Source organism: Gobius niger (assembly GCF_951799975.1).
Source record: "Gobius niger genome assembly, chromosome: 13".
NCBI classification, from domain to species: Eukaryota; Metazoa; Chordata; class Actinopteri; order Gobiiformes; family Gobiidae; genus Gobius; species Gobius niger.
In genome coordinates this window covers 15,271,127-15,495,745 of record NC_136864.1, presented here as the reverse complement: position 1 = coordinate 15,495,745, position 224,619 = coordinate 15,271,127, and the positions used below count along the sequence as shown (strand labels likewise).

Genomic DNA, 224,619 nt, shown 5'->3' with positions numbered 1-224,619 from the left:
TTCCCCCTTTCTCTCTTCCATCGAGCTGGTCGGGTCCAGAAATGGCGCCTGTGGTTTCGTGATAGTATCTCCCCCCCTTGTAACCACATGAAGAACAAAAACCAACACTCAATTACACCATTAGCACAGCCCCTGAGATGACTTGGTTCATGAGTGCAAGATACCTGTGGATATATGCGAGGCACATAACTTACTATATATACAAAACTACAACAGAATATACTAACAATGCACTGCTCTAAACACGACTGAATCCAAACCAAAATAACTGTCCATGTCCCCGTCCCTCAATATACGGTGGTGCTGCTGCAAAGAAAAGTCTATGATAAAACAAAAAATGTGTGTGAGAGTGGTGTTTTGCTGCAGTTGATAAGGTTTAATTAAGGTCTAATTTTACTGTCGCTGTGAGCGGTCAGGGACACTTTAAAAATATAAGTTCTTAGTATTAAAGTATACAATTCTGTAGTTACACGTCAACTAACATGCACACGATTCTTAAAGAGACTATACAGAGTTTACAAATGTCAAAATTATGTATTTTCCTCCCCCTACATGTTCCAGCCATGTCCTAATGTGTAGAATGAGCTCAGACCTGTTCACCACAACTGCCTCTAAAATCCTGCACTGTCACTCAAAAATGTGTTAATTCGGGTCGAATTGCCGTCATGCCCGAGCTTAATATAGAAGGTGCAGTTACACGTATGACCTGAGGTGGCAGTAGTGAGTATAAAATGGCTAACTTGCATCTAGCCCCTTAAATTAGTTTAGCAGTACATATTTCAATCTTCTGTCAAGGGTTCATGCATATAAACTTGATTGAAAGGAGCACTGCAAAGCTTTAAAAATGTAAAAAAGATATATCTAATGACTAAGGCTTTTCAGAAAAAAACTGTAATTAGTACATTTTGCCAAACTCGCAGATAAATTTAACATAAACACACAAGTATAGTAAGTTTATGAAGTGTAGTAATCCTGTCATACTAAGTACACACATGATACTACAGAGCAATTCTCACAATAGGCACAGACAGTGACAAAGCCTTGGGTGGTGTAAGGATCTGAATGACATAAAAGTACCATTTATTGTGAGTCATTTAGCTGGCTTAGTACTGTCCCTCCCAGTGCCTTCAAAGACTTAGAAGTGAGCGCTGCTGTGGGTTAGGTTATCAAGTCAGGTGCTCTTCCAGGATCCGTATGCAAAAAGCTTCATTTGAAACCACTATGTGTCCCTCCATAAATAAAGGATTTTTACTTTCATAAGTCGGTTGTGTGACTCGGACCTCCTTTCTCTTTTTCAGAAGCATTTCTATCTTAAAATGACATATGATATATCACTCATAAAGCCGGAAGTAAACAGTGCTAAATTGCTAAATTGGAGCCTTATCACGAATGTGCAACAGTCAGAGAATAGGTATGAAGGTATGATTCACAGGAACAGTAACTCAGTGATCTGTTGTGTTACCCAACAGTGGAAAAGTTGTATATTTGTATATAAGTTGTATGAGTGAGGCATCTGATTATCCATGATAATCTTACAAAAGAGCAAATTTTGCAATTTAGTAAAAGATGTTGAAATAATATGGTCCTTATCATGTAATTGCCACTTCCTTTCCCTCAAAAAGGATGAAACCAACAGGAGACTGTGCAGTTGTACCTGACACCACTGTGATACAGGCCTGAGGAGACCCCAGCGTCATGAGCCCTCCCCAGAGGCTCAGAGGAACTGTTGTGGCTGGGACCGCGCTCTGGTTTGGCGCCTCGGGACATCCCAGGACAGATGGGAGTCACTGGTTTCCTACGGGAGCCGAACCACACTGGAAATCATACACCTCAGGAGCCAGATCTGCAGCACAAGATAACACACTCAGTAACATTAACCTGCTGCCTTTCACTGCTGTTGTTTTTAACACCGTGGAGCATGTAACACGAGATGCCACATTTGACTGGGGAAATTATGTATCCAAATTTGTAATTGCACATCAAATGTGAGTGTTTACCACTGAACAGTGCTTAAAACTTCACTGAAATGTATTCATACAAAACAAATCTTTATATAATCATTCTCTTTGATGCCAATTAACGTAAGTGAATACAGTATCACACTCACAGATGTCCACATAATCTTTCATGCAGGGAGTTGTCCCAATGAACTTAGTCTTTAAAGGACAATTTACCCTCAAATCCACTTTTTTTTTGCTGATAAATTGGACGTGGGGATTAGATACTCTTTAGATGATGCTGGATATTAGAAATACCTTGTTCATTGGTTGCTTTGTAATTAAAATTGACGTCATGCATAAAAGGTATATAAAAATGAAACTGAAATATGGGTGCAGTAGTTCTCAGAAGGCATAAAGTTGGTTAAATAATAACCAGGCAGAGATGAGCGAACGGTGGATGAGTTTCAGCCAAACCTGACAGATAGTCTGGACCTTTAGCCTCTCGACACCTCTCTTTCCCCCTCGGGACACCAGCCATTATTCACATCCAGAGACAGCTTTAGACTGCACATCCACCTGCTTGGAGCTCCTTTTACCTCAGGCACTATTGACACCACATATAAATTTGCATTGTCAGGAGCAGCGGGCGACAGTACAGTGGGATCCATCTCCAGATATTGATCGAGACTCATAAACAGAATCTAACTGGATGATCAGCCTGTTGAACGCCACCCCAAACGCAGCCAGAAGTTTACATGACGTCGCAAACTTTGCACCAAAACAACTTGAATCATAAATGGGTTTTCAACTTTTGAACCAGACTAGTTACAGTGGCCAGCGAGCAAAGACCCTGGACATAAACATCCGCATTCAAAAGACTCATCCTGACAGTTGAAGGTCATGACCTGGCATTGTCTGTTCAGAGTTCAACACCTCAGCGACATCTTTCATGCTCGCTACAGCACTCGTTGACTGCGGGAGCCTGTCAATTGTCACCTGCGATCTTAAAGCACACTGCTTCACATGACGCTGACCTCTCCCTCGCCCGATACTTCCAACGTCAGCAAAAGCCTTTAGGACACAACCCCTCGCTTCCTTAATCCGGGGACCCCTCCTTTTTCATCATTAGTCTCTTTCAACGCTCTGATCTATTCTACTCTCGCCTTACAGCCCTTTGTTTTTCCATTCTTTTTGGCTCAGGGAGGCACAGCGCACTCTGTCAGTGTCAGCGTCCGACAGGCTGGATCCTCACAGGTGAGCCTCAGATCAAAGAGTGAAAGGGAGAAGTCAGATCCATCGGAAATTATGGCATCCGTAAATCTCAGGATCTGCTGGTTAGTTTTTCAAGTACAAAAATGTTATTTACGAGCATAGTTAGCGGTTGATTGGTATACATTCCAACAGCAATATTTACTGTGTGGCACCACAACATTAAAAGCAACCATTGTTTCTAAATTGATTATGCTCAAAGATATAGTTGAGCCAGACAGCGCTTTACCAAATTACTTTTCAAGGCTGTGTGACAATGCTGAAAGTGACAAAACCACTGTATTCTGCAGTCTCTATTGAACGGATCCACTCGTCCTCCATAAAGCAATTTTCAAAACAAAACATAGGCTTTGTGTTTTCATGTTTATCATTTATCAAGAATACAGACTGTCCTCAGAAAAAGAAAAATCTATTCACATGTCATAATTTATTCACAATTTGATCAGGAGCGTTCCTTTCAACACAAATGGATCACAGTGATCAAAAAGATTGGGACAAAGCCTTTATCAAGAGCACTAGTCAGTATATCCTATCCTCTCTCTATTTTTATTATTACAAAATCTTAAGTCTTATCTATAATGTTGCGCAGCCTGATTTCAGTAAACTAAATGATAAAACAAAATTCTACAGACTTATTTCTACCCCTGAAAGATAAAAACGTATGTCCACATGTATAATTATACGCAACACATCATATTGGGTGGTAACGGGAACAAGTAAAAGTGAATGTTGTGTAAACTATGATGGAACAATAATAGGAGGCTTGCCCATGAACACTCTTCTGAAGAAAATGACTAAAGACATTGTTGCACATTAACTGGAAAGAGGAAACTAACCGTGATGACCCACTCACCCCGAGGTGTCATCACTCTGCTCAATATAGGAACATAACCATTGAAACACAAATTTCGACAAACAAAATTCAGTCAGGATTTGTATTTTTAATAAAATAAAAGCCTACATATTATATTACATAACACAACAACAATAAATGTTTAACTCGATCATCATAGGTGTACCAGGCTTCAATTGCTTATAGCAAACAAATGTAACTAATTAGACCACATTCGGGTCTAACTGTCTGGGAAAAAAAGGGACAATTTAAAAGGGAAAATTTGTGTTGTGTTCCATAAACTGGGTATGAGAAAGAACAGAGGTGTTCTTCTGCCTCTCTGGGGGTCCTGATGCTGGACACACCTGACCCCAGCTGAGCGGACCACACCTCATCCTACATACTTCAATGTGAGGAAGTGGACCCCACCGAACACAGCGGGATGTTAATTTCACAGCCTCACTCTTTCTGCGCCTAGAGGGACCTATCAGAGGTTCTCAGGGATGCCAGCACATTGATCAACAAGACCCAACAAGTCCAGGGATGCAGCTATTTACAACAGGCATCATTTATGTCAGTGCGGGAAGCATTCAAGCATCTCAACAGCTATTTTTGTACAGACGTATTTTTAAAATGTTGATAAGATTCAATTCTATCTCACTTCCTTTATGACAGAACGGTAATTGTTTTGCTGTTTTATGCACTATACCTCTTGCTTAAACTACTTTTAGGTCTGGATGTACTACAAACTACAGTTGTACTAAAACATGAAAACACAAACGCACATTTCCAGAACACACAATAAAAGGAAGATCTAGAAATCATGTGAAATATTTCAGCCAGAGCAATGACAGTCTCTACTATCAGTCGCTCCTGAATCTACAAATACAAATTGTGAGTTTACAATGGGATTACTACAGGGTTTGTGCATCCTGATTACAAGGCCTATTCAAATACAAATGTGTTCCACAGCAGTAAAAGCAGGCGAGGCTTCGAGTGGAAGTCCTTCAGACAAGCACCACAATAGGCAACGCGTTTCTTTTTGTTTTGTTTATGGGATAGGTGCACATTGATGTCCTATAAAACACTAATTTTCAACTGCTGGGTTATGGACCAAAAAAGTATTGCACAGAAGGGGATTATGACACTGGAAATTAAAAGTATCGCATTGGTAAACGTAACATAAAATCTGCTATTTGTTTATTTTTAGTGAGGAGAAAATTGGACTGACGCAGATTTTAAATTGCACTTTGGTTCTGTAAATAGCGTACAAATAGGATAATGCTCACAATAAGCCATTAGCTCCTTTACAACCCAGTGTTTAGTTTAGACAAATTTGAAGATAAGACTCTCATAAAATCACCTCCATCAACAAACTTCTGTTATCAACATTTCGAGTTTACTAGTGCAATTGGTCCATAGCTCTAAACACACTGTTGCCATGTCCCTTGATGCCGAACGTCGCTAAAAAATTTGCATGGAATTTCTTTTCTACTTAATACAACACAAACAATTGTCCCACTGATAAGACTTCAGAGGGATTTTAATTGCTTAGCTGAATTCCAGGCAAAGAGGAAACGCCACTAAAACCGGTGCATAAATGCCAGAGGTTTGATGGTAGCCACAGGGCGACCATCAAACGCTAATAAACAAATATCTTCATAAGCATATATGCAGAAGTTTGGGAATGCTTTAAGACATTTGGTGTAATTTTTAAGTTGATAGTCAAATATAAAATTGTAGGAAGACCATAGTCATAACTAATTTTTCACATTTTAAAAGGATGGCATCCCCGGAGTATGTGAAACCTGCTGTTGAGCTGCCATACCTGTATTTCCCCTTAAATTGCCCCTTAAAGTCAAGCCCTAAAATCCCAGGCATCTCAAATTACTGCCAAGAAGATGATTTCAGATTAATGAGGCACTATATCAGAGCCGGTTTTAAAAACCATTCAACATGCTAGTTCATAGTGTAATAATGCTAATACACTAAAATAACAGTTGAAAAAACTGAGAGCGAAAAATGATTTATGGCCTCATTTATGACTTGGCGAACAATGGTTTGTTTTGCTTCCACAATCGTTCCTCATGGGGATGCCCAATGGGGTTCATCACAGGGGCAACAATACCTGTCCAGCCCCTTTTCCTGGAGGTCCACCTACCATATAAACACAATCATTATTTATGGACGGCCTACAGCTTGATTTACGATCTGTTTTGTGTCTTCAATCAGCTGTGAAATGAAAATGACAATGGTAATGGTAATATTACAGTCTGAATAATTAATGTCACAGGGCACACACAAAGTCAACGGAAAGTATAATTTGATGAATTCGGGATAAAATTCAAATGAGAATTACGTTACAATATCTGACACTCAAGAATATGATAAATAAAGTTAAATTCACAGCAACAAAGCTCCTACTCCTGCCTCCTACTTAGTTCCAGGGAAATGCTGAAATGTTTAACCTGTCTTATGTGCCTCGGGTGCCAACTGTGAACTACTTACTGTAACTGTTACCAAATGTAATCTCAGTCCACTTGGACCACAAAACTAGGCTTAAATGTTGCCTAAGCAGTCTCTAGCAGAACATGTAGACAATGTATTGTTGCTTAAAGCTTTTGGATCATTTATAATTGCATTGTATCCATTGACAGCACAGAGTTGTATACAAATATGATGACACAAGGCAGGGTATGACAATAACGCTGTAGTTGTATGCTATAAGAGCTTATCCTTTTCAAATATTACTAGCCACAATGTAACGCCCTGATTATAAAGGAAGTGTTTTTTGTACTGAAATCTGCAAAAGACAAGCAGATCTACGGCTAGTAAGTTAGCCAAGATTCATGTTGAGGACGGCATTGTAGAGGAAGTTAGTCAAGGCCCAAATTTGTCCACTCATCATGCAAGCGTTTCAATAGAAGTATTATGTAATAGGACTGTAATAGAGGTACTCAGGTTTGCCTCACACGCTGGAATGTGCTTTGAAAAACGTGCTCGTATATCCTGTGTCTATACATCTCCCTAAGTAGACCAGCTCACCTCCATCCCTCACCTGCTGCCAGCCTGCTCTCCTGCCGTTGGGAGAGGCTTCACGCTGAGGAATGCCTGTTGCCACTTAAACACCATTACTACCTGCTGCTGTCCCATTCTGTCCATCCTCTTTTGCCTGGGGTTCATATTGGATAAGAGCCGTAAAGCCCCGCGTTTCATGGGGCAGGGCCGGGGTGTAATTGAAAGGGGGCAGGCGCTTATTCCCAGCTCCGTGGGGGGCTACAATCACAGGCTTGCCCTAGCCTTTGGGCCGTCCCGACAGGCACTAAAGAGGGTCTAAAGAGGGCACGGCAGGGGACGATATCAAACTCCACCAGAGTCGCAGGATAACAGCATCGAGCTCAGTAGGAGAAGACACACACTCACAGCCACTGTCTGTCAGGACTTGTTTATTGCTCTGAAGAAAGCATTTCTGGACACTAAAGTGGCATAGAAAGGGGAAGGGACATAGACATTAAATGGTTGCCCTTAAAGGATTTCTGGCTTTCTAAATGTTCCTTTAACAGGTGATTTATTGCCCTCTTCTGACAAACTGGAGACAGAAGATGTGTATTGGAAACAATTTGTCACTCTCTCAAGGAATGCCGTGATTTGTTTTTTATTCATTAAATCGTCATTTTCAAGTTTCTAATAAAGAAAATAACATTCAATGTTTAGGGAGATAAAAAAAAAAAAAAATCAGCACCTTTAGCTTTGATTGCAGCACGCTTTCACAATTGCATTTTTCCAGGAAGCTTCCGCAATGTCAAAACATCCTGCGTGGCTCTCAGTCGTACATATTCAATGAACTCTGTACAGAGGACTACTACAGAGACAACTACAGACTACAGAAGATGACTCAAGAACCTTTATTGAAGACTTTCACCAAGATCTTGTATTGATGATGGGAGAGTGTGATCACGGTGCAAAGCCTTCTCCAGCACGTCCCAAAGATTTTCATTGGGGTTAATATCTGGACTCTGTGGAGACCAAATCCATGTGTGAAAATGATGTCTCATGCTACATTGTTTTTAATATAGTAATGAACCACAAGCTATGCAATGTATTCAATAATCCTTCAGTGTTTCAAAAGCTTCACTTGAAAGCCAGAAACACTCCTCCATGGTCTGTGTATTATGTGATTAATCACCAACCTCTGTTGGTGATCTTTCCGTTTCATTATGACACTTATGAGTGCTCACTGTGATTTACTGCAATTCAATACTGAGGGTTGTATACTAATTTGCAGTACTGTAATGCCTGAAAATGCCAGAGAAAATCCATGTGCAAATGTCAGCAATAGCATGTATAGCACAACACCAACCTAGACTTGTCAGTCCACCTGCAGAGTGGCCTCATATTTACATAGCCAATGAAAACAAAGGGCTTACGGCTCAGGATGTGTTAGCCGCTTGTCATTAAAGACGGGGACAGCCCAAATCAACAGAAACAGAGGCACAAATCTCTCGTGCAAGGATCAAGGTGCTAGTAGGAGAGCTAAAGTAATTGTGAGCCTGAAGACACAACATCACGCAGGTCCTGTCAATATGAGAGGGCAGGGTCCCCACTGTGCACACAGCCAGGCTCTGTGTGTACAACAAGTGTGCAGACAGGGGACTTCTTAACATATTGTATCATAATTTCATGAAAATATCATAAAAAGTAAATAAACTGTCCAATCTCAATCACTCAAAATTATCAAAACCATCTGGGAGGAAAAAAGAAAAGCCCCTTTCCACTGTCAAAATTAAAAATAATGAATAAGAATAACAGTATGCAACAAGATGTATTGTTAAATTTTGTAAAATAAGTACAATATAGAGCTAATCGATAGGTCTAAAAAAATAATTATGAAAAATCTAAATATCAGAGCCAAGCTGTTTTTTTGTTTTTTTCAAAAATCCTGTTTTGTTCTAATACTGTACACAAAGATACTGTATACTTCTTCTGCTCCTAAGAAACTAAGACAACTGAAATATTTTTTTGTAAACAAATAGCTGCAGAGATTTCCCACACCCATGTACCGTTACTAGTGCAACATTATTTCCATGGTACTGTGTGTCATGACTGAGGCGTGGAGGGATTCTAAGTCTGTTGAAATCCACACATTGACAGAACAAGGTTAAGTTTAGGAGACCAGCAGGTCATGTTGAGTTTGCACTGAGAACCTGATGAAAATACAACGCTAGCTTTCTATATTCTCACGAACATTTGGCAACTTTGGCACAGAGTCCAACATGATAACTAGAAAGCAATTCTAAGTATGGACTATTTTAGCATGATTCAAATATATCCTTTTCATTCTAAACAGGATTGCTACACAGTATGGCACAACAAACTGATGCAAATCAACATGTTGTGTAGGTGAAGTCTTAACGCTTAATGCAAAGTCCTTGTTTTACAGTCTGGTACTAAAAAAGTGTCGGCTCTGACGTTTTAGCAGCCTCCAGGATGACTGAGCAGCGGTAAACCCTGAAAGCTGGATAAAACCGAGTAGCACTCAGTGGGAACGTAAAGTATAAGTCGATAACTCTGATTTAATCTAAAAACTGTGACTGGACAAATTGTGCTGGGTCACACAAACCTGTATTTTTTATGATCTTGACGTGAATGGGCTGTTCGTAGTATTCATCTCTCATCCTCGCTGCATCCCATCCCTTTTCCTTCCTCGGTTTCTCTCGGACTGGAAGCATGTTATACCAACTGTGAAAACACATACAACAAGAGAAAAGAGTTATCTATTTTATTTGGACATAAAAACAGGGTTGAGAATGTTATGAAAATATAAAATACTGAACTCCTGTACATGAACAGAATATCATGTGACCCTGTGTGCCTCATCCAGGACAGAGAAGATTGCAATAAATCCTGAGGACTATGTATACGCCTCTAAATGGTGTCCGCATTGATTCAAACCAGCGATTAATCGACTAAGGTTAAGCAAGATGTGACTTACCATTCCCAGGTAGAGATGAACACAAACTGATCTTAGGCCTGGGTGATATGGCAACAGAAATATTGAGCAAATGTATTTAATTATTTATTCATTTGCTCACATCGATTGATGTGGCATGTATGAATATGACTCATGAGACTTTTCAAAATAAACCTCAGCTTGAACACGTGAATTTAACACAAAATGGTTTTCAGCTTAAACTCCACTCCATACACTGAACTGTTGCTGCCACAGAATTGGTCATAAACCTGTCAATTAACAAGTACAACGCCATTTACTGCAATCAAGCATGGCAACGGTTCAATTAAAATTTGATTTGGCCATAACTAATCTACTGCTCTCTCTGACACAGTAAAATCCGTGCTGGTTAACATACAGTATACAGTGGGAAGAAAAAGTAAGTACACCGTTTGGAATTTCTCACATTTCTGCCTAAATAGGTCATAAAATGTGGTCGGATCTTCATCAAAATCATAAGAATGAGTAAACAGTGTCTGCTTAAACTAATACCACCCAACCAATTACATTTCATCATATTTTTATTGGCCATAACATGTAAACATTCACAGGATAGGGAGGAATAAGTGAGTACACTGTCTGAATCTCACTAAACTGCAACAGTTTTGTAAAGAGTAATGGTCCAAGATTCATTGTGATCGTTATTCTAATCTGCAACTACAGGAAAGCAGTTATTGCTGCAAAAGAAGGGTCAGCCAGCTATTTAATATGGGGGTTCACTTACTTATTCCACGCTCTTTAGTGAATGTACATGTTATGGCCAATACAAATATGACACTGTTTCTCATTCTTATGATTTTCAGACCACATTTTCAGACCAATTTAGGCAGAAATGTAACTTTTCTTTCCCACTGTATATGGCAAACTACATTTATATCCGGTGAGACCATTTACATTTATTTCTCTATACTTTGTGTAGCAGTAGTGACATCCTTTTATTGTCTGAACATTTACTCATAGCCCACACCCATCCCCTGCTGAGAGGGGGAGAGTTGTACTTGGTCACATCCAGATTTTAAACAGCACCCGTGAGTGTGTTCCCAGCGCCTCAGTCCTTGATCATGTCCTGAATGACAGTAATGACAGCGTTTAATTCTAATGAGCTGGAGAAGTTTGTCACACACACACACCTTAAGAATCTGGCCACAGGGAGAATCCACTTTTTTAAATGACACAAGAGCATTTAATGTGTTCACACACTGAGCAGAGTTCTGGGGAATTTAAACAGCTCGGAGCAGTATCATGTCCCTGTCACGTTAACCCAAATGTAGCAAAACAAGTCAAGCAAACTTACTGTGCTAATGCTCTTAGGGATGCTGATGGCTCACAGAATAATTTCATTACAGAACTATAAGCACATAGAACACAAGCTCTAAGTTTAGTTCTCAAAAACAACATCTATTGTATACTTGATTTTATATGAAAGCACTGTTTTACAGACCACCAACCATGGCCCTGGGAGTCCTTAATGACTGACGGAAGCACTGATGGAGACAGACCAAAGTGGGGATAGGGGACCATGTCTAGATGGTTTTGTGTGAGTATTGAAAAGTGTGTTTCTTAGTTCAACAGAGGAAATGCTGCATCTCTGGGGGATTTGTATTGACTCTCCAGCAGACGGCAGTTGAGCAGACATGACTTGCCGACGGCGAGGAAATTACGTTTTATAAATCAGATAAATAGAAGGTCTAAATGAGCTCATATTTGTGGTTCGTGAAGTGTTGACAAACCATTCATGAGAATTGAGGGTACAATTTTAAACTATATGTACGTTGTATATGTAACTTTTTAATTATGGTAAACAAAGTTAGAATGACTGCGCCAAGTTTTATTTGATATGGATCTATTTTCTATCAAAAGTATGGTACCCTATTAAAGAAACGCTGCTTTCAATACAAACATTTATGGAAAGTAGTGTTCCATAAATCCTCAGCCAGACAGCCACTTTTTCAAACTTGACAGCATTATTAATGTTCCTTCAACTTTTACTTAAGAGTACTGTAGTTTTCTAAGAAAAGTGGGCTGCATGCCAAGCTCTGAGTGTACGATGATTCTAACAGATGTTGAATGAAGTCTTGACGGATATCACAAAAACTGCAGATATGAGCATGGGCAGATTTCCAAGTGTAATCCCAGGGCTCTGACAGAGCGCTGTGTGGCACCTGCACAATGTGAAGCGCAGAGCAAACAAACCAAATCCTGGTGCTGTGCAGCTCATAAGACGACAAGAGCAAACAGAGCCCGCAAATGTCATGTGAAGTGCTACACGTGTCAGGGTGAGCAGCACTTCAGCACAGATGAATACAATTTCAAGAAAATGTATGTGTACTGTTACTTTATATCACTTACATATTAAATCAAAATGAAATGCTTTAATTTTATGGTCCTAGTCAGGGTAAAACACAAATAGAAAGTGTTGCTCAAGCAAAGGCATATAGTACAATAGATCAATGCACAACTCAGTTTAGGGAATGGTGTCACAATCTTAGGCAGAAAGTTTCCTAATGACCGTCCACTCTCTCATTAAACATTTAAGCCATTATTTAACTCCCAAAGCGAGAAGCGGAGGAAACAGTGGGACAGTCCATATTGCATGGCTGAAACAAGTACATATCCAACGACACACACCAAAGCCACATGGCTGAGGGCACGTTGCGGCTCCTCTGGGATCGGGCTCAGTAATGTAAAGAGGAAGCGCAGGTCGCGATGTAGAGGAACTTGAAAGCCCTGATGGGACGCTCATTTGCCACAGAGAGATTTTTATTTAGATGCTGCAGCTGTAACGGCACCACTGCCAACTGATAAAAATACTTTGAATGTGGGGCCGTTTTGACGCACGGCGAGCCTCTCTGCCTCCAGTTTCCCACAATGCAATTCTCTCTGTTGATTGATGTCCTGTAAGCATGACTGAGAAAAGTACACAACTATTCATGCTTGACAAAAATATCCACATCAAACTGTGTAAACAATAACTTCAAGAGAAAATGAGTTTGTCTTGCTGATGCTGATACGAATCTGTTGTTTCTAACAGAAAAAATGTCCGAGTGAATCATGCCCTTTGAGGTCTTCACCATGTCCACTCAAGAATGTTAAAAAAGCAGAATCCAGTCACACAAAAGGATGTTACAAATTTGTTTCAAGCTTTAGTGTGTGAGGCTTATGCTGCTCCACAGGACTAACTGCTGTCATTATGGCCAACAGACAACTCATAAACATTTGTGTGATAAGGGAGCGGGGACGTGCTCCAATTCACTGATCCCATGGCACAAAACAAAAGAAGAGCATAATGAAGCAAACATGTCCTCAGGGTCAGGTCAGCAATGAATTCATATAAACACCATGATGGAATTTTCTACACAAGTTTATATATCTTTTGTCACACAACTATGGTGACTGAAAATAATGTGTATATGTGTGCTATTATATACACAGTGCTCTCTCTACCAATTTGGTCTTGTGTAATGTTGTTACTTCTACACGCACATTGTAGCTATGCCCAACAACGGAAATGTAAACTCAACTGAATATTTTTTTTTTTTTTAATAATCTGAATGTCAATGTTTACTTTCTCCTACGTCGTGGTTCCTACTCGGTCTCAAGGAAACATAACACTACTGAGGTGTTCAAAGGCCCAATGCCAGATCACATCAGAGTCTCTTTTGTTTGTCTTTCTCATACTGCATCCCAGAAGACCTACTGGTTACTCAAACCTGTTCATCCAGGTCCACTATCCACTACCGGAACTGTTTCCAGGAAGGACCAGGAAGAATGTTTAACAGCTTTTATCTTTAATCTGTATCAAAGACGTCATTGATTGTCATTGATTAGCTGTGAAAAGTGTGTGTTTTATGGCACATCCCTTCTGCATTCAACTGTAAATCCAGCAAAAGAATGGATATAGTAGAGATTAAGGTTGTAATGTCCCCAGACTTTAATTCCAGTTCCTACATTCATATCTTACTAATGAACTCTCTGATAGCCTCAGGACTGGTGCATTCCAGGACAGACAGCACAGCAGTCTGATTAAATCATTTCCATCGTCCATGTCAGTCCTATTTATCCAGTGGCATGTCTTCTTTAAATGCTATTATGAATGGTTCTTGACAAGTTAACTAAATGATGGGATATGGACAAACTCTAAACCGAATTTGTACTTAAAATTCACAGTGGGAAATCAAAGTGATGACACCCGTTTTAGCCAAATCTAAGATAATCGCCAAAGCAACATGAATACCTTCTGCGATACCTTTTCCATTCTCAAACTCAACAAAAGCCATTGTCTCCCTCAATGCACTTGTCTTATGTTGAGAGACTATCCCTGTGAAAGGCTGGCTGCTGGTATCAAATACACAGGTTAACACTGCACGTCAAACCTCCGTCATTGGATCCATTGGGCCAATCGCTAAATCACGCCACAATAGCCGCGGACCTGGCTCATTCACTGCAGCCACATGAAACGGGAGCGGAGAAAGAGGGAAGTCGGACGTCCACAGACCAAGGACAGGGACACAAAAGGCTCTGAAGCGCCACAGCCTCAGGACAGATTCATACGACACTGGGGAGCAGGAAATCACCAAAATTGTCCATTGTCTCCTACAACATCAAAATCCAGGGCCTGTACACTAACACGGAAGAGTGATGGGAGAGAGCGGAGAGGGGCTGTGACTCTCTGTCCCGGGGCCGTTCTCACTGAGATAGGAACATGACAAATAGGAACACATTTGTTTACAAGCAGCTACAGGGGAGACCCAGAGAAGATGGGCAAAAGTACTAGCATAATTTACATTTTTGTCCCATAATAACACAAAAACACTTCTAACTACAGGACGCAGAGAGTTTATTCATAAACTGTTGCTAGTTGTAATATAGCATGAAGATAAGTGTTTAGCTGTATAGAAGCCAGTGGATTTTTTTATGGATAGAAGTAGAAGAAGTAGAAGAAGTAGAAGAAGTCACGTTTGTTTAATTCTTCAAAAATCTGAAACGTTTAAGTATTGTATGGCACTTCTGTCCTCTCTTAACTGGAATAGACATGATTAGAATTAGTGTAAAGAAGGGCACATACTGTATGATCATCCAGCTCTAAGCCAACACTAAAGGAACTTTGAAAAATCAATCTTATCTCCCAGGCATTAAGGAGGAACAGGTTCAGTGGGCCACTGTCAGCGCCTGAGGCCACACAGGGTCACATCCACTCATGTCTGCAGCTCATAATACTCTGTATAGCAACCCCTAAACCTGATCAGACATTCAGTATTTATTCATGCTTTTAGTTATCTGAACATCAACGAGGAGCATTATGTAATAAATGAAATCCAGTTGAGCTAGGTAATATATCATCTACAAGGTACTATTATCATCAATAAAAAAACAATTTACATAAACTAACCTGGAGGCATCGGTTATTCTCCAAACAGACTGTAAACAAGACCAACACAAGTCCTTTGTTCTGGTTCGGCCAAAGATGGGTCGGGATCACAGAGACATGGTCAGAGGGAGATAAGAGATCAGGCATAAACAACTGAACAGTTCATTCATGCGTGTCAGTCTTACATGTGTCAGGGCCTAAACTGTTTCTTTGAGATGTTGGTTCCATACAATCTCAGCAGAAGTCGTGGGTCAGAGGCCTGCTGGTTCCCAAAAATCGAAAGAGCCACTAAAAACATTCATTCCTTAAATTGAAATACATATTGGATAGCTGTTTTGTATAAATAAAATGCCTTGCCTATATGTTTTTATAAACATGCAGGAATATGATGTGAATACAGTGATTATTTATGCATGAAAGAATAGAACTGGTGTATATTTGCTTTCCTGTTGATGTTTTATGGTTTGATTGTATCTGCTTTCTTGTTATGTAACTGTGAAGCACTTTGAATTACCTTGTGCATGAACTGCGCTCTACAAATAAACTTGCCTTCCTTGCCCATTTATTTATTCTTTATTAGCTCTTTATTTCCTCAAGACTCACCTTTAAGAACAGACTGTTATTTACTGAGTTATCATGGGAGTGCTCAAAGTACACTTAGAGGGACATGGAGGGGAACAAACTATTTGTACTTTACTTAAGTGTCATTTCTTTTCTCATCTTACGTGCTGCATTCAATACACCATCCTTAATTACTGAACCAATAGCAGTCCACCGTCACGGAAATAAAAAGCCCATTCAAAATCTCCATAGACTGTTCAAACTAAAATTTGTATCAAGACTTTAGAAAAGCAACTCATAATATTACATTTTTTCAAAAAGTAAAGGGAAAAAATGAATGGGATTTAGTGGCACTGGCTAAAAGAGAGGAAGTGGGCGGGACTGAGCTGCTTTATTTGCATGTTGTCTTAAATGTGTGAATAATACCTGTACACAAAGTTTAAACGGCACCTGTTGCCTTGTGTTAAGCACCTGACAAGCCGCTCATTGTTCTGCTGTTTGTCTGAGTATGATGGCGTTTGCACATATACTTTGAACAATCCTGACCACAAAGACGCTCACGCAGGACTCTTCCCCTTTAACAAACTCACGTCTGAGTTTTGGGATTACGGCGTAGATTAGCCTGTGACCGTTATGAGTGTGAGCAGCTGATTACTACAAGATCACACAGGGGCTTCTCAGGCCGCAATGCAAACAGTAGCTTCTGCCAATCATACAAGAAAAACACTTCAATTATGAGACAGTCAATGAGATCAATGTACATTTTTTCCTCTTCTTGACCAACATTTATCCAGAGGTGCTGTTACTCTACTTGCTTTGGTACAGCACTTTTTTACAGGATCATGTTTTGGTAAATGGTCTTTACTAAATTAACATTGTATCTCATATCATGGTAGAGCAAAAGCATGAATACTAGAAACAGTTTGAAGAATAGCTTGAAAAGATGCTTTTTTACAATTGGATGTGAGATAAACTTTATAAACTTTAGGTCCCATTCTTTTGAACTTCCAACCTACATATCAACATAAACATCATTCATGCCAGAACACTTTTGTTATATCATCGCTGGTGCCATTTACAAGAGAATATTAGCCAATAGAAAGGTGGCGTGCTACTAAAAAGCCTTCCTTATACTCTAATTTGAAGGAGGAGACAGACAGGATATGACTCACGGGCCTCATGTAGATAACAACTGACAGCAAATAAAACTAATTTGCATAAAAAGTTTGTTGAAAGATGACAATCAGGATCTAGTCCATGCAAGCCTTAGAACAAAATAGTAATTGATTCTCCACTCAACGATGGTGAGCAGTGTTGTGTCACAATAAAATTTAACTTGACAACCTTTTTAATGCAATTAGGGAATTAGAAAGACTGCAAATATTTAGTTAATATACTGCTGCCATGTGAAAACAAAGCAAATCTGTCTTCTTAAGGATGTGTGTGTGTTTAAAACCTGCTAATTCTGTTGACGACCTCTGCAAACTTGTTCTCAGGTTATTTCAGTATTATTATTATTATTATATTTATATTCACGTGTTCTCTCAAGCGTTAAGTGAATATTTTTTTCAAAATATTAATTGAAAATCTAATCACAATTGTAATATTTGTCAGAGATTCTTCAAATTTGTGCAGCAGCCCAAATGTGGAACATTAACTTGCTTTCTTCCAGTTGATTCCATCTGAGCTCATACAATCATAAACTTTTGGCCGATGCCCGTCCTTATCTATTTGTATTTATGGCAGTGGCACTGGTTTGTAACTCTTGTGGCTGAAATGCACGTATGATATGCTAGTCATAGGATTACCCAAGAGTAAGACGTTAATGTGAAGCATTACACTTTTACTCTTTTTGGTTTCAAATACTTTCTGAAAGTGGGGTCAGGGATGAAGACGTAGAGTATTACTGAGGTTGTGGGGGGTTCGGGACTCTTAACAGCAAAGTCACCCCTGTTATTCCTGCTCAGCATTATCTCATTTTGTCATCTCCCACCTACAAGATCTGGGGATCCAGTAGCAAAGCCCGAACTCCCCCTCCGCCCGCTGTCCTCTGCAACACACACTCACAGTGGGCCAGTGTTCTCCCCTGGGGGGCTTAGAGATGAAAGGAGGCAGCAGATGAAACACATGAAAATGACCTGCTCCTCATCCACTCAGTGGCTTTGGTTTCTCTCACGCAAATACTAGTTTGCACTAGTCTAGTGTTAAGCTCTGCCATCAATAAACAATATTCTGATGTGCCAAATGTAAAGAACTATTGAGTCTATTTAGCAAAAACAATGAACGTTTACACAAACCTTTCACAGCCACAAGATCCCTATCAAACACTGCCACCTTGTGGACGCAAAGTGTCAATGGCATGTAGTATAAAAGTGACCGCAAAGATGAGAAAAAAGGATATTCGATTCAGAGAGTCAGTTAATTTGACTTCAACTACAAAATAATATCATGTATGCAACTAAAACAGAGAAGAAATACATTTTGGAAAAATGGGGGCAAGGTTTTAACGATTCTCCAGTCTTATTGGTACAACATTCTTACTTGTTATGGTGTATGTTAGTTTCTATTTAATTTATAATCACAACTGAACATTTTCAAACAAACAAGCTTTCAGGTGACTCCCCTGTCTCACTGTGCTGTTATTAGTGTACCTACAGTGACAGTGCCAGGAACATCATTAGTTTCTTTGGGTGAAGCTGAACACTGAGGAGGACTTCTAGTCTTCAGTCAAGATTGATTTTCTGGAAGTGAAGCTCAGTCATCACAAACAAAATATAAGAATGTAGTCTATACCCAGTAAGATCATGTCCAGTAAATCTAAGATTATCATCTTTGGCTATACAATAATGAGCAGAAATTTAAGATAACACCGACCAAATAACACATTTTAAACATTTCTGCAATTCTCACATGCCATTAACATTTGAGAGAAGACAGTTTAGTGATTACAATAAACTATACAGCTCTGTACAAATGTAAGGTTGTTCTTGGGCTAGAGTTGCAGCAAACACAGTGCACTTTTATAACTAAAGCAAATTACTTCTCTGATCTCTCCATTCAGACCAACTGCGGAGCTCTTGCTGTGTGCACCTCCACTTTATTGACATCTGACAGCACTTACAGGAGCGCTTACTGGGCAGGGCAGTGTCTAACAAGCCCTTACCTCTGCATTAAGTGCTTGGACACAGATCTGAGCAGCTGACAGTGGTAGGAGAAATCAGTACAGTTGTAATACCTGCTAATTAATGTAACAGGCGGTGGCGAAATAAGCTCTGATGTTTGGCAGCGTTGGTTTCTATAACACAGTTTTACAGGAGTACACCGGGAACACACAGTACGCACCCTGGAGCATGATGATTGCTGACACATCTGGCGAACTGCTGATAGCTGCATGATGCTGGATTATAGGGAGTTTTATAGAGAAGCTTCATGAACAGGAGAAGGCTGGCCCAGTCCACAAGATGGCACTGTTGGACTGCCAGAGAGTGGAGAGAGTCTGGAACAGAAGCAACAAAAAACACACACACAATTTGCATCAGGATGTGCGTTATTTAGGCCTTACAATCTGGCGCAAGGTGGATTTGGTCACACACTATATGAGAAAAATGCCTTTGAAAATATGACTTATTTAGATGGATAACATCAGCTGCAAGTTCATCAGTTGCATACTTATCATTCAGAATACCTTTTTTTATTTTTTTTATTTAAGCTTCTGACAGGAAGAGACATAGTAGAAGGTATTCCATAGCAGTTTGACGACTTAACATGGTTGCACGGCAACAGTTTAAAATTGTTTACCTCCTTCTATGTCACTTCCTGTCAGTGTCCAATAAGGAAGTGAAACTATAAATAACAAAAATGGCCAAAATCTTTAGCAAAATCTTAAATATAATTGTTTATGTTTTAGCTAAAATTGTGTCTAATGTGTCATAGGTTAGCCACATAGCATCATTTACTCGTTTATGTTTCAATGTTGATGATTTAGGCAGTTATGCTATGTGGCTAACAATGTGCACTTTAACATGGCACAGCTTTTCTTCGTTTATCCGTCAGTCAAAACTAAATAACTATGGAGCAAAGATGTTGTTGAAGTCACAGTGGCGCTTGTATTGATAGCGGACATAAACAGGCATCACAATATTGCAAGTCTTTGCCGATAACATCACATGAAAAAGAGATAAATCTTACAAAGGTGGAAGTTTTGAGTGCGGCGCTATCACCTCCGTTAACCTGATGCCCATGCCCTTTGCTATAGTGCGCAATGGCGCCCTCTAGAGCCCAAAATAATACATTTCTCAAGTTTTCCAACAGAGTGTGACCATAAAAGTGACAGAATAAGATAAGCAGGTTTGTGTTGTCTTAAATGGATTTGTTACACCATTTAGTGAAAAAAATATGTGGTGTAACAAATAAGTGAGTTAAGATGATCATTTAGATGTAAAATGTCAGGTTTAGGGATGCCAAGATTAGCCGGTTTTATAATTATCGCGGTTATAAAAGCTCACGGTAGGTTAATCGTAAGAATTTTAGGACCCATGGTAACCCGCCATCGCGTCTCATGTGTGCGTTCTCGCTGGTAAAGGCTAAAGAAACAGCGTCCAGTGTTAAATCCACCCCATAACAAAGTCAGCGGCAGTTTCAATAATCCAATGGGCAGACTGTAAATATGATCTATTTTTGCCAAAGGAAGAGTCCCAAAAGAAGCATGTTCAGCTGCGTTTGCAATGTCGCAGTATAAGCAAAACTGCTTGCTTCCTTTAGATACGACTAATAAGACAAAAGAACACACAGGCTAAATATTTAATAGGTTTTCAATTAATATCAAAATGTACATATGTCTGGTTGTTTGTGAACATTTAGACAGTACAGTAGGATTTGTGAAATTCTCTGTATTTTCTGTATTTTTCGATCATCATGAATAACCGTAAAATCGCATTATTTTTCCTCACAATAATCCTTTTTAGGTAGGCTATTTATTAGAGTAACAGCTGACACAAGTCCTCCTGTGTCATTAGTCACCTTTGGGGCCACGACATAGGTGTAAATTGTTTTTTGTTTGTGTGTGTGTGAATACATAGGAAAGTAAGAGTACTCTAGACCAAATTGGTCTGGTGTTCGATCAAATCGGCGATATTTTTGAAAAAAAAATGATAATCACCTATCTGGACTCATTTGGCTAAAAGACCACTCACGGTATTTGAGAAGTTTTATTTTTGTCTTTTTTCAGCATTTTTTACAACAATACAGACATCACAGAATACAATTTTACAAACACAAAGCACACCACCACCTTGGCTGCTGCTGCCACTGTAGAGTTCTTCGAGGAGGAGGGGGGGGGGGGTTGCCATTACATCCATTTTATAGCCCGAAAGAAGCTGCCTTTCCTGTTTCAAAGGTTGGGGTTTTTGCAGCAATGCAGTATTAGAATAATTTATGGGAAAATCCTTTGAGACATTTGAGGGCAAAGCAAAAGTGTGTCGAGAGTTGATTTTGTTTCCGTTCAACCAAATGAGAAGCGAAACATGGAGGCGGGGTATAACAAAGCAGTTACAACATTATTCCTGTTTTGGGCAACTGTTCATCAATACAAATATTTTTGACATCATCTGACCAAGAGGCAAAACATGTTTCCCATCTAATACTGAAATTGCATTTTTATTTTCATTTTTTTTTTTTTAAATTTCTGTACAGTGAAATAAAACTTGACAAATCTTTTCTTAAAAAATACAGAAGGCTTTAGTTCACGCCATTTTTTCCCCCAAATATTATTCCCATAGCCATTCACCGAGAGGTAAAAACAGGGCCTAAAGATTACGTATAGGTCTGTGTGTGTCTGAAAATGGTACAGTAACTTGTGGTCATTTCTATATTAACAAGTGTGTATGCTTGAACTCTATGTCATTTACAGCCAACATTGTAAACATACATAGAACTATAATACATGTGCTTGCATTTCAGAGGGGGGTGACATTTTGGTTTTTTACTTCACTAGAACACCACAAAATGAGGGGGAAAGAAAAAAGAAAAATTGTAAGGGGGTACGAGGGGAGATGAACATCAAACTCCTTTTTGAGGTGAGGTCGTTCTCAGTTCAGTTTGATTGAGTAGCTTTTTTTTAAATCTCAACAGTTTCTTGCATGATAAAACAGAAAGGCATTTCAGCACCACTGAAATGTTGATATAGAAGTTGCACGTAGGTCCAGGTCCTGGTGTGGAATAGTCATAAGCAAATGCACAAAATCCAATCCAACCCTCTGTGCCTGTTGATTGGTAGCACTGCAAGTCCATTTCTTGAGCATATTTTTTTTTTTGACAATTTGGACCCCCCACTTAAAGAGCTTACATGTTAATGTCTACTAGTCTGTGTGCTCTTGCGGGGGGGTCTTTAGCTACCGGTGCAGGCCATGAGGAAAAAGACAAACAAATGAGAGGCATCAGGAAGTGGGCATGGAATCCAAGAAGGCAGGTGGAAAATGATGGTAGGGCAGGAGGCAGGGTGTGCTCTTTACAAGTAGACACGCCTCAGGTCTCCAGGTGAGGTGATGGTGTTGCACTGTGGACAAAGCTTCTTATTACCCTGGAAATAAAGACAAGGATAGTTTCAGTTTAAGATGGATATCACTTTATTTTTTCTTGCAGTAAAGAAGGGTGGATCAACTCATGAGTGTAATGTTGTTTGACATGCAAAATTATTTATAGTAAATTCTGTCTGTTGGACCTATAACCCACACCTTGTATATCCTCCATACTTCTTTGATCGTGGGCCATCTGCCCTACACCATCAGGTGATAATGAACAACAAAACGCTAATTATGTCTGATCTGGGTGGTCTTTGCTGCTGCCTAAACCACATCCAGGGCTGGCAGCACTTCGCTGGAGCTTCACCATATTCCCTCCACTTTATTTCCTCCACATTCTGGTTCTGGCCAATTAATAGTCTGCTAGTGGAAATCACACACAGGAAAGGGGAGAGTGCTTAATATTAGAATTTAGCGACCCTTCTTTTACTATAGTAACTCGTGACGATGTGAGTGGATTTGTAAGAGTGTTACTAAAACAATTAACAACTAAAAGCCAGATACAGAGTTCAACCTGGCCACAAATATCGTGAGCATTTGCGAGTTGGGACCAATGGTGGAGGTGAGTGCCTTGATTCAAGGAAATATAAAGGAATAATGTTATTATACATTAGATAAAAAAGCAGCATATCTACTGGAGAAACCTGACATCCATTTAACATGGCTGAAAGGAATTTAAACAATTTAATCATTGACCTGCAACACAAGAAGAATGTGCATTAATCTAGTTTTCTCCCCATGTAGAGCTGTGTGTGATGTTTACAACAAACAGAGGCAATAGCAACCCCTGATTCCAGCAGACATACACAATCTAGACTTTTGATAGTACTCATCTCTGTGTGAGCTCTGTTTTATTTACAATACTTAGTGTGATGAAAAAGTTAAATGTGTGACAGCTAAGACTGAATTGAGTGGGATACATGACTGCCAACCATTACACATGCACAAACAAACAGCCCATTACCATTTCCTCAAAACAATCCTCCAGCTTTCAATTTTCTCCTAAAAAAGTTTACATGTGCCTGAAGTCGTATTTGTTTACCCAAACGTCTTTGTACTCGTGTTTAGCGTTGGTGTGGGCACGTGTGGGTGTGTGCCCGTCACGCTGTGCCCCTCTGCCACGCTCGTTAAAGCGGCGAGGGGCAGGGCTGACGTTAACTAGATTGCCTGGCATTTACTTTGATCAGCCTGGCCTACTGTTTTAATGGCCGTCTCCAGGCTAGAAGTTTAATGCTCCATACATTAAACCAATAAGTGAAGCATGCAGGTACGCAGCACACTCAAACTATTCTCATAATGTGTTCTTGCTGGCCAGGGTAATAGGGGTTTTGTTGTATTTGTTTAACTTAACTTTGCTGCTGTGCTTTAGAACACAGGAAATAAGATGTAATTAACAAAATAAGGTGACGAACAATGAAGCTAAACCCCCTGACTCAAAACTGCTGTAATTAGGATACTGTTTATCCCCCCAGCAGCAACACAGCACTATTTCTTCTGCGCTTCATTTACTACATTAGCACCCGCTAATTACACAGTACTGAATGTATTAGACTAACCAATAACCAGCGACATCACTGCTTATGTGTACATGGACCCCAGGGGCAAAGGGGAGTCATTGGAGGCCACACTGACCACTTTATTCCCACATTTTAACAAGCCTTTTGGGTGCTATTTCGTCTGAGACAGAGGAGAGTGTGTGTGTGTGCAGAGGGAACAGGTCATCTGAGGAATATTCCAGTTTAGTTTGTCCCACTGGGCACGGCTGCTCAGAGACGCACTGGGGATGAAATGAGATTGCAAAAACTGTGTGTGGTGACCAGGTGCCCTGCAGTGAGGGCTGTGTGTGTGCGTGTGTGGGTTGGTGCGTACCAGAGTCCTGAGCCAGCACTCTTCACAGTGGACATGCCAACACTGGATGGAGGTGAGGGGCATTGTGTAGGAGTCCTAAAATAAAAGAGTAAGATGTTATTCCAAATGTTCAGTAATATCACATGCAAAAAAAAAAGTCAAACAACAGTGCAACACAGTCACAAGATACAAGCCACTAACCACAATGCCTGCATTATAAAACTTAGAAACAATTGAATCAGCATCCTGTGAGGCACGCAAAAGCAGACTGACATCTGGCAGGCAACAAGCACGTGGGAGACACAGGGAGGGGAGAGCAATGGCTGCACCCAAACGAAAGGGCAAACTTTTCTTTTCCATCAGAAAAGCAGCAGGCATGAGGTGAGGAGGGAAGGGTGGAGGAGGGAGGAGTGCCTTACCCTCCTTAAAGCCTGTGGGAGAAGCCTCTTTATGCCGCTGCTGTAGCCACCAATCACAAGGCCTCTGTACAGGCAGTACAGGCCGAGGGGAAGGGACTTAGGCGGCCTCGCGCCGACCTCATTGGTCAGTGGCCGGGGCCCTGGCCACGCCCCTACGCTCTTGATCTCCACACCTGACTGGAGAGCAGGCTTCCTCTGCTGAGGGAAGGATGAGGGTGGGAGAGGAGAGCGCACTGAAGGTGGCATCTAATAATGGCTGGCTCAAGTCATTTTACATACACCAGTGAGCAGCACAAACGTGTAAACAAGAACACGCAGACAGACAGGACAGCCTTGCAGAAAAACATAAAAAGACAGCCAACGGGAAATGAGAAACAAATGAAAATGATTGAATTGTCATCTACAATAAAGAATGTGAAAATTGCTACATGACCAGTAGATGGGAGTAAAATCCCAAAAATATTCCTGGAAAACAACGTCCAGTTTAAAGTAACTCTCTTTAAAGACCTTATTTTCTCCAACAATATAGTACATGAATATTAAAACTTCCTCCAGTTTTACACAAATCCTCTCATGATGCTAACCATTATGCTAACTACCATGTTATTGAGTTAACACAGATGACTCAAAGATGAGACGTGCTGACAGGTTGGTGGACACTGATTGGGCGCGTGTGAGAGGGACAGAGACAGATGAGGAGCGCGGGGCCCGGAGCGTGTGGGGCTGTGAGTGATCGATCGCTGTGCCTTGCCCTCCGTGTCACCTCGGGCGCCTGCTGACCTTTAGGAAGTGCAGCCGTCGGTAATTACCCGCTTAACTCACACACATAGGTCCAGGATGCAGACGCTGCACTGTCGTCCGGCTAGAAGAGTGACAGCACGGGAGCGCGACATAAAGCGGGCCACACAAACACGGACCGGGGGGGGGAGTAGTAGCACTGAGAGAAAGGTGCTGGGACCAGGGGGCTGACTGGTGAGCGTTCGAAGTGCATGAATATTGACCATGTCCCTCACGTTGCCCGCTGTTGTCAAGGTTAAACATGTTGCTCATGTTATTGATCTGTGTGTCCAATCAATCATCAATACAAGCAGCACAAAGCACTGGGGCTTTGGTTTAACCTTCACCTGCACCGGATTTTCATGTGATATTTGGAATGGACGAGGATGACTGGGATTGTGCATAACTTCACAAGGCATTGTAATGAGAGGGTTTCATGGACAAGACGGTAGTTTAGGTACTGAGCAAAGCCATGCAAACATTCAGTAACATCACACCAAAACCACAGTTCCCAGTCAGTTTCATTCTCAGGTGCTCAAAAGATGAGATGTGCAACGTGCAGACAAGGTGCACACAAAAACATTTTATCAAGAGGAATGTGTCTGCTAAAGTAAGCAGATTTTTTGGACTGAATGTGAGCTAAATGTCATTGAGCGTTTATCAGACATAGCCAGACCCTAAATAGGACTAAACGATAAATGCGGACTAGTCTAAATGACGTCTCAGACCGAAAAGGTGGACGAAACAGAATCTGCATTAAACAAAGACAGTGGACCCAAGTACGAGAGCTTGGGGAACAGCCTATAAGAGATGGATATTATGAATTTTGGCATATGCATAACTCGTTGGTTTGGAAAATTCAGCTTCTCTTGATAAAACTTGATGGCAGTGACAAAGAGACATAGTTGTTTGCATGGACTCACCATGCAGATCAAACACTTGTATCTGTCCCCTCTCAGTATTTGCTTCTCCAGCTCTCTGATGCGAGCTTTCAGAGCCTCCATGGTGGTCGCCGTGGACTCCTCCTCCGTTACCCTGCAGAACAGAAGAAGAGACGTCTCTTAGCAATGCCTAATTTGAAGAAAACAACCAATGATGCATATAATTGTATGAGTATTTTCCCCCCCAGACCTTTAAACTTGATTCAAAACCATGTAATAAGCTGTCTCTCATTTCTAAAACTAACTTTACTGCATGTCCCTCGCTTGTTCTCATCTCTAAGCAGTCACTGATTAATGTTCAATATAATAAGAGGAAATGTGCGTTTAACACTGTGCACCAGCATATGAAACGGCCATAAGTAAATCAATAAAGTCTATACCAAGAGCACAACGCTGCTGTGGCTGCTCGTCGCACGGGGCACACCGGGAGATGACTTATCATTTGTTCACCGATGAGCATAGTGTGTGTTTATGGTGGTCATTTTGCAGCCTGATAGTGCAGTGATCTATGATATTGATCCATATAGAGAAGGGCAAGTGAAGAGAGGGGAGGGGCACAGGGGCGAATGAGGATATGGCTTAATCCAGGGCATCCATAAAATCAGAGGTAAAAATAATAATAATAATTGATAAATAATAATAATTCCAGATTATATACAGTTAATTCAAATGTTTGCGTCTCTAAACGGTTAGTGCAAATACAGCACAGAAAATAAATAAGAATGACATGAACAGTCTGAAGCTTCTGCAAGAAAAGTCTGTTTCATCAGTGCCATTGTGTCTGTAAAGGCCAAGTAGAGACTTTACCTCGAGTCCATGCCCTATAAACGCCGTTACTTTCATTTCTTATTAGTGCGGATCTTGTAAAAAGCCATTTAGGCTTGATTAGGCTCTTAGCTTATAAAGCAGACTGGACTTTGGTCTGGATAAGACAAGACGGGTTGTCCCTCAGACTGAGCCGTCCCATTTTTAACAAGTGCAATAAAACTGCCTCCTGTCCCACTGACTCCCAACAAGGATCCTTCCATGCAACACCGTTTGGACAAAAGCAAACAAAAGGTTCACGACAACAGCATAGTGTAAGAAATAAGCAAAAAGAAACCAAACTTAAAAGATTAAAAGTGTCAGCAACGGAGACTAATACTTGGAAAAACCTTGGCTTTGAGACAGAAACACTATTTACCCTGCTCCTCCTTTAACAGTTTAAATCCAGGAGCCAAAAGCTGCATTAACACCCCTTTGGGAAGCAAAGTTACACGACTCACACTGCCTCGTGTTGAAACTTGAAATTTAAGGCAGAGCGGTACACTACTTGTTCACACTCTCAGTAGCAATAAGTTTCCCCAGAAAGGTAGTCCCTACAGTCTGCTAAATATTAGAAAACATTACGAGAAGCTGCAAAAATGTACATAAATTACGACAGTTCTACATGATTTGTGAAGTTGTATGCACAATTTCCCCTCAGCACCATTTTCGGTGAAAACAGATCTTCCAGAACTGTTCAACATGAATATAAAGTATCTGCATTTATCTACTATTTAGGAAATCACTTAATCTCCGTTTCTTTGGCTGAGACACCATGGAAAAGGTCAAGACATCACTGCAGGCATGCTGTGGCCTTTACTTTAACATTTCCAACAAAACATTTAAAGTATTGACTTACTTACATTTCTCTGTTTGTGAACAAGAAAGTAAAATTCACATAACTGTATTTATTTGGAGAGAGCCTTGTATTTCCAGAGTGATCCCTATGGCCACACCACACCAGGAGTCTGACAGAGACAGATAGATGGCTTTGGCTTCTTCTATTTAGCTCGGTGTCCCCACTGTGTGTGGGGCTATCTCTCATTTCATTAGCAGAGGTCTGTGTGTACACGGGCTGAAGACCTCTGCCATCCATCTTAATCAGCCACGTGTCTTCATCTACTGTCTTCTTACATTTCTGTTCTTCTACACTCACCACTAAACACAAACTTACACACCAATTAATTTGAAAATCTCTTTCTGCCTTTCGGTGCAAAGCATTTAGCTTTGAAGGCAGTGAATCTAAAATCTAAGTGCAACCAAAATGAAACAAAAAACAGTAAATCTTTTAAGGAATGATTGTGTATTGCACCCAGTTAACCGGAGCCTTAACTACACTGACACACCATGATAAAACATTTAAGTCACTATTGATTTCCACTGCCTTCCCCCGATCTGTGTGTTGGTCCCAGGTGGCAAAAAGGAGAGGGATGGGGGCAGTTCAGAAAGTGTCTGAAAATAATCCAGACTGGGATTTTGAAGCGTTTCAAGGCGAAAGAGGATAAGGGGGAATGTAACTTGCAACACAGCATCTAAGCTGAGCCGGAGACCGATGCCTCCGCTACGCCTGCCTTGGTGTGTGTGCCGTGTGTGGCGGGCCTCAAATCTAGCTTCATCACTTCCAAATTGAGGACAGATTCAATTATTTGTGGAAACCACATGGAAATCTCTTTGCATTGTTCCAGCTGGAGCACCAAATTTGGCAGCAATCGCATTGGCGACATTGGAGGGCCATTTATCTTGGAGGGAAAGAGCTGCTTGTTGTACATGTATTTGTGTGTGTGCGTGTGTGTATGAGCTCATTTATCTTGCAGGGGAATGAGCAGGGGAACGAGGATGCCCCGGGAGGCGACCACATCATTACCCATCTGGGATCAGAGGCAGAGATTTCACTAACGCTGCCATGTGCAGAGCCACACACACGCACCATGTATCAATGTAACCAAAGGAGACAAATCTCATTTTCATTTGGGGACGGAGGGGCACACTAGCTCTACAAATGCATGCATTTATAGCGAGCGGAGAAGAGCGAGGCAGGGAATTGTTCTAGCCAGCAGGTTGACTGCTTGTTCCAGTGCAATCATTCTCCATCTAGGTGGGCACCTTTAAATAGATCTCTAAATTAAGACATGCCCTGCTGAAGATGCCCACTAAAACCCCAACTTTATTTTCATGCAGCATTTCTTTTAAACCATACCACCTACTTGTGTGCAGTATTAACTTAATGATTTATCATTTAGTTTCACACAAGCCACTATTCATTTCTTTAAATATCAACTATCTATCTATCTATGCAAGACTTGATATAATTACACATTCATAACGTTACTCTGAACAGCTTTATTTGGAATGGGGCATTTTCTTCAGACTGACGCAAGATTGAAATGGAAAAATCAGGGAAAAACAAAAACAGCCCTTTAAAAGAACAAAGAAAAACACTTAAAGAAATCGAGAGTGAGATGAGAGGCGCGTGACCCTGACTCGGGCTGGGTGTGCTCGTATGCATGGGGCAAAAGGACAGAATATGCCAGACATGCAGAAGCAACCAATCAGCCAAATCCCTCTCTTCTCCCGTCGCCGGTGTCGCCAGCCAGGACCACTCTGTTGCAATGAGCTGACCCCCATTACCTATGCAGCGGGCCTGGTCCCTCTGTGTTAGATTGTTTACTTGAGGTGGAATATGGATGAGGAGATGGAAATGAGGAAATTTCAGTGTGCGGGACTTTGGCACAGAGGGGAACTAATGGAAAGGACACAGTGTAGAGGCGCGAGTCAAACCGGTGAAGGGCTTAGATCTGGGAACTTTCTGATGTCATGCAAACGACGATAAAACAGCACTTCTTTGTTCTTTTGTTGTCCCTTTTAAGTGCTATATCCTTTTCACCTTACACATAAGCAGAAAACCCCCTCAAATCTTTGCAGTTTGATTAAGATCAACCAATTTTGAGAGATCGTGATACCGTGAACGAGGTCTTTTCTGTTTAATGTAACTCAAAGCTCAATCAGACACATAAATACTACTATTCAAATGACTATACAATTCACTATGTAAGATTTTTGGGGCGTCTGTAGTGACATGTATAACCTACTTTTCAATTTCACTGTTTTTGCAAGTTCGCGGGACACAGGCGGAGGAGGCGGAGGAGGAGGAGGACGGGGTACTGGCGTCTGTCTTGCTGCTTTCTCCGTTGCTCGTTGAAGGCATTTCTAAAGACAAGTAAACCCTGAGTGTGAGTAGAAGAGGTTATCACAACTTGCGCCTGACACAATAAATCCACTTACCATCACTGGCCCATTTCGAGAACTCGGGTGTTATTCTGTTAGAAGGCACCCCTCCACTGCAAAACAAAGAGTATATTAGCATGACGAGATACTGTAGGCCATCTTTGCTCCAACTAACTGATGGAGGCTTCATACTTGAGTACAGCGCCCCGTAGCAACTCTCGTTCCCGGGCCTCTCCCTGGTCCTCTCCAGCCCCCGAGCAAGGAATGATGTCTGCTTCAGTGTATTGAGCCTTGCCGTACTCCAAAGTGTCATCGCCATCTACGTCTAGGTCAGCGTCGCTGTCTGCACCGTTCTCCTTGATACTGCACGTGGCAAAACCTGTTCCTGTGGACGACAGAGAAAACGCTGTTGAGTTTTAAAAAAGAGATCTGTGTCGAACATGGATAGATGGCGTTTCAACAAAAAGTCATTTATACAGAAACCAGTGCACACAAGAAAGGCAATGCAAGTTAGATGAAAAATGATCCACTGATACATTTATAATAAAACAGACGACCATGATTTGACCTGATAATCCCTTGGTTTTGTTTGGGAATAGTGACTTTTTACTCAGTTAAACTTTTACTTGTCACTGTCTTCTACATTTGAAAACACAGGGCATATTTATATTCCAATAAGAATCGGTTTGATAGATAGTTTGGCGAACAGTTTCAGAACTACCATTTAAGACTTCGACTGTTTTCACAATTCCAATCACAGCTGACAATTGCTCAGACAAGAGGCTGCGACGGAATTTAGACTTCTGATTAAGACCGACATTTCACCCGTCAATCTCCCGGCGGCCCACACACACTCTAAATATGTCCGTGTGCGTTTGACTGGCACTTCTATAAACCCTGTGATGAGCGCAGAGACAAACCCCACGCCGCGGCCTGACTGCTCCCTTCAGCTCCACTTAAGTCGCCGTGCAAACCCGAGCTGTGTGTGTCCCGCCACGTCGCAGCGTCTCCTCCGAGTTTGTTTGAAACCGTCCGTCCCTCTGTCACTTAGGCCTCGTCTCCCACTCCTTAAAGGTACGTGTCTGTCTCCCTGTCACTAAAACCCACCAATGGTAGCTCCGCGGTAGAGTGGGGCTGTGTCTGTGTGAGCATACGTGTGACACTTAAAGCTGAATGAGTGTGTGTCTGCAGGTGACAGGCCCTGACAGCGGTCTTATTTACACCTATCCCCATTTCTACAAGGTCTGCGCTGGACTAGAGCGAGTGGGAGTGGGACAACATAGGAGCCTGGCAGCGCTGACAGCCATCCTCTAAGACCCTCTGTCCAAGTGCGTCTTCGACAGTAGGTTTACCACACTGCTCTTGCTGCTCTACAGCGGTAACTCAATGGACTTGGATACAGTCGGATTCAAAGTTAATTTTTTAAGAACTTAATACAAGCACAATTTTGGACAAAAATATCTAATTGCAACTTTTTGGACTACAGTACACAGATTTGCAATTTTTTATAAGATTTAGTTCACTCACTTGCACACATTTGAACATTTCCAGCAGTGTTATCAAAAAAATATGCCAAGATAACAATTCCAGGATTCAGATTTCGAGTGAGTGGTTCAGGAAGCACAAGGCATCATTTTCACTCATGGATTGGACACCACAGTCAAGGCTTTATATTACCTGTGCACCTGCTCAGTCACGCAAAAAGACCAAAGATTTTCTTAGCATTTAGGCTCTCATCCTCTCCTCTACGGAGAGCTCCTAAGGTATTGTTACACCTTACAATACAGTGCCCCTTTTATCCGCTTAGAAAATCGACATGTTTGTGTAACTAAACTTGGATCGTGTAACCGCTCACATAACCATATTTAAAAAGGGAAAACGTGGAAGAGCTTGGTCGCTTCTCAATTCTATTCCGTTTGCCACATGGAGGAGGAGAGGCTAAATGCTAACAGCATTTTTGGTCTTTTTTGTGTGACTGAGAGCACACAAAAAGACCAGACAGCTATGCATCAACTGGTCTAAGCTCAGGTAAGAACATATCTCAGTATGGAAAAACAGTGGCCTATTCCTTTAACCCCACTGAGAATCAATGGGATGTGCTGGACAAGGCTTTGCGCAGTGGGCGGACTCTCCCACCATCAGTCCATAATCTTGTGGAAAAACAATGGCCACTGCACAAGCTTATCAAAACAATGCCACAGAGAATGCTTACCACAAGCAAGCATGAGATTATGACCTTTTTTCTGGTGGTGACCTTTTATTTGGTCAGGTAGTTTATGTCGTATCAGTGGTTATATTGAAGATGAAAATAAATTGACTCTTCCATGACAACTCCTACATCTACTTCTGACTTTGTAATTCCTTTCACTTTTGCACTTGGGAGAAAAAAAAAAAAAATGATTGCAGAGGAGAGAGTAAGTGATAAAACGCGGCACCTTTGCAAGCCTCTTTTACAACAGGCCCATGGTTTTTAGTGATCAAATAAAAAAGACCTTTTAACTTTAATATGGTCTCGACAGCTGAGGAGAACATATGGGAACAATGGCGGGTAGAACGTGAGCCCCGATCTGCTATTGAGGATATAGGTTTTCAGGGGACTGCTGAATTTAAGGTGCACATGCTATATTGATACAGATCTAAAAATATTCACAGTATTTTATCTGTTAATTGATGGTCATTTATCACCATCGGCAATTTTTTAAAAATGGATGGACACCAGCTCCACTGCTATGATGTGGGTTAAGTGTCTAATAAAGGCAACAATATGTGCTAAAACTACTTTAATTCCCAGACAAATGTTCTGAGACTATTGCACTCCAGCTTCAATGCATGTTTATAAAATTTGTAACCACTGAATACAGTATTGAAGACTATTTTAGGCAAGTTTTTGTAATGTTGTCGCGTATACTTGTACCCGGTTTTCTAAGAGCCAGTGTGCTGCCGCTGTCTGTTCCTCTAAGCGGTCCTGGCAGGCCAATCTAATCTGGCCAGGGAAAGGTCAGACTCACTCCAAGTGCCTTTCACTCACATTATGCAACCCCCTCCTTTCCGCTTCCTTCTTTTCTGCCATAATGCACAGTCCTTTAGTTTATTATTCCAATTGCACTAAGTTATCATGCATATTTAAACCATTATAGCACATTTGGTGATTTTTTATTTTTTAAAGAGATCAACCCAGTTATATACAGTGACATTTTTCCTCAGAATCCATCTTGCTCTTTGTGACTCGTTCAAAAGCAATGACACCTGATTGTACCTCATCTGCATACTCTACACATGTTCATCTGCAGTGTCAACATCGCTGAACTTACAAAACCAACTGCCAGCTCAGATTAAATAATCGGGCGACCTGGGAGCGACATCCTGTTACCATAGCAATTATCAGGAGAAAAAAAAAGAAAGAAAGGTCAAATGTCACCGCACTATCTTTGTGCCATTTACAGGTCAGATCGAGTGAGTGAGATGAGAAGAGGGACACAGACACAAAGGCAAGAGGCGGCCATGTTTGAAGTCTGTTTACAAAGCAAAAGATTTCTCCACTTTCTGCTCAACTCAATCCCCCCTGGGCCGCCTCAACTTGCCATAATCCCCTTCTTATACCGCTCTGCCTCGGAGAGCAGCGGGATATCAAGTCTATGGATTTGACCAGTCAAACTATGGCTCAAAACAATGTCACTAAAAAGAATTGTCATATACAATTCAAAACATTTTTCAACAAATTATTAATACATTACATATGAATCAATCAGGTTGGAAACAGACTTACTATTTTTCGACATTGTATTTTATCTTAATATTTCCAAGAGTGGTTAGACTTGACAGGGGAGACAGTCGACAGACAGTCTGCTTGAGAGATAAAGCAGTCTGTGTGCCTGTGTCATTATGTTCTTTGAAGCAGGCTAAGCTGGTGCGAGACACAGGGAAGTGTCCTCATACAGAGTTGAATCATAAACTGATCTTGTTCGATTTTGCCGCCTGGCCCCTCCTCTCTCCCCTGGCCCTTAAGAGGCTTGTTCGCTGCTTTTCTTATGTGCGCACTCAAAGGGAGACGGATGGAGGCACTTCACAGAGGGATCGGGCTGTCTTCATCTCTCCAGCTGAGGAGACCCCCTGCAACATCTCTATCCGTCTAGCCGCTTGCTACCCAGCCAAAGCCTCCTGGATTCAAGCGCGTCTGCTAGAAACACCAAGAGCTTTCAAGACCAAATCCTCCTCTGAGCCCAGAGTGGTGTGTGCACCCCGGACCCCGAGTGTGTGTTTCATGTTGGTCTCTCCAGGCCACCTCAGTTATCTGTGTCACATCACACAGAGCCCCATTAGTGCACAGCAGAAGGGTCCTGTGTCTGCTCGTTTAACAACGCTAAGAGATATGGACAGGTGGGAAAACCACCTCCACCCCATGCACCGTCTTAGCTTTAGCTGAGATTTCAGCATTGATCTGCCTCGTCTCCTGTCTGTCTCAGGCTGAGGGTGGAGGGGAGTCAGGTGTGGCACAGCACGGCTCTTTATAACAATGTGTTTAACTAAAGGAACAATCCATCACCAGAGGAAGGAGTGATCAAAGTGAGGCGGAGTGTATCTGCATTTCTTTCAATTTTAGTAATAAAGCCTTAAATGATTTAATGAACACTAAAAATGGTAAAGACCCCTCACTGACACTGCAGAAACTTTATCGAAGCATAACTGTGGTATAAGTTCCTGATATTTGTTCACCAAGTAAAACTTACTAAAAGTTATGGGCTTACGAGATCAAAATGCCACGAGTCACTGAGGAAAGTGACCTTGTGTTCTTGGTTTCCTAGTACTTCTATGTATTGATAGTTGATATCGCAGTCCTGTGAGTCCCTGTCAGTTTGTGTTTTATCAGTGATATTTTGCTCTAATACATTGTAGTTTTCAGCGTTTAGTCGACTGATCGCCACTCAGCACATGTTTTTGTTCGACCATGGAAACCTTTGGTCCGGGATAGCCCAAGACCACAGTGCTGTGTCCGAGACCTCCCCAGTGACTAGCTCCCCCATCCACTTCTATAATTGCATTTCTGGGCACACATACAAGCACAGAGTGGTGACCACTGGGTCAATTGCCCGGCTAAATGTGTTTTCCTTCCCCGAGCTAAGAGAGTTGAGGAGGGCTGAGCCAAAGCTGCACTGGCCTGACCCCGAGCCACCCCTCACTGCCACTGGACCACGGGCACCACGATGATGCCTCCCTGGTCACATTCACAGGCAACAGGACTCACATGCATGCAGTGGACAAGAGCAGGGTGATATATGGGTGCACAAAGACAATGGAGGAAATCAAACAATCTATAGCAAGTAGAGAGGGAGAGATGATACAAAGTTGATTCTTACCTCTGAATCCGCCTTCCAGCAACGCTGTAGCTCGGATCCTCTTCTGTCCTGCCCACTCATACTCCTCAAATCCTCTGCCGTTTTCACCATCCATATCGACGGAGTCATCATCTAATGCCCCCTCACGCTGAGAATGAGCACAGTCAATCCATTAATATAAATATACAGAAGTGGTATAAGTGTAACATGTTGTGATATTGTGTCATAGGGTCTAACTGTGTCCACTATTCGAAAAGAGGAAGAAGAAAAGTACCAACTGTAATGATCAAGTATAAAAAGCACAGAAAGCTAATCAAGTCTCTACAAAGTAATACAAAAGTCAGAAAAGGCAAATGAATCCACAATATATGGGTAACTTGTACAGAATAGGAGCAAATCTGTGTGCCTTTTCCCAAAAATCCTTCGATAGACTTCCCATATGATGTGGATGCATAGCTTTAGCTGTGGTGGAAAGGTCACTACTGAGTTTCATCATGACTAGAGAGGGAAAAAAGGGATGAGCTGATCAGTATCTACAAGAGGGAAGGCTGAAGAACTGTCCAGTGAGTCCAGGCCCAGAATGTACTACCTGGATGAGGCATTGTTCCACATGTCTACTCATCTCCTCCTCGCTCCCAGTCAAAGGGGCACTGCACAGCGGACATACCTGGCCCCCATCCTCAGGCTTCCTCCTCTTCATTTTGCCTATACGAGCTGAGACACACAAAAATACACATGAGATTACGCTTTTCCTAAGATTCCTAACATTTATATTTCAGAAGCAATACGTTCACGCCATCGTCCTCCTATCACATTCCAGCCTGTTCCAGCGCACGTTTAATTAGAAATTTAACAGAGCAGCGCAGCCGTCATTACACAATTATTCTCTGTCGTTTCTTCTTAACTGCAAATGGCACACAGGAACATTAATTTTTAGCAAGCAGTGAAAGCATACCACCCTGAAGGCAGAAAAAGGGCTGCAATTGCAACCCAAATCATGGCAGCCTTTTTAAGTAAAAGAAAAGAGGAAGCTAATTAGGTCCAGCAGGAATGTATGTCACTCTTGACATCCAGGGACTGCAGATGTAAATGTGCCTCAGGGTAACTCTGGTAACGCATCAAATGGCAACATTTATGTTATAATTGTACATGGTCCCTTTTAAACAAATCAACCAAACCACATACACGTTTAATCATTATTGGTCCTCGAGTCCAACACCTAAACAATACTTTATTCAATACCTGTCCTAAAATATCTGTCATCTAGAACCAGAAAACAGAACAATAATGATAGTCTATTCCACAAAACACTTTTTTTGGGCATCATTTATTTGAGGTGAAACAACCAAGTAACTTCCTTTAATTCTGTCCCTGGACCGTGGAGTCTCTAAAGATATAATTTTTTTTCAGTACCTGCTTTCGATACTGTTATTTTCTCTATACCGTTAGTACCAGAACTTTAATGGTACATATCAAAAGAGCAGGGCCAAAGGAATAGGCGGTCAAAACTAAAAACACTACTAAAATTTGAGAATCTAGAACAGTATGCAAAAGGGATGAATGTGCAACAGAGAACAGAGATAGCAAATGAGTATAACTTTTAAACAACTTAGAGACTCATAGCTTACCGCAGTATTATAGTTTTCTGACTACATTAAACTACATATAAACTACATTCTAAATGTATTTATTTTTAATCATTTACTCTCTTTGTGATGACTTTTATTCCATTGAGATGTTTTGGTGTACTTCTCTTTTTTGTGCAGCACTTTGGAGGAGTCATGTTGTTTAAATGTGCTATAGAAATAAAAGTGGTTTGGATTGAAATTAATGAAACTGACTAAAATAACTACAACCTTGCAGCACTAATGTTTTAAAATTATTAACGAGTCATTGAACAGAGGACTAAAAGGGCCATATGAATCTTCAAACACTACTTATTTCCCCAAAAAATAATATGAATGCAAAACCATGTAGTGTGATAATATTCAGAGATCTATACTCCCTTGTTCTCTTCCAGTCTATTACTAACACAGAACTTACAAACAGAGTCAAAACAATAGCCTTAATTATTAATATTTTATAGCATAATGCTGTGTATACATACCATTCAGTCTCGTTTGTCTGTTTGCCCGAACCCGTAAAAACGTCTGCAAAACAAGCAAAGGAGAAACAGGAATATAAGCATCGGGTGTTCAAGAATATTTATAAGTGGGTTAGATGGGCATGAGTGGCATTTTGGGGTGAGATTACAGTGGATTGCAAAACAGACAGGAGCAGTGTAAACATTGGGGGACCTACTTCTCTGGTCTCCTGCACATCCTCCATGACTGAAGGTTTCCCTCACAGCCCCATTTGCAGGCGCTCAAACTCTCCGCACCAAACTAATCTAAAGCCTTCGGGGGTATCATACATGACTGCAAAAAGCGGACGGCCTCGGTGTTATATTTGGATGGAAAAGGATTGAAAGTGGCGCCCGAGTCGGCAAACAGCGGTCTGAAAGTACGCCATATTGGCTTGTTTTGATCATGTGACCGAATCCAGCCGGAAATGTGAGAGACGTAACGTGTGTGTCGCGGTTTGGCCACTAGGGGGAAGCATCGCGTTTTAGGAGCAGCATGGACTGTGAGCGGTCTATGATTAGAAGAGCTGCAGAGTGTTGAACCATGAAAAAAAAATAAGTTTAAGGTGAATGTAAGAGATTCTAGAAATACAAAGCTGCTACCATCATCATTAGGGTTTCCATTTCAGTTCAAAATTGACTGCTTTTGTCAGATTTTACAATTACTTCTGCTACAAAAGTATTTATATAGGCTAGCATAAGAAGTAACATAAGAAACGATATATTTCACCTTATTCATAGTCTCATTATAAATGCTGACTGCGTCCTATCACTGACAACTCGATAATATAAGACTTTATAATATCTCATTGATGGAGTTTTGAACAAATGGAAGCATGAAAAGCCATAAGACAGACTGGCAAAGACATAAAAGGTGCATGTTGGCATTTATGCTTCATTTTAGGGGTGGTAAAAAAGTGACCATTGACTTTATCATTTGTAAAATATAAGGTGATTTCAGCAGTTTCACTTAATGAGAAAATGTGCTTTATTGCTCGGAGGCTTTTATGAGCTGTGTCATCTCAAACGTATGGATGTAATGTCTGCATGGACTTAATAGTTGTAGTTTTATGGTGTAAGGGGGGAAACCCACTTAACCTGGCCATACATCACAGCCACAAGAATTACTCCAACAAACTTTGATGAATATAAGAGATAAAAGCTTCAGGAATTAGCCATTTGGTCGAGTTAACAATATAGACCTACAGCATGTTAATCATTGCTAAAAACTCTGCAAACACGCAATATAGTTTTGGAGTTCACGCTACGTACAACTATGATTATGGGAAAGTGTGGGCGCTAAAGGCAAAGTCATGCAATGCAATGTCAATCAAAAAAAAAAGAAAAAAGAATAAGATCCAAACGTCCACAGACTTAAGTTTGGACCTTAAACTTTAGCATTTCTCAATATACTTAGTGCAGTGAAAAAGCGATAGATCCGCAAAACTGTGAAGCTCACCAATTTGTATCAACTTTGTAACAATTAAATGAAACTAGCAATCTGTTTGACCGACTATGCTATTTAGTTAAACATGTTGTGCTATTTTGTATGCATATGTTCGGAAAGGTTTGTGTTTTAAGCTATGGAGAGGATAAAAACACTGCAGCAATTTAAAAAGTTGTGGCTTATCAAAAAAAAAAAAAAAAAAACGATATATGGCCAATTGGCAACATTTTAGAACAATTTCGAAATGTCACTAAAAGAATCAGATTGGAGTTCAGATAATGATAATGGATTTACAGGTGAATACAGTTCGAATTAGTGTTTTTTAGGCATATTCCATGTAATGTTACAAATGGTACTTTTTCAGTGCAAGGCCTTGGTTGTGAGTGTATGACCTGGTATCTGTCGGAGTGATGGGCGTCTTCAGAGGAGAGCGGCGAGACCACGGGAGACTCGCCCTCGCGCTTGATGTGCACCGACAACAGCATCGACTGTGGAGAGAGAGAGGAGGAGAGGGAAATAAAATGCTTTCTAAATGGAGATAAGCATGTTATATTATCACCTCCAGGGTGTGAGTACAATAGGAGCTGCATGTCTTTACTTGACAGCCGCATAATCAATAAACATGGACAAGGCCAGAGTAATGCTGCATGTTGGGAAATAAATCTTCCCGGCAAAGCAGATAGCGTTCAATGTATTCCACTGAGGGTCTGGGCTGGATAGGTCTTATTTAAATCAGCAAAAGTATGACGCATTACTTTCAAAATGTCACAATGATCCTTGATTCAGCGGTGTCCAGTGTGCAGTCCCTCGTTCACTTCTGGCCCCTGGGTTTGAGCTCTTCAGGGAAACTTGGTTATTTCCATTACACTTTTATTCAACATAAGCAAAAACGTTTGGCTGCCCTGCTGTTGTCACTACAGAGGGATGTATTGATGCCAGATACGCAATACATTTACAAGCAGAACTTATTCAGTAGATTTTTCACCAGATGCTGACCAATAGAAACTTCTTTGATCCATCAGAGATTATTCTATACACTTATTTTGCAGTATGGCGACGGTCCAAACGAGAAAACAGAATTCAGTGTCGCAGTGTTGCCACCGAAGCAGCACGTCATTGCTGTTGAATGTAACCCGTGTGACTTTGTCAATAAAATCCCTTCCACTGATTAAAGTTAATGTTTATGGGACGTTAAGAGGAGTTAGGGAAGAATGAGTGAGGGGGGGTGGGCCAGGAGGGTAAACATCTGCAAACAGCATCTGACATTATGGGACACTACCGAACTATAAATCTGACTTACAATACTTTGACAAATGCAGAGGTGGAAAGTGTTACTATTACCACTAAAGCTTTACTCATGTATTACAAAGCATGATGAGTGTAGCAGTAATGGTGTACGAGTAGTAGTGACTTTATTTTCACTACTCAAGCTGATTACTTAAGGTAAAGTTACTTCATTCTTCATTTTTTAAACAAATTTGATCAGGACTATAGCGGATTAGCCTATTGTGCATGTTTTAGGTCGATGGCATGCCGAGTAAACCCAACATCCCAACACCGCACAAACCTGGAATCAAACCCAGGACATTCTCGTTGCGCCAACAACTCATAACTGCTACATATTGCAGAGTTCAAAAACAAAGATTCAAAACTCTTAGGAGGAAAGAAAAAATGATTCATATTGTTTTTTTACAAGCCGCGACCCTCTTTATACGCTCGTGTGTGCTTGTGCCGGCTTTCTTTACGAGGCGGCTATGAAATATTTGTATTTACAGTCGGCTCCTATTAATCAAGTGGAAAGGGGCAGAGCAGAGGCTTAAGTGCTCGACAGCAGTAATCTAATAATAATACGTGACAAATGACCAGCCTCCATTGGTGCCACTGTAAATTGGACATTATGCATGGGGCTTATATGGCCGGCTGCGGGTGTGTGTGCACGCTGTGTGGATGGGATTTTTATACCTGTTTAAAAAGGTCAGGAATCATTTACCTGCGGCATTATGGGAATATGCTCAAGTGTAATCATTGGAGTTTGACATTTAACAAAAGATTGTGAATAAAGATGTTGGAATGGTGTCCCGTTGGAGCAGGCAATTACAAAATCATAAGGAGTAGCGAAGGGATGGTTTTATCAAAGAGGAGGGAGCGTAGAGCGTAGCCAAGTCTAGCTTGCATTTTGCTCAAGTTCATATCTTCACTGAAGCAATAAGGTCATCTAAGTCCAGGGGTAAATGCTTTTCTTGGTTGATTTATTTTTAAGAAGAAGAAGAAGTGCAATGTAAGTTACACAGCTATGTTCGTGAGCCCTCCATTTCCTAACAATCACTGTGAGCAATAGAAACCACACTTGCCATTTGCGCCTCGAAAACCTTTTCTGAAAGTGTTTCCCAAAGCCCACCCAAGGCATGACATTTTTCTCCCTAACCTTCTCACCTAACATACTGTGGCATGCTCAAATTGGTCCAAACAAGCACATGTGATGGTACGTCAGGGTTAATCCTGGGTCTAACAGGTGACCATGTTTCAGAAGATGAAGGATACGATGACAACGGGCCTGTGCGCCGCAGGTCGAACCTCTCCTTTCTCCACGGGCCCCGCTGCATACTAAACAACAGCACTAGCATGCACAGTCACGGGCACAGAGGAGGGCCTTTAGACCCCCCTCCACCCTGTCTGTCCCCCCCCTCCACAACAAGCCCACCCACAGAGCTGCAAGTGCCGAGCTAAGCCTGGGTCAGCAACCACAGGTAAGAGGGAATTACAATTATCCTCTGCATGCTAAGCACTCTGAACATCAAACACTTCTTGAAGGTTTTTTTTGCATGACAATAAACTTTTAAATGCAGCAAAGAAGTGTGCACAAGCTAAAATTATATAGTAGAACATCTTGGCATTCTCATCGGGTCACTGAACAATGAGTTCCAAGTGTTCTATATAACACTATATAGTATAAGGAATTATGTGATGCATTCAATACTGTCTATTTTATATAATACTTTTGTCTGTCTGCACGCCTCTAATTGGCCCACACTGTGACTCTTGGCCTGTTGGCGTTGGACACAGAAGACTGGTCTATGAAATATTAGGCAGAGCCCATATACCAACAAGCTGTCACACCCTTAGTGCAGTGAGGGGAGACTGCACAAACTCTGGGAGCTGGTTTGATCACTATTGCTTTGTACACTAAAGAAAGAAAGGAAGTAAGAGTAACCATACCTTGGGCGTTCCAGGAGTCATGATGCCATCCTTAGAAGAAGGGTTCTTACTGCAATGGGAGGGAAAAAAGACAACACATTTTGGTGAGAATTTCTGTTCGATACAGACAGTTCAATAAGAAATGGAAACAATGTTAAAGCAGAGTACAGTGGGTGAGGCTTTTCCAGAAGTGTAAGGGGAACGGGGCTCTTTGGCACTGGAGTAGACCCTTCAACCCTCTAGTTATCGAGCAACAGAACAATTAACACACTTTCTACATCGATTCCATCTTTCATATCAGATCGAGCGCCTGACTTGCTCTCAAACACAGAGAAACATTTTCAGTGAGCTGTTCCCAGTGTTGTGACAGTGTGGCATTGACAAAGCAGGACACGGTTGTCATCTCTCCTCTGACAGCCTGTTAGCACTCCACACGCCCCGTACACACACAGGGCACACACAGGCAGGGCAGTAAAGCAGAGAGGAGAGGAGAGGGACAGGGCCACCGAGTGAATTGTGCAAGGACCCTAATCTGACAGCATGCTTGGGAGAGAAGGGATTTCCTTTTTTTTCAATGGCTGAACGGGTGTATCATAGGAATAAGAGGCCCTATTTATGTCACTTAGCTGAGGATAGAAAGACAGAGTTAGGTGTAAGGAGGATCATGAGAGCAGGGCTGTGTTAGATCAAAGCTGCAGAGAGTGGCGTTGTAACTGGACATGGGCCTTTCTGTCAGAATCACACAGAAAGGTAAGGTTGCCTTTACTTTAGAAAGGTATAGAACAAGGATAGTACACTTTTGTTCCTTATTCCTGTATTATAATTTTAAATTATTATATTGTAGTGAGGTGACGTCCCATGTCTCGAACGCCAGAAAGGACAAGATCGTGGATACAAGCGCAATTCGCTTCCTTCGCAGGGTGGCTGGGCGCACCCTTCGAGACAGGGTGAGAAGCTCAGTTACCCGGGAGGAGCTCGGAGTAGAGTTGCTGCTCCTTCACGTCGGAAGGAGCCAGCAGAGGTGGCCTGTGCATCAGTACCGGATGCCTCCTGGCTGCCTCCCTCGGGAGGTGTTCCAGGCATATCCTATTGGGAGGAGGCCTTGTGGAAGACGTGGTGGGACTATGTCTCCGAGCTGGCCCGGTGTCGCCTTGGGGTTCCTCCAGAACAGCTGGAGGAAGGGTGTGTGGATCGGGAAGTCTGGGCATCTCTGTTGAGACTGCTGCCTCCGTGACCCGGCCCCGGATAAAGCGGAAGAAAATGGATGGATGGATGGATGGATGGATGTATGGATGGATACATTGTAGTATTGCAAGATGTATGAGCCCAAGTGGTCAAGGCTACAAACGTTCTCAGCCTCAGCGTTGTGAGGCTCTTACCCCATTCACCTTTCCCTGAACCTGTCTGTCTAATACTGTATATGTATAGTGCTGGTCAAATTTTAGCACTTTTTGCCAAGATAAAAGAAGAAACTTGCAAAAAGGGCATCCACTAGAGAAGAAAAAAAAACCTACAGCAAATCACAATTGAAGTCACTGCACATTAGCAGGCAGACAAATGGCTGTGGCGACAAAGAACAGAGAATATAAAACCATTATCTGCAAACCAATTTGTCAGTGCGCCTCCCTATTTGACTCGAGCATAAATAGCACAAATGCCTCTGTACATGTGTGTCTAAAAACAGGCCTCACCTTGCACCAACAAAGAGAATAAACATGGGTGACACAGTCAAGCTGCCGTGTAATGCAGGGGAATGTACCAGTGCCCCTCTACGCGCTGCTATCTCTCCTATCCTCTTTTATTCATTACCTGCCGCCGGAGCCGAGGCATCAACAATAACAGCCACCCCTACACCGGCTTGTTGACACCGTCAGGCAGCGACAAGAGAAAGAGGGGGGGGGGGAGACGGAGAGGTTGCATGCCTGCCACGTTGGGAGAAAATTGCCACAATGACAGAAGATGCTGATAGAGAGATGAAAGCAGTTTAGAAAAAAAAAAAAAAAAAAAAGGTGCGGGGAAAACTGTGGTAAGGAATGAAGACCGGTCGACATAAAGAAAGTAGGATAAAAGGAAAATGCGTCTCCATCTTGTCGGTTTCTATGAATTTTTGATGGCGCGGGTTATGAGGCAGGGTTTTCCAGCCGCCTGCCATGTCAAAGGAAGGAGGGGAGAAAGCAAAATGAGGCAAACACGCAGGAAGGTGGAAGGGAAAGGGGCAGTTTAGAACGTGTTGGGTTAATGAGGCGGCTGAGTGAACAGCAGGTGAGGAGACGCCGCAGAGGTGTGTAGACCAGTGACAGACGGGGAGACACGGAGTTTAACTCGAATAGCAAATGTACAGTGGGTCTGCTGTTGTGTGAGGCATGAAGAGGCAACACCAGAACAATGGAGAACAAAAGAGCATAGAAAAAAGCTTTGTCTTGCTTTGTTATAATAAAAAGTACATATGGTCTGAGTCGCAATGGGTTTTCGTTTTATTCAATGAGAATTTGTTGCACTTTCACATCATACGTTTGAGCTGTGCATTCCATAGATTCTGTATCAGTATGTGCACCATTTTAAGCAATTACCTTTTGTAATTAACGTTCAACATTAATTTATGAGAAGCTTTCTATGTTTGGAATTTGCATATGCTGGGGGAATGAAATCCAAGTCTAATTCCTATCCCACCCCTACTCTGCGATAGTGGCTGTTGAGCTATGCAGATGGCTTTGGCCTCCCAGCCTCCCGAGGTGCACGGAGGCTGATAGATTTCCATTTGCTCAACAGTGTGTGTGATTTCCATGTCCATGCAGCAGAAGCCACAGCCCATGAACAAGCCGGCGGTAATCAAATCCACGCAGTGACGACCGCTGACAACAAAACAGGGGAGAGGAGATAGGGCAGCATGCGGAGGGGAGCAGGTATTTTTAGCCCGTAGACAGAGAGGGTATAGTCAAAGGCCGACGCACGTCTTCGTTTCCATACCCGCAACCTCTTTTATTCGGCCCGCATTGGTCGTCATTAAAGCCAGATTTAGAACAAATTGGACCAAATTCCCACTGTCACTTTCAATGACGGTGGCTCCCATGCAGAGAAGTGCGAGGAGAGGAGACACTTGTGATAGGGGGCGCTACACACACCACTTTGAGCAGCAAAGAGAGATTTATCAAAAGCCTTCAAATCGTGTCCTTTTCTAGGTGGATATGTCGCTAGGTAAAGCGCGGTTCTTTTGGGATGACACTCTTTCTTGAAAAAGCCACACATGTATTTGTGGGTTTGGGGTTTCAAAGTCCCACAAAGTCTGGAGCCAAGGGCAGACGTCTGACCTTTATTAATTATTGAGGCTTACAAACACCTTGCTGTATTATTCAGGGATAGCATGACCCCATGATTTATTCAGCATACCTTTAGTTCGACACTTTGGTAATGTATACACTAATACTTGTACATCTTTAGAAATGTGACCATTTAAGTCCTGTTGAAACGTTGGGAGGTACATAGTAAAAGGGTTCATGTTAAGAGCAGATTCAGGCTATATTTGGGTTTCAGTCACATGACCTTTTCTTGTTAGGGACAGAATTTTGAGGATTCACCATTCAAAAGATAGATAGTAGGTTCAGAATCCACTGCCTGAACCTCCCTGTATCCTGTATGACCAGATTATTCCATCAATGGATTTCTTCTTCCCTGATGGCACGGGCATATTGCAAGATGACAATGCCAGGTTTCATATTGTGAAAGATTAGTTCAGGGAGCATGAGACATCCTGTTCACACATGGAATAGTTACTACAGAGTCCAGATTTGAGCAACCTCTTAGCCCCCGCCTTAACTGAGTGCATTTCCCCCAGTTCGGCTTTACCCAAATCTAAAAGCCAATGTCAAGCCTCATTTGAAAGCTAAGACCTACAAAACTGATCTAAATGGATCTTTTTCCTTGGGCTTCTTGCTGTGTTGTCATTGGATTTTTGCCACTTTTTCATTGCTTTTTGTCACTCTTTTTATTGCGTTTTTGGGCCCTTTTTTGTCACTTTTATATTGTGTTTTTATGACTTTTTTTTTTTCTCATAGGTTTTTTGCTACTGTCTTTTTTTGTTTTTCTCCTTGTTTTCCTTTAGTTTTTGTTGCTATTTTGACACTTCCAATTCCATTCATTGCTCAAAACATAGAAAGGTCTCTCTGTAAGCCTCAGTGTAGATTTAAAAAACAACAACAACATGTATGAATACTTCCAGACCTCACTGCAACAATGACATAGGTTTTGGCAAAGAAACAATATGAAGACTATAAGCAAACTGATGGACACAGCAGTACACAGAGGAGGATGCAGGTCCCGCGTGTATACGAGAGAAAATGAGTTGTGATTTCGATGCGGGGTGACGCTGTCTGCTGCCCTGTTCCCCCAGGTTAATGGCCACTATCGTAAAGCCTGGGCACTGGGTCAAACATAAACACTTCCACTCTCATCTTATACGGGACAGTAGACAAACACACACACAGCCAGGCGTGTGGTCAAGGTGAAATATGGATCCTAATGGTTGTGTCCCATCGTTAAAAGGGCTCTCAGTTGATTTATCCGTCATAAAGCTGCCCGTGCCGCTGGCGTGAGGAGAGGAAGGGAGCGGCGCTGAACCGGGGGTCAAAAGTCACAATCCTAATCCCTGTAGGAAACATTTAGCATGACGTCGACGGCGTGCCTCTGCCTTTTATGCAGATTTATGGCACCAAAAATCTCAGGCCGCGAGAAGAATGTAAGACAGTGAAGTGACATACAGTGAATTAAAGCTTAGCCTGTGGCCTGCGCCGCTATCTTTATGGGGCACTAATGTAAAGGATTTGCTTGTATTTCAAGTCATGTTGTGCGCTGATCACTTAAGTTGGCCTTGTGTGGTCTGCATGTCTTCCCAATGCTACTATTGTGTCTTCAACTTTGGACTCCTCTGATTCCCCAATGGATGAAGGAACTAAGTTGGTAGAATATGACTTCCTATTGTTCTTGTTTTGATTTGTTACCTAAGACAGATCGCTGCTAGCCTTTCCATCTCGGTGTCCATGTGCTCCTGCAGCTCTCCGGGCCTCAGCAGCACCTGACAGATCGGACACACCGGAGCCTGGCTGTCATACAGGATCATCTTCTTTTTACCTACAACAACAAAAACAGGAACACAAAAAAACACATTAGTCATCCATATGAACATCTTCCAACAAAAAAAAACATGCGCGAACCGTTGACATGGGATCTATATTCAGTGAATGACATAATTTAGTGCAACACGTGTCTCCATTGTTGTGTAATGTTTCCCAGGTCAGCGCGGAGAGGGGAACTTCACAAGTGTCTGCTGGATGAGATAATGCGCTATAGAGTGGGCCAGCACTTCATTGTCCTTGATCAGAGGGGCGCAGCGTGATACCCACCTGCGAGTGTGTGTGTGTGTGCGACTGTGAGTCTATGGTGTTCAGTACAAACCGTCGTGAAACTCTATATATCCAGCGTGACAAGTTTACTTCTTATTGTGTCTCACTTGGCTAAAAATACAAGCCGCGCAGCCTTATTGCTAGAGGACATTTCCTGCATTTAGCCAAATCAAATAGGCTTTTTATAGTCTCGAGACAATGGTCAGGATATCCCGTTTAGACTGCTTGTCACCGTAATAACAAAGGGACCAGGTAACGGGGGACACCCTATCACGGTATATGGGCTTGCAAACACTTTCACAAATACAGGATTGATCATGAAAAGGTTCGGAACAACAATTTGAGTCAATAATATTGGGTCCAGTCTCCTCATATTGTTCTGTAATCAAAGAGAGAATCCAAACACTCCGTCCCTGTGTTTCCCTGAAGCATGAGCACGCATACCATCACCTCATTCACCCCCCAACACCAGCGGCCATCTTAAATGACTTTGAAAAAGAGGTGATCGATTACCATCTATATCTGTGTGTCTGACTCTTCTCTATATAGGTCCCATCCAATGTCTAATTTCAAACCCAATCTCGGTTTGTTTCATGGCTCCTCATCTCCTCTGTCCTTTATTTTAGTTTTTTTTTTTTCCTACCTGTTTTCGTGCTGTTTTTCTATTGTTGCACTGTCTTCCCATTTCACCTCACCTCGCGTTGGTTTGACAAGATAATTTCAGCCATGCAGAAACCCCACCAGCCACAATACAAATAAAAAAAAATATACAATCATTGTCTGTTCACAAAAAATAAACACGTCTATTTAAATAGAACAGTATTTCAAAATCATTTCTCCGTTTTCTTTTGTATTGAACTGCCCCTTAAGAAAACCTTCTGCCACTTATGTCGATTCGTTTTGTTTCATATCAGATGCCCTCCCTGATGCAGCTGTATGTTTATCCCGACTTTGAGTGCAGCTTCTTCAACTTTCTCAAATGATTTGACAAAAAAAAAAATGTTGTAACTTGAGTGGGCACTTCAAGTGGGCATAATAAGAGCAAGTCTGGTGATGGATTTTGTGCCTTAAAGCCACACTGTGTAAAATGTTATCCAAAAAATAAAATAGAAACGCAAGCATTCATTTTATGACACACATTTTCATCATTGAAAAATACCTCATGAATGTACAAACAAACACAAGCCTTTGCTCACCTCTCCTAAGACATTACTGTAAACTTAACTGGGAGTGGGTACGCCTCCAGTTCGTTGCCATGGAGATGTCGAGTAAAGGCAGCAGAAATACAGATTGAAACAGGTTACGTTCTTATCCAAATTACCCACTGCAGTAATAGATTTTTCTCTGTCGAGCTGCTCATTGGGAGAAGGTTTTGCACTGATGGCAACAGTATAGTCCAAAATGTTACACGGTGTACCTTTAAAAGCACTTTAGCTGTAGAAGAAGAAACGACCAACGTTAACAGAATCGGCCTGATTAAAGTGAAACACTACTGCTATGTTATTTTGTTTTTTTTGGCGATTTTCTTAAGAGCTTTTGACACTTTTACCCTCTTCCCCTTGTGGACTTGTTGCTGTCCTTCCCCTCCGTGGCTTCTCCTTGTGTCCCCTTTCTTTTTCCAGCCTCTATTTTTTCCTCACTGTCAAACGCTCCCCGAGGGAAAGTGAGTGATCGCGAGCGGCACACGGACAGATAAATCCCGAGTAGAAAAAAAAAATGGCGGGATGGTGGAAGGAAAGAGGAGGAGGTCTGGGGGGTGTTGATGTGATGTCGCACACCGGGCTTGTCAGCGCCCTAAAGATGATTAATGTTGGGCTAACACACACACACACACACACACACACACACACACACACACACACACACACACACACACACACACACACACACACACACACACACACACACACACACATGCACACAGACAACTACAGGGGCATCCCGCGTCACACTGCGTTTAATCTTGACGGCAGGGGGCTCACACAGGGGTACAGGGGGGCCGGACAATAACAAGGAAATAGGCCTGACAGGACTTTTTAGCGCGGAGATTTCTCAGTGAGATACAGAGGGAGCTGGGATGGATGGATGGAGGGACAGAGGGAGAGAGGGAGTGGTGGTGAGAGGAAGAGGTGCCGAGCATCCCTGACAGACGTGATGGAGGGTGCGCTTGATTCGTCCTAATGTGCCAAGATGGATCGTCTCATCTCCCCTTCTCCAACTCGCCTCCAATTCTCACAATTCTTTCATTTGTCTTACTTTTATTACACGCGCGCCTCCTCGGCTCACCCCCAGAAATCGTCACCTTCGTAGTGCCATCTTGTTGGTCTTGAATAATTGCTGCTCCAACTTCTTTGTATCCCAAAATGGCAATGTGTTTTTGTCCGTGCCACGTATCCCACGGCTGATTAGCCTTTTGTGAATTTACTGACCATTCACATTAGTCAGGAAAACATCTTTTGCTGTAACTAGTCTGACATTTTAAGAACTATTGGGCTGGACAGGAAATGACACGCAGTGATGCAATTTCCTATTCATACCTGCAACTTTTGAGGTGCACACAAACAGTGAGGCCAAATTATCTCTACAGTCACAATACATGAGTAAATGGAGGTAGTTGTGTCCATGTGCTGACAATTTGGGTGTTATAAATAATATTTTTTCATTTACAGCATCTTCAAAGCCAAAGTCCCTCTCCGTTTTCTCCCTGGCTACACACACACACCCACATACCCACACACACACCTTCATCACTGGGTCTCTTTTGCCTGTGAGTTGCTTTGGTCCAGATGAAGTGGGAATCGATAGATGGTAGATAGCAGCAGCTCAGAGTCACACACTACAATGAGCGGAGGTAGAAAAGGCCACCTCCGGAGAGGACAGGGATTGTCAGCTCGATACCAGCCTTCAATGGGAGCGCAGATAAAACCCCCATTTGGGGGCGTCCTCGTGGCTCAATGGGCAAAGAGGAAGGGTCCAAATCCCATTTAATGACCAGTACCCCGTGTCATCCCGTCACTTTTATCTCTCCCATTGAGGCTGGACTGGACTGAAACAAAAAACGCTGGTCACAGGGACTTCTTTTCAGATGTAGAAATATAGCTACTTTTGTTTGATGGATACAGTAAGAAGTAAGAAGACTATCCAAAAAGCACATCCTTACATGCATAGTGTAAACTTAACGTCCAGCCCATCAAAAAGCTGGATATAACCTTTTCATCAAAAGACTGCAACTGAATATACAAAGAGTCCCCGAAAAACTGCTTCCGTTTGAAAAAGTTGCAGCAATAATCTGATCTTGTAAATTATACACACAATCAGCTAATGAGTTTGGGGCATGTAAACTGCTTTTAAACACAACTATAAGCGAGCCGGATTTATGAGATGGCACAAGCAGAGCGTGTCTCCGTCTTCCCCAAATGGAATTACAAAGTGTGCCCATAGTCCAGCCTGTTTTGGTGTCCTTGAGCAACTGTCTCTTGCGCACACACAAACAAACAAGCACATTGGCCTGGCGCTTGTTGTCTCAAATGAGTTTTCTGACATGCATCAAGTGCGTATATGCTGTTCCTTCTCTTCTTCTTCTCCTCCTCCTCCTGCTGCCTTCAGTGCTTGCCGGGGCCAGTTAGCTCTAACACCCCGCCAACATCGGTAAACAAGGAAATCTCTCAGCCGTGGTCCCGCCGTGTAACCGCATTACCGCACCCGATAACCTCTTCAAATAATGTGCGATAAGGGGAATTTGATTTGATTCACGGCTAAAGGGAGAGAGGGCCACTTCTGCCCCCCCCACCCTGTTCCAAGCGTGTTCTTTTGTATTTTGCCATCTTTCAGTCTACACTGTGCAAAATCTGTTTGATTAAAGGTGACTAAGTGATGCTTTACATAAATAAGCAGCCTATTATTACGGCAAAAAGCAAAGAAATACATTGAGTTAGTTAGTTAATTAAAGGCACACTTTGTAACATTTTGGAAAAGGAATGACTTAAAAAACAACGAATGACGAATGGTATATTTGTCAATCATCGCTCTATAATTAAGATTTAAGCTGAATCCCCTTTCCGGAGGCAAATCTCCTCCATTTTTCAGGGCTTGGAACTTGCATTAACAGCACTGGTTCGTAACCCCATGGCTGATGTTGTCACTCACCTACCAACTCATGTCTTATTCCACTTTTTACAGTGCACAGATTAGGTTTACCTCCTTTTCGTACCCTTTACAATGACACTGTCTCCCTCCACAATCAAATAAGCCCAGTGTCAGCTTTCATTTTCGGCTCGCCCCTTTTTGTTGTCCTCGCAAGGTAAGGCGGAGAGACCATCATCTCCATAATGGCAAATATGAGCACCACAAAAAAAAAAAAAAACGGGCGGGCGCATTATCCCAAATGAAATTCCGCGGAAGGAGATATGTTTTCTCTTAAGTGAGCGGTGATTTAAGCGAGCCAGACACAAAGCTGATCACTGCTTGTGTGCAAAATAGATGAGGCCCGCGCGCTTATTCGCCGGGACATCTGATGAAATGGAACTGGGGTCGACTTTTGCATTTGTGTGTGCACGTCTGCGCGCGCTGGACCCCCTTTACCTGACAGTGATGCATTGCGCTTTTAAATAGCACTCCTCCACGCCCCGCTCTAAACTCATCACCGGGATCGCCCTCCCACTCTCCGGAGGGTGCTCCCTTGGGTTTGTTGTCACTTTTAGAAAAGCAAATGAAATGTCGACAGAAGGGAGAGGAGGGATAGAGAGAGAGGGAGGGAGAGGGAGAGTGCACCAGGCGGGGGTATGGAGATGGGATGAGCCAGGGATGGAGAGGGGAAAGGTGGATGCTGGTGCAATAGTGCGGAGGTGTTTGTGGGAGAGTCCCGGGACGTGCAATACAGCAGAATGAAAAATCAGATAGAGAGTTTAACATGAGTGCGATGTATGGAGCTAAGGGACCAAGGCGATACATGTATAAACAGGGATGAGAGGGTTTTATCAAGGCAGGTCAACGTGAAAAGTAGACATGTAGACAGATGCTGTTCAGTCACTACTATCAGTGCTTTTTCCCCTCACAATTACTACATAGCAAATAATGGTAATGCTTCAAAAGTCCAGTTATCGTCCACACCAATCGCATCTGTTAAAATGTCCTCATGCATTTCTCACGATAGTTTGATCACGCCCAAAGCAGCCCCCCTAAAGGACACCAGAGACAGAGGATGCATATTGGTGCTTTGGCCTGTGAGCGCGAGGCTGCGCTGGCGCTCTCCGGGTCAGCGCCTGGTTAATGCCCCATTCATTTACTTCCTTTCTCTTCTCCTCTCCCCTGCACACGCTCACACACTCTGACACACATAGTGACAAGGTGATTGATTGAATAAACAGCTGTCAGTAGTCAGAGATAACCTCAGCAGCATCCCACTGCAAGCCCGGACGGTCCCAGGAGGAAGGGCCTGCCATTACAAGTGCTGACACACACACACACGTGCACACGCCCTGCGAGCATTCATCACTCCATCCACAAAACAGGCCTGATTTACGAGCACTTAATTTTTCTTCTCTAACATTTTTGTGTTCAAATTTTCATTCTTTACAACACATTGTGGCATTAAGATTAAACATAAGCAATAAATCCAGCTTGGATCTTCTCAGACCTGACAGGTCACTCTTCAGCTGAAAGAAGGACATCACAAGCTCGTTTCCATGGAGATGTTGCTGTTTCGTTCCGTAATACTAAATTAAATTAATCGCCTTGGTAGATTGAAGGTGGGTCCTGCCTTTAAACAGAAGCAGTAAGTCAGAATACTCACAGAGAACACCATGGGATAAAAACATCAACTGTTCCCTTCTTTTGCTGATGTGCACATTAGCCCGACATTAAAAACTTCCATCGGTCATGAGGCTGTGCGCCCCTCTCTTTATCCCTCCCCCTGATGCTTTCATATGGTCTAGCAGCTGAATTAATTACCAAAGCCAATTAACGCAGATTGGCTGATGTTTTAACTAATTAGCTTTAATGAGGCTGCCGTGGCTGCCTGCTCCGGGCTAATTGAATCCTAACAGCCGAGGAGGCAGTGAAATCGCGGGACGGATGGCTGGATGTGCTATTGGTAATATTTAGAGCGTATCCCGAAACACCCATATAGTGGACGCATTTGATTGATCCTATCCTTGACTTTTCATACACTTTGTATCATACACGCACCATACAGGCTAAAACTGATTTTTATTGTAAGACACATGGACGTGTTTTTCCCTGCACTAAAAGTCTAGTTCAGGGGTAAACACTCCAAATAATCTACATCTTACCTCACTTATGCAGAGGTTTCATTATAATGCTTATAAAAGTAAATAAGACCCTTAACCACTGTTGATTCCAAAACATTTTAACAACTTGAAGAAATGAAATTGCCTAAAATTGTGGTCAAGTAAATGAATGCACGGACACATCCTTTGGACACTGTCTTGGCTATTCCATTAGCCTGTACCTAATTTAGTCTGGTCTGGATACAGAAAGGCAGTCAGTAAAACTGTGACATTCCCGGCGTCCTCCCTCGTCTGATGCTATTGGAGAGACGTGAGCGGCACAGATTGTGTGAGGTGGCTATAAAAATCTGCATAGCCATGTAAAAAGCTTAATGATTTTAAAGTTACAAGAGGAAAGAGCCCGCAGTTTGTCTCATTCATCAAGTCTAGCACCGCGGCCTTCGCCAAATGATCTGCCTCCTCTCACCCACTGCCTCTGTCCTTCATTTGCATGGATAATACCAAGCTCTCTTGTCTTGCCCTGTACTTGGAGATTATAACTTTTCTACCTTTGAAAATTAGTACGAGATCAGCTTGTTGGTCTCTATGGACACCCAGAGAAGGAAAACTGTAATCAATAGTAGCTCTCACAGAAAACACCTCACCGTTTTCCTCTTCATGCACAACCACCTTAAACACAATAGAGCTCATTTGTCTTCTCCAAAAGATAAGGAAAAAAACGCAACTTAAATATATCTCTAGTGACAACAATAGACAAATGTAAATCAGATAAAAAGCAGAAATTGAACGGTCATTCTCATGTGCACCATCCAAGTCTGAAATCTCGTGAGTCTTTTGTAAAGCGTTGATGCTGTTGGAGATGTGTGTGTTGTCAGCTATTGAGAGGAGCCTATTTCCTCCCGCTGAATCCGGGCTCTAAATGATGGATTGATATCTCTCCTACTGTGGATTATTGTGCATAAGTGTGTGTGTGTGTGTATGTGTGTGTCAGTGGCCTCTCTGCCTCTCCTCTCAGCCCCTTATCAGCTCTTGTCACAAACACAGGATCGGGGATAATCCTTCATACAAGAGGAGCAGCCTGGCCCGTCCTTCCATCTATCTAACTGTCTGTCGAGCTGTCTGCTGTATTACCCCACTCGGCCCAAGTGTCACCGGAATAGAAATCAAACACACACTCACTGGGCAAACTTTGAGAATGACAGGATAATCGCTCCTGGTAAGGCTTGGACGGCCATTATACAAGTTCTATGAGTAGCAAAGTTGGGGTATTTTTGGTCAGATGTAAAAAGCGAATTTAAAAGAGTTGTAGGATGGAGGATTCTATTGCAAGACACTTGTAAAGGATGATTGCAACCTGTTAATGAAAACTTTGGAAAGGACTACGCCTCTGACACTTTGTAGTGGCTTTTCATTGGGCTATGTGTCATCATGACAGTGGGTTCTGTGGGTAAAGTTCCAGGAATTAGACTGCTCCCCTGGCCCCAAAATACAAGAGTTTCCTTGAAATAAGCTTTAACAATCCCAAGAACATTTATTTACTGGATATAATACATGTGTGCAGTAATTAAACAATTATATAAATAGTAATGAAACAGAACAACATTTTGCTTTTGAACCGTGTGTACCATTATAGACATATCTTTTATATAAACCTCAGCTAAAGCAAGCAAACAAACACACACAAATGCTTTTCTCCAGTAACTATTTAACTACTATCTAAATCCATGCAGTTAAGGCACAAAAATCTTCCATTGTCTCATCAAAACTCCAAAACTAGGTGCTGTTTCTACCAAAAAGGCTGATTATAAAGTGACGATTATTGAGAGTGACCAAAGTAGGGATTGTAATTTCAATTAATTGCCCACCTCACGTTATAGGATTACTTCTTATGCACAATGTAATAGCATAGTTTAGATTTACTTGAGGAACAGTGTTGTCACTTTCCACCTCAGGCATCAACAAATCGCTCATAGAGGCACAACACATCTCTGTCCGGGGTTGGTATTCCCTGGGCAATAAAAACCCAGTGTTGCTGCTAAAACATGTACACCTCAGTCCAAACACTCAATAGGCGTCCGCAGATGTCTATCTCCTGGAGTGTGCTATTGCACTCCTCACACCTGAGGCTATCCTACTGTATGTGTGTGTGTGTGTGATAGCATCATAAGTTTGCAATTGGACATCATTGCGATCCTTATCAAGCCTCTATCTCTGCTTGGGACAGGGCCTGGCCTCTAACAACCTGTCTGTCCCCCCGGCACTCCACTGCATGGTGATCTCAGGCTGGCCAATAGAGGGAGGTGTTTCACTACAGTTTACCAATGAGGACAGTCATTAAAAGTTCATTTGTTTCATATTTGATGGCATGGGGGTTTTTGATATAATTTACCTTGGAAACTTTAGGCAAATGTTGGTTGGTTGAATTAACTAATTAGTAAACCTGTGTGTCTTAAAAGCACTGAAACATTGTAGGTAAATTGAGATTTGTGAATTTCTAATGAGGCTTAAAGCTAGATGGAACAAAGACAAATCAATGGTGTATGGACATTTTCTTTTTTCATAATGTAAATAATCTTGCATTTGGTCAACTAAATGGCACACTTGTTTACTCATAGGTATTCTCAGATTCTGGTGGAGACAGCCTGCAGGGGCTTGGCAGTCCCGACACACATAAACCTGCGCTGGGTTAAAGGAACAGGGCTGCTGCTCGGATCAATACAAAATTAAAGCCACTGAAATGGTTTCTCCTCACACATTAACCTCTCCTTTCTTGCCTTTTCTTCACCCTTTCTTTTCCCCCCACTCATCCCTCTTTTTCTGCTTCTCTCCGTGTCCTAATAGTCGGTGCCACAGATGACAACAGTGTTTCAAAACGACTTGAGTATAGGTTTTGGTGACAGACAGAAGAGATAGCTGTTTGCGTGTGTGTATGTTTGGGGGGCTCTTTGTGAGAATGGAGAGGTTGCTTGGTGTTGGGATGAAGGGGCAGTAATAGCAGCAGAGGCGCACACACACACACACACACACACACACACACACACACACACACACACACATACACACATTGGTGACATGCACACGCCGTCTGGGGACTCAAATCTCACAGCAATTTTCCGTGCGGATGATTGGCAGCCTGATGCGTATTCTTCCCTTGCAAGACCCGCAGATAACTCCGGCTATCCCATTCCACGCCATTGCCCACCCTCTAAACCTTCTCTTTTTTTAACACATTTTTAACACTGGTTAAATCAGATGGATCAAAGGATGTTTAGAAGCACCCCAAGTCCAGGTTCATTAAAGTGCAGGACATATATGTTTGGTGAATGAGATGTTTTATACTTTAACTTCCTGTATGTATGTGTTATCTTTCTTGTATTCTGCTTGTTTTTAAAGATCTGACAGTGACCATGCTGGATACTTAACGTCTGCATAAATCGAAAAATAGATTTTCCTCCACCTGTGGCCCTTCCCTGGTTACCCTATGCTACGTTCCGTCCCTCCACGGGCCCGCTATAGAGCTGTTACCCCGACACCGGCGATAAGGCACATTTATCACGAGTGCGTCAGGGTTGAGTGCGAATCAGTCCTCAACAGGTCCCCCCCCCCCCCCACCTCCTCTCACTCTCTCACTGCACCCGCACTAAGTATGTAGATGTCCTGTCCCCGTGCCCCTCGTACACAGTCAAATACACAACCAGTCATGGGGGGTGGCACATGCTCGAGCCCACACATCTATTCCACACACATTGAATCATCCTCCGCTCGCTCCCCGTCCTGTATTTTGCAGCTGACTGAGGCCAATTCGCCCATAATTCAATACGGTTGAAAAATGAAACCCCGGCAAAGCGCTACAGCGATTTTACAGATCCCCCCGCTTATCCTCATAATTCATTATTTCCAAACTGTAACAGCATTACATTTCATTTGTAATGCTTTGCCTGCCTGAGCCATTTGCCAATTGTTATATCTTATTGTTTTCTCTCTGCGAGGAGGAGAAAAGTGAGTTACTGGGGAAGAGATGGCGACAGGCTGAAGGGCGGGTGGCTGCTGCCGGTGCCTATTACCATTTTGTTCCTATATGCTTTTCCATTCATTCTCTAGACTCTGTGTGTCAATCCCCCCATGACTGAGAACTTCATGCAAGGAAAAAAACAAAATTCACAGCATTTCATCCAAGTTTGACAAGATTTTTTTCAGATTTCAAATGTTTAAAGACTTATATTTCACATTTCTTATTTGTAACATGATCTGCATAATGCCATCTGCATTCAGTACTGTATCATCTTAACTGTTTGTTTTTTGTTCTCATGGTAAATATGAGCTCTTAATGGCAGCACATCCACATTGCACTGCACTGTCAGATGAGACTGTCCTCATTGTGGGGTGGATAATGTAGTGATTGTCCTTATAAAGAGACACACCATGACACAGGCGGACAGGCCCATTGTTCTGTGGTCCGTGGTACAGTGTATACCGGTGGAGGGCAGAGACTGGGACGACAGCAGGGACAGGGATAAGATTATAGAGAGATGAAAGGGGCAGCGATATGGTTTTATCTGAATGGAAAACTACAGTGTGTATATTTAGGGCTGTCACGCTAATTACTATATCGACTTATCGTTCAGTAAATTACAAATAAACAATATATTTAACAAAGCAAACTGTTACAGTTTATATTATACATTATATTTCATGCTTGTTGCAGCTTGTGTGGTATTTTAGGTAGTATATTGGCCGATGTATCGATATTTGGGGATATCAGTCGATCTAGCGCCGAAAAAAGCCAATATGTAAAAAGCAAAGTCAGGGCTTTCAAATGAGTCCACAACTCCCTAAGCCTCACGGGAAGTGAGAAATATCGCAATAAAAATTGGCTAGCTTCATGTTTGTCAAACACAAGTTTCACAAAACTTCCGTCAATATGAACATGCTTCATGTCACTTTGAGGTGCAGAATCTGGAGAATTCAATCGCTGAGCTAGTTTTAACCTCCACTACTGCATTTTTGATCGCCGTGCAAAATGCCGTGGCTAGTAACAATATGCTAATGCTAACGACAACTAATCAAAGCTGGGACAGAAAATATGATTTGATCACCTAAAGTAATGAAATAAAATCTGCCAGTGCGGGAGCAGCCAAGTGCCAAGGATTACAGACCAGACATTTGGAAAAAACGGCCAAAAATATCACTCAAAAATATTGGCTAAGCATATCAGCATCGGTAAATTAACATCGCAAAACATCAGCATCGGCCTTAGAAAAATCCATATTGGTCGGCCTCTAATTTTAGCATATTATGATGCACTTTTTGAACAGAGGTTTACAGTGATTTTTATGCCTGAGAGTTGACAGCATCTAGTATCGTTACAGTCAATAATATCGTTTATCGCGATACTTTCCTGCCTCAATGTATCGAACTTCAAATTTGTTATCGTGACAAGCCTATGTATTTTTGTAGACTTTCATGGGAAATGGAAATGTGTCCAGTGTATTTGACCCATCCTTAAACCAGTGCCTATAGGGCAATCTTTCAAGAGCAGTGAGAAACCGGTTAGAATAAAATGTATTGGAAACATTCAGTTCAACAAAGAATAACTCAAGAATTTACAGCTTTGAGAAAATCTTTACTTGGAGCAAAAAAAAAAGTGAAACTGCCATTAATCTCTCGCTAAAAACCTCCTTTGATGCCTCTCTCCGCTGCACCGACACTTGCAGCATCCTCACTGCAATCGTCCATTTATCACTGCAGCCACCAGCCACTGGCCCTGCCCATGTTACTGTAACCTGTCACGCTGCTGCCTAAACAAACTGCTCCTTGATGTATGAGGCCCTCCACTGGCCATAAACTTATTCCCTTTTAACTAGCGGGTGCTCCCGGCTTGGCACGACCGGACATCACCTTTATGTGTGTTTGTGTGTAAAAACGCCCAGTGAGGAATTAAACCCCAGAGTATAGCTGCATAACTCACTTCTCGTTTCCTAGTCTTCCCAACGCTATCCTCCCTCCTCTATCCATCTCAACCCGGCACGAGGATTAGGCCTGTATCTATTACCCATTAGAGTGTGTATGCGTCTTTGACAATAAGGGGAAATGGCCGGGTGATCCAGTAAGAGGGATGGCGGGCCTTATACGTCTTGCTGGGCGACAAGCGGTTTCCTGTTAGGGAATAAATGGTCAGCGGAAGAGTTAAGTGTGGCCATCTTTCTTGGGTTTCACTTTCTTCTAATTGAGTTCATCCACATAAGACAGCAGTGTGGAGACTTATAACCCGGGACGGTCGAGGAGCTGTGTGGGATCAGCTGTGGTTGGCTTGGCCGAACGGAGACAGTTGCGCAAAGTCAGCTCTTTTCATTATAGGTTTAATACCAGGCTTCATGTTGACTATGGTTACCGCAGGGTCACAACAGTGGATCATCTGATCTCTGAAATAGAGGTATCTATGCGTTGGTTTGGTGGCCTTGGGACTCGACTGGAACTGTTTAATCAAACCATCCAGCAGGGGTTGCCAGGCATACCTGACATCATCTTCAGGCATAGTCCTCAAGATCTCATGGGGTGAATCTAGATGGCTTCGTTGTGTCGTTTATAACGCACTTCATCTCTTTGGAAGTAAAACATCTCAAAATAATATAGAAAATGAATAAGTAAATCACTAGATTGTGACTGATTGCCTTGTAATTTGCTCGCCTGAATTATAAACAGATGTGACTTGGCAACGTGGCTTTGATGAAGTGCTTGCAAATGAACATCACTTTTCGTAACTTTTTCATGATTAAGTGTGTTTGACTCCCATACGCTGACACGGTTGTCCATATATGGTCATCATTTCTTGTTCAATAAACATATTGGCCCTTCTCCCATGGTGCTTTGCAGTTTTATTGACTATATGTATTTATTGTCTCCAGTCAGTCTGGAGTCTATCCCCTGACGCGCTAATCAGCCGCAGCCTGATTAACGATTAATTAATAGCCTGAGCATTATCAGAATACTGCCCTTTACTGTACAAACAGTAGGTACAAGAGTCTCACCTCCACACGTAGTCAGCACTGCTTTATTACTCCTTTTTTCCTACTCTTTATGACTTTGGGAGGCTGGCTCTGCAGAGCTCCCCCTCTTCTTATCAAGCAATAAATTCATTAGTGCCTAACACACCTCACTGGGGCAGCTCATTTATTTATGACAAACAAGATTAGAGGACAGAGGTGCAGCAGGTGGGTGTGTGGGAGCACGAGACACTGTTACAGCTTGTCTGATATTAAAAGTTGAAGATTTGCTATTGTAGTTTGAACTCTAAACAGGCTAAGAAAGGACATAAACCTGTAAATTATTATTGGCAAAACGAACAAGAGCGCGACATGGTGGAATTTATAAATCAAATGTATTGCTCAAAAGTCCTGGTGCAACTCACTTCAGTTATCCAGGCTGAAACTGGCACAAAGACTCACATATTTCAAGCTCAGCGGGTGGAATGATCCCACACCATCCGTACCAAGATGCGATGCCTACTGTGAGGATATTGCGCACACAAGCATCCACCCACGAGCACCTGAGGCCCCACATGGCAGGACTTTCATGTGCCTCATTTCCATTACAGAGCGCAGGCAGCCAGACACAGAGTTTAACAAGCCGATCTGTTTTGCACCGCTCTCATCTAACTATACGGCATTTAGAGTGCAATGGCGAGAGATCAGCGCATATGAAACAAAGCCTTAAGCTCAGAAGACGGCCTTTTATCCAATAAGCGACGTCTGAGAATGCGTTATTGCTGTTTAAGATATCATCGCTGGGGGTGGGTTGTGATAGGGAAACAATAAAGACACACGGGATCAAAGTAAAGCTTTACATAAATGCCAAAATCTATGTAATGACTGAATACTATTATGATGCAAAGAAGTTTCATAATATTAGAAATGTGATGTAACCTTTTTATTGTACCTCCAACATTACACAACTAATCGCAGTCATATGCAAGCCTTTTGTAGTTTCTATTGCTTCTAATTAGCATTACTAATAAGGCAATGTGGCAGTCACATCAAGTACTACACAGGGGTCTCGCACAAAAACATCATTATCAAAACATAAAAGTAATTCAGGGCGATGACACAACCCGCAGCCTGCCCAGCGAGGCCAAGCCTGGATACAACATGGACTGATTTGTTACACAGAACATAATAGCGGCGCTTGTTAGCCGAAGATGACCATTTAGATGAACTATTAGAGGAGTGCGTGGCGCGTTTAGGGACCAGGGGAGCTGGTGTTTAGAGCCCGCGTGTTGATCATGGATAAACACACACACGGATAGGCTTATTTACAGAATGAAATGAACGCTGGATATACCCGGATCAAGTGATTTGGGTTTGTTTGCGAGAGAAACATCCTCAGCATTAACTACCTTTAAGCTCTCGGAGCACTTGTGAGCAAATTGTGCGGCGCAAATGGAGCTCACGCAAAAGAGTTATGTGCTAAATGCCTCTCAGTTTCACAAAAGTTGGGCCAAAGTGTTGTTAAAATGAAATACCTGATTATCAACATTCATGTCGTACTCTGTTTCCGCACAAATATTGAACTGTAAGTAAAGAATCATACAATTATGCCATTAATCTTGCTATTATTTTATACGATCGCCCATTCCATATTGCAAATGTGTTTTTTGCATTTTTACAGTGTCCCAAACCGAGAGTTCCAGCATCAGGGTAGATTTACAGCAGTGTTTCGTAATAGTAGGAAGAGGTTCACCCCGCCTCCCCCAAAAACTCTGTCCGTTAAACCACACATAAAAAATGCACACGAAGGTTCTCTCTTCTGATTCAACGGCCGGACAGGTGCTGGTGCGGTACAGTTTGTAGTTACAGGAAGAGAAGTGGCAGCAGGATTAGCTAACGCTGCGGTGGGTGCAGAGAGAGAAAAGGAAGGACAGGCCCGAAAAGAGGAGACCAAAAGAAGAAAAAAAAAGTGTGGAGCACGTGTAAATCAGATAAACACAAACCACAAAGAGTCAGGTTTCTCTGTAGTTCTTACAGGAATACAAGCCACAAATGCGCGCTCACTGTTGTAGTATGAGCGAACATGTGCTTCAGGTTCATGCATAAATACTGTACGTTATAGGAGAGAGTGGTACATGTAAACAATGATTGACCTCAGAACAGGAGCGTCTCATTACACTTCAATACATACATGCACTTACAAATGCATGGCTTTCCCCTACCCTCCAGCCTATCATTCTGATGTCAGTAAATGTGGCCCGCTATAAATCTTAGCCTTTTAGTTGTCCTCCACTGGCTTTAATACAGCCATCAACATTAGGATGCGCCCACATACACATGCGCACACAAGCAGGTGTCTTCTCTATAATAAGCCCATCACCATTAAAGCTGTCATGGGGCTGGAGAGCGGAGTATTACTGGTGAGAAATTACACCCCTGACACAGCGCGACCCCAAAACAACAGCGCCCCCTGCATGTCCGCAACCTCGACAGTCACATTTGCATGTACCTGGCGTTAAGCTCGTGTCAATCTTATACAAAAAAAAAAAAAAGGTGAGAGTCTTCCCCGCCAAGTGTCACGGCATTGTGTCATTTCCAGCCGCGCGAGAGGAGACCACCGCTGTTAAGCAAAGGAGCGTTTTTACATGTCGCTGCATAAAGGTGAGGTTGGAAGATGCAAGGATGTAATGGGGTGAATACAGGGGCAGGGGGGTGGGCCGATTTGACGCTGTTGACAGAAAACTGTAATTTGAACCTCAGGAGGTGCGAGGGAGAAGTCAAGAAATTGAATGCAAGATAAAAGAGGACTCCTATTCACCTTATTCCGGAGGCTCGCGTGGGCGCCGCCATGAATTGTGCCCGCCCCTTTTCTCCTATCTGTTAACATGGGACTGGAGAAGTCCACATAAAACCAGTTACTAAACAAAAACAAAGCCGTTTTTTAGGTCGTCGCGCAGAGAAACGGTGCAGTGTTGACTTGTTGGTGCAAATGAACATTGGCCATTTTAAAACAAATCAATCGACGAAACATCAGATTTGAGCGGAGAATATTTTCCCTCGTTCTCCGTTTAAATGAATGGGCTTCGCGCTCGACCGGAAGTGTCTGTACAACGGAAGGGCCGAGACAACGCAAAAAGTGGCAAAAGTGGCAAAAGTGGGCGGGGCGGAATAAGGTGAATATAAATGGAGAGAAATATACAGTATATTTTAATTATTTGAATGGGTGAAAGGACAAGGGTATAATAATAGAATAAACTATTTCAATACAACAAATACATAGAGGCCATGGATAAGCTGTAGAATCCCTAACAAATATACTTTGATAGGTATAGCATGCTAGCTTGTATAGTGCAAAATCATTCAATTCACATTCATTCAATCTCATTACCTTCTTCCCTGATATTTAAAAATGCTACATGTGTACAGACATGAACTATTTCATCCACCTCGGGAGTCTGATAAAACAGGGAATTGAAAAAAGCGGTTGAAAGCAGTTGAAAACGCCAACAGTGATTGCTCATAACGGGCACATTTTGCGCCTGCAGTGAGCGCTGACACATTTATCACATTAGTATTAGAGCCTCTCTGTGTCACCTCCATCCTCACAGCTGGTGTTGACATGTGGACCCCCCCAGCGGCCCGCAGAGCCCCCTCAGCACGCCCCGGGCCATGAACAAATGCATGTGTGTGAAATCTTCTGTCATTCTCCCTACAGTCACACTTCCCCAAAAAAAAAAAAGAAAAAAAAGACGCTTGCCGCTTTTCTCTAAACAGGATGTGCTTTGGGCTTAGCCGGGGAGCGGGGAGGAAAAATAGTTGCAGTGAAAGAGGGAGGAGAGAGAGCGAGCGTCGGGGCAGACAGAGATCGGTGATGCCAGTTTCCATATGACAAGTGGCGACGTTATGAAGATGGACGGGCCGCTGAGATGGGCCGCCTGACCTTTCCCAAAATGCCACATGTCATTGTGCTTTTATGTCACTCGCCGCAAAACAATATGTCAGGGGCATAAAAAATCATTACGCTCCCTGAATGATGCTGTTATGGCACGCCGCAAAAAAATAATCATTAGGACGACATTATTCCACGCTTAACTAGGGCGGGGGACGAGGGAGGGAGAGAGGGGGGGATTCGAATTTACGATCTGTGGAGATTTCACGTGGAGAGCTGCTGCGGTGAACCGTTGGCGTGTTAGATGTAATATTATGACTTTTATGCTCTGACGTGGCACTTTGGGGACAAGCGCAAAGAGCAGAGACGATTGTCAGAAGAGAGATGTTCACAGTGGAGCAGTGTTACAGTAATGTGCGGGCGATACCGTTCATATATATTTGACGAGACACACAGGGGGAGCATTAACTTCACAAAAGAGGATAGACTGTCAGTTTTGGCTGGATAATTGTCATCTCGGAGCTCCATAAGATATCTATAAGACAGCTCCCATCAGGGATATAAAAAAAAGATGGGGCTTTCTCAGTTTTCTTGCAAAGTTTCTCAATTTAGTCATTTTCATAATCAAATCAGACATGGTTACCAGCTTGGGATTCTACAACTCTTTGATATTTACTATCTAAGATTGTGTTGCAAATATGGGCCTTAGATGTGGTACGTGGTATGGATAATGGACAATCCGTCACGGGTCGTTGCCACACAGTTATAATATATATATGAATCACTTCTAGACTTTATGGTCCCAGTACGTGCACAGTAGTTGACCCATCCATCGACTAGTGCCTCAGGGCAACCTGTCGGGAGCAGGGGGCTCAACTCCAGATCTTGAGCCAGCAACGTGCATGATTGGAATCCATTTGATCAAGTATTAAAGGAACAGGCCACCGTTTTTTCATACTGAGATATGTTCTTACCTGAGCTTAGAGGAGTTGATGCATACCTGTCTGGTCTTTGTGCATGCCCTCAGTCACGCAAAATGACCAAAGATGTTGCTAGCATTTAGCCTCTCCCAATGCATTGCAATAGCTCCAAACAGGGGTGAAGTTGGAAGCTACCACACTCTTCCACGGGCAAGCACAAAGACCAGACAGATACGTATCAACTCGTCTAAGCTCAGGTAAGAACATATCTCTGTATGGAAAAACAGTGGCCTGTTCCTTTAATTTCTGCTTGAGACAATGTAACCTTCAATACCACAGCTAGATCTCTCAGGCGTGTCCACTTTTGAACATAAACCAGTGTCGACTTGGGACCTATTGGTTAGATTTTCGACTTTTAATGATTTCACCTCCAAGGTGCGCTTCAAACATCAAACGTCCATATCACCAAAGACCAGCCCGTTAAGTCCTTTTCCTCTCGTGAATCCTGCCTTAGCACAACGCTGCCTTTATGTCCAATTGAACTATTGATCTGCGGGATTGCACAGTGTCGGACTTTGACATTTTCCCCGGTATTTCAGCCGGGAGATGTTCTTTAGCTTCAGACGTTTGACCTACATAACCCTGAACATGACTGCCCGCCCACGCACTCAATACAGTACAACGCGGCCCTGTCCCACACTACTGTTCCTGGCCTATCTCTCGCTCGTTCTCTCTCTCCAGTTGTAATAGCTCCTGACATCAGCAGAATTGAGTTTGGGAGTCAATGTGGATGTCCTCTGTAAGCCAATCATCCAATCAGTGCTCTCCTGACTGCGCGGGTCAAAAGTCGCGGTGATGTCATAAGCGTGTGACAACATGACAAAAAGCCTAAGAGCAAAGAAAGTACGCGATGAAAGATCTGCACACAGGTGTAAGGGGTGCCAGGTTTTCATCATTGCGCATACAGACGCCACGAAGGCGCATATCTGGCAACCGACAATAAAGCACTCAGTGGAACATTTATTGCTTTCATAAACAAGAGCCGGTGATTAATGCTAGCCCTCGTCTTAGGGATTTCTAATAAAGTATGACATCTTTACACCCGCGGTCAATGCAGGCAAAGCCCTATTAAACATGTCTAAGAGGATAGATGACCACGCGGCTCCCTCACTCGCGAACGGGAAAAAGGAAATTAACCAAACAATGTCTCACTCGTGTTTTTTCCGAGTCGCAATGAAGCAAACGCAGTTCCCATGTCCAATTTGCCACACAATGCCAGTGGTGATTGGGCTTATGGGGCAGACTTGGCGTCAATTCAACTCTTGCATAACGGTGATCGAATTTTAACCTAATTAAACATTTTACGGTCAATCCTTTTGTTTCGTCTGGTACAGAGGTTCTTAAACTTTTTTTTTGGACTCTGTATAGGAATAAACTTGGTCTGAATCAAGTCTAAATCTAGAGTAAGCCATTTACAGGCCAGGTCTAAAGCAGTTTTCGTCTACTGTATACCATTCTGAAAGGGTTACAGCTAGCTGGCCAAAAGCTTTCCCCCCCTTTTTATCAATGCCTGGGAGTGAAAAAAATAAATTGCTTTAAAAAGCATTTTGAAGTCACGCACACTTCTGCAGCAGTCTGGCATTTGTATTATAACACCCCAGCTGAGATTTGAGTCACGTTTGGATCCAAAAGGTCAAAAACAGACCAAACTGTCAGAGCGGGGCAAACTTAGCACGCTTATTTGGGGCTCCCACAGGTTATTTGTATGTGAGTGGGGCAATAAACCGCGCCATGACTACGTCTCTCCAGTATACCGTAATCATCTAAAAGTAGAGCGGCGGGCGCATTAAAGCTGGGAATGGGAGCTTTTTAAGAAGGGGGAAAAAAAGCAACGGTGCCAATACCACAGTTACAGAGTGCCACACAAACTCGAGTTCACCTTTAGCCTCCATCCCACTCACACCAACAGCGCAGCCGAAGTAACCATTTTCTTTACTTTTAATGGGGATTTCTGTTTTCTGTTAGAGCGCTCACCACCTCAAAGTCATTGCATCAGCTCCACGGTTCGTTTGTAACACTTAGCCCTACATGTGCTATATAGCGGTGATGTCATTGTGAATTAACTGACTGAAACTTTACTGTATTAGAAGAAAAACCTTATCGGCTTTGGTGTTGCCGGGTGTTTTGGAAGTGTTAAGAAGGTGCCAAATCTGACTTTCTCCTCAGCTTAGTCCCCTCATCGCTGGCAAGTTCTATATTTCCTTGGCCTTCTGACCTTGTACCATACAACGATGATGGATTGAAATCACGTGGATCCAAGAGAGATGTTTATTGTGTGGGGCCAGTTTGTCAGTGGGTGTGCAAGCATTAGGCAGAATGTCGATAATAAAATCAAAAGTTTTTGGTATAAAAGCTACGTTTTCATTTGGGCAACCAGTAAGTGGTTAGTCAAAAATTGGCCATCCCCAAGTTTGAGTTGTGGTTGTGGTGTTGCATAAGGGTGTGTTTTAAAACAAGCATCTCGAAAAACGTTCGGTGTTTAGGTCTGGGCACCTTACTGCGAGACATAGCCAATGCCTTGTTTGCAGGTCTCCACTCCCCAAGTGCCTCTAGATGGTGACTGTTTTTGAAAGGTGCCAACAATAGAGGTTAACTAGGCAGAGCTAAATAGGCCCATGATTGAAAGACCACTTTGTGCGTGTTTGTGATTGCCTAAAGAGGGTTTTAGTGGTGCGGGCCTGCCAGACTCCCTGCAGGGCCTCTATTCACCGAAGCTGCTCTTTTTTTTTTACAAGGGTCCCTGCCTGGCACAAAAGGGGCAAAACCTGCTTGTTTCAAAAGGAAAAGGGGTGGGCGAGTCAAGCTGAGGAAGCGACTGTTGCTATGTGTGGAAAAAACTACATCACTATACTTGGTCCAGTTGTTGCTAGATACAGTAAGTGAGTTCTGCCAATGCATGTAAACTAATTAGGTGAAATCATAAAAAGAATGGCGGCTAACGATAAACATGTGCTATTATTTCATATCTCGGGGCGGCGTGTCAGTGGGTGGTTGGTCCTGATAGCGGGGAGCGTGGCCCGTTTGTGGTCGAGGAATAAGAGGGTATATGTGGGGCTCTTATTGTGAAATCCCGGCGGAGGGTAATTGGAATTCAATAGGAGTTAGATCATGGCTGCTGCCTCGATTCCTTTGAGGGGAAAGCTATGGGGGATTAGCAGTCGTTAGCCCGTAGTGATGTGAAGTGGAAAGGGACATCTGGCTCTCCTCTAGCCACATGGTGTGAGCGTAAAGAGACAGAAGATGGTTCAGAAGGGTGTGTGTGATCCTGGAGGTATAGGGCTTCAATAAGGGCGGCTTTTGTCTGCAACAGCGGTTCTCAACTTGTGGTTTTACGAAACAATACGCTACGCTGGCCTTTTTGTTTGTTGTAGTTAGCGTCGGTGAGGCTTGGGTTAGTGGTAGTAGTCCTGGTTTTGTTTTGGTTGAGAAATAATTAGGACTTTATTGATGATTTCGAACCTTCATTTCTGGTTAGAGTATAGACAGGCCAATGAATATGTTCAAATAAATGATCCTATCCCCAGGCTTTGGGTTGCCAGATCCTAAAACCAGTTGGAAATATACATAGAGACTAATTTACCAACTTTGGCCCTGAGAAAGTGTTCGGTTCGTCCTGATTTATCAGACTTTGTGCATTTGTCTAGTACCTGGATGCATGACAATTCCAGTTTAATGAAGCCCTGTTATTTTCTGGCATGGATCTTGGTTTGAGAAGCTCCTCTGTTCCACTCTTTCCACCTCTGCCGATGCTGCACAAGTTTCTAGACTACAGGGAGTCTGCTAAACTGTCAGTCCCGCAGCGTTTTACAAGCTCGGAACACTTTGTTATTTTATATAAAAGCAGCCAGGCAGGTTTGCTGAATAGTTTTTTCCCTGTTTTATGTGGGCGGATGAAGGAGGGATGGATGGAAGAATAGGGAAAAGGAAAGGTGGCGTAAACAGGGTGATTTTTACAGCGAGGCAGAGCAGTGTGGGCACGTGGCTCTGTGCTGAAGCCAACGGGACCACCAACCTCAGAATGCAGAACATTTTTTACACGCGTCTTTTGATTTGACTTTACACAGTTGTAGCGCAGACAATAGAGAGTTCACACATATTGCACATCGCGAGGCCTTTTTCCGCAGCAACAGCGGCAAAACTACACACCACAGATTGACACCAACAAAAAGATAATGAAAAGGAAAACCATTTACCAACTTTTATAACTGTGTTTTACACATTTTAAATTCCAGGCTCTCATTTGAAGCCCAAAAGTTAGCATTTGTGTTGTTGTGACTGCCTGCAGGTCATTTGTAACAAAGCAGGCAAAGACACAAAGAAAAGAAACATATGTGCACCAAACCGGCTTTGAAGAAGCTATACCGGACTATACGTCACTCCAGAGTATAAGTCGCACCAGCCAAAAAATGCATAATGAAGAAGAAAAAAACATATATACGTCACATCAGCCTTGACAACTACCTGTGCATGGAGATGTAACTTCACCGTTTACAAGCCTCTCCCGGCAGCACATTGTTGAAGCTCTCATTTGCGAACTCGTTCCTCTATCTTTGGCCATCTCGCTTTTAGCCCACAATTTACTTTTTTTGTTTTCTTCATTGCAGTAAGAGCAACCTCCGCTTTTCGCCAGTCCCTCACAAGTTTCTCACTCATTCCAAACTTTCTTTCTGCTGCTCGATTACCGTTTTTTAAATCTCCAGTGGTACAGGAGTAGCAGATGCTGGTACACAAGCCTAGAGCGCCCTCTAGTGGCTGTCAGTGTGAAAATAACAAACATGTGAAATTACATATTTTTATATATAAGTCGCACCTGAGTTTAAGTCGCACCCCCATATAAACTGTGAAGAAAAGTCCGGAAAATACGGTACTTGGTTAGTGTGCTACATTTTACCAGTTGCTTTAGTGTTTATTGTAACTCAAAGTCATTTCAGTTGAACAGTGGTTTCTCAAAGCCAAGAAACTGTGCTGTTCGGATGATGGGCATGGCCTTCAGCGAGACCCCAATCCAAACTCTGTATGGGATGTCCCAGACCTTTGTGTCACCCTCACTGGGGTCAAAACGACAGGACCCCCTCCTCTCATCATTGTCATGTTCTCTCTTGCTCTCTCTCTCTCTCTCTCTCTCTGTCTCTGTCTGTACAGGTCAGCCTATTAAATGGCAGAATACATTACAGGAATGAGAGCGGGGGCTAATAGATTGGAATATTCTAACCATACAATAATTTCATGAAAAAGTCAAGGAGGGATCATCGCTCTTATTAACTCTAAGAGAAATTGAGGCTGAAAAATGTTCAAATAGAAAATGTTAATGCCAGGCTATACATGTAATTGTGCCTGAGCCATTCCCTAGGCTGGACCCATTGGTGCCACTTTATTAGTGGTAATTGAGGATATGAATTATAAATGGCCGGTGATTTCTCTCCTCCCTCTCATTGAAAGTGAGGCGTAATGACCACTGCCATTGTTTAACCTTCATAATCGTGTGTTCCCTTTGCTTCACTTTAGTCCTTTCTTCTTTCTGTCTTTGCACATGATCAACTTTTTCACCCATGCATCACCTAAAAGCGTCTAACTCTATTCATTGGTTAGATTTTGGGAAATGTATATAGCTAAATTAGATACAAACAAATAAGCAAATTTAGCTAAGTGTCAAGTGATATCAGATTTGTGTGTGGATCCGGATCAAAGCTTAAAGCTGATTGGTTGAAGGCATTTGATACATAACTTTAAATGTTATACCAGCTAACTTCAACAAAACCTTAACACAGCTTCACTCACTGGATTACAATCAATTTGGTGTGGTGTCTTAGTATTAAGCATTTTGAGATATGAGGGGGGAATTTACCTTTGAAAAGTCATGAGGCCGGTTTGGCCATGCTATAATGGACTGGAAGGACTGAAACTTTCTTCAATAATAGGTTTTTATAACAATGGTAATAATCTTTATGTGTGTTTTACTCTAAGACATGACCTTTGAAGGTGGTTCTCGTGTTCCCCAATAAAATCCCGACACAGCGATTGGCCGCTCGCCTTGACTTTGAAACAGCCTATTCACCAGTATACAAGCTTTAATTGAACTGCTATTATGATTTACCGTACTTAAGTAGTCGGTAACAGCGGGAGGCTATGTGAACCATACACACCCACGCTCAAATTAGTAGCTTTACTGGATCTTTTTTACCTCTCCCTCTAATTGCATAATAAGTCCCACCAGTGATGCAAATGCCCGAGGCTGGATATGGTCTTGGCATTGTTTCTTAGAAGTTTTTCATCCACGCAGCTCCACACCTACCATCCAACAGAGTCCATTAGTGCCAGCCTCTCTCACCCAAGGCCGGTCTGTTTTTTATTTACAACATCAAACGTTTCACTTCATTAAATTACCTTTTTCTTTACCTCCTTCCCCACTCCCTCCGTCCCTACATGTTTTCCGAAACAAAAGAAACAGCCCTCCGATGCAGTCTGCAGTGTTTTATAGGGGGAAATAATGGGTAATTGGGAGAAGGTATTTAATAGGAAAGCCACATTGTGCTGTAATGCAACTGTTGTTAAAGAAAAGTCAATTCTTCATGTCTCTTAAATGTGCACCGCCACTGCTTGTGATTTAGTGTTTTGAAGTTGCGGGACAATGTTTAAGTGGATTATTGTGTACATCCTGAAAACGTTCTGCCGGCTTCAGTTTGTTTAGAGTAGAAGGTTGTGACATTGTTTGCATTTTATGGGTAGCAACCGATCAACGCACCACAAATTCTGGTGTGAGATGTTTATTTATTGAATAATTTGGACTAAAAACACAATTCATTGTTTTCGAACCACTACTCTCATTGTCTCTTCGGTTAAAATGGCCCGTGATAAATCTCCAAAGCATCATATTTTCAAAGACATTTAACCCCATTGATTTCTGTTTACTTGATCTTATTACAATATGTGAGGGGTGCGTTAAATCCCAGTGAAACCTAAATCTTTGACTGTGATTTTTTTTTTTCCTGAGCATTGATTTAGAGTTTGATTTGATCTGGGTCCCTCATGTACTGCCACATCTGCAGCTTGTAGCGCTGTGTGAAGTGGGCGTCAGCTGTGTGAGCATATAAATGAAACCAGAGAGCAGTGAAAGCTAAACATTCTGTGGGATCAATATTCCAATATCTAACATCAGGGAACTCCAATAAGTACAACGCCAGGGACACTTCAATGGCAACATCAAGGCAGCAGGCTCTCACTCACGCACACACACACATGGCCATGCAAACGATTAGAGCGCTTCAGATAGTGATCAGGCGAGCACCATCCAATCCATCCTACTTACGAAAAGAATCCATTCGGGAACACAAATCAGAGAGGTCCATACTAACCATGTCACAATCAAGAACACATTTTAGATTGCAAATATTTAGCAACTAATTTAAGATTTTGTATTTAAGGTCACTTTGCCCGAAGCAGGCCCAAGAATTGACAATCAATGCTCATCAGGTTGGTTGAATGTTTCCAAGGCAAATAAATGTTAATAAAAACTGATGGTTTGCCTGTTGCCGGATATGGGGCCAGTGTGTCCATATATTCAGTTCTAATTTAAGGTATACATGCCCATGGGGCTAAACAATCTTTGACAAATTCCCATTAGCAAAGTGTCATTGTGGCTCATCTTTCACCCAAATTATTATAGGGCTCATTTGTCCTGAACATCTCTGTTTGGACCATAAGCAGTGAGGCTGAACTAATGACCCTTATACTAATCACATTAAAGGCAGGGGGCTGTTTGTTTTAGCACACAGTGCGTGTGTTAGGACAAAGATGTGACCTCTGTGACCAGTGGTCATCTAAGCACTGACCACTGCAGGTCGATACCCTCTCTACCATCTCACCAACATCACTCCTCCTCACAAAGCCCATTCTCACGCACAATCAATGTCAAATTATGGGTTATTTATTGAATAATCAAAAAGGTATTATGGGTCAGCCGGCTGACTAGCCGCCAGTAGCTGACAATAGGGAAATAGAATGTGGTGTTGGGAGACTATTTATCAGGCCTGCTGCCATGCATGCGTTTAAAATTAGGGTAATCAGCTGGCATGTAAACAGTAGGCCCAGCAGCTGGCTGCCAGAGCGCACAGCTATTACTCACTTTCCACTTATCTGTACTGACGTGTGAGGGCTGTGCAGCGTGTCTGTGGTAACAGCTTAGATAGAACAAGAACACTTTTAGTCAATAGATAACAATTGTGGGAGCCACAAATGCGTGTCTGAGCATTTAAGTATTTCATATTATGTAATTGAACATCCCTGATTATATTTTCTCTGGGACGATTACTAATGGATTATTTTGTAGACCTTGTTCAGAAGATAAATACAATCATCAGACAAGTCAGGCACATTCTGTCCTAAAACGTGTTACTTTCACAAAACTTGTAAATTTCAATTGTATATGCTCTGATAAAGAAGTGGCCATGGACACTCCAAAACAGGGAGTCCCAATCAATGCGCAAAATGGCAGGGGGTTAAGATTTGAAACACGGAGTCCCTAGGCCACTTGTAAACTAATCTGGCAGGGCAGCGGTGGTGCTAGAGGTCAACAGACATGATTAGGCGGGCGTGCGGAGCGCAGCGCTGAGCATGCATGTGTGCGGACATGTGTGTTGGTGTGAAGGGCACAGGAGAGGGCAGGGGGAGCTGAAGTGGCCAGATCATCTTTCTCTCTGGAGCTTTGGTCAGGGAGGAACGGTCTGTGTGGGCTTTAGTGGTTATCCAGACACACTTAAAGGACATGACAAGGCAGATAAGTTCTGCTAATGCCCACAAAGTGTATTCAGCAGTCGGACGCATCTCAGCAGTTGGTTAGTTGAATAATAGCTTTGTGTTAAATGATCTATTTAATAATTTTCTTTACACTTTTTCACAGTACAGGGAATTGGTTGTCACTGTGACTGAATAGAGATAAACATACGTGCATTGTAATAAAATAAAGAAAAATCGAACTTGGCTCCGAACATAGAATAGCTAATGTCGTTTCCACAAGGAGAGTACTTGTATGATATGCTTTGGAATGGACAATGGGTTGGGTTAACCACATTCAGGTTGAAACTCTATCTTGAGGGTCCATCCTTATGTATTAAATAAAGTGGTGTCTGTGCGTGCTCCCCTTAAAAAGCCCTATCAATCTAGGCCACTTATGGACTCCATAAATTACAAACCAATCACAGGGCCTCACTAATGCTCCGTAGACACAGAGACAGGGCATGGGAAGGAAAGGGAAGCACTGGTGAATTTATGCAGCCACTTTCCGAGGTATCTGTCCATCTATTTGTCTCCCCTCCTGCTTTTAAGACCCCTGACGCGTCGACACTTATTGCATGTTGCCATATTTTCATCCCTCAAAAAGCATTAGAAAAGCCAATGCAGGGATGGGGTAAGTGAATTAGGATTGGTTTTTGCCTCCCCTGGCCACAGAGGGAGGTAAGGTTACCCACAATAAGATCAGAAATGAGACCAATTTTGTTTCCGTATCCATTCAAAACAAACAATGGGCACCTAATAGCCCTGCAGCATCTGTGGCCTGAACACACATGATGGGCTGGTCGATAGATGCCGACAGCTAGATGGAGGAGAGGAGTCACACACAGCGTTCACTTGTATGACAGCACAAGCTAGTTACATGGACTCATACAGGCTGCCAGGAACACTAGTCAGTGGTTGGTGCCAAAGTGGCCTAAGTGCTTTAGAAGACAGCGATTATATCAGTGAAAAGAGGAGAATAGGGTTTATCGACAGAGCCAGCGTGACAAGAGGAAGAGATTTACAGGAATGGTAGCAACAAATGGTAGGTGATCTAATCTTCAGGCAGTATACTCTGACAGACAAACCATAATCAGTGCTTAACATTTGAGGCTTGTCAATAGATATAAACAAGCTGGAGTTATGCTCCCTACCCTGGAGTAGTTCTATTTAACCTTTGGAGGTGGATTTCATTTTCATCATACTTTAGTTTGTGGTGAGGATTTTAGCATTATTTTAGTCAAAGTTTTTTCACAACTTACCCATTATTTCTGATTGAATTTTGCTTTTTTTGTATGCTGATAATTGATCAGTGGTTTCTGGTCTTTCATTATGGCAATGCACGTAATAATTTGTGGTAAGTAAAGGTTATAGCAGCCCGCCTGCACTTGGGATCACCCTGTGGCCTTACTGTAAGGTACATTGGCCTGCCCTCGCACTGGCCCTGGTAATAACATTAGCACAGACACATGGTGTTGTAACAGGGTCACACAGTGCTCCCATATGCACACGTGGGGATAGGCTCGTACTAAACGACCTATGGACGTGCACACACAAACAGGCCAGTTCCCCTGGGTGAGCTGCTGAAGGAGCTCCCTCACCACTGGCTCCTCATTAGCACCCATTAGTCAGGTGCCTGTGTGGGCTGTGTGGGGTCACCCTTCAGCGGCTAACAAGTGTGCTAACTCCGTTAGCTTGCATGGCACATGGGAGGGGGAGGTTACACCTGCCCGCACATGCGCTCACCCTGGGGGTATCGATTGCAACCGCTGCTTCACCTTTGGCTCGGTGACCTCACAACGATGTGTTTATTTACTCCAGCCCCAAACACATGTTTAACACGAGCCGCCGGTCACACACATGAGGACATTAGGAGGGACAGGAGGGTCCAGTAACTGTGATTTAGCTCCTAAACAGCCAACCTCTAAGCCCTGCAAACATTTTCTATGGGCAATTACAGTGAACAATGAAAACCTACTGTTTTAATAGAGATATGTATGGAGCTCTGACAGCTACAAACAATGATAAACTACAAATATACTCATAATTTACACGCTAACAATATCAGTGCCAGCTGCTCATGTGTCCTCTGTGGCCCACAGAGTGAGTGAAAGTCAAAAGGCCACAGAAGGACATGGTTCAGATCTGACACAGCACACGTACTCTTCCACGTACTCTCCTCACAACTCCTTTCTCCACTGCACTTTTTTGACACTTGAGCTGATAACATTGCAACACAAAGGCTCTGGATATGCAACATAGAGTTTTATGAGTCTGCCAACCTGGTGATGAACTTTACCTCGAGCCACTGTGTGAGGAAAGCAATTCATCATGCTGTTACAGAGGGACAGCTCTTTTACATGTTTCACCACTGAACGACCTAATTCTCAAACAATGACCTTGCAACGTGTTGACAAGAGTGACTCCAGTCTGGTTTTATTACTAATATATAAGAAATATTTCGGGTGCCGTTGACATATTGGATTCAGTAATCACCACTAATTACATTTATGGAGCAATATAATAAAAAGACTGAAAGAGCATTGCAAAGTTCAGTCAGTGCCGCCAATAGACTTTAATGTTCTAAACAATAAAAAGTACAAAATCAGAGTTTATAATATATATTTTTAAAAAATTGTTAAGAAAAATTTTGTTTATTTCATACACCTTCCATTACGCCATCAGGAAAGTAACAGATAATTGAAAATATGAAAAAGCCTGTGCAACCTTTGTGTCACTCCCAAGCCCAGAAAAACATTGCACCAACCCCAGAAAAAAGATTGCAGAATTTATTTTTGTATGTAGCAAGTATGCAAGAGGCACCACATTGGACGCATAAGGCAGGGAGCCAAGCCGACCATCCATAGTGATTAGTAGTAAAATTTTAATGCACGCTCCATACATATGTCTAGCTGTCAGTTTTACGACAGCGTTTATACAGGCAAGCCGCGCTGTGCCAGCTTTGACCAGACAGCCAGGACACGGCCCTGTATCACACACACACCCACGCACGCACATACACACACACATATATATACAACACGGTCTTGCTTCTGTCCCGGGCTCTTTTAGCAACGCCACAGGGACCAGTCGTGTCACAGCCCTGTCAGTGCACCATGCTCCGGGCCCTAAATGAAGGCATCAAGGCGCCCTCATCCCCAGCTGTAATAAAAGCCAGTCAACAAGCCCCCGCCTCGGGCAACACATAATGGGCTTTTTATTTCCGTTTGGTCGCCTCAGCCTACAGAATTAAAGCCCAGTTTGGTGAATGGAGGACAAGGTGGCCTCAAGGTCAGAGCGAGGATGGTGGGCACCTATGGGTTTCGGTTCGTGTGATGAATGCTGCTTATTAGCCCATAATTTGGAAAAAAAATATTCAAGATTCAGTCCACTATGCACATTTCCAATAGCTCCAAGAACATTCGAGAGAAGACCAAAATATGAACTGCTAAATACAAGAATCACATGCATTTCAGAACTTGTTTGTAGGTCTAATGTCCAATAGAGACAGATTTTTTGATGTTTGCAAAGGATATTGTACTGCCTAAATAATTAGTCCTTTGATTTTGATTAATTGTGCATCAGTAACCTATAAATGGAAATATAGGTTATATCAGGTAAGGCATATGCTAATAACTCATTAGATGACAGATGATTTATTGCGGTCATCCTAAAAGGTCAACAATTTTTGTCCTGAAACATAAATAACAAGAATAAGAGAAAGCTGGTGTGGTGGTGATATGAGAAATTAAGTCATAAGTTGGTTGCTCCTCTCTATAATTAGCCATGTTACTCGGCAGTCGCCCAGCATGTTCAGACTGACCCCGCTGATCTCATTTACCCCACCTGCTCTGTTTATGGAGGTACAGGAAGCAGATGAGCGGCGTCTGAAAAGGTCAAAGGCCAGTGGATGTTATTGTGCCACTGCAGACTAACTGGTGGCATATGTTAAAGGCATCTCTTTGGCATGTGACAGGAGATGGGGATACTGCATACACGGTGGAATTCAGTAATGAGGGGAGGGGGAAAAAACAACAGAGGACAGAGTGTAAACAGCGGCAGGTGTCCTTAACCAGCACACGCACAGGCACCTGCGGGGAGCATATGGCGCAACTCAGAGAAAGTGTTTTGTCTCGGGCGACTGACGGGTTGATCTCCACAAAGTTATTAGAAACCAATTAGCTAACTTGCTGAAGTGGCCGATATCAAGTGGCAATGTGTTGTGAAAGCTGGGGTTTGGGCTGAAAATTGCTTGAAGTACGAATACAGTTGTGGCAGTTACTAAAAGTTACTAAAAGGGGTGAGAACAGTGCAAATTGAAGGAGAAGGCAAATTCTGTTCTGAAGGTTAATGACCCTGTCAGAAAGTTTAGCTGGGTTAACCTGACAGGAGCAGAGCAGGGCTTGGAGACCCATCTAGCTTGGTTCATGGTCACAACTCCCCAGCGCTATAGAAATAGTCTATTGCCCATCGTTTTTGAGGGCAAAGTACTGGATCACATCTCTAGTCTTCGTTGACGTCACCATTCTGAATGTAATGCAGACATTAAAGGGGTTCTTTTAGCTTCACAAGATGTCAGCATGGCCTTGTGACCAAAGACCACCATTGCACCCTGGTTGTCCATTACAAAGCTCTATGTTTTCTTTGGACGAGATTACCCATTACAGATGTGACTCAGCCTCAGTGTAGTACATGTACGAACATTAAGACCAACGGGACTCCCTTTTAGGTGATACTCTCCTTAATTGACTGTGAAACCTTTATCACTATCAAGACAGTGAGTGGAAGGATTAAAAAAAATAAAGGCGAGTATAAAAGGGGCAGTGGTACAGGATGAAGGAGAGGACAGGAGCAAGACTTAAGCAAAAAGGTGGAGAAATGAGGTGAGCTTGATATCCCTCACTACAGATGAAGTGGTCATATAGGAAGGTACCCTCCAAATGAACCTCCACCCCTCCCCTCGTATTAACCCCACCCCCCCGGTGTACTGAACCCCACCACTCCGTCATGCTATTACCCCGGTGTCTCTTTCATTATCTGCCGTGAACTCTGGGTAACCTCGTCGCGCCCATTCTTTATGTCACAGCCCGCAACGTGAGCTTTGATTTAGGCCCATCCAGTCAACCTAATTTGATTTCATCATCACTGGGCACAGGCGAGAAGCGAAACTTGTGGGGGGGTTACAAGTGAAAGAGGTGGAGGTGATGCTCGTGGAGGGTTTGGAAAGAGGGAAGAGGTGAGGCCATCTCGGGAGGGGGTCATATCGGTAAGCGCTGAGCAAATGACTTGAAGAGGCTAATAAAGTAATCAAGGCCTTCGTTACATGGCCATAATATTCGCCCTAAAACACTGATAACTATTACTGGCCCCAATCATTAGCAGGCATTAATGGATTTTTCCTGCTCGCCGACCCTCCTTCCTTGTGCACTTCTCACGTGTGTGGCAGGTGTTTCTGTAGCACAACGCTGAAGTTTCAGATCTCATGCCCATAGTATAATTATTAACTTTTAAAACTATATCAATTGCTTACCAGCATCGAGTATGAGAAGTTATTATGATAGTGCATGCTGTAAAGCAAGAACGTCCTGAAAAGCACTGTACAGGACGAATGCTAAACTAATTGAAATATGCGTTTAAGAATATTATTTTTCAAGTAAAAAAAAAAAAGTATAACCTTCACTTTGTACTGAGTCTCTGAAGACCTATCAGGCAGGCAGTGCTCCTCTGTTGACATCCAGACACAGACACTGTCATTGCCTGGTAATCACCAGCCATTAGGATACATGGAGAAAGACAACAAAGCAAAGTGTCTCCATATCCAAACCAGCTATTATCTTTCACTCAGTGCACACAAAGGCAAGCAAAGAACCCGATTGGAGGCAATCACAAGGACCTGCGCTATGTACTTAACTTTATATTGCGCTTCAGACGAAATTTTGTTATGTATTTTAGCCTGTTATCACTGTTACATAGAGGAAACGGAGGGCAGACTTCTGGGTAAACTTATGTTATTCATTTATCTTGTTCAAGTGATAAGTCAAAAACAATTATTGAATTCATTTAAGTTTATTAAAACGGTGACTGTATGTCGATCAATAATGTAAACAATATAGATGCATAAAGTCTGTCAAAGTGAACCCAAATGAAATCATGCTTCATAGATTACATTTTTAATGTGCAAATTGTATGTGATATTTAACGGCACTTACAATCTTGGAATTCAAAAATGACTTAGTATACTTTTTTTTAAATTGTGTTTATAAGGATTCCTGTTAAAAACAAATGTAAACCAATAATAAAATCCCCCTTTTTCCGCAGAAATGAGCCAGTATTGTTTTAATAGAACTGTTAACTATTACACAACAATTCTAGAAAGACAAATACTAAATATTGAACCCACTTAAATGTCTTTTCACACACCGAATGCACAGATGAAAATGCTCCAATTTGACCTACCTGCGTGCATTGCTCTGAATGCACTTTTTGCCAATAATCCCTCTTTGGGGAGCATCAGTGCCGCAGCAGCAGAGCAAACATGCAAGGCGTAACACTTGAATGATGCTTAAATATTTAATCAGCAGCAGTTATGTCTGCCAGGTTATGCCTCCATCTGTGAGCCTGCATGTGTTTGGAGACCCAGTGTCTGCATTTCTTTAAGTGTTGTATTGAGTTCACACACTGGCATGAATAATTACCAAAAGGCCAAATGGGGGCATATTTACTAGATTATAATTCTGCTTGCAAGTAAAGTGATTTACTGTTTTGCTGTGGCACCTGTTGTGGCCTGGATATACATTTGGATATACAAAGTTCATGAGATTGTAGTTGAATTGTAAATGGCTGGACAAACAGATCTGCTTTGGTCAATAGCTCAAGTATTCCATCAGAAATCAGCAATGTGCATAAAGATGTGTGTCTTATCTGTTTAAACTTCCATTCAATAAAGATGCACTTACCTGGAGGAGATGCCGGTCAGAGAGAACATGTAAAACACAAAAAAAGAAACTTAATTAGGACCATTACAGTACAGCACATGGCATGTATTTCCACATTGAGTCTGTCTGAAACCATGTAATAATCTTTATATGAGAAGGGACTTATTTCACAGCACCGCAAGATGACCATAAATCCAAATGCGCATTACAGCTCACCGCACTCATTATGTGAATAGCATGCATGTCAACAGTTATAACCATGTCCTCTCTAGGAAAAAAGTAAGATGTTTTTTATGCCACCCAGAAAATGAAAAAAGAAAGAAAGAAAAAAAACTTGTAAACTCGCCTCAACCACAAGTCTGGCCCCTCCCTTCCTTTGCAGCCAATCCATCTCTCTCTCTCCCCACTGTGGTGTAAACACGTATTGTTAGGTTAGGGGTTAAAAGTGTTGTTCTTAGATTCTCTCGGCACTAATCTGATTTCTCCTCTCTTTGCGCATCTATATTTATTTGGTTTTGTCAACACTCTCTCTCCTTCTCCCTCACTCGCCCCCTCACTGGCAGCGTATTGATCGTTGCTAATGGATTGGCTCTGATTCCGGAGACGTCTAACATGCTTTCCTATCCTCTTATTTTCACCCGGGGAAATCAATGAGGAAAGGCCTGCGAATTTAGACAAGATCAGGTTTTAAGGAATCTTACAGTGGAGCACGGCCCACCGGTGAGAGAAGGGAAGTGGGGGATATGATAGCGTCAAACTGCAGAGGCTATAGTAAAACATCGTGCAAAATGTATACACAGTAAGAACGCTGATCCAGAAAGTATTGAACTAATGACTCATTGTGGCAAATACAGACAATTCAACTTTGCAGCCTGCCTAAGCCCAACTCATCAGCTAATATGCTCCAATCAAAGAAATAATTCAATAAATCAATAATGTTGGCACAACTGTACTTGCACACATGGATTCATGAAGAAAAATGCAACTTGAGGTGAAGGAGTTCAGCATAAAACACGATGCAAAACAGCAAATGATGATGAATAAAGTGGTCATACTAAATAAAATGCTCTGTACACTACAGGGGTTTGTGCGGCATTGGCTTGTAAGAGTAAAAATACAATATTATTGTATTTATTTTATAATTTTTTTGCTCATTTATATGATAAGATTTAGACACAGATAGCAATATCTAGGGTTTGTGTAAGCTCGTATTGTTGTTTGGAATTGGACAAACCAATACAGCTTGTACTGATGACTACTTTTTGAAAAGGAAAGGAAAAATGATACACTTGTTATAAGGTGTAACATATTGTGAATGCTGACTTAATGTCATGCATTGCTTGTAAATATGTAACCGGCATAATTGTTTATTAAGACTCTAAGGACTAAAATGACTAACATTACTATTTAAATATATGAATAAGGGTGGTAGTAAATAAGTTTATCTTCTCCCCACTCGTTTTTGAGCTACAATGCTTAAATATATATATATATTTTTGCCAATTATGGGGCAGATGCAGTATGCAGTATGTCGCTTGTCTCTGTATTTGTTCTTGTGCATTGTCTATACTTATGTTAATATGGGTCAAAATAAAATATTAAATTCAAAACAAAATATTTGCTATGAATCCTACTTCCAGTGAAGAGCTAAAAGGGCAAGGGAAGAGTGAATATGTCCTCAATTTAGCTTAAATAAAAGAACAGAGGCATCTCCTCAGATCTCCAGTGGGACAGGGATGAACATGCAGAGAGACAGAGGTCCCCACTGCAGCTCACCCGGCGGATGGAGCAGTGTTAAATCTGAGAAGGTAATCAATGGCCAGTGAAGAGTGTGACTGCCCCTGTGTGTGTGTATGTGTGTGCGACAGGGAGGGGGCCCAGCAGGTCTGAAACAGGATCCTGGGGCCAGATCATTTATAAATGGGGGAATATTGATGATTTGAGTGTGTGTCCGTCTGCCGCATGGAGGTGGGAAGATATCAATGTGCTCTCTGGCTCTTCACACAGCAGAGCAAATTGGAGGAGTTGTCAGGAGTCACAACATGAGGGGCCAGCCAGGGGAACGAGCAGGGCTGCAGACAGGGCACCCTGCTGGGGACCAATGGATGGACATGATTGTTCCGACACAAGCCATTTCCAAAAGGCTCCTTTGAAATACTTCTGGGGTCCCTTCATCCACCTGATAGTGTCTAAAATGATGGCATACATAAAGGTTTCAAATCATATTTCCCCACGTGACATTGTGACGGAAATGAACAAAATGTTACAAATGGAAATGAAAAAACAAATGGAGTCTGTGATCAAGGCAAAAAGGCCTGATGGGGCATTTATTGTTGACAACAAGTCAACTTGGGTCCAGTGGTTTGTGCAAAAAGGATAAAAATGGCAACCAAAACAATAAATGCACAAATTATTTTATTGATGATTTTATAAAGACTGTGTTCAACATTGATTGAGTATTTTGACTAAATTGCTCTGGACAGCCCCACCCCCCCCCCCTCCTTTCTTTGCCCTCTCCCCCTTCAGCCCGTCGACTTTCCCTCTCCCACACACAGAAGCCGAGTAGCTCCCGCTTTGTCCCCTTACACAAACATTCCCACAGCAAACGGGGGCACAAAACCATTTAGCCCCTTTTACTTATACTATCCCCCTCAGCCGAAGCCCGCCACCCCTCCCGCTTTCCGAAAAAAAAAAAAAAAAAAAAAAAAAAAAAAGGGCTATCCTGCCTCGCTCTGCCCCCTTTGCCATTTCTCCAACCCCCCGATTTCACACACGGGATAAACACATACAAAACGGAACCTTCGCCGGTCAACAGCTGTACATGAAGTGACAAATTGGGGTCTTTGTGCCGCTGAAATGGGTGGGGGAACTGCTAATTTGCACACACATGAACACACACAAACATTTAAAGACGCCCTTCTCCATTGTAGCGCGGGCTCCATAGCGGAGTGGGATAATGCACACTGGCCCCCGCAGTTTAAGAGGAGAAATATGGTGCTGCCTTTGTGGGAGGTAGAGAGGTTCACTTCATTGACGCGGTGATATAGAGACAGATAGATTAACACAGAGAAAGACAGAGAGTGCATAAGGAGAAGAAGTAGAGGGGGGAAGGAGAGTGCAGTTGGAAGTCGGACACAAATGAGTGAGTACTTTATAAAGTGCTTTAAAGCAGTATACCCAAAAAGTGCCACTGTCAAAGGTGTAAAAAAGCTGTAAAACACAAAGCATACTGTAATATTCCAAGCAGCATTATGCTTCTAATACGACCCCTTTCAAAGACTCTAAAATGCTTTTCAAGAACACTCATCAAATAGTCACAATTCAGCTTCGTAACAGGAAGTATACTTATTAAGAGGATCTGAAACCCCCCAAAATTTAATTAAACAGCATCTGGCGTACATTCAGTCCATTAAGCCTGTGGTATTCAGGCATTAATTAGGGGGATGAAGTACATGTGGCGAGTGGGGTTAGGATTTTGGTACAGACAGGAATTTTGAGGCGGTTTTCCCAGTGACACTGCTCCTGTGGCAGGTTTGGTTACAAATGAGTCCCGACAAAGCTCATTAAGACGCCCAGAATAGAGCTGCAGTCTGACCGCACTTTATTACAGCACTGGAGTCCCACCAAACACACAGGCTAATAACACAGGTCACATTACTGGCAATGCAATGGAGGTTGTGCCACTTTTCCAACAACAAAAAAAAGAGAAAAAAAAGCAGAAAAAATAACGCACATTATTTGGGCCATGTGGATTAGAAAGCGTAAATATTGCGAGGGGAATAGACAGAGAAATGTTTTGATACGTAGCCAGTCTTATTTGGTGTTTGATTCAGTCCTATAAAAGTCTGTAAACTGGATTTCAAAAGATGTAATCTGTGTTGCCGTTGCACGTTTTGACACATGTTTTCAGTAACTGGAACGACTCCTATCACAACTGCAGAAGTAGTAAATGTTATAATTACTCTGTATTATGTATGTATGTACTCTGTATTTATGCAATTTCTCCATCTGTGAGATCAATAAAGTATCATCTTATCTTATCTTATCTTATTACTGTGGGCCTTATTATGACAATTCACCCGGTCTTGTCTAATAAAGAACTGGCAGATACACTCAAGAAGTTTTATTTTGTCCGTACACTTAATTAAGAGTAACATTTTGGCTACTCTACCCACACCTACCAGTATAACAGTATAGTATATCAGCAAAAAAGAAAAAAGGTGACAAATGGACGTATTCAAGGATAGAATCAGGTCCCCCCCCAATCCGACTTATAAGCTAGCCACCTCTGCCTCGCCCCTTAAAACCCCTTTGCGCACACATACATACATATCCATGACCAGCGGTTGTGGTGGGCTGACCCCAGGGGTGAAAGAGCTAAGCGTTTGACAGACTCCACCTCTTAACTTGTTAACTTGCTAATTAGCGCTCACAGTCACTTCATGGCTCTGGACAATAGACTGCGGGCTGAGCGGTGAGAGTGAGCGGGACCCCGAAAAGCTATGGCAACCCCCCCCCCCCAATACCCCCCCCACAACATACACTCTGGACCACCTGCCCCCTCACAGCAGTGTGTATTTGCCTTTGTGTGTCTCTCTATCTGTGTGTGTGTCAGTCAACTTCTGAACCATTGGTGATGTGTGGGGTCTCGTTGCCGCGGTTACGGGTGAGATATAGGGAGAAGGATATTTCCCCCTTGCCCTACATGTCTCTCTCTTTCTTTCTCTCACTCTCCCGCCTTGGTCTTTTATCCACACACCCCGAAAGAAGCCGGGGATAATGCGCTGTATTTGCCCAGTGGTCTCCAGATCGGGGCTAAACGGGGTTAAACATCTCCCCATGTTCGAGTCCTGTTCTCCGAGGTTCTGTCATTAGCTCACAGCTTACAGGGCTATTACGGACACAGCTGCTGCTCCTCGCTGGGTAAACACGCTCACATGCGCGTGGAGTCAGAGCCGCAGCCATAGTCGCCCAGTGGGAATGTGTTGGATAAGGCCTGTTTGTGGAACAAGGTTTGGCAGGAAGGACAACAACAGCTACAGTCCAACTGGCATCGGCTAAAGAGCCCTCCTTCATCTGTGTGCAATGGTATGTGTGTGTGCTTGGGTGAGATGCAAAGCACTTGGGTTAATACAGTCCGGAAGAAAGTGTCCATTCAATGTGGCCCCAAATAAGTAACAATCCAAAAATCAAGTACTATTCAAAAGCCTTCAGTCTTCTAGCCCAAACATGGAGGAAAAAGTAAATTAAAATGATGTTGTTTTGGATCATTGATTTCTGAATTTTTCCAAGCAAAAAATAAAATCACGGAGGAATTTGCTATAGATGTGGCCAGTTCAGTGCGGCTTACACGAGGTGTTTGCAGCTCCCTTTGGCCTCGTGGCATCTGGGTGCGCAGTGGGAAGCCTGTGTGTTAAACAAATGACTGGGGAGTTTAGCCCATGTGCTAACCATGTTACAATAACATGAGCGGTGCGGGCCCGGCTCAGGCAGCACTCAAGCCTAACGCAGGGCCCTTCCTCTGGGTCGCTTCCCCCGGGTGAAGCCCAGGCCTCGCCCAGGGCCTTGTATATTATTCCCTGGCAGACTCTTTATTTTTCCTCAGCTCAGACTGACTTAGATCAAAGAGTGCTTTAACCTCGCGTCCCCTCCATGCCTCTGTCCAGTTCTAGAGCAGCTTCGAAGCCACCAAGGTTGAGAGAAGAAGAATGGGTGCAAAGGAAGGTGTAAAGTGTTTGTCTACTCATCTGAAACAACCGGCTGTACGGCTGTGGGACTTTTACGGCTTCAGGGGGGGAAAGGGAAAGGAAAGGAGATCAAGAGGGGAAAGGGAAACACAATAAACATTATATTATTGCCAAATGCCTGACTGATGTAATGAGAAATAGGTCATGAAATCTTTAATTCAACATCTCACATGTACCATTTATTCGTTGAGTTTTCAAACTATTTATTGTACATGCACTTGCAAGGTTTACTTGTTACGTGTTGGTTATCGTTCTGTATTAATTTTCTTATGTGAGATGAAACAATGCTTTTTTTTTTTTTACTGGAAATGAAATGCTACTAATTGTATTTCTTATTCAAATCAAATTGATATTCACCTGAGAGAAAACATAATTCAAAAAGCAAATATCTGTGTAGTATCAAAATAAAATGGCACTTTCTAAAGCAAATGTTTTCCGATGTGCACTTGTCTACAGTATCAATACACACAGTATATCTCACTCATCCAGGTTTCCATGATATCTCAGTATTCTCAGTCTCCCTGCTTGTATTGGTCTATCTATCCATCCTTCCTCCTGCCTTTGTCTGTCTCCTCTGAATCACTCAATATCTATTTTTCTTATTCACCTTCCTCCCATCGCCAGCCCTCAGTTCCTCTCCAGCGACTCTGGCTGGCATCTGTTAAGCTCCTAAAGAGAAAGCGCATGCAGATGTGTATGTGTGTGTTGGTCTTGCCGGGTTGGATTTGAACAAGCTCGCGCCTGTTCTGCCCCGGTGGCCTATGAAATGAGAAAGGCAGTCACTGTGCTCCAGACCTACGCTGATAAATCTACCAGGGTTACCCCAGCATGGTCGCATCTGTACAAGTGTGTGTGTGTGTGTGTGCGTGGCAAATGCATGTGTTTTTGCATATAAGCAAGCGTACATGCGTGTAATGTGTGTGTGAACAGTGATCATCTGCGTCTTCAGCTCCATGACGCCAGAATAGAGATTTGGAGAGATTTGATTTCAAACAAGCCAAAAGTGAGCGTGTACGTGTGTATGGTAATCTGCCATCATCGCCCTAACGTGTGACATTAAAACACCACTGAGTCGATTCTTCTTCAGACATTTTTTTCATTCGGGGTCTCATTTTTACTCATGTGCGCACATTTGCCTCTGGAGAATTAGAGGTCATGTTACCAATCTATGGGAGCACTCAAAGACAGGGGCTAAAGAGTGGTAGAGAGATACAGGGAGACAGAGGGAGAAGGAGGCTGGGGGCACTCAAAGCCTGGGGTTACCTTGCTTACGACAGCGGGGTCAGATATTGAAGAGGTGGAAGTCAATACAACACACCATTTAGCAACCATATTCGCCTGGAGACAGTGCGTTCCTCATCCTCTCATATTCAAGAGACAGGGAAGGCCAAGAAAGAACAAATGTAATGAAGCTGGTCCTAATTTATATCAAATTAACAATTTGTGAAAAACATGCTGATTGTGACTTCCTTTTTATAAAATTATGTGAGTAAAGTATGTAAATGGTGCTGCAGAATGGACAAGAAGCACTCTTTAAGCTGCTGCTAAACGCACAGGTTGTTGACTGAACTTGCTTGCATTACAATTACCAATTTGTCATCCACTATAGATGGCTATTGTTGGTTGAAAATGGATGAAAAGCAAATAAAACTGTGTGGAAAAGTGCATTAAATCGTAAAATATTTAGATTTTGTTACAGGTTAAGGTTTCTGCACTTGCACTGCGCTTTATTTTCTCCGTTTTACACGGTGGTATTTTGTTTTTATGGCACAGATGATGATTTGACTGAACTGACAATAGAAACTGTTCTTGATGGCTGCTGTATCAAACTGATGTTGGCGCGGCTGTTCCAGTGTGTGACTTTTACTGTGTTTTACTGTCCCCGCGGCTGCTCTACTGCTGCTCTGCTAGGAATACTAGCAGAGCCGTGACACTCACCGAGGGGCTCGTTCAACAAAACAAATATTGTCCCTGCCACACACAAACGCTCACACAAACAACCGTACACATCCGCACAAGCACAGCACAATAATTCATGCGCGGGGCCTAACCGTGCAACAGCAAGCCTCTCTACAGCATGCACAAGCACGCACATACACACACGCAGGTCGTTGAGGCATTTTTTATGAGCCCGGGTCTGCTCTGTCCGCCATATTTCACCTCTTTAGTGTGTGTGGGTAAAAACATCTTCAAGTCACGACAGCTGTAATTGTGGAGCACATTAAAATGGGTGCAGGGTGACACCTCTAACCACCTTCTATTAAGAGACACACAGAAGAGAAGAGCCCCCTCCCCTGACCATTCTGCTATCTCAAAGTGGTTTCATTGTGGTCAAACGTGGAAATGAGCATCACTAAATGCATCAAAGCTGAATGCCTTGCTTTCTAGTGATGTCTTGATTATATGTGTCAAATATCTGTCCATTTTAGTGAAAGGACAGGTCTGACAGGTAAGAATGGAGACAGAAAACCTTTTTTTATGTAGAAATCATTTGAATTGGAGGAATAGCAGTGTTAACGCATACTAAAAAGCCCACACTTTGTTAAGATTGATATTTAAATCATACTAATGCACCTTGTGCACATTAAGGTGAATGCAGACATGTGTTAATTGTGTCAGTCCTAAGCATGTGTGACAGGGTGCTTTGCGTACCCTGAAACGCCTCACGTAAATGCTCTCGTTCTTTTCATTTATGCCGTCAGCGTTTTCCTATAAAAAGCTCTTTACCTTCCCCTCTACCTCCTTCTCTCCGCCCTCCCGCTGTCTGTCCCCCTTCCTGGTTTAAGTGAGTGCCAAATATAATATAATAATAAATATAACGCATATTCTCATGCAGTTTAGCGTCAGCAACTGAGCTATGAATTGCTTATTTATAAATTGTTTGAATAAAACTTGTAATGTAAAATGGAACATTGCCAGTTAATCCACATCATGTGCTTACCAGCGCACCTTGAGATTAAGACTATTAAAATTAAGATTATTTGATGGAGATGTTGAATGTTAATGTGGGAATGGTTACTGTTTCACTTCTCTTTGGTCAGTCAGTAGAGAGGCTTTCCTTACTACCAGGACATATAGTTTTACACACAACTTTTACACAAACCGGTATGGAGAAATATTCAAGGTCTTTCCAAAGTACTTCCTAAGAGTCCTTATGTAGGGTGACTGTATCGTCATTACAAAACATGTCAACCTCTTAGTGACCACCTGTCTCAGCACATTTCAGATACGTTTAGAAGGAGGTGGTCTGAGGTTTTTTGTATCAACAATGTTATTCGTATAGGAAATCCACACTTCGCTCTGTATGCGTGAGGCTGTATATGGAGGAATTGGTTGCTGCAGATAAGACAAGGCTTCAGTTGAGAACAAAGGCGAGGGCAGAATGACCGATACAGTTCCCCCTCTCGTTTCTTCTGCTAAATCGCTTCACCTTTCAAGCACACATGCACCTTTAGGCCAACAACGCACATACTACAGGAAGCCACACTCTTTTAAGCACACATGCATGGTCTGATTTAACATGGACAAGTGGGCAGTGGCTGGAATTCAATTGGCCTCTCTCTCCAGCCTTTCAGCGTGTCACAGTACATGCCATGCAGCTAATGTGGTCCAATCTTCTCCACAACACACACTGTCACCTCTCATTTGAAGCCCAGTGTCAGGAATAGCCAGCAGAGGAACACCTAGATACCTCCCATAGCCCTTGTCCGTTCAGTCTATAGTATCTTGAAAGTTCTAATCAATTCACTTCTGATCAAATTCGAATATATTACTCAACTGTCAATTTGCTCCTACACAAATCAGATTATTTGGTTTATGCTCCTGGCTAGCTCGCCAATATCATCTCACCCAAAAGCTTCACAATTCACGGTGGTTCTATTTTAGGCATATTATCTCCATGACATACAGTATTTCTTTTCATACTGTGAGACAAGACTGAACTTACACCAAACTAATCTTTATTGCAAAATTCCATTTTAGTATTCTAAGCAAATCGGACAGTAAGTCTGATCAATTGATTTGTGCTCCTTGCTAGCTCACCACAAACATGGACATTAAATTGCTGATGATTGCTCATTAGAATCCAGTTTCTTTCATTAATAGCTGTCACAATGGAATCTGTTTATGTGTTTAATGCAGATTATTGTTTCTTTCTATTCTTCCCCATATCTCCAACCCATCTCAATGTTACCTTTCATCGTCTTGCAGCAACGCCCCCCTCCCACAGCCTCTCCACAGTGTCCTCTCTTCCCTAACTGCTTTCTATCTATTTGTCTCGGTGTCAGTGTTGAGCGCCTCACACCGGCACTTTAGCCCCTCTCCCCATTGTGCTCGGGCCTGCCTGCCACACCGGCTTTTCAATTGGTCAACAAGAGTAAACACCGGTTGTAGAGCATCAATCACATCGCACACACGGACAGCAAGAGTGAGGGAGAGTCTCCAATTTCACTCTTCTACCTATCTTACAGCCAATATGGGCAGGACAACCACCAAGACGAGACAATAACCTGCCTGACAGTTAGTGTGTGTGTATGTCATTACAAAGTGACCAGATCAAACATTATCAGGCTGTGGAATAAAAGCACAACAAAGGACAGGAGTCCAACAATATTCACATTCAATTATATTCTTCAATTAGAGACTGCAAGAAGCCTGAGCCAATCCAATACGCCTGAGAAGGTCTTAACTGGTACAAAAGCCAATAAGTCAAACAGAAGAACATTATTTAGTTTTTTTAAATCGTTAAATCTTAGATTGCTGTAATATAATTCAATTGACTGCGCCTCTATACTAATAAAAGTGCCTTTTAAGTTTGCAGTGTCTCTGTCAATTGTGTTCAAGGTTTGTGGAGACCGAAGGTTGAAAGAACTTTGCCATAGAGTTATTTGGAGTCATAATCATGCAGCTCAGTGCAATCAAAAACACACAATGTAATATGTCAACTCAAGGGCCTGCCTTTTGATAAATTGTACCTCTTTAAAAGAGCATAATAGTTTGCAGTCATTGATGTAGGTGTCCAGAGTCAGACTGGACTGGAGTGCATCTCGGAGCGAGCTTGTTAACGCAGCTAAGTGAGCAGGATAACACGATGATTGTCTGTCAGTGAGTTCACTCCAACTCCTCTGCACTGTACCCCTACCTCCATCTGGCCCTTTAAAGTCACACTGTGGAACGTTCCATTGTATGTTGCTTCGTCACAAAAGCAACTCAACTATTTCAAAATGCTGCCTAATGGGGAAAAAAAATCATCTAATGGGGCTAATATTTGACTACCTACAGTCAAAGCAACACAGCAACATCTCCGTGGACACGAGCTGGTGATGTCCCTCTCCCTTGTTTGTATGTTATCCTAGGTAGTATGGCTTTAACAAATATACACATAGACAGATATACAGCGCAAACACAATCAAGAATTATGCGCAATGTGAAGAGCCTGCAGCATCTCAAATGAGTGGTGTGTCAGTCCTCACCTGAGCACTAAATCACAGAGGAGTTAATTGGAAGAAACAACACCAACGATTTGGTAGTATATAATGTTTTATGTCTGTGTTTTTATTACCATATCTACCTTGTGCCGCCTCACTGTGTTTGCACATTAAAGAGCGTGCAGGCCCGCGTGTATATGTACTGTATTTTGATCCTAATGAGACACCGTAGATGAGAGGAGGGCTGGAAATGCACAGAGCAACAAGAGCACGATAAGCTTCTTAACAATGATCACTCGGTGCATAAGAGAGAGAGAGAGAGAGAATTATATGTGTTTGAGTATCTCTCTCTCGAGCCTCTCCACTCACACAATCATTGTGTCGCTCATTTGCAATCAGTAATTAGAATGCTAATTAGCCCCTGGGAGCTAACGAGAACTAGTGTATTACAAGGGCTTGATTAGGACTGCCATTTTCCTATGGGAAGGATTTACACCTTCACCCCATTGGGCCCCGCTTGTGTCAATCAGCACCCCCTCAACCTATTACGGCAGATTTAGATTGTTGTCTCAAATGAATGGGTAAGACATCATTTTAATGTGATATTTTCATAGCATAATTTTTGACTGCCTAAAGTATATTAGATGTGAGTTGGTGATAAGAGAGCAAATCTCATGGTTAAAGTAATTTAAAGTGAAAATGTAAAAAAAACACAAGACAAAAGAAAAGTGAAAGGATTTAAAACCACAAAATAAAATTCTTGGTGCACTCCAGAACTTGTAGAGCTGATTTTTGCCTATATGTCTCATTTTCTTTCTTGCAGCTGAAGATTCACAGACTGTTTTGTCCCGACTGCTTGTGTGCTTGAGGACATTAAGCTTTCATTACTGTAGGAACAAGTTGATAAGACTGCACACCTCCTCTTTCAAAGATCTAGTTTGTGTTGCAAGGGGCTCCCGGTAGACCAATGAGGAAAAGAAATGGCGATGGACTATAGACTACATCCTCTGCAACTTCTTATCCCAGTATCCAAGTTGCAAACATTTAAAACCCGCCCGGGACCCAGACTCATTAGAGGTCTATGATACAATAGGAAAGTGTGGTGGGGTTTGTTTGGCCAAATGGGCAGTTTAATTATGCTTTTACAGCACTGATCCGGCCAAACTATTGGCATACAACTCATTGATCTTTGTAAATTGAAGTCATTGGAGCTATCACCCACACCAAAGGGACTGCCGTAATGTTTCTAGGCCATAGAGCTTGTTCGGGTTGGGATCAAAACACAAATATTTAACAGAAAAGTTAATGAGAGACGGTGATTGCATTGTAGCAGATAGCAGAACATTATTTGGTTCTATGGCACATTGCAATTGACCCTCTTATTTATTTAGCTAACAACAACACACAACTGAAGATAATTACTATTTTACCAAGAACTTTTCGCAGTGCCTCGCTGCCCAGTCCCCACAGTTGAGCAACTATCAACATAGTAACCTCTACGCACTAAACTAAACTGTTCTTTTTGTATCTTGTATCGCTGCCATTTCTCTTAGTCCTAAATCGTGTTGATATTCTGCTTTGGTGGTGTGCCCCCGACGACCGTCACCACACACAGACACACTAAGACTAAAGCGTGACTATCATATCAGGGCTAATTTTCTCCTCCATTCAGCCAGCAACCTCAGACACTGGCACCCAGACAGTCGAACAGTGCAAACACACCAGATACATGCTTTTTGTCCCTCGTTGCTTTCGCTTGGTTTAAGGGTTACGGTGTCATTGTGGGGGGATTGGGTTTGTTTCATGTGTGATATAAACTCCTGTCTTATTCATTATTTGTAGCCTTAATGATTCTTTTAACCCTATTGTGTCCGAATGCTGGAATAACGTATAACAATTTACACACTCTAGAATAAGTTGGTGTATGTACTAAATGAGTTAATGTCACTGTTGAGGAGATACAGCAACATTATTCTTCCATGAATACCTACAGGATAAAACTCATTAAAATGCACTTATTTTCTAAAGAATAACAAAGAGCTCCGGACTATCGCACCAGCCAAAAAATGCATTATGAAGAAGAGAAAAACATAGATGTCGCTCCAGAGTTTAAGTCGCACCAGCCTTGGCAATTACCTTGGCATGGAGGTCGTAACTGCACTGTTTAGACGCCTCTCCCGGCATCACATTTGTCAAGCTCTCATTTGTGAACTCGTTCCTCTAGCTGTGGCCATCAAGCTTTTAGTCCGCAATTAGCTCTTTCTGTTTTCTTTGTTGGAGTAAGAGTAACTTCCACTTTTCGCCAGTGCCCCACAAGTTTCTTGCCCAAACTTTTTACAATCTTCAGTGGGACAGGAGTAGCAAATACTGGTACACGTGTCAGTGTGAAAATAACAAACATGTGAAATTACTTTGATGTATAATTTTAAGTCGCACCTGAGTATAAGTCGCACGCCCTGCCAAACTATGAAAAAAAGTGCGACTTATAGTCTGGAAAATAAGGTAATTTGATACAATGTTAAAAATGGATAACATTATAGTTCAAAAAGGGACAATCATATGCTTGTGTTTTTTCCTACTTCTTTCAAGCGCGTCGATTACACAGTTCAAGTGCAGTAACTTCTGTTTGCTAAAATTGTAACTTTGAAACCTTCTGCAACAACAAACAGACACTCTCCCACCGTCGTAAAAGCTGCAGTTGTTGTGGGGTCTGCCTACGGGGGATAATGACCACGCAGGACCAGCTAAACACCTGTCAACCTTTCTAGGAGACAGGAAAGTGACATGCCTGATTATTTCTTCCATGTTACATATTTAATATCCTCACACGCTGCATATAGAGCCTTCATTATTCACAAGCACACACACGCGGTTCATGTTTAGGGCCGTTGAGAGGAAGTGTCACCTTGGTCCGACCAGACGACAGCGATCAGTAAATAACCTTGACACCACGACTACTGCCCCCCAGGAGTAAGAACTGTGTGTGTCAATATGGCAGTATATTACAGAGGAAAACAAGTAAAAATGGACAAGGAACTGCCTAATATTGAGGCTGCTGTTCAGTATTTTAGGTGTTAGAAGTGTGCATGAGGGAAAGATACAACATTGACCAAAATGAATCATAGAAAGTACTACAAAATCTTTTCCTAAATTTTCAATTTTTTACTTACAGGGCACTAAAAAGCCATGCAAAGTTAATAGTAAACCCAAGAGGAAGCCATTTAGGCACAACTGGCCACATTTTATATGAATACAGGAAATTACTTAGTTAGAATTATACCATAATTGTATTTTATATTAAGGCAAAAGGTTAAGTCGAATCAGATCATAATAAATCGTATTCAAAGCCACAGAAGTGAATGTCTTAGTGGTCAGAATTGTGCAGTCATTAGTGTTGGCTGAGTTGTTTGTGATCCACTAATTGGAGCCACTGAGGCGCTGCTCTTAAGTCACTTCTGGAGCACGATCGCAGGCACTTGCACTGATGTGCGTGTGTGTGTTTATGTGTGTGTATGTGTGTGTGTGTGTGTGTGTACTTAAAGCTATTATCATTAGTGGTGAGAGTGAGGCAAGCTCATTTCACATTCAGGACAGTCTGACTGATACTCTGTAACCCTACTCTGCTGAATGGCCCGGGACTGTTTTAACAGCCAGCCACACAAGTCGAGGCCATTTCTCATAGTGACTTCATAAAAGTCCGGGCCCCCCTGCGTCCCCCCTGACAGGCCTTAGACTCCCCCACTTTGTCCAGGCTCTCGCTAATGCCTTTACCCCAAAACCATGATGTCACTCACAGGTGCAAGCAGGTGTTTAAAAGTCTCTATCTTACTGTACAAAGGAAAGAACTTACCTAGCGACGGAATGAAGTTGTGGAGATGCAGGAGACCACATGAAAAAGAGAACAAAAAGGAAGATATTATTATACTGGAGTTCCCAAAGTGGAGGCTCTGGGCTGGGTTGCAAGATCATTTTAAGGCATAGTTGTTGTTTTCTTTTTAAGAATAATGAAATTGTATTCATGTGTTTCAATAGTATATCTGAGACTTCAAATAACAATGTTCACATCAATATTGCGGATTGTCGAGAACTGAAAAGTCTGGGAACACTTCACAGAATGCACAGTTCTGTAGATATTATTATACCAAAATCTACAGTAGTTGTGAGTAACTTCTTAAGAAAGCGCAGGACAACATGTGATTCAGTGAACTGAAGAGCCTTGATTTGTGGACGCCCCAGAAAGGAAAAGGCAAAACAGAAGTGAAATGATAACTCCAATTATGCTACTGCAGCTTGTCTTTTGCCGAGTACTCTTACACGCTTTATAGACTGTGTAGAAACAGAGATCGAGCGGGTTTGCCTCTATGACAGAAATACAGCTCTCCTGACTATTGTGACTGTGCATTGCCTATTACTTATAAGAACAAATACTGACATACAGCAGTGACTCGCGATTGCAGAGAAGATAAACTATAAATGATTTTCAATGTAGTGAAGCAGGCTGAGGCAGTGTGTGAAAAACTGTACAGCATGTGCACCGGAGCCCACCACTAGGTAACTGCTCCTGGTAGACCAATAAAAAACAAATGCTAGATGGAGCAGTATAAAGTCAGGACGAGGGGGGGAGAAAAAAAGCGCCTAACCACTCATCAGAAATATGATCAAGTCTGCACCGGAGGGGGGCTTGCACAGGGCGACTCATTAGCACATAATGGGAGGTGAGTGCGCGATGTCGGGCGGGTGCGGTGATGGAAGTAGCTGCGGAGCTTGTGGGCGATATGGCATTTGTGTTCCATGTGGAGGGTGAAGCCTTGTTGTGGTTTGAGGAGCGGAGGCCACCTCGAGCTAACTGCTCCTGGTAGACCTATAAATTTACCTTCATAAACAGGGGAGACGCACGGAGGAGAGGAAGGAGGAGGAGGAGGAGGAGTGGAGGAGTGGAAGGAAAATAGAAACAAGGAAGGAATTTGAGAAGATACGGAGTTCATTCATATTAAGTGATCTTCTTTTGATTTTTTTATTAGATGTTGAGATTTGCATTCTTCCGGATCTTATTGAGTGTGCTTTAGCACTTGCACTAGAATTTATTGCATATATTGTCTCATGCTATTGTTATCAAGGGAACAAATAATTACTTGGGCTATACATTTTTTTTTTTTTAATATTCATCTCTGTCTTGACCACAGTGAGAAACTGATACCTATTTTTTCCATGGATCACTATGTTTTGTAAAGTACTATATGTTACCAACTTGAAACTTTCCAGTCAGGTGTTGTGTTGTCAAGGCATCCATAAACCGCCTTGTTAAAATTAAGTCCTTTTCGAAAAATCCTCAGTCCAAACCTTCGTGACCAGGCTGGTTTGATCATTAGCAGCGGCTCTACGACTCATTGGAGTGACAGGCCTCCGAGGGGTAACCCACGGCAACCCCGGACCCCCACCCACGTCCCGTCCCGCCTCGGGCCCTCCTTGGGACGTCTTCATCCTGCTCTTTTCCCCCCTTCAGCCAATCACTTCCCCAGATGGTGGCGGGTCATCCAGGAAGTAGGAAGTAGGGGTCGTCCAATGGAAAAGTCGGATCGGACCTTTCCCGTTGACCCATAACGCCCCCCGCCCCCCTCATCCTTTCACAAAAACAGACCCGACCTGTCCATACATCTATTTTAGGGGGGGGGGGGGGCTAGACTGTCCAGCTGCCCACCACCAAAGTAGACAAAGACGGAAACCTTGCCGATCATGGTTTACTGCACTCCTACAGCAACAAGGCATGGACAGATTAAGTGTAGTGCTTACAGATGACGGATGCTGCCTTTGATGGACAATGCTATTTTACAATCAAATACATATCAGTAAAACTCAGGGAAATAAAGATCTAGGAAATCGAGTTAGACAGGTGCCGTAAAACATTGCATGCCTTCTACAAATGGGGCCAAACTGAGGCGTAAATTTCCCCAAATTGTTTTCCCTTGCATCCCGCCCTCCATCCATCATAGGCCTAACCACGTAGCTGTCTCAAAGAGAGGATGACTCACTGCCACAAGATTTATGTCACGCCGTCTCCAAAAGTTTATATTGTCTGTTTGATGTCGTACCTTTATTTCAATTTCAAAACAAAATTTCTTTCCAATTTTTCTTTTTTTCGGGGGAAGGGAAGAGAAGTTTGTGTGTCTGGAGTTTTTGGTGAGCGACTTTCAAAGCAGCTGGAAAGTTTACAAAGAGGTTTAGCCTCCCACCAAGGCATCCAGTATTAGTTTTACTGTTAAGACAATTATCCTGCCACACCAAGACCCCAAGAGGGAAAAGTACTCAAAATACTGTGTACTCCATTGAAAGTGCTGATGCAGAAAAAAAAGTCAATAGTCTTTGCAATTCATAATGAAACAGAATTGTGGTATTTTCTTTTTTAATCTGAAATATTTCCTCATACCAAGTGCTTGCATTATCTCCTGGTCCCCGTACAACACATACTATCTCCCCCTGTGAACCAGTGCACCCGTGTGTGCTCTGAATGATTTGACAGCACTGGGGACCTGAGATGTGTCTTCAATGGTCTTTGGCTCTTTTTGCATCATTCCTTCTTTCTTCTGTCTCTCCACTTTACGCAGAATGCTTTGAGGCGCTGTCATGCCGCCTTTTGAACCAAGATCTGAGAAAGTATTTTGGCTCACGTACTATACGCAGCCTGTGTGCCTCATTCAGGTGCTATTGGTGTTTTGATAGCCAGTCCCTTTTGGTCAATATCGCATGTAAAGGAAATAGAAAAAAAAGAAAAATCAACCTTGGAGATTGAATGGTGTGTCTTTGTTACATTTTTTTGCCAATATGTCACATGAAATGAACATTAGTTTAGTAGACAGACAGGCAGGTTGAAATAACCAGGGCACTGCTGGTTCTGTCATCGGGTGTAGTGGTGGACCAAAGAAACTAGTTTAGGTTATCGAGATTCATTGAAGATTGAAAACTTCAAATTTCCCGTCACTTTATGTAGTGTTGTATCTAATGTGCATGTGTATGTGAAATGTGTATGTGACAAAAAAATGTATAAGGCTGGGACAAAATTGAATCGGATTTGGATCGCAATACTTTTTGCTGCAAAGCAAAGTCATATCATATCGTATATCGCATTGTGATTTTTTTTTATATTGTTGTAATTTTTTATATCGCTGTGGACAAGATATCATCTACGTTACGCTCAGCTGCATCAGAGCAGCATAAACACTGACTGTGTAGGACACAGGGGCAGGTGCTTAAAAAGTAAAATGAAATGAAGGATGTGAATTGCTTGAGCGGATCGTATTTGCAAGGAAAAAGAAAAGAAAAAAAGAATGAAATATCTTTGCATTAATGTTCCGAATCGGCTTTAGGCTAGTATTTTGAAGTAATTTGTCCATTGTCAATTATATTGTCAAATTTATCATTATCGTGATATTTCCTTTTTATATCGTGATAGAGATTTTAGGCCAAATCGCCCTGCCCTAATACAAAGTATCGATTATCAAGTATCGCAATATTTTCAATACATTTTTAACATACATTGCTTTGTTTTCCAGTATTAGTTACACAACTCTTTATCACATGTTGTGTTAATGCACTTTTCAATCTTGACATTTCAACATTACTGTATCGCAATGCATATCGGATCGGCCCCTGCGTATTGTGATATGTATCGGATCGTGACAAAAGTGGCTCGCCCCAGTTCTGTTTTGATCTGACAGGGATGAACATCTTGACCACACCACAATGTCCACTTGAGCATGTGTGTGTGTGTGTGTGTGTGTGTGTGTGTGTGTGTTAAATCAGTATTATAAAGAGCAAAACAGAAAACCAGCCGGGAGGGAGCATGCTTTTACACCTGTCAGCACCCAACTCAAGTGCGTTTCGATAATATTTATATGTGGCGCGCACAAAGAAAGGCAAAGAAACAGGCGGCAAACAAGCACTTCAACAACCTGACTGCAATTTTGTGTAAATTTCTCCTTAAAGAAACCCTCTCTCTCTCTATCTCTCTCACGCACACACACACGGACGGCGTATATTGTGGAGCTATCATATAGTTGCTGTCAAAGCCACCGCCAATTATGACCATTAGGAGTCCCATCATGTCAGTAGCTGTCCCCGCGCCCCCCTCCCTCGCCCCCCGGCGCCCCTCCCTCTCGTGGTGCAGACCTATAATCTAACCTCACTTTGCTCCCATCACAAACACACCAGCGCACGATTGTTACATGTCCCGTTTTATCCGCTCCCTCTTTCTCTCCAGAGCAATCTTTCTTTTTTTTTTTTTTTTTTTTTTTAGACAGAAGCAAATGGATGTCTTCGCTACAAGAGAAAGGAAGAAAAAAAAGTTTGGCGCGGAAACAGTGTAGTGGTGGGGGAAAAAAAGTCTTTGTCATTCATAAAGTAGCTTTCAATCAAGATAAAAGGCCGTACTAATTGCGATACTCAAATTAAAGTGCCATTTTGACTTTAAATATGATCTGTAAAGGCGATATTTCAGTGCCATTTCCCAACTGTTCGCTCCATGTGGCAGACGTATATAAATGTGTGTTGAACAGGAAACTATTAGCCCCACAGCCAGCGGCTAGACAGTTGTTAGGCCACCTGTTTGAGTTAACAGGTAGTTCCTATTTTATGAGTGCTAAGTAGACTGTTTCCTTTTTGAGTGGGACACTTTGTGAGAGCAGGACTTTTCTAAAGAGTTCATTCAGTCAGTGTTGTGTGTTAATGTGAATGAGGGGTTGCATAGTAACCACAGTAAACTCGGCTTATACCAAAGACTTAAGGCGTGATTCCTGTTTTTTTTTTTTCAAGTTTCCCCCATCAACCTAAACATCCACAATAGACTCAACAAGTTGTGCTAAGGAAGCACATTATATTGTCACGTTATCTTGATTGCAATATAACGTAAGTGTTGCAAATTCCAAATCACAAGAAGCCACAATATTTCCCCCAATAATTAGTCGTGCTTTTTCTCATTTAGTTTGATTTTAGCCTTGTTTTGGTCCATTTCTTATTTTAAAACAATTTGACTAAACAAATCATTGTTTAAGTATTTTCAACACAATGCAATGACATAAATTATTGAATATTGTTTTTTGTGTTGCAAAGCCCTATTACTTGGTCTACCATGAGTATACAGTATCTCATTCTGTAAGGCATAAATGTAACTAAAACTTGCACAGGTTTCTACCACAGTAACAAGTGCCTCTTCTTGTATTGTGATTATTGTAAAATCACACAAGCTGTGTGTCTACTGTTGTCCTTTATGTTATTAAACCCCATGATAGGCAGATGCTACAGTCGTGTCCTCTGAGTGCTTGGCTACAGCTCTAACTGGGCACTAAGGCTTTCTGGAGCAGACACTGCTGTTCTACGATGCACCCCTGATCTCTCAAGCCGACAGAGCGGGACTCACACTGGGGTCACTGCCACATTTAATTGGGTCCCCGAACTATCCCTGAAAGGAGGACACACAGAGATCTGTGTGAAGTTTGGTTAAATGTCTTCAAAAGAAAAGGCTCCACGACGGTAGGGGTATTTCTATTATGAAGGCATCAAAGGTATCATGTTTAAGTGTCGCAGTGTGTGGTAATAGCTGCTGACACCATTGCACATACAGGTGCAGCCCCCCACAGCGGCCCAGAGTGTGTCATTATGCCTATCAGGATCACTCTGCCGGGATTAGACCAGCGTTGGAAGCATGCACAGCCGGTCACAACGCTCCATCCACACGCTGCTGGACACCAAATCCCCGCCACTGTGTGTGCCGTGACCACGTGCCAATATGCTTGTCCTGCGGTGAGCGGTGAGCAGAGATATCAGCGCACCACTGAGGCCTTTATACAGCTAATCCATCACACACATACACACACATTCATACACACCACACTGTACTGGGGCAGCGTAATTACTTTTACAATACAGATATGGTCCAGGTCAAGAAAGTCCACTTCTGAGAACGTCCTACTTCCTAAACCTATGTCAGGAAGACGGATTCCTGTCCTATCCAGAGGTATCGATAAAAAAAATAGGACCATTGCTTTTGACTTTTGAATGGTCCTCAAAATGATGAGCAATTTCCCGATTCTCTTTGAAATTGGACAGGTTGTGTTAAAAATTGTAAACATATTGGGTATGAATGTGCACAGATGGTTCTTAAAATACAGGAGTGGGCTCAGACGGCTAGCACATGTGCTGACAGTCTGTCCGTCTTTAACCAAACCCCTCCTTGTCGCAGCCCACTTGATGCTCCTCCACACAGGCAGAAACACCCAGCGATGGAGATGAGTAAAAACTTGGACGGATGCTGACGTAGGTGGATGCAAATGCGGCCCAGTTTGTCAGTCTGGACCCACACAAAAGAACTTGATGTGTGTGGAGTTTTCTAAAGGCTGCTGTGGGTGCCTCCTTTTCTGACGGGGCAGCGGGGGTAGCGACGACAATACAACAGTTTGGTGGGCTGGGTGCATTAAGCTCCCTTAGAGCAAGCGCAGAGTCACTGAGCCAAGGGGCTGGTCATTTGGCTGTTTTCAGTGAAGGGTAAAAAGGCAGCAGGAGGAGGGGGGTTGGGGGTAAGGCTAGGGGGCATTGGGGTAGTTCTCGCTCGGGACAATCTCCATCTCCTCCTCCCTTCTGTGGCCATTCTTCTGCCTCTCCACTGGCCCTTTTCTTCAGGGTTAATACAGCCTGCCGCGGAGGGTGGGATGTGGTGCAGTCCGTGGTGGCGAGGAATGATCTAATGCCAAACTAAACCAAGAGCTTCCATTACTGTAGATTCACTTCTATGTCATTGAAACTTCAAAGTCATTGGTGGTTTAGGTAAATAAATATGTAACACTTTAACAGTGTTTCAAGGTCGTTTTCACTTTTTGCCACCCAAGAGAAATTTGTGATGAGCGGTCATAGTATTGTATAAGTAGGAAGAATGTGAAATCATCATTAAAGTCTGTAAATTCATATCGATATTCACACTAAACTTTTGCCTGATGAAAGATTGCTCATTTTTTGGGCAAATGCCTAGAACAAAGACAATGCTGTGGCAAAGAGAGGGATGAGAGGCAGAGAAAAAGGATAAAAGCTGTCTCCACTTTAAAGTGGATTAAAGGCACACAGTGCTAAAACAATGGGAGGTGAAAAATCAAATTAGGCCTCCTAAAAACATCAAACGAACAGAGCCAGGAACAGCTAAGCTTCCTCTGTGGTTAATCTGTGGACTCACTTGGAATGATGCTCACAGCTATTCACAAGTGCTTCTCATGCACACTACACTGCAGTATATCCCTTGTAGTAGTTGTAGTAGTAGTAGTGTTGTTGTTGTCGTAAAGAGTTTGCATAAAACTCAACTTTTTAGTAAGTAAGTGCTTTATTTGTCAATGTACAAGCGTACAACGAAATAGTGTAATAAATCAATGTAAAAAGTAGTATTTCATTCCCCGAAAAAAACAACAAACTGTCAAAAACTCCTATACAAAACCAACTATGGCGACAAATAGTTTCCCCTTCATGTACTCTGTCCTTGTTGATGTGTTTTCGTTTGCCATGTTCTTCCTGTGTTTTTGTTGTGCGCCCCTGCTGTCTCCTCTGCTTCACACATTTTCTACATACGTATGCACTGTATGCTTCATTGTCTCATCTCCCATGTCAGTGTTTTCTTTGTGCCCCATGATCAGAATGTACATGCTGCAACTTACAGGTACATGAAAGAAGTTTGGTTGGAGAAAACTTCCAAGAGTAAACTTCAAGACGCATCCTCCTACCCACGCATGTTCTCTGTTGTTCTCAACTTTCTTTGCAAACTCTGGCCTTTTAAATGGTAAAGCCTTCCACTACTGCGCTATCTACATGTGGATGTGTCCGGGCCTTGACTACAGCCTCACTTAAAATGACTTTCTCTCCCTCTACACCTCCCACTGTTCCCAGTAAAGGAGAAGAATGCCCCAGCAGCAAAGCATGTTCCATTGTTCACGCTCTGCCTCCAATTTGCTCTCCACATTCTGCGGCCGGGCCCGAGACGTTACGCCGGCTTAAGGGACAAATCGCACACACAAAAAAAAAAAAGAAGCCAAAGACGGCGGTGGAAGAGAGCGGAGAGGAGAGAGGGCGGGGGTGGGAGATATGGAGAGCGTTGCGAGGGGAAGGTGGGGGCCAAACCCTCTTCAGAGCAATGCAATTATGGTGCGCATTTGAAGCCGGCGGGGTTTTTTGTGGCAACCCCGATCGCTCTCTTTCCCTCTGTACTTTAGCGGCCGAAGCTAATAGCCATAGCCGCCGCAATTTCTACGGTACATGACATTAACATGGTAGCGTGTCGCCGACAAAGGGCAGCATTCAAAGGGACTTAGAAAAGAGCAGCGGTTTCGCCTGGTTAAGTAGGCCTCAACCTGCCAAGAAGGCAAGACAGGCAGACAGCTAGTGTGTTTATTACCCCAGCCACCTACAGAGAGCAGAGGTGTCCGTGCCCCTTTACCTCTGTCGTGCGAGTATAAATATGCACTGCGCTGTTGCGTGGGATACAGACGTCTGACGGGTAGAAACCTAAGCATAGATCTTGAAAAGAACCTGCAAAAACCCAAAAACTTCAAACTTGTCTGGGGGGGAAAAAAAAGTCTATTTAGTGATGATGTTACTTTTATGTGCACAAAAGCTCTTTTTACAGTTTTGAGGTCAAAATAACTGTAAAAATGAAATGTCATCAAGCATTTATTAAACTATATACGGCCATGTGACGAGCTGTTGCCAGGAGTACAGCTGTGCGAGTGGACGAAACCTAAGACGGCATGTACAAAAGAATGTGCAACAATAAAACAACACTTCACTGGGAATCGGCTCTAGTTGCACTTTTACATACAAGTAAAATTCATCACATGGCTCGGACCACCGTGTCAGACAGCTGCCCTCTCCGGTAGCATAAGCAGAAAGTTAATACATGTTATAGGAGTGATTATATGCATGCATGTGTGTGGAGAAGCAGCTGGGGGGTTTTATCATTTCCAAACAGTAGCAATGGTTTTGTTCATCTAAATGCTCCCCTGACTAATTTGAGTGGCCATGTGTTTGTGTTAAAGGCCGTACTTTCCGCGGGCATGTGGGATGAGATTACACTGAAAACGATTGCGTGGCGATACAGATGTGCAACATGGGTTTAGTGTTACCTTCGATTCAACAAGGGGTCGCACGCACGGAGTTTTGTAAATGTTATGACTGCGTGTGCGTTCTTGTTTTAATGGGCACAAGTAGAAGAAAAACTTTTAGAGACCGTCAAACAAATTTCCGCTTTTTCAGAATTGTAATGGTTGAGGAAAGAGTGGGGGGGGGAAAGTGTATTTGTTTGAGGAAATGTTTGTGTTGGTAATAGTATCATTTTCAGATCAGTAAGCAGAGGGAGGGGGGGGGGGGGGCTGTGTGGCAGATGAGCAGAAGGCAGAGTGAGTCAGTGGCCGCGGGTCCGACACAAAAGACAAAGTTGCGCTACACAAAGAAAGAATAAAGAAAAAAAAGAAAGCGTAGAAGCTAAAACGGCAGCGTGGACACAGCAGCGGGGCGGAGGGTGGGATAGAGAGGGAATGGGGACAGGGGGGGTGGTAGTGAAAACCGAAGGGTAAACTCCCACATTCAAGCCCCCTGTCCCATTCAAAAGACCATCTGTGGCTCAAAATGGATGTGTGCGTTCAAAAACATTTTCGTTTTTTTTTTTTTTTCTAATTCTGGAGCGTCCCCGAGCGGGTGGAGCAAGGCACGGGGACAGGGGGGGGGGGTTTGGTTGAAGGAGGAGGAGAGCGAGGCGGGCGTGAAAAGTCCAGCGCCTACGTCCCATCACTTTCCTTTAGAAGAGAGAAGACCGTAAACAAATAAATGAGATACGTGTGTGTGTGTGTGTGTGTGTGTGTGTGTGTGTGTGTGTGTGTGTGTGTGTGTGTGTGTGTGTGTGTGTGTGTATTGGAGGGCCCCCCTTTTAAAACAGGGTCCAACTACACAAACCGAATTACACGGGCAGAGCAGGACGGACACAGCCATTTTAGAGACAAAACCAGCTTGAAATTTGCCGTTAGCGACACACAACTGGAACAGACATTCGAGGCCCGTTTAGGAAATCGACCATGTCCCACTTGGATTTAAATACAGAAACTATGCTTTTAGTGGCGTATTAAGGAAGGGGGTGAGAATGTCATTTGTATTGTGTGTATGGTGTGAAGGAAGAAACAGTTTGACCTCAACAACAGATGCACAATGTTGTTGTTCCATTATTCAAAATAAAATGTAGGAACATATTTGTATGTAGTTATTTATTCATGTGTCAAACTGGGTTGGCATTTGAGTTAGCACCAAATCATGCTGAGTTTTAAAGTGCATATGACGGGTTTTAATGCTTTTGAAAATATGACTTATTTAGATATTTAGATAGAATAACATCTGTTGTAAGTAAATAATTTGTTAAAATTGAAAGATAAATAAAGGTAAAGTGCAGTTCGACTCACTCATTTGCCATTGACTTAACATGGTTGGCACGGCAACAGTTTAAAATGGTTGTCCTCTCTCTATGTCACTTCCTGTCGGTGTCCAATAAGGAAGTGAAACTATAAACATCACAAAAATGGTCAAACAAAAGAAAGCTGGGTACAATCATGAGCAAAATCTTAAATATAATTGTGTTAACTATGTTTTAGCAAAAATTGTGTCTAATGTGTCATATGCACTTAAAAAAAATGACATTTGTCTGTGGATATTTGCAGGAATATGATGATGATGAAGATAAAGAAAGTCAATCATATAACAATAATCAAAACAATAATAAATATCAGCAAACAGTACTTAAAAGTTTATTTGTCCAAAACACTGCATTGTCATTGAAACGTCCCCCTTTTTGCAGTTTGTTTACACCAGAACCTAATTGATCCTTCATACACACTCCTAAACATGTTTTCATATCAGCGTCTCCTCCACCGCCTCCTCCCCTCCGGACGGTTGTCGCCCTCTCTCCAGATTGAGTGGCTCCCATTCATCCCCCCCAACCCCCCACCCCCCTCCGTGTCAATTAATTAAGTGCGCGCTTTTCTTTAGCCGTGCACGCCAATTAGCATGAGATAAATATGCATCAGCCGAATTATCTTGTCTTGTCATTTGGCGCCCCTGCACTCGGCGTCTCGATGTTAACGCTAATTTGCATCGTGAGTATTTTTAAATGCGTGTTAATTAGGAGCAGGTATTAGGCCGTACCTTGATGCGGGACCCCGGTGAAACGTGTTCGAGTGCTTTCACAGCCTATGGGAACATGACACCGTGATTAAAGGCTACAAATGAGACGCGGCTCGAGAGGCTCGCGTTATTCATCGGATGGGCTAAGGCAGCTGAGGTATAGCGCTTTAAACAAGTGTGGGGGGGGGGCATCAAAGACAAAAGACGCACAGCTGAGCATGCGAGCAAACTATACATATTTAGCTCAGGTGCTTTTTAGACTCGTGTTATATCTGTACTTCGGCTTTGTCAAACTTCCGGCACAGTCGACGAACGGATATTCTTCATTTTCGCCACAAATAATGACAAACCCATCCGACATTGTTCCCGAAGATTTGAAGCTTTTTTCTTTTGCCTTTTGCAATTAAACGGCAGAATTAAGCGCCCCCAGCGGACTCAAAAATCCGAAATGGTTTTGACCGGCGCGAGGCCTTCTCTAAACTTCCTGCAAGATAATCAAATAATGGGCGCACGAGTCGATTTCCTCTAATAGGCGTAGGGGCAATTCAAACGATAGACTTCATAGCATTACATCACTCACGCAGCACTCTGACAAGCCATTTACCCACAATCAATTACCTCACTGACCATAAAAACTAAACTAATGTCAAATACCACATATTTTAATCAACTTGGAGAAGGGTGGGGGGGGGAGTATTGCTCACCTCAAATATTTGGATGAAGGCCGGATGCTCGGGTGGCACGGCTTAATTAAATTAACGTGGGCCATATTTGATTGGTGCCCATTAAAATCGCTGGTCTTTATGGCGTGATTCCCAAAATGTATCGCTAAAGGTTAACGGCTTGTAAGAAAAGGAGCATGCAGGGTTTTTTCTTTTTTTTCCCCTTTTTTTAAATTACGCTTGGACAGTGTTTTATTGTGCAAAACTAAATCTCCTAAAGTGATATTTCAACAGCTTCTGCGCAGAGCGGCCCGTCACTAAATCACGTCAGGAGCTTCATCAAGGAGACATGACTTTATTCAGTCTGTAGGTAAAGGAGAGGGAGAGGAAGAGTCTTCATCTTCGGGGTAGAGATTCTAAGATTCTTATATAAAGTTTTGTTGTTATTAAGTACATTTTCTATACTGAGGAGGGTGGGAGAGACGGGGCAAACATTGAGGAAATTGGGGTTTCAGGGCCTTTAAGAGACCAGGAAACTGTGTGTGTAGTCAAATAAGAGGCAGGTGACAGTGCAGATGGTTTGCCCAGCACTAAATTCTGCCGCGGACAAAGAGTGAATGGCTGAGAAAGAAAGTGCAGAGTCGCTTCGGTGTTTGTGTGTGTGTGTGTGTGTGTGTGTGTGTGTGTGTCCGGGGGCCCTCTTGTTTCCTGACCCCCAGCAACACTCTGTCCAAGTTGACCTTTAGTCCCCACCAGAGGACCCCCCAGCCGCAGGTTGGAACCCCTCCACTCTTTGCCTTGTGTTTTCCCCTCTCTATCAATTATCATTTGTCCAAACGGAGGACGCATTATGTGGCCCCGACTTTAGGGGACGCACTCACTCAAAATGCTAATTCCCACTCACACCATTTTTCTCGATGAGCTGCCTGTCACTGGATAGGGCAGAGGAGTTAAGTGCGTCTGTGCTGGAAACTCGGTGCGTTGGTTTAACAGATCTCTGGCAACGATTAGGACACAGTTAAAATGTACTTTTCGTTTTGTCATGTATTGATTTAAAAAAAAGTTAATTAAAAGTTTTCCTCTCACTTTTCCACACTGATGCAAGCAACCGTTTTTGCAGGAGAGCCAATAGATTTGTCTATAGCTTGAAGACCACTTGCTCAGACTGGCGACAACGGTCCGACCCCTCGACTTAAAACAATGTCCTCTTAAAAAAAAACAAAGTGTCTGCGCCCGTAACATAAATTTGGAAGATTTAACGCATTTCTGCTGGCGCTACATTTCTTTGCGCACAAGGCGACAGGAGGAGCGGCGTGGACAGGCCGTATAGGGGATGGGTCAGTGCGAGTGTGTTGTTGGGTGAATAGGGGCTGTGTGAATGGCACCACCCAGCAGGCCGTGAAATCAGAAACCCTGGCCAACAAGACAGCCACCCGCGCTCGGGCCGGGGCTCCCTGTGTGTGGTACAGGCTGCTCCAGGGAACAGGCAGTCATGCGTCCCCATCTCCTCTGCCTCCTCCCACTGTGTCCTCTGTCCGGCCCGGCAGTGTCCTCGTGATCTCTCCCGCTGACTGTGGCTGAACTGAAAATTGCACACTGCTTAAAAGTTGCCTACGTTTTCTTCAATTTCCTATACAAGGCTATTTAAATCCCTTGCACTCAAGTATCAAAGAAGAACTGCTCCACTGTTTTTTTTTCCCACCCAAAACCATCTACTTTTTTTTCCTGCATCTGAAGTTTTTCTCCCTTCTCCTTTTGCATCCTCAGTAACAAAAAGTGTCCTGATCTCCCCCTCCTCACCGGCGTCTCGGTTAGGCCTGATTACCATGCTGCCTGTGACTTTTCCCCTCTTGTTTCACTCTCGCTCTTTCTAAAGGGTACTTAATAAAATTCGGAGTCTGCTCCTGGTGTGTGTGAGTGAGACTTTTTTCCTTTTTTTTTTTTGTCCCTCTTCTGCTCTAAGCGGTACTTAATAAAATGGCAGGCCCTGTGACAAAAGCATGGCACGTCGCATACACACAAACACGCACGTCATTTCCATTAGAGAAGGCTTTCACAGCGCTGCGGCCGGGGTCTTTGCTTCATTCTCACTCCAATCTGCTAAAGTAGGCTCCGGAGAGAAACAGTTACCCTCCATGCGAACCTCATATATGATCCATTGACTTCAATTTCCTATGGGCGGGTCATCGCAAATTAGCATTGCCTTAGAATAGTTTGCATGTGATTTGGTTTGGAGACACTCACTTTATCATAGAAATAATCAAATAAGTCTGAAATTCTCGAAGGCATTGGAAGGCTCGCGTTTTTTGGAAATGGTCAATTGAGATTTTCGCATTGGAAAAGCGAAGGCAAATGTTTATTCTCCACCTCTCGAATCATTTAGTCTGTTTAGAATTTATCCGTAGCCTCCAAATATGGGCTCCTTTCCTGCTGCAAGACTAATGGCTTTAGCATTAATGAAACTCTTCCCTTCCACGGATGAGGAATTAATCAAAGCTGGAGGAGACAGGCGATATTAAAAGTTTAACTCGGGCTAAGTAATTCATTAGCCTCTCACAAAGCATTTGAAAAAGATCAACTCTTTTAAATGAAGATTTGTCGCTGCTCATACACTGTCTCGATCAGTACATCGATGAACGATGTGTGGGTTTGAAGATAAAGGAGTGAATCTGCCGGGGATTTAGCTCACAGTGTCGGTTAGTTTTGTCTGGTAAAAGAACTCTGTACCACTTCCAGCTCATAAACAAACAAGTCTCAAATTAGCAGCGCAATATTTAGCATTAACAGCTCACAGCAAGAAGCCGCCTGGTTTGCGTGTTGCTCCTGTGTCTGGGTGGGTTTCCGCCAAGTCCTCAGGTTTCCCAATCGACCTAAAACATGCACAATAGGTTGGTGGACCTGACCATGGATCCAGCTCAATATCTGCTCCAGCTGCTGGAAAGTATTCCTCTATACCTCTTTTAAGTACCGGTCTTATAGGACAAAACAAAAGAGGATGTGAGTTAACAAGCAGCAACTTCCCTCTCTCTTGGTACAGCTGCGTTTTTTGCTTTTTCTGTGAACTGCATTTTAAAGTAAACAAACAGCTTACTTAGAGCTAAAGACATTTGAGACCTACAAATGTCTTCTTCTGAAGCACAGAAGAGGCACCAAGAGCCCCCCACACCTGCAGCACAGTGGAGGCGCCAAAAGAGGCCCTACAGGAGACAAGGAAGGGACAAATAAGGAGAAGATGGTGAAAGACTGTTGTGGATTGGAGGGAGCTGCGCAGGAGGAAGATGATGGAGGAGGTGGAGCTGTCCAGTGCAGGATGCCATGCTCTGAAACAGGGACAAACCCAGAAGGCGGTGCACTGTTTCAGAGGATCAGAAGAGCACTAAAGGCAGCCAGCCAGGTTTGTTCCAGGTGCTACGGTTTCCCTATATCTCCAAAAACATGCTGGTCAGGTTGGCCCACAGTTGCAGCGCAGCTCAGTCGCAGCGGCTCAGGACTAACACCTGAACACAATTGTACGTTTGTACATTGACAAATAAAGCACTTATTTACCCTTTCTCGGTACTACACTTGAGATGAGCTCTTGTATTTGAAATCTGTCCTCTGTATTTGGCCCATACTTTAACCAGTGCCTCGGGGCCTCCTGTCAGGAGCAGTGACCGAGGATGTATCTCCAGATCTTCAGCCATGATCTTGGTCTGGCTGGAGGTTTTAGACTAGTGTGCAAGTTTTGGATTGTTGGTAGAAACTAAGGCAAACCCACGCAGATGAGAGAGACAAAGACTATGTAAACTCCACCCAGAAAAGCTCCAGTTTGAGAAGCAAACTCACGACCTCCTTGTTGTGCTAATCTGTACCAGCAAAAACGCTTCCATTATTTTCTTACCTCCTTGAGTAGCGCTAACTCCAACGTTTCCCTTCCTCCATCTCCATCTCACCTTCCCTAAAGACGCCCTCCTCTATCTCTCCCCTCACTCGCTCATCCGCTCCTCGCCTGTTAAATTATTCAGGGCCACTTCTGCAGCACGCTTGATTAAGTTTTCATTTCTGCAAATTACCATTTCGGAAAAGCGCTACGCCGCCACCGCTGGATCACACGGGTGATACAAGCCGCGCAACTGTTTACCTGCTGTTGTACCGCGAGCAGGCGCGATAAACAAAGGCTGCATAAATGATCGCATTATGCCTTAATCATTTCTTTGTATTGTTGTGATCATTATGTATTGTAAACCACTTTGTCAACAAGCTTAATTCTCCAAATGCCATTGCCTTTTCAATTGGAGTGCAGATTGCAAACTGAAGGGAGCAAAAGTGATAAATAGATCTGAACAGAGTGCTGTGGAGAAGCCGTGCAGTCTCTAATCTACTGCACGATGTACAGAGTTGTGGCCTGATTGCACACACAGTCCATAGGTCCCATTAGAAAGAAGGGAGACCAAACATTTCACACCCAGCTAAACCCCTATTAGTGGACGCAACACAATCGCTTAATCACTTTTCAATCAGAGTGTTCAGGGAAATGATAAGGGCTCATGCTATTATGTTTATATTATTCTGAATGTGCCGGTTCTAGTCCCAGCTGAGCACATAATGTCATTGTATCCTGAGGCAAGAAAAAAATGCGAGCACCATACAGCTTTCTCCAAAACTTACATTTCTGGCATAATTTCTGTAAATACTGGGAAATATGGGAACCAGGCAGTCCCAGTGGAGGCCAAATACCTGCCGGGCGTCCTGCATGCTCAACAGCCCATCATGACTATGATCGGCAGCTCAGGGCCGTGCTCTGTGGTGACAAAGAGCCAGTTAGGGAAATGATGGTGGTTTGAAACGCTTGTTTTACACCACCAGGAGGTTTGCATGAATTTACTAACCTCCACAGACATAGTACTTTGAACTGTGTGGTTAGGGATGATCCCAATCTCGATAGGAGTGATGGTTATAGCTGTGCAAATGCATGTGTTCATTTTCTCAGTTGGCGAGCGTGTTTTGTGTAACATTGCAGTCTCTGAGGTTCAGGATAATACATTCTACTGTAGAAAAGGTCTCTAGGTATATTAGCACACAAATATGAAAACGCTCACGCTTTCCTGTTTTGCGTGCCCCTTTACTGATACAATTGATCCATCTGACAGATTTACAGTTGGGCATGTGTAAGGACAGCTAATCAGGAGCGGGTCACAAAGGACCCCTCTGTGGCTACAAGATAAAGATAGGCATCAGCCCATAAACGCGACACATGCACACACACCTGTAGCTGGCAGATAAGCCCGGGTCTTTCATGATCAAAACAACAGGTTGTGATTTAACGCTTTCTGTAACTGCAGCGAAACGTCTCTTCATTATCCTGCGGTGACTTATGCAGCTGATTTGTGTGGCCTCCCTGATCAGAGCTATTCGTCACACAGTGGCTACACTTGTGTCATGTGCGCTGCATCTGTGCGTATTGTGGAAAGGGGACATTGTAGATTTACGACAGCCTCCCTTGGTTAGACTTCCAGCTCAGTTCTCCTGTAACGGCTGACAATGGACGGGGATTAACAGTGCAGCCTCACTGTCTCTGGCCTGCTCGCCTTCCCTTTCTGCTTGTTAAAGTCCACCTCCTAATTAGCGCGAGTGGAGCCGGCTGCTGTACGCTCCGCTATCTCTGTCACACACAGAAGAGAGGACATTTATTTTCACAATGGACACTGTAGATACTTTATCTTTCCTGCTCTTTTTGTTCCACATGTAATACAATTTGTTGCTTATTATCATAGGCTAAACAGGGGGAAAGTGCCGTTGACGCCTCACTTTTCACTATAGAGCAGAGGACCCAGTATTTAAAAAACTGGTTTGGTTAAAGAGAGCACGCACAAATACACAAATAGCATACTTATATTTGGAGAACAGATCTTGATCTAGGATCTCATTATCCTGAAGATGTCTCTATTCAAACTTGATGATGTACAGGCATTTCAACATTGTGTAAATACAAAATATTATACGTTTTAGGTTGGTTGCCTTAATCACTGTACAATCTTTGGCATTTATCCTGGCTTTGGACTGGCAAAAAGAGTATGTTATGAGTATGTATGTTATGTTATGTTATGTTATGTTATGTTAAGAGTAGTTATTGAGCGCTATTATCAAAACAATGTAAACTTATTCTTAACTTTGTACAGAGATCTAGAGCAATGCTTTAATTAGTCATTTCCTTGGTTTTCTCTGAGTTTTACTGTGTCTTCTCTCCTCGCTGCTGCTTCCTCTCCCCTTCTGTCTTTCTCTGGGAGCCGAGGCCATAGATCTCTCTAACAGGCTCTATCTGCAGCCCTAAGCCCTAATGAGGCATCATAAGGCGAACAGTTTGCAGCAGCGCCGCGCTTCTCTTTTATTTGCCAAACCATATCTCTTCCCGCGGCCCCCTCCCGACTGCCCTCTCCTCGTCTCTCAATTGCTCTATCAGTCTGCCCCTATCTCTCCTCTCCTCCGTCTCCTCGCTCGCCCCTCTATCCCTTTTCCCTCGTCGCCTCGCAATTGTGTTTTATCTCCCCTTCTCGTTCACCCGTTGAGCTGCTCCCCTCTCACGCCGCCGTGGCAGTTTGAATCATATCTGGCCGTCTACATATGCTAAAGCCTGTGTAATTACAGCAGCCCTTAAATAAAGACACGCTCCTAAAGCTGTCGCCGGGAATCACGGCCAAACAAGGCAGGAGGGGCCTCGAGAGGCAACAAAGCTGTCATAGATAGCAATGGATTTATCACCGGCCGGAACGAGGCGGGACAGCGAGGGAGGGAGAAATATATATTCCACATATATTTCTCAGGCTCAGAGAAGGACTGGATCCAGCTACGAGAAAGTTTAATCTGGTTTTTACTCGGAACCAAAACGGAGAGAATAAATGAGAGAGGTGGACACGTGGAGTGAAATCAAGTAAAAATCACTTGGGTAATATGATGTAAATCAGAAAGTGGAAGGACTCAGTGGAAGTTACATATTCACATGTCGTCTTCGCTTGCATATGTTGTAGGATTCTGCGCAACTTCATACCATTGTAGCATCTTTTTAGGCACTTCTAATCTGTGTTTGGGAAATGAGACAAACAGGAGCCTTTAATTGCACAATGATGCGCCCTATATTTTTGTTCAGATGCCTTCTCTTGCTCAACCTTCTTCATCTATTCCAGGCTGAGAATATAACAGGGGAATTTCACTAAAGGATACACTGTCTTGCTTATCCCTCCTGTTACGGGTCATATTGACCCTTTTTAAAGTTTGAAGATAGTGACAGAAGTATTTTTTGAGTATGAAACTTCTTCTGCTTGCCTTATTTAGTGTAATCCATGTACAATATGAAAATGGTTCATCTTACATATTTGCAACCACCCCCAGCATGTTTATATCACATAGATACTGTTCGGGTCAATTTGACCCAGCAGTCAAACTGGAGGTAAAAGGGTGTGAAAAATGTCATTGTATTTCTTTCTTTGCAACTGTGAGACATAATTTTCACCCTAATCACATACACACAGGTACACGCACCTTTTGGATAATTGTGCCGTGTCAAAATGACCTGGGACACCGTTGATGTTCCTGACAAATGAACATGAGAAAGTCCTTGGCCAAACACAGAAATCTGAGATAGAAACTGAATCGTTACACATGATATGCAGCCAGATCCCGTAGACACACTTGACACCTGACTTACTGTCTCTATGTCACCCTTTCTTTCGTTGCCATTATGTGGTAATATTTTTCTATCTCGTCATGTCTCTCCCTCCTGGGCCCCCCGCGGTGTTGGCCTGCCCCTCAGTTCTGTCCTGTCCTGGTGTAATTCATCAGCGCGGGCGGCGGTGCAGATTGATCAGCCTCTAACGGCACAGAGCGCCGTGTGCTGCTGCTGATGTGGCACCAGCCTCCCCGGAATAGTGAACAGGGTTTGACACCGGGGGAAAGTGGAGGGGACATTTTTTAAAACGTATTAATCGTCTCGCTAACCAGGGACCTGAGTGGTTGAGACAGGCCCGTCTTTGGAGAGGGAGGGTGGAAGAGCGATACCCCCATGCTCTCTTGAAACCGCCTCACACAAACACGCCACCAACGAGGGAAAACGAGGCAATTTATCACTAATCACTGCACTCCACGAACTTGGTATTCATCGGGATTTCTTATGATTAATAGCTTTCCGCAACAAACTTTATCTCCACAAAAAACTATCTGTGAGTTGAGGGGCTGAGTGCGCGACAGTATAAGCGCACATAAACCACTCGGTAATTGTTCGGGGAGAGAATGGTGGATCAGGAACAAGATTATTTCAACTATAAGGCGTTGTCGTCTGGCTTTTCGGCAGTTATTTCCAATCACTGACTCGCTCAAGTTTCATTTCTTGTAATAACTTTTTCCACTTATTGATTTTTACCCCAGTATTTCAGTTGGTGAATTTTACGCATCCTTTTCAATTTTGTGCACACTTTGGGGAAAATATCTATTGTCATTTCTTAAGTATTTAGTATTTGCAATTAATATCTATCTGTGTATCTATTGGTCCTATTCATTTAGACTTTTCTTTTCTATCTGTCTTTCTTTTTATACTGTTAGATTACACCAAAAATACCATGTAAGTGGAGCCACAGGGGCTAGTTGGAGATGGTGGTCCGGATGAAGGCGATTGCAAAGAGGAAGCACGCAGCGGAGAGAGGTGACAAGGCTTTGGGGACAGACACAGGCCATGAATAATTTATCCACACCTCTGATGGACAGATTAGGAGAAAAAATGAGCAGAGACCCGGCGACAGGAGAAGAGGATGAGGGGGTGGAGGAAGCCCGATTGAAAGTGGAGGAAGGGGTGGTAGAAAATGACAAACAGAAAAAGAGAAAGGAGAAGAAGAAAGCAAGTGAAGGGTGGAGGGGCCACACTGGAGCTCTTTGATCCTAACAAACCCCTCTCACCCTGACACCGCCACGCCATCTGTGGCCCGCCGCCGCCGCTGTATGCACTGGGGAGGACAATGCTGATCTTTACAGTAAACAGTCACCAAAACAACTACAAATGAGTTGGATAAGGAATTTCAGTTGACTATTCTATTGACTTCTACTCAAAAGACATGACAATTCAGCTTTTCCAACATATTATTAGGAGTTCTTGGATCTTGTTTGGCTTTTTTGGTTGACAACAATTGGAGTTGGCAAGTTTTAAGACTTTTCAGACTCATTGATCTTAGCAATTAGTTAATAAATCTTATCGAAATAGATTTTTTTGTACTTGACCAGTCAGGATTAGCAAAATAAGGTAAAATATTGTAATTCCAGCCCTTCTTTACCTCATCAAGATATAATTTTGCAGTGTGAATTCTTGATGCTCCTATTCCAATGCACTTCAGTATCATTATTTGTCATTCATCTGTTTTGTACAAAAATGTGAAGAAAAGAGCCATCCTTGGCATTATTAAGTCTAAAACCCTACAGCTATCTCAGTGTTCATTTACATGATAAATATTTTTACCCCACATTGGTTAGTTTGTCAACCCTTAGGGCAGACGCCACAATTAGCATCCTCTCCACTTATTGATGTGAGTGTGAAAGATACATTTAGAACCGCTATCTCTGTCTGCAATGAAGCTATTGACCATGATGTGAATGGAGAAACAGCTACATCCGTTGTTTCAAGCGCCCCCGAGGTGCCGCGCCATATTAACCACACTTATCAAACAAATGTATTTTCAGTCGTCCTGTCACCTGCTTTGACTTTCACTTGTTCTTTTTGTCCTCTTTCTCTTCCCGTTACTCTGCGGTCCTCCCGGGTGCACCTGCCTTTCATTATCGCAGGCAGTATTTTTCAGCTTACACCTCTCACTGTGTAGCGGGGTCAGCGCGCGGCCCGCGGAGGACATAATGCCGATCGCCCTAACACGCTGTAGACGACCGGGGTACAATGTCAGGGCTGTGCCTCCTGCCTCCGCGCTCGCCTCGGACACACGTGATCCGTGCTGCCATTACTGCCAACAGACAGGCGGGCTCAGCGGACAGGGCAAAAGAAGGGAAAAGGCAGGGGTAAACTCCTAAGAGGAACCCATGATGACGTGACGACATTGTAAATTCAATTGGCCTTAATCAAGCACATTTTCTCCAGTTCGGCTTTACCCAAAAACTAAAAGCTTCTTGACTGGAGAGCAACAGTGTAACGCCTCATTTGAAAGCTAAGGCCTACAAAACTGATCCTGACTTTTGTGTCACATCTGTTTTTTATCATGTTTTTGTTGCTTTTTTTTTCTTTTTATCCATTGCTTTTTTTGTTGTGGTTTCGCCACATTTTTGTCACTTTTTTTCTGTCGCTCTTTAGTCACTTTTGTTGTATTATTGTTGCTTTCTGACATGTTTTTGTCGCTCTTTTGTGGCTTCTTTGTCGCTTTTATTGCTACTTATTTGTGTCATTTTGTCATCGATATTTTTATTGCATTTTCGTCATGTTTTTTGAAGCTCTTTTGAAGCTTTTTTGTTGTGTTTTCATATCCCTCATCCTTGTTTTTGTTACAATATTGATGTTTTATTCAAAAGCGTTTAGATTTGGGTAAAGCTGAACTGGAGAATATGCTCTTGGTTAAGGCGAGGGTTAAGAGGTTAAAAAAGGTTACACATAGTTGATTGGGCTGTGTTTTGGGGAATAAAGGTATATGGTAAGGGCTGCCATTCAATAACTATAGACCATGAACTGAACTATTTCTCTAAAATGTGCATGCAGTTGGAGGATATTGGAAGGATATGGAGATTATTGTAACATACTCCAAGATACAGAAGTGAAATCTAATCTTCAGTTGTGTACTACTTTCAATTAGACTTCAAGTATTAAGAGTCTAAATACATTCAATTAGTTATGATACCTTGGGCTGTATTTTGAGCTGTGCTGCATTGTAAACGTGGGGATCGATACACAAGTAAGCAGATTTTGACCCTCCAGTGAGTCCAGTCACTCCAGACCAGTCGGTCCATGTCCGGCGGCGGCAGTAAGGAGCATCTTCAGCATGTTTTCACGAGGTCGATTCTAATCTCAGCTCCTCTGGCCTTTAGGACCTGCTCAGATTGTTGTGTGACACTGCTTTGACAATTACTGAGAGTAAACACAGGGTCCCTAACAGTCTTCGGGGTGTTGACTGGAGATGTCCCCGAGGTCATTAGGCTGGGAAATACGGCAGAGCTAACAAGTGTGCAGCGAGATCTAATATGTGTACGTGTATCTGAGAGGGATTCAAAATGTTCTTATTATGAGATGGACAAAATATGAAAAAGTTCATTTATGACATGGAGTGATTTGCTCAAATTTGTTTCAGCATGTTGTCTAAATAGAAGAACCTTGTCATAATAGACCAAAAAGAAAATATCGTTTTACCGTAAATAACATGTCATGAATGTACCAGTACATATCCATTCCATATTCAATACAATAACTGTATAATGTTTGTTGTTTTCCTGTTATATTTAAGGCAAGCCAGCCAATAGTGGCTGGGGATATTGTGTAAACCAATCCTGTTGTTAACAGACATAAACTGTTTTATTGATCAGAAAAAAGAATAAACTGCCCTCTTCCCAAACCTGCACTAACAATGTGTGTGCTTATGAAGACTGCAAAGATGTGGATATGTTAAGCACTTGAGCGCGGGCACACACCCCCTCGGCACGGCCCTCCCCTGTTGGGTGCAGAGGAGAATCAATATGTCTTTGAATGAGGGTCACAAGGGTTGTCTGCCCAGGGAGAGCTGACAGATTTGCTCTCTTTTGCTCGCCAAAGCCCCTGCATGCTTCCTAACACCCTCTGACACGCACACACACACACATACTCAAAAGCCACACTCAAAACCCGCAGAAACAGTTGGAAGTAGCCGTCCACGGGATGCTCCTCCGGGAAGGGCCAAATTCCAAACATTTTGCCGCCGGGATGTGATATTAGACGTTCCACATCGAAATGAACCCTGCCGCGCACCCCGTGGAGCGGCAGAGGGGGAAGGAGACGAGGTTTAGACATATCCTCAACAGATTAGTCTTCCCTAAATGGCCCTTCAGAATTGGTGTTATTGACTGGCTGGAGCAGGGTTAAGGAGGAAACGCAACACACACAAAAAACAACAGGTATTAGATTTGTTTGACATGTATTGAAACAAACATACCAACAATTTTGAATGGAACATTACAAGTCTGCGAGGGTGTGTTCAATACACTGGCTTTCCTGAACTGCAGTATTGTTGGTAACACTACAGTATAGTAAAGGCACTGACACTCTAGTTTGGAGCATCTTCATCTTCGTCAGGAGGTCAATTCGAATCTCTGCCTCCCTGGCCTTTCGGACCAGCTCAGCAGATTGTTTTGTGACAATTACTTAGAGAAAACCCAGGATCGCAACCGTCTTCAGGTTGTTGACTGAATTAACAAGATACTATTGTTTAAACATATCCCTTCCGGATTTGCCACGGCATATTCTATACCTTTTAGCATGTAATGATTTGCATATTGATTTGGCATTCAAACTGGATGTCCTTCTGTTGACAACCCTCTAACCATCCACTAAGCACTAAACTGGTTCAAAACCAAATGGTCTCAGCAGTTCGAGGTAAGGAGAACAACACCTAAAGATGACATTCGACTGACAATAACGGCCATTTATTATCAATCTACAGTCTTTTTACATTCCCTTTCATCACTATATTTGTCGCACACTTTAGCTGCCGCTCCTGTTAATTGAATGAAGCTGGTGGATCCCCCGCAGATGTATGCATGTCTGTTTAATGGATGTTTGTCTTGGTGTGTGTGTGGTGCGTGCTGTGTGGTTAACATACTGGAGGAGCAATTAGTAATCACTCATGGAGCTAATGACATCAATCAATGAGCTTTTAAAACCAGCCATTTGATAATTACAGCCATCAATGAACGCGCGTGGATTCATTATTATGGCACATATTCCACGCCGCTCCAGTCTTCGAGTCGCATCCCTCACGCGTGTTTTAATAACAGGATTGGGGACGCTCTCGGTGCGAGTTTGCGGGATGAAAGATGGTAAAGGTGTGGTTTAAATGTGGTGACAAATGTGTGTGCATCAAGGGACATGTGACGACTCTGAAAACTAACGAAAGCCCCTCGTGAATACTACACCAGTGAGATCAGAAGCCAGAGCATATAAATGTTTCTGTTTTAGGAAGGGGCGTCGGCCTTCGAAAAATTCCGTAATCACTTCAATTGACTGACTCCATTTGTGACCTTGACCCCAAAATCAGTGCCGCTCAGTCAAAATGAGGTGTTGACACCTACGAGCGGGACGCCGCGCCGGTTCGCGTCCCCGTCATCGCGGAGTGTGCTTGTGTATTTGCATCTTTTGTGCGCGCGCGTGTGTGGCGCGGACGCACAATTACCAGGCGAGGCGCAAATCGATAGGTGCCTGCTGACAGATGGATTAGCACAGTAAACAGATGATACACACACCGCTAAATTATTCATCTCGCGCTGAACAGTGGGCTGGGTTTCTCTCACTGACAATGGTTGAAAGTGGTGCAAAGACAGGAAGGAAAACTAGAGTGGAGACTTTGTGCGAAAATCTGTTGTTGATGTTGTTGTTGATGTTGTTGTTGATGTGTACTACTGTGGCCATGAGGAAAGGTGGCTCGTATTAGCGTTAAGTGACAAGATACTGTAACAAAAGGGATATATTCGTCTATTGGGCACTTCTACTGTCTCTCATCAACATTATTTTTCATAGGCCACACATACATGGATCATGACATAAAGTGATAATTCATAAGTAAAAACAAGAGAAAAAGATACCCGGAGTTCAGAAACATGCTTTGCATTTTGTTGAAAAATGACAAAGCAATCAGCCTGAACATTGTATATGATACAAGGGTAATCAAGGTAATATTTTTTATCACAAGATGTCCTTTCTCCCTGACCTCTCAAGTCCCTGACACAAATTTGATTGTCCAGATTGATAAAGCTCCCTAAAATAGCGCAACATTATCATCCACCTCTGCAAAGAAACGGTCTTCTTATGCATAAAATATCATTATGTTAAGTCTAACTGTCCTGATTTGATTGTGAGTGCATCATGAGGAAGAGCAGCCGTGGACCAATAGACTGGTGCCTCTCGCTAATGCCTTTTAGTTATGCACAGGCAGCGTGGGGTCAAACTGAAGTGCCTCACAAGGTGTTGGAGGCGGCAAACACAAACAAACGCGCGCACATGTTGACACACTCATCCCTTTCTTAAACCGCGGCATTGTCCTCGAGTGCGGGCAAATCCGTGACGATCAACTGTTTATGCCTTTAACTAAACCCACGGCGTGAATGCGTTTTCCACACACGCTCAAAGACACGTCGGATTATGTGGAAATCCAAGTTCGAGCATTATAGTTGGGAAAAAAAAAGAAAAGACAGACAACTATGGTGGATCAAGGGAATTAGCGACAAACCGTGTGTCTATGAACATCATTCTACCAAGGTTGGGATGTTGCATGTAATTCTCTCAGTACTTCAGAGCTCATTCTGAACATATGATACTGAGTGATACTGTTATGAGATTACATAATACAGCCGTAATTTGTCTCAGTTTGTCCCATAGTATGTCATGAACTTTCTTTGCTCTTAACATTCCATTTTTGATCTCAGACCTACTATCCCACTAAAATATGGTATCTATGTTTTCAATTCTACAAGGCCTCTAGATCTTTACCGCTAAGTCCCCTCCTCATATTGAATTGTATGGATTTGGTCCATGCAAATCGTGGGCATGCACACGCACACACACATTGGCATGCATATAAAGCAGCCTTTATTGATTTGTTTCACCTTTCCGGGGGACTTCTGGGGCTCTTTGCAGCAGATGGTGAGCTTTACCCCCTGGGATGACTGAAAGTTTTACAGGAATTGCACAAAACGCAGCAAAAAAAAAAAAAAATGAAAGAAAAAAATGCACTGTCTGTCTGATTTGAGGTGGTTTCACTTCCAGGCGCACAGCAGGTGCACGCGGCTTGGACACTTTGGAAATGTGTATAATTTTGTGCTAAGCAACAGAGCGCGGGTGCATTGAGAAAACCGCCGAAACCATCTCCAAACTTGCACACAGTGTCAGTACGCACCGTGGCCACCATCAACGGGAACCAATCAGATTTGATGAATAATTCAATATTAAAGAGGGTGTGACCAAGGCTTGGGGGGGGGGGGGGGGGGGGGGGGTAGGCAAGTAAACAGGCTTTTTGGATACGGGCCTAGCCAGGTTTTTTTTTTATGTGTGTATGTGTGAAAGTGAGAGTGGAAGGAGGGGGATCGGCCTGTCACACAAGACTGCATCTACAAACTGGCAGCAGATTAGATTACTGAGAGGAGGGAAGGGGGGGGAGAGGATGGAGAGTGAGGAAAGACGAGGGAGAGAAAGGTAGACAATCTCTTAACACTTCTGCATTAAGAACTGTGTGTTTTAGCTGCTGTTCTTTTGAGAAATTGGCCCATCTTGAATCATTTCGCCGGGTACCTTGGGGGAAAATGGGGCAATACTCTGTGCTTTATGGTGTAGAAAACGCACTTATGCCGTGATAGGAATAGGGAAATTTGTTCGCATATTGTAAGAATATGCTGCTGGCATTACAGGCACGGACCTAAATGTGTAATAGCTGTTGAGAAACATGCCAACTATCAAATACACTAAACTAGCGAGACAAATGGCAAAATTGTGTGCATATTTACAAGGACAAAAACAAGGCTGCGATTGAATTTAATTAGGAAAATCCTGACAAAAAATGTACTTTAACTCATTTGATAAGTTTCATTTTTGTATTAAGCTGTTCGTTGTGGATCTGGATATCGCATCACCTTAAACTGCAAAAACAATAACTTGGCTCTATATTGCGCAATTAAAATTGTGCTTGTTGTTTTTGTTGTTTGTTTCTCTATTTCAACTCATCGCTCTGGTCAACGTGCAACTGAATTAACAGTAAGTGCGGTGTCAAAGGGAAGCACATGTACAGTAAGCCTCATAACTCCCATTACCTTTTTTTCTTTTTTTCTTTTTTTAAACAGGCCACAAATCTAAAAGTGTTGATGAAACTTGTGGCACTTCAAAGCGCGCATTGTTCTCCCTTTTTTTCCACAGCTGCAGGTACAGAGCCCTGACTCGCACAATGACCTTACACTAGCCTTTGTGGGTGCACATATTAAAAACCTAAATGTGTGTTGTGTTGCCAGGTGTGCTGTGGTTGTATGGGACTCGGTGGAGTTTTAACGCTGGCTTTTTATTGGCCGCCGCTGACATCACCAGGGGAACCAAGTGGAATTCCGGCGCTGCGTGCAAGTAAAAAAAAAAAAAAAGAAGAGGGGGGGAAAGAGAGGATGACCCTGCTGTCTGTGTGTGGGACGATCAAGGGAAAGACTTTCAGGGGTGGATGGAATTAACCTGTTTATGCCAAGAAACGTTTAGGCTGGCGATTCCCAGGCTGTGGTGTGAAACTGCATCCTGGTTTGGTGGTGCCTTTTTCTTGTTATGGAGGCAATTTGGAGAACATTTACATGATAGAGAAAGATAATGTAGTAATAGTAAGTCCTATCTGAATTAATAGCTGGTTACTTTGATACCAATAATTATAGATGTTTTATTTGATATACGTTATTATTTTGTTGCGTTTGTTGTGAGAAGTTTGAGAACCACTTCCTTGGACTTTTAGTACAGAAAAAAAAAAAAAAACTTGTTTTGCAGCAGCCCTAGTGGCTCATTTGTGTAACAGAGTCCCCCACACACAAGCACATACAGGGACAGTGGTGTGTGTCCGAAGAGAACGGCCGGGGCTTCGACAAAGGGCTCGACAGGAAGCAACTAATCCTTGATCTGCACAATATCTCAACAATGACCGCATCGAGAGGCACACATACACATAAACAATTGGTCCGGTTACCACCCAGAGCGAGAAGAGGCGAACAGTCAACTACTCCACTTCAATACAACGAGAAGCAACATGAGCACACATGCACACACTTAGACGAAGAGATTGTTTTCAACTGATACAGGCCTAATCAGTGTTATAAGACGCAACGTGAATCATTATTAAGTTTTAATTAAGCGTTTTGAAATGTGTTGAGGCACCTTAGCATTGTTGCTTCAGGGTTTATATATTAAAATGAGGTGTAGAGAGAACAAGTAAAAAGTTGACATTAGGCTAAGGCTATTTTACATTGACTCATCGGCTATTTAAAGCAGTACTAAGTAACTTGTTTACCGTAATAAATCCTTTCCATGGTCCCTCTGGGAGCAATACAAGTGTTAATGGGATGATTGGGGGGTCTTTTTTATCTCCCCCTGATGCCTCTGACCAGAAAACCACAATTGCAACTTTGCTGCCTCCGAGTCGGAGGCCCCAATACACACTAATGGAATCACGAAGAAGAAGTTAACAGGCTAACGGGCAAAGTTAACTGTGGGCTAGCGCCACTTAAACAGTATTTACAGCCAAGTTTGAGTGAAAAAAATGATCTCCATTGTGTAATTGGATGAACAATATCCCTCTCTTCCTTTGTCTTTTCTGTCAGTGTAGCATTTACTCGCACTGACCTCTAGGGGCATGAGTTACATGAGTACTGCTTTAACTTTGATTATGCTGCTACTTCGGTGACCCAGAGAGCACTGTCACCCTCTTCCTTTTAGATTGCTTATTTTAGATTCATACCTATTTATAGTAACGCAAGGGTGTCTTCAAATGAAAACCTTTGTGAATACATGTGTTTATATTCTTATCTTTGTAGGATGCTTTTCTTGCAAGCTATCGGTCATAACAAGTACATTTAACCGCTGTGGGATCTATAAGTTCAATCTTGCATTAATCTGACACGACAAAGAAGCATCTTGAGTTCTGGGCACCCTTTACAGCACTGTTACAAGACAACGCTGGCCAAAAGAAGGCGATGCAGAAGGGCACACTGTCGCGGACAATGCCACCGGGACGGGGGGACTTGCCCTGTGAGGCTCGGTCCGGTGTGTGCGAGAGTGACAGGGAGGCAACATGAGAGGGACAAGCCTTTTAACATCTGGCTAAGTGCTGACAGGATCACACACACACACACACACACACACACATGGGCAGCAGGGAGGCAGGGAGGCAGAGAGAGGAGAGCCGGTCCCAAGCCTAATTATTAGAACACTCTTACTTAACTTAACCCCGCCACTAGACCGTGACAGGCAAGAGATGGAGAGAGGCGGGAGGAGGGTGGACTTTTGTAAGGACAAGGAGGAGAAGGATGAGCAAATCTGTAAAGGATTTTCTTAACCCCTTGTGGACTGCAGCATCAGCAGAAAATGAGAGGAAGGTCAAACTGGACTCGAAAGGCAAAATGACAGGAAAAAAATGCATAGAACTTGTTAGCATAAAGGCTGCACAGTTTGGGAAAAAATCTAGGGAAGCCTCGGGAAGACAGAGTATTTAACCCCATCCAAAAAGAGACGATAAACATGACTTTGGAAAAAGAGAAACAAATAAAGGCCCTAAGATAGACTGAAAGGCAATGTATGTTTTCACAGCTGGGTGACACAGTGGAAAAAAAACGCATGGGGAATGTTTCAGGGCCATAAGTCATTCAATCAAAATCTTTGTTTTGAGCGTATTATGAAACAAAACAAGTCAATTTTTCTTGGCCCGCCGTCTCCTGTGAATATATCTTTGGTGGGACATCTTAAGAATTCCTTTGCTTTTATTTCTGTCGAGCAGCTGGAATCTCCGTTTCAGCTCAAACTTCTCTTTTTTCCTCTTCATCATCCTCCCTGTTTTTACCCTTTCTTTCGGGCTTCCATCCTCCGTTCCCCTGGCCTCTCGCTAAAAAGAATCTGCCTTTTGGTCGCTGCCAGGAATTTTACATTTGTCTTCCCGATGACCTTTATTTCACTATTTTTAAAGTACACTTTCTCATCTGTCAGTTTGGGTTGGTTGAGGAGGGAAAACAGAATAACATAGAGGCTGGGTTAGGCACTGCCAATTAAGAGATGATAGATTTTTCTTTTAGTAACATATAAAAAAACGAAATAACCGGCCCTCATTGGAACCGATCATGTGCGACCTCTATACGCATGTTCTGAAAGTCATGCGATTCATATTTCCATTGTTGTTTCCAAAAATGATCATCTGGCATAGAGGTAATGGGAAATCAAACGGTAAAGCCCTGTATCCTAAGCAGTAATACTGTGTGAAAAGTAGAAAAAAAGTTGAAAGATATTGGAACTGGGATCGGCTTTCAAGGTTAGGTTTAAGAAATTCGGTGTCCTACGTTATAAACTACTGTCACACATATCAGAACACACAATAAACAGAGAACCGTAGCGACAAAGAAGGAAAAGTGAGAGCGAGTGAACGTGCCGGAGACACACTGTCACGTCTCCAAAAAACATCAAATCTCTTACACAAACAAACAACTGCTTCTTCCGCAAGAGGCTGCAAGCTTTATGTCAACAACCCCACTAATTCCAATCACACAGCCTATTAGTCCCCTCTCTTTTTTTTTTTTACTGTAAGCGCCACTTTCTTTGAATAATTTCTTCTCCTTTAAAACCCCCTTTGAATGCAGTGATTCTAATCGCTTTTACAATGAGATGACATGCCTAGTCCTCTTAGGGCATGATGGGGCCTTTATGTGCTGGTTTAGCGGATGACAGGTTAGCGGGTTGAGCTAAGAGCTAACGTGCCTCCAGGTGCAGGAGGGGGATTTGAAAGGGCTTAGTGGAGAGTCGCCCACGGGTGCTTGGAGCGCCGGTAGCCGGGATCCCGCACAAGCACAGAGAGAAGATGGGGTTTCTATACACGCAGGTAGTTTTCGGAAAAAGTCTAGTGTTTCAGAGTGTGTACTGGATAAGATATATAGTGGACAGGACAGTGTGAATTAGCCAAACGTAAAATCTACTGCTAAATCTTCTTTCTAGATTTTTCGTAAATAGTTTAATAACATAAACTTGGCACAAACCGGCTTTTTGAGATTTTTTGTTTTGTTTTATTCCCATCAAGACATCATTCTAACTTTTTCTATAGGACCCAGTATGTTTTGCATTTGTGCGAGTTGCTGCTAGTAACTGTAGGCCAATATATAATTAATAAGTAAGTAATCTGCCGTGGCAATTACATCATAAAACAATGTCACAGATAAGATGTATAGCACCCTGGCAAACATCGATTCAAAGTTCAATAACACGTTATACAATAATACGTTATTGAACCTAATGATCTCACGCCTCCTGATAAGCTTGTATTCTGCTACTGTATGTGTCAGGCAATTCAGAGTGCTACGAGCTCCCGAAGTTGTGAGAGCACGATCCTCATGGGATTGTACTAAAGCATTGTTTGTTCTGTGCGCCTTCACTGCCTCGGCCGAAAACTGCCGGAGGAGAACCCATAATTCTTTGCAGTAAGCTGTGGCTGTGTACCTTGAATTGCATTATAGGAGGCAGTAGCGGCAGCAGCAGCAGTAGCAGCAGTAGCAGCAGTGGTGTCTACTTGTGCCAACATTTAACCTGATTAGATACCAATCCAGCTGTTCCAAGAGAAAGCGCAAACAGCATGAATGCCCATCTCCGGTCGCGTGTTGATTATATTGTACATGTTTTTCAATTACGAGCACGGGGAGCAGATGTATCGCAGGTGCCTTGGCAGAGGGTTTTGGCACAAGTGGTCTACCTCATCAGCAACTTCAACATCTCTTTTGCTTGAACATACTCTATGTTAAGGCTGCACAGTATGTGAAAAAAAATACAAAAATCCTAATCATCAAATTGTGCGCAATTTTTTTTTTTTCCAAACTGCTGACACTTTTCTCCTCTGAATATGGTTGTCAAACTTCCTGGAGTCTCATCAACGGGAAAGTACCAGCAAAGAGTAATTTCCCCCAATTTCTTTGCTTCCTTCATCCCTGTCCCTTCGACCCTGCGCGCTCTTCTCCTGCGGTGGTCTTTTTATCGGATCAGTCTCAGGTCGCCGCCTCTGCTTCTCATGTGCTCCATCAAGGATTCACCGCTCACACACAAAAGCTCCGAGATATCGAGAGGGACAGGCAGGAGTAATAAGGAAATAAAGACAAGAAACAGAATGACTTTGGAGGACGAGAGGTTGAGGAGTGTAAAAAAAAAAAAAAAAAGAAAGAAAACTTGAAAGATTTTCTCCTCTAAATTATACACTATAAGCACGTCTCTGCCACTCCTAATTTGTCACCAGGATTTGCTGCAGCTTGTTGACATGTGTGCGAGGCGTCGGCGCTCGGGCTGAAAGCTGTTTGTGTGTCTACAGGAGTGCCGCTGTGTCTGCGCCTGGAACTCTTACAACTTGCATGAGGACAGTGTGCCAAGGTTGGGGATATGTGGGTAAATCTTTTGGCAACCGCCCTGCCAGTGTGAAGCAATGATGAATGCTGATGGCAAAGAGCGCGACCGGGCTCCGAACTGCACACCCTCATGCACACACACACACACACAAGTATATACAGACTAATCAGAGTCCCCGTGCGTGAGGGCCAAATGGCAGCCCTCCACCACTGAATGCTAATGTGAGCACTGAAGCTTTGTGGCACAGTGATACAGGGGCCAAGAGAAATGATGACAAGAAACATAGATAAGATTGCTCAACGACATGTGTGAGGCTGGTGTTCATGGAAATTGAAACAATACTGCGCAACATTAAAAAAAATGCACCTAGCGGGTGATTTTGCGTTCTTAGTTGTGTACTTGACTTTTAAAGCAACCACTGCCTAGTCAATCATTCTTAAAAAGTCACAGCGTGTCATAAACATTGTATGTGAAGCTTGAAATAAAGGCACTGACTTACAGCGTTCGATACGGTCCTCTGGGCTGGAAGAGGTCTCTCGATCAGACAGAAGGCCGGACACGGCGAAGATCTTTTTGCTGCTGTCCTCCACAGCCTTCAGGGCACTGCTGGGTGAGCCTCCAGGAGGGATCTGGGCACCACCAAAGTCATATTCTTTCCCCTCAGCGTCAGAGTACCGCAAGTGTGGCGAGGCGTCTGGGTCCAGGCAGCCTTTGAGCCTTTTGGCTGGGGTGAACGCAGACTGATATCCCCCTGGAACTCCATCGCGGTCGTCTGGGGGAGAGGCAAAGGGCCTGAAGGCACCCACGCCGCTGTGGTTGAGCATGCTGATGGGGGAACACTCCAGGTTTGGAGGAGCAAACTGGTGATGGAGGTGGAGCAGGGAAGGGGGAAAGTCCCTGTTGGGGAATCCAGGGGGGACAGCACCTTGGCGATGGTACATTGAAGCGAAGGTGTAAGAGCCATTGTTAAATGGCAAATGTACATCTTTCTCCACTGAGACAGGGACTCCAAACGGCCGAGGCTGTTGGCAAGGAATAGAGGCGTCCCGGGAAGCTTCTGCAGTGGAAGCAAGGACCATGAGAGCAGGGGAGGCCAGAGGATTGGGCAGGTAGGAGGAGCTCTCCATCTTGAAGGCTGCTCGGTGGAGGTCCATGTCTGTGTGTGTTTTTGAGCACTAAAAGCAAATAGTTTGAAACTGTCCACAACCCTTTAAAAGGGCGGTGGTCGCCAAAGATAAATAAACTGATATGTAGCAATCGCCAGACGATATTTTGTAAATGTTATTATCTGGAAAAATGTACTAAAGTGTTTTCAGATTAGCATGTCATTTTGAGCACTTCAAATGGACTCATACGTCTTTTGTAATCTTTACTTGATTTGAGTTCCATTCCATAAAGAAAAGTGCTGTGGGGTTTTGTCTTTTCTCACTCCATGGACCATAAGACGCTGGTGTCTCCTTGTAGATCGATGTCACAGAAGCAGATGCTCTGGCAGCTGATCAATCCTGGTTCTTCTGTTCTTCTGGTCAGCAAACTAATGGGATAAACAACAGAAAAGTCATTATTTTATGTTGCCTGATTCGGTTGTACTGTACTTTAAAACAATAAAAGATCAGTTTATATTCAGACTGAAAAATTACTTTACTTAGACAATCAATGTACATGTTTAATAACTGTTCCCAATGACAGCTGAATCTGAAATGTATGAAATGTCTCATCTCAATTTGTTTAAGGAGAGAGCAGCATCTTTATTGGATCCACTGAACACAAAGACTTGCAGTTAAGCCTGTGGGAACAGGCTGTTCTTAAACGACAGTGTTGTTAAAGCCACAAATTCAGACCCTCTTGGGGAAAAGTGTCCTCAAGTTGACACTGTTGATCCAATCCTGTAAATCCCTGCCCTTTGACAGGAGCACATTTCAAACCAAACTTCTGTCTCTGTTGGTGTTCTCTGCCTTTTTCCACTAAAGAAACCTTCCCAAACTCTTCACCCCTTCACATCTCCTGAACCTTGCCCTCTTTCTCTTCCATTCTCTTTCCAAATCTCCTTTTTCTGTCGTCCGTCCTCTCAACCTGTCCTTCTTTCTAGCTTCCTCCAGCCTCCTTCTCTCCATCTCTCTCTACTCTGCCCTTTCCCCATCTTAGATCTGGTTTTAAGCGGCTTATTCCTACCATCTCCCCGGATCTTACTGGACCAGAACCACTTGTCTGGAGATAAGGACACACACAGGCACACACTTTACCACACACATCTGATAATGTCGATGCCTCCACACTTGGATGGCCTGACACACTCTATGCTATGGATATCTCTCAATCTACCCTCTTTTAATTCCACATTTTGCCTAGCCTTGCCTTGCCATCTCTTCTATCAATCTCTCCCACCTCGCATCCCCTCATCCCAGCTGATTTGCTCGCCCATCTTGTCCTCCCGAGTGATTGAGATGGTTGATATCATATCGGACCTCCCCATCTGTTTCCTATGAGCCGGAGGAAATTTGACTGAGTGAATAAATTAGCCGTACTTGACCCCGCGACCCCCCCCAGGAATTCGAGGCAACAGACTGGGATCTCGCCTCTCGGGATTTAGATCAAAGGTGGCGATTGGTCGGTCAAAAGGAACGCAAGATCAGACGACGAGGTACAATTTGGGGATTTTTCTCAAGTCGAGGGGGGATTTGAAGATGGCTAGTTTGCGAAGCATGTTAAGACTTAGAGATGTAGATCGAAGCGCATATGTAAATGTCGGTTTATCGCAAGCAAGGTGACTGATGGAATTTAAGAGATTTTGACATGGATCACTTGGGTTTTAAGGTAACTTTGGCAACAGCCAAACAGGATAGAAGTTATATAATATAAATATACACATATCTATTTTCGTGCTTCTCTTGCATTGTGGCCGCCCATTCCTCCTAATGAGTTAGAGGAGCAGAGGATGGGTCAAATGAAGAGAACACGTTTCATACATGCCAGGGCAAAAAAGTCTACTAATTACTATCTACCAGCTGATACAAAAATGACAGACATTACCGATAAAAAGAGATGAAAAGTTTAAGTATTTCTTTACAGAGCATACATTGCATTTTGTCCTTTTTGGCCAAGGGCAAGGCTAACGTCAGGAAGTGTTAAGGCAGAACTAAGTAACTCATGCCCCTCAAGGCCATAAGTGCCCCTGCACGTGTTGTAGCATGTTGTATTTTTTTTACTCATTAATTGTCTATGAGAGTAAATACTACGCTGATAGAAAAGACAACGGGAGAAAGGGATGTTGTTCATCCAATGACACGATGAAGGTAGTTGTTTTCACTCAAACTTGGCTGTAAATACTGTTTAACTGGCGCTTGCCCACAGTTAGCTTTGCCCATTAGCCTGTTAGCTTATTCTTCGGGATTCCATTAGTGTGTATTGGTGGCTCCGACCTGGAGGAAGGAAAGTTGCAATTGTGGCTTTCTGGCCTGAGACACCAGGGGAAGATGAAAGACCCCATCATCCCATCAACTCTTGTATTACCCCCAGAGGGACTACGGAAAGGATTTATTAAGGTAAACAAGTTACTTAGATCTTCTTTAGCAGGAGTGTAGCTATTTTACATTAGTCCAACTCTGAAACGTGAAAAGTCAAGACATTGTGTGCATCATCAGAAGTATAACCATAATAACTGTGAGACAATGTTATGTTCCTACCACGAACTGAGTGATACATTGTTCTGGCCTGAGAAGTGTGACCCAATATGATAAACAAGTAAATGTCAAGTCATAGAGCATGTTCAAGTTACAATTGTAGTGGTCATAATGTTATGCTTGATCAGTGTTTTTCCGAGGTTATACGTGTGTCAGCCATGGTCGAATTGAACAAGGTCAGATCTGGAGCCACATACATAACTTTGCCGCTAGAATCTCACAGTATCAAGTGGAGCTTCAAAGCTGCATTGACCAGGAGCCAACATCAAAGTAGAAACTCCCTGGGAAATGAAAGGAGAAAATCTTTTATAGCTATCAGCTGTCCACAACACTCATTCAAATCAATTTCCAAACCTGATCTGAGCCTTGGCACCCACAGCCCCCTGCCTCGCTCACACACACACGCACACACACACTCTCTCGCACCGACAACTGCAGAGAGCAACCACGAGATGTGAGATGTTTTACAATACCGCAAATGTACAGCAGGCCAGCGTGGCGCGTTGAGGAGAGGTTTATGCTAACATGACTTTGGTCTGGGCAGATGCCACAGGGTCGGGTTACACGCCACTCTTCACCCCTCTTCCCTTACCTACGCCCCGACCGCCCCACCGCAGTGCATCCTGGGAAATAACACCTTGTAAGTACCTTATAATAACAACACTCTAAAGTAGAAATGTAAAGTAGTAAAAGTTTATTTTAAATGAAAATAAGCCAGTCACGCATTGGAAAAAATTATTTACAATGAATATTTTATAGATAAATAATAGCATATGCTTTTTTACGTAATAAAATCCATACAGCATGCCTTAACCTTAAGCATTTGGAGACAAAATGTACTGTAGTTTCTGGAGGACATGAAATTACCAGTCAAAGTCTAAAGTCAAATAAAACTACAATGAAGTAGGCGGTATTAAACTTGAATCAGAGTCGTGTTCAAAACTCTCCCTCCTTCGTCTCCTCCCTCCCTTTCTTATGTTGCATCTTCTCTATATTCACGCTGTGTCTCGCTTTCTCCTGTGTAACCTCTAAAGTCTGAGTGTGTCTGCCATGTTGATAGCGAGGTAATACACTGATAAGTACCGGGATATTTCAATTTTATTATCATTACCGCACAGGCCCGAGGAGCGCGAGTCGCGAGGGCCGCAGCGTCAGGAAGCAGCCAATCCAATAACAGGACACCGGATATTCACTACAGGAGAGAGGGCGCGCCTTTGGAGCGGCACACAGGGAGACAGTGTATAAGGAACTGTCTTATTAGACGTAAACCTTTTACTTCACACGGCTTGGCCTGGTCTCCAAGTTTTATTTCATTATATCTGTATTTTTGGTGGTGTTTTGTTTTTTCATCTAATTACAGTAACACAAAAATAAAGTTGCACAATGATCCTTCCTCATGCCAGTCTAATTGTTTGATATTGTACTAAGCCAAGACAGTGTTATTCTGTACAAAAATATAGAGCACATTTTACAGAACTTTTGGCCCATTTTTGCATGAAGAAGTTCAGTTCAGTCCAGTCCAACAAACATTTTAAATAGCCCCAATTTTCTGTTAAAGTGAATATTTGGCCTTTTACAAATAATTCAAAGAAATATGAGCCTTGACCTTAGCTGTTAATTGTATTGTGTTATCCAATGAGAAGTCCAGGACGCATAAAAGATATTTCAGATCAGCACATCATAACAGACCAACTTTGCCGCAGCACATCATGTAATGTTAAACTCTAAACACAAGCAGCTGTCAGTGCGCTGAGTCTCGACTTCTCCTCTTAGACAATGATCATAATGCTCGATGACATACACCTATGCATATCATCAATATACAAGCGCAATTACATCTCACGGACATCCGCATAATGTCACTCGGTGCCACTTACAATCCCATTTGCCACCCACACATTGTGTGACACGGGCTATATGCATTTTATAATAGAAAATGTCACGGGGGAACATTTACATGCTGTCATAATTTCATTACACTGTGCAAGAATGATACAGCTGTCAAAGCCATATTAAATACAAACACAGACGAGGCTTTTCATGTCAAATCTGCACTTTCACTGACAATGTTACAGCAGCCGCCTAAATTACAGTGTCAACAACAATGTACTATAACATCATTCTAACGGAAATGTTCACTCCGGGAATATGAGGTACGCCACATGTGTCATAACTGTGACTATATACATTATTATTATTTTTAACTAACATAATGTATTTGTCTGAATTATCTTTAGTATGGGGGGTATCTTTTCCATGGTTGAAATTCTAGTATAATGTTTAGCAGCTACTCACAAGACTGTATTCTGCAACGGTTTTAAAAATTAATTAATGTGAAAAACCAATACACAGAGAGATATACGATCTTATCTTGCCACTTAGTGATATACTTTTTGCATGGCCGCTTTGTTCTTGTAACCAAACTGGAGCCTATACTTGTCACATCAAGTTTTCGAGTGTGTCTGCCGGGATGCGGAGTAGAACGAATTCAATTTGAGTTATAAAAATGCCTCTTGTTCCGTGACTAGCGTGTGTACTTGTGTGTGAGAGATTGGGGGTAAATTGTCGGGAAGCGCCGCTGCTCAAGTTTTTTTCCCACTCTTCTCTCTAATGGAGACAAAGAAAAAGCCATCAAAACCGCAGCATCCCGGTCTGTGGATATATTTACAGATTGTTGACAAGCGTGAAAGCGGCAGTTGTACTTTTTATTACGAGACAGGCCTGACAGTCATGCCATCCTCAGGGAGAAGATACCCTCAATCAAATATGACACGAGATACAAAAGTTTCAGTGAGATGTGAGCAAGGATTACATTTGGGGGGATGGTAATAAAAGGTTTAAGTTGCCCAATAGAAAGTGCATTGGCCAGTGAACTACAAATCTTTTAATAGCTACAGAAAATGCACAAACGCTATACATTCTTGGCCTAAAACAACTTGATATTGCCGGTTTTGTCTGTATGTGACCTGGGTTTTAATGCAAGTAGTGTCAATAGCAAAATGCACATATTAACATCGCAACAATGTCAAAGCGAATTTTTTTTTAACTTCTGCAGTCGTTTAGTTGAAGAGGCAGCAGGAGTAGCTATTGGCTCTGGCTGGGCCTCTCCACTCTGTATTCCAGACAGACTGCTGGCTGTTTGTGCACAACTTGGGCTGCTGCATCTCTGTGTATGTTTGCTGATGTCCAAAGAAACAGTCAATACTATTGAAATCTACTCATTCATGTCTGGCCATAAGGCAAAGCTCAAATGTCCTTGTGCATACAAATCACTGCCATTTATCTCTCTACTTTCCCCTGCTCCCGTATGATCTGTCCTATCCTTTTTTCAGAGGGAAGCTTAAAGACCTTATTTTGTTTACTGAATGATATATACATGCCACATTAGTGTTTTCTGTCTGTTCTCTTTCCGTCATTATCTCTTCCATGTATATGAAATTAAATCTGTAACCACAAAATAGTAGCAAAAATGAATTCACAATTCTGTAGCTGCATTTTTCATTCTTATCTTAAACTCTTCTGCATGAATGGTATTCGCTTTAAACGTGCGATTTCAGATCCCGAGCTGCCGCCAGTCGACAAACTCCAAGTGGAAATATGGCTTGACCTGTGGCAAGACTTCTATTTGTGGTGTTAGAGGCAATGCCCGGTTCAACTGGGCCGGCTAATTCCTGCAGTCGACAGGGCTAAATGGGAAAAGCACACAATTCCACTGCTCATAGATTACTGTACCAAAGTGTATTTTAGGGGCCACTGGTAAACCAAACCTTAGCTTCTGTATATTTCTGTTGCCTTAAATGGCACCGGGCCTGTTTGTCTAGATGACTTTATACTCATAGCACATTCACCCCTAAATTGAAACAGCTTGCAAAAACAATGCGATCATTTCCTTGAAGAAGATACATCTCTTCCCAACACTAATCAACAGCGCAGGAGCTGCTGACGTGATCCTACGCTGCGTTTAACAACCACTTTTGCTGACTACTCTGACTATTCACAAAACCTGATCTTTCTGACAGCTGACGCCCGGATGTCTCCCCCTGAGCGACAGGTGACCCGGGCCTGACACAGTGTAAAAAAGCATTGTGTGTGCGTGTGGCGCATTGGCCAAGTCCGCACCTCTATGGCTCTTTATTGCTATACACTACACTACAGCGCACTCACTAATCTGGGGAGCTGGCAGGCGGACAGGCGGCTGGGGTGGCTGGTTTGTTCTACAAGCAGCATCGCGAGCACAAGCCAATTAGTTCAAGTTTTAACAGGGAAAGCAGAAGCCAGGTATGGGCCGCGTGTCTTTAAGTGATCTGCGCTATTAATCCTTAGCTGTAAAGTCCATAATGCTTCACAGTGTTATTATAGGAGTATTGAATTCATCCCAAAAATATCTGCGGTAGTTATTCTTGCACTGATTTAGCGTATGGGTTTTCTTTTCTTGCACTGCCTACTCGTTTATCCTGGCTTGGAGAGAGCACAAAGAATAAACTGGGTTAGTTTAGATTATTGCAGCAAAAAGATAACTTGTTTGACTTTTAATATCGTCCATCAATATGCCCTGAGGGAGATGGTTTGCTCATTTAATGACAGAGCAAAGGTCAGAGGCGCACATACACAAAAGCAATCAAGGGTTTTGCTTAAGGACACTTTTAGACTGAATGAATTTGTTATTGGGTTAATATAGACTTGAAGTGAGGGCCGCTTTAACATGAAGGGGAAAAAAAAGTGTTTATTCTAAAGATGTCACTTAAAGTATAGGGCTCTGGAGTCAGGCCTAAGTCTGGATATAGAACTGCATCAGGAAAAAGCCACACTGATGAGCTTAATAGTAGAAGTTATGATATACTGTGGCAAGTGTAAGCACAGAACATAGGAGAAAGGATGACACGGAAAATAATCTGGATCAGTGGCCTTGTTTTAAAAGGCATTCAGAAGATTCATCACTGTGAACGTGAGCTTTTTTGTATTTGTCTTCTTCTTCTTCAGTGATAGACACAAAGCAGCAACACAAGTCACCTTTCCTGGATGCCCGACTGGCTGCGTTGGGGGGGAAAAAATGATAAGTCGGCTACACAGATACAGCCTGTGTGCAATCGATACACGCAAATGCACTGACAGTGTCTTCTGGGGAGTGGGGCACAGACACATAGATACATTCAGACATAGATACATACATTCCAAGCAGGGAGTTTGATGATCCGGCTTATGGTGTAATTGACGAATGAGAGGAAACCTGAGAGAGCCCTGATGAGACGGAGGGAAGGGAAGGGGGGGGGGGGAGGAGAGAACGAAACAATACGCGGAGTATAGAAAGTATTGGACATCCGACACAAGTCGGCCTCGCACTACAGCCATTAGTCTAATTCTCAGACTTTCTCTTGTTGCCGGGTTTAACGGTATTACCAGTGGCTGCCTGCTCCAATGCAATCAAACCATTAAACACTGCTGCACTGATTTCCATGGAGTGATTTCCTTCCAATAGAAAATGACTGGACGTGAGCTACTCTCCTTTCCTGCCATCGATAGAGAGAAAGTCGGTCTGGAAGCACATAGAGAGGATAGACACCGGGCTTTCGTGATTCTTTTGAAATATGGCAATTGAAAATTGGTCTTTTAACTGGATTGTGGACAGAAGGCCATAGCTTTAAGCAGATTTTCAAATTATTGCTAATCTTTATAGACGATTCTGGGAAGATTCCAACAATGTAATGACATCAACAACACACACATTCAAACAAATACATTACTTCAACATATAGTACTAAAATCATGGTCAAAAACTAGAATTATAATCAACAAATCAAAACAGGAGCAACACATATTTTCTTTCCAAATAAATAACTTTTGAATTTCCTGAAAACTAACTCCTGTTCATAAACAATACGCTTCAATTCAAAGTAAAGACGTCGTGTGGGAAAGTTGAGCATGTTGAGCAAAAACATATTGGAGAGATCAATCAAGCGCGTCGAGCCTTTTGTGGAAGACAGGCTGCAATTTCAAACGCGAATTTGATAAGAGAAGACACCGTCACAAAACGCATCCATTAAAAATGATTGCATCCTGCTTTTTCAGCCACTTAATTACTGTGTTTAGAACAAGCTAAAGTTTTGGGAGGGAGGGAGGAAGCAAAAAAAAAAAAAAAAAAGAATTAAAAAATCGCGCGACACCCACTGCGTAAAAGAAAACACTATTTATCGGCCCCAGGTTTATTTCAATTAACAGCGTGCGTAATGTGCCTGTAGCGTTGCGTTTATTAGTGCTGCAAAATTATACATTCAGACGCACGAGGGGGTGGTTCAGTAGTAGAAAAGGCTGTCTCAAGGAACAAGATCACTTTTTAAATCTTAACAAATAACAAAGCCGGGAAAAGTAGAGCGTGCGTGGGCTATAAGACATTATGAGGCCTTTTTAGATGGACGTTTCATAACATAGAAATGCGAGATTTGGAATGAGTTTTCAACAAACACAAAAATAGCAAAACTTAAGAAGAAGCAGATTGAAAGAATAGAAACAGGTATAAATTAATCTCTGACAATTTATCAAACATAGGCCTATATATCATAATTTATTTCAGAAAACATTTTATTTTAACGCCAAAGACAAAACCACAAATGACCATTAAAGATTTTGTTAAGAAAAAAAAAAACAATAATAAAAAAATAAAAATATATATTTTTAAAAATCGTTCGTTAAAATTAACATGAACTATCCGCGGACGACATCGATCTCGCACAGTCGGAGGCGTAAAACGGACATTAATTTGACTTCACTCCTCGATGCGCAAAAAAGAGCTAAGAGCCAGATCAATGACGAGCAATAACAGCTGACTGCTGAGAGAGGCGAAAGAAAAGGCGAGGATAATGGGAACCAGTGACAAATGAATCATCTTTCGCTACTTTTACTCCAACCTCAACATTTTTAAATAATTATTTAAAACGGGAGCTTTTGCTGCTGGGCTACATAGGCGGGGGGAAAAAACACACAATGAATCATTGGAGGATGTATGCTATAAAATGAACGTTGATTGCTTTTTAAATAGCAACATTGAGCGTTTTTATCTATACATTTTGGAGCTTCCGTGTGCACTGCATGAATGCCACCACGTAATACAGACTGTTTTAAAACGCCGAATAAGAAGAAAATGATTTTAATACAAGGTGGGCGTAAAAAACCCAGAAAAAAGGAGAGGAAATGACAAGCTCAGAAACTCCAAGGGACAAAAAGGACGCGCAACAATATTTGTGTCACAAACAAGACTGAATCGACCTCTCTTTAAAAAGATATATTTGATTATTAAAATAGTCAAAGCATTAAACATTACATTTAGATAAACGTCTTCAACACAACACAACAATAATGTATTGCTAGAGTTTTAAAAAATATTATAAATATTCAATGCTCTATTCTAAGTCAATTGTATGCAATAACTGCTCATGAATCATGGGTCTATTTAATTTTAAAAAAGTAAAAAAATAATTTTAAAATACCTTTAATTCAATAAGCCTTCCCCCGAATCAGTGTGATCTCGGTGCCACCTTTCTAAAACGAGACGCCTATACTCTTCAAATTAGAGCGTAAAGCGCTTTAACGTTTTATTACAATCTGCAAAAATAACTTTTTACGCACGAGCAGCACAGCCTTCGACATGCAAATGCACTCGGGCATATGGAGTTGCTTTAGCGTGTTGCAGTAATATATGTGTCAGTAACGCCTCTCCTTGTGCTCGTTTTCCACGCTCAAAGGATAATTATTGCTCACTAATGTGTTTGGTTGGAAAATAAAAAGGCTCGACGCTCGTTAGAAAACGGTGCCGTCTGATCTGACCGTCAATAAAAATCAATGTGAAAAGATCCATCATGCTGGGATCAGTGCGTTCATAAGGCAACTTTCTGATTTTAAGGAACTATAATTTACTGAGTTCAATGACCCGCTTCAGACGCACCTTCCTCCAAAAGGGTTTTACGCGCAATTTATCACCGGCGCCGTGAATACTTTCTAAACGACAAGGACCTTTTTTTTTTACTTCCTCCACAAAATCCATTTAAATGTTGCCGCTTTTTCACCCTCAGAAGATCACTTCATCTCTGTGACTTTTTAAATTAAACTAACCATAAAACATAGCCTAAATAAACAAATTAAAATTTAAAAAAAGCGAAAAACTGCTAAGGTTTTATTGTGTGAAATGCAGTGGGGATGTTATAGGCCATTATTAAAGGACTGTTATTTCAACAAAATTAGACTTTCAACAAAAAATATCTAAAACAATAAGCCTACAGTATATGCATTTACAATAAGAGATCATCAATTAAAAATCTGAATTTGAGTGACCGGAGTCTTTTCTGGCTCAAGCTGCTCGGGCACGAGGCAGGCAGCAGGCCCCCGAGACCAACTGTGGCCTGGCGGGCGCTCGTGCTTCAAGGGGGGATGCAAATGACAGTGGTCCCCGAGTTAACAGGTGTTTCCAGATTGTGCGTGGGCCTGGTGGTGTGTGTGTGCGTGTGCGCGTGCTCCTTCAAGATGTGGACACACGCGCACACCAGCCTTTACAATAAGAAACTAATTTATGCGACGCCTATAAGAAAAAAGAAAGACACCAAATTGCCTTTAAAGAGAGACCACAGTTAAGTTTGTAACGTTGCATCCCATTTCCACCGATGCCAACGGTAAATGTCCACTTCTTAAACAACAGGGAGAAGAAACGAAAAATGGAAAATGTGTGTGGTTAAAACCTTCCCTATTAACAATCTGAAGAAACGCACAAAGCAACTGCAGAAGGTCGTTTCTTCTTTCAAATACTGCTTTTTGAAACATGTTAGTGTCAGGCCTGCGGTCCAACAAAGATGAGGTTGATGAGCTGAGAAGAAAGACACTAAAATTAGGCTAATTCTTCACCTTTCTATTACTGTCTGTTTGTTATAGCCTATAGTTTAAAAACAAATTCCGAATTTGAAGGAAACTTTTTCTCTGCCTAATGCCAGAATAAAAAACAAAACATCTTAACGCTGAGCGGTTTAGAATTCTGATTGCAGTGTAGGTCTTGGTTTTGACACGCAAAAAACATGATCGTAAATGCTAAAGCATCAAGTTGACGCGCAGTATCAAACTGATGGACAAGCGCTGGCACAGCGGTGTAAAAACATGTGTCCAGACTTACGCGTGGAAATGCCACAGCACGCGCCGACTGAAGCGCAGAAAGTTTTGGTGAAACGTCTCGTAAAGCTCCAGCAGAAAGTAACGCCACAAACTGATGTAGCTTCTTAAGCGCTCAAATTCCTCACCAACAACATTAAAAGTCTCTCAGAAAGTGGCACTCACCGCGCCGAGGAGCAATCCGCGTCTTCTGCTGACGACTCCTGTTTCCGGATTCCTATTTTATCCTTACGAGCAAACTTTTGCTGCCGAAAGTGGACAGCAGGCTGCAGATAACAGATCACTTTCAGCCACAAATATTCAAGAACAAGACGCAGAGAGCGGGACTTTCAAGAGAAGCAAACGTATGTTCGGAATAGCGGTGCGCGACTCTCCGCTGACAGACGGAGAAGGGCGGTCAGAGGAGGAGCGGAGCCGCGAGGGGAGCGCACGGATCGGAGACAGTGGGCTGCCACAGCGCGGTGTGAGGGAGGGAGGGAGGGGTGGGGGTCTGCTCAACGGCGACGAGTGTGAAGCTGAGGCTGAGCGTGTGGGGGTGGATGTGGAGGTGGTGGGGGTTCGGGAGGGAGGGGTGTCCAGGGTCCAGAGCGCGCCCTCCGAAGCGCAGTGCTGCCGCGCAGCGCTCGTCACCCTCCACAGCGGACATACGGACACGGGGATCCGATTCACGGGACACGGGCACAAAACAATGGGTTTCCGGACATGTTTCACTAGAACTTTATTATTAGAAAAATGTGTCTTTCTATAGGTTAAATTTGAGAAAAGCCCTTATATCAAAACTTTTAGACAATTAGCTCTCTGTGTGATTTGTTATAGGCTGTTCATTATAAGCCGCAGTCACTGTTCGGGAATGGGAGCTTGGCAAACATAAACGCTATGTAATTCTGTGGTAAATTCATGGTTTTGGTGTTTATTTCTGACTCTCGTAACACCGTGTCTCAGTCCGCGCTCCCTTGGGTGATCCCCTCTGCTTTGTGCGCAAAGTGAATGAATTATCCCCCTCCTCTCTCTCTCTCCCACGCCGCTCCTTCGCTCTCACCCGCTGGAGAGTCTTGTATGCTGTGAAGCCAATGAAGTCCACCTCTCCACAAAAAGAGGTGGACTACCAGAGACTCCCTTATAAAGTGCGCTTCACACACTGCAGTTAGTGACTGAGGGAAGTTCACTTGATGCAAATGTTTGCGACAAAGAAGCCTGCATAAATCAAGAATAACAACTCCGAAGACAATCCATTTACAATTAAGTGGGGCGTTTACTAATGAGTGTTATCAATCCGGACAATTCATCGATGGCACACTGCAAGACAAGACAAACCCGCGCCGTTTTCTTTCAGAGAGAAACTTTCCTCTCTTGAAATGTATGTGAAACTCCACCTATAAGCTATGTGAAGTTAGTTTGTTGACCACATCTCTTTCTAGTGTTTTAAAACCCGACTTGTTTAAGGCGTTAAATTGGCAACAACGTAACAGAACGTATTTTCATGGAGGCATAGAAGAAAAAGAAAATAAAGTCAAATACTGTTATCTCTGTTCAGAATAATGTATTTTTCGTAGATCTCAAGCAAAGGCAGAGAGCGTCCTGTCGATTGTGCACAACATCCCGACACCCCCTACTGGCCACACACAGAACTGTCTAAAAGCAACTTTACAAACTACATTAATACATATCGTCCGTTTAAAGCCTTCAGTTGGTTCAAATTCATATATTAAATAAAAGGGCCTATATTATGAACAAAATACACAAGATCATAACAATAATTGATTTAATTTGTCAGATTTGCCTGTACTTTCAGTCTTTTATTTGTCCAGGTAAATGTGGTTTATAATATTTTCACATTGTTATCATTAAAATAAAACAAAACCACTGAAAGCTTGTTTAACTAAGAAGAGAGTGCCTCTTGGTGGATCCACTTTGATGCTCTTTGACAGTGTGAGTAACAATAGTATGAGAACAGTGAGCTGTCCTGAGTGTGTGTGGTCTGTGTGAGCATTAGAGACTGTAGCTGCAGTAGCTGTGCCATTAGTGCTGTGTTGTCTTGCTAATAGGCTCAGTTTGCAGTGAATGGGCTGCCTGAGGAAAAGGACCATCCATGTATTAGATCCCTCCCATTCAAAGTCTAATGCCAGCCTTTGGTGCGGCCCCCTGGTGTTGGGAAATGCTGTCTCTGTGTGTATTGACTTTTTTTTAGGCACTTTGATGGCACCTGTTCACCGTTCGTCAGTACTTTGGTCCCATGATATGAAGTCAAGAAATGAAGTTGTTTTAGGGAAATTCAGCAATGTATTTAAAGGCCCCAAACTTTCACTGAAACACCTGTAGTCAATAGGCTACACGGGGAGGCCAAGACTTGTCTTAGCTAACTATTTATAGTCAGACTGAAAATACTTATTCCATTAACCTGTGTGTTTTCTTGTAATTTTTAAGTTTTCATGGGTGTTGTTAGGATTGAGGGGTGCACATTCAAAATATGACAAGTGAGCTTAAGTTAAGTTGATGTAGCGCAGTGGAAAAGTAGTTAGCACTGACGTCTAAAAGCAAGATAATGATTGGATATGTTTCCCCGGGTGTGGTGTTTCCCCCATCAACCTCATACGAAATACTGTTTGTATACACCCAGTACACCAACACATACTCCATGAAATAAAATATAACTTAACTTGGTCAGTGATGCAGCCTATAAAAGTAAGCATTATAACAGACAGCTCAACCTGGTTTGCCTTGCTAAAAACACAACGCAAACTTAATTTGAACTTGTCTTTGAACTTCAAAAATGTAATTACGTCCTTGGGCAAAACACCCAAATATACCTCAGTAGATGAAAAAGTGGTGAATGCAACATGATAATAAGTGGTGTGCATTATACAAACTTCAATAACCAAAGAACATGTGATCTTTTGGACTGGGTCGCAGAAACTCAGTGTGGTGCAGGTGTATGAATGCGGGAGTCTTTGTGAGGTTTGAATGAGTGGATGACTCCTTCAATAAAGTGCCCATTTTACTTTCTATAGAACATGATGAAACGCTTTCACTTAACATTTTTCTATCCAAGACAGAGCAATCCGCCAAGTGGGATCTAATTCCTTAAACAAACTGATTGAGGATGATTTAAAGCTAATCCAGACAGGCGCTGGCCATTCCTATCTTTCTTTTAATAATTTACGATCGCTGGAATTTATAGCGGTGACTTCCCATTCATGCATGCAGCCAAATCCATATGTAATATAATGAGATTTTAGCACAGCGGGATTATAAATTACACTGTGATTTGTCCCCTCTGTTTTGTCAGTCTCGGAGTGTGTGTGTAGCTTGGGGACATGGCTGGCATTTGGCTGCTGCGATGCTCTAATTGCTGACGTACACACAGATAGATGGGACCTGATGTTTGGTGTCGCCACAGCGGGACGGGAGGGAGGAGAGGGAACAGAGGGTGCAAGTCAAAGAATGGGGAGAAGCGGGGGGAGGGATCGAGAAAGATAGATTCATATCAAATGCCATCACCAAAAATATTTGGCTTAACTGAGATTGTAACCAACCCAGGTGCAAACAAGAAAACCAGCAAATCCGACACTGGATTACTGAATATGGACTAAATGAACACTTTCGGACAAAAATAGGAAAATGAAATAATGTGTCTTTTCATAAAGCAAATGCTGTTCCTTTTAATCAATCCAACAAAGTCCAGCATTTCTACAGGGATTAAAAGGGAATTTTCCCATCCCTCCATTGTTACCTGCCCCACACAGGCACAGAGCTAGCAGGTGTGGTGTCGGTGGATGGAGCAATGAAGAGCAGCACCAATATTGTCTCGTGCCAGGAGCTGAGCGGTTAACCACTGACGGAGCCACATACAGCGCACACACAGTCGTCTGCCGCTCACATTTGTTGCTCCAGGGAGCTGTTGGAAAATGAAGAATTACATGGGCCTGATCAGATTACATTACAGAACAAGTGATTACATGCATTTGACTCTTGTACAAAAGAAGGAAAAATGAGGTTGAGGAAACATACATGATCTGATTAATTATATAATTATGTGGATTTGTTCTGGCTATGATACATGGCTAACATTTGAGGGAAGGTACACGGGTAATTTCATCAATCCTTCACTGTTTGCCTCTGAAACTGGAAATAAATGTGGAGTTTGTCCTGGTCATGGTTCGTGCAAGATCTCCTTTTTTGTCTGTGGTGCAACCTTGCCTACCCTTTAATAAAATGTATATAGTATAGTGTTGTCTCTGTGATATGAAAACTTTTTCAGCAGACCATCTCGTAACATGTTCCAAGTAAAACGGTCACCTTCACTTTGCAAAGGTGTGTTCACACTTTGCACTAGAAGTGTGCATCAAGAGGTACAGTGCCTGCTCCATGAATGTGAAATGGCACAGATGGAGGTAGCATGTTAAGAAGGTTAGTGAGTGTAGCTACTTAATACTGTATCTAAACATTGTAGTCATTTTGTTTTTTTTAATTGGATTTAAGAAGACAAAGCACTGAAGACACTGACCTGTCAAGGAGGAGACCTGAAATTCCCAAGGCATTTTTGTCCCAGTCCAATTCATGGATAAATGAGAAAAGCAGAGCCATAAACAGCATCTGCAATGAACAAAAAAACAAACAAAGAACATACATGTCAGCCCAACTGTATGCACTTACATATTCTTTCCTGGTAGCCTTCAAGAGCTATGTTAAAAAAAAAGTATTCTTTCCATTTTAAACCAATGAAATGGATGACATTTATTACAAGCCTCCTCAAATACACACATGCACGCACATGCACGCACATAGAAGCCAGGAGTTTAAATATTTCGCTGCTTGTGTGTGTAACTGATCAGAGTGTGTTTCCTCTCCCCGTCATCTTCAAACATTCATGGGGCAAAGACTTGTTATTTGCTGTGAGCTGTCTGCACGCTTTGGCTTTTTGATTAGAGAGCGACAGTAAGACAGAGAGAGGGAAGCAGAGAGACAGCGCAGCCGAGCCAGTGAAGAGAGAGACAGCCTTGAGGCACATGTCAACCAATGTCACAGATAATCACACATTGTCTTAAAATAGCTTTGAAAACCACAGTGTCGGGGGCAGAGCAGTGCCGGGGAGATGTGGAGGTCTGAGGGGCTTGTGAACAGAGATGCATCACAGCACATGTAAGTGTAATTAAAGAACAGATAAAGTTCATTTCTGACAAGTGCCTCTGGTAACATGTATCAAGGACGATGGTTTTGGTAAAATGGGCAAAGTCTGTGTGGGGGGTAGGGTTTTGGGATGAACAAAGATAGATGTTTTCATTTGCAACACATGGTATCCAAGGTGTTTCCTTGGGGCAACATAGGCTGGTAGTGAGAGCAACCACGATCATGAGATGTGTTCCTGGCAAAGAAGAAACACCAGATATAGAGATATGTTGCAAACAATATGAATCAAAACTAGGAGTTGCCCATATCTGAAGTAAATTTCAAATGCATTTTTAAATTTTTTATTTATTGGTTTATTTGGCCGGGCCAGTGCATGTTAATGAACATGCCACACCGGATTGTCGCCATGAGCTTATTTCCATCCGTCGTCCCCCAACTTGCGTTCTCAAACACACTCTCATTCATCCTAGACTATTGTACATGTTTTTAGTGGTAGAGGAAACCTGAGAACCCAGAGGACACCTGCGCAGACACAGGGAGAACATGCAAACTCCACACAGAGAGGGCCCGTCCAGGGATCGCACCAGAGACTTTCTAGCTGTGAAGCACAAGCGCTAACCGCTGCGCCACCGCGCCGCTCCATCCATTCCTTATGGAACCATAAGGAGACCAGTAGGACACGAAAAACAAGCTTGTCTTCTTCCAGTCAAGGAACACACAAGAGCTTTGGGTTTGTGATTAAGGCTAAGGTGTGCTTTATTGTCCCCATGGGGAAAATGTACCTCTGCATTTGACCCATCCTTCAATGCCACTGGGGCAACCTGTGTTGAGCAGTGGGCGACTGGAGTGCAGCGCCTGGGGTCCCATCTTCTGTACAAAACAAGAAAGGTAAAAAATGTTCAGAATGTGTTGCTCTCGCCTGACTCTACCACCAATCAGCGAACACTGATGAATGAATGAGCTGGGAGGACGCTGCACTGCATTGTCCGCTGCAGTTTATCATGTCCTATGTGCTGGATTTCACAACAGTCGTATTGCTGAGGTGCTCTGTGTTGGAAAGTGTGTGTTGCAAAACACACAGTTCTGTAAGGAAATACTTTTATACAGATATTTAGCTTAAAAAGTTTCTGTAGAAAAATAAGAAATATTTTAAACTAATTACAGACTAGAGCAGTGTAAACATGCTCTGGAAATGGTGCAGATGTCATCAGTCACATTTCAGTTTGATGCGATAAACAGCCCATAGTTTATATGAATGATTTCCTCCTCTCCACTTCTGCACACCAAAGCTAGTATTTAAGCTAAAAATAATGTTTATTCTTGCGGACGTTTAATGGTCCGTCAAATGGGATAACAAGGACGGCTGATTTGTGGGCCTCTCTCTGCAATTACCCATTGCTCCCACTTCCTGCCTGTTAAACAGCCCATTGATTTTATGCTGAATATTATTGTGCCATATTCCTCTGGAGTGCTTTGATAGAGATATGAAGTGATTGGACACACCCGGCACACAGAGAAAGGGGAAGACTGACATTTATGTTTTCATCACTGATGTCTAATCTTCAGCGTTTCCAGGTAGTAAATATGTGTATATTACATTGAAGTAAATAGCATCCAAAAAAGTTAAATTATAAGCAGCATCATTTTGTAGAAATTGGGAGTGGGTGATGGCAAGAATATGATGCATGCTATATAATATTATTTTTTTAAAGATAAAATATAGAAACATTTTGAGACTTACTTTATTCGATATTGTATTAGCAGCCTTATTTATAATATAATACAATCTTTTGTCTGAGAACAGAACTGTCTAAGTCTGTGCAGGTTGGTGATGCAGACTCTAAAGGGGGAAGATTACAGAGAAGAAGTCAAGTGACAAATTCAAGTGGCCAGAAGAAATATCAATTCATTTAGGCCCAGTGAGCAGCAAACCAGCTGTCAGTGCGAGAGGGAGGACTGTGAGGGCTCGCCCTCATGTGACAGATGCATTAGAGACGAGTGCAACAGTTCATTTTGTCTGTCTGTGCATGAGAGACAAGAACCTTCACTGCTCAGAGTGTTTGGACTCACTCTAAACAAAGGGCAACGTTGGACAATAGACCAATCTCAGACAGTTATCATTATGTGAGATCAAATATAAAGGAACAATGTTGACCCTATTTCACAACTTTGGCAGAGTTGCGACAAGTCAATTCATCTTGTTTAACCAGCGAAACACTGTCTAATTTGGACGCAAAGTTTGCCGTTCTTTTCCAAACTGTCTATACTTATGTGTTAACGGTCTCACAATAGAATCAATCTCATTCAATCTGTAACAATGAGACATAATTATGTAAAATCTACACATATTGCATCAGACCTAAAATACTTCAACTGTTTTTTCATCAAATTGAGCCTATTACACCAGTGATGCATGTGGATGGCGCAGGTGCTTTGAATACATGGGTGCATTGATGCATTTTAAAGGTAATTTTCTGATATTTAGATTTATCAATGCTGTGACGAACTATCTACTTTTTATGATGCCCCGTATTGACATCGCCTACAGGCAACTTCATTCTGTGTACATTGATCTCACATACATTTATAGCATTCATATTGAATAAGAATTAGCTCATTGTATAATCCATAATCCAGCCTCATAAAGGTAATAATGGTAAAATAACATCAGCGTCTCCTATAATGGAAAATGGCGCTGCATATGGCTAAATCAATATTCATGTATGTGTTTTGTGATTAGCCCGCGTGGCTCAAAAACATTTTGATTTCTCAAGGTGATCTGAGGACGTTTTTTGTTAACTTGTGTAGCGACACCGCACACATGCTGACACGTCCTTGTGCAGGCATCTCAAGCATGATGCTAATAACAATAATTAGCTCCTAAGTGTTTGTAGGAGAGGGGCGGGGGAGCCGACATGAATATTCTGCCATTGTGTATGTGTCCTGGACAAATGGCGACCGCACACGTCCATTTAAAAGAACAAATCAGCCGTAATTGCGTGTTAACGTGTCTGGGTGGAAGTCAGCTTTTGGGTTTTTTGTAATTATACATAATGTTTTTCCTTGAATCACACATACACACAAACAATAAGGCGATAATGTTATAATTGTGTAATGTTATGACCACTTAGGAGCAACACTGCAATTTAAGTAGGATATCTTGAATAAAACGTAATCATTTGATACCACACAATTATATATGCTAGAACAGTGGCGGCTATTGTTTGAAAGGCAAAATATCCCTGCCTATACATTGTTTTTATATATTTTCATTTGGAAATAAAGAAAGAGGGTGGGCCTTTTCCCCAGGTTTGATCCAAACATGCTTTATATTAAAGCAGTACTAAGTAACTCATGCCCCTAGAGGCAGGTGTTGAAGCATGGTTTTACTGTTTAATTGTCCGTGAGAGTAAATACTACGCTGACAGAAAAGACAAAGGAAGAGAGGAATATTGTACATCCAATTACACAATTTTTACTCAAACTTGGCTGTAAATACTACTTAAGTGGTGCTAGCCCACAGTTAGCTTTGCCCGTTGGTCTGTTCTTCTTCGTGATTCCATTAGTGTGTATTGGGACCTCTGACCCGGAGGCAGCGAAGTTACAATTGTGGTTTTCTGGCCAGAGACACCAGGGGGAGATGAAAGTCCCCCCTATCATCCCAATAACACTTGTATTACCCGCAGAGGGACTACGGAAAAGATTTATTAAGGTAAACGAGTTACTTAGTACTGCTTTAAGAACTATTTTGAGATTTGAATCAAAAGAACACAAACATGTATACCCATATTGTATTTGATCCAAAATATAACATATTCCACAAATCTAGAAGTCCATGAAATATTGTATTATCGTGAGACAGGACCGGTGCATTAGAAAAGGACTTTGACAAATTTACGGTTTACGTCTAAATGGTATAAGCATTTATGATGGGATTGTCTTGAACATTTCATCAATAAGCATAAGGGAAGAATCTATACCTTCCTTAAAACAATCAAAGAGCGAAGGTTCCACCGTGTGCTAAGACAGACTTTCCCTTCACTTTTCATTAGCGCCACGGTCCATCTTTCCCGGCTGTTAGATATCTGAGAAATTATTATTAATAACAGGATAATTTCTACAGATTAACCCCATTCCAGCTTCATCGGCGATCCCCTGGCCTTTGGTAAATTGATCCGGGGAAAAGATTGATGGAGGCTCATTCGTTTTAAAACATTTGTCCTTGTCAACTTTTGTTCTGGTACTGTTCAAAAGTCACGCATTTGGACTTATGTTTAATGGTGCAGCTACATCTTTGAATGTCACTTTGAAAAGAGGTTTTAGCATGACATTTTACTGCGTATAAAGCATTGCACAAGGTGGATGTGCAATGTGATAATAATAACGGATCGAACTGGAAGACACAAAAAGAAAAGAAAAGGGAAAAAAATATGTCCTGAATTGGAAATAATAATGGTAATAAATATTATTTTAGATAACCCACCCGGAAGCCTTATATTTGTAGTTCTGCAGCAGAAGCTATATGGCAGTACAATGTTGACCAAGAAACTCTCAGTTAGTAACCCACATGGCCAAGAGGTCAGTCAGGAGGACTTCCATTTCCTCCGATGGAATGAGCGCCATACAAATATAAGCAGATGGTGATGTGTGGCCGAGAGGATCCTTATTTATTGTTCATGAATTTTTAAACAGCAAAGGTCAAATGACTAAACAGGACTTAACCTGGAGGCAATTAGAAAGAATAGACAATATTCAATATATCGATACGTTCCATTTTTGGAAGCCCTCAAAGAAGATTTTAAACCAGAGCTGTCTCACACTGGCTCTATTTGATGGTGGATAGAGATAAGTTTAACAATATAGTATACAGTAGGAGTATAACACAATGTGCAGTTTTTGGCCATGATCCTCAAAATAACCCAGTGGAAATGAATTAGCATAATGTATATAATTGTGCTTTATAATGTTTAATCAAATAGTTTCATAATAAAATAGTCTGATTTCACAAAAATATACTGGTTTTAAGTAAAAAAAAAAAAAAAACGGTTGACCAACCAATATCAAAAGCCCTGCAACATGCTGTGCCTTTGACAGAGTTGTTGGTTGATAGCAGGTCACAAATGAGGGATAATTTATAAAAGCTTATAGATTTAAACTGACTTTTTTTTCCTACTCCTCCAGGTATTCTGACCTTTGACTTCCCATAAGTAGCACGGGTCTATTGTGGACAAAAATCAACGTATCAACGCATCATTTTTATTTTATTATATTATACTTGTAAAAAAAAAATCCCAAAGAGGTCTACCCTGAAGTCTAGACCCCAGTCCCTCGACCTGATCCCTGTTGCCATGGCACTTGAAGTGTGATTAGAACTCGGGCTAACCAACATGGCCGACAATATTGACTTCCTGTCTGGTTCATGCAAACAGGATGTGACAGATTTAATTTGTTTGTCAGCCCACCTTAATTTAAACAGAAGAGTAGAAGTAGCAAAATGGGAGCGACTGAGGTCGGGAAAGAGGGAAGAGGTTTTCACGGCGCCATATTCACTCACATAAACAATAAAAGCTGCGGCTTCACACATAGAAAATGTATTTGTTAATTGAAAACACAGAATGTGCTCAATCTTAATGTTTGTAAATTGTAATTTGTATTCGTCCATTGTACTTAGTCAATATATGATCACATGAAGAACAGTCTATTCTGTACTGTAATCAAAGTTATAACAATTTGGCGATGTTGCTTCCAGTGTCATGGCTGCAGGTAAGCGAACAATGCGGACGAGACAAACCACAATTGCTTTTGAAAGCGAACCATGAGGAAGGTGGTAACTACTTGTGCGTGCCTGGTGTGATGGCAGCAGAGAGTGAATGTGACGGTGAATACAGAGGGCTCCATTACAGTCTAAATCATTGATTGCTTCCTCTCACGTTCTCCCACAATACACCTGTCCATCTCCTCTCTGTGATATCTGTAGTCTCTTCACCTGAGAGATATACCAACTCTCGCCTACTGACATCAGTTGTTTTGTACAACCTACCATTCAGTTCTTAGGTCACGATTATACAGCGTTCTGGAGTATCTGATGAAATAGTATTTGTAAGAAATATTTTTATGGATTTTAAGTTACTTTAAGTGCAATTTGTTTCTAACCGTGGTTTGTTTAGCAGATGGGAAACAGCCAAGTCTTAATAAGGTTCGAGAGAAATAGGGAGCAACACTAAATACACATGAACCGATATGCACCCTTAAAGAATAGGGGAGGGTTTCCACAATGATCTGAAAATCACCATAAATGCATTCTGCTCTGTTTTCTACGCCAGGGATTTGTAAAAGATAGTAAACAGCACTTTCATGAAATATATTTATCAATCAAAAGGTGGTAAATGTAAGAATATTCTCATGAATCTCTCTAGTGCACTCCAAACCCGATTATGTACAACTCAACACAACTGTATCAGAGCGAACAACATTCCCACATAGAACAGGCAGCCACCAACACACTCCCACAAGTCTCTGGGTTTGATGCAGCGAAGAGGAGCGTGCGCATCCCATGTACCGTATCTGTGCGGAAACATGGCTTGTGTTGGCAGGGAAAGGGCCAGCGCTGAGGTCGACTGACAGCCCCCACACACACCTCCTCTGGGCAGGAGCAGAGTGAGGGGAGGGGGGCCAGTGGTGGCGGTGGAGGGGGGGTGACAGTGTTAAGCAGGCGGCAGTGACAGTGATGTGACACTAGTGAAATAATTATGAGTCCAAAACAGGGCTGACAGGGAGCAGCCCGTGCCCTTCAACTATCTGTCAACTGTCATTAACATAGAGGCCTGATATACCGCCGCAGGACACCAAGAGAGAGAGAGCGAGGGGTGAGGAAGAGACGGGACCAGGATCTGCATGACTACATGGGACAACGTGCCGAAAATAACCCAAATCACAGTCAAGAAATCTGTGGGAATCTTTGAAAATCTTTTGTTCAGTGAGGAACATTTTCTTCTGATGGGGATCATACTACAACTTGGCATGGACTGATATGCCCTGCAATGGTGCACAGAGAAAAAAGTAGTGATTGGTAGACAAACATTTTTTCACTTATATAGCCAACACTACAAATGTCTTGTGAACCATGTTGTTGTTTATTTTGGCAATGTACTTGGAGGCCCGTTTTTGAAGTCCAGTCACTCCATACCGAGCCAACATGTGTTGATCTTATTTTCTATCGTCAATACTACAGCATCACTCAGGTTCTTCAAACACTACACATTAATTCACAAAAGCCCTCTACAAGACAAACTCACTTCACCCCATAAAGGCACTGTCTGGGCCAGTTACGGGACTTTGTTGTCAAATGGCAGATCCCTTGAGCTCTCTTGTTTCTGTAAATGTGTGTCAAAGCGTTTCTCTGGTGGCGCTGGATTGATATGTGGATTAGCCAAGAGCCCAGCTGAAATATGTTGTAGAGCATCCTGTTACCAACAGTCAGGGTGTAAAACGCTTCAGTGTACATAACTCTTCTTAACGGGGAGTAAATCCCTCCTCAAAACAAGTGCATTTCACAACAGTATATTTGGAAATAAATCTGACATGATGCTCTATGAAACGGTGGAGGAGAAGATGAGAGAGCGGTGGATTTACGAGGAGCGGGATATCCCGCTGCCTTAGAACCAGCAGAACGGCCAACAACAGAGTGACGCGCTGAAAACACAAATAAAGAGCCAGGTTTTATGGTGTGGATGGATGGGTTCCCTGGAAGACACTGGCTGGGTTTTTATTTGGTCCTGGCTTTGGCCCGAGCCACTACATATTTCTGTTTTATGAAGAGACTCAACATCTAAGACAGGCTACAGAACAGTGAACCCTTTCACCTGACGAGGTAGACTCAAGAGGGAAAAATCTGGGCCTGTATACTATATTGTACTGTATTCTGTAAACAGGTGGAAGTGTGCCTTCTGTATTTAACCCATGCTTCATTGCTGTTGGAGCGATCTGCAAGGGGCACTGGGTGACGGGGCAGTTTGAGCAGGGGCCGAGGAGGGAATTTTGACAGCCCCAGGTGCTGCCCCAGAAGCACAATTTAAATGCCACCCATCCCTCCACTGGAACTTCTATCCCATGCAACGATTTCCCGACCATGCCATGCCACCTGAGTAAACATTTCTGGAACCTTCAGATCTATCGCTTGCTTGCTCCATCTATAAGTGTTTATAATTGGACTATGCCTTTTTTGCAAACTTTTACAATAACTAATTGAAGAGTTGACATTCTAAATGAAACTGCACACAGAAAAATAAGGCAGAGAAAATTACAATTAAAACCGAGGCAGCTGGATCTCTCCATAGACTGATTTTAATTGAACTTTTTGTGTCAAGTCAAGTCTTGTCCGTGCAACATCAAACTAGACTTTGGAAGAAGACTGGGGGATTGTAAAACAAACTGTTGCAGCTGCTAAAACAGCCATTAGTGCCAAAACTAATTGCAGCCATCTTGTCCATCTTTGACAGTGTCCCCCGTGAAAGCCCCGACCAGTCAATCTCTGCTTCGGCCTTTCATACTGTATCTCTTTCAATCTCCCTCACACATGCTAATCGGCCCCTCTCATTTGCATCCTAATGGTTTCACTTGTGCAGATACTTTCATCAGCCCTTGTCCGATTTCTTTATAGAGTCATCTTCTACCAAAGCTCTTCCGCCCTTTGTGTCTGCTGACTTTCTTTGTACATACAGGGGAAGTGGAGGTGATCCTTTGGTGATGTCGCCAGAGATTTTTGCTGTTCATGTTTGATCTCGAACAAGAACAAGTGGACAGAGAAGATGACAGCCAAAGTGAAAAAGTATACTTATAACTGGCTAAAACTTAGCGTGGTCATCTAAACTCAAGCAAGTATTGAATGCGATTAGTGAATACAAAACATGCTCCGAATGGCCAGCTAGACACAGAGAATGCTATTTTTGGCTCATATTAATATTTGGCTGCCTTTAGTCAACATCTCCATGGAGACAAGCTGGAGACGTCCCCACTCCCAGTAAAGGTACAGGCCTCTACAAAGTCAGGTCTTGTGGTATGTTCACATTGAATGCGTCTGAAGAGTCAAAATCAAAGTATAGACGCATCTTGGAAGGGGCTCTTGCTTGTAAAAAAGAAAAAAAAAACACTGTTTTGGGGCGAACTCCCTCCTTGCTCACTGTCATGGCCTATGGATCTTTAAAGGAGCTATACCTGATTTTATAGAAATTGAATGAATTACTTTTTGTCCTCCTTTAGTGTATTGTAAACTCAAACATTTCAACCTGGATAGGGGCGATCAGACCCCGGCGGTAGACATCGATGTATGAAAGTCAGTATGGATAAACAGCTTGTAGTTAGGGATGTCTTCCCCCGGAGCCTGGACACTGGTGGTGGTATGGAAGACCCGTGAAGCTGCAGCAGGTAGAAGCCGTGGATGGAAGAGGCGGAGATGGGGTCGAGGCGGGTCGCAGCTCAGCTGGGAAGCGAACGAACCATGATTGCTGGGGCTTAAAAGCGGGACCGAGGGCGATGATTGGCTGCTATGAGGTGCGGCTCTTATGCTGATGGCTGAAGAGGAGGTGTGGCCCTCTCGGAAGCGATCATTGGCTGGAGGTAGGTGATGCTGAAAATCGTCTCCCAGGTTGAATTAACGCCTAGGCTTCATTTGTGGGGAAAACTGCGTGCATCAAATTATAAAACATTTGATCCAGCTACTCTCTTGCCACTGCTTTTTATCCTGGGTGTTAAGCTAAAAGAAATACTGATGTGTTTGTCTTTGTAAAAGTAGCAGAGCTGCTTTACCTCTGGTACACCACAACACATGTTGAATCATATCCTCCATGACTGTTCATGAGCTTTCCGCTCCAACGTCACTTTTGGGAAAAGCTCCAGATTGGTTGACACGCCACGGCTTTCCCCAAAAGTTTTAGATTTCTCAACTCTAGCATCTGCCGCTTTGGATGCTCTGTAATAGGAAGCTTGAACACTCCTGATGCCCCGCACCAAACGCTTCATCGCAACACCTTAGACGCATCCGCCTCACCAACGCTCTTATCCACGTGTCCGCCATAGACTTTGCATATAAACCAGACGCCCCTGATGCTTCAGACGGGTTTGGTCTGAACGCAGAAATGAGCCGCTTACAACAAACACACAGTATTTTACAACAATAACATTAACAGTAATAAAATGAATGAACGCTTGTATTTTATTCTACCCATTGGATGAAATGTTATACTGTGTGGCAGTAATTAGAATGATAGAAATTCTTTAATTCAAATAGAAGTTTCTAGAAGACTTTCTCACATTGTTACAGTCACTCTTTTGTGTACTTTTGTGGCTCACAAAACACAAAAATAAGTTAATCACATTGAAAAATGTAGAACTGCAATTTGCAGAAAAATGCCAAAGGGACCTCAACACAAGGCCATAAAGAAAAGTGAATGCAAAGTTCCCCTGTCCAGAGGTGCAGGGGAACAAATGTAATGTGCATACATTAGAATAGTGTGAGGTAGATGTGAAGAACAGCAGACAGGTTTCAGCACAGCACCTATCACACCAGTTAGCTGAGATGGATTCACTGCTGAGTGAAGTGTCCAGTAACGATTGAAAAGGTCACTCATGTCTCCAGAGCGCCCCTGAACGCCTCGCACCTCCGCCTCTAATCTGAATAGTGCGAGTGTGCTGCAGGAATCTGAATAGTAATAAGGCGGCCTGATAGATTGATGCATAACACAGAGAAGCATGCAGAGCAGCTGGGCTATTCCAGTGTCACCTCTCTTTACCTCTGCAGCGGGCCCCAGCTCCCATCAGCCACTTCTCATACCACCATTCTGACACAAGAGCGAGCTACCAAAAATTACTTTAATCACACTTGGGGATTGTTGTTTCAGTGCTGCGGGAAACGTAGAATTCATCTATTTGTAAAACATCAAACAAATGCGTGTTTTTAGAACTTGTGTTTTCATTGCTTTTTTTTCAATCTGCTGTAAAAGAGAGTTGGATAAAGTGAACATTTTTGCAATTCATGACTACATTAGCTAAGCTTTGTGCAAGGTCTGGTCCACTTATCTCTCAGGCATTCATAACATGCTTTTATGTATTGAGAAATGATAGTAGAAAACCAAAGCTATAACAGAGCTCGTATTAAATGCCACTTAAGATTTTGACCAACAATAGCAAACAAACAAACAAAATTTACTTTTGACATCAACCTGGGCTTGGAACTAGCTAAAATGCTGAAAATGAATGAATTAAGTAATTTGTAAATGAACTGTTGTCGATACTAAACAAGGATATAATGTCAGTATATGTGCTGCCTCTCTTTCTCCTATAGGCTGCCATTCCGTGCAGCCGCAGCTTCGTTTTTAGCCCTTAGCTCAATTAGAGTTTGAGGGTGAGTGGCGACGACTCCGCTGTCCTTTCACAATTACCAGCCACTGTGAATATTAAAATAATATTAAAATGTCCGCCTCTATCTCCCGTCCGGTCCTGATTGCTATCTTAACCTCTGACTTTGTGGATAGTAGGGGGAGGAGACGGTGGTCCGGTCGGCTCTCCAGCAGCAGCATGACTGTCTAATTCTTCAGCCCGTGATTCCCGGATAATAGAGAAGATGGATAATATATGCATGAGAGATATTACTGTCTGGGATATAGCCGTACACACGCATAGAGCACATGCACGTTTATTAATCTTTGCCACAGAACAGGAGGAAGAGGAGAGGTGGCTATACAAAGCTATTACATTGCACACATTCGCACATGCACTTCTAATCTGTTTAGATAGAAATACCAACGTGTCAAAGCCAGGGGCCAACTCTTCTATCAAGTTTGGGAAGAATTCAGGAATGAGAGATGGTTGATTGACATAACAAAGATTTATATTTATACGTAGAAGTTCAGAAAATTCACAGCTTTTAAGAAAACGTAGCATGCATGTGTATACTGAGAAAAGCTGGGGTACATGATTTTTTTGGTGTTGTAGAATACATTTATTTTTGCCAACTCAAGCACAACACAGACCTTGTTGTATTGTCTTCACCTGAAGTTTTATTGAGCAATGGATGATAGAAGTCTAATCTAAAAGAGTGGAATTTATCCTGGGGTTGGCCGCCCCTGCTTCACTTTGCATATAATTACATTCTTTGAACAATTTTAATACACAGGAGGGATTGTGAGAGCTAGAAACAAGTTTGGGCCAAAACAAAAAAGTCACTGTTTGAACAGGAAAAATCAGGTACCCCAGCTTTAAGTACAATTACAGACCTTTTTCAATGCAATGCAATGTATTTTATATTAGTGGTAACATTATCACTTTAAAAATGTAATCTGTTTGTATTACATATTACTGTTTCAATAATGTAGCTGAGTTACACTACTTTGAGTTACTTTTGAGTTACTTTTTCCAAAATATAAACTGAAAATAGTAATAATAGCACTGAGCAAAAGCGCAGTCAGAGATTTCCTTTTCCTTCGTTTTACCCATTCTCTCATGTTTTGTTTTGACAACATTAACAACACGGAACTGCAGATCTTATGCACCAGTGTCCAACTTGATTTGATGCTGCATTTTATTTCGGTTGAGTTTGGCATTTTTTCATTCATACATTTAAATGCTCTTGTAACTTGAGTTACTTGAATTGTAATGACTAATATATTCCTGTATTTTGTGCAAGTAATATTCCTTAGTTACTAAAAAAAGTCATACATTTTTGAAACTCGTTACTTTCGTAATACGTTGCCCCCAACACTGGAAGCCACTACATTGGCTTGAATGTATTTCTAAATCATTTGTGAACGAGACAAATTGAGTTTTGTCAATAAAATGTGTTCAGTTAAACACGAGTAACAAAAAACACATTTTCCTGAGGACAGTCTGTGGTCAGGGAGTTGAAAGCCATCTTCAGACCTCATGTCACTGGCAAAAAGAAGTCAGTCCCTCCCAGACAGATAATTACACCTAGTTAGTCACAGCGCTCCCCACAGTCACACACAGCATCACAGCGGGAAACAGACATACAGCAACTTGATCCCACTCCTTCAAACAGCACAGCACCAACCACACATTGGAACACGTAAATAATAAACTCAATGGTTAGAATGTAATATCGCAACGTATCTCTCACACTGAGGAGGCGAGAGCTGGTAATTTGTGGTTGCACTAATAAATCAAAGCGATATTATGAGAAGGAGACAAAGGAGAGCAGAGAGACTTTTTAATTATGACTTCAGCATTAAACTCAAGCCATGTCTCTGGGGAAAACACATAATGATCACTGCATCTTCATTCTGCCATACAGAGAGCTCTCAATTTTTGCCATTATTTGTAGGAAATGGCCCTGCTCTCTCAAAGCCTGTTCTAAGCTTCAACACAAGGAGACTATCATGACGCGAAGAGCATCTGGCACAAAAACAATTGCACAATCTGCAAACCATGCGTCATAGTCTACAAACCTGAGTGAAATAGGTCTGATAATATCAGGCTGTGGTTTTTTCAATGAAAGAAATTATTCAAGCACTCTACCATCCCATTATTCATGACTCAAAACCCTGACGAGTGAGGTCAAAGAAATGTGCCTCACTGCACCAGTCTGTGTATGGAGTAAACATTATCCATGTAAGAAGCAGCAGAAGATGCAGTCTTTAGGAGATGGCACCAAGGATGTCATAGAAGGAGCTGCAGGGAGGGAGTCGGTCTCAGTCTTGGTTCTGAAGCACAGACTCAGGAGCTGCTGTATGGATAGGAGTTCTTCACTGGTTTGACCTTCAGTATGCACCAAACACACAGGACAGGTACCGGTTTTCTGTTGCATGCTCTTCATGTTTAAATATTAAATTGACACTTTCGTCTCCTGTGAAACTCAGAGGGGTCTGGCCACGTCATTTGTCCATTGTCCTCAATCTCAAACTCCTACCGTCACTAAACAGACACAAATGTGTTGACTTTTGAACATAAAGCAAAGTTTACCAGTGCATCACTCGACTCTGGGACAGTTCCTCAGGTGACCTCAGGAGCTAGGAGATTCTTTTGCTGTAGGGTCAGCAGCTCCAGCACCACATTAATCTGAAAAACAAAACAAAAACAATGTTGATTGCTTTAATAAAGGACGGTTTACACATTAAACTATATAAAAGACGAGAATGTATGCGTACATTTGTTCTGTAGTGTAAGGCAGGAGAAAGTTTCTGAATAAAAATGACTTTAAACTGAGCAGTTTCATATTTACAGGGTAAATGATCAAATGGCATACATCAACAGATGAATGCCAGAAATGAAAGATTGACAAGGAACTTTTTTTTTTCATTAAATACATTTGCTCTTCTTGATGAGAAGCTCTCCATTTATCTGGGGTTAGGCCAAGTACATGGCATGCAGAGTCCTTGTTTAGGTAAAATGAAAAACATTGCTGCAGTAGTAAAAAGTCACAAAAAGAAAGACTGCGATTTTCCATTGATCTTACAGAAAAAACTACCATGTGAATTACGGTAGCAGGCTGCGCGTAAGTCACCTTCTGAAGCTAATATTTCATGACCTTTTAATACAGTATATTATGCTGTAAAAATGCATTTTTCACACCCCAGACACAGAAGAAACTTTTATTTCTTTGCTCCTAATTCTCTTCCCCCTTTTCGCCTGCTACGCCATCCCTTTTGTTCGGCGCGGCCCTATTTATCACAGTGTGAAGGTTGAAAGAGATATTATTATGGGGTGTCGGGCTGGAGAGAGGAGACAGGGGTAGCCACATGGATCGCGTGGGGAGAACGCGGGGCTAATGACGGCAGGACAGGCTTGGTCAGTGGCCTGTGGTACCTGCTGGAAGTGATAGATGGAGAGGGGAGATGGAGGAGAGGGAGGGGGGTGTATATCTCAGCCACTACAAACCTATTGTTTTATTGTTTTTAAAAAGGGGAAATTGCAATCTTTAGGGGGGAAAGAGCTAAAAAACATCTGACCAACTATATACGCTCTTCCAATAATCATCAAAAAGTAATGACATTTAGTCTAGCATTGTCTAAATCTGCTCATTTGTTTGCAGCAATTACATGCTTTTAGCCATAACAGTATTTACATAATGCTTATAACAACATTAGGTCACTTTGTGCCTTTGCTATTAGAACCGGAATGTTACATTAGCACAATTATCGAAAATCAGCATAAATATTTGATCAAAACGCAATCATCTTTGAGAGTGACGACTGATAAAAACGGCATTTGTATTTGTTTGGGTTCTGAGAAATTAAATCAGGCAACAATCATTAACATTGCCGTTCATTTAATATCACCTTGCGCATTGTGTAAATAAAAGCCGGCGTTCCTTCTCCTTGGGCTCACACGCAGACGCAATCTAACAAAGAGAAAGGCAGATGAATATCAGATATGTGGCTGGATATCACACTATTCATCACGGTGTGATTACTGCGTGACAGCAGTAATTGAAAAACACTTATTGGAGAGTTAGGGAGGAGGGCCGCCGCAGCCCCATCACGCGGGATAACCCTCGGAGGGAAGAGCAGTCCAAAGGTGATAAATGGACTGATTTTTCAAAGGCAAGCCTCTGTTTTACATGTGTAATTTTAATGACAAATCCTCTCCCGTTCTCACACACATAATTTTACACATTTCTCTCCCACACCAGATATTTATAGAGAAACTCACCATTTTTGTTGTTTAACTTTTTCTATAACTCTTGTGGTTAGAGAGCAATACACTCTGCTACAGTGTTGGGCAAGTTACTTTAATATTGTAACATATTCTATATTAGTAGTTACAACTTAAAAAATGTAATATGTTTGTATTGCATATTACTGTTTCAAAAAAGTAGCTGAGTTACACTACTTTGAATTACTTTTGGCAAAATATAAACTGAAAATAGTATTAATGCCGCTGAGGAAAAGTGCAGTCAGAGATTTCCTTTTCCTTCATTATCCCCATTCTCTCGTGTTTTGTTTAGATGACATTAAAAACGCACATCTGCAGATCTTACACACCAGTGTCCAACTTGATTTGGTGCTGCATTTTATTTGGGGGCATTTTTTTGTTCATACATTTAAATGCACTTGTAACTTGAGTTACTTGAATTGTACTGACTAATATATTCCCATATTTTTTTTCAGTAATATTTTATATTCCTTAGTTACTGAAAAAGGTGATATATTTTTGTAACTCAATACTTTTGTAATATGTTACCCCCAACACTGCTAAGGACTATTAAATGTTTTATTAAATATACTATTCAAACAGCACAGTGGCTGAGTGGTTAGTGCTTTCACCTCCAGCAAGAAGTTTCTTGGTTGAAATCTCAGATGGAGCGTTTATTTGTGGACTCTACATCTTCTAAATGTGCTCTGGTCTCCACTATCTCCCCCCCAAAATATGATCTGTCATTTCATCGTCACTAGTAGCGCTTTACCTCAAGATATTATGCAACAATTTGCTCACATATAACTTATAATTTGTTACTTCCTTGTAACCTCTTCCCTGTCCCTTTAAGTGCAACCTAAGGACTTTCAGGCCAACAATGTAAATAAGAATTTGTTGGCTGATAAAATAATGGAAATCAATACTTTACTGACCCCAATTTAAGTCCTTACAATCTCGTCCTAAAGTCGTAGTAAAAAAAAGGTTTCTAGTCCAAATGAGAACATTATATCTGAGTAATATCGTTTTCCAAATCCACACTCACCTTTTCTTTAAGACATTATTACAGTGTATAAAAATACAGACTATCAAAAAGATTAAGGCAAAGTAAGTGCAGTGCGTCCCCGTCGTATTTCCTCTCCTGCAGTGGCTCGAGTGCCAAAGGATCTATCAGACCGCTGTTACTTAAGAAGCCATCTGTCTCACACAGCCAGATCTCCGTAATATTCACCACTGCCAATACTTAACACTGCTTTTTAACCAACTAGGACATCCTCATTACTTTGAAGGATAGTGTCTCTCCGTGTGCAGTTGTCCTACTATTTCACCCTCCTCATCTTTCGTCCTCTCCCAGCCGCCGTCCCTCCATCACCCGTTCTTATCATCTTTATCTCTCTTGAGCGGGTTCGATCACTCTTTGTCCTGTCCTTTGCTACATCTTGTCCCAAGTAATGAGGAGCTTGTACTGTTCCAGGCTTATAGCGTCTTGCTTGTTCCATGGATGCCCTTTGTCATTATCGCAGCCGCTGTCTTGTAAAACTCCTTGTTCATCTATACGTGATTGAATTTAGTGGGTCATAGTTGAAAATGCCGGTCTTGAAGAGTACACATTACAAAATTTGGCTGGACAGTTTGTCACAGCGGTAAGGTTGAAATTCCCATCAGCAAATGTTTGTTGAGGTTGGTAATAGAAAGGGAAATCACTCAATCTATTATACAAAATGACAACAAAATGCAGAGAAAATAAAGTCTTGTGACAATGAGATGCAAAAGAGCAGTGTGACTAATCGACAATTAATAAAAATCACAATCTCAACTTTGGTCAATATCAACATGAGGCTTTTTAATTGTCAGATTTAGTAACAAAACCTGGTTTTGAGTTGGTTTTGAGTTTGAAGGAATACAGTGGAAGATTTTTGTGTGTTAAAGCAGTACTAAGTTACTTGTTTTCCTTAAAAAATCCTTTTTGTAGTCCCTCTGGGGGTAATACAAGTGTTGATGGGATGATTGGGGGGTCTTTCATCTCCCCCTGGTGTCTCTGGCCAGAAAACCACACTTCCAGCTTTCCTGCACCGGGTTGGAAGCCCCAATACACACTAATGGAATTGTTTCTGTCTCTATAGTGTTACATTTGTCTCTGTATTGTCACCTGTCATTGTCTGTCCCTGTATAAACACAATATTCTGACAAAAAAAAAAATGAATGAGAGGAATCACAAAGAAGAAGCCAACAGGCAAACGGGCAACCTAACTGCAGGCTAGCAACTCTTAAACAGTATTTACAGCCAAGTTTGAGTGAAAAAAAATGATCTCCGTTGTGTAATTGGTTGTACAATATCCCTCTCACCCGTTGTCTTTTCTGTCAGTGTAGTATTTACTCTCAAAGACAATTAATGAGTAAAAAAACGTAACATGCTACGACACCTGCAGTGGCGCTTATGGCCTCTAGTGGCATGAGTTACTCAGTTCAGCTTGATTTTTCTTCTTTTTTTTTTCAATATCATCCAGCCCAGTAGTTTGGATGTATTGGTGAAGAGATGATGACGAGCACTCATTTCATCAGTAAAGTACCAGTTAATGAGTAGAATACTTGGATAACACTGAAAACAATGTGCTTTGATAGTTTCAAAGTTATCCTCACAGCTATCCTCTCCTTCTGACCGGCATCAACTCATGCATGCCTATCTGTCCGTATTGAGAAAAGCATGCTTCAGCCATAGCATGACAGAAGACATATAGCATAGATGATGGCATATGACTTGCATTTGAGCTAAATCAATGATAAAATGTGATACTCTCTGCCGCATTTTCTGCATATAGTGCCACTGCCTTTTCCCTTTGACTGAGAGAAGCTGACACTCCACAGATGGCTCTCTTTGATCAGCCATAATGAACATCTCCATGTCAAATTACACAGGAACTGACAGAAAGACAATGAAATGTAACACAAAAGAACGGGATGAAGCCAGGTTATGGTTTGGGACATGCGGCTCTGTGATCACCGCTAATAAGACCCTTATCATTTGATCACCATCAAAGTAAATGTCAGTGATGTCTCTGCTGGCAAAGATGGCTCAGAGAGAAAAGACACAAGCATTGATGAAATGTTGGGAAACTTTTCTTTTTTTCAACGTGTCTGTTCGAATCCGAAAATCAGGCAAAAGTCAAACTAAAAAGAAAAAAAAAATAGGGCAATACAAAATTACAAGAGATAGTATATAATGGAGATAACAACATTAATTTTAACAGTATCCTACACTATTTTGGTATTGTATGAGAAAGAACAGAAAAAATGAGCTATAGCTATAAAAGTTATTATAAAAGTAGCATCCAATAGCGTTTACCTCATCAGTATGTACTATATCAGAAACATAAGTTAAAGTTGCCTAGATTCAAATAAAGTATCTGGTACTTTATGACATATGACAGCGGCAAAATCTATGACAGTGACCGACCCTGTCAAGTGGGTCACTGTCATATTTTTAACCACATCCATTTGAAAACAGTCTCTGGGTCTTTCCCTTCTGCGTGTCCTGCTCCTGCTCCTCTCTGTCACGGCGCTGGCAGATCGTGGGAGGTGCTAATGGAACAGCTCCTGCCCCTGTTCCCCTTGTTCACCGCACTAATGTGAAAGGCACCATCCATGTTACCGCTGTGTGTTGCCATGACCGGACCGCCCTGTCATAGTCCGCTGGCCACACAGCTAATGGGCCCCGCCGCCAACGGGAAGGAAGACACGCCACAACATAACCGGGATTGGAAGTCAGACAATGAAGGAAGTGGCACATTGATAGGATTATATGACGGGTACATCTCTGATAATTGAACTGTATTTTGTTATTCGCTATATACAATATTTTGTAATTCATATATTTAAATTTACACTAAAACAGATTGTTATTATTATTTATTATTTATTTTGTATTATTATTATCATTATTTATTATTATTATCATGATAGCCCCTGCCCCTGAGATGACTCCATTATCTAAACAGGAAAAAAAAAGAAGGGGTAAAAAGAAATTAAAAATGCCATTATGATGAACAAGATGCAGAAATAATTGACAGTGTACACATGCAGCTCTGTTTGACTTCTAGCTTTATGTTTAGATATGTTTAAACAAAGTTAATTATTTGTATCTGGTTTAATTACAAAATTCAGGAATGGAGTCAACCCGTATATTTGTCTTTGAGAGCTTGACTTTGTGTGTTTGTCGTTCTGGACTTAAGTCTCTCACACAGACAGGCCTGCCATAGCGTGACAGTCGTTCATGTTTCTTTGCATATTTCTAACCCATAAGTCCAGATTTCTGCCGTCATATTTGTGCTACACGACACTCGCAAATACACACACTCACCCGCTGTAATCCTCAACAAGACAAGTCTGTCCATTCTCCCCCACCTTTCCCACTGGACTCCAGCTTCAAACAAGCTCCTCAGTTTGTCACCTACTGCATTGCCAGCCCCACACTGTAACCACACGATGCACTCTGGACGTGTGTGTGTGTTTGTGTATGTTACTACCTTACAGTATGTCTTATCACGCTCTTGCAGAGACGATGGTCCCCTAACAATATACTCCCCTCCAGCTCTCCTCCAGGACTTACTGGAGCTACCTCAACAAACAAGTTTCAGTTTGTCAGAGCAAGACCAAACTGTAGTCTACTTATGGACAACAGTGAACCAGCCAGTGACACTGCTGTCCACAGGCTGCAGGAGTATACTGTGGGCACACAATAAGTGGCATACAAGTTTGTTGCCGTCATGTATAGTTTCTGAGACTAAAAAAAGTGAACAAGGAGGTCAGTCATAAGCGAGTGGTAGGAGACAATCTATTATTTTCTTTATTCATTCATTATTTTACTCCTATTGAGAACAATACATGTGAGCTGGCACACAGAGAGAATACACGGGCCCCATGGGATTGGGAAAGTTGGTAGGATTTGAAAGATGAGAAAATGCATGAGATAGTGTTTAATCAAAGTGTTACTAGAAAGCTTTAACAAGCTTTAATGTCTATAAAAATCAATGTCTATAAAATACAGATGACACTTTCTATACAGATGACACTATCTATTATGCAACAAAATCCAGGAAATTCAAAATGTAAAATGTGTTTGTGAAACATGTGCATAAAGCAAAATCCTACACCAGGACTTCTCCCCTTCAAAAAACTAGATGTAGTGCACATTTTGAATAGTGTATCCCTTAAGCAAAAGTCACTTCACTAAAGGCAAGCACTGCAGGTTCTGAGTTCCCTGAAAACTGAAAATGGAGTCTATATCTGGCTTATGACTTCGAGTGTACCCGAATCTCCCCTTGTTGCCACTTTAAGTATTTTATTGTATTTGATCAAAAGCACAAATTCTTTAAGTATAATCTTCAATAAATGGGCAGGTCATGGTGTTAGACTTTTGCCTTTGAGGTGCAAAAGATTCAAAGGAAAGCAATCAGATTTAAGCCCCCCGCTTCATGTGCTGAGTGATTTTAAAAAGGGTTGCTTTAGCCTGCCATAACACGGCTCCGCGACAGACAGACAGGCAGAATATCAGGTGTTAAAGCTCTTTCTGTCTATCATACACAGTCTATTGTTGAAGCGACCCCCTCCTCCAGCGCCACTCTCTCCTGGCTGGCTCGCCTCCTCTGTCACACTCCCCTCCGTCTCTGTGACAATTGCGTTATTTGGCCTTATCGAGGAATATGAAACGGCGGTGCGCGACATCTCCTCTACCGAACCCAACAGATATGCCAATTCATTTCGCAGCCGGCGATTTGACAAGCTAGACTGCTCCTCTTGAAAGACATCATTCATGCGCAGAGCACCGACGATCCGCTCTCCACCTCTCTCCTCACCTCCTTTATCCTGCCTTCTCCATCCTATCTTCTCTCTTCTCTCTGGCTTGTTGCAATCTGTAGCGCTTCGACTCTTAGAGACTGAATAGGGCTCTTGGCCTGGGACAAAACGCACTGAAAAAAGTAAAAGTAGAAAAAAGAACAGCATGCCTTCTTGCAAGACAGTGTTACACCATCATTTCAAATTAAGTTGGAAGTTTGGGTTAAAATAGAACGTAGTTACCATTAGTAAAAACTAGCAATGTCCAAAGACCGCGTTCACTAAACCAAAGTTCAAAACCAATGGATGGAGGTTTGAAAACATAAAACAAGAAAGACATTTTAAAGATGATCCACTGACTTGTTATTTCTGCCGTTGTTGCTTATATGCTGTGTTAACAATTTTTCATTTTAGAACTCTGGTATGTGCCATTTTGACTCTCTTCTGTATGTGCGCCCTGCTGCCCCATGCAGGGAGACACACCAGGTATATAAAGGACAGGAAATTGGCTCCAGGTGTAGGACGGTGCAGAGGCGACATGATTTTTGACCGTGTCCACTGGTCCATTGTAAGAGTTCTTTGTATGATCTATTTAAAGGCAAAAGCTCAAATGAATCAATTTTAAGTAACTTCTCTGGACTCTTTTGGCATTTTGGAAGACACGAGTGCTTAAGCAACTTTTCATTTAAGAAATCAAATGCAAAATGCACATCGGATTTTCAGTCGTAAACCTGTGCTTTTAGTAATCTGTCTTTTTAGTTACACATAACAATCCTTTTTGAATTGGTGAAAAATATCCAATGATGCGGTGGTGAGGAGAGTTGTCTGGCGATAACATTGTGGACATTAGAAGGGGGTATTTTGAAGATAGGGAAAGTGGGCGAGGGCAGAGCATCTGAAAAGAAATTGCCGCCCTATAAGCTGCAGCCGGGATGACACAGGCACTAATACAAGTGTTTAAATATTTGATGCAGGGAGGGATAAAGCGGGATCGGCTCGTCTCGGAATTGAGTGTCAAGTCGGGAATCTATTACGGAGAATCTGTGTGTGTGCTTGTGTGTGTGAATGAGAGGCACATTTGACAGTGCGCTTGTTGTCATCACAATCTCCTCGCAGCCAGCGGCGCCAAACACAGACCGCAATATTAGCAACCGATCCTTGTCCCCAACAACACCCCCCTCCACCCCTCTTTCCCTCAGTCCTCACCTAAATGTTTTTCTGCCAAGCTTCACTAGACTCTGATTACTGTGTCTTTGGGATGGAGGGGTTTTGTTGTTTCTTGACTGGAGCTAAAGTGTGTTGCAAAACAGTGGAAGGCTATTGTGAAGACAAAGGTAAGAAATAAAGTTACTGTTTGGGCATGTGAAACTGTACTGTCAGTATAATGTTTGAACAACAACAATGGAGATCATTTTAACACAATGGAGATCATTTTAACACAATGGAGATCTTTTTTTTCACTCAAACTTGGCTGTACAGTAAATACTGCTTAAGTGGCGCAAGCCCACAATTAGCTTTACCCGTTAGTCTGTTAGCTACTTCTTCGAGATTCCATTAGTGTGTATTGGTGGCTCTTACCCGGAGGCGGGGGAGTTGCAATTGTGGTTTTCTGGCCAGAGACACCAGGCGGGGATGAAAGACCCCCCAATCATCCCATTAACACTTGAACTACCCCCAGAAGGACAATGAAAAGGATTTAGTGAGGTTAACAAGTCGTACTGCTTTAAAGCCCTGATATATATTCTCCGTGCCAAAGTTTGAATTGCCATTATTGTATGACCACAGATGCAAATAGGGCGGTATATAATTTTACAGGACCGCTGCTTCTGCACGCATCTAGGGCTCCGAGGGGCACCACATTGAGATGGAATGCCATTTTACTGTATTTTATTATTAATGCAGTTGACAAAAAAAGGCCTTGTTTTCAATGAGAATGATGAAGAAGAAGAGTCATAGAATCATCAGAAAAAGTTCAGCTGCCCTGAGAGAGAGGGGGAAGATGCGTCTGACCTGGAGCACGGCTGCAGGGGCAGACCAGAGAAACTCCACAAAGTAAGCTTTTACACCTAAACTTAAATAATTCATTGTTTTATAATCATCATTGGTGTAGTTTCCAACATCACCCCCAAGGCCCGCTTTTGTTTTAGGGTATCGGGGTGAGAGAGTGGATGTTTAGCATCAAACCTTTCTGCGTAGGACATCAAAATGGCAAGCAGTGGCTCTGACAAATTTAAACATATCTGAATCAAAGAATTAAACTATATGAATTGACTTTCCCCACAAGGTTATAGGGAAGGGAATTTTATTTATATAGCACTTTTTATGGACACAAGTCACATAGAGTAAACCCCCCCCTCCACAATGAACAATTATTCATTCTCTTCATACTTGGTCGGTGGTAAGCTATGTAGCCACAGCTGTCCTGGAGTAGACTGATGGAAGCGCGGCTGCCAACCTGCGCCATCAGATCTTCCAACCACAAATGACTCACTCACTCACTCACTCACTCACTCACTCACTCACTCACTCACTCACTCACTCACTCACTCACTCACTCACTCACTCACTCACTCACATAGACCTGTAAAAAAGGAAAGGAAGGAAAAACCATAATCTTTCTTTTGTTTCTAAACCCAATAAAGCAAGCATTGTGGACAAGTCGCCCCAGATTCTCCTATTTTTGTGGTCATTGAAAGCACCATAGTCCCCACAGTCAGAGGAACGGTGTGTGTGCTTTAGCCGTCTAGACAGGGGCCGAGTGCCACTTTAACCTGTGTGTAATGAGGGCATGCTGCAACATTGTTAGGGAATAAAGCTTGTTACTTTATGTCCAAACACTCGCCGAAGCACAACGAAATGCCCACATACGCACCATATCGGCGTGCACGTTTCATCCAAACAAGGCTGAGCTAACGTCGGGTCGGGGTTGGCCAACACCATTGACTCCAATTTCATCTCGCCCCATAGCTCAAACATGGGGGGCGCTTGTTTTTTTTTTCTCCCGTTGGTAACACTAGAAACTAATAGCGGCAACTTCTGTGTGCCAGGTTGAAGAACATGACTTGAAAGCTAATGAGAAACACGCACGCGTCTCATAGTTATACTTTATGGGAGTTTTTTTTTTTTTCTCATCAAAGTCATTTATTAAAGAGGACCAAGTGACTTTAATCATATGGTTACAATTAAAAGTGTATTAAACTGCAGATTAACTACATAACGACTGGGCGCTTAATGGCTCTGTTACTTTGATACAGGAGCATAATGGCGCTCCGCTGAAATTAAATACAGGTAATATTTTACAAGCTGATTATATGGAGGTTTTATGGTGCCAGGTAAAACAAACATCGAGCCACTATAGTTTTATTTATAGATAGACTATAGGGAGAAAATTGTAATTAGTCTTGCAAACTTACATACCTGCTTTTGTGAAAATAAGAAGTATCCGATGGCAATGCTTTAGTAATGCATTTAAGTCAAGTGTTTCTTTTTTCTGGTTAATACAAGGTTTACACCCAGTTTAGAAAATATAAATTTAGGTCTATTTTAGACCTTTTTAAACACGGTTTGGGCTGGATTTAGCACTTGTGGTACTTGGCAGGTCAAACACTTATGAGGCAGTGCTTTAAAGGGAAAATGTGTTATGAGGTTGTACTTAGTGTAAAATGAACCACTACCGCAAGTGCATGCTCTATTTATTTATTTACATTCAATTACAATTTTTTAGGCCAGTCCTTGGTTTTAAATTACATAAATTTATTAATAATTACAACACAGATTGTTTGCGTGATTTTACGCTTATTTTTTCGCTCAAATGGCTGTAACCAGTGCAAAGTAGCGACAGAAGGAGAATACAGAATACCCCAGCAGTAGCTCAATAATGCAGCCAGTGAATAGTGTCTGCATTGTGCATCTAGATCAAACTGCGCTGACATGTGCCCAGCCCCCGACACTCTCATACAAGCATGCAAACACCTCCATATTCACACACCCCATCTCCTCTCCCCCCCTTCTCTCAACCTCTCCTCCAGACAGTGATTCTATGTTCCGTGTCGCCACCCTGTCTTGTCACATTTCCTTCTTGTCTGCCACGCTGTCTCTCTTTCTTCTCGTCCTCTTTCTTTTGTACTCTGTCTATACCTATCCACTCTCTCTCTATCTCCTCCCATCCCTCCATCCGATCAATACGTGCTGGCACTTCCTTCCACAGCTCAGGAAAAAACAATTAAAAGCCATCGATCCCAGAGCACACATCCACATATATACACATAGCGCACACACAAGCATGGGGTCATGAATATGCAAGCGGGTCTCCTTGACCTTCAAAGACAGGGGAGAGCCAGGTGACTTCATTCTTCATGGGACTGCCAACGGATATGTCGACTCCCCACTGGCGTACACAACCACACAAACACAAAGCAACATGTAAAGCACACATTTATTGACAGGGGAAGGCCGATGTGTGAGGGAACGAACTTGGGAGTGGATAATGTAAAGTAGAAGCAGAGTGTAGTCCATCATGTTGTAAAACAAGTAAATCTGTACTTTCAACTACAGTGAATGTTCTTGGGTTTTATGTACTTGTCTCAGGGATAACGGGCCTGTGGCAGGATAGACCTGACACAGTTGTTATTAACTTAAGTGAGCAACTCAATGTTAAATTTCCCTGAATCTTCAAAATCATTTTAAAGCCACTTAAATCAAACATTTATTGCAATTTGTATACTATAGCATTATTACCGTATTAGTAAATATATAATACAGTTACTTCCGTATTTATCTAGCAATTCTGATAGAATAAGATACTCCTTTATTGATCTCACAATTTAGAAATTCACTTGCTATATTCGACTCTCAAAACAACACTGTGTGTGTGCAAAATGGACAGGAAATGTGTTAACAGTTAAATAGTAAATAGAGGTATCTTATGTATAAAGGGTAAAAAAAACAAAAACCTTAAATGGGCAAAAATATAAAAAATAAGATAAAAAATAAAATCAAACTTAGAAAAAGATATAGATGTAAAAAATCGATGTCAAAGTCAGCATTGGCAGTGCAAAGTTTACAGTCCTAGTGCAGGTTGTCGATAAAGTGACGCTGATACACGGAATATTGCACGTAGTTTTGCATAGTGGTTATTGCACATGAGTTACTTTACAGTCTTGTTGTACAGTCTGACGGTAGTGTGGATGAAGGCCCGCGGTCGCGCTCCTTCTTGCACCGAGGGTGTCTCAGTCCACTGAAAGAGCTGCTCAGCTCCTCTACAGTCTTGTGCAGTGGGTGGGAGGTGTTGTCCATGATGGAGGTGAGCTTGGCTAACACCCTCCTGTCCCTCACCTCCTCCACAGAGTCCAGGGGGCAGCCCAGGACAGAGCTGGCCCTCCTGACCAGCTTGTTCAGCTCTTGTCCCGCTCTGCGCTGCCCGGGGCCCAGCACACGGCAGTGTAGTGGAGAGCAGAGGCTACAAAAGAGTCAGAGACCTGCTGCCTCCGAAGGACCTCAGTCTCCTTAGAAGGTGGAGGCGACTGTGGCCCTTGTTGTACAGGGCGTTGGTGTTGTGGGACCAGTCCAGTTTATTGTTGAGGTGAACACCAAGGTGCTTTAAACTGTCCACCACTAGCAGTGTGTGCGTTAGTGACTTCCTCCTGAAGTCGACCACCATCTCTGTTCAAGCACAGGTGGTTGCACTCACACCAGTCCACAAAGTCTATGATAACCGACCGGTACTCCAGTTAATACAAATGTTGGCTTCAAGTTATTCAGCAATGGCTGGTTTTTAAACCAACTAAACATAACTATCTCGGCTCTTGATTTTACATGAAGTTCTCCTGCCAAAGGAGACTTGATATGACTTCATTGAAATGCCAATCCGACTTCAAGTCATAAAATGTATTTCCATCAGTAGTTCTCTGCAGCATCGTGGCTCACCCTGAAGATATCTAATTTCAACTTGGATCGAGTAAAAGTAGAACAATTTGCCACAGAACGCACTTTCAGGTAGACTAATTTGAGAAACTCTAAATTGTGTTATTTCAATTCATTTCGATTAGTTATTTTTTGTAATATTGACAAAGGATGTTACATTTCTGGACATGCTTTTCAGAACAGGCCAAAACTGCAGGATTAGCAGGTTTTAGAGGTTTTCCAAGTTTCTACTTTCAATTCCAAAGGAGACAGATTATTTTGTTTACTTTAATAATCATTGTGACCATTAATAATCTGATATCAATTGGATTGTGAGTGTGTACATCCCTACTTTACACAGTAAAAATAAAAAGGCAGACTACACTGTAGACATGTTTGAAGAGAGCAGCAGAGTAATGCAGGGGGGCAGCAGTCACACTCTGGCTGTTGCTCAATGAGGGAGGGGCCTCTAACGCCAGCTCTAATCTGTGTCCAGTCAGGCCTGACACACACGCGACACCACATCTGCAGCGGGCCGACACTTCAGCTTTATGAAAAATACTCTTGTCTCTCCGCTGCTCTTTGACACCGGGGTTAGAAATGACATTGTGTTGTTGTAGAGGGGCTTGTGTGGGAATGTGCCTGTAGGCCAGGTGTTTCTCAGGGTCTGCTGCCTTCCTTTTGGTTTGAGGAGTTTGATAAATGAAAAAGACTGAGGCGCACCTGATAAATGATTGTGGAGTGATGGATTGACTGCTGTTCCATTGCACCTTAGGCATGTGGTGCAGCTGTAAGGGCTACTATTTGTCTGGAGCCATTGTGAAAGTTTGATTTGTTGTGGTCTGGAGAGATTGAGATCAACTGCAGCTGCCTTGCTTCTGTATATTCCTGTGTTAAATTCAAATGTTGGAATATCATAAGCAAAATCCAAGAAATATTTGATGTGATGATACCTGACACATAATGCGTGTCATCAGGCTTAAAGCATAATGTGTCAGGCATTGTTTCAGAATCACTTTAAAGCCACACCGCATAGAATTTTACCAAATAAATAAAATTGAGATACAAGCATTTATTTAATGACAGATGTTTTCATAATTGAAAAATACCTCATATAAATGTACAAACAAATATTTATGAGGCTCACCCCTCCTAAGATATGACTGTAAACTTTACCGGGAGTGGGTACGTCTCTAGCTCGTCTCCATGGAGATGTGACGAAAGGCATTATAATTTGAGATTTAAACAGGTTAGTTTCTCATCCAAATCCATTATTTTATTACACACTGCAGTAACAGCATTTTCTGTGTTGAGCTGGTCATTAGGAGCATGTTTTGTTTTGCTGCAACAGTATAGTCAAAAATGTTACGCAGTGTACCTGCGACCTGTAATTTGCTGTTTAAATGTTGTCTTAGTCCTTTAATGAAATCTCGGTGTGCACTAAAAAAAACACTGCAAAATGATGCTAAATTCAGTTCTGCCTTGGGGGAAAACGATCGCCTCAAATCCATCTCAGTTTCATGGTTTTGAAGCCTAGGTGTTAATTCAACCTGGGAGACTAATTTCAGCATCACCTCCCTCTAGCCAATGATCACTTCCGTGTGGGCCACACCTCCACCACAGCCCATCAGCGCAAGAGCCGCACCTGCGTAGCAGCCAATCTTCGCCCTTGGTCCCACTTAAAAGTCTCCAGCAATCATGGATCGTTTGCTTCCCAGCTGTGCTGTAACCCACCTCTGCGCCGTCTCCACCTCTTCTACCCACGGCTTCTCCCTCCTGCTTTCTTCACAGGTCTCCATACCACCATCAGCGTCCAGGCTTCGGGGGAAGACATCCCTGACTCCATACTGACTTACATACATACATAAATGTCAACCACCGGGGTCTGATCGCCAAAACTAAAGTCAGTAAATCTTCCTAATCGCTGCTTTTGTCTGTTTGAGTCTATCCAGGTTGAACCTAATTTCTGTCTTGTTAATGATATCAGTCTTGTTAATGACATTAGTGTGGCAAAAATATAATTAGAATTTTCCAAAATTTAGATCTAAATGAAAAACATGAAACAGAACTTTTAAATTTTTTGTCAAGCAACAATGTGCACGTTGTGAATTATGGTATATTGTATTCTCCAAAATGGGAAAACCCGTCAAAAGTGCTCAGGTGCTTCGCTCTGGGAATGACACGACTCTTGACATCTAACACTAAAGCTTTTACGCCCACATAATGCATGTCAATGGCATCAGGTGCAGAAGAGAGAGAAGTACATGCATTGAAGTACAACACAGTGAAAAAGTGAGGAAGACTTGTTCGAAAATCAAAAGCTGTCAAACAAACCTAAAGATTGTCTTCATCTACATTTATCAGGGTTTGGAACTGGCACAAATGATAGTCCACCTGAAAACTACTTGGGTTAGTGCTGTGATAATGATAACATGATGATTCCAGACCTCAGAGGAATGGACTTGCGCGCTAATTGGTTAATCACTACTGCTGATTTGCTCCACGGCATATGAGATCATTTCCTGCTTCTGTCAATCATACGCGCTAACGTGGCTGCCCGGTCGATTGACTCTTACTCATCTGAACATAATCTCGTAGCAATTAACCAATTAAGGCTTTGAAGCTATGCAGCCAACACGTTAGCCCAGCGAGTGTTTACGCCTGGACCGAGAGCCACTAGCATAAAGTAAATTGTCTCATATTATCCCAATGGCGTGAGCTGAAATATTAGAAACAGGTGGCTAACTGGATCCCCTGGGCTCCATGCACTCCACATGAAGATCTGTGTTAATTGAGAGAAATACATAATTAGTTTACTGGTTCCCGTGGTCGAGTACATGCGAGTGTTTAATTGCGTTACTGTTAATTATCTGGTTAATGTTGGCACGTGACGGCTTTATTGTCTTATGTACTCGCCCTGTTCATTGGTTCATGCGGTGAGTGGCCCTGTGCACACTTGTTTATAAGCTGTTTTTATGTTCGCGGGCTGGATTAGTACATCACTGTCTGTTCCTCGTCCATAAAGTGGCAGACGAGCATGTCTCTTTCGCCACAGTCAATTTTACAGCTCCAGCAAAGTCGCAGCTCCGAAACTGACAAATCAATAAAATCAGAGAGAGTTAAATAATTTAGCACGGCCTCTAATTAGTCTTCTAGTCCTGCAGTATGGATTCCACTACAATATTGATGACAGACGGCCTGTTTATGGGAGACTTTGGAACGCTCTTTGCTGTCACACTGTGTCCAGGTAAATATAACTTGGACTTAACCAATGGAGTCCAAATTTGAGAATAATCCTGAAGGGAAATTGCATTCTTGAATATTAACGCATTGAAAATGACAGTCAGACAATTTCTGCAGTTTGAGTGTAATCCCATTTTGTATTGGCTATAGAACTGAATAAATCTTCTAATCTTTTCTCAATTAGAAAAAGCTTAAATTGTGAATGTTCTTCCTCTTTTGTCTAAATTACTTGATTGAGATGCAAGCAGTTAATTAGATATTAGATGTTCTTAGGATTCAAGTATGGGCTATCTCCAGAATAATGCATTTAATTGTGATTTTTTTTTCCTTTTTCTTACAACTTAAAGGGGCATTATGCAACTTTTTAGGCGGAAAAAAGTTGATATTTGTGCATATTTAACCTAGTAGTGACCTAACGGCTGTATGAGCGGTTAGCATGGGGACTTGACTATCGATCACGGTGGTCTCTACAACGCCTCAATAGTTTTGGAGGTTTTCTGGTGAGAGGCTCCGTCAGCAGGGAAAACCTTCCAAACAAATGATCCTGGAGCGTCTTAGAGAACACTATGATGGAAAGCAAAGGCACCAAGATGACCACTCATACAACTACTGGGTCACTACAAGGTGAAATATGCACAAATACCAACTTTGTTTTTTTTTACACATAAAAAGTTGCAAAATGTATCTTTAAGATGCTATACAAATGTAGTTATACAAAATGCCAGCAGAGGCGCCCCTTCATGCTTCTATTTCAGCAGTGAAATGGATAATGCTCAAATTGATAGAATTAGCAATATTAGAGTTAGGGAGGTGTCTGTATGCCGTATATCGGTGTACGTGGGCTGGCAAAAAAGGACAACCGGCTAAATATGCATCATTCCTGAAAGATACACGGAGGAAATGAAACACCATTCCAGTTATACTTTTGGATGAAAAATATACCATTATAATATAAAGCTCTAAATGTTAATTTTGCATATAAAAGCCCTTCAATCCACCAGACTATCCCAACAGCTACCAGAAAGTGCATCTGACTTAAAAAAATAATGCATGCCCGACTAAATTGCAAATGTATTATTCATGCTGGATAATTTGAGGTGAGACCCCCATTTTGTGACCAATCATTCTCATGCTACAATACAGAAAGTACATTTTTGTTTTGCCTTTCCAATAAATCCTTTAGGTTAGATTGGACTTGCATTCCATTGACTTATTCGAACTATCCTTTGTGTAATTCCGTAAATCCAGTGTCCTCTGCTTGTTGCCAATGTCTGCATGTTTGCTAGCAGCCCTGTTTATGTGCGTGCATGTGTGTGGGCCGGTTGTTATCAGTCACAGGGGGGAAACTATCGATCATCATCTCTTTTAATTACCCCGAGCATCGCGAGAGGACCTAAATTAACTCTTCTCCTCTCTCCTCTGGCTGCTGAAAAAGCCATGCATATTTCACGACTGCGAGACCAATCGTATGTCACTCAGGCCCCGCTCTCCTCCGTTCTGACAACACGAGACTTATCGCTCTTATTTATCTATCCCTCTCTCCCCCTTGCACTGCAGCTAGCATGTTGTCTGTGTGCAAAACAAAAGCGTGAATAATAAATACACGCATTGTGAGACTGTACTGTTGCGGCGGAAGGCAAAGGGAAATGTAAAGTGGCCCGGTAACAGTGAACGCGAGCTTGTTTGTGTGCGTGTGCGTGTGTGTGTGTGTGTGTGTGTGTGTGGGAGTGCATGTGTCAGAAGTGTGTCCTGGCAGCAATATGAGAAGCAGTAAAAACCCATAGAGATGCATTAGAGGTGTTTTACCATGCTGCTGTCATTGTGGCCTGTCAGCGAGCTACTGCTTTCCTTCAGGAGACCATTCGCTAAGGGTCTACTGTATTGTACGTTCAAGCCCCTCCCAACAGTAATGTATAGGACTGAGATTTTTGACACGAGCTTGACCTTTTGAGGTATTTGTTTAAAAAAAAAAAAAAAGAAAGTCTCAACATCATAATTTCATTGTTTTGATTAAGTAAAAAAGGTCAACTCAGTTCATATAATTGCAAAGTAGATCATCCGAGAACTTCATGAAGAAAAGACAACGGTTAGTGTCCAAAACCTAATCAACTAGTAACTTATGACAAAACTCATGAACTTGGAAATAGAACAGAAATAGAAGATTGACTGCATTTGGGTAAATACATTAGTAAGAATAATTATACCAGTAATACCATAAATGTGTTGATATGTAATATGCTATGGATTGGACACCCATGGGACACAATGGGGCAGGCTGAACAGCAAAGAATGAAATTTGGTAAAAGAAAATAAATAAATCAATGCAGTAGGTAAACAAATACTTTGGAAATGTGCCGGCAAATAACACCAGACATTACACTAAACAACAACCGCTAGTAAAGTAAACACTTTCCATTCTCCTACAAATTGGTCTATTTTCCTCGCCTATTATTTTTCCATATGATGTAAATTTTCTCAAAGCGTGAATGTAAGAGAAGAGTGTGATTTGTGTGTTAATGGTGTGGTGACATGGTAAACAAGGCTTGCCTATCTGTCAGTCTGTTTCCCAACAATGAGTCAGTGAGTCCGTCAGCTGCACAATCAGTCACACAGCCACCAGTCACTGAATTACCCCAGTGCAGCTAATGGTCTTTCCTCACTCTTTCTCTCATTGTCTCCCCACATGCACACGCATGCACGCACGCACGCACGCACACACACACACACACACACATATACACCCACACACACACACCAGGCAGCCGTCCTCTGTGTAATTTAAATGACTGTCAGGTCAGTGGCGAGAGCAGCACCTTGCCACGTTAAAAATGCCAGCCGGCTGCCATCGTCACCGCCAACAAGCTGCCCAAACTGACACGCACACACTGTCGCCGAGCTGTCACCAGCGGTCACAACGCATTTACTTAGTGACAGAATTCTAATTAGTGGTCTGCCTGGTGTCACCTGACTCGGAGCAGAGAGGCACACAGATTTGTATAGAGGAGGGAGCTGTTGTGCGAGATTGGAAAATGGGGATAAGGAAGATGGAAGCAGGGATAAGAGGGAGGAGAGAACAGTAGTCGGCTTGTTCAGGTGGTAATGGAGAAGAAAAGACATAAATGTAAAATAGTACAACACATCACTAAAGTCAGGTATGAAGATGAAATATTCACATTATATTTGCACACAATGATTCCACTAGATGGAGTGGGTCTGGTGGGCTAATTGCTACACAGAATGAGGTGCTCTAGTTTAACCCTGCGCATTCCTCGGTGCCTCCTCCACACTGACATGTCATCACAGGGACACGGAGGGAGTGGGCTGAGAGAAGCAGCCAGCAACAACAGACACCAGCAGACATGTGATGTGAGCTCTGATGGAGAGTGGAAATACAGGGCTATACATGTGGAACTGTGAATAAGAAGACTATGCTTCAAGGTTTACTAGTAATACACAAAATGGCAACTTTTCATGCAAAAAGCAGGATTAAATAAGATTATATTCAACACACATGTGTCACACACACACGGCCAGTGTAAAAAGTGTATTGCTCGAGCACACAATGGAGCTAGCATTGGGGAAAAATCAAGTTTCTAGATATAAGACTCGCAGTTCATTCTGCCACTTTATTATCTAAATGCATGCGCCCCACTTAGTAAAAATGTTCAAAGGCACTTTCTGATGGTTTTGTTTAACAGCCTGTTGACCAGTGCGATTTACTATAAAACCTTTCGACAAACTTTTACTGCAGTGCCAGAAGTAGCACGTTTGGACACATTCAACATGTTTGCTAATAATAGTCCAATTTCAGAAATGTGTGTGTGAAGGCAGATTCCTGAGGTTACAAGAGGCTTTCACTGCTCTTGAAGAGTTCATCCAGCCCCTATTACAAGACCTCCGCAGTAGAGTGGTGGGGTGCGCACTGGCCTGTGGGGCTTTGGGAGAACAAGAGGGCTTTGGGACAGTGCGAAATCCAGGATTGAGAGCTCTTCATGGGGGCAAGTCACCAGAGAGGTCCCCCTCCATCCTGCCCCTCTCTCTGGTGCTATTAACTGCCAGTGTGAAGAGGTACTTGTCTGTTTTACATGTGCTGCTCGGTCAGCCTGTGAGGCTGACTGCATGGTGCTCTTTCTCAGCACAGTTGGAGAGAGGTCCTCGGGACTCATCACATCCGGGATGGAGAGCTCTTTAAGGGCCAAGCAAGTGCTGCCTCAGTCTTAATCAACTTACAAGCACTTTGGACCCACACAAGGTTTCAGCTGCTCTTGGCAAGGACTACAATACAGTCTAGATCTGTGTTTGGCAAATTGTATATTATGCAGCTGAAAAAAAAGTGTTGAATTGATAAAAGTCTTGTAAGTGTACATTATGAGACATAAATGTACAATGAAAAAGTGTTACAAGCTAAACCAACTGTTTTAAAATAACTGCAATCCATCATAGAGGAGCGACCAATATCAAGCAAGAGTCCATGACGTATGTTTCCTCAGGCTCTTTTCATCAGTAGGTGAGCTAAGGCTGCTTCTTGTGAATTATACAAAGGAGCCAATAGCACAGCTATAAATACAATTTTCAAGGAGAGCCGCAAAGGCATGAATGGAGGCATTTATGCACCCACGTTTACTGCATCATGACTCAAGCTAGCTGTTAGCCAATTATGTATTCCATCCATATCGATGTATCATGTGATCATTCAATAAACATGAGCTTTTTTACTTTGATATCTGAATGAACAGTGGTATCCCTGATCAACGTGGAAAATGCTGTAATATATTTAACACAGATTGCTAAGCAACAAATTTGAAGTGAGTTCCTGTGTCAGCGTGTGAGTATATGAGACCATTATCTATAATGTTGCATGTTTTATGCAAATCTACCCCATTTGCATGTATACATATGCCGGAGAAAGTGGCCGTATTAATAAACAAGCCCCCTTCACCAGCGCTCGTGCCATTTAAATGTGTTGATATGGAATTAATGACTGCCTTTTCAACCTGTAAGAACATACATTTGTCCTAGCTAACAATGTGAATGGCTGTTTTACACCTAGTTAACAATACAGGACGCTAGGAAGATCGCTCATTTTTGGTCGAGTAAATAAAACCCCTCATTAGGACCTGCTAAGAAATGAATAACACTTAATGCCGGCATGTGGCATCATTATTCACAGCCATTTGGTGTAGCCTGGTGCAGACACATATTAGGTGGTGTACATCTCTCTGGGTATATGTAAATTGTAATTGTGTGGGTATTCATGAGTCAGTGATGTTATGCAAAGGAAGGATGTACCTATGGAACAGATTTCTTTAGATTGCAAAATCTACATTTGATCAAATAGTGAGTTGAATGTACTATTGCAGGGGTGCCCACTCTTTTTCAAAGTCCCTAACCCAAAGTCAGCACTAAATGTGATCAAGACAATACATTTTAAGATCTCCTATCCCAGATTCAATTCAAATCAATTAATTGACAATACAAATCTTCTTATCTTTGATCTTCTTGATCAGACCATAGCCAGTATAGGGGGCATTAGGCAAGGTAAACTCAGAACAATGGCTAGTTTTTCATGAAGCACTGAAAGACTTCCTCTCCACACTTTGACTCACCAGAGGCAACAGATTCACCAAATCTGGTCTGACTCTGGAGAGCAAAGTCTGTACATGCAAACTCCACTCCTCTTACACAATCGCTATGCATGTTTGAGTACAGTTTTTTACAATAGCGATTTACAGAATGATACATTATCATCAGTTCTGCATTTTTAGGAGAAAAGAAATAAATGGCTCTTAATGAACAAAGTTTTTTTGCAGATTAGACAAGGTTTTTTAGTTTTAAATTATGCATCTGTTCGCTGTCCACTAATGATGGCAATTTGTAGTGTTTTCGGTGGTGTCTACAGTGCGGTGCCATGTCCTGCTTCCTGGTAGGTTAATTAGAGTGGGCCCGATCTTTGTGTCCTCGCATCAATCTGAACTCCTCTAAACAGCGGGGAGGAATGAAGTCTCTCCATCGTTCCCTGGTACCCTCCACTCCGGCTTTCTTCTCCATTTGCCTCATGGCTTATTAGCCCTGCAGCTTCTCCAGCAGATGAAGACCCGATGTGTGTGTCCGTGTCTGAGTTTTTTTTCTTTTTTGCAATGACCAAAACGTGTTGTGTTGTATGTGTACGTCTGTGTGCGCAGCCACTTTGCCTCCCCATCAACTGAACATCTCTCCCGGTTTGTCTCTAATGAGCGATGAGCGCAGCGCAGCCACTAATGACACATCTTTGTGAGTATCGCTGTATACATTAAGTGCACATCTGTGTTTTAACCAACCCAGGAGCTAGTTAGCCATGTGGGTGTGTCCTGTCGCGGCTCATTTTGATTTGATGCGTCCCTGATGCAAGGCACGAGAGGTCGCAGGGTCAGGCCAATTACTCCCTTGTTGAGAGATGTGTTGCTCTTTGATTCAGGGAGTCCAAAGGTTGCTGATGTTTGGAGGTTCTGCCCGATGGTGTGGGGGGTCTGCTCCCAGCGCCAATTAAGGTGCTGTTAATTGGAACATGTTGCATGGACCGGGCAACCTGTGTGTGTGTGGTGTTTATTTTTAATGACTAATCACCACAGCTGTCTAAAGTCACTGTCAACCAACCAAAAATGATAAATATAGTTTAATGTAAAAAGAGAACAGTTTACTCAATTAAGGGTAATAGCAAATATAATTAAAGTACTACTGGACTTGTGACCTCCTGACTTGCAAGTGATAACGCTATGCCCAGTTTAATTCTTAAGAAAATTAGATTAAAATAAATGTATTTCCTACATGATCCACACGTGCTGTTCCATACATAACAAAGCCCAAATGAAGGGCAAAAAGCATTACCCTATGGCAGGGCAAAAAAACATGTAAACACACACACGTAACAGTTATTGTGCACATACACAGCCCTGCTCACACATGTAGCTCTGAGACGTTTTTCTCGGAGGCAGTCAGGTCTACCCCCCAGAACCTCTGCACAGCGGTGAGACAGACCCACTCATCCATCCTCTCCCTCCCTCACTGCCTACAGCTTTATTTATTTATTCACCCGCTCACGGCCGGTTTGTTTTTTAAGCAAGACAAATTGAAAGAAATAAAAGTCCGGGCTTGTACAGCCTGCTGCTCCTATTCCCTTTGTGTCAAAAAGCCACACGCTGGGTTATGAATCACAGTGCATGCGCGTGTGTGTGTGTTTCGACAAATAGTTAGTCGCCATGCATTCTCCAGAGCACACAGCTGGCTGCTTCTCAGAGAGGTTGGTTAGTCTCTAAGTGCTAGCAAAGGTGTGTGGCTTTAACTGTTTAGGCCTCTCTTTAAAGTGGGGTCACTGTTCCACTCATCACTTATTCACTGAAATCTGGAAGGTAGACCCTGGAGGTTTAGCGAAAAGAAAGCGACACCACACACCTAACTATTTGGTTTTGGAAAAGACCAGTGATTGTATGTTTATGGTATTGTATCACAATCAAATCGATATCAGTCAACAACTTTGCCAAGACATTTGTGTTTGCTCAAATAAACAACACGAAAGTAGCACTGTTAACTAAACTGCTTTTATGTAGTGCTCTGATCTGAACTCATCAGTATTTGACACATGATATTTCTTCATGTAAAACAATCATATTATATATACATTATATTATTTTCTGAAAACCAAACGTCTCCACCCATTATGGCTCATTCTGAATTCATCTTCAATATCCAGTCATTTTACAGACAGACAAACCAACATACACATATCATCTTCTTTATAAAAACCTCATTTATTCAGCCTGAATGAATGTGTTTGGGCCTTTACAGCATAATAACAGTACTGTAACTGAACAGCTTTCTTTTGTTATCCATCATATTTTGTTTTTGCCCTGACCAGAGCAGTGCATGGTTCTGGTAGGACGCTCTCAGTTTGCGCCTAGAAGTTCTTCCCGCTGCATGATTTGTAGCCACTGACTGAAAAAGCCCAAGAAGGTTATAGGGAGAGCCGAGATGGACAGAATGAAGAGGAGGACTAAGGGGAAGAGGCGAATGGGCCCTGGAGTGTAACTCAATATAGAATAAAGTGTCAGGGTGACAAATGTAACACAGTCAGATCTATTAGTTATACCACTGACTGTTAAAAAGCTGCCTGGTGCCTTGGTAGAGCTTCACACAGCTTTACACCATTGGCTGCGAGAAAAGGGCAAAGACGGATTGGTGAGCACCCCCACTTCACAAGAAGGTTCAGAGTTTAATTCGGAGCGTGATGGACTTTTCTGTATGATGTGCCCAATATCTGAGTGGCTTTCATCAACTTGAAACGAGCAAAATAGGCAAATTCTCCAGCCAGGTATTGCAAACCGAATCTAGATCTGGCCATTTTGCCTCAAAGACCATAAATTACACCTTTCCTTAAACACTATTTAACTTGTTAATAAGAAAAACACGTCATATCAACTATAGTGCCACCAAGAGCTAGGGCTGGACGATATGGCAAAAATGTATCACAACTTTATGTCCTTAATAAAAATAAATACATGTACCCAGGGCTCGATCAATATTTAAAAAAATAATTATCACGATTATTGTAGTACTAATTGAAATCACGATTATTCAAACGGTTATATGTAAACTTTATTATTATTCTTATTTTTTTATAGATAATAAATAAAGATGTTTCTTTATTTTGTCTATTTATATTAGATAGAAAATTTGAAAAATGCTAACTATTCTCTTTGGACAATTAAAAAAAGACCAAATTATATCTAAAATACTCACATTTCTAAACTCATCCTCTATTAGAGACATCCCTGGCTCACCTGCCCCCTGCTGGCCAGCCCTCACACCTGCCCAAGCAAACCAAGCACACACCCTGATGACATCATCATACAGCGTTGTTTGTTTATGTCAGACCAAAGCATTTGCCATTAGCACATGAAATGTAAAAGGAACAGAAACAATTATCACAGGAGCATGAAATAATACAAGTTTGCTTTGAGCTCCGTTGAGATCTGCTCCAGAAAAAAGGAGTTTCAGATTCGTCTACACAACCACAGTCTGGAGAGGCTTCTGAACAGCTGTTCTCCTTTCAGCAAAATGTGAGCACTTATCAGTGGCGTAATCTCAAGAACTACGTATAAAAAACATTATATTACTGTATATTATAATATTACTATTTCTGCGACAAACACAATAGTTCTATCTCTCGCTGCACTGGTAGTTCAGCGGATCAGATGCACAAACAAACTGTGCAACAGGGACTTCACATGCTTTGAACGAATCGTTCCACAATAGTTTTTTCTCGATTATGCCATTTTTGTAATCGTGTAGTGTAATAATCAAAATTGTTATTAAATTTCAATTAATTGCACAGCCCTACATGTATCTGGTATATGAACTTGGGCATACCTTTTATACAAACCTCAGCTCAAAGAAAAATAAATGCTTTCCCTCATTGTCATTAAAGACACAAACGTCTTCCATTGTCTCATTCAAACTTCAAAACCAGGTGCTGTTTCTGCCAAAGTAATGCTGTAATGCTGACTATTTCAAAGTTCAATGGTGATAACTGATATTGCCAAAGTAAGTTGTCAAAAGATTGCGATTTCAATTACATTTCGATTAATTCCCCAGTCCTACCAAGAGCATTGATGATATTTGTTGAATATGTAAATGAAGTTAAATTCTGAAAAAAAGACATTGTTAGGAGTTGTCAAAAGTGGAAATACTACAAGATAAAATGACTGTATTCCAACATTAAGTTTACAATTTGCTTTTATCCAGCCGTGTTCACTTTGCTGGTTTCCTTCTTTCTCTCTCTGCTCTCTCAATAGAACAAATATTTATCCTCATTACTAATTAAACACTTCCAAGAGCAACATGTCTCTCCAGGCTCTCCATCCTAAAAAGCAGTGTGTATTGGTCGCAGAGTGATTTATGGTGTGTTGTTGCACTAGCATCCACCTGTAAGCCATTCATAAAACAAGTAGCAGAATAAGCGATGGCTGGTGTCCGGGCAGGGCAAGGCTACATGCTGTCCTAGTGGCAATATTAAATGAATAGGAATTAGTGAGCTGGAGTGGGGAGGAGAGACCCAACTGTGTGTTTGGGCAAAAGAGGAGGCTGTTGTTTATAGACACAAGGGGCGATCATTCATCAGGCAGAGGAAATGGTTGCATGGAAACAATTCTGCAAGCATACTCACTGGACACTTCGCATATCAAAATCACATCAAATCAAAAAACTTCAGAGGCTTCTCTTTTGCCCCTTTTACAGTATGTTTGGACCTGCCTTGCAATATAAAAGTGTCGTGTTTCTTCCTCAGTAAAATACAAATGGCAACGGCTCACTCACTTTGTTTATTTGATTGGACTCTATAACAAAGCCTATTTCAAACATACAGTTATAATTTGTCTTCATATGCCAGTTTTGTGAGTATTTCCTGGAGTTATGTAAATTGTTTGGGCATGTTTACTGCATTACTTATTCACAGCCACAGCTCATGAGCGGATAGACAGACAGTCTATGACAGTGTATCGGCCCACAGGGTACACTCCAAACCACTAATGCCACATTCGCTTGGCGCTTATGTGCATTGTTCTGTACTTTAAATATGGGAAAGTGTTATGCGGGGCATTTGTGCCTCCAAATTGGCTCGTTTGTTTCCTCTGCAGCGCTCCTCTGCCATGCACGGTCCCATAGTGCTTTGCTAAGAATGGACACAGCACTTGAGTGAGGCAAGTGGACAAACATTAGAGAGATATTACAATAAGAGTGTTTGGACTGTCGAGCTAAAGTTCATGGTCCTAAACATGATTAAATGGTTTTAATAGTTTGATGCTTTTTTTCCATGTTGATCTGATGAGGCAAAAAGGTTTATTTTGACACATCCAAATAAATGAGTTACTCGGTGCCTACTAGACTGTACTGAATGAAACTTTTGATTTCAGATTTTGCCAACAGGGGGGAAAGCAAAGTTAAATTTGAATACCCTGCTAATAAAAAAAAAATATTATCAACATGAATAATTGATTGAAAAACTGTTGCATAATGTAATGCAACGAAATAACTTAATCATGAACGATTGGATGATATGTGAAAGTAAAAATCCATTCAGATGATGTTGTAGCCGTGCCATTAGCTCTAATGCTAAAGGCAAGGTCCGCCCCTTATTAGTATACAAGATTTCTAAAATGTAACTTTACGAAAACTTGCCTGGTTTCTTTAATTGTAATATAACTAGGTGTAGAAAGTTCCGAAAAAATTACAAACCAGGCTTTACAGTTCCTTAAAATGTGTGTTAAGTGCAATGCTTTCTCAGGGAAAACTAGCTTGTTTCGCCGCTCAGATATGGAGGTACTGCAGCAATGGCGGCCCCTAGCGTTGTAGTCATAAAGCTGTGCAACCAGCGGCCATTGTTTGTTGCGCAATCACCATTTCTGCATTAAAGTGATGAAATTTTACGAGCTGACTTCTTGGGATCTGTAATTTCAGAGTACTATTAAAACATTGGCTCAACTTTATATATATTTTTCCTTTTTAATAAACTCACCTGATTAATTATATTCCTTTCTGTTTTTTCTGTTATGCACTTTCTCATTGTTCGTTCTTGTAAAAGAGACGTTTCAAAAGCTCAAATTTAGTCATGGTCATGAACCTCATGTCACTAATGAGCTCTTCTACTGCTCTTATACAACTCCATTTAACACCTCCTGCAAGAACACCTGCACTATTTTTAACCATTGCTATATGACTAATTCTTCTCTAAGTGCCGCGTGTGTGGGATCATTGCTGCTGCTGCTGATGTAGTTGGGGGTTGACTGGATGTTACTGTAGCCCCTGAGGCTAGCAGTTAACCTGAGCTCAGAGCCCCTCTATTATGAAATACTGGAGATTGTGAAAGTGTAAAGGAGGTGAAGAGGTTACGTCAGTCATCATCCTGAATGATGGGTCCAACACTAGCCCTTTCTTTATATTTGTCTATGTATAACTTACAAAACCACAATCTTTTAGCTAAATGTATCATATTTTTGTGAAGATATTTAGCTTTTTTTCCCCTACCGTGTGTCATGCTTCCCCTCCCCCACGCATTTATAGGCCCAGGGGCATCGTCGCACTAACCCTTGTATAACTTTTCCAATTCCAATTCGGGCTGGATTATGGCACAGCAGTGACGATGGGACATTTCCTCTATCGTTTTATATTTGATTCAATGGCGTGATTATTGCCGTTGTGTAGATGGAGGAGCCGATGATGTGGGCTAGGGACAGAGACCTTGACCTCACCCAGGGGACAATGGGTGGACATTGCAGTACTTTGCTAAATTGTGGCAGTGAATGAATAGAGATATGTGCTGAAATCTAAATCTGGACTCACATAGACACTGGCTTGGCCCACCCCCCCTTAGCCCTGGGGTTAGGGGCTGAAGATGGCTGACATGGAGATTGGTTTTTAGTTAAATGTCAGTGGAGGTGAAAGTACTGCCCAAAGGCACCCGCTCGCTCTCTGCTTTTCAACAGCTCCCTTTCTCTCTCGCTGCCTCGACATCTAAACCTTCTCCCTTGGTACTTTTGATATTTTGCATATCAAACCTTTATCATGAAGTAGAAAAGAGGCTTATTTATTTAATATGGTTTGTGGAACTGAACTGTGCAGAAGCTTCAAATAATGTCAGTATATAAAAAATATGAATGAACAGTCCATAATTTCCAGTGCTGGAGTAAATTTACAATCGCCTTCACACTCTCAGACATATGCATGATATCGATGCATTAATAAGAAATAACCCAGCGAGTTAAATGGTACCATAAAATCCAACAAAAAGTGACGAACTGCACTGTGTCAGCATACATCTAATGTAAATCCTGTCAACAAACATGTTAGAAAATGGATGTGAATTTATTATTAGTTTAAAGGTTTAGAAGTTCCTATTTCCAGGACATGTTAAACTGTATAAAATATGTGAACTGTACAACAACAACAAAATATATATATATATATCAGAGGTTCCGCTAGACTTTTTTTTTGTCGGCCACTTTGGCCGGCTGGGTCGTAAAATGTCGGCCATTCGCAAGAATTACCGGCCATTAAAAATATATATACATAATGAACGTGGCTTATTATCATCAACAATCTACATTTAGACAGAGCTACACGAGTGCTTTAGTTGATTCCAAAACACGGCTATTTCTAATAAAAGACTGACGTGAGAAAAATGTAGCAACAGCGAAAATCCAAACATGAAGTTGTGCGCGTGGAGACGGTGGAGCAGCAGGTGTCACGCGGACATACACCACTCATATGCACTTCAACTCAGACAGAAAGTAGCCGATATCTACAACCCTCACGCTGTCCTTATCCAGGTCTGACCACATCAGCTGCTCAGCGAGGGCTGGGCTGTAGATGCCCTTCCGCGCTTTTACGTGGCTTCAGGTGTAAAATAGTGATTAAGTCCCTCAGCACTGAAATATTGTGGAGAGACAAATCGACAGCACTAAAGTCACAAAAGTCAGTCTCGAGAGATTCAAAACGGACCCAGCTCTGCCGCGCTTTAGAGCGGCTCCGAGCACCGGTAACTGAGCCGAGGCGTCTGCGCAGACTGACCGAGGGAAGCGCCTCTAAACCCGGCCACTCTCTGAGCGGCTCCAACACCGGTCACTGAGCCGAGGCGTCTGCGCAGACTGACCGAGGGAAGCGCCTCTAAACCCGGCCTCTCTCTGAGCGGCTCCAACACCGGTAACTGAGCCGAGGCGTCTGCGCAGACTGACCGGGGGAAGCGCCTCTAAACCCGGCCACTCTCCCAGGAAGAGCCGCTGCGGGACAGCGCGTCAGTCTGACTGAACACATGCGCGTTTCAAGAATATCCTAATCAAACATATTAGCTGCTGAGTTCTTAACACACGTATATAAAAGTAAATGTACCTGTAGTTCGCCGTTTTCTTGGAAAATGTGACGAAGCATGAAGAAAGAGCGTAACATATCCAGACTGCGATGATGGCGCTTCCACTGCGCTTTGTAAAACGGGCTAAAGGCGTAAATCAAAACTTTTTTGATAGAAATATTGAACCTTTTTTAATATTTAGGCCTGTCTCGAAAACACTTTGTTATGTTAGTCACTGACTTAGGTGGCATGTTTAATATATTTTTCTATTTTTTATATTTTTTCTCACTTTTTTACTGTCGGCCAATTTGGCCGATGGAAATTATTTTTACCGGCCATTTGCTTTTCAAACCGGCCAAAAGCCGGCTACAGCCGGCTAACGGAAACCCTGATATATATATATATTTACTAAAATGCAGTTCTATTTACACATGAATAAATCATTAATTTAACTCTTTAACATGAGGATGTGGCAGCTGTATGGTTCCAAGTGTGCATGAAAGCCTACTTGTAAATCTGCCAGTCCTCAGTCCCACACTTTTTGAGTATGTGTCTGTTTGTGTACTGTCTGAAGGCCGGAGTGTCAATCATCTCCGACTGACAGTGCTGGTGTTCACGGACCCAGAAGGGTCACACTCTGTTACTCTGAGCTCATGTCCCGGAGCAGGTTATTGTCCTAACACGGGACGTACGTTGTCTGTCCACCAATCTGATCACACGGCCCACTAAACCGAAGCGCTGCCCTGGACTCTGACTGACAGCTGTCACAAGGACTGAGCAGCAGCAGGGCGAACCGTGTGTGTTCAGGGCACGGCCAGCAAAGCCTCTGGACACCCGAAAGGTCAGTGTCTGCCAGCTCTTGGCTACAACAGACATACGCTTCAATCACACACTGGCTGAGCAATTAACATTTTGCAGAAGTCAGGCTCAACCAAAGAATTTAAAGAGTTTAAAAAAATATTTTTTTCATTTGTTTTAATGATCTCCTTCCTACTTACTACAGAAAAGGTGATACAGTGGTTCAGGTGGCACAGTTAATCGGTGGCAAGAAGGTCTAGAGTTTTATTCCTGGGCAGACAGGGTTATTTTAGTGTGAAGTTTGTAATTAGTCCCCATGTAAGTGAGAAAGTAAGCAAGTTAGTGCTTTATTTGTCATTGAGCAACCATACCAACGAAATTCGGTTCAGGTGTTAGTCCTTAGCCACTGTGACTGAGCGTGCCACCATTGTGGACCAACCTGACCAGCATGTTTTTGGAGGTCGGGAAAACCGTAGCACTCAGAGCAAACCTGGCTGACTGCCTTCAGTGCTCCTATGATCCTCTGTAACAGTGCAGAGCTTCCTGGGTTTATCCCTGTTTCAGAGCATGGTGTCCTGCACTGGTCAGCTCCACCTCCTCCTTCCTCTTCCTCCTGCGCAGCTCCCTCTGCTCCACAACAGTCTTTCACCATCTTCTCCTCCTTTGTCCCTTTTTTGTTTCCTTCTTGTGACGCCTCCACTGTGCAGCAGGTGTGGGAGGCTCTTGGTAGTGTGGGTGTAGGTGGGTTTCCTCCTGCACTCTGGTGTTCCCCATCAACACAAAGTTTGCACCTACAGCTTGGTATGTCCTGACCAAAATCCTGGTATAAGGCACTGGTAGAGCAATGTGTAAAATGCAGACGACAATTTATCCACAACAACAATAAAAGATAAAGTCCTGATACCATTTGTAAGGGCTTTGGCACAAAAGAGTACACTGTGCCTTTATGGTTCCATTAAACAGCTTCTACCATAAAACTCCTTAAAAACAGTTTTGTCCCTATAACCACCGCCTGTTCTTTATTTCTCTTTCATCGAACGACTGTGTGACATTGATTTTTCGTTTTGTTCTTGCTTTCACTCAGTCTCTCATTTCTTTTCATCTATCTCTGTCGTCCCCTCCATTTGTCTCATCCCTTTGCCTTGTCTTAAACTCTCCTCCACTCTCTCTCCTCATCCCTCTCTTCCCCCTTGTTGTCATGTAGGGGCCAGGGCTGTCGCTAAAGTTTTCCCAACCTCCTCATAGCCTCATTTTTCATCAGCCTGCCTTCGTTACACAGCGGTCTCCATCTTGGCCCCCCCCCCCCAAACCTTTCCTCCCTCTTTCTCTGTCCATCCACAACCCAAATGCATTTGTTCAATACCTGCAGCAAACAGATTAGCGGGTTGTTATCAGCGACAGGGAAACGGAGATAATGGTTTTCACCACATCTTCGCTCTGTCACAGATTAAAACGGGTAGGTCACCGGCCACACAAACACGCACAATAGATGTGTTTACAAAGACTTCTCAAAATGCAAGTCAACTACATGAAATATAATCATGTATTAACGAAAAAAAATGCCAAAATTTCAAAGCATAAGAGACTATTTACTGTCTCTGTGACCTCATCTCCTCCTGTCTCACCCCGCCATTGGATTTCCTGTCCAATCTATTGTTGCAGACCAGGGCCAAAAGATACAAGGTGAAGTCAGTTTCAATCTGGAGGGCCATTGTTTTGACTTGGACTCTTCACACATTCACAGTCACACACACACATTTGCTCAAGCCGATCCCATGTTTGGCCATCGATCATGACTTTGCTGCTGCGCCTGCCTGTGTAACCTTGGTCTACGTTTGGGCTTAACACATGCTAACAGTAGGAAGGTAAGAAGATAGTCGAGATGGTTTTAAAATAAAGACGTTCAGCTACATTATATGATTCATTACTGTGTACGGTATCAAAGTGCTAACAAGCCCAAGTCAATAACGATCCCTCTGAGAGTATTTGGTGATTTTAAACAAAACCCTTATTTTTCTCTAATTTTGTGATCTTCCTGACTGATCATTTACCTCTTGCACAGGCCAAGACTTTTATGTGCCTCCCTTTTTTGCGCAGCAGCGTTCAGAGCCGTGCGGTGATGGAGTATTCTGGTGGTCAGAGTAATGTTTTCTCCCCTTGTAAAGCCCTGGAGCGGCGCCGCAGCCTGGTCAATAATTAATGCCAGGGATGCTCTGTGTTTTACGGAGGCCACAGCCAGGGTTTATCGCTGTAGCACATCATTCTCATTAGGCCGCCTTTGATTCACTGTACACAGGGAGGCAAGTGAGGCAGGGCAGCAGATGGAGACATCAAAACAGTCATGTGGGGGCAGTATAAAAAAAATAAAAAAAAACAATTGAAATATGTAAATGCTATAATGTATTTGATAAAGAGCTGACTCGTTTTATAATGTTTGATTATTTATTTGTCCTTGATTTAGCCTCACAGTCTCACTGAGATTTCTGAATTTCATTTTCATGGGAGTCCTAGCCCATGAAAGAAGGGAAGGGAAACCGGGTCCGAAGTGCCGTCCTGCACGAGCTTAATATAGAAGATGCAGTTACACGTATGGCCTGAGGTGGCAGTAGTGAGTATAAAATGGCTAACTTGCATCTAGCCCCTTTAAAGATAAAATAAATACATAAATACTTCTCACTTATTTTAGATAACACTTTAATATTGCTGCCCTTCTCCTGGTGAGCTTTAGAACTCTACCTTTCCCGCCCCATTTTGCTACCAACCTCTAAGCCTTCTGTCCTCTTTTTATGTTTTGCCCTAAAACTCCCAATCCCTGATTGAAATTTACAGCATGCAAATGTGCCCCCGTGTGAGTGTGTTTCATAGGGGAGGCCGTGTTATACAGATATCCATATTTAATGAGATGGAATGAGTTGTGGGTGCAGGACAAGGTCAGGGGTGACGCGCCACACGTTACACACCGAACACGCACAAAACCACTCATGGACGCTCGCCGCGACACACAGTGGCAGCCACCCTCAACGGAGACGCTGAAGTATGGTGCCATTAAGGCGCTTGTATAGGATTAACAACAGTAGTGACATTTGGCGGCTTGTAAGCGACCAGTCTATAAAAACGCGACCGATGCTAGAAGGTGTGTGTACAGCTTTGTGCGCGAGCCGTGAGTGTGTGAAATCATTCCTCTCTTATTGTATAAACTTACTGGGTACACAAACATTTGGCAGCAGCAGACGGTCGCGGCACGTTTCATTGGGAACAGGTTATTATTTGTCCCCTGGGTTTTGGAGTTTTTGGTGAGGTCGAAGCGATTATGCTATTAGACTTTTATTGCACAACTTTGTCTTAATACAAAGCTCAGGCAAAAGGATTCAGGGAGCGAGTTTAGGGGCCAGTCCTCTGTGCACGCTGAAAACACTTGAAACACACCTCAGTATTTCAATATTTAACATGCACGGCTACAATTTGTACTTTTGTGATGCCGCAGTGAATAGCAATGTAGAAGGGAGGTTAATGAGCTGCACAGAATAGGCTTTTGGGGATCACTATAAGCAGGATGTAGCTAAATGTTGTGTCATGTAATTGTCTTTTATTGTTTTAGTTTGTGTAAGTAAATTATTTCAAAGTTTTAAGCACTGTTTTAAATCCAAGAAATGATGCAAATAGTTTTATTTTTCTCCCCAACAAGATTAATATCTGGATGACTATTTTTGTTGCAGTGTTTGATGCAAAATAAGGGTAATGTCACAAAATTAGCTATTAGTGAGAATCAGCAACAGTTTACAATTGCTTTGATTTTATTCACAATTTTTATACACTGTTTTTATGTAGATTAAACTCTATAGGTTTGATGGCTCCATAGCGGCTCACTGTACTCATTACCAACGTTGCCTCTTTTTACCTTTCCTTCCGCATTTCCTGCTATTACCTTTTCCTTTTTCAGATCATTTCACACCACCGTCTCTTCTTCTCTCTCTCTCCCCTCTCGTTCTCTGTCACGGTGCCCATGATTATGACTAGTGAGCATAATGCATAGCCATGAATAGGACTGTCCGGCTGATTGTGATGTATAGTTTTTCATTACTGGTCCCCGGCCCCCGTCATTAGGCACAGGGTATATGGCTGGAGAATGGTTGGTGGGGTTGGGGGGGGTGAATGGTGTGTGTGTGGTATGGGGGGTATCTATTTATCCACTAATTTGTAAGGGAAAAAGCCTCCCCCTCCATGTATAGTGGCAATCAGGGGGACAAGGTAATCGCTGCACCTGATGAAGAGCTATGTCCCAGGCAGGAGATTGTGCGAAACAGGCAAGAGGCGACAGTCGGGAATCTATCCTGTTTCGCGCAAATCAGTGCAGAAGAAGCTGCCATATAGCGGAAGGTAATAACACGTCACATGCAGATCATGTTTTATATGTCTAAATCAGAAGCCCTTGATAAAAGCAGTACGAGCTGTGTTCTCAGTACTAAAACACACTATACGGACAAGTGGGATGAAGTGCAAGTGACTGAAAGTGAGTAAAATGGCTAAAGGTAATGAGGGAAAGGGGAGTCATGTTGTTGCCATGTTGGAATGTAAGGTGTGTGTGGTAAGTAGTACACTCAGTAAGGAGGGAAACATAGAGAGACCAACACATTAACTATTGAGTGGGGAGAAAAGGCAACAAGGGGAAACACACAAGAAATAAAAGTGACATTTTAGATTCCCCAAAACAAAGCCAAAGCTCAGATATGCAAGTCCCAAGGTGACATAGAGTAGGATGGTACATTATTACCAAGTAGGACCAAACTAATTACAGGAATTACCATAAATCCATGATCACAAACCAGTATGATCACGAGGGCTGGGTACCGTTTGGTATCGAACAAAAACGGTTTAGGTACTACTGGTATCGAAATAAGGAGAGTATCGAAATCAGGTACCGAAAAGAAATACTTTATACATCTTTATACTCAAGATGCTGTTGGTCATCAAAATTTAAAAGAAAAAAACAAACAAACACGTAGAACAATTCGGGAAAAAGAAATGAAATGGAAAGAAAAGAAAAGAAAAGAAAAGAAAAGAAAAGAAAAGAAAAGAAAAGAAAAGAAAAGAAAAGAAAAGAAAAGAAAAGAAAAGAAAAGAAAAGAAAAGAAAAGAAAAGAAAAGAAAAGAAAAGAACATGTTACTCTGTTTTATGGTTCTATATGACAAATAATTTAGCATAGGTATAAAAAAAAAGTATCGTTCAGGTATCGGTATGGAAAACCAAGTATCGTTAAAGTACTGGTACCTAAACATTTTTTACCTGCCTTAATGATCACTTCTACAGCCAGATTCATAACTATCAAAGACAAAGTGCATTTTGCCATTTTTTCTATAACAATATTTTCAAATGTGCCGAAATTACCAGTACAAACACAACCACGCCAATAGGTACAACTAGTCTAAATTTTCACCGGTTGCATCATCACTTCTATTGTTGTATTTGGAGTGCGCAGGATCTGCAGCTGTATCCTGGTCGGCCCGGTCTCCGTATCACACAGAATAAAAGCGTCATGAGGCTCAATCTTCAGCTAAAGGGAAGTTTGGTAGCGTGATGCATTCAGGGCCACTCGCAGCTGTACAAGATCCACAAAACAGACAGAGAGGAGGAAGTATATTCACGCACGCTCACAGACAACAAGCAGGATGTAAACATGCTGTCAGCGAATGGCACGCGACCAATACTGACATAACCCGACAGTTGACCAATGAATTCTTCAGAAAGACGTGTTGTACTGATTGTGCACATGAAATATCTCCCAAAACTGCATTCCATTATGGCCCCCTAAATAAATCAAGAAACTGTCAGGATTCTTTAATGAATACTAAAGAATTCACTTCTTAACCACCACCTGGATCGAGGACATTTTCACCAGTTTGGCTTTACCCAAATCTACAACCTTTGTGAAAAAAGCGACAAAAACACGACTAATAAGTGATGAAAAAGTAACAACGAAGCTTCAAAAGAGTGACAAAAATGTGCCAGGAAAGCAAACAATAACAAAATTTAAAAATCAACAAAATAGTGACAAATACACAACAACAAAGTGATGAAAAAGCAACAAAAACACGACTAAAAAATCTACGAAAACAAGTCCAAAATCCACAAAAAAGCAACAAAGAAACAGCAAAAACACCTTTAAAAAAAACAAGGCGACAACACAACAAAAAAAGCTACGCTGTGTTTTGTAGGTCTTAGCTTTCAAATGACAAGTTACTCTGGCCTATAGGCTGCAAGCTCCAGTCGAGAAGCTTTCAGATTTGGGCAAAGCCAAACTGGAGAAAATGCACTGGGTTGAGGCAGGGGTTAAGAGGTTAAAGCAGAACTAAGTAACTCATAGCATGTTTTTTTTTTACTCATTATTTGTCCGTGAGAGTAAATACTACGCTGACAGAAAAGACAAAGGGAGAGAGGGATATTGTACATCCAATGAACACTGTTTAAGTGGCACTAGCCCGCAGCTAGCTTTGCCCGTTAGCCTGTTAGCTTCTTCTCCGTGATTCCGTGATTATTGGGGCCTCTGATCCGGAGCAAGGAAAGCTGCAAGTGACACCAGGGGGAGATGAAAGATCCCCCAACCGTCACATTAATACTTGTATTACCCCCAGAGGGACTACGAAAAGGATTTATTAAGGTAAACAAGTTACTTAGTTCTGCTTTAAGTCAAACTTGTACTATATGAGCTCTAAAGCATTTACTGTTCTTCACCTAAACAAATCACTTATTGCATATTACAGCCATTACACTTCTGCCACCTCTCTCACAATGCAAAGTTCAACATTTAAACAAAGCTAATTATGGCACAAAAATCTCCTGTTATCAGATATGGCCGAGGCCTTATTAAGACACAATGTTCAGTGGAGCATTAGCTGGAACACGACGGCCAGGCCACAGGAATCTATTAGCCTCTGTGTAAATGGCTTGGCTCCGGAGCTCGACCACTTGCTTTGTAATTATGCAGCGTTTTTTGGCCAAGAAGCCGCAGCTCGCCTGCCCAAGCGCTCGCTCATAAACAGCCAACCTCGACAATTAGTGTGTTTCACCTGATAATGAAATTATGTAAATGGTGCTGAGGTCCGAGAGACGCTTGCTTATTTAGTCCAAACAGGTTCAGGGCCCATTACCATACTTTTGAACATCTTACTTAATTAGGAAGACGAGAGGAGTCGGGGCAGAGAGATGTGTGAGACCAAAGAGACAAAGACTTTTAACTGCATCCATTGGCCTCATAAAGAGGTTATTAAGAGTCAGGCCTGAAGATGGCCGCTAATGATGTGTTGGGGAAATTAGGCCGATCAAACATTAAAAGCCCGGGCCTCCTCCTGTGGGCAACGCAGCAGCCAAATGGGTCAATTAGAGAGGTATTATTTCCCTGCCTCTCTTAAGCAAGGCAAAACAAGTGCAAGCTGATCTGCATAAAGTGTTTATCAAGAGCGACATGTCCACTTAGGCCTGATCACACTCAAATAGCTCATCCGGCTCCTGCAAACAAGGGGGGAGCGCACTACAGCAGGCATGTGCATTGTGTTCGAAACAAGCAAACGTGTTTATTCTGACTTTGAATGCAGCAAGGAAACAGATATTACTGACCCTGCATCAAAGAGTAATTGAGTATCAAGCCCATAATGTCCCGGTTATAAATTAGAATAACCAGATTAATGTGCAAAGCGCTGGAAATGGCCGAAAATAAAGTAGTGGCATATATCACCGTGGGCCGAGGGAGGAGAGCGTCCTGGCAGAGGATCTTTCCACACTAAATTGTCATTTTATCTCTTTTCACTGTGTTTTTTACCTTGCGCAGAGTGGCTCATTTTCAATTAACCGCCACGCCATTAATGGGGTTCAGTTGTGACTTCAGAGAGGACATAAATCGCTGTGGGTTAAATACACTTTAGTTTGAGTTCTCGCCTTTCCTCATACTCTTTTTTTTTTATGCTTCTCCTTTGCAGCGTAAAAAAGGCCCAAAGTGAGCGCACAGAGAAAAGGGGAGAGTGGGCATCCTGGAAGAAACTGTAATTCTTGTGCAGGGTTTGAAATAAATTAGCTCCTAGCCATCGGAGGTTAGGCTAACATATTAGGATTTTCCATCTGCTTGCTCTAAATCATCTAAAGTCCGCTCAGCGCAAAGGGCAGCCCGCTCATCTCTCAAACTGGAGGACAGATTGCATTACGGAGCAATATACCTTTATTCCCCCCATTTAATCCGCCGCCGAGAGCCACCGATGAACGGCCAGAGGTAATAAGGCACGGGCTGTGTGTCCAATTAGAGTGGGGCAGGAAAATACACACATGCAAATGCAATCTCGATGCTCTCGTGTACAAAAACTGGTGGCCATATTTAGCAACAACATGTTATTTTACATAAGCTGACATTTTCTGTTTATCTCGTAGTGGCTGCACAAATTTAGAAAAAAAAAAGTGTGTGTGTAAGCGCATGTCCCTCGTACATACGTTTTTCATCATAGTGAAAAGTTTCGAAGTCAGTTTCGTAGTAATCATGAACTATTTCTACTGAGAATGTTTTGCCTTTCATCACAAAACATGTTGCATTATCCTTTGCCGGAAATATGAACTAAACTGAAATGATAATCACGCAAACACTACAGGTTTTAATCATAACAAGAGACTTGATTGCAATTCTTGGTGCAGTATTACCCAGCGCTTTGTGTTGCCCAGAGGTGTCAGAATCAAGTCGAAACATCTAAAACACTTAACCAAAACCACCCAGACACCAACACACACGTCACTCCTTCTTTTCAAGTAGCCGGTGTCTGGCCGTCTCTCCCCGTGCATCAGTAATCAACCTTGATGCTTGCTGCTGTTGTGGCCATTGATTTTTCTGTTCCACATGTGGGTGAAAATTGCACTTTAAGTTACCCTGAGTGTTAAATTAATAATGAAACCGCAAGAGTGCCCTCTCCTGACTTTCAATTAACACCATCAGGATTACAGGGGCTGAGAGAGGGATGGCGCTGAGGAGAGAGGAGAGATGGAGAGGAGAAAAAGGACTATCCATGACACGCACGCTCAAGGTCTGACTACTCTGTCCTCTCATCTCGTCTAAGGATCTAGTCAGCGGAGAAAGAGAGGTCCATTGTTCCTGAATAATGTCTCAAACCGCCGCGGCACATGCCAGGTTTATTATGGCAAAAAATTGGAACAAACCCTCTCCACTCTTGACACGAGTCATACAGGAAGCTCAAACGGAGGAACAAAAACAGAGCAGCAGAGGACACAGGTGTCTGCTGACTCGAGACACACACACACACACACACACACACACACTACAGTCAGATCCAACCATTCATTCCCACATTTCTGCCAAAGGAAACACCTGTTTGATACCATACTATTTCTGGAACAGTGAATCCCAAGCTATTGCTATTCATTAAAAACAAGTTGGCTTTATTCACACAAAAATGGTTTAAGTCAGTTGATAAGTAAATCATTGGCTTGACTCTGTGTAAAGGATTTCAGTTACGGTAGGTATCAGTAAAAATTCAAGAAAAGTTATGAGTACGTTATTATGTGATTATGTCCAATCTCAAGGCTTGTTGCAATGTAAGAAGACATACAAACAGTTTTTTTTTTTTTGTCTAAGACAGTACAGACAGCTCTGATCTGTTTCCTCAGACTCACAGGGCCAGGTGCACTGTGTGAAGTGTTGTTGTTCTTCACTTGATGTACTCCACAGCCCTCTGCGCTCAGATCATCCCACGCTAATAACTTCCTGTTTCCTGTTTCTGACTATGTGACTTCCTGTCAGACATCAGGATCTATTTGTGTGGCAATGTTTTTCAAGATTTTTTGTTTTGTTTTGATACTTTTTTGCCATGACTTTTTGCTGAAAAGTAAGTCAAGTATGGTGTAAGTGTTAAGTATAGTCTAAGTATAATTAGTCAATCAATAGTGAAATAACTTACTAATTACCAATATGTCATTTCCAACAATGACTCACCAATAAATAAGAAGTGATTTTGTGGTTTCCTTTGTTTGATTTGTGGTACAGCAGCCAGTCACAGATGTTACAGGATGTTTACTGACTCTCTGACCCGTCTTATTCCTCAATCTTCTCTCTTCCAGAAAACTGTCCCGCTTCCCCGCAAAGGCTCCGGACTTATCCACATGGAATATATTATGTGTCTGGTTAGCAGCTTTCTACAGGGATAGGAAGTGTCCTGGCCATGACGTAATGCCAGTTTCCTCTTTGACACATTTATACAATGTTTTGACGCTGGTCAAGGTGAAAGCAGTAAACAGTGGCGCACGGAGCAGGACGCGGACATCGGGGTTAACTAAAGGTTAAACTGCAGCAACAAGCCCACGCAAATTCATTCAGGACGAAATGGCAAGTCATAATTCAGTTGATAACGCGCATCTATTGTATCTTCATTTATATCTGACTTGAAAAAAACACAAAGTACCGGAGGACTGTAGCAAAGGTGGACTTTTATGAAGGTTTTAAGACAGCGCAGCCATGATCGTATAGTCAGGATCTCCACCCTGCAGCTCGGGAGTTAATACTGTAGCTCTTTGTTGAAATATCATCGTGCTTACTAACTCTCCAGGGTGTACTCCACCTAAGTCGCATGGTGACTTACACAAGTGAAGCATAAATACTGTAGCTCTCTGCCATTTTGCTACATAAATGTAGCTCACAAGGTTAAAACGACATGGTGGGAAAAATTAGTTTGTTTTTGATCATTGTAGATTTTTAACCAGAAACACATAATAACAACTTTGCAGTGAAAAACATACAACGTACAAATTTGTCAAATACAAAATAGAAATGTGAATGCATGTTTTAATCTCTTAACCGCCACCTGAACCGAGCACATTTTCTCCAGTTCGTCTTTACCCAAATCTAGGAGCTTCTTTAACAAAGCGTCAAAATAGCAACAAAAACGAGGATGAAAACGCTACCAAAGAGTGACAAAAACACGACTCAAAAGTGATGAAAAAGTCACAAAAGAATGACAGAAAAGCAACAATAACACAATAAAAAGGCGACAAAAACACAACAACAATGTGACAAAAGCCTGATGAAAAGACAACAATAACATAATAGTAAAAAGCAACAAAAACGTGCCAAAAAATTACTTTGGCCGACAGGCTGTAAACTCCAGTCCAGAAGCTTTGAGATTTGGAGGAAATTGGAGAAAATGCGCTCAGTTAAGGCGGGGGATAAGAGGTTAATGTAGGGATACATTTTGTGACATTATTGAACTCACCGTGCTGGTGTGAGTAGACGGGAGAATGGAGGACCCTGGGGTTTGTGATTGTGGTTTGCCTCTCCCTAATGAGTGACATTTGTAGACATCTCTGTGACAAATCATGCTGCTCTGCTTTAAATCAGGATCATCTGCAAAAACATAACAGTTTTAGTGACTGAATATGAAAAGAAACAAACAAAAATTAATAATGAAAACACACTGTATCATTTGGGTGGGCAATAGGATTAAATAAAATGCAATCGAGATCTAACATTGAGATGATGTGGCTATTTAGAGAGATTGCTATATCATAATTAGGCCCGTTCCGGTTTAATGCAGCCCTGTACTCTCACACACACATGTGGATTCTGCAAAATAAAACCTTCACCACATCTTTCACCCCAGTAATTAAAAACAATTCAAGGACAGTAGAAGTGCATATGTGAATGTTGAGAGGAATTAGCACAGCAGCCCTGACACCTTGTTCTCCAGATCTCACTCATAAAGCTCTCTGGTCTTGTGCTTACATCAGCACTGCAGCTCATAACACTTTGTGAGCAGTGGATTATGAGCTTCTTTCGCAGTAACAGTCTCCTGTACCATCTGACACCTGAGATTTCCTCTCTTCTCGTTCACACTTAATGGCTGACAGTGTCTCCGGTGAGCACAAAAATTTGATAGTCCAAATTGTCACCAATTTATCATTCTTCATGTGCTCCATGGAGTTACAAGAGTCCTGACATTAACTTCCCCTTAGTGCAATACACCTCATGATTCTCACCAGTGAAGTTAGTATAGAAGTATTCGTGAGAATGTCTTTAATTCAGATGCAAGTGTAACTTTCCTGTATGTTACATTATATATAATATATGCATCACTGAATGATATCAAGTTAAAAGTACAAAGGACTAAGGTCTAACGTAAGAAATTTGTGATCAATTATCATTCACAAGTTAAAGCACTATCATTTCTTCTATGCCCTGTCTAATCACTGGCCTGTTTTCCTTGAACACTTGCTGTGTGCTACAATAAGGAAAGTTATGTTAAATAAAGGTGTTCATGAAAAGGTGTGTGAGGGTATGTTGCATGTCACTCAAAAGGTTTCGGCGCTCACATATGAGTTTGTTTGTAAACTAGGAAATACTTCAGAATACAATGGCTGTTTTGCTGCAGCTCTGTGAGAAGTTTTGTACAAGCTGAATATTTCCCTAAAATGCAAAACAGGCCCGAGGCTGACAAAGAAAATGAGGGGCTGCAGTTGAGGTGATTGGGGAGGGCTTGTTTTGCTTCCCCGGTCCTCCCTCCTGACATACACGGCGAACACAAATATCATTCATTAACAGTAATGTGCCATCTTAATGCTGATGGATGGGAGCCGGGCCCTGAGCCGCACACACACTCACCGGCTATAAAACACACAGACGCAATTTAAAGACAGTCCTGCTGGGGAGCTGCTGCTATGGCCCGATCACTTACCCACATATACACACACACGCACCAGCCCACCAGCCAGGCTCAGGTGTCAAGCCCGCTCGCTGCAAATGAAGACATTTCCTGCAGCTGGCAACCTTTGATGGCTCTATGATTCCTGCGCTACACACTAGACTCCTCAGAGAAACAGAGGAGAGAGATGAGAGAGCGGCCAGCATAAACACAGCAACAGTGAGCCAAACTGTCTGGCAGCATCCAGCCAAAGCCGCACCAATGGACCAGTGAATTGGCTTAAAAATACTGTTTAATACTTAGGAGCAATTCCCAATCACCAAGCAGTATGACATGCAAGACCAAGTATGAAGATCATGAAGTAAAATCACTGACTAGGAACCTGTGCAAACTGGTCTATTGCCAGAGATGGACAAACTATAGGGCTATGTGCCATGTGTCCCTAAGGCTTTGCCCCTGTACAGAGGGTTTTACTCTGTTGCGTCAAAAAATGAGATATTTTTTACGCATATGTTATGCGTAAAAAATACATATTTCACTGTCCTTGGTGCTGAACTTTGCACCAAGGACATACAGGCATACAGGACGAAGCACGAAATGACCCCCTCCTTCCTCTCACATGGACATCTCACCTTCCGCCCGTTCCACCTGAACAACTCCAGTCGAAGACCGAGTTCATCCATGACATCGTGTTCTGGTAATATTATAGATAAAAAAAAACATATATTGTTAATGGAGAAACACTCCGCGTCTACCTTACGTACACGAAATCCACTAGCCACGTTAGCTAAGCGCGTGGGAAATTAGCAACTTAAAATAGCAAAGAGGTGAAGCAAAAACAAACCTGGATGATCACGACTTTATTCTTTGTGTGGTGCAAAGTTTTATCGCTGTCTGTCTCTTAAAACAGATCAAGCTTCAATATCAAAACTTTTGTAACTTCCGCACTGCTAAGGATGTGTTTATTTTAGCCTTGTTCTTTGTCGGTCCTGTGGGGGAGCTGTTTGAGCGAAAAACGTAAAAACACATCTGAGTCTGACTGTCTGTATTATTATCGTAGCCTACTGTATATATATATATATATATATATATATATATATATATATATATATATATATATATATATATATATATATATATATATATATATATATATATATATATATATAATTTATGGCATAAATTTTATGCCATGTCTATTTGGGTTATTTTTTTTATTTTTTATTTTTTAAATACAATAATCCCACAATAACATTATTTCGTAAAAAATCACCCAATAAATTAAAATATTAAACTGAAATCTATTATCAACATGTGTAGTAAAAATAATCATACTCCAAACAAAAAAGATCAGTTCTAAAGTGGTAAATAAAAGAAAGAAAGAAAAAAAACATGACCCTTTTTGTCTTATTTTCACAGGTTTTCTAATCAGGTTACTGCTCAGTTATGCCACTTTCTCTAATATATTCCCTCAATTTGATCCCTGGTCCAACATCCCATCACCTGCTGGCTATTCCGCTGATAATATTAAGATATGAGAGCGCGAAAAGGGGAGATTCGCATGATGATATTAGAGGAGAAGGATGGTTAGAGAGATGGCTGCTGTCACCGTTATGCTCTTTGCGACACTTCAATGTGCTATAGTCATTTGTGCCGATGTGCCCTATGTGAGCGTGTGCCTGTGTGTCTACGCGGTAATATAAGAATTGATGCCAAAGTCTGACCTCCTCTGCCCCTCTCATTTCCATCCAGCCATTTCCCCTCTTTCTGGAGTCAGTGGAGCCATTGTGGTTCAACCAGGGAGCACTCTGTCCTCGTTAGACCTGTCCCGAACCAAACAGCACAACAAAAGCGAGGTGGGTGTGTGTTTGACTGTGTTTGTCTGCGCTGGTTTGTCATTTATCACTGCGCCGTTAATCAGGGGTTTTAATAGATCATATGCATATAGAACTAAAGTGGCGATCAATCAACAGCAAGGGGGGCAGACAAAAAGTGCCAGGAAGCAATAGAGAGCAAAAGAGTGGCTTATAACAGAAACTGTGTTCAAGTAAATGTACTGTAACTTCAACATCACACTACTCAAGGTGACGTAAACGTAGGCGTACTGTACGAAAAAGTTGCAAACAAAAAGACCAAAGCTCCAGGTAGCATCACCGTTACTACCGCTGTAATTAGTTAGTTAAAAAATGAAAAATGTAGATAAACAATTTTGTACTATTTGTAAATTTCTATTTTCTAATCCTAATGTGTTACAATGATGAGCTACATTTGTTACGTTTTTTTTAAATCAAAATTTCAGACATTAAACTTAACTTGGAGGAATGACAAAATCTCATGAATTAAAAAAAAAAAGACATTCATTTAGTTTTCATGTTATTTTCAAATTATACAATGGTATTGCATAGGCGTATGTTTTTTCAGCGTATATCTTCAGCAGACCTGTGATATGTGAGCAACACTGAACATTACCATACGCAGCTAAAGTCTTGATATATAAGTTCACGCTCTCTGCCATGGGACTTTATGGTTATGGATTGCGTGCGTACCATAAGTGCGGCTTTGTGCTCTGAGTCGGGCAGAGATGTATTGGTCATATAAAAACTGTACCTCTGATATAGTTAATCATTTATTCAGCCCTCTTCTTCATTCTTAAAAAAATCAAAATCCCAGATCTTTGCTGTTTTTGTTTTGCTATATTGCATTTCCAAGGGCCCCGGCGCATTTTCACTTCGCTGCAGTGATCTTTGCAGCACGACCTTTGTCTTCGCTTCTTGGGAGCCTTTTTGAAGTGCAGTAACCGTTCAGCTTTTACTTGAATCGGTCATGCAGAATGGATCAGGTTTTCTCAATACACCTGTCAAACTGTTGTGTTGCACTGGTCAGGCTGCAACAAAGAGAACCTAGTAAAGTCAACGACAGTGGAGACGAGAGGAGACGACTTTTGAATGTCGTAAACGCGGTACTAGCTTTCAGGTAGAATGTCTGAATTTTAACAAAATGTATGAAAAAGTTATTATTTTGTGCTCGAGTCCCGTTGACTACACTCTAAAAATCCTTTTACAAAACGCACTTAAAAGCACAAGATTGTCCTGTTCCTCCGTTCAGCTGCGTAATGTGCTTTGTCCTGGTTTGCCCTCGCTGCAGGCTACGAGCTCTCCTGTCCCTCCATTGAAATTTATGAAAATCATCTCTGTAATATTCAGCCATGCCTGCCTCCCTGCTATATATATTTATACATACCAACCTTATTAAATCAGCCCAAAGTAGGACGATCCCATGATTACATTGAAGGGAGGTAGAGGAGACAGGGAAAAGGGGGGGAGAGAGCGGAGAGAGAAATCAATGGCACTTGGTAATTGCATATTAGAGCATTATTTTGTGCATTGATATTGATAATACGTATGTTTACATTTGCTGTGATTAAAATCAATGCAGTAAAGTGAGTTATGACAGCGTGGCCTGATGGGACGGCTTTATGGCTGAGTGGGACTAATGAGGTGGTTGATGGGAGGGAAGGATCGCCTCAATCCATCTCTGCTTCAACATTCGCTGTACGAAAGAACTCGGTTCACTGTGACTGGGTACTTTCACAGCTTTTGTGGTAAGTTTAGGTCAGTATAAGTCTTCAGTAATTACATAGGCAAAGCGATATCCAGGACTCAAGCACACAACACTGGAGACAGAACAGTGTTTCGCCATTATGTGCAGCGGCCTTACCCACTGGACTCACTGTTTCTTAAACACTGAGGTCTAGCTTTCACTCTGTCTCTTTTACCTTTGTTTTGTCGACTGTTTTAGTAGTGCGCCGTAATAGCTGCTGCTGTAACAGTACCCTCTGCTGTGACCAAAGAGCTTCTTAATGTGTCCATAAATGTGTTTGTCCATACTGGAACTCACTAATATAGGGCTGCAACATCCCCACAGACCACAGTCAATAGACACTCCTGTAAATGGTGTCAGGTATTCAGTTAAATGTATCACACCAGCAATTTAGTGAGACCAAAAAACGCACTCTTGTTGGTGTGAAAGGGAGAGTTAAAAGCTAAAAGACTGACTTTTCGACAACATTCAAAGTGGACCATCCACATTCATTTTTGTGATGCTGATATGCTTTTAGATGACGCCAGGAAACTGAGACTGCACCTGGTAATGTTGGTGCATTAGCTGGCCACAAATCCAGTTTAGTTTCCACAATAAGGCAAAAGCCCGTAAGTGGCTATTTGAGAGTACATGACAGAAAAGGGCTGGAGGCTTGTTTAGTGTAGAGTTACTCTCTATATCCGAACTAGATGGTACTGGTGCCCTCATATGAAACACTCATTTAAAATGAGTTTGTGAAGTTGTGAAAACTGACTATAGAAAGGAACAGAAATGATCACATTTGACTACAAGAATTTGGACAGTATAATCTAAAGAGCTAAAGAAGGACTAGTTAAAAGTTCTTGTCCAAGCTCACAACAACATCATTTTCCTGATTGTAGTCCAAAAGATCTTTGCTTTTGTAGCCCAAAAAAAAAACATTTTCAGGAGAAACATTTCCAACAGACAGAGAGAAATATTATCCAGTGGACCATGCTTGAAACATAGGAACAGAGTACAACATAGTGTAGAGGCTCCACCAACAGGCCATAAAGACAGTCTTGTCCTGTTTCCCTGTGTATCTCTATAGCAGTGTGTTTAAGGGCGTGTGTATGGGCCTGCAGCAGACCGTCCGATCGTTGCTGCTCTGGCCGTGGGGACAGTGAAATATAGCCACAATTAGCCCAGGACACAGTTCAATGATGATAGAGAGGCTCGGCGGCCCTTAGACCATGATTAAAAGGCCTGCCCAGCCCACCGCTGATAGAGACAACTGAGCACACATTATTAGTAGTACCATCAGCAGCAGCTTCATTTTACTGCAATACGTTATGGCCTCTGTTCATTCATCATTCACTCGGCAAATATTTGGTCTTTAATTGGCATAAGTGGCATGGCCTTAGCTGCATTGCAGCTCAGATTATTGTTCATAAAGCCTTTGTTCTTTTTTCCTGTACACTGGCTTGTAACCCCATGTCGCTGGACGCCGTTCGAGAATACATTCTATCAATCTTAGAATATTGTGATGTTTTGAACATCAAAATAAATTCTCTAATCTTGCACTTTTTATTCTCCCTCCTTTGTATGCAACTCTGGCTCAGTTCTCCATTCTCCTCTGCCTCACTCATAGATCAAAACTGAGACCTTCTCTATCTTTTACACCTCAGCAGTCTCATGGCTGCGTCCCATTTACTCAGAGCTGTGTCTGAGCACGCACAAGTCAAGTAATACCGCTCCTGTCTCTGCTCACAGCACAGAGTTCATAGGTCAAAGGGTAGCATGCACGCTACACAAAAGAAAAGGAGAATGTGTTTTGGATAAAATAACGTGCGGAAAAGTTGACAGCAAACCCATGTGTGCGCCATGACTTCATCTGTATTGACCATACTCTTGGTGTTTATGGTTTTGTCGTTGTAATTTTTTCCGTCAATGAGAATCCTTTTCTGCTGAAATATAGAATACTTAGTTGTTGTTGTTTTTTCTTTTATTTAATCTCAACCTTCGCAATTCCTGGAACCAGCTAATTCACTACACTCACTCAATGTAAAGCAGACCTTGCTATGAAAGGACTGTGGCTTTGAAACTTGTCATTCCAAAAACAGTTTTTTCCATAGTGACCATCCCATAATGTGTGCGTTAGTAGAAACGATTCTTTCAAAACAGAAAAATCTTGATAGATGGAGAAGTGGTAATGAGAGGGAGACATCAGGCGCAAGAGGAAAGAGAGTTAGGATTGGGACAAGCGGGCAGTAAGAAGAATCGCCCCTCGCTGCTGCGCCATCAAGGGAGAAATTACACATTTACTCAGCTTTTTCCTCAAGCCGGCGGCCCCCATAGATCAAACCGCGCGGATGTACCAGCCAATTTTCTACATGAAATATAGACAGCACAAATCTATTACACCTGTGTTCTTGGTTGGGGGGCCGAGGCTGATGCATTTAAAGGAGTGTTCAGGTTTGTCCGGTCCCCATCTGCTCCTCATGCTGCAGACTGCACTGTCTTTATCTTCATGATGTGCACATTATGTTTTCCGCCCCAACATACAGAGACAAATTAGTTCATCATGTTCAGTAATTATCTGACCTCTGGTGGCACTGTTTTTCTTGTTTTGAAGCAGAAAACGGCCATGGAGATTCTGAGTGGATTTTAAATTCAAAAACATCTCCGACAGTTTAATCTTCCACCATGGTGCTCCTAATCAAAACTATAGCTCAAGATCTGGTTGTGGGCCTCCGGATGGTCCTTCCAGACTATAAGTCGCCTTTGCAACTACCTGGGGATGGAGATATAACTGCACCGTTGGCAAGCCTCTCCCGGCACGTTGTTCAAGCACCCATTAGCAAACTCGTTCCTCTAGCTGTGGCCATCTAGATTTTAACTCACAATTCGCTTTTTTTGTTTTCTTCATTGCAGTCAGAGTAACCTCCACTCCACCAGTCCCTCACAAGTTTCTCTCTCACTCCAAACTTTCTTTCTGCTGCTCAATTACCTTTTTTTTTTTTTATCTTCTGTGGTACAAGAGTAGCAGATACTGGTACACAAGCCTAGAGCGCCCTTTAGCGGCTGTCAGTGTGAAAATAACAAACATTGTGGGATTATATATTTTTTATATATAAGTCGCACCCCATGGCACACTAGGAAAAAAAGTGCGACTTATAGTCCGGAAATTGCAGTATACCTATGATACATGTCCACAAATCTGTCGTTCAGGAAGTATTCATCATGGTAAATGGTCTCAACTTATATAGCGCTTTTCCACCTACATTAGGCACTCAAAGCGCTTTACAGCAAGGATCCACTCACCCATTCATACTCTCATTCATACACCAATGTACGCAGACACTGGGGGCAATGTGGGTGAAGTGTCTTGCCCAAGGACACAACGACAATGTGCACTTTCAGGAGGTGGGATTCGAACCCCCGACCTTCCGATCATGAGACGACCCTCTCTACCATCTGTGCCACTGTCGCCCCATGGTGTTGGGGCGACAGTGGCCCCATCATATGAAACCCGAATCACCATCAGTTTAGGACATTTCACTATAGAGGCTTTTCCCCACAACTTCAGAAGGTGGGATGTTGGCAGTCCTGTCCACTCCTCCGAGGACAGACCTGACTTTTGAATCCAATCTCTAACTTGTGTCTGCTTTCAAACCAAACCACAAAAAAAAGAAGAAGCTTCTGTAGATAGAAGTGGAACATCCTCAACTCAATTAACTCCAGTGGGCTGGTTGTCACATTCCTTATTCATACTAGTAGGCGCAATGTGATTTGGTGAGGAAACAACAAGAAATAATCAATGTGTTAAATGAAGATGTTCAATGGCTTAATATATGGCATTTATAAAACACTTGAAACAGTATAGTTCTGAGGAAATCCTTCGGAAAAGTTTAGTCGGGTTAACTTTTGCCATGTAGTCCATGTATTTTCCAACATTTTAAAGCTGAACAGCTGCAAATGACATCCACTTCAAAACACACGGATACAAAGTGTCGTGAAATCAAGGTGAATCGGAAATAATGTGTGATTTGATAATGTCCCAGGACTTATATGCCCCTGTTGTGTCTGTGGACCTCACATCCTGCTATACACAGTGGACGGTGCGGTGTCCACAGTACTGTCTGATCTCAGATCACTCTGGAAAACACCTGCCATCACTGTGTTACAGCTCAATGTGATATCAGCACCTCGCTCTGATTTCCTTGTTTTGTCAGGTGCACAGGCTACAATGGAGTCACTCTTTATAAATAGCGCGCACATCCGCCTCTACAGCTCAGTCGCCGTGTATTTTTTTTTTCTTTTCTTTCTCAGAGACATTATTATAGTTACTAGAAAACTTAAATCATATTTTTATGTTGGTTTTAGATTCCAGTCCGTCTATGTCCAGTATGTGCAGATAGACGTGAACCAGAATAAAATGACACGCACAAAAAGATCAGAATTTAGATTTTACCATAATGAAAACACATCCCACATTTGCCCCGCCCCTTGACGACACCTCCCCTCGACTGATAGATGCAGCAGCGATAGCGGCGATAACGCACATAAGTAGAGGGTGGATCTTCATGTAAAATTCACTTAGCTGCCATATTTTTCCGCCCGTGGGACAAGATTAATTGCAGTATAACTTGTGTCGGGACGGGGTGGAGGGTTCGCTCGTTGAGAAAAATGGTCGCCCCAGTCAGTTGAACCCCTCTCCCCCACCAGCTCCCTGTGTCTACCATCTCTTAATACATCCTGAGAAATTGAGGTTAAGAGGGGATATCCAGGGGGTTATCTGGCGTTGCGGCGCTCACTGTGGGGTGGAGATTGATGGTATTCATATGGTAATTCCTGCCTATTGTCCCGGGTCTGCTATAATCTAAGGGGGGGGGCTTCTTTTGCTTTCCCTGTTCAAACCAACCTCACCGTTACTTTATCATGTCCGCAGATGCTGATTGCAAGTTAGTGACGAATGGATAGATGCATTATAACCATGTGTTTTTGTGTGTAAATTTAAAAAAAAAAAAGAGAGGTCGAGCATTAATGTCTCTTTTAAAATGTGTCTTAATCTTAATGTAGGGAAAAGAGCAAGATAAACTGGATTCATTCATGACTAAGCTGCATTCACCCTGGACAATTTCTCCATGAGGACAAAAGTGGAACAGATACAGCAATCCTATTTTGTGGTTTTACATTTCTAAATCCATCTTTTGAAATGCTCAGGATTGCATGAAGGTATTACGGTATCTGACTGTGCTATCGTGCATTTCCTTTGCATGTTTCAAGAAGGGCATTGTCAAAAATACCAATAGTAAAACAACTTAATTTGAAAAATGTCTTTGTTAGGGGCCTTTAGCAGCAGGCTATTGTCCTAAAGCCGGATGTACGTCGTATGTGCATATGACTTTTAGATGTCATACTGCGAGATGAGGGGAATGTAAGCCACCACTCTCCACACAGAGAGACTGCTTGATAGTGGTTGTAGCTTTTCTTTTCAATCTTTGTCCCTATATGTTTGTGCAGGCTCTCTCACTATCTCACTATGAGAATTACAACTTGATTTTGACTAGTCCAGAATTGTGCAGAATACACCCAGACAATGAAAAGGATACAATCTCAGATGGGGAAAAAAAATAACCTATGTGGTCATTTATCTTGCTGTTTTAAAGCAAAATCAGCAGCTCCCACTAAATCCTGTACACCGTACACTTTTGCATAGTGCTGTTCCAGATGCAGTCTTTCCCATCACATTCCCGATCCATGTATACACACCCACCATAATTAATGTCTTATCTATATACTGGTGGATCTATATATCCACTACATGCTGATCAATACTCATGAATCTGAGCACAGGAGATTGACAAGTTGTTTCCTCTGCAAATTAGCTAGAAAAAGATCTTAAACAGCATTGGAACTGGCGTGCCGTACTCCAACTAAAATGGAAATTATTAGTATGCTATATAGTCACCATATTGCAGTAATTCTAGCCTTTATTTGGCTTTTCTTTCTGTTTGTAATGCCTGGGCAAAGGGATCCTCGCCACAAAAGAAAAAAAAAAAACTCTGATTTTAGCGCAAGAAAAGAGTCGACTGGCCTTATGGATAGTTATGGCTTGATTATTTTTGACAACTCGTGGCTGGCTGAAATGGCACTGGTGCTCAAAAACAGTTGTGATGTTGGTATAAAAGGTTTTTGTATATACAGTTATGAAATTAAGTTTGGATTCCATCAGACCTATTAAAAGCATGCTCTTAGTATTTCATATTTCAGCCAAGACTGTGGGAAAGTTGAAAATTGTAATTTGGTGGTGCCCACATTCGACCCTAGTTGTAGAGGGACTAAAAATGTAAACTTGCAATAAATAAATGGCATATATTCAAAGGTGACTGGAAAAGGAGCCAACAAAAAAAAAAGCTCTTCATTTTCAGACCTAAACCGCAGCTTTGATTAAGTTAGTCGGTAGTGGTTTACTCTGCACACTTCATATCAGAGTCTTCATTGACTTCCTGAAGCTGTCTGCTGGTGTGAGCACTTTTCCTCATATCACCCCAATGAACACACTCCCAAAGACACGCACAGACTGGAGCTGGCTCCCTTACTTAATCGATACTCATATTAATCATCTAAAATATCTGCGTGACAAACCAATTATTAACGTGCGCCGTTGAGTCCAATACAGGGATAATGAATTTAGTGCAAACGCCTTGGACTCCATCCGTTCATTAACTGCTGATGGCGGCTGTAATGACTGCTCAATGTCATTGGGATATTCGAGCAGTATTGATGAAGCACTGAAGCTAGTGAGCACTCACACATATACAGTGCATTTAGACGTTTGTACAAAAAACGGTAGCAAAAGCTGTGATGTGCATAACTTTGTGTATTATACTGCAACTCATTACGTTTATACTGTATGTGCAGTTTTGGGCACCATATTTGATTCTGGCAGGATTTCTCCAAAGAACTGGTCAAACAACTCGTGTCTCAATATACTACACTGCAGGGCCAAAAGACAGAGGACTGTGGATATGTGTTTGTATATATATATATATATATACTGTATATACATTACAGCAGAAACCATACAATAACCGAGGCACACTGTGTACAAACGTGGTAGACTAAAAGTCCTTTATTGAAATGGACAACACCAACGCGTTTCAACAACCCTCTTCATCAGGGCAGTCTGGCAGATTTATGTACATATTATATTTTTGAACACTTTGAAAAGGTACATTTTACATGTTAGTTGCCTCTCTCACTGCTCCACTGAACACATCAAGTTATGTGCTTTCACTTTTAAACCGAGGGATCAAAACATTAAATCGTGCCTGTGAGCCTGTGATTTGTTTCTTTGCTGATGTAAAATGCGCGAGTATGCGCCTCTAAACACCCGTCTAATGTTTCCCTGGCTGTTGATTGTCCTGTACAGCTGAATGTTAGCTGGGCACAGACTCCTTTCATTATAACTGCTCTGTAGAGGAGAGGCCACAAACTATGCATGTGCTTGTCTGATTAAAAGTGGCTTTGGCCGGTTCGTCTTGTAGTCCCATCTTAGAAATGTGAATCACAACGTACAATCGAAATGAAGCATGGGTTTGACTTTGCGGGAAAGTAGATATTTGCTTTTGCTCATGTACTCAAGCTGAATGTTGTTTATGAATCTGACTGAGATTAACACAAGAATCAATCTTTATTGAGAGACTTGAGGACTTTTCAGGAAGGATTGACTAAAAATGAATCCTTTGTGAGTATAGTCCAGCCTTGGGGTAGCTGTAGACTGTTTAGAGGTACAGCTCACCAGGATTTGTGCATAAATTCCTACTCCGTCAAAAGCTTTCTTACATAGTGTCATTCATTGGCCATGACTCATTAGCTTTTAATGTCAGTGGTATAACAACAGCCTGCACCTCTGTTAGTCTCAGTAACATAAATTATTAGGAAAAATCCTACTCTGACATTCCAAAGAATCCATTAGTCTTTACTTTGTAGGTGTTATTTCTTGTCATCAAGTCTAGCTAAATACTAGAGTTAAGTTCTCGGCCCGTGCAGTGGAACAACTAGTGAGTCATTAAAATAAGTTAGAGTCTGAATCTAGACATTTAAATACAAATCACTAGCCTCGGCCAATAAAGATGCATTTTTCAGATTTAGTGTACAGGTCTGATCACAGCTGATCTTTCTCACCCTGGACACGGACAATTCAACCCTCTCCCCTGAGGCAGGAGGTTACGGTTCATCCAGACCAGAACCTCCTGCCACAAGAACAGCTTTCCCTCCGCCATCAGAGTCATGAACACAAGGAGACACTCTAAATAACTCTTTTTTATATATATATAGTTTACTGTTTATCTCCATCACAAGTTTCTATGTTGCATGTTTATACTGAAGAAAATTCAGAGTTTGTGAATTTGTTCACTGACAATGGCAATAAAATCTAATCTGCTTCTGTTCACTCAATGAGCCCACCTGCTAATCCTCACAGCTTTAGCCTACCTTTGAACTTAGAAATAAAAGAAGTACTACATCTCTGATTATTTATATGGAGCCAAGTGTGACGCAGATGAAAATCAGCCATTTTCATATCGTTACACCACATTTACATCTTTCCACGTCACTCCTCCTTACGACTCTTATTGATGTTTTTGCAACTCGCACCAATAAGCATCTAATCAACAGCAGCGAAATCAGATGAGATCACAGAGACATGATGGATCCCCAAATCATTTACTGGGACTGGCCCACTCTGCCTAACCACAGGTACTCATCAATCTGACAGAATCTGCATAAAAAAGATGAGCTCCCGGATATGCACCATGGGCTCTGGAATAAATAAGGGGAAGGAAAGTTTAGTGAACTATCGTCATCGTCACCTAGAGGTTGGGTGTCTCCACAGCTCCTTTAACAGTCGCCAGGTTCATTTGTTCTCCGCCTCATTATATCATTGTAGTGGGTGTGTGTGCATTCATATGACTTTTGGCTGCTTATTGTTGTCTGGGGATCATAAATTGGTTGGGTGGTGGCTGAACAGATTTGGATCGGTAAAGCACTTTGTGTCACAATGCTTTGTATGCAAAGTGCTTTATATAAAAAATGTTTGATAAATACTCTTTCTGTCCATTGACATGATTACCAGTTTGAGGAAAGACACATTTGTCTAAAAGCCACCTCTTGCGGATGTAGTTTTGTTTCCTCTAAGTAGTGTTGAATCATTTGGAGAACAAGCTTCAAGAAAATAAGTTCTTGAATGGCATTTTCTGCAGCTTGGCCGACTGAATCACAATGTCTTGTTCTACTTTTTTGGGTCACTGTTCACTCAGTGCCGCTGCCCTCCATGTTGTCTCGTGTCAGTTTTCCTCCGGTTTCAACAGCTCTCACATTTGCATACAAATGAACATCTAAACTCTCTCAATGACATAATTGACTTGCAATTAGAAATTTTCTTGAGCCGGTCACTTTACACTGGACAGACCAAGTGCGCCAAATGAGGAGCGACACATAGAAGGAGGGAAAAATGGCTGCTATTTTGCATATTAATGAGAGTCATTAGCTGTCTTTGGCAATGGCTGACAAGGGGACCTATTTATGCCCTGGCCTCGTCGCCTGACTGAGGAGAGTGTCCACTCCAACGACCAGGGCTAATTGTTTCTGAGCATGTTGTCCAGCTGATCATCGTCATCATCACAGGAAATTAGCTTCAGAGCGACGCCTTGGCCGATGTTCTGTGTGGCCTATTATGATAACTCTGTGTTAGCTTTTAACTTCTGATGCTCGACAAGAGCCAAGCTTTTAACTTCTGTCCATTAAGGCCTTGTATCTTCCTGTTTCTCCTCAAGTAACAACTATTACATTCACAAAACTGGAAAGGTGAGCCAGAATATCACAAGTGCAGGCTGTCATTACACTAATGCTTTAGATGGAAAGATCCTCAGAAATAACTTAGTCCTGTACCCTTGAAAATTACATTGTTTGTCCTTCTAATCACAAGATAATTGATTCTTCCCCTTGACTTTCAATCTTTTCAGCTCGTCTCTTCTCTTTGCACTGCCTTGTTTTATGGCGGATGAGGGGCTCTCACACAAAATTCTTAATTCCACTGAACTGTTACTGCTCTGTGAAATGCTGAAATTCCAAATGACGCCATTCTTTCAATCTCAATTTATCGAATATTGACAGAAGTCAAGAATTTATTGCTAGATTTTTCTATCGGTATTTCACACCGCCTATATTATCACAATCAATCCATCAAAATACGGTCATTCAATCATTGTCAAACTTTGATATATTACGCACACATGCAACTTTTATCCCTTTCTTTATAGCCTATCCACTTAGGAAACTGACTGTCAGAACTCTCTATAAACCAGCAGATGGAGATGTTATCAGGTAAAGCTGGTGCCATGCCACTGGGGATGTGTGGGGGTTTATGTGTGGTCACTGGGACATAAAAGGAGAGAAGACACCATGTCAGATATGCTGCCCTTTCCACTAATGGCATCAGAGGCCACTGAGGCTAACTGCCACTGCTGCCCCCCCCCCACCACCACCACCTCTGCTACCTGGACACACATCTATACTCTGCTAACATGCACATACTCCCAAAACACACGGCCATGTTGTAAGTCTTTTACCAGCTAGTGGCAACGTCCCTGCCACAACTGCCAGTGCATTTGACCTTTCCTGTCCAGGCCCTAATCGGATTGTGTCCCTCTTTATGAAATCAGACGCTAAAGGTCAGCAGGCTGTTTAACATGGGGTGGAGGCCCAGAGCTATGGAATTTGCCTTGGCAGTAAATTACCTTTATTATGTTTAGCCCATGTGATTCCACACTGTCCCAAAGGCATCAGGGGTGGTGCTACATGAAGATGTGCTGTAAGAGGGACAATTTGGGCACACAGCTTTTCTTTTATTCATGAATTAGCACTGGTACAATGAGTGCACCCGCAAATGTGTGTGTAAACTGACCAGCAATAATGACAGTGAGTTCTCAAAGCATGTTAGTCATACATTTTATTTTTTACCAGAAACAAAAAGAACAGGCCACAAGGAAACTGAGACACCATAAGGACAGTTACATACAGTATATATTTGCTCCAGCTACATCAGAACAGTGTGGGCTTGATCCTGACAGAAGAAGCGTCATGCCCAATATCGGACATGTCTATTTCCAGAGCTTTCAGCCTTCTCTTCTCCTCAGTCTCTCTTTTGCTCTTTGCCAAACACACACAGATCATGTTCGATGCGTCATGCTGCTGTCCAGTTGAGCCGTGCACGTGTCAGGCAGGAAGTCATCACCTGGTTGTCAAATAAACCTTTGATCCATCTCGTCGGTTTGTTCGTGGGGCCCTCAACCGTTCATACGTCCCGATCATCAGCCACATGACGAGGACGCGACATGGCAACTCTTATGTATCATGTGATGCTGTGTGGCGTATGCTCTGGTTGCCCACAGAGCAGCGGCGGAGGTGAGGCTGATACATGCAGACAACAAAGAGAAGAGTTTTCAAGCGTGGCCCATGCACAGCATCAGAGAGGCGAGACGTGATCGTTACGTGATGTCCAGATTAAGGTTTTTTGCAGTGAGTCTATCGCTATGCTCTTCTGTTGAGGTTTCACATTTTACCAGGAAAGATGATCATAGCAGCTACCAGCGACGTTAGCATAAAAGCATATCCAACACAGCTGTGATTAGTGTAACTGGTTGTGCAGTGGTTGCAGTTTTTGATCTCCGTAGAAAAGGATGAACAACGGAATGTAACATAATCTCAGTCCTTTCCCACTAAAAGCCTCACAGAAACAATTACAGTGTAAAAAAAATGTACATTGCCCGTCTCAAACTGAGCTTGCACACATTCATAACCCCTTAATTAAGCCAATTGTAAAAATGGCCCGTTCTCTGGATGATGTTTTCAGACTAATACGGTTTCCCTCATCAGTCGCTGCTAATGACTGCCAGGTTTCAAAGTGGATGTGAGTCAAAGGTCCGCAGCACAAAACTTTGTCTAGCTGTGCTTTCTGCAGTTGTTAGGCAGAGATGTTAGACTGGCAAAGACGAAAAGAAAAAGTAAAGGGCAAAAATGACCTAATTTCTTGTATTTCATTTCATTTATTAGTGAAATGTAAGACAGTATGGCTTTAAAAAGAAGTTGTCTGCTGTATAGCTTATCATCAACTCAAATTACTTGACGCAAAGCTCAGTGGCTACTCGAGAGAAAAGTGTTGAGCAGCACAGAACAGGGGAAGGCTGTTTGCTTTTTGGTGGTGGGACGATTTTCTTCCAAGTCGAAAGATGAAAGGACACAGTGTCCCATTCTCAATGTTTTTAGTCATTATATTGGCTCAGGGAAGTCCAGGATCCTTCTCCAGGAGATTACCTCTGTTATCAATATTGTTATTATACTCAAAATGTCAGTTTGTTTGCATTGCTTGTATTACATCTGTAATCTGCAGTTTGTATTTTGGCATTAACATAATTAATAATCAATGGCTACATGTTACGGAACCACCTAAATCCCTAGTAATATGCCAAAATAAGCTAACCACCGAATGACCTACAGGTGCCAGAACTGCAGATGCAGAGAAAAAGTCCTGGCACAACAATACACTGGGAAGAACATTTGAATACAACACAAAGTGTTCATTAGATTAGTGCATGCATAAAGCACTAATAGTCAAAGTTGGAAAAGCTCATTTGCACATTAAACACTCCATACCCGTTAGTCTCGGACTCTTTTATAATTACAAAGTCCACCACTTAAGCCCATAACATAAATACCACGACGCATTCCAGCTGTACAGTAAAAACTATTGAGAGTGTACATGTGTTCCATCAAAAATTAACTTGAGTAGCTTTGATAATTATACGGCTGCGTTAAATATTTAAGAGGCGACGGTCCAATCAACTTCATCCGGACAATAACCGTTACATTGTGCTGACTACTTTGGCTTGCACGTTTTACACTTTTCCATTTGCATCTGTGTTTTTTTTTTTTTTTTGCTGCAGAGGAAGGAGGGAAGGTGGGAGGGAGGGGAAAGAAGGAGATGATTTAAGGTAATGAGAGGAGTAAAACATCATTAGTGCAAATTAACTTTTGTCAGCTGAGGTGATCTTGGTGGGGGCGCTTCTGCCACTGGCGGCAGCTCGCGTAATGGCAATTTATGCATTAACGTGTGTTGCTGTGAGTGTGTGTGTGTGCTGATGTCTACCAAGGACACTTACAGTCTTAAAGGGCAAGTCCTGCCTTTCAAATATAATCCATAATGTTTTATACTTGACTTAAATATACGTTGAATCACAATAAGGCCCCGTCTTAAATGTCAATGGTGAACAACTTTTGTACTTTTGCCATGTTATGATATTACAACTTCATCATATCAGGACTGGCGTTTTGTTTCATTTGCGCCTTGTATCAGTATTCAGGCATATTTTAGTCCATCTCACTGTTTGTGCCATTTCTTTGTTTTGTCTAATTGTTTTGTGGACCCCCTCGAAAACGATATGCTGCATCTCAAGGGGCTTTCCATTAATATACATAAACATCTCCCTCTTCCTCGATCAAAATCCCAGCCCACACTGCATTACACGTCACACTGAGTAATCCACAATGTTTTTCTGAAATCTACACACTGTCACCAAACCAGCATCGACCAGCTGTTAACCTCTTATTCCTGCGATTATTGTGAATGTAATTTTTTATTGTACCTTCAGCAACATCATGCCCTCTGGTGGCGTTTTGTATAGCTACAATTTATAACATCTAAAGTCAGTATTTTTAGATAAGACACATACTTTTGCTGTAATATGCAGTACAAAAATATTGATGCTACATATATCTGTTTGAATGATTTAAATGCAGCAAAAACATGCATCCCTGAGATAGAAGACTCCAAGTTGTAGGTCTTATCATGTTGTTCTTTGAGTTTTATCCACTCAAAATGTTGTAACTTTTTTTTTGCTTTTACAAAACTAATCAATTCTTCTCTAATTATGTGTTCAGCTCAGCTCACTCCCTCCATCTTCCTGTCCTCCCGCAGCAGTGGGAGGGATGGCGATGTTTAATGCATGTCGTTTGTGTTGCACTCAGGGCGACAATGGGCTCTAGTCCATTAATTAGGACCAAACGGTCATCAGAAAACAAGACAAACCCAGGCACAGGTCAACAGCTCTAGGTCTGGGGTAATACTGATCTCTGCCCCAGGAAGTCTACTGTCTCGGCCCTTGCATTTCCACTTAACCAGAGGTAAACAATATACATAGAGATTTACTCTTCTTTGTACAACAATGGCACCTGTCAATCATATATCCAGCGACCCCCCCCCATATCAGGCCCTTCGCTCCTTTTTCCCCCCGAGCAATTAGCACTTTTTGACTGTGACTTCATAGAGTAATCCTTGTGCTCGATATCATTGGGTTTCAACCATGTGTCTAATTGTATAGGCAAAAGTGCTGGGACTCAATTTTTTCTCTTTTTAGACCAATTTATGTTGGAACTCCTTTTTGTCCCTTTCTAGTATAGGTTTATATTTTGTATGCAGAGATTTGTAAAAAAAAAAACAGATGCAGCTGTGCACGGTGCTTGCCATACTTTTACGAATTGTAAACAGTGCTAAAATCAAACACATTAACCACATGAAAGGTGTGAAACATCATCGTACTTAAACTGAATGTTATGAATGCATTAGGGAAGCTGAGCGCGAACAATTTAAACAAGCTACATTTTTACTTTTAGGAAAAATTGAATACAGGACCTGTAATCTTTCGAGTCTCTTTTTGGGTTGACCTAATATTCTATTGCCTGGAGCCAATGTTTATACCACTGAGTTATCACAATAAAATCAACTAACTTGAATTTCCTCGAGGCGCACAAAACAAATCTCGCACTTCCCGGACAAAAAACTGCAGGGACTGGCGGTTAATTAACCAAAGGGTGTAAATTATTTCTAATTATCACCATAGGACC

At 42.2% G+C, this 224,619-nt stretch overlaps 1 protein-coding gene across 6 annotated transcripts; it reads right to left on the bottom strand.

Annotated features, from left to right (window-relative positions):
- Window positions 1–21,175: 21,175 nt before the first annotated feature.
- On the bottom strand, window positions 21,176–143,457 carry rnf220a (ring finger protein 220a). Of its 6 annotated transcripts, none has more exons than XM_079568848.1 (15): window positions 143,166–143,457; window positions 130,676–131,710; window positions 47,664–47,793; window positions 42,691–42,739; window positions 39,867–39,962; window positions 38,013–38,055; window positions 36,495–36,619; window positions 35,927–36,053; window positions 30,765–30,957; window positions 30,630–30,685; window positions 30,437–30,554; window positions 26,526–26,637; window positions 24,826–25,023; window positions 24,428–24,502; window positions 21,176–22,557 (listed from the first exon to the last, which is right to left on the bottom strand). In XM_079568848.1, the coding sequence occupies exons 2-15, from the start codon at window positions 131,328–131,330 to the stop codon at window positions 22,486–22,488; spliced, it is 2,049 nt and encodes a 682-aa protein (XP_079424974.1). In that variant the 5' UTR covers window positions 131,331–131,710; window positions 143,166–143,457; the 3' UTR covers window positions 21,176–22,485. The 6 variants fall into 6 exon arrangements, with proteins under 6 accessions (XP_079424974.1, XP_079424975.1, XP_079424976.1 ...); XM_079568849.1 differs by having other exon boundaries at window positions 24,826–25,020; XM_079568850.1 differs by having other exon boundaries at window positions 36,573–36,619.
- Between the last annotated feature and the right edge of the window lie 81,162 nt (window positions 143,458–224,619).

Excerpts from the sequence above, each read along its gene's own strand:
- rnf220a (XM_079568848.1), bottom strand. The coding sequence starts at position 131,330 with ATGGACCTCCACCGAGCAGCCTTCAAGATGGAGAGCTCCTCCTACCTG. Across the intron at positions 38,056-39,866 it reads ATCACTCCGACAGATACCAG|ACGTTTTTACGGGTTCGGGC; the intron begins GTCATACACTCA and ends CTTGTTTTGCAG. Across the intron at positions 25,024-26,525 it reads ACAAGTGTTTGATCTGCATG|CAGAGGAAGCCTGCTCTCCA; the intron begins GTGAGTCCATGC and ends TCCTTCCCTCAG.